Source organism: Amphibalanus amphitrite, unplaced genomic scaffold (assembly GCF_019059575.1).
Source record: "Amphibalanus amphitrite isolate SeventyFive unplaced genomic scaffold, NRLGWU_Aamphi_draft 000176F_arrow, whole genome shotgun sequence".
Taxonomy (NCBI): domain Eukaryota; kingdom Metazoa; phylum Arthropoda; class Thecostraca; order Balanomorpha; family Balanidae; genus Amphibalanus; species Amphibalanus amphitrite.
The window spans coordinates 70,278-323,200 of record NW_024881671.1 but is presented as its reverse complement, the minus strand read 5'-3'; the positions used below and the strand labels follow the sequence as shown (position 1 = coordinate 323,200).

At 48.7% G+C, this 252,923-nt stretch overlaps 17 protein-coding genes and 1 pseudogene across 23 annotated transcripts; 11 read left to right on the top strand and 7 right to left on the bottom strand.

Moving 5' to 3' along the window:
- The first annotated feature begins 15,154 nt into the window (after positions 1-15,154).
- On the top strand, positions 15,155-16,761 carry LOC122383912 (CLIP domain-containing serine protease 14D-like). Its single transcript, XM_043370782.1, has one exon. The coding sequence runs from the start codon at positions 15,244-15,246 to the stop codon at positions 16,438-16,440; it is 1,197 nt and encodes a 398-aa protein (XP_043226717.1). The 5' UTR covers positions 15,155-15,243; the 3' UTR covers positions 16,441-16,761.
- A 7,397-nt stretch (positions 16,762-24,158) lies between these two features.
- Positions 24,159-25,847, top strand: LOC122383924 (phenoloxidase-activating factor 3-like). Its single transcript, XM_043370807.1, has one exon. The coding sequence runs from the start codon at positions 24,540-24,542 to the stop codon at positions 25,659-25,661; it is 1,122 nt and encodes a 373-aa protein (XP_043226742.1). The 5' UTR covers positions 24,159-24,539; the 3' UTR covers positions 25,662-25,847.
- A 1,571-nt stretch (positions 25,848-27,418) lies between these two features.
- On the bottom strand, positions 27,419-29,848 carry LOC122383896 (CLIP domain-containing serine protease 14D-like). Its single transcript, XM_043370753.1, has one exon. It carries the CDS (start codon positions 29,066-29,068, stop codon positions 27,887-27,889), a length of 1,182 nt encoding a protein of 393 aa, XP_043226688.1. The 5' UTR covers positions 29,069-29,848; the 3' UTR covers positions 27,419-27,886.
- Positions 29,849-36,701: 6,853 nt separating this feature from the next.
- Positions 36,702-38,601, bottom strand: LOC122383902 (snake venom 5'-nucleotidase-like). The gene has a single exon (XM_043370758.1). It carries the CDS (start codon positions 38,599-38,601, stop codon positions 36,970-36,972), a length of 1,632 nt encoding a protein of 543 aa, XP_043226693.1. The 3' UTR covers positions 36,702-36,969.
- A 1,687-nt stretch (positions 38,602-40,288) lies between these two features.
- LOC122383901 lies at positions 40,289-43,703 on the top strand (annotated as a pseudogene).
- A 2,524-nt stretch (positions 43,704-46,227) lies between these two features.
- Positions 46,228-48,277, bottom strand: LOC122383917 (venom protease-like). The gene is made up of 2 exons (XM_043370788.1): positions 48,089-48,277; positions 46,228-47,799 (listed from the first exon to the last, which is right to left on the bottom strand). Exon 2 carries the CDS (start codon positions 47,608-47,610, stop codon positions 46,645-46,647), a length of 966 nt encoding a protein of 321 aa, XP_043226723.1. The 5' UTR covers positions 47,611-47,799; positions 48,089-48,277; the 3' UTR covers positions 46,228-46,644.
- Positions 48,278-55,047: 6,770 nt separating this feature from the next.
- LOC122383910 (venom protease-like) lies at positions 55,048-56,535 on the bottom strand. The gene has a single exon (XM_043370780.1). The coding sequence runs from the start codon at positions 56,440-56,442 to the stop codon at positions 55,477-55,479; it is 966 nt and encodes a 321-aa protein (XP_043226715.1). The 5' UTR covers positions 56,443-56,535; the 3' UTR covers positions 55,048-55,476.
- Positions 56,536-61,458: 4,923 nt separating this feature from the next.
- LOC122383907 (3-oxoacyl-[acyl-carrier-protein] synthase, mitochondrial-like) lies at positions 61,459-87,679 on the bottom strand. 4 transcript variants are annotated; one of them, XM_043370778.1, is made up of 4 exons: positions 87,609-87,679; positions 63,796-63,908; positions 63,452-63,686; positions 61,459-62,864 (listed from the first exon to the last, which is right to left on the bottom strand). In XM_043370778.1, the coding sequence occupies exons 2-4, from the start codon at positions 63,900-63,902 to the stop codon at positions 61,905-61,907; spliced, it is 1,302 nt and encodes a 433-aa protein (XP_043226713.1). In that variant the 5' UTR covers positions 63,903-63,908; positions 87,609-87,679; the 3' UTR covers positions 61,459-61,904. The 4 variants fall into 4 exon arrangements, with proteins under 4 accessions (XP_043226713.1, XP_043226710.1, XP_043226711.1 ...); XM_043370775.1 differs by lacking the exon at positions 87,609-87,679 and adding an exon at positions 66,895-67,237; XM_043370776.1 differs by lacking the exon at positions 87,609-87,679 and adding an exon at positions 64,429-65,575.
- On the top strand, positions 67,433-77,018 carry LOC122383908 (40S ribosomal protein S11-like). The gene is made up of 4 exons (XM_043370779.1): positions 67,433-67,614; positions 70,268-70,384; positions 70,609-70,814; positions 76,854-77,018. The coding sequence occupies exons 1-4, from the start codon at positions 67,552-67,554 to the stop codon at positions 76,975-76,977; spliced, it is 510 nt and encodes a 169-aa protein (XP_043226714.1). The 5' UTR covers positions 67,433-67,551; the 3' UTR covers positions 76,978-77,018.
- A 178-nt stretch (positions 87,680-87,857) lies between the features above and the next one.
- On the top strand, positions 87,858-97,235 carry LOC122383900. Its single transcript, XM_043370757.1, has 4 exons — positions 87,858-87,972; positions 91,605-91,913; positions 96,471-96,594; positions 97,109-97,235. Exons 1-4 carry the CDS (start codon positions 87,864-87,866, stop codon positions 97,233-97,235), a joined length of 669 nt encoding a protein of 222 aa, XP_043226692.1. The 5' UTR covers positions 87,858-87,863.
- Positions 97,236-98,877: 1,642 nt separating this feature from the next.
- LOC122383916 lies at positions 98,878-100,489 on the top strand. Its single transcript, XM_043370787.1, has 2 exons — positions 98,878-99,060; positions 99,369-100,489. The coding sequence occupies exons 1-2, from the start codon at positions 98,899-98,901 to the stop codon at positions 100,353-100,355; spliced, it is 1,149 nt and encodes a 382-aa protein (XP_043226722.1). The 5' UTR covers positions 98,878-98,898; the 3' UTR covers positions 100,356-100,489.
- A 5,219-nt stretch (positions 100,490-105,708) lies between these two features.
- LOC122383899 (uridine phosphorylase 1-like) lies at positions 105,709-132,028 on the top strand. The gene is made up of 7 exons (XM_043370756.1): positions 105,709-105,740; positions 121,117-121,240; positions 123,518-123,679; positions 129,749-129,934; positions 130,150-130,288; positions 130,460-130,653; positions 130,773-132,028. Exons 1-7 carry the CDS (start codon positions 105,709-105,711, stop codon positions 130,956-130,958), a joined length of 1,023 nt encoding a protein of 340 aa, XP_043226691.1. The 3' UTR covers positions 130,959-132,028.
- Positions 132,029-132,660: 632 nt separating this feature from the next.
- Positions 132,661-191,226, bottom strand: LOC122383919 (unconventional myosin-Ia-like). Of its 4 annotated transcripts, none has more exons than XM_043370791.1 (24): positions 190,870-191,226; positions 161,567-161,901; positions 159,004-159,119; positions 158,457-158,656; positions 158,108-158,154; positions 157,755-157,818; positions 157,325-157,423; positions 156,722-156,828; positions 155,173-155,320; positions 153,716-153,868; positions 150,426-150,631; positions 149,724-149,957; positions 148,962-149,116; positions 148,545-148,681; positions 148,131-148,320; positions 147,698-147,914; positions 146,280-146,429; positions 144,902-145,120; positions 144,622-144,728; positions 144,124-144,262; positions 142,338-142,490; positions 135,538-135,734; positions 135,140-135,298; positions 132,661-134,842 (listed from the first exon to the last, which is right to left on the bottom strand). In XM_043370791.1, exons 2-23 carry the CDS (start codon positions 161,882-161,884, stop codon positions 135,175-135,177), a joined length of 3,480 nt encoding a protein of 1,159 aa, XP_043226726.1. In that variant the 5' UTR covers positions 161,885-161,901; positions 190,870-191,226; the 3' UTR covers positions 132,661-134,842; positions 135,140-135,174. The 4 variants fall into 4 exon arrangements, with proteins under 4 accessions (XP_043226726.1, XP_043226727.1, XP_043226728.1 ...); XM_043370792.1 differs by lacking the exon at positions 144,124-144,262 and adding an exon at positions 142,834-142,969 and having other exon boundaries at positions 190,870-191,222; XM_043370793.1 differs by lacking the exon at positions 153,716-153,868 and having other exon boundaries at positions 190,870-191,225.
- A 362-nt stretch (positions 191,227-191,588) lies between these two features.
- Positions 191,589-198,349, bottom strand: LOC122383892 (DNA replication complex GINS protein PSF2-like). Its single transcript, XM_043370738.1, has 5 exons — positions 198,213-198,349; positions 193,681-193,901; positions 193,370-193,507; positions 193,049-193,210; positions 191,589-192,294 (listed from the first exon to the last, which is right to left on the bottom strand). Exons 2-5 carry the CDS (start codon positions 193,897-193,899, stop codon positions 192,250-192,252), a joined length of 564 nt encoding a protein of 187 aa, XP_043226673.1. The 5' UTR covers positions 193,900-193,901; positions 198,213-198,349; the 3' UTR covers positions 191,589-192,249.
- Positions 198,350-198,660: 311 nt separating this feature from the next.
- Positions 198,661-206,929, top strand: LOC122383918 (charged multivesicular body protein 3-like). The gene is made up of 5 exons (XM_043370789.1): positions 198,661-198,840; positions 199,834-199,894; positions 204,737-204,916; positions 205,206-205,420; positions 205,768-206,929. Exons 1-5 carry the CDS (start codon positions 198,796-198,798, stop codon positions 205,915-205,917), a joined length of 651 nt encoding a protein of 216 aa, XP_043226724.1. The 5' UTR covers positions 198,661-198,795; the 3' UTR covers positions 205,918-206,929.
- A 4,030-nt stretch (positions 206,930-210,959) lies between these two features.
- LOC122383898 (S-antigen protein-like) lies at positions 210,960-213,886 on the top strand. Its single transcript, XM_043370755.1, has 2 exons — positions 210,960-212,116; positions 213,874-213,886. Exons 1-2 carry the CDS (start codon positions 210,960-210,962, stop codon positions 213,884-213,886), a joined length of 1,170 nt encoding a protein of 389 aa, XP_043226690.1.
- A 4,623-nt stretch (positions 213,887-218,509) lies between these two features.
- Positions 218,510-227,687, top strand: LOC122383913 (periostin-like). The gene is made up of 6 exons (XM_043370784.1): positions 218,510-218,566; positions 224,992-225,221; positions 225,696-225,855; positions 226,069-226,215; positions 226,479-226,604; positions 226,917-227,687. The coding sequence occupies exons 2-6, from the start codon at positions 225,147-225,149 to the stop codon at positions 227,048-227,050; spliced, it is 642 nt and encodes a 213-aa protein (XP_043226719.1). The 5' UTR covers positions 218,510-218,566; positions 224,992-225,146; the 3' UTR covers positions 227,051-227,687.
- A 1,281-nt stretch (positions 227,688-228,968) lies between these two features.
- On the top strand, positions 228,969-239,633 carry LOC122383891 (U3 small nucleolar RNA-interacting protein 2-like). Its single transcript, XM_043370737.1, has 8 exons — positions 228,969-229,032; positions 232,946-233,028; positions 234,603-234,807; positions 235,241-235,489; positions 235,701-235,825; positions 236,037-236,230; positions 238,520-238,717; positions 238,897-239,633. Exons 2-8 carry the CDS (start codon positions 232,948-232,950, stop codon positions 239,300-239,302), a joined length of 1,458 nt encoding a protein of 485 aa, XP_043226672.1. The 5' UTR covers positions 228,969-229,032; positions 232,946-232,947; the 3' UTR covers positions 239,303-239,633.
- The last annotated feature ends 13,290 nt before the right edge of the window (positions 239,634-252,923 follow it).

Here is a 252,923-nt window from a genome sequence, read left to right as displayed (position 1 = left end):
ATTATTAGTTGTCTAAAAAAAGCAACTGAGCTTAAGGGGGGGCCTCCTGCACCACTCTCCCCTACTAATACGTTGCTGTTTTGCCCTCTAAGCGTATGGCTCTCCGTGTAGGTAATCTGTGCCCTCCATGCCTCTAGAAATTCCACCCGTGACCAAAAATGACACGCTTGTATTTATGTTCGAAAGCAGGACATTTTTGCTTGTGGACGTCTTAGAAAACAGGGGCTCCACCACATTCTCATTTCTCAGGACTGCGGGGGGGGGGGGGTGATGTTCGAACCAAAATACGTTACTTTATACATTAGGTGGCATTGTACGGAAGCGAAACTATTGGGGGTTCGGACCCCGGCAAGGTCAAGGTCTTGAGCACTATCGGAGCTAACACACGATCCCAGAGCTCGCCCGCACCACCAGGCGGACTTATGCCGCATCAGCCGTGCCGTTGTACCTATCGCCCCCACCAAATCTTATCTGGCAAAGGAGTTCAAGCCCTGGTGACGTAAGCCATAGCAACGAAGAGTCCCTAGCAACCGGAAGTGGAGGGGACACCTCTCGCAAACGATCGACGGACGACGTTTCGTCAGCAAGTCCGTCAGCAACCAATCGCAAAATTTCCGGCTCCATTGAAGACTTTTGAACCTTTTTTTTTACTCTTTTTCGCTTTTGGGTTCGATTTATCGGTTTTTGCTTTTGGCATTTTTATTTTAGATCAGCTAAATTGGACATTAAATAACAACGACATCAAGCCAATCACAATAACCCGAGTCGCTCAAGGTCAGGTCACTCGGTCACGCCAATTAACCTTGCCTAAGAATAAGACTCCTTTGGACCAAAGTTAACTAAACACTCAAATATCGAATGAAAGATAACATGACACACTCAATCGGCAAATTGCAACCGTGACCCATGCAAACATGCTAGTGCTATGAAAAGTGAAAACCCATTAGATTTACTCAGCTCGACAACACGGATCGACTGATATGCAACATGACCTTATCTTTTCTAGTTAGGCCGTCATCTCGACCTTAAGCCAAATTTCCAAAATGATCTTTCGAGATCAAATTATCAAATGGCCTTTGTCCTGTGAACTATTACTATTTCTCAAGACCGTGTTTCGCCGAAATCGCGATTCGGCATATGAGTCAGCTTGCATTATCCGATCTGTGAAAAATTGTCAAAATTGGGAACAAAAATGCATGAATAGGCATTTTACATTTTGTGACCTCTAGTTACCTCAGCGATGACCTGATAAGAAATGACCATAACAATTCTGAAAGATTTTATAGCCAGCTTCTATTGCTTTTTACCGCGTCTTACTAGCTTGCTTTTGGAGATAACCTGGTGTGGCCAAAAAGGCCACACCAGGTTATCTCCATGGAGAAGTTGGCTGAGAGACCCACCCGGGCGCGGGTTTATCTTTGCCCCGAGTGTGAATGCTAAGGTCAAATCAGAGAGCTTTTCCAAAAAGGGCGTTAAAGGAGCTATTGGATGCACATTTTTGCGTCGCTGTACAGGGTGTCCCGAAAGTTTTGCAACATCCGTTTTCCCATATGTTTTGTCTCTACCGCTAATATCAACGTTCCACTGGCAACCTTCCGCTTGTCCCGGGTAGACGGCGCGACTGCCCACCCGACCCAGCGGCGGTTATTGCCGCGGGGCACGGCTGACCCGTCTGGGGCGGCCGCCGTCTGACCTTAGGTCAGTCGCAGACATGAAGGTGGCCGGACGGGTAACGCGCAGAGAGGCGGTGCGCTCCCGCGCGATCGGGTTGCTGGAAGGTGGCGTGGCGCAGGGGGTTGTCGCAGAAAAGCTGGGCGTCGATCGGACCACTGTCTACCGGTGGTGGAAACGTTTTCGCGACGGCAAACCGTTAGCCGACAAGAAACGTTCAGGCCGGCCGCGTGCCGTGTCCAACGTCGCCAGAATCGTCTGTGCCAAAGCTGCTGGCAAGCGTGGCCAAAGCGTCAGGAAATTGGCCACGCGGCTGACGCGAAAGGGTTACCCGGTGTCAAAGTCGGGTGTCCATCGGTTCATGACCCAGTCGAAGCATTTCCGGTCGTACAAAAGATCAAAACAGCCGAAAATGACAAGAAAACAGAAGCTTGCAAGATTGGAATTTTGCAAGAGGGTAAAAAATTGGGGCTTCGATGAGTTCAAGAACGTCATCTGGTCCTACGAGTCCATCTTCGAAATCCAGCACACGCCAAATCGGCAAAACGATCGAGTATGGGCGAAATCTCGCGACGAAGTGCCCCCGGTTGAAACCATCAAGCACCCCGCGAAACTCATGGTGTGGGGCGGAATGACCGCACAGGGCCTGACTGAACTTCACGTGGTGCCAAAAAACCAGACTGTCAACACCGCATACTACGTGTCCGAGATTCTGGAGGGCTCACTTCTGCCGGCGGTCAACCGTAAGAGCAGCAATGGCGGTGTCACGGAGAAGAAAATCGTCGACCGGAGGTCAGAAGGAATTTTTATGCAAGATGGCGCACCAGCACACACCGCAAAGCGGACACAAGAATGGTGTGCGGAACACCTCCCAGGGTTTTGGGGTAAAGGGGAGTGGCCTGGCAACTCCCCCGACCTAAACCCGATAGAGAATGTGTGGGCAATCATGAAGGAGAGCCTCGACCAGCAGGAGCCCGCCACCAACCTGGGTCAGCTCGAGCGCCGGCTGAAGAAGGCCTGGAGAGACATCTCCGCGGACACACTGCGCCGCCTGGTGGCCAGCATGCCATCACGTGTCCAGAAGTGTGCCCGGCTTCGCGGTGACTATGTTAGTTGTTAAATAAAGCGGAAAGGACAACTCTGAAGTGTTTAATTTACAACGTTAAGGATGTTGCAAAACTTTCGGGACACTGTATAGATCTAAACATGCCCGAGTCATGCGCCAGTTTGTCGAAATTGTCCAAATAGGCAAACTTCGACGATTTCTGGTGACGTGACCTTTGACTTGACAAACAAAAAGGACGGATGCATTTTTTCATGATTTTTTTTTACGCTATGACGAATGCCGCTCACCTGTCCTTACGTGGCCTCGAAGCATACACAGTGGCGCATGGAAACGCCCACCCCACCCAGCACTTACGATAAAATTCAGACCACTAGCACGGCGCGGATTAAAGAGGTAGTTTTGGGGTTTTCTGGGCTGCCATTTCGATCTTCGTATTTGTTTTGCGCAAAGATGATGTATTCGCCTCCAGTAAGTCTTCCAGTCAATCCTGGAAACGCTTGTGGTGTGTCCTTTTCTACCTCGGTGGGTGGCTCCCCGATGCGTAGCAAATTGCAGCTAGAACGAAGAGGACTTCGCTGTGGTACTAGTATTAGGTACTCGCAAGCTTAGCGTCACTTCTTCAATAATCTTGAGCGTCACCTTCCACGACTTCCGACAGTTTCCCGAAGCTGGGTAGGTAGGTACCTATATTGCTGGGTTTAAAATAAGATTGACTGACTTCTTTTTTTCTTCTGTTTTCTTTCCACTTCACAAAAGAAAACTGCTTCCTTGCCTTGCTGCCTGTGTTTGTGGGAGACTTTTAAGTGTCATGTATTTGATTTAATGCGTATTATCAAAATAAAATGTCTACCTTCTACGGCACGGCTAAAGTGGCAAGGCTGATCTGAGCCGTGCTGTAAACAATAAAAATTAAGTGCACGCTCGCGCTTGTAAACACTCCGGATCCCCTCGAACTTATCCTGAATGCTGCTATAATATTGGTGAACAAATTAATAAATTCTGCAACAGAGACACATAAAAGCAAATAAAATGAAGCATTGCTTATTTTTACAGGATATGAATGTCGCAGCTGCACCACTTGGGGAAATCTGGCAATTATAGTTTATCCCAATAAACCTGAGCTAGTATTATCCTAAATTGTTTTGTTCTCATTTACGTGATCTGTTTGCGTCAAATATCAAAACTGGTGCATTAAATGCTATTTTGAATTTCCGGCTGTTACTTTAATAAAATCAGATGTTTGAAACATGGCGAAAAAGTTAACGTTTTCATATAGTTTTAACTAGGGCTGTCTAGTTGAATACTAAATAAATATACCAAGCCCCCGTGACGTCACGATCTGTCCAACCTTATGTTGTAGTAATCTTGGTTGTACCTATACCTCAACCGTGCTTCAGCCACAGTAAGCCAGAGCAGCTAAGAGGCAGCTGGACCTGGCCGTAGCACGCCGTGGCAGGACCTGAGCCTGGCGGCCCGAAACCATACCAACTCGGGAGCGCTACGGCAAAGACTGGCTAACCGGAATGGTGCCATAGGAATCGGTAAGATTGTGGGATTGTGGTGGTCATCCCGGCGCCCCTACACACTGTCGCCCCCTACATGCGAAATGTCAGCTCGGTCTACTATTACTACCAGCCACCGCCACCAGATGTCTATTCAATGTACCGCACGGTGCAGGTGTCCGGCGAACGTCGACTATCTTAATGATGACGAATACAAAAACAACCCGGTTCGTGTGGTCATAGATTGGGTAGTAGGAAGTCACACTATCGTCCTGTCCTTTAGGCCAGCGATGAACTTGGGTCATTTACAGGTCAGATAAAAAATAAAGCCGTTGCACAGAAGTTCTTGGACATGCGAATAGGAATAATTGCACTGGACATGCCATCATTTGGTTTGGTACCTAGTTCGTAGACCGTGGTTGCCTTCTATGCAAACTACAGATCAATATGCTACCTCGTTTGATCTGGGCAGCGTGAAACATTGACCCGCGCCGGGCCGGTGCTCGGCGTCAACTGCGCTGGGATGGGGGGGGGAGGGTGTTTGAACTTTGAACACCCTCTTCTAACCTGGCCCCTGCGAAATATCTGCGACAAGATATACCTAAGGAAAAAACCGCACGGGGTGTCCAAACAGCCCCAACTCGGCGCGGGTTAACCCTCGCCGGACCTATTGGTTTTCTACATACGCGCCGGCCGAGGGGGGGGGGGCGGGTACGACCTCCCCTCGCCGTTTCGCCCCTGGTGGAGCTAGCGCGTCGCGGAAAAAACGAGCGTGTGCGCCGTTACGAGACGCAGAGATTGGTACCCAATTTTAAGGTCCTAGTTCAACCGGTGATCTCTGAGGTCAGGTCAAGTGCCCCAAGGTACGGTTCAGTTTGTGGTGAATAACTTCGCAAAAAAATGGCCGCAGAGCCGCGATTTTGGCAGCATCGTGTTCGCCTCGTTCAGGCGCGTCGAATGATATACTTTTTGTTCGGGTCAGGTCAACTTAGAGTTTGACCTCAGGTCAAGGTCAGGTCAGCACCCCCAGGTCACGAAGTTAGTCAAAAGAGGTCATGTCGCATATCATTCGATTCGGCAGGTCTTCCGGAGTCCATTGGTGGCTTTCCCTACTCGCTAGCTCAATTTGATCAAGAGTTATTGACCAAAAACGAATATGACCTTGATGACGTCATAAATGACGTCACGCAAGGTCAACATTATAAAAGTGACGCATCTAACCTTGCAAGGAGTGCATCAAATCACGATTCTGTGTGCTTGAGACAGAGTTGGCCTACGTTACGTTATTTTGAAGTTTTCGGTAACCCGTAGCTGTCAGTACCGTTTCGTAGCGTAATTGGGATGTTTCGGTAGCGTAGTACGGAAAATAATAGGATAACGTAGGAACTACGAAATGGATTCCGTAGCAATTACAGGTCAGCTGTATTTGTATAAGGTACATATTTTTTTTCAGTTTACTCATATCGTCACCAGACCTCCGGCCGTTTACACGGATGTGAGACGCCTGCTATATGAATATCACTGAGTCTTTCTTCCGGCCGGACTGACACCGGGGATTTCCCACTGGGGAGTCCCAGGGAATTTCCTGTCGGAAGTCCAGCGCATTTAGCGAGTAGCGCGTAGGCACCGCCGCACATCCATTGTGCGCAGTATTTGGCTTACTAGAGACTAACCGTTTCCACTGGGTAGTGGATGATGACATATTGCATAACGTAGTACGATAAAATAATTTGCTGCGTTAATGAACAAATACCGTAATTCAGTAACGTAGCAATATATAACGTATCGTAATTCGGTATCGTAGTTTTGGCAAAAAAAGCAAACGTAGCGTAACGTAGTGCGTAACGTAGCGTAGCGCAGGCCAACTCTGGCTTGAGATAGTTGGAGATCGTTCCCGGCGCCAGAATAGCAGTTTTCATTTTTCCCCATTGACTTATAATGGTGAGGTCACGAAAATGACCTGACCTCATATGACCTTTAGAAAAATCCGAGATAATCAGGATGTGAGACTCATAATGGATACTAGATCCTGCAAGTTTCATTTCCCTGTGACATCTCCTCTGGCAGTGAGGGCGTTGCGAAGTTGCGACATCTGAAGACCGTGCAGAGGTTCACTTATGACGTCATAGGTCAGTGACCTGACCTGACCCAAAAATGCAGTTGGTGTCAAAAGATCCGGCTTGAATCAAAGGTCAGGTATGCCAAGTTTCAGCTCTCTATCGTCTGCGTGTTCGGAGCTATCGCGAAAAAACCCTATGGGGGGCGGCACCCGCTCCCCTCCTCGGCCGCCCTGGCAGGGACTGGCGGGGTTTCGATGCGACCCCCTGCTGAGTTTTTTTTTTGCGATGCGCGCCGAACTATAAGTCGGATCGTGCTGAAATTTTCGATGCCTCTGGGACATCCTTTGCGCAGCTTGTGGTAAAAAATGTTCGGGTCATGTCAGGTCACCGAGCTATACCTAACATCATAATAGGCACAACCTCCGACCGTTTTTGACAAAATCGCACACATCGTAACTGAACGTAATCTCATTGACAAGAACGAAACTATTCCGTGTGATTTGTGTCAGTATTTGACTGGACTTGAAATTTATTTTTACATTGTATATTGACCTTTCCAAGGTCACAAAAGGTCAATGACCTCGCATGTTCACACGTTGACCTCCGTGGTATTAGCTGTGTTTAGTAGGGTTTCTTGAGGCCCTGAATCCAAACCTGTGGTTCCATTTCCACCTAAGCGCCTTCCAAACTGTTCCTTGGCCTTTACAAGGTCAACCCAGGTCAATTTCTTAAATTGAACTTCGGTCAGCGACCGTCCTCGCCGGCGGCGGGTGTGACCTCCCGTGTTCCCGGGGAATACTTCACGCCAATAATTACTGAAATAACTATACATCATTTTGTTGCTAATTCGCTGAGAAACACGGTCGTGAAAGCTTCATGTCGCTATCTTTCATAGATTCGCCTATATTGGCTAAGCAATTTGGAAAATTATAGCTTTTCCCCGAAATTTGACCATAACTGGATCAATTATTGACGTAGGCCCAGAAATGTACCACAAATCATGAGTACTCGCTGAGAGCAATCGACTGTTTTTTTTTTGCGAAACGCTACGACGCTTCGTTTCGAAACGCCAGGGGGTCTTATCACCCCCCCCCCGCAAGGTCGCGTTATGAAAAATGTCCTACCAGGGCGAGGGTTAACCCTCGCCGGACCTGTTTCTTAGTCGGCGTTTTTGCATGTTACGGCGTTCTTGCATCGTACGTGCAACTATTAGTGATGTCAATTACGGAAAATCGGAATACCGATAACAAACCAAATACCAACCAAAACCACGAGAAAATACCGAAACCAAACCAACTTGGGAAAATGAGGGAAATACCAACTTTTTACCGATTTCTTAGCCTCTTATACATTAGTGAGGGTTTATGATACCAACAAAATACCAAACACATTACGATTGAAATACCAAATACCAAGTTGGTATCGGTTTGGTATCGGTATACCAAAAAGTTGGTATCCGATTGACATCTCTAGCAACTATTGCACATGTGCAAATTTGTAGCTCGCGCGCTCTGCCCGCCCCTAAACCAGCCCGGCTAACCGGAGGCCGGCCCTATAAAGGGTCGGCCGGCCGGCCGGGCGCACGTCCGTGCTTCTATCCTCAGGATACTGAAATCCTATTCCTCCACGCCACAACCCCCTTCCGGGCTGGGCAGGCAACTTTATCTCATGCGGGCTGCTCCCTTGGAGCGGCACCGCTGCTCCCGAGGGAGCGCACCCCGTAGCCGGGTGCAGTGAGTGCCTTGGGGCTGGGTGGCCTGTCCTCTGGACGGGCTCAGCCCCGGCGACTCACTAGGGTGCCTGCCCAGACCAATGTCTCCCCCTAATTCCTATCATCCTTCCGGCTCTGCAATGGTCTTGTCAGACCGAAAGGGCCTAACCCAACAAAACAAACAACAAAACAAACAAACAGCCGGGCGCGCGGATCGCCAGCCTATGAAGTTTTTTTTTTTTAATTTATTTAACCCACAACACAAATCACAAACACATCGGACACAGCTGACGTCAAGTCGTCAACTTCACCACATCCACCACACCCGTCGCGTCGCCACAGGCTGCGCCTCACCCTCTCAACCCCACACACAAAGAACGGCCAATCTCGCACGAGCCAACGCAGCTAAAGATTGTAAAAAATAAACACAAAAAGGCACAACATCGCCATCGCAGCCACAGCAGCGGACGGACCAAGCACCGGCAGCAGCAGCAGCAGCCGCAGCCGCAGCAGCAGCAGCAGCAGCAGCAGCAGCAGCAGCAGCAGCAGCAGCAGCAGCAGCGGCAGCAGCAGCAGCAGCAGCAGCAGCAGCAGCGGCAGCAGCAGCAGCAGCAGCGGCGGCAGCAGCAGCAGAGGCAGCAGCCGCGGTAGCAGCGGAGGGCGAAGAAAGAGAGGGACAAGGTGGGACGAGGATGAGGGGCTAATGTTCGGCTCGTTTGAACGGTGTGTGTGTGTGTGTGTGTTTTGCGTATATGTATCTGTGTCCCTTATATGTATATGTGTGTCTGTACCGAGCATGAATGTAAGGAGTCGTTAATTTATATCGAGATAAGGTGACCACTATCAAGTGTTGGTAGTATTCTGAGCCTTTCCCACTTTTCTCCAAATTCAGTCAACTTATTACGTCTTCCCGCAAGAAGACGTTCTTTCTTGAACTCTAATTTCAATTCATTAAAAAAGTGTTGCACTGAGGGTTTTGTATCTTGCTTTTTTGCCGAGTAAATGGCCACTTTCGCTAAAACATAAACAATAACTTCAGTGCTTTCGCAGTCATTGAGATTTGGAAAGAACCATTGCTTCTTGTTGAATTTATAATCAATTCCAAAACGTGTTCTAAGAACATTGCAAATTTCACTTATATACTCCTTAACTAAAGCGCAGTCCCAGAATAGATGATATAATGTTTCCGGTTCGCGACAGCAGAATGAACATTTATCGTTCTCATATTTACCTATTTTGTACAGAAAACTATTTGATGCTATAATCCTATGAACTAACCGAAAATGAAAAATTTGTAAGTAGGTATTCCTAGTAGCACTGCGGACATCTGCTACAGTGCCTTTTTGAAAGTGATCTATATCTCTCAACCATTTTCCTTCAGCATTGCTTTGTGTTTTGTGATGCGTTTTTCCTAGGTGCTGAACATATTCCAAATACGCTATACGGGATAATTTATTTTTTGCGAGGATTATTTTTAATGGGTAAGGTATAATTGGGTATGTTAGTTGAAATTTGTAGTTAGTTGTTTTCACCTCTTCGGGCAGACTTCTAATGAGTGACGAATAACAGAGGAAGGTCATACGAATACCATACACTTTTTCAAGTTCTGTTTTGCTATGAATTGCTCCGGTTTGATTATTTATGAGATCGGCAATAAACCGTAACCCTTTCTTGTCCCATGTTTTGACCTTACTTGTCTTAAATTTGGAAAAGTCTGAAAACCACAGTGTTTCGGAAGTCATTTCCAGATTGTCTGGCTGTGATATTTGTCTGAAATATTTCCAGGCTTCTAAAACATGTTTCCAGAAAGCATTATTAGTCCTATTTATTACTTCTGAGATCATCGTAGCCCCGTATAACAGCAATTCTTGAGAAGGAGGAAGCTGTTCTTTTGTTAAGATGGTCCAATCATGTCGTGAATCATGCAGCCTCTTTATCCATGTTACTTTCATACTTCGAATAAAGCTTTTGACATCCACCATTTCAAGTCCATCTTTTGTATATTTCTGCACAATTTTGGACCGTTTGACTCGATCAGGCTTGTCGCCCCACAAAAAACGGAACAACAGTTTTTCAATTTTCTTAATTTCGATGTCAGATGGCGAGGGAAGTGCTAGAAATATATGAACTAACTTAGATAATAGAAGTGACTTAATTACTGTTATTTTTCCAAGTAGAGTGATGCTACGTCTATTCCACTGCAGAATATCTTTTTCAATTCCCAACAGCTTAGGTCTAAGGTTATTCGAAGTTATTTGATCCATTTTATTTTGAAAAGATATGCCAAGTATCTTTAATTCGTTTACGTATTGAATTGTATGAACGTTTTCTTGAGGATGCGTTGATGGTGTGCCGATCTGTAGGCACTTTGTTTTATCGACGTTGAGGTGAAGCCCAGATACTGATGAATATTTTTGAACCGCAGGTATTATATTATTAATAGATTGAGATTGATTACTCAGAAATATGATAAGGTCATCCGCATATTGTGAAAGGCGTAGTTCTGCATTATTTATCTTAATTCCTTTAATGAGTGAAGATTTTTTTATGTGATTTGCTAATGGCTCCACAGCGAGGTTGAATAGATAACCCGAAGCAGGATCTCCCTGCCGAATGCCGCGGTTCATTGGTATTTGTTCTCCTAGATGGCCGTGTAAAATTAAACGTGAGTAATTATCTTTGTTTAAGTAAGCAGTACGAATTAAGTGTCTAAAACTTTTTCCAAAGTTGAAATGTTTCAAGGCTTCATTTAGGAACCTCCAAGAAATACTTTCAAAAGCTGCCTCAAAATCCGCGGCAAGTACGAGACATCTTTTTTCGTCGTGCAGCTTTTGCATGACATCATATACGAGCCTGGTGTTCTCAGCAATGCAGCGTCCCTTCATATATGCTGATTGTGAAGGTGATATTATGTCATCTAGGACGCTTTTTAGCCTTGCAGTAATGACGGATGATATTATTTTAAAATCTACGTTTAACAACGAGATGGGGCGCCATCCTTTAATAGAGTCAAAAGGCTTCCCGCTCTTTGGGATTAGTGTAATTATTGATTCTCGAAAAGTTATGGGGAAAGAGCCTTCCTCGATACTTTTTTTGAATGTGCGAAAGAGAAAAATACCAATGTGATCCCAGAAGTGTTTGAAGAAACTGGCGGTAAAACCGTTTGAACCAGGCGATTTTCCGGTTTTCATCGAGTTTATTGCGGTACTCAGTTCTCGCATTGATATTGGGTTTTCAAGTATTTCTTTTTGGTCGCTGCTAAGCTTAAGCCTATGAAGTTAAGCCTATGAAGTTTACGGTCGCGGGTCCGGCCGGCGCGGCGGCCTGGGGCATCACCCCAGCGAGGCCGAGTTTGTATTCCGCGGGGCGATGCGGGGCGGGGCAGGATGATATAGAAGTTTGTGGCATAGTGTTGTGATGTTGTGAACATGTACTGTGTCTTGTGAATTTGACTGAGAAATAAATATTATAAAAAAACTCGCCAGACCTATTGGTTTCCTACATACATACCGGGGTAGGCGAAGAGGGTGGGTGGGTACGACTCCCCTCGCCGTTTCGACTCTGATGGAGCTAGAGCGTCGAGAAAAAAAACGAGCGTGTGCACCGATATGAGACGGAGCGATTTGTAGCCGATTTTAATGTTTCAGGTCAACTGGTGACCTCTGTGGTCAGGTCAAGTGGCCCAAGTTACGAGTTCGGTTTTAGGCCAATAACTTCGCCAAAAATGGCCGCCGAGCCGCGATTTTGGCATTATCATGTTAGCCTTGCTCCAGTGTCCTGAAATTGATTTTTCGGAGAGTGTGATTGAAGCCGCGAGGACGTCGCTATTTCAAAAGGACGTCGATATCGGTGCGGAGCCTAAGCCACTGAAGATCCCTTACCTAAATCTCTTAAAATTAGCGATTTTCACTGGCAATATTGATTAATACCACCTCAAGGCACCTCAAATGATCATATGTAGACACAAAGTAATGCCAGTTTACCCCTAGTAAAATACAAAATTCAAGCATTCACCACAAACACCAAAACAACACTTTGAAGATGTCTAGGATGTCTGGTTCTTGTCCATGATCGTACACAACAGTCAACAACAAATATGCTTCAACAAAAATCAGCCCAAGAGCCAGCGGCTATCACTAAATATTGACGTCATAAGGGGGATATCATATCGAGCAAGAGGACTGATGTAAAAAAGCAGACGTCCAAACAAAGAGGTGGAAAACAGTTCGGGAAATTAATTTCCATAGCTTTCTGTTATGAAATTCAATTAAGAAAACTCCAAGGTGTACGCTGAATTTTTCTTGGCTGGAAAAAATGTGAAATCATTGTGCACTTTTCAGTTTTGTACCGACGTCGATTAAATGGGAATAAACAAGGTCAATCGACGTCCCCAACATTGCGTGTATTTTTAAGCCAAGGACGACATACTTGAATTAATACTGTTGAAATTCGGTAACTTTATTTTAATTCAAACAGATCAGCATTAAACTTTTTCCCCAACCACTATCAACATATGCAAAATTAACTACTTTTGAAGGGCATGTTCAAGAGGCAGCGCTAACCCGTTACTGTGACCTTCTGAGGGGAAAAAATAATTAAATATGTCACAGTACTTTGATACAAAAGGTATGTTGCGTGCTTATAGATAAATGTCCAAGTAATATATTCGCATGATTAATTTTTATCTATACACTGCACAGTTACTAAAACTGAAAAGTGGAAAACGACGTCCTCAGATCCCTCTATTCCGACATCTTTTCTCCTTCATATGGCAGCATTACCTTCACATGGTAAAGGAAAAAACCTATCCATATCTGACGCACAGAAAACGAAAATAAAATAAAACCGCGTTGTTTACTGTTGCGGCAGTTGGCCAGGAAAGGGGAGTTGAGCAAGGCGAGTTGAGTGTAAGAGTGGGTTTGTGAGGACTTAGGATATATTTATTGTCATTTTGCATAGCCGTGTTTTTAGGCTACAGAGGTGATATTTCTTTTTTGTTAGTTTGCTTTTGGTGTTCGATATACCTATCGACTTTTATCTGTCAGGGACGTCGTTTGGCTTTCCGGGACGTCACAAAGAGATTCTGTTAGGTGTGGGTTTCCACCCAAATTCACGAAAATCAGGACACTGCCTTGCTCCGGCGCGTCGAATTGTATACTTTTTATTTGATTGAGATCAACTTGAGGTGTTGACCTCGAGTCATGGTCAGGTCAGAGCCCCCCAGGACACGAACTTAGTCGAAGGAGGTCATCATGGTGTGTCAAAAGTGGAAATAGCCGCCCGGCTTTAGTTCGCCAGCCTTGTCAATAGATGGCAGTACCACAATATGGGCAGCGGATCGTGCAATTGACGTCAAATTTTCGTTATCTGCTAAGAATTGAATGGCGGATCTTTTCATGCAAGAATCATGTAAATCGGTTCACAACTTTTCTAGCAACAGAGATATGAAGTCAAACACCCTGCCAGAGCGGCGGCGCGGCGGCCGGCGGCGCCCGTTACGCGCCGCCTGGGAGACTGGCGGCGCTGAACGGTTCCGACTTGGCACTGCATTTAAACCTGTTAACTGCTTGGAATAGTTATTATAGCAAAATTTTCATTCAAGTGAGGAATGACCAAGGGCAGGAAGTATGTATGCTTGTGTGCGTACTGTGTAAGCCAAGAAACTGCATTAGCAGATACTCGCTAATATTAGATCCAGCCAAGTCCAAACGCATTCCAGGGGATATGTTTCTGATGGGTCAACAATATTTAGGTATCGTTCGATGGCGGATACAGTTTAAACAATACAAAAAATATTTTTGGACAGCTCTATTCCTTGAATAATTCTCTTCAGCGCCTCATTCCTAGTTAAGCGAATTAACCCACCCTGGTTGAATAAATAAGGCGATTTCGCCACAAGGTCGCGAAAAACCGACCGAAAACGGCTGCGCTCAACGTTAATTTGGGCATGCAGACTCTTAAAAACTCGCATTGGGCGGGTAGGGTTTCCCAGGTATTGGCTCCAAAACACCGTATTCGGCTCCCGAATGCGTCCAAGTGACCCGCCTCGTTCCTAGTTAAGCTCTAATTAGATCAAGTGACTCATAAGGAGCGAAAAAGCGACAAAAAGCATGAATTTCCCTATGGCGGCGGGCTGCCGGGTTGCCAGACGGCGCACCGGCTATTTCCACTTTTGACACACCATGTATCGCATATCATTCGATTTGGCATGTCTTCCTAAGTCCATTGGTGGCTTTCGCAACTCGCTAGCTCAATTTCATCAGGAGTTATTGACGATAAACTCTAATGACCATAGTGACGTCATAAATGACGTCACGCAAGGCCAACATTGCAAAAGTGAAGCATCGAAACTTGCAAGGAGTGCATGAAATCACGATTCCGTGTGGTTACGATAGCTTGAGATCGTTTCTAGCGAAAAATAGCAGTTTTCATTTTTCCCCATTGACTTATAATGGTGAGGTCACGTGACCGACCTGACCTGATGTAGCCTTTAGGGAAAAACCGAGATATACAAGGTGTGAGACCTCTGAAGGATACTAGTTCTTGTAAGTTTCATCTTCATTCATCATCAGCCCCCTTAGTACCCCTGGCTCCCGCGCCTGTGATGCTTTCATGTTTCAGTGAAGTGAAGAATTAATGCGCCCATAACTGTGGTAAAAATCATTGTTGCGGTTTCGTATATAGGTGAATTATCATGAACCGTCAATAGACTGGTTTCGATGCATGCTATTGCTGGTTCATTTTTCTCTCTGTCTCGGGTTCCGTGAGTCGGTAGAACAGAAAGGTCATATTACGGTTATCCTCCAGCGGTCGGTACGCCCGTGTGACGGCCATTGTCTGCCGCTGCCGGTCGTTATCGGCACGATCTGTAATTGTGTGCCATGCACGGAGCCCGCCGGCAGTGTGCCCTCGATGTGGGCCATTTCCTCAGACTCCTGCTGCCGTGATCTGGGAGAGATAGTCGCGCTCACCGAGCTCTGCAGTGGCTTTGTCATCCTGACGTCACAGCTCGGCGCGGAGGCTGTGTGCCAGCCAAACTGGTTCTGGGTGGCTGTCAGTCAGCCAGCAGCAGCCGCCGGCGCCGGCGCCAGGAGCACTCACTCTGCGAGCAGCGGCGTCACGAACACCACGGCCAGCGCTCCGAGCGCCCCTTCCTCGACACGAGCCGCCGGCACCGCTCGGCACTGCTCCGCCGGCACCGCTCGGCACCACTCCGCCGGCCAGTCCGCCGCCATGCACCGGCCTCCGCCGCTGTCGGTGCTGATGGCAGCGATGTGTCTGCTGACGGCGGTCTCCGGCGCCGGACGCCACCGCCGCCAGCTGGGCCGGCCCGGCTCGGCCTGCTCGGATCCGTTCGGCCGAGCGGGTGTGTGCGGCACGCTGCACCAGTGTCCGGCGCTGCTGCAGGTCGTCTCCGGCACGGGCGTCAGCTCGCCGCAGACAGTCCACATCCTGCGCCAGTTCGTCTGCGGCCGAGTGCAGCGAACGCCGCTCTTCTGCTGCCCCTCGAGGGCCGGCGCCGGTCAGCAGGCCCGTCCTAGCGGCGGCGGGGGAACAGCTCAGCACCAAGGTTCCCCCGAGCAGCACCCGAACCGCGCCATCGTGGAGCGCGGCTTCTCGTGCGGCACCTACTTCAGCGACCGCGTGGTAGGCGGCAAGCAGGTGCCGGTCGGCAAGTTCCCCTGGGTGGCTGTGCTCGGCTACTCGGACCGCGGTGCGCCGGTCAAGTTCGAGTGCGGCGGCACCCTCATCAGCCTGCAGCACGTACTGACGGCGGCGCACTGCGTCGCAGACCTTCCGGCCGGCCTCCGGCTCACCACCGTCCGCCTCGGCGAGTACGACTTCAGCTCGCCCCTCGACTGCCTGCGCTCGGGCGGCGGGCCGCGCAACTGCAGCGCGCCGCAAGACTTCCGCGTGGCCCGCACTTTTGTACACGAGTCCTACAACCGACCAAACGAACGCGACAACGACATCGCGCTGCTCAAGCTGGACAGGCCCGTGTCCGAGACGCTCTTCGTCGGCAAGATCTGCCTGCCATTCGGCGAGGCGCGCCAGCGAAACTACGACGGCGTCGGTATGACGGTGGCCGGTTTCGGACGCACGGGGCCGCGGCGGTTCGGGCCCAACAGTCTGGTGATGAACGAAGTGCGTCTGCCGGGGGTGCCACTCCAGGAGTGCAGCGCCATCCTGCGCAGCAAGGGCGCCGTCATCACGTCGAAACACATCTGCGCCGGCGGCCAGCCGGGCCAGGACTCGTGCGCCGGCGACTCGGGCGGTCCTCTGATGGCCGCCACACGCACCGGGCCGCCCTACAGCCTGGTGGGCGTGGTGTCGTTCGGGGCGGTGCGCTGCGGCGAGGGCGGGGTGCCCAGCGTCAACACGAGGGTCTCCGAGTACCTCAACTGGATTCTGGACAGGGTAGATCGCTGAGGGGTGTTACGTCCAGTGCGATGTATGTGTGCAGGTAGACGAAAAATGTTCACTGTTCAGTGTTTATTACGCTTTGTTTTGGCAAACGAGTGCAGTGTGAAACTTGTACTGTATACGGCTGGTCCGTCTTGCTCTGTCGAATGGTAGGAACTGGCGACTGGCGAAATAACAGAAGCTGAATTGCGTCGTACCAGCTCCATTTAAAGCCATGTCATTGCCATAAGAATCGCTAATTACCGCTCCCCAAGCAGAGCTTTGTCGAATTAATACTAAAACACGATGTCTCAATATCTTTTTTCGAATGGCTCTGTTACTCTTTAACCCTCGCCCGCACATGGGGGGGTGGTTGCCACCCCCCCAGGCAGTCTTTCTGCTCTGCACTCAACATTTTTTGAGCTAGAAGGCTGATTTTTCGTATAGCTGCTCGTCTATCCTTTCTTGATGTCCACTGAAAATTTCAAGTCTCTGTAATTTTTGGTTTCGGAGATATGACCTTGTTTTTCAGGTCATGTCATGACCCAAATGGCCAATTCTCAACATCTTGCGTTTGCCATGGGCCTTGTGAGCTTTTGACACCCTGATTTCGGCCTTTTTTGCCAGTCTCACCTCCCACCTATCATGGAACATGTTGTTCGACGATGTACAGGGGTCAAGGTCAGGGTCAAGGTCAACCTAGGTCATCTAAGATAATTGCGTTTTAGGCAAACTGAATTTACTTTTTGTGAAGTTTTTTGGCTGCATTTTTGGTAAAAGCTTCTCAGATCATGATTTCATGTGATATGGACCCAAAAACAATCGGTGCACACATCAGTATACACACAGACACACACAGACATACAAACACATATACCTGACCTTGACCTAACTTGACCTGAAATGACCTCAGCAGCAAAATTCTGGTCGGATAGTGTGACAAAGAGGTTCTAGCTGGCTTGGCACCAGAAAACAGCATCGTCATCGGTATTTGATAAGCAGCGCACTTGATATCCAACGGTGACCCAAAACAGCAACATTTTTTAGTTTGACCTGACCTGGAAGGTCAATGAATGACCTGAGAAGGTAAAACTGGGTATCATTGGATTCGGCTCTTCCCAAAGAATCTTTTTGGTCTTTACTGCTAAGCTCTATCTCCAACAGGAACGAAATGGCGCGGGGGGGTGGCAACCACCCCCCCCCCCATGTGCGTTCTAGGATGGGAAAATGGCATGTGCGGGCGAGGGTTAAATAAAAAATAGTTTTTTAATGAACATGAAAATAAAATTAAACATGAAAAATATGTAGACACAAGCGATACCCATGCACTTATCATGCTTCCACCTGTGCCGTAGTGGTTGAGTCATTCAGCACTCATTCTGTAGTTCGGTGTTGTTGTTTTCCTTTTCGACTCAAGCACCTATATAGGATCGTCCGTTATGTGCCTCAATTTAGATAGGGTAAAACGGCCGACCTGATATTTGTTTCCATAAATAGCCGTAATGCCAGTCTCACGCTATATCGTTTTTAGTGGTATTGGTGTGTCCTTATTGACACCAATATGAAATCACATTACCGGATTGCTGGAACAAAGCACGACTATATAAGAGCTAATTTTAAATGATACCAAATTAGAAGCCATGGCAAAGCATATAGAGTACGCTTTAGTGAGTTGCAAGCATTCAAGAAAATCATGCTAGTGCATAACATCTTTTCCAATTAAGATACAATCGTAACGTTTTTGATACTGCCATGCATAAACAGACCAAACCAGCAAAAGCAGGTAATAGTACCGTTTGCAGAGCGAAATCGTCTTGAGCCTGCATCCGTTATTTTATCCGCGAGCTGTATAACAGGGATGTCCGTCTATGTATTGAGTGTGGCTAGCCTACCACAATCGCTAGTCCCACGCGTGGTGCAATCGTGGCATTTCCGACCCACTTAAGGCACCTACAAGTTACAACTTTTGCAGTTGCAGCAACTGCGCCGAAGAATCAAACGGTCAAGCGATGGGGAAACAAAAGTTATAGCATGTGCCACGAAGCACTGAGCGAACCGAGGCCAGTACCAAAAGTTTACCTCGCCGGAGACGAGTCGAACGGTCCCACTTTCGTCCCGATCGGTCCACCCATTTTGACTCCAGGTCCAAAAAGGCTTGGACAAACTCACTCACATACTCACTCACATACTCACTCACATACCAAGTCACATACTGACAAACAGGCTTGGCCGAACTTTTCTTCAGCGACCCACCAATGGGAATTTCCGGATGCAAAAGCATGCTATCACATGCTTTTGATCCTCCAATTCTGGATAATTGTGCATTTAAGAGAGTTAAGTGTTGTGAGGAAAATCATCATGATGATTATGAGCATATTTGATTGACCGAATCCTCAATATATTTTGAATAAAAATGACGAATTAGCAAAATTCGGGTATATTCGATCACAGATCTTTGTCAACCTTTGGGTTGACAAAGATTGAGCTATTCGGAATATATGTAGGATTCGTTCAATCAAATATGCTTAAAATAATTGTGGTTGAATTCTCCATTCCATATGACGAGTGGACTGAATGTCAATAGTTGTAGGTACTTACATACGGACAACGGCAAAACATCGTAACTCAGCTTTTGGAATTCCCGGCGCAGGAGTTTCAACACAGGCCCTCATGAACTACGTTGTTTTGCACATACCTACCATGGAAATTAGAGCATCAATGGGATATAAACTAGGGTAGGGTGGGGTAATTTGAACATGTGGGGCAATTTGAACATAGTGTAAATAACACAAAATTACGGAAAATCCATAAGTGGCATGACAATAAGACCAATGAGAGAAATTATCGTAACTAAGCGGGCTATCATATGAACGGGGTTTTAAGTTTCAGGGAATGAAGATGTTGACGCACAGTGTAAAAAATCAATTTCGCAAGGATAAACGCCTAACAACACGTCATTGCAGCTTCATTGCAGCGCAAAATCTTGCATTGCTAGCGCCTAATACGCAACGGCTTTTGTTGTACAATGACCTAATTAGTGCCTTCAGTCCAAGAAATTTGCTTTTGAACCCTGTTTTTAAAAATGGCAAAGTAACTTTTAGCGTGGGGTAATTTGAACATAGTGTGAGAATTTTATTGAAGACAGGGATAGCTCCGAAAAAACAACGCTCCCAGTTTTTTTGCCAATATTTTCGACCCAAAGCAGTAGCAGATAAGTGATGCCAGTTTTAGAAAATTTACGTCTAATATCCGTCTAATGTCCGGCATTTTCGTTGATTTTCCGTCCACAAATGTTAAAGTCAACCATTTGTCCAAATATGTCCGAAAATTATGCAGCTATCAACACTTAAAACCGTCATTTATATTGCTTATCATGTAATTTTACCAGCCGAAAAGTGTTCATTATATTAAGAGCTTAACAAGCTTTTAGCTTTCCACTCGCCAATCAATGCTACGCACGATTACTTGATAAAAATGCTCGTCCAGACTACTATACCTTTGTGCAATCAATTCCGAATTGGACATTATAAAGAATCGGAACTCCGAATGTCCAGGTTCCGATTGGCACCACTATAACAGATGAAGTAAGGTTTGGTAGAGTTTTTATCGAACGGAGATGACAGACGTTCTGTTAATTGAAGAGAGGCGAATTCTGTCAACTGACCGGTGTGCAGCGTGCAGATATTGATGCTCTGCAACTGTTATTTTTGTTGTTGTGTTGATTTTTCAAATGAAGGTATGTTTAGAATTGTTTTGCCTATTCGTTTATGGGTCAAGCAACATCGGTGCTGGCGAGACTATCGTTTTTATGGCAGGTAAAGGCAGTATGTACAAATTACCCCACGGTGGGGCAATTTGAACACACCGTGACATGGTAGAGAAGTGATGCTATGCTATTCAAGGTATGCTCGGCTCGTCCAAAAATGAGGCTTGCATGGTGAAAGCAAGTGACACATGCGCTACTGAAACAGTTTTTCTTCATCCAGGGTTGAGCTGGAATTTGATACAATGGAGAAGACGTAAAAATATGTTCAAATTACCCCACACTACCCTATCCAACACCTTATGTAACTAAGATATTTTCTATGGTCACGTATCAATCTGCACTCTGCAGTGCCGACCACAAACATGCGTAAAACGCGTGGGGTTCGCTAACCCGCGCCCTGCTGGGGGGGGGGGGGTGTTTGAACACCCCCCTTGTGGTTTTTCATGAATTTCTCAAAAACGGCGGCGCGGGGCGCCGCCGTTTTTGGTACACCTTATCATACATCAATTCTACACATGTTGTGAAAATTTCAGACCAAGGTCATTCAAGGTCAGGTCACCAGGTCACTTGAAGTGACCTCACCTTATAAAACGTTTCAATGTCTGCCATAGCTACACCGAGTGACCGATCGCTTTGAAACATTCAGCGATTGTTAAGAGCAATAGCATGTACAAAATGTATATCTCAGAATTTTGATATCGATGACCTAAGGTCCGGTCAATTTTGCGACCTCCCCATTATAAGTCAATGGGAGAAAATTGAAATGCGCCTCTTTTGGACGAAAGACATAATAAACACTCCCAAACACCGAAGTACAAATGGTTTAGACACACTGAACATGAAAATGGTGTCCGTGACCCTTGTTTATGCCCTGAGGTCATCTTAGGTCACGAACGGTATCTAACAGTTTTTCGCAGATAACTTTTGATAGAGGCATGCTAGAGCGATGAAAACGCCTTATATGTGTTCAGCTCGACGATACGGATAGACTGATATGCAACATGACCCCTTCCGGTCAGGTCATGACCTTGACCTGAGGTCAAATTTTCAAGTTGACCTTTCAAGGTCAAGTTATAGTTCATTCGATGCGTCTTGACGAGAGGAACACGATGACGGTAAAAGTAAGCTCGTACAAGGCTTGGGTCAAAAGTTATTGCAGAAATACTGTTTCCGAAAAAATCGGCTATTTTTGCAGTTTTTGCCCCCTGCAGGCAAAACCGTTGACGTTAGGTCAAATCTGAGAGAATTATTCAGAAAGGGCGTTAATAGGGCTATCGAATGCGCTTTTCGGCGGCGCTGTAGCTCTATTGGTTCCCGAGTTATGCGTTGGCTTCTTGGAAATTTTCGACATTGGACCTGGAAATCGGCGAAATTTTGCCTTCAATGACCTCTGGTGACCTGACCTTTGACCTGACCAAAAAATTGACCGAAGTGATTTCGTCATTATATTTTACGCTCTTTCGAACGCCGCCTTCCGCGTATCGCTACGTGGCCCAGGAGCCGAGTTACAAGGGGGGGGGGTGTTCAAACACCCCCCCCCCCCAGCAGGGCGTGGAAATCCAGGACCCCCAGCCGGGCGCGGGTTAACCCGCGCCCGGGTGGGCCTCTAAACAAACTTCGCCATAGTGGAAGGGGGCCTTTTGGCCACACCAGGTTATCTCGGGAAGTAAGCAAGCTATGTAGAAAGACGCGTTAAAAATAAATCGATAGTTTGCTATATCTCCTTCAGAATTATAGCGATCATTTTTTTTTTATCAGGTCATCGCGGAGGTCGCTGGAGGTCACCAAAGGTTCACGAATTCTTGTTCCCGATTTTGACAACTTTTCACAAATCAGAGCATAAGTCTGGAACCAAAAGAGCAACAGCGCTGCAAAAAAGTGCATACGATAGCTCTTTTAACCCTCGCCCGCACATGGGGGGGGGGTTGCCACCCCCCCCCCCAGGTAGTCTTTCTGCTCTGCACTCAACATTTTTAGAGCTAGAAGGCTGATTTTTCGTATAGCTGCTCCTTTATCCTTTCTTGATGTCCACTGAAAATTTCAAGTTTCTGTGATTTTTGATTTCGGAGATATGACCTTGTTTTTCAGGTCATGTCATGACCCAAATGGCCAATTCTCAACATCTTGCGTTTGCCATGGGCCTTGTGAGCTTTTGACACCCTGATTTCGGCCTTTTTTGCCAGTCTTACCTCCCACCTATCATGGAACATGCTGTTCGACGATGTACAGGGGTCAAGGTCAGGGTCAAGGTCAACCTAGGTCATCTAAGATAATTGCGTTTTAGGCAAGCTGAATTTACTTTTTGTGAATTTTTTTGACTGCATTTTTGGTAAAAGCTTCTCAGATCATGATTTCATGTACTATTGACCGGTGACCCAAAAACAATCGGTGCACACATCAGTATACACGCAGACACACACAGACATACAAACACATATAATTGACCTTGACCTAACTTGACCTGAAATGACCTCAGCAGCAAAATTCTGGTCGGGTAGTGTGACAAAGAGGTTCTAGCTGGCTTGGCACTAGAAAACAGCATCGTCATCGGTATTTGCTAAGCAGCGCACTTGATATCCAACAGTGACCCAAAACAGCAACATTTTTTAGTTTGACCTGACCTGGAAGGTCAATGACTGACCTGAGAAGGCTAAACTGGGTATCATTGGATTCGTCTCTTCCCAAAAAATCTTTTTGGTCTTTACCGCTAAGCTCTATCTCCAACAGGAACGAAATGGCGCGGGGGGGGGGGGTGGCAACCCCCCCCCCCCATGTGCGTTCTACAGGGTGTTTCACTAAAAGTGTCAAAAAGTAAAAGGCCCTAATGCACATAATAACAATGTTTTCTATGGACATTTGCACATCATTCCATCCGCGATTGTTGGACATTTGAATATATAAAAATGATATCACCGTCACTCAAACCTATTCCACATATCCGCCGCTTCTTTTGATGCACCGTTTCGGCACGTGTCCGGAGGTGCCTCACAGCCCGTTTTCATCTTCAGCGTCCAGACTGTCAGCAAAGCCTTGCATTGTGCTCTTCAGCTCCAAAAGTGATGCGACTTAAGTCTTCCTCAGCTCTGCGAGAGCTACTGACCAAAACCAGAAGGCTAGCGGTGACAGATCGGGGCCTCGCGCTGGCCAGGGGCGGGCGGTGAGGCAGCTGATTATTCGGCCCGGGAACGGAACTTCTGGTCCAGCCAGTTCTTGGTGGCTACAGCCGTTACGGTGGTTGTTTCTGATAAATTGGGGGCTTGGCTATTTCTGATGTTGAAATAAGCTTCTTGTTATCTTAAAAGGCCCTAAAAAAAACCTGACCTTTTCAACGATTTCCGCCGAGATGTGGGGGCGACCCGCCTTTTTTTGGACTGGAACCGGCATCAAAGGAACCCTTTTAAACCTCTCAAGAAGCCCTTTGAAACTTTTATAATCTGGGTCGTAGCGAGGTGAGAGAGTGAAACGTTTCCTGAAAAGTCGGCGTACGGTTTCAATGTTTCTGATAGCGCCAAATGTAAGTGTAATCCACCGCTCCTGTTGCGGTGTAAATAACCTGTTCTTGTTCTGTATAAGGAAAAAAACGACTAGTAACTTTGGCCTCCTACCCTCGCTCCGTATGAGTGTAAAATATATCTTAAGTGGCCAAAGCATAAATGTCCAAAAATTTGCAACAAAACCACGTGCGCAACCACGTGCTTTGCGTATTTTATATATCTTTAATAAGCATTTACTTTTTGACACTTTTAGTGAAACACCCTGGGATGGGAAAATGGCATGTGCGGGCGAGGGTTAAAGGTCTTTCTGAGTGTTGCTCTAAGATTTTACCTAAGTTCAACAATGTAGCCGGATGCTATGGATAATAATAAAAGACATCGGTTAAACGTATCAACAACATTAAGTCGAAATGTATTAAAATGTACATACATTTATAATGCGCAATTTTTATTAGCTTTAAAGATCGTACAAATTTGGAAGCACTGAATGTCAAGCCTTGCGTATCTGAACAGTGCAATGGCCGGACACTGGTCATTGGACAGCGTTCCAACCGGTCCTGACATTCCGTCACCCAGTCACCCAGGCAGTCGGCACTCAGGCTGGGGAGAGGGTGACGTCAAACGCCGGACTACGCTGGATATTTGGTCCAGAGCCGGGCGGCCTCTGTGCTTTCCAGAGTTTGCGCTGCTGCTGGCCGCGCGGGGCCCGGGTGCACTGTTTATAAGATCAGTGGGCGTGCGGTGTCCGGCGTGCCCCAGTCGACGATCGCAGTGCTCGGGCTCGCTGGTGAGGAGACCGGTCACCGTCGCTGCCCGGTCAGAGTGGCACTCCGTCCGGGTCCCCTCCTGGCCCTCCGCCGTCCGCCATGAGGATACTGGATGTCCTGGTGACGGCCTGTGCCCTGGCGGTGGCCGTCTCTGCCGGCAGACTCAAACGGCAGAGCGAACTCGAGTGTCGTGACGCCAGAAATCGAACGGGAACGTGCGGCTCCATCGAAGAGTGTGACGGCCTCAGCTGGATAGTCGAAGCCGGCCGACGACCGACGCCCATCGAGTTCAACTTCCTCAAGAAGAGTGTTTGCGGCCGGACGAAGACTCGAGTGCACATCTGCTGCGCACCGTCATCGTCCCAGCCACCTCCGGAGGACCACCCCAACAAGCACCTGGTGGAGCAGGGCAAACTGTGCGGCACAGTCGTGCACCAGCGAATCCGCGGCGGAGACGAGGTGCCCATCGGCAAGCACCCGTGGATGGCGGTGCTGTTTTACCGCGACCTGATCACCGGTAGCATCCGCCCTGGCTGTGGCGGCGCGCTCATCAGCCAGCAGCACGTGCTGACGGCGGCGCACTGCGTCACCGACCTGGGCGACGCGGAGCTCATGCTCGTCCGGCTCGGAGAGCACGACCTCACCTCGCGTGAGGATTGTCAGCAGAGGGCGGACGGCTCACCAATCTGCAACCACCCGCAGAACTTCCGCATCAATGCCAGCCTCTTCCACGAGGGATACAGCAGGATCAACTCGAGCAACGACATCGCGCTGATTAAGCTGGACCGTCCCGTGCTGGAGGACGACTTTGTCGGCAAGATCTGCCTACCGTTTGGTATAGCAGGACACCGCGACTACACGGGCGTGAACCTGACGGCGGCTGGCTACGGCCGGCTGGGCCCCAGCTCCAGCTCGCCCTCCAGCCAGGTGTTGATGGAGGTGAGGCTGCCCGGCGTGGACCAGAGAGTCTGCAGCGACGTCATCACCCGGCACAAAGGCGTCATCACAGATAAGCAGATATGTGCCGGTGGCGAGGACGGCCGCGACTCGTGTGACGGCGACTCGGGAGGCCCACTGATCGCTCCAACACCCACCGGGCCACCCTACAGCCTGGTGGGCGTGGTGTCGTTCGGGGCGGTGCGCTGCGGCGAGGGCGGGGTGCCCAGCGTCAACACGAGGGTCTCCGAGTACCTCAACTGGATTCTGGACAGGCTGGACTGAACTGAACGCTTCGCCGTCGTGATGATAGTGGAAGGCCTTGCTCTTCCGTCTTTGTTTATCGTGTAGAATCTGTGCTACGTTTGGTCAGGTATAAGAGCGGAACACGGGTTCTTTGGTTAAATAGCAGGTATAAGAGCTGCACACAAGCGGACGTGTTGTGGTGCTAAATACATTGTGACAACTGCTGCTCATCTGTTAGCGGAAAAGACAAGTTCCACAGTTAAAGAACATATGTAAAGCTGGTCTCTTGTTGCACTTCGACAACAGCAGTGTATGTAGGTAGGATTTATCGCCAATTAGTAGTTTGATGGCCTCAGCATGCGAGAAAGACTGGCTCAATTCAAACCATCTGGAAAATGTTCAATACTGAAGCGATTCCTTGTTGACCACCTGGCGATTGGCGCTACTGAACACATGTAAGTCATACAATCAATTTAACTTATGCTGCTTATCGAGCAATAACAACAGCTTTTTAAATCAGATGATAAAAAGTCTATGAAAGGTTTTGAAAGTAAAACGATTTGCTTATTCAAATAGTAGCAATTGAAACCATTGGGCTACATATCGTAAAAGCGACATTAACCCGCGCCCCACTGGGGGGGGCTATTTATAGCCCCCCTCCCGTTTTTCTGCAATAACTTCCAAACCGTTTGACGTATCAACGCCAAACTTTCAGTACCTTCGGCTGCATCCATTTGACACCTTGTGTCAAAATTTGAACTTAGTACCTACGATAGGTCGGCCGGAAATGACGTCAGAGTGACGTCATGTTCGGCCGATTTCGACGTAAAACATTGAACCACGGCAATCGCTCCCAAGAGCTCAGTTTTTAAGCTAGATCCAATTTCTTTGCATGAGAGGACTCAGAATAGACTGCGCTATCAAACTGCTATCTCGGATTTTCGAAATTTTGAAAATTTCGAAAATTTTATATAATAAAATTCAAAATTTATATTTTTACATTTTTTTCAAAAACTATTTGACTTTTCGAAAAAACCGGAATATTTGTGATAGAACGCATTATTTTGACAAACTCTAGCAAGTTTTAGCTAAATATCTTCAAAAATGGCCAAGTTATACGCATTATTGCTGAAAATTCACAATTATTACTTTTTCAAATCAATTTTTCAGCACGAATTTGACATCGTACGCCAACATAAATAGCACCATCGTGTTCCTGAGCTCAAACTGCATCCAATAGACACTTTTTCTGTTGAAAAATTTTAACTTCAAAATTTGACCTTTTTTGACCTGAAAGTGACCTGACCTGAGCTAAATTTGACTCAAAATGACCTCGAATGACACAGACGACATCAAATTCGAAATGTTTGGCCTAAATGGACCATAAAACATGTGTCACGTGATCGACGGATGATATAATATTTTCGTGACCTCTGATGACCTGACCTTGACCTGAAAATCAAAGTACAAGTTTGGTACCCTCAGAGAATCTAGAGCATCTGTTCACGAGTGTGTGAACCAAAAATGAGCCTGATCTGACTTGTAAGACGGCGGCCAGAGCCCAAAACGTGAAGAAGCCAAAATGCTAATAATTTTTACTTTGACCTGACCTGTGACGTCATCGGTGACCTCGAGGTCAATGAAATTAGGTTTCGTTCGACAGTTTTTCCGGGACTATCAGACGCCGTTTGAATTTTGACGATCGGCCCAGTAGTTTCGGAGTTAGGAGGGGGGGCTATGAATAGCCCCCCCCCCCAGTAGGGCGTGTTATACGCAGACCCCAGTGGGGCGCGGGTTAATCACATCAACGCGATCGCATTTAAGTACGTTTAAATCTATTCACGGATCGGAATAGATACAGAGGTCTATGGCTCGACAAAAGAAAATGAATTCAATTCCCACAGAAAAGTGTAAATCATTTATCAAGGTAGCAGCTACCTGATCATCTCCGCCCGGCGTCACTTAAAAATTTTTTATTAAGCATTTTGCCTGCTTTACGAACAGAAGTACCTACCTACATGTATTCAACATGGAGGATCATCCACTTATTCGGATGCAGTGCATTATACATATTTCAGCTGTAGGCACAGAGCATTCGACAAGCCACTGCCACTCAAGCGACTCGTGCGTGGGTCATGCTCCTACCGAAATATTGTTACGATTACCACAATTATCGGCATTATCACCGTAAGCTACCACATAGCACACGCAGAACGCATAGCGTCTCACACTAGCGGTCAGGTGGGACGCTCGCCGAGGGCGGCTCAGTCATCGATCCTGTCCAGGATCCAGTTCAGGTAGGAGGAGACGCGCGTGAAGACACCGGGCACGGCGCCGTCGCAGAGCCGCGCCCCGTAGGCCACGAGTCCGACCAGGGTGGGCGCCAGCTCGCCGGCTCCGGGGTCGGCCACCAGCGGCGCGCCCGAGTCGCCGAAACAGACGTCCCGGCCGGGCTCCCCTCCGGCACACATCTGACGCGGCCCGAGCAGGCCGCCCAGCCGGCGCACGGCGGCCGCGCACCGCTGCTGGTCCACGCCCGGCAGCACCACCTCCAGCAGCACCTCACTGGAAGGAGAGTCGCGGCCCGGGCCCACGCTGCCGAACCCCACCGCGGACAGGCCGACACCCGTGTAGTTGCGCTGACGGGCCGAATCGAACGGCAGACAAATTTTGCCGACAAAGTTGTCCTCCACCACGGGCCGGTCGAGCTTGAGCAGCGCGATGTCGTTGAGCCGCGCGCTGGGCTTGTTGTAGTCGCTGTGGATGAAGAGGGCGGCGATACGGAACTCCTGCGGCACGCCGCACACCGGTCGGCCGTCGGGAGTGAGCGCGCAGTCGGTGGGCCGCGACAGGTTGTGGTCGCCCAGCCGGACCGAGTCGAGTCGCAGCTGGGCCGGCAGGCTGACCAGGCAGTGCGCCGCGGTCAGCACGTGCCGCCGGCCGATGAGCGCGCCGCCGCACCGGTAGCTGACGCGGCCCGTCTCCGAGTGCCGGTAGCCGATCAGCGCCATCCACGGGTGCTGGCCGTGCCGCACCTCCTTCCCGCCGGTGATGCGCGGCACCAGAGAGGAGCCGCACGGCTCGCCCCGCTCCAGCAGACGCCGGTTGGGGTGCTCCTCGGGCTCGCCGTCGAACGGCTCCTCGGGCGCCGCCGGAGGAGGGGGTGGTGGCGGCAGGGCGCAGCAGAGCAGCACTCGCCTGCGGCTGCCGCCGGGTACCCTGCACTGGCTGCGGCGCAGCTGGGAGACCTCCTCGGCACTGGGGCGGCGGCCGTTGGAGACGAGTGCCAGCAGCGGCGGGCAGTCATGGACGGTGCCGCACACACCCGGCCGGCCGGCGTGGTCCCGGCAGTTGGACGGTGCCCGGGTGTGGGCCCGCTGGCCACTGTCAGCGCACACGGCCGCGGCCAGCAGGCACACTGATACCAGCGCGGGTGGCGGGCGCATAGTGACCGGCGGGGCAGCTCAGACAGGCCCCGGTCGACTGAGTGGATAACAGAGCAGTTGGATGCCGCCCAGTCCTCGGTGGTCCCAACACCCTGTGCAATCAGTTCAATGAACCATACACAGACTGCGCTACACAATAACGACCAGGCAACTGCCTCAGTCACAACAGCCGCTGTCACATGCACACAATGATAGGCACTCAAAGTCACACTTATAGGCCGTAGGCACAAGCAGTGATGGCCGTATTTGCCACCGGTCATGGACGCTCGTAGGCTACTCTAGTCAAGGTCACAAACACTATTCGTAACGGTTTCATTATTTACTGGGCATGACCACCAAGAGTAAACAAAAGTTCGATGCTGAAGTCACCACAGTCCACCGTCGTGGTCACTTAAGTCACTGCGGTAGCCACCAACTGTTCCCCCGTTAGCACTTCTATAGTCACTGTCGTAGACACAAGCCACCGCTGAATCTACCGCAAACACAACACCACAGCCAACCGCGTCCACTCGACTCGTCTGTGGCACAGCGCACAGAGCCGGCAGCGCTGGCTCTCACTCGCCAGTTTTCACAGAAGCTCGGCGGGTCGTCCCGCGGCGGAATCTGGTAGAGCCGCTGTGTTTATCACTCGGCTGGCCGGCCGGGCATTGGCGCCTGTTCTGGGAATCACGTGACGTCTGCCGACAGCTGAGGGGTCGGTCGCTCGCAGCTCTAGATCCTACACATCAGCAGGCCACGGGTCCGACAGCTGCGCTCTATAAACACGTATCAAAAAGTGCAGCGGTGGAGAATCGGCTTATATCGACCGGACAGACCGGTCAGTTTGAAGGATATCAACTACAGATGTGGCGTCCGGTCTTCGAGGCGGCGACACTTCAATGTCAACACTGAACGTGTATCTCTGGATGCGTTATGAAACAGGGCAGGTGTCTCTGTCGCACCCCCGGCGCTTATAATAACGCAGTGACCCACTTATGACTATCGTTTGCCGTGATTGTATCAGTGGCCGATTGCTCATGATGCGAGTCAGACTCGGTAGAAACAGGGAAACGCAGCGGCAGCGGCTCAATTCGCCCGTCACGATCACCGTTTTTAATTAAACATCACCGCAGCACATATTGCAGAGTCATTTAAAATATTGCAAAACAATAGGTAAGCATTGCGAGCTGGGCTGATATTTCCGGGAGCTTGCATTACTTGCACTCTTGAATGCAATTCGATCTGACACTTTCACACACAATCACTGCAGTGCACAGTGGGGATTTTTCGGATCTAGCGCCTATTAATTCAAAAAATATTTTTTGGATTTTTGTTTATTTTTTTGTGTCAGTAGGGCTAAGAAATGTCTGAATTTTTCATATATGGCATTGTTTTATCTGTATGTCCACAGCAAAACTAGGAAAAATGCGCCCAAAGTTCACACTCATGCGTGATTACTCAATGGGCTCAGCAAGGCCCGAAAGTATAGCTCAATTTCATTGTCCTGTCCTGTTGGTTTTAATCTTGCGAGGTCTTAAAGTTGCATATCGTCTGAAAGGCACCTTTATTAGGAATGGAATGGCAAACAGAAAGTATGCCACAACCTTACTAAGGTCACAAAAATGCCCTTTACAAAAACCCTTACAGACACCATATTGAAGGAATGGTATTCTAAATAAATGTAGGAAATCAACAATGTTCTCCACACTTTTCCACTCCGAAATATATCCTATCGAATTCGCCACTTTCTTCTGCACAAGACAACGAATAGTTTGGCTGCCGAAACTTGCCTGAACACGGAATATTCACATTAGAGTATCTTAACACCCCACTCGAGGAGCGCTAGGGCAAACAGCACGATATAGGTATGTTCTCGACATAGGCGAATAATTTTACTTCGTGCTTTATATGATGCATATTTTCTGAGACACATTCATTAGGAATAGGATGACAAGCGTAAATTATACATACCGTAACCTTATTAACCATCGCACTTGTGGGGAGGGGGAGGGGGAAGGGGTCGGATAAAACCCCATGGTTTTCCGCAAATTACTCGCGCAAAAAGCGGCCGATCGCGCCGAAACTTTCGGTACCCTCGAGATCATCAATTTTACATCTAACCTAAAAATTTCATGACTCTGACCCAACTGACCTTTGACCTGTGGCATATTTCTCGAGACCATGTTTGGCCGGAATCGCGATTCGGCGTATGCCAGCTCACATTATCCGCGGTTTCCAGTCTTTTTGTGGTTTTAAACGTTCAAATATGTGAAATGATGTTGGTGCCATGCATAATGGTGGGTGTCAAGGTCACATGAAGGTCAAGTCAAGGTCATTGACCTTTTGATGACCTTGGTTCACTTTTTCGAGTTTTACTTGTTTCTAGGGTAGTTTTTGGTGCTGATTTCGATTTTAGCAGCCATTTGAATATTTACGAAGTAGTTCTAGTCCCTTCGTTCCATGTTACGAAGCTACCAGTAGTCTATGGATGGCCGGCAGGACGCCTACTAGGTACTTGATCTGACCTGACCTGACCCGACCTGGCCTAAATGCATAAAGACATCGTCTGTGATCAAAACTAACATGAAATTCGTGATCAGCACCTCAAAATACCCCGTAACACCCTAACTTTGCGAAGTTTCAAGAGGTCTCGATTTCCCAACTTTAGTTGGGTCATTAAACTGACTTGGAAAGTCAGCTTATGACCTTGGACTTTGAAATTGGATATATTCGGCCTAATTTCGTCATAGGCAGCACGCTTGACTTTTCCGCGAAGCTCTAGCTTGATCAGGGGCCAAACGGCTGAGCGGGGGGTCCAATTGAACCCCCTATACTATGTTGATTATGCACATTTACAGGTAAAATTCTCACCAGGACACACCAGCCAACATCTGTGCACAATCTGGCTACAATTCTACCTATGGTTTGCCCTCTACGAATAAATACGTGCTAGATCGGAAAAATCCCCACTGTGCAGTGATTCAAGCTTGGCAAGGTTTTTGCAATGGCCATTTGCCAAAGGACTTATTAGTTTTTGTAGATCTTTAATGATAAATGAAGGCACTTGTGTGCAGCCCAAATAACTAGTTCACTGCATTTCTTTGTAAATACAAAGTGTTTGCTTGAATGTAATTAAAAACAATAGCCGTTTTCACGACGGCCATCTGGTACACATTTGGTGCAGGTTAGGTGCAGATTTGGTCAAATTAGGTTCAGTGTATCTCTTAGTAGCTATCAGCTAGGGTTGCGCTAATTGCGTATATGCCTGCTTTGTCATATTATCAGAGAGAGAGAGAGTACCATTGATTAAAACACTGAAATAAATTCATAAAATGAAGATATTCGCTATAAAAGAGATTAGGTGCAGATTTGGTCAAATTAGGTGCATTCGCCAGATAGCCCGTCGTGAAAACGGCTAATATCTAGTAAGTAATCGTAATATTCACTAGAAACTTTCGATATCGTTTACATGCTTGTTATTTCAACAAAGAGCACCCATGATTTCTGATGGCTTCAACAGGAACGGCATAATAAAAGGGTCAACATTGCATTGCTTATGGTGATGAGAGCGTTAAGTAAGGTGTAATACATTAGCCTAGAGCACTTGAAGCCCAAAATGAATTATGCCTCAGTGCTCACAAATTTAAACTTGCATATTTAGGAATTGATGTTCCCTTCATTGGCCACATCCCGTAAATTGACGACTTCATTAAGATTAACCATTATTGGTGTTTAACCATTATTATTGGTGATTAACCAGTATTGGTGTTTTGCCAGCGTCTAACGTTTAAAGGGGGAGGGGAGGGGGGTTCATTCGAACCCCTTGCCTCTCGGCTCCTGATCGATTTAGACTAGCCTTGCGGAAAAACGAGTGTGTTGCCAGTGACGAAAGGAAGCTGATGATACCCAATTCTAAGGTCCTGGGTCATCGATTGACCCTCGTCAATGACCCAGAAGTCGGAAAAATCGGGACCTGTCAGAACTTCGTAAAGTTAGGTTGTCAAAGGTTTTCGGGGTGCTGATCACGAAGTTCACTCAAGTTTTGATCATATATGATGCCTCCATACATTTGGGTCAGGTCGGGTCAGGTCAGGTCAACCCGTAGGCATCCTGGCGGCTATCCATAGTAGATGTCAACCACCACTGACAGCTTCGTAACATATTGCGAAGGCACCAAAACTACTTCGTAACTGTTCAAAAGGGTTCGAAATCAATTCGGATTAAAACCCTTTTAATTTTAATTCGAAATCAGTTCCGAAAACTACTCAAGAAACACACTCGAAAAAGTGATACAAGTTCATCAAAGGTCAATGACGTTTACCTGATCTTTACGTGAGAATGGCACCCACCATAATGCATGGGACCAACATCATTTCACATGTTTGAACGTTTACAACCACAAACAGACTGGAAACACACGGACGCGAGCCGAAATACGCCGAATCGCGATTACGGCCAAACATGATCTCGAGAAATAGGTCACAGGTCGTTTAGGTCAGGGTCATGAAATTTTCAGGGTAGGTGAACCATTAAGCAACTCGACGATACTGGAAGTTTCGTCTCGATCAGCCGCTTTTTGCTCGAGTTACTAGTGAAAAACTGAAAGACATTGCGATCGACCCCCCCCCCCCCCTATGAGCTCGAGAGTAAGGCCAAGGAAAAAGCCGTATGTAGCCGTGTGTTGTAGAAACCTTAGAAAAAGCCTTTGTGGAAAACTTTGACAAAATGCAAATTTTTCAACTCCATAACGTGATTAGCGTGAATCTAGGACTCCACCCAGACTTCGCCTACCTGTCAAAGAACATGAACACAACGCAGAAAAAAATATTCTTAGTGACCTGAAATGGATGAAAGGTTGGGTCGGATGAGCACGAGGCATTATTCCACATTGATACCTATATGAAAAACTGTGCCTAATATAAACAATAGCTAAGATTGCATAGGCATAGCATAACCAATTATATTATATTTTATAGCACAACCTATCCTTGCGTCATGCAGCAAGAAGCTAGGGGAAGCGGGGGGAACACCGCCACTGTGGGAAACACCGCCACCCCATCTGGCGGCGAAAGTATGAACTATAAAGTGTGAAAATCCGTTATTTCCTATTAACCGCACGAAGGTAAGCGTCTTCTGATTTGTGTTCCGGTGTTTGAGTGTAATCGAAGCTCAATGTGGGCATTTAAAGAAAAATGCACATTCTCTAATAAAAATTCGATGAGTTGGGAGCACTTTTGAATGTCTTTAAGTAGAGACTCATTTTGATTTACTTGATTACGTCGAAAAATAACTGATCGGCTTTGTCCAGTAAGATAGGTTTGCTTGAACCGTGTAGTACATTCTTGCCGCTGGCGATTTTTGCTTCTGATCACTTATTGGGGAACACCGCCACCCCGTGGCGGTGTTCCCCCAATTGAGGTTGCGGTGTTCCTTTTCGCAGCGTGATAAGTGATGAAACTCCAAATACATGCTTTATTTATGTTCGTAGATGTTCCTATGTCGGGAATAAGCAGCTTATTTGATTTTTTTACTTTATATTTTTCGTGCATCCCGACCAAGCACTTGCCAGCTGTATAAAACTGGCAAACAGCTGATGAACCTATACCTATTTATGTGTCTATTACCGATTATTTGCGAAAATTACCACTTACCGACAGGAAACTCATCGCACGCGATCTCTGAACAACGAAAAGTTTTCGTAGGGATGGGTTGGGTTAACATCAACACCGGTGGCGGGGTTACCCACACAATTTGTAGGTGGCAAATATGTAAGGAAAAGTCGTGATACATGAAAACCTTTGAGGAGCATGCAAAATTAGTACCTAAAACACGTGACAAAATGTTTAAATATTGGAACCAAGACAATAACTACCAAGAGACTACACACATATTCTCTCATTTTGGCGAAAAGCTTAGGGGGGCGGTGTTACCCCCGCTTCCCCTAATGATTTGATCGTTGCCTCACAGGAACATTTTTTTTTTTCTAGTTCCCGGACCTAGCAACTGTTCTTTCTGAAGCGCGATGTTGCAAACCCGCCAGCTGAGGGTGACCATGTCGGTTGCACCACCCCCGCACGGACTGACATTGACGGCCATGGTGCCGAGACAGTAACGGTATAAAGGCAGGGACGGAGCGGAGAAGACCGTGTGAAAACAGCGTTTGCCACAGTTTACCTCTTATTCGCCGATGCTATCTCTAATCAAATAACATCGTGCAGTTTGGTGCATGGTGACGCAAATCCCTGCGATATGAAAGCACGAAAGAATGTCTTGATATCAGAGTTTAGATAAATACCTCTGAACTGCTTTTACAAGACACGTTCCAAGATGGTTGTTCCATAAGTCCAGAAAATGCAACTATTTATAGACATCGTAGATGAGACCAAGCGGTCAACTCGGGATCTTTATCTTTGACGTTGACGTTCCTGTGCCTGTGACGTTCGTATCGCTGGATGCTTTAAGCTTACGCCGGGCATGATAAACATGGCACATGTAAAGCTTGTGTAAAAAAGGTTGAAAAAGCAACAAACGTGCTTTTAACCCGCGCACCGACGGGGGGGGGGGTTAATATCCGCCCCCCCTGAGGTTTTTCGCGAATAGCGGGAAAACGCGGAATTTGATACGACTATTCTCTCATCAATTTTACACATGGTGTGCAAGTTTGAACCTCCTAACTTTTAAGGTCAGGTCACCAGGTCACTTTGAATGACCCAACCTCAAGTCACTTTTTTGCAACTTTGTCACCGTGCCAGAGCTGCAGTAGATGTCGGACGCCTTTGCAAGTCGCAGATGTTATTAGGTCATTAGTAGCTACAATTTGTATATCTCGGAATTTTGATATCGATGACCTAAGGTCAGGTCAATTTCTCGACCTCCCCATTATAAGTCAATGGGGGAAAATCAGCTCCCTGTTTTTACCACTAAAACGGGTCGGAATGGCCCCATATACCATACATGAATTCATATACGATCAACCTTCACTACCTTGAGGCCTGTTTTGCTGTTGGGCAGCTGTAAGGTCATGTGACGTCATCAAAGGTCACCAAAGGTTTTTTGCCAATAACTCCGTACAGGAACAAGATACAGCCGTGCGGATGGTCTCACTGTGTTCAGCTCGTCAAGACGCATCGAATGATATACATGATGACCTCGAGGTCACGTGACCTGAAGTCAACCTTTGTACGTTGCGCGTTTGTTCAAGAGAACAGTGTGTCTTGAGTCCTTGACTGTCTGTAAGAATCTTGGTCTTGACCTAGTTCGAGTAGAAAACTATGACTTTTAGGACATTGCAGAGACCTTCGATTGCCTAGTGACCTTCGAGTAATGTTCGGTGTATGTTTATATGATCAAGAGACAAAAGAGATGGCCGAGAAGTCCTTCCTAAAAGGCAAAGATGCAGAAGCCAATAAGGAAGGTCAATGCTATCGGTGTTCTGGATCTGGCATAGGGTAGTCAGTGTAAACTGTCTTAAAAAGAGATCAAAAATAATTATCACATACTGTTGCACAGTGAGCAGACTACTAAAGAAATTGCAAGATGCCCTCGGGCAAAGCGGCCTAAAACAGCCCAAGCAAGACGCTCCTCTCCTCGCCGACAACGCCACCGTTCATTCATCCTGAGCTAGGTGCGATTGGAGAAACAGCATGATGCGGGCATTAGATCCCTTTTTTTTACACGCAAGTGTCTATATGTATAAGACAGGACAACATGGATAGGTATTACACATACAATAACTACAGAATAGCAGATATGTTCGGTTAGCTTGTAGCGTTTCCTTTATAATGCATCTTGTTGTTATAAGCGCCACATCAAGACACAGTCACTGCACACCTGTAATGACGCAAAGTGCTCTGCTCTTCACTCAATGGTCCTCGCCCTTGTCGAGCCCGCAGAGAGGTCCGTGATAATGGCACAGACTGGTGCTAGGGGCTGACCCCACAGCGGGACGTGAAGTTCGTCTCGAACACCAGCCGGCTCTCGATGCCGGAGATGACGGGGGAGAATTGCTCGATGTGGTTACGCATTAGATCCACGTCCAGCAAACCCGTATTCAACTCTTCGATCTTGTTGTCTCTGATGATGTCATAGCCATCCCCAGCCCCGGTAAGGTAATTTGACATGAGGACTCGGTAGGTGTTTTCAGCACGCACAGGCTCCAGACGAGGCACCAGACAGTCAGTGCAGACGATTTCCAGGTGTAGCAAACGAATTCCCAGGGGGCAGTCCATGTTGTAGGTCACCCGAAAACCGGACACCTGCAGAAAACCCCCGCCACCAAGCGCAGAGTGTTCAAACATCTGCTGCAACGTCTCGCCGGAGAGGGTCACCAGTCTGATGGTGTTGCCGAAGGGCTGGATGTTGAGCACGTCGGAGAGTGTGATGTTCCCCGGCGCCAGCCGAGAGCGAATGGCGCCCGTGTTGATGACGGCGGCAGACACCTGGCTCCACTGACCTGCAGACGGCGCCAGCAGTGCGCGCACCAGCGAATCAGTGATCAGATTTCCCAGGCTACACTCGCTGCGGCCATCAGTGCAGGCGAGCTGTACCAATGTTGTGCCAATGACTTCACGCTCGTACTCCGAAATCTGATCCTTATACCCTTGCAGCACAACTTCCGCCTCATGATCCTGCTTCCCCTCCAGTCGTATGGGGTTCCCACTCCAGTCAGCCACCTCTCCGTTACTGTCAAAGGTGACGTTCAGCAACCCCAGGTACTTGCCGTACTTGAAGGCCTGAACGACAAGTACAGACCGGCCTGAGGGCTGACGGACCACGGTGGGATAAGGTCCGGTAACGTGGTCACCGTCCGGCGCCACTCCCGTGTAAAGCAGCGAGTTTGAGTGACCTCCGATGATGACATCCACATCTTCCAGCTGTTCCGCCATCTCCTTTTCCCGTTCGTAGCCGGAGTGCCCCACGGCAATGATGATGTTGACACCCTGTGCCTTCAGCTTGGCTGTCTCCGAGCGCAGTGACGTGACCTCGTCCAGGAACTCGATGGCGGGAGGTGGGTTGGAAATGGCCCTCGTCTCTGGTGTCGTGAAGCCCACGACACCGACTTTGTGTCCTCCGATCTCCCGCACGACACTGGAGAGGCACTTGTCAGTTGTGGGCGAGGCCAGCGGACCGAAATCGATATTTGTGCAGAGCTGCTGATGATTGATCCCATCCAGGTACGGTAAGAGGCCGTCCAGACCATCGTCGAATTCGTGATTTCCCAGCGCCATGGCATCGTACGGCACTAAATTCATCATGTCCACCACCACTCTCCATTTGAAGAGTGTGTAGTACAAGTAACCCTGGAAGATGTCGCCACCGTACAGCACCAAGGTATTGGGCGTCTGTTCCTTTATTGCCTTGACGGCGCTGACGAGCCGCCCAATGCCGCCGTAACAGGGTCTCGCGGTGTCGTTGGGGTCACGGCAGGCAGCTGTGCTGGCTTCCACGGGGTCGAAATACGAGTGGACGTCGTTGTTGTGTAGAATGGTCAGCTGCAGCTGGGCAGAGACTATGCTGACTGCTGCCAGGAGCAGAACTGTAGGGCGGGGAGACATCGCAACTTGAGGGCGAAGAGTTGAAGGGTCTGCTCGATATGATCTTGTCGTTTCTAGTAGTCTCGTCGTTTCTCGTTGTTGTGCCTTAGTGGCCTGACCTGGACCTTTTGACTAGCTCCCCTCCCTTCACACGCCTTTCTCGTTGTATCTCTTGACTGAGCTGAAGAGCACTGATGTTATTCGCACACCACCGATGCCACTAATGTAAGTCTGCTGCTCGCGGTTTGCTATGGTTGTTCTGCCCCGGATATGGAAGAGGCACCACGTGGAACCGGTTTTTAGACGGTCTATTATCTGCATATCTGGGACCTGTTTCACGGACGCTGCTAGCACACTACTAGCGTATTTCGCGAGCTGACATCATTACGGAGCGAGCGAAGCGAGCGGAGATTCTGAATAACGGAAATTTCTGTAGTATGCACTGTAGTATGCACTTTAGTTACGGAGCGAGCGAAGCGAGCGTAGTCTTTCCTTAGATTAACGGAAATTTCTGAGTATGAGCGATACATGATATACAATTTTCGTGGCCTAAGATGACCTGGCCTTGACCTGAAAAATTCAAAGTAAAAGTTCGGTAGCCTCAGGGTATGCAAGGCATATATTAAGGAATGCGTAAAGCAAAAATGAGCCTGATCACACTTTCAGCCGGCGGTCAGAACTCAGAGCCTAAATTGTTAGCAAAAATGCTGATAATTTTTGCTTTGGTCTGACCTGTGACGTCATCGGTGACCTCGAGATCAATGAAAATCGGTTTCCTTCGACAGCTTTTTCAGGGCTATCAGACCCCCTTTGAATTTTGACGATCAGCCCAACGGTTTCGGAAATAGGGGGGGGGCTCTGGAGAGCCCCTCCCCAGCATAGGTGGGCACGATCCGTTCCTCCGTTCCTCCGTTCCGGAACGCCGTTGCAATTCTTAGGAACGGAGGAACGGACTCGTTACATTTTAAAAAGGGTAGGTAACGGACCAAGTAACTTCCGCTACATTGGTTGCTCGTTCCTCCGTTACAGTTTAGCCCGTTCCTTCGTTCCTCCGTTCTTCCGTTACTTTTCGTTTTCCGAGAAGGTTAATCTTTCAACCAACCCACAGACATTAATGTGGCAGTGAAGTTTAAGTTTTATCGTATTCTAATGTGTTAGGTTTAGTAAACCTGAGACCAGTCACAGTTCAAGCAGGTCAAGTGCCAAGGCACGGACTTCGCTACATATGAAGACTTCTACAGACTTCTTTTCTATACCTATTAGAGAAGTAGGTATGTGGCCAAGGCTATTATAAAAATTTGGCTCGAAGTTGTCTTGAAGAAGGAAGGTGGCCTCAGTGACCTGGCCTTCCGAAAGGAGCTGGCGTTCTGTATTCTGTATTCTGTATTTATTAGATCGCCAACAGGCCCATCGCCCTTTTACTGACGAAGTCAGTTACACACAAGCAATACACAAGATGTCAGTACCTACATAAAATAAACGTTCAATAAAACAAGATCGATAAAAGTAAAGCACATGAGTATGATGTAAAAGATCACATGAAAGTGCCTTGCGTAATTGTGAAGCCGATAGCGCGTGTTTTAAATGAGTATGAACTACCAGTAAAGAAGTCGGTGGTCGGGTCATGGAGCAAGAATGAGTTGCATTGCAGCATGTGTTCGCAAATTTCAGCACGGGCGTCCCTTCAAGCGCCGAGCGCATGTTCTCGATGGGAAAAGACGTGCTAAGTGCAAAAAGGGCTACCCTCTCAGATGCCAACCTGGAACGTCTAGTGTTCGTGAGGGGCAACCGGCATCTGGCCGGGGACAAGTGATGCGCATCAGAACCACCAGACGTTCCAAGATTTAGCGTCCAGACAGTAATCGCTGTCTTGGTAGATTTGGTGGGCATTCCGTTTTCTCGGTAGGTTTATTTTGTGTCTGAATGGTCTCAGAAATGTGTGAAATACACAACACTTTAACGTGTTTTTCTTTTGTTGTAACGGAGTAACGGACTAAAGAACTTCCGTTACATTATTTGCAGATACACGGAGGAGCGAGTAACGGAAGTCACGTCGTGAAGGAACGGAAGAACGAGTAACGAAGTTACAATTTTGGGGCACGACGCCCACCTATGCTCCCCAGCCACTCGCGTTATGGAAAATGCCCCACTCATGCGCGGGTTAACCCGCGCCCCGTAGGGCTACCGGCGGACCCTACCACCCGTAGGGGGGGGGGGGCCGTATCGGCCCCCCCTAAGATCTCGGAAAGTTACCGGCCGATTTTCAAAATTCAAACGGCGTTCGATAGCCCCACCCGGGAACTACCTTGTGACCAAATTTCATTGACCTAGGTCAAACCGATGACGTCACAGGTCAGGTCAAAGGTCAGATTTTCACCGTTCACAGGCAATTCAAGAAATGTGCTGTGAAAGCGAGTAAATTGGTAATTTATTGAAAACCATCGATGGTACATTGTTCGTCAAACACATACTTTGCTATCTGAGGTCACTGATACCAGGTCAGGTCACAGCGAGGTCAGGTCACCGGGGGTCACAATATGAATGTGTCGTGTGATACATGTTTTATGGTCCATTTTACATGACAAATGCGATTATGTGGGTTAGGCAGCCTTTGGGGCCAGCCTAGGTCACGTTTTTGTGAAGGTCAGGTCAAGGTCAGGTCAAATTAGGTCAAATTTCAAAGTTGATATTTTTGCATAAAATGGGTATCGATTCGATGCAGCTCGTCACGGGGAGTCTAATGGTGGTCTTCGTTTTGCTCTACGAGTTCTAGAATTGCCAAAAATTGAGTTTGAAAATTTGACGTCATCATTTTTGAACAGTTTTTTCGCTATAACTTGGCCAAAAAACGAGGTATCGATCTGAAATTTGGTATGTAGATAGAAGACGGTAGGCACTATCACATATATTCCGGTTTTTTTCGAAACTCAAAAAACTTTTTGGATTTTTTGGCGAATATATCAAAAAAATGCTTTTTTGATTTTTGGGGGTCAAAACTCAAAAATTTCAAAAATTCGAGATAGCAGTTTTGTAGCCCTGTCAATTCTACACCTTTTATGTCTTGATCATTTTTCTGTATCTTCAAAGCTGTAGTCCTGACAGGTCTTCTCGCGAAGGTCTTTTTTCGGTCGAAAATGACAGAACATGACGTCACTCTGACGTCATTTGTGGCCAACCTATCATAGCCTCTGGAAAAATTTTTGGTCACAATGTGTAAAATTGATGCCCGGAAGGGTCCTGAAAGTTTGGTGGCGATATCTCCAGCCGTTTAGGAGATATCGACCAAAAAGGACAGGGGGGGCCGTTTCGGCCCCCCCCTACGGGGCGCGGGTTAAGGAAGGTCTTAATCTAAGTCCCATCCATACCAGAGATATAGGAAGTAAAACTCTCCTGGAAGTTTTTCAGAATTCGAGAACCACACCATCAGATCCCTTGCAAAATCTTGGTTCATAAAACACTTACATTGGAGATGGGTATTTTCAAAAGTTATTTACCGTCTTTTGGGGCAATGTGTGAGATGTCCCAATAAGAATTTGGTCCGTGACGGTTCTTTTCAGGCCAATACGTTGCTAAATAATTGACGACTACTGACTTCCCACGCCAAATGTAGCGAGGTTTCACTTCAGTCACTCCATCATGACACCTTGTCCAGTTTGCAGTCAAACCGAGCATCAACGAAAGTTGACGATGTGGTTATATCGGAGAATGTAGTTGATGAGTTCGAGGAAGTTTTCAGTCCCCGAATTTCTTGTGATAACGAGCATATCAAGCATTGTTTTCCTCGAAAATTGCACAACTGATTATGACAAACTAACCAACAGGAGACTGAAAAGTACAAACAGTTGTGTAGTCAAGTAAATAAAGAGGATTAACACATTTCAGTCCCCATACGTACTCAAGGAATCCCTGGATGCATTATGTCCCCATTCTTTTTGGCCTGGTTATATATAACGGTAGACATCAAACCGCACATGACGGTTCACATAATGAAGACGACACAAAGGCCGAGGGTCGCGCCTCGATGGCCTTGTGTGTCCGGTTGTGTCCGTCTGTTTCCGTGACCCGGCGGCGACTTTCCGCGCCGGTTTGGGTGCCGACGGTGCCGCCGGCCGGCACCAGTCGCCCCCAGGAGGCTGGCCATGACGCCCGCGGGCGCGGCGCTGGCGCTGGTGCTGGCGCTGGCGCTGGCGCTGACGGCCGCCACCCGGGCGGCGCGCGGCCCCAAGCTGTTCCAGCGCTGGAGCGACTGGCAGCTGGTGCCCGAGTGCGGTGACGTGGTGCTGCCGCAGGACGTCTGCTACCCGCTGTCACAGCTCTTCCCCCGCCGCCGCCGCCGCCGCCGCTCCCTCGAGATCAACGGCCAGACGGCCGAGCTCGAGCAGGGCCGCTGGCCGTGGATGGCTCTGCTCGGAGAGCGGGTCAACGGACAGCGCCGCTGGACGTGCGGCGGCACGCTCATCTCGGCCCGTACCGTGCTGACGGCGGCCCACTGCGTGGACGGTCGGCAGCCGGCAGACCTCAAGGTCCGCCTCGGCGAGTACGACCTCTCGACGACCCGCGATGGAAAACACGTGAACGTGCCGGTGGCGCGCATCGTCGTCCACCCGCGTTACCGGCGGAAGCACAACGACCTGGCGCTGCTGCACCTGGGCCGGCCGGTGCCCATCAGCCGGCAGATCAAGCCGGCCTGCCTGCCGCCGGGCCATGCGGACCACACGGGCCGGCCGGTCGACCTGGCCGGCTGGGGGCACACAGAGTTCCAGGGCAAGGTGTCGCGCGTACTGCACGAGGCGCGGCTGCGCGTGGTCAACGTCAGTCGCTGCGAGCAGGCGTACGAGCACCTATTGACGTTCGACCGCGACTTCCCCGGCGGATTTCAGGGCACCAAACTGTGCGCCAACAGCGCCGACGGAACGTCCAAGGACGCGTGTCAGGGCGACTCGGGGGGGCCTCTGGTGTACAGAACCACTGGAATAGAGCGCCGCTACCAGGTGATCGGAGTCGTCTCCACAGGGCTCGGCTGCGGTAACCCGAATTATCCGGGCATCTATACAAAGGTCTCTATGTACGTGTTGTGGATATTGCGGAATAGCATCTAGGATATAGGCGCGAGTGTACAATAAGCCGTCTGACGCATGTAGAGTGAAATTTGCCGCTTCAATGTCATTCTATGAATGTACCTAAGATAAGCCTGTCATTTACCACGTATCTGCTTTTCCAATAAACTGCTGAACCGAATCGCCCGGTTTAACCCGCGCACCGACGGGGGGGGGGGGGGGTGGTTATCCGCACCCCTGAGGTTTTTCGCGAATAGCGGAAAGACCGCGGCGCGTAGCGCCGCGAAATTTGCTTTGAAATTTGCCTCATCAATTTTACACATGGTGTGCAAGTTTGAACCTCCCAACTTTTAAGGTCAGGTCACCAGGTCACTTTGAATGACCCTTGCAACTTTGTCACCGTGTCATAGCTACAGTAGATGACGGAGTTCTTTGAAAGTCGGAAGATGTTATTAGGTCATTGGTAGCTACAATTTGAATATCTCGGAATTTTGATCTGGATGACCAAAGGTCAGGTCCATTTGTCGACCCCCATCATAAGTCAATGAGTGAAAAATCAACTCCCTGCTTTTTTCACTAAAACGCGTAAGAATGGCCCCATATATACCATACATACATGACTTCATATACGATCAACCTTCACTACCTTGAGGCCTGTTTTGCTGTTGGGCAGCTGTAAGGTCATGTGACGTCATCAGAGGTCACCAAAGGTTTTTTGCCAATAACTCCTTACAGGAACACGATACAGCCGCGCAAATGGTCTCATTGTGTTCAGCTCGTCAAGGCACATCGAATGATATGCCTACATGATGACCTCGAGGTCACGTGACCTGGGGTCAACCTTTGACCTTGACCTTTCGAGGTCAACATATATATGGTTCGATGCGGATTGACGAGAGGATCACGATGGTGCCCTTAATTTGTTCCTAGCTTGACCAATTCGAAAGTTATTCGAGAAAAACTCTCTCCATATCTAGCGCCGCCACGTAGACCTTGTCCGTGCGTAGACCATGCTGTTTACCGCTTGTCGCTATCTTGCCTCGTTCTCGAGATCTCAGGAGGGGAGGGGGCGGTCATCCGCCCCCCGTCGGTTCTAAGTTGGCACAGACCCCCGTCGGTGCGCGGGTTAATCTAGATCCGATTTCTTTGCGTGAGAAGACTTAGAATACACTCACTATCAACGTGCCATCTCGGATTTTTACAAATTTGAAATTTTTGAAAAGTATGGACATTAAATTTCCAAATTTATATTTTTATCTTTTTTTCGAAAAGTTTTTAACTTTTCGAGGAGCAAAAACGGAATATAGGTATGTGATAGAACACATGCCCATGATACACTGTAGCAAGTTCTAGCAGGATATCTTCAAAATTGGCCAAGCTACATACATTATAGTAAAAATTTCACAATAGGTAGGTAATAAAATTTTTCAAATCAGTTTTGAGTGCCTATTTGACATCGTACACCAATATAAATGGCACCATCTTGTTCCCGAGCTATAACTGCAACCGATACACTGTACACACATTTTTTATTGAAAAATTTTAACTTTAAAATTTGACCTTCCTGGATCTGAAAGTGACCTGACCTTGGCTAAATTCAGCTTGAAACGACCTCGAATGACGACATCTTATTGGAAATATATGGCCTAAATGGACCGTAAAGCATGTGTCCTGTGACCGATGCATGATATAGGTAAGATGTCCGTGACCTGGGATGACCTGGCACTGACCTGAAAATCAAAGTACCAGTTTAGTACCCTCAGCCGGTACCTAAAGCATCTATTCACGAGTGTGTACAAGAATGAGCCTGATCTGACTTGTAAGCTGGCGGTCAGAACCCAAAATGTGAACAAGCGAGGCATTTATTATCTTTATTTTGACCTGATCTGTGACGTCATCAGTGACATCGAGGTCAATGAAATTAGGTTTCGCTGACCAGTTCTCCAGGGCTATCATTCAATCAGCTGCCCTTTGAATTTTGACAATCGGCCCACTAGTTTTGGAGTTGAGGAGGGCTATGTAGAGCCCCCCCCCCCCCGTAGGGCGCGTTACACGCAGACCCCAGTGGGGCGCGGATTAACTCATAATTTTGTGGCACTTATTGACATAGAAACACTTCGAAACATGGTTTCAAACGTCGTACAAGGTGGGATCCACACGGATCATAGATCCATGTTCTTGGCTTATCGTCAGATCTTATGAGATCATAACTATATCCAGATTCCAGCGCATACCTACTTTTCACGAGGGATCCGGTGCGATCATATATTCTAATTTGCAGTTTGCTTCAAGATCCACTCAGGTCTTATAACATCCATCACTCGGATCCATGCACTTGTCTGCATGTAACCATACAATTAGTCTCCAGTTTGCAGAAGACCAAAAATGGCTCAACTAGCCCAACTCTTCGTAAGTGTGGTTATACCTAACTGTGAAGAGTGGTTGGTGTACCTACACGTGGATACAGTGATTCAGTCAGCCTCACGCCGCGACGGTTATAGTTATATCAAGGCAGTGCTCCGCACCGTTCCCGCATGCCTATACATTTGCACAATTCATCCGAACATGCCTACAGGTTGTAAACAAAATCGTTTATTTCTCGACCAATCACATAATTGCACATGTCAACAGCGCAGTGGGGTCATGCGAACAATTAGTCGTAGGGTGATTATGAAATCTGCTTTTCTCATCTGACAGTTGACACATGATGGAAAAATGCACAGAAAAGGAGTAGAATATCACGCAACACCTAAAGTTAGACGTTCATCGATCACCGAGAACATTCACTCGAATGTTGAATGCACAAGATGGCTTCTTAAAAATTTAAGAGCTCCTTTGAAAACGTTTAAGAGCGACACAGCCAATTCATTCTACCCATCTACCTACCTTCCCTGTGAACTTCTACCATTTCTCGCGCAATTTGAAAGTACTTTAGAAACAGTCACTTGGTGCTTCTTTCCCGGAACCGATGAGTCGAAGCAGAGGCTACCATTGCTGTGTCCCGTGTCTAACTACTGTTGTTGAATATCCAAGAAATGTACTTGGAGACCTTTGTGTAGATTCCGGGGTATTCGGGGTTGCCACAACCCAGTCCGGTGGAGACGACTCCGATAACCTGGTAGCGGCGGTCGGAGCCACTGCTGCGGTACACCAGCGGTCCTCCCGAGTCGCCGCGGCACGCGTCCCTTGAGGTGCCGTCGGCGCCATTGGCACACAGCTTGGTGCCCTGGAAGCCGCCCGGGAAGTCGTCCTCGAAGCCGGGCACCGAGTGGTACCTCTGTTCGCACTGCTGCTCGTCCAGCACGACCAGCTCCACCTCCTGCAGCACTTGGGAGCCCTCGCCGTTGAACTCGGTGTAGCCCCAGCCGGCCAGGTCGGCCGTCTTGCCCGTGTGGCTGGCGTCGACGGCCGGCAGGCAGACCGGCTGGATCCTGCGGCTGAACGTCACCGGCCCACTGAGCTGCAGCAGCGCGATGTCGTTCTGCTTACCCACGTAGCCCGGGTGGATCGTGATGCGGGCCACGGAGACGTCCACGTGCCGTCCGTCGTTGGTTCTGGAGAGGTCGTGCTCTCCCAGCCGGACGGTCAGGTCAGAGGGCCGCCGACCGACCACGCAGTGGGCCGCCGTCAGCACGGTGCGAGCCGAGATGAGCGTGCCGCCACACGTCCAGCGGCGCTGACCGTTGAGTTGCTCTCCGAGTAGCGCGATCCACGGCCAGCGGCCCAGCTCCGGCTGCACGTCTTCTCCACCGACCACTGTAGGGATGGGGGTCGGTCCCATTCCAGGTGCAAAGTCGACCTTTTTAGCATTGCGACGAAGACGAGCAGCCGATGAGGGGAATAATATTCCGCTGGGTTGGGCCACGCCGCAGTCTCTCACCAGTTGACGCCCCAGCTGATCTCCATCGAAGATAAACTGACCACAGGCGACGGACAGCAGAGCTGCCGCCAACGTGGAACGGGTGGACGCCATGCTGAGCAGCTACCGATCAGCTCCGCGGCCGAGAACCGACTGGCTGACATCATCAGCCGCTCTTTGTTTTGTTCTTCAGCAGCGCTTGCAGCCTGGAAAGCCCACGGATCAGGAACAAGCGTCCACCAAGCTTTGTGTGCCGGTAGTCTTTTCCAGGAACCCCACCTCAGGAGCTTTTGCGGCTCTGATCTGTAACGAACATACTTGTTTGTTTGGCGCGACTGAAGGATGTTGTGCTTGTGTTTTTCACTTTCTACAGGCATGTACCCGTTGAATCGTGCTTTGATTGGATGCTGGTGTTGCAGTCAATGGCATGCTGCAAAGCGTGCAGTGAGGTATGCTAAGGACTTTTGCCTTACTCATGACTTTTGTTATCATTGAAACTGGCCCATGATGTCGAATGCACGGAATCTGAGCGCCTATGATGTCGAATGCACGGAATCTGAGCATGCTAAAATAGCTCTCCACTCCACTGTACCTTTTTTGTGTTGACTTTCATGATGGTGCTTCCCATAACTCCTATATCTATATTTTTACATTTTCCACCTGCTATATTTTCTTTTGCCCGAGGCTTTGCGAAAAATGGCGTAATAGCGAAGGCATAGGCGCTCCTCGCTACCGGGAGCATTGGAACATGAGCATTGAACATAAGACATAAGAACCTTGATCTATTGTAGGTAAATTCATGGTTGCATAATGCATGATATGCTAGATTTTCCATGACAATGTTGTAGCAAAAAAGCAGTCAAATTTAGTGATCTTCTTAAGGATGCCTAAATCCTTTGTGCCTACTGCCTATGTATTTAAAAAATGAATTTGAAATGTTTTCTTTGCCTCCTGATGTCTTGAAGGGAAGAGTGGTGCAGGGGGCCCCTTAGGCCCCCGCCCAGTTGCAATTAACTGATAATATTAACCCGCGCCCCTCTGGGGTCTGCGTATAACACGCCCTACGGGGGGGGGGGCTATAGGGGGGGGGGCTCATAGCCCCCCCCTCCTAACTCCGAAACTACTGGGCTGGGCTGATCGTCAAAATTCAAACGGCATCTGATAGCCCCGGAAAAACTGTCGAACGAAACCTAATTTCATTGACCTCGAGGTCACCGATGGCGTCACAGGTCAGGTCAAAGTAAAAATTATTAGCGTTTTGGCTTGTTCACGTTTTGGGCTCTGGCCGCCGTTTTAAAAGTCACATCAGGCTCATTTTTGGTTCACACACTCGTGAACAGATGCTCTAGATACCCTGAGGGTACCAAACTTGTACTTTGATTTTCAGGTCAAGGTCAGGTCATCACAGGTCACGAAAATATTATGTCATGCGTCGGTCACGTGACACATGTTTTATGGCCCATTTAGGCCAAAGATTTCGAATTTGATGTCGTCTGTGTCATTCGAGGTCATATTGAGTCGAATTTAGCTTAGGTCAGGTCACTTTCAGGTAAAAAAAGGTCAAATTTTGAAGTTATAATTTTTCAACAGAAAAGGTGTCTATTGGATGCAGTTTGAGCTCAGGAACACGATGGTGCTATTTATATTGGCGTACGATGTCAAATACGTGGTGAAAAATTGATTTGAAAAATTAATATTTGTGAATTTTTTGCAAAAATGCGTATAACTTAGCCATTTTTGAAGATATTTAGCTAAAACTTGCTAGAGTTAGTCATAATAACGCGTTCTATCACATATATTCCGGTTTTTTCGAAAAATCAAAAACTTTTTGAAAAAATGTAAAAATGTAAATTTTGAATTTTAATATATAAAATTTTCGAAATTTTCAAAATTTCGAAAATCCGAGATAGCAGTTTGATAGCGCAGTCTATTCTAAGCCCTCTCATGCAAAGAAATTGGATCTAGCTTAAAAACTGAGCGCTTGTAAGCGATTGCCGTGGTTCGATGTTTTGCGTCGAAATCGGCCGAACATGACGTCACTCTGACGTCATTTCCGGCCGATCTGTGGTAGCTACGAAGTTCAAATTTTTAACACAAGGTGTCAAATTGATGCAGCCGAAGGTACTGAAAGTTTGGCGTCGATACGTCAAGCGGTTTGGAAGTTATTGCAGAAAAACGGGAGGGGGGGCTATAAATAGCCCCCCAGTGGGGCGCGGGTTAACCCTCGCCGGCCGAGGGGGGGGGGGCGGGTGCCGCCCCCCCATAGGGTTTTTTCGCGATAGCTCCAAACACGCTGGCGATAGAGAGCTGAAACTTGGCATACCTGACCTTTGATCCAATCCAAGCCGGATCTTTTGACACCAACAGCACTTTTGGGTCAGGTCAGGTCACTGACCTATGACGTCATAAGTGAACCTCTGCACGGTCTTCAGATGTCGCAACTTCGCAACGCCCTCACTGCCAGAGGAGATCTCACAGGGAAATGAAACTTGCAGGATCTAGTATCCATTATGAGTCTAACAAATTGTATATCTCGGATTTTTCCTAAAGGTCATATGAGGTCAGGTCATTTTCGTGACCTCACCAATATAAGTCAATGGGGAAAAATGAAAACTGCTATTCTGGCGCCGGGAACGATCTCCAACTATCTCAAGCACACAGAATAGTGATTTGATGCACTCCTTGCAAGGTTAGATGCGTCACTTTTGCAATGTTGACCTTGCGTGACGTCATTTATGACGTCATCAAGGTCATATTCGTTTTTCGTCAATAACTCTTGATCAAATTGAGCTAGCGAGTCGGGAAAGCCACCAATGGACTCAGGAAGGCCTGCCAAATCGAATGATATGCGACATGACCTCTTTTGACCAACTTCGTGACCTGGGGGTGCTGACCTGACCTTGACCTGAGGTCAACACCCCAAGTTGATCTGACCCGGACAAAAAGTATATCATTCGACGCGCCTGAGCGAGGCGAACACGATGCTGCCAAAATCGGTGCTCTGCGGCCGTTTTTTGCGAAGTTATTCACCAAAAACTGAACCGTACCTTGGGGCACTTGACCTGACCTCAGAGGTCACCGGTTGACCTAGGACCTTAAAATCGGGTACCAATCTCTGCGTCTCGTAACGGCGCACACGCTCGTTTTTTTCCGCGACGCGCTAGCTCCACCAGGGGCGAAACGGCGAGGGGGGGGGTCGTACCCGCCCCCCCCCCCCTCGGCCGGCGCGTATGTAGAAAACCAATAGGTCCGGCGAGGGTTAACCCTCGCCGGCACAGGCCACTTTGCGTCCTTCGACGGCACAAGGGGGGGGGGGAGTTGGTACGACTCCCCTCGCATTTGGCCCCTGATCGAGCTAGAGCTTCGCGGAAAAAACGAACGTGTTGCCCGTCACAAGAGGAAGCCGATGATATCCAATTTTAAGGTCCTAGGTCATCGTGTGACCTTTCAGGTCAGATCAATGACCCGAAAATCGGAAAAATCGGGACCTGTTAGGAAGTCGTAAAGTGTGGCTGCTATGGGGTTTGCTGGAGTGCTGATCACGAATATCGTGTTAGTTTTGATCAGAGATGATGTCTTTAAGCATTTAGACCAGGTCGGGTCAGGTCAGGTCAGGTCAACCGGTAGGGGTCGTGACAGGTATTCGTAATAAGTGTCAACCGCCTCTGACAGCTTCGTAACATGTTACGAAGGCACCAAAACTACTTCGTAAATTTTCAAATGGTTGCTAAATTCGAAATCAGGTCCAAAAACTAGCCTAGAAACATGTAAAACTCGAAAAAGTGAACCGAGGTCACCAAAGGTCAATGACCTGACCTGACCTTCAGGTGACCTTGACACCCACCCTAATGCATGGGAGTAACATCAAATCACATGTCTGAACGTTTGAAACCACGGAAAGCTTGCAAACGCGCGGCTAATGCGAGCCGACATACGCCGAATCGCGATTCCGGCCAAACATGGTCTTGGAAAGTATAGGTCACAGGTCAAAGGTCATTTGGGTCAGGGTCATGAAATTTTTCAGGGTAGGTGTAAAATTGATCAATGCGAGGGTACTGAAAGTTTCGTCGCAATCGGCCGCTTTTTACGCGAGTTATTCGCGAGTAACCTTATGGGGGGGGGGGTTGCATCAACCCCCCACCCTGTGCCGGCGAGGGTTAAGAGCTAACGTGTGCATGCGCTGTGAGCATGCATAATTTCCCCATAAATATTTGCATTAAAATAAATCTAGGGGCAAACAAAACAAAAACTTAAACATTTCTTGTTTAGTTGCAAGAAGGCCTCTTACACTATGGGAATGTTGATACCCCCCCCCCCCCCTGGGTGTTTCACAAGTCGAGGGTAAGCCAAAGACGCTTTACGACCACAACTGCAAGACCCTTTATTTCGAAAAGCTAAATAAATACAGCGTTATTTACCCACGCCCCACTGGGGGTCCTGGATTTCTACGCCCCGCTGGGGCGGGGGGGGGGGTGTTTGAACACCCCCCCTTCTAACTCGGCTCCTGGGCCAAAATTCAAACGGCGGCTTGTCCTCGAGGTCACCGATGACGTCGCAGGTCAGGTCAAAGTAAAAATTATCGATGTTTTGCTTGTTCACATTTTGGGCTCTGGTCGCCGTCTTAACCCGCGCCCCGTAGGGGGGGGGCGAAACGGCCCCCCCTGTCCTTTTCGGTCGATATCTCCTAAACCGCTTCAGATATCGCCACCAAACTTTCAGGACCCCTCCGGGCATCAATTTTACACATTGTGACCAAAAATTTTTCCAGAGGCTATGATAGGTTGGCCACAAATGACGTCAGAATGACGTCATGTTCTGTCATTTTCGACCGAATAAAGACCTTCGCGAGAAGACCTGTCAGGCCTACAGCTTTGAAGATACAGAAAAATGATCAAGACATAAGAGGTGTAGAATTGACAGGGCTACAAAACTGCTATCTCGGATTTTTGAAATTTTTGAGTTTTGAACCCCAAAAATAAAAAAAAACATTTTTTTAGATATATTAGCCAAAAAATCCAAAAAGTTTTTTGAGTTTCAAAAAAAACCGGAATATATGTGATAGTACCTACCGTCTTCTATCTACATACCGAATTTCAGATCGATACCTCGTTTTTTGGCCAAGTTATAGCGAAAAAACTGTTCAAAATTGATGACGTCAAATTTTCAAACTCAATTTTGGCAGTTCTAGACCTCGTAGAGCAAAACAAAGACCACCATTAGACTCCCCGTGACGAGCTGCATCGAATAAATATCCATTTTATGCAAAAATATTAACTTTGAAATTTGACCTTATTTGACCTGACCTTGACCTGACCTTCACCAAAACGTGACCTAGGCTGGCCCCAAAGGCTGCCTAACCCACATAATCGCATTTGTCATGTAAAATGGACCATAAAACATGTATCACACGACACTTTCATATTGTGACCCCGGTGACCTGACCTCGCTGTGACCTGACCTGGTATCAGTGACCTCAGATAGCAAAGTATGTGTTTGACGAACAATGTACCATCGATGGTTTTCAATAAATTACCAATTAACTCGATTTCACAACACATTTCTTGAAATGCCTGTGAACGGTGAAAGTCTGACCTTTGACCTGACCTGTGACGTCATCGGTTTGACCTAGGTCAATGAAATTTGGTCACAAGGTAGTTCCCGGGTGGGGCTATCGAACGCCGTTCGAATTTTGAAAATCGGCCGGTAACTTTCCGAGATCTTAGGGGGGGGCCGAAACGGCCCCCCCCCCCTACGGGTGGTAGGGTCCGCCGGTAGCCCTACGGGGCGCGGGTTAAAAGTCATATCAGACTCTTTTTTGGTGTACACACTCGTGAAGAGATGCTTTAGCTACCCTGAGGGTACCAAACTTGTACTTTGATTTTCAGGTCAGGGTCAGGTGATCAAAGATCACTGAAATCTTTTATCATGCATCAGTCATGTGACACATGTTTTATGGTCCATCTGGGCCACACATTTCGAATTGATGTCGCTTATGTCATTCGAGGTCATTTTGAGTTGAATTTAGCTTAGGTCAGGCCACTTTCAGATCAAAAAAGTCAAATTTCAAAGTTGAAACTTTTCAACGAAAAAGGTGTCTATCGGATGCAGTTTGAGCTCAGGAACACGATAGTGCTATTCATATTGGTGTACAATGTCAAGTACGTGCTGAAAAATGGATTTGAAAAAATTAGAATTGATAATAAATAGGTACCTATTAGTGATGTCAATTAGGGAAAATCAGAATACCGATACCAAACCAAATACCAACTAAAACCACGTGAAAATACCGAAACTAAACCAACTTGGGAAAATAAGGGAAATACCAACTTTTTACCGATTTCTTAGCCTCTTATACATTAGTGAGGGTTTATGATACCAACAAAATACCAAGCACATTACGATTGAAATACCAAATACCAAGTTGGTATCGGTTTGGTATCGGTATACCAAAAAGTTTGTATCCGATTGACATCTCTAGTACCTATAGTTGAAATAATGCGTTAATAAAATATTTGCTATAATGGGTACCTATAACTTGGCTACTTTTTAAGATATCTGGCTACAACTTGCTAGAGGAAGTCATATGCATGTGTTCTATCACACACTATTCCATTTTTTTTCGAAAAGTGAAAAACTTTTTGAAAGAAAGATGAAAATATACCAAAATATTTAAGTACCTATATCATATCTTATTTTCGACTTTTTAATAATTTTGAAAATCCGAGCTAGCAGTTTGATAGCACAGTATATTCTGAGTCCTCTCATGCAAATAAATTGGATCTAGCTTAAAAACTAAGCTCTTGAGAGCGATTGCGTGGTTCAATGTTTTGCGTCGAAATCGGCCGAACATGACGTCACTCTGACGTCATTTCTGGCCAAACTTTGGTAGCTAGAAAGTTGAAAGTTTAGCACAAGATGTCAAATTGATGCCGCTGAGGGTACCGCAAGTCTCGTGTTGATCCGTCAAACGGCTTAGAAGATATTGCCGAAAAAAAGGAGGGGGGGGGGGCTCTGTATGAGCCCCCCGGCCCCCCCCCCCCAGTCATGCGCGGGTTAACTAGGGGCGAAACGGTGAGGGAGGTCGTTTATCCCTTTCGGTATACCGTCGTCCCCGTCTCCCCCGGTATTTAGAAGGCCAATCCAATAGCCAGGTCCGGCGAATTGACCTCGCCTCAGAAAAAAGTTGGAATGTTCGGCATATAGCTACACTGACTGTGCGATCCTCTAGAACCTCCAGCGATTGATAAGAACAAAAGTATGGATAAAATTAATCTCGTAATTATGATATTGGTCATCGGTGACCTAAAACTAGGAAAGACTGGTTCAGTTGTCACTGGTTCAGTTGATTTTGGTTCAGTTGTCGTGGTTGTTGGGGGATGAAGGGTGAAGACTGAGGAGTGGTTGGGGGTACCTACACACGGTTACAGTGATGCAGAATGCAGTCAGCCTTGAGCCTCACGCCGCGACAGTTACAGTTATATCAAGGCAGTGCTCCGCACCGTTCCGGCATGCCTATTTTGCACAATTCATCCGAACATGCCTACAGGTTGTAAATAAAATCATATATTTCTCAAAAAATCACAAAATTGCAAATGTCAACAGCGCAGTGGGGTCATGCGAACATAATTAGTCGTAGGGTGATTATGAAATCTGCTTTTCTCATCTGACAGTTGACACATGACGGAAAAATACACAGAAAAGGAGTAGAATATCACGCAACACCTAAAGTTAGACGTTCATCGATCACCGAGAACATTCACTCGAATGTTGAATGCACAAGATTGCTTCTTAAAAATTTAAGAGCTCCTTTGAAAACGTTTAAGAGCGACACAGCCAATTCATTCTACCCATCTACCTACCTTCCCTGTGAACTTCTACCATTTCTCGCGCAATTTGAAAGTACTTTAGAAACAATCACTTGGTGCTTCTTTCCCGGAACCGATGAGTCGAAGCAGAGACTACCATTGCTGTGTCCTGTATCTAACTACTGTTGTTGAATATCCAAGAAATGTACTTGGAGACCTTTGTGTAGATGCCGGGGTATTCGGGGTTGCCACAACCCAGTCCGGTGGAGACGACTCCGATAACCTGGTAGCGGCGATCGGAGCCACTGCCGCGGTACACCAGCGGTCCTCCCGAGTCGCCGCGGCACGCGTCCCTCGAGGTGCCGTCGGCGCCGTTAGCACACAGCTTGGAGCCCTGGAAGCCGCCCGGGAAGTCGTCCTCGAAGCCGGGCACCGAGCGGTACCTCTGTTCGCACTGCTGCTCGTCCAGCACGACCAGCTCCACCTCCTGCAGCACCTGGGAGCCCTCGCCGTTGTACTCGGTGTAGCCCCAGCCGGCCAGGTCGGCCGTCTTGCCCGTGTGGCTGGCGTCGACGGCCGGCAGGCAGACCGGCTGGATCCTGCGGCTGAACGTCACCGGCCGACTGAGCTGCAGCAGCGCGATGTCGTTCTGCTTACCCACGTAGTCCGGGTGGATCGTGATGCGGGCCACGGAGACATCTACGTGCCGTCCGTCGTTGGTTCTGGAGAGGTCGTGCTCTCCCAGCCGGACGGTCAGGTCAGAGGGCCGCCGACCGACCACGCAGTGGGCCGCCGTCAGCACGGTGCGAGCCGAGATGAGCGTGCCGCCACACGTCCAGCGGCGCTGTCCGTTGAGTCGCTCTCCGAGTAGCGCGATCCACGGCCAGCGGCCCAGCTCTTGCCGCACGTCTTCTCCACCAACTACCTCAGGGCTGGCAGTCGGTATCTTCCCAGGTGCAAGGGCCACCTTCTGAGCATTACGACGAAGACGAGAAGAAAATGAAGGGAAAATTATACCGCTGGGCTGGGCCACGCCGCAATCTCTCACCAGTTGACGACCTTGCTGATCTCCATTGAAGATAAGCTGACCACAGGCGACGGACAGCAGAGCTGCCGCCAATATGAAACGAGCGGACGCCATCCTCAACAGCTACCGAGCCGCTCCACAGCCGAGAATCGACTGCCAACGCCGGTCCGCCGGGGATACTGCGCCGTCCCCGGCACTTCATTTCCATATTTCCTACTTCACATGCGAACCACATTAGTACAACATTTGGAAATCCCATTGAGTCTTCGGAGTTCTGGTGATGTCATCGCTCAGGCGGTCAGCCTGGCGCGTCGAGTCATGACGACCGAAGGACGCGCTGCCGAGTTTCCTACATCGCCCGAACGGCATTGAGCGGAGTCGGGCTGCACAATCATCGGTGGAAAACGGGTGCAGGAGTAACGATCTGTCTTGCCGCAGTATGAACTGACACCGCGTGCCTAGAGGCGCAGGGTGGGGCAGGTTATTGCCGTCGACGGGAGGGGCAATTCAGGGTTCCTCGAAGGTGAACAGCTAATACCGTTTGACTCACTGGCAGCTCCGGCGCGAGTGAAAATCCCGAACGGTTCGTGTGTAGTGATTACTTGCCTGTATTTTGTAAATGAAGAAAGTACGCACGTGCTATACAGGGTGTCCGGAAATTATTTGCCCCTCCATCAACTCGCCGCCATAATTTATCAACAAAGAGCCCCCAGCCCCCAGGTCATGGTTTATTTACCGATTTATTCCCTGCCCTGTCCTATTCCGTCATCCGCTTTGGCATTCCATAGATCAAGATGTCCAGAGTAGGGGAGAGTGGGGAAAGATGCCCAGGGTTTTGCTATGTCATATATTATTCGAAAATGACTATCGGAAAGCAAAAACTTGGAGTTTCAACGGAAACCGACATCATTTTTCTCCAAAAATATCACACTTTCGTGCCTGAAATATGATAACTTTTTTTACTATTAAACATTTTCCTGAAGAAGTGAAAGGGGGCATCTTACCCCACAGGGTGGGAAAGACGCCCCCTGGCGTTGGGGAAGATGCCCCCTGCACTATAAGTGACATAAATGAGCACGTGAATCGCCTGAACGAATCAGTAGTCCCTTCGAGCCTGCAGTAGACACCAAACGTCATCGTAAGGGCCCTCAAAAGTAGTCGTAAGGGGCTTCAGAGGTCATCGTTAGGGCCATCATAGTCCAGCGCCGCCAAACAAGCCCCCGTGGTGGCGTTCGGAGACCACTGTGGGGCCCTTATAGGTCTTCATGATGCTTGAGGGCCCTCGAGCCCATCGTGGGGACCTCAGATGCCAGCGAGGCCCGTGGAGCCAACGTGGGAGCCCTCAAAGGATGTCGTGAGGGGCCCTGGAGCCAATAATGGGGCCCACAGAGGCCGTCGTGAGGGCTCTCAGAGTCAGATGCCGCCCAAAAAGTCGCTGTGTGGGCCGAGAGACCGGCATGGGGAGCACCCGACCGTACTGGACTCTCTATAGTCCCAGATCGGCTTTTGTCTCTCATCACAAGTATGTAATAAACGATTTGACGGGCTGCTTGAAGGACAGCCTACGGATTTAGGGGGGCGTCTTTCCCCATCAGGAGAGGGGGCATCTTACCCCAAGGTACCGAAGTAACATTAACCCTCGCCCTGGCAGGGGGGGGGTCGATGCGACCCCCCCCCCTAAGGTTTTTCGAAGATAGCGTAAAAACGGCGGCGCGCAGCGCCGCCAAATTTGGCACAGCTTATGGGGCAACCTTTTTACATATGACCTGAAAATTTCAGGTCCGGGTGACCTTGGGTCAGGTCACCAGGTCAGAAAAACCGGTACAAGGTCATGGTCAAATTTCAATTTTCTTTTTGCACCTGTCCAACTCACAGTTTTGCACTGATTTCCTTCAAACTTTCAGGATGTGCTAAGTTCACCGAGTTGTATAACATATAGTTCGGGTTTTTTGAGGTCACTGACCTGAGGTCAGTTAGAGGTCATTACGTCGTAATGTTAAGCCTATGGGAAAATACTTAATTCGGAAAATACTGGAGATATCCGCTTCGTTCTACCACTTTTGTGCTTTGAAACCACAGTAATTAACAGCAGGTCACTTGGTGCTTCTTTGTTTGGTGTACTTATCCATGGGTCAGGTCAAATGAGGTCAACTGAGGTCAAATGACGTTTTTGCCAATAACTTGGCACATAATGACGCTAGAGCTTAAAAAATGGTATCATTGTGTTCCTGGTGATCAGCCGAATCGAATGATATGCGATATGATGCAATTTGGTTAACTTTAACTTAATTTATTAATTTAAGTTTACTTAAAATTTAAGAAAAACTTTAAGTACACTTAAGCAAGCTAAAAAGTATATCATTCGACGCGCCTTGACGTGCTGAGTTCACTGGTGCTTTTCTTTTTGCTCTATCTTAATTAGATCAAAAGTTATAAGTGAAAAACTTTTGACCTGTTTTTAGCGAAATTTTTGCATTTATACCCCCCAAAACCCCCCTAAATATTGACCTAGAGCAACCAAATTTGCACAGGGGCGAGAACTCCAGGGGGCCCACCTACCTACCAAATTTGGTGTTTCTAGGTGCCATAGGAGCCAATCGCGAGGGGGGGGTCGCATCGACCCCCCCCCTGCCAGGCCGTGTTATGAAAAATGCCCTGCCAGGGCGAGGGTTAAATCAGTACAATTTGTTAGCCATAAAACTACACCCTGAAACAAACTATTTAGAACACAGTATACGCATGTTAATGTATCACGACTATAGCAAGGGACGCAAAAATTATCTACCTTCTTTGATATTTACAATGTTTTGACACCAAAATATTTTTGAAAGCAGCAAGTAAAAAACATGCAATCACCAGCCAGCCGTTGCCCAACTGAGCTTCGCAAATTTTTGTGCAGTTAACAAGGCAGGCTTCCGCTTTACGCTAAGAACATCAATTTCCAGGTTCCATTTTTTTGTTTCGCCAATAGAGGGGGTGCCCCACCCCCTGGCATCTTACCCCACTCTCCCTATCCGCGCTGATATTCAGCCACACCTTTCACAGGTTCCTTTAAAGTCCGTTTTCTGTGGGAGCTGGTTCAATCAGGCTGAGCTCCCCCTTCATGATCCCCACAGGGGTTCGATTGGGTTTAGGACAGAGCATTCGATTTGACTTACTACTTCATTCCAGTCTTCACCACAACTTAAGGCCTGGCTACACTATGCGTTTTCTGCGTGCGTTTTTTGCGAGTTTGCGTGTTTTGCGTAATATCGATCCAGAAAAAGGTTACTATTAATTCAACTTCTTTAATATTTATATAAAAGTTAATAAAACGTGCATATTAACCCGGCCGGGCCCGGGGGGTAATCCCAACCACCGCAGCCCGGGGGGGGGGCGTTTTTCGCCCCCCCCTGTCTAACTCCATAAATAAGGGAGCTACGCAAACAAAAGCGATACCAAACGAAAGGTCCTTACGAGACGATTCTAGGGCACCTAAAATTTTTGACCTCAGGTCAATTTTCAACGTCAGAGGTCAAGGTCAAAGGCAAAAACCGGCACATGTGTAGTGATCTCAAAGTAAGCCTTCTAGAGGACGGCAGGATGCATCAAACCGGCAAAATTGGGTGTCAAACGAAAGAAAAGAATCTGAGGATTCCGAAAATGTGCTCATAATCAAAGGTCAAGGTCAAGGTCACGCCCAAAATTGACCTCAAACTTTGCACTTTTTCGTACATCTTGCGTGCTAACTTCCAAAATGTTTTGAAATGTTTTGAGGCTTATCAGTTCCCTATTTGTGGTTCATCTTACGATACAAGGCTGCTCAAAGGTCAAGGTCACAGAAGAGTATCCTTGCTAGAGGCTATTTCACTGATTCAAGTTAGTAATAATAAATAAGACAATTTTGCCATCCGGAAGCTCTAAATGAAAGCTTAGAGGAAAATAGATGCCAGATTCGTGATCAGCGGGTACAAATTCATCATGAACGACCTTTCATGTGTCAAGGTCAACCAAGGGTCATTCGAGGTCACATGAGGTCAACATAAAATTTGACCTTTTCCAAACAAAATATATATCATTCGACGCGGCTTGACAAGGCGAATGCGATGGTGCCACTGCCGTAGCTCTAGGACCATTTTTGTCGAAGTTATTTGCGAAAAACTAAAGCCACATTTCGGGGTCGTTGACCTGCCCTCTGACCTCAGGTCACCGAAACTATTTTTCTATTTTTCTCTAGGTCAAACGCTACACAATCGTTTTCGTAATTTGTCTTTATCTCTAAAACTCTATTTTTAGCAGCTATTTGAAGTTCGCGTCTGTGACGCCGAAGTTTGCCGTGCAGGGGCTTAGAAAAATCGACCTTGTGACGTCATCAAGGGGGCTAGGTCCAAATTTTTTACTACAGAAGATGTCAAATGGATGGGAGAAAAGGTACTGAAAGTTTCGCCTTCCTATCCCTAATCGTTCGGGAGCTATCGCAAATATTCGCCAGGGGGGGGGGGGGCGAAAAACGCCCCCCCCGGGCCCGCGAGGGTTAATTAAACGTTTATGTAAAAAACATATGACAAAAACGTAATGTCGTTTCTTTCTAGAACGATATTCCGCAAATCACGCAAACTCGCAAAAAACGCACGCAGAAAACGCATAGTGTAGCCAGGCCTTTAGGCGCGATGACGCTTGGTCAAAGAGTTTCTGAGATGTTAAGTTTTATAAATCGTTAAGAGCTTGCTGAATGTAAGGCACTTAAATCGTTTAATTGTTTTTAACGACCTTACAAAAATAAGTTTTTACATCTATGTACTTTTTGTTTTGTTTTAGATGAAGTTATTTTGAAGATGGATACATTCTTGTATAATTCTTAGAAATATTAGAATTTGCCGATGAATTTATTTTCCTTCAAATTTGGCATTAATGCGATCATAGCCTGTGGCCGATAATTCATCTATGTGAAACAAAAAAGTACATGAATGTAAAAAGGTTAAATATGTAAGGTCATTCAAAACAATTGCTTTTATTCTCGAAAAACCGCAAAGGTTCGGCGATTTCGGGCGCTGCGGGGGAGGCATGTGCCCCAAACGCCCCCCTCCCCCGCATACGCCAGTGAGGAATAGTGTCTTCCATTTCGACGGGCCGAATTGAGAGAAAGCTTGATGCTTTTCAAGAGTCTATTTTGTGAAATCATTTCCTCCTTTATACCACATTAACTGGCATTGCAGGTATTCTCATCATTCAGCCAGTATTAGCATTGATGCGTTCTTAGCATCAAAATTGTTTGATAAAGCTCGGGCCAGCGGATCTTCTACAGCATACCTAACGAATATTCCAACAGGACAATTGATCGGAATATCACTGACTAGTGGTTAACCAATCTACGCATGCGGTCAAACACACTATAATATTACGTAACGGCCACACTCGCTGTTTTCACAAAGGCAGCTTGTGGGCGTTGCACATCGCGAAATTCACCGGGCACCGACCAGCGTCACAGCATGACCTTATCATTGCACAATGCACGCCATATCCTGCCCAGCTAATCACTATTAGAGGGAGGTCAAGACAGATTGGAAAGCACAGTTGCTGTCCCAAACAACGCCGAGTCACTCGACAAACTCGGCAAAGCAGAGGCTAGTGTTGGTCCCACCGAATCCGAATGAGTTTTTGAGCGCCACCCGGCGGCCGGCGGTTCGCCAGTGAGCCGCGCGTGGCGGCACCACCAGCCGCACCCCGTCCACCGGCTCCGGGTGGGCGAGGTTGGCTGTCGGCGGCACCAGGCCGTAGCGGCACGAGAGCGCCGTGGCAGCGGCCTCCACGGCGCCGGCCGCCGCCAGCAGGTGGCCCAGCGAGCCTTTGCACGAGGTGACCAGCGGCTGCGAGCCGGCCAGCAGCGCGGCCACGGCGCCCAGCTCGGCGCGGTCGCCCAGCGGCGTGCCGGTGGCGTGCGCGTTCACGTGCGTCACGTCCCCCGGCGAGACGCCAGCGTCACGCATGGCGGCGGCCATGGCGCGGCGCGCTCCGTCGCCGTCCTCGCAGGGCGCCGTCACGTGTCGCGCGTCGCCGGAGAGGCCACAGCCGAGCAGCTCGGCGATGGGCCGGCCGCCGCGGCGGCGCGCGTGCTCCAGCGTCTCCAGCAGCAGCACACCGGCGCCCTCCGCCATCACAAAGCCGTCGCGCGCCGCGTCAAACGGCCGCGACGCCTCTGCCGGCGCAGCGTTGGACCGCACGCTCAGCGCGCGCATCTGCGAGAAGCCGGCCACGGCGAGCGGCGAGACGCCGGCGTCAGCGGCGCCGCAGAAGGCCGCGTCGGCGGCGCCGGCACGCAGTAGGCGCAGCGCGTCACCGATGGCGTGCGCGCCGGTGGCGCAGGCGGTGGAGGCGGCGTGGTTGGGGCCGCGGCACCGCAGACGGATGGCCACCAGCCCGGCCGGCATGTTGTGCAGAATACGGGCCGCGAAATGCGGCGACACGCCGCGCGCACCGCGCTCCTGCAGCCGGCGCGCCGAGGCGGCGATGTCCTCCAGGTCCGGGGAGGCCATACCGATGCACACAGCCGTCCGCTCCTGGTCGGGTAGGATAGACGCAGTGACTGGATTAGCAGAGGCAACTATAAAACACATTTGATTTTGTTTTGTTGGGTTAGGCCCTTTCGGTCCAATGGGACCATTTCAGAGCCGGGAGGATGATAGGATATAGGGGGAGACATTGGTCTGGGCAGGCACCCTAGTGAGTCGCCGGGGCTGAGCCCGTCCAGAGGACAGGCCACCCAGCCCCAAGGCACTCCCTGCACCCGGCTACGGGGTGCGCTCCCTCGGGAGCAGCGGTGCCGCTCCAAGGGAGCAGCCCGCATGAGATAAAGTTGCCTGTCCAGCCCGGAGACACATTTGAGGCTCGAACAAAGTTATGCCGCCGGTAACACACAATGCTGAATCGTTACAATGAAATATAAAAAGGTGAATAAACTGAATAATGTCTACATTTTTAATCTGCCTCTTTCCAATGGCAAACTGCCAGAAACTAAAGATGCATCGTATACATGATTCTACAAAAAGCAATAAATAGGGTTTAGCGTTGTACTTAGAAAAACACCAAGTAATTTGATTACCTATTCCCGTTCAACCCACGGTCCATGCCGACACAGCGGACGCACCTGTTCGGTTTCGGTGCGCGGCCGCCAGCCAGCGCTGCGAGCGGCCTCCTCCGCCGCCACCACCGCCAGACAGGTGGCGCGACTGAGCGAGCGGCGCTCCGAGGCGGCGAAATGGTCGGCGAGGTTCAGCTGGCCGGCCGCCGAGCCCTCGGGCACCAGGCCGGCCACCCGACTGGGCAGACCCGCGAACTCGGGGCCGGCAAGCGGCACAATGCCGACATCACCGCGACACAGCCTAACAACCACCCAGCGGTCAGGACGCAACTATTGAATACACAACCATCAAAATGGCATCAGAATACCAACGTAAAACAGGCAAACAAGCTGCCTTTTGTGGTTCTCACCTGTCCCAGACATGTTGCGAGCCGCAGCCGAGTGGTGTGACAAGCCCCAGACCGGTGACAACGACTCGGCGTGCTGTGGACCAGCACACCCCGCTGACTCGTACCATCTGGATCTGAAGCATAAAATACAGAATGCCATTCAAACAAAATCCAAAAGGAGTTTGCCTCCGATAGGGCAACAAAACTATTTATCAGTCAATGACTGCAAGTTAAACACTTTCAAGTTCCAATGTTTCTTCTATCCCGTTTCAAAAGTTTCAGATGTATGTTGAAATTTGTTACACATACCTAGTTGCATACTTCATAGGCTCTGACCCCTACTGTCTGATCATGTCAAGGTAATTACTGGGTATCAGGAGAGTTTAAAAGCTGAATGAAGGTACAATGCCTGTTGATGTGCAAAGAAGGAGACGGCCGGTACACTCGGGGGCAGATTGATGTTCCACAACTCCCCACCTATCGGGCTCCCATGGCTCAGCACTGGCTGCTGCCAGTGGCAGCACTGGCAGCACTGGCACTGGCAGGCAGTGCTGACCAGTGCTGAGGGCAGGCAACACTAGCAGCAGCCAGTGCTGAGACATGGGAGCCCGATGGGTAGGGAGTGGTGGAACATCAATATGCCCCCGAGTGTACCTACTTAATCCGCCGCGCCGGCGCACGTACGAGGGGGTACCCAAAAGTAACGGGAATCGTTCTCTGTAGGCCAAGCCAGTTGTAGCTCGGCATTGCCCTGCTAGGGGCAAACCAGTCTGGCCCCTGGGACTTAGTCTGCACCGTGAGGTGACGAAATAAAGAGGCGCGGCCGCGTGGCGCACGTATTTATTGAAGCACTCCCGCCCAATCCGTCGTTTTTTATGCATAGCGGAACTGAGCAACAACGCGCATCTGTGAAATTTTGTTTCCTGCTGGGGAAGTCCGCGACTGAAACGGTTCCAATGCTTCAAGTAGCATACAAATATGCTGCCGTGAGCAAGACGCGGGTTTATGAATGATTTTCGCACTTCAAAAGTGGTCAAATGTTATCCCAAAAGCGCCCCAAAAAAGCTTGCCAAGTGAAGTCAAATGTCAAGACAATGCTGATTTGTTTTTTCGATGCAAAGGGAAGTGTGCAAAAGGAAATTGTTCCTCCCTGGTCAAACTGCCAATCAGACGTTTTACTTGGACGTTCTGCGGCGTGTGTGAAACACGGTGAGACGAAAACTCCCCGACAGGTGGCGAAGCGGGGAGTGGTGATTTCATCGCGACAGTGTGCCAGCGCACACCGCCTTGAGTGTCAGACAATTTTGGACAAAAAAATGCATGACCCCACGGATCCACCCTCCCTATTCACCGGATTTGGCACCCTGTGACCTTTTCCTGGTCCCCAGAATGAAAAAGACCTCAAGGGAAACCATTTCGACGACTTTGATAAGGTAAAAGCAAAAACGACGATGGCTCTGCAAGGCATCACCTTGCAAGAGTTCCAGAGCTGCTTTGAGAGCTGGAAAACGCGTCTGCATAGGTGCATTGTCTCGCAGGGAGAGTACTTTAAGAATGATATGAGTGACGATGTGTAGGGATCAGTGAATAAACATATATGAAACAATATCCGTTTCTTTTGGGAACCCCCTCGTATGTCATCTGGCTCCTGTCCTGTCCTAGTTCTCATGGCCACGTGTTGAGAAAGTACCTATGAAGGCTGAGACCAGTCTTGTACGGGACTCCGCCAGTGCGACACGGACCAGTGTGCGACTTAGCCAGTATGGCCTAACGAGTACAACCAGTCTTGGACGGGACTCTGTCGGTGTACAACCTAGGGCCCGACGACGTGCGATGGACATGTTCTGATCATTTGGCCACTTCCAAAGCAATCTAGCATTGACATTTACACATAAATGAACAACATTTTTATGTGGTCCTCCGGGTGACAAACCCATTCATCGATCGAGTACACATACAAGCGCACCGAGTGAACAAACATGAAAAACATGAACTATACCCATCAAAGCCAGACACAGCCTGTCCCGCTCAACAAACTTCAATTGACTGCGACCTCTGTCACCAACTGATGACAATCCAAATAGGGAGCCTCAAATCATGATTTGGATACAGAATGCCCAAGCAAATTAAATCCTGGCACTTCAGCCTTTGAAATCTGCCTGCCCAGTGCCCAGTAAATATGCCAACGTCGGCCCGGCGTCGGCAAACATCGGGGTAGCGTCGGCATCTCGGCATCGGCATGCCGACGTCGGATTGGATGTCGGCTGAACGTCCGTAGTGCCTCGGCTGGGCGTCGGTCCAACCAAGGTCCAACGTCGGTTGTACCTCAGGTTGATAGCGTGGAGACGTGGGCTGTACGTAACCCGGCTGAACGTCGGCTGAGCGTCGGGTTGACAGGGGGGAGATGTCGGGCCGACGTCGGCCCAAAGTCATCTCGGCTCAAATTCTCGGCAAACGATCTCGGCCCGACGTCGACTAGGCCTCGGCTGGACGGCTTATTGGCCTCTCATTGGTCAAATGAACAGACCACGTGAATTTGGCCAATGAGGAGCCAAGAAATAGCAGCATGCTGGCTAGCAGCCTGCTGATAAAAAACTGCGACCGAACAGGGCCCAGGCATAAGACATGACTTTGAGCCACGCAGTGTTAACTAATAACTTGGACTTTGGAGTCAGTGTCAGACAGTAAGATTTAAGTGACTCTTATTCTGACTCCTGGCAAAACTGCTAACTCTGACCGACTCTGACTCCAGCTCAGACTCCGCAGCCCTGTGTGTAGGGGTTCCAACTTCCAGCATGCACATGTGGGGACAAGTTTCACATTTCTGCCAAGTTATTGATCATTTTTGCATTTTTATATCCATACTCATCATGGCAAAAAGCACCATCTCACATATTAAAAGTTAAAAGCCAATAAGCTCAGATATGAATCAATTAATCTAAGAACAATATCAGGTTTCACTGAAACTTTATCAAGTTTCACTGAAACTTAAATTTAAATCCATTCAAACTGAAACGTGAACTGAAGGTAGGTAAAGGTCCAGGTGAAGGCATGAAATGTAAACGCACGTTAGGTATTAAGTATGAGCATTAGGTATTGAGTTCAGTGATTGAACCTCACCTTCTTATCCAAAAGGCCAAAGCCGTGATCAATATTCTTGCGGTGTTAACATGACAGATTGAATAATTCTGGACACTACCGAGCGATAAACATAGAAGAAAACAATATAAACCCTATATATTGAACTGTGTCAAAAACACGGCATACCAATACACCCACACCACAACACCACAACGGTTGGTTGGTTGGTTTGGGTTTAGCACCACATCCAGTGGACCAAGGTGCTAACCGGAACTCTCACGCTGTTCCAAGCGGTCAGGTAGCGGCAATGCCACGTGCATCGCCCGGGAATCGAACCCGGATGGCCGAATCTACAGGCAAGTATCTTACCCCTAGACCGGAATGCTCCCCTAACACCACAACCACAACACAAAAAAATCTTGTTTTGTCTATGTTGCGCTGTTTTTGTTTGGGACTATTGCTACCATTTCCCAGGATATGGTAGCATAAAGTTTAGTTTTTTTTTGCAAAGTGTTTCTAGAGAGTAGTAAAGTAATCTTGGTTTCTAGATTTGATGTTTTATATATTGCTTTTTTATTAAGCCAGTTAGCTATTAATCATTCTATCATTTAAACTATTCAATTTGAAGGATTTTGTTAAAAGTGCCCTGTATTATTGCACATTAAGGTAAAAATACCTCGAAAATATATTTTTCTGATGTTCTTTCCCAACGCTGTAAACGTCCTTTTGGTTGCAATCATGGCGACTCTCGACCATCAGGTAAACAATCTTCATTTAAACTATTGTTTTGGTTAAGTTATCCATTACAACCGTAATTGATATTTTTCTCGGAATTCGCAAATTATGGATCGTTGAATCTTAGCTGTTTGGCCCAATTCAGATGATGTTATAATCCGTTTTCAGCGTTATCGGTTGAACTCTGCCTACATTTTCGTATTTTATGTCAGTTGGGGAAACTACAAGGCGAAAATCAAAAAATTGATTGGTCAATAAATGGACTTTTGATGACCATATATGGGCATAAATGCAGCCCCCGCTGCTAAAGGTGAAAAACGGTATAACAAGCCGGTACTTGCGGTATCGCGTCCACTTATCAGAGAGAAAAGGCTTCCATTTTCCACTTGGAATTAGCGTGATTTGATTGAACTCGGCGAATTGGCTCGAAAATGACGATAGGAAAACGGCTTTTCTGCAGGTTCAGGGCGTCACAATCAGCTGGCCAAGTCAATAAATGGATTGGTGTTTTGAAAGAAAATTGTTAAAAGATTTAATTTAATTACAATAAACAAAGATATTTAATTCTAAAATAATAACTTAACCACAATTAGAAAAACCATAAACAAAATAATAAAAATAATGACATTTTTAAACCACGGTACTGCTTACATTTTTTGGCGCGTCTGTTTCAATCCGCCATATTTGCCAATCACTGATTGACCTTGTGTTGTAACTCTGCGATTTAGAGCCGCCGGTTAATTGTGCACCGAGTGAGTGTGGGCCTTGTGTGGTTAAAAAACATTCTTATGCCTTATTTTTTTCATTTGAATGCTAGGATGCATTGAAAAGATGAAGTTGTCTGATTTTATGACCATATATGGTCATCGCCCCGCCCACTCCAGCTGTTGATTGGCTAATCCAATTTTTGTTTGGCTCCTCGTAGTTTCCCCAACTGATGTGGAGTACCTATATCTTAGAATGCAATTGATGTTACTTATATCCTGGATTGCGCCTAATTTCATTTGAATAGTTTTTAAGTCCCTAGTAGACTGCAAAGTATGGTAGTTTTTGAAATTTCTTGCATGCACTGGCACTGGGCCTCCTTGGTCGCCACACAAAGGCATACATTTGTGAATATCGGGTGCAGGGCCTGGCCTAGGTGCTTAAGCATGAATTGGTAACTTATGTTGTGTATGCTGAGAGCTGATGTTGATGTCTTAACTTTTAATTTGGCAGTCACTGGGGTACATTGCCACCTACCATTAGCTGTGTGAGGGTGTTATACACTTCTAGCCAATAGCTCGAGAGCCAATAGGCACATCAAAATGCACAAGGCGGCAAGTGAAAGAACTGGAAGAGACACTTCAAATGAACGCTTGAAAGCTGAATTCTGAAGTCACAGGCTGGTTCAAGGTTATACGAATTACGAAACATCTGAAATGGTCCATTACTTTTAGCAACATGGACTTAAGAACTCTACTGGGCATCTCTTATCATAAATCTTGTAGAGGCTGTACTTTCTTCCATAGAGGTGCTAAAGGAGTGGATCCATGTAGGGGTCAGTTGAGGATAGGTCAGATTAATCAGGTAAAAACATACCTATCCATGAAAATCAAAGCTGCTGGTATTCACAGCATATGACATACCTATTTCATGGGTAGGCACTAGATACTTTAAGGCATATGACTAAATGGTGAGAATGATTTAGCATAATGGTACTTGTTTGGTAAAAAAAAAGATTGATTAAAGGGACTATCCCACCTTTAACATGGGGTTTGAGTTGAGATAGCCAAGTTTGTGGCGAGGTTCAGAAACCACTATCTATCTAGGTTGCAACCCCCGCGGCCTCTTGGTGTTGAAGAAATTTGTTCCCTTCATTTGAAAATGGGCCTTGTACAAGGCCCTATCTTCAACATTGAGCGACCGTTAGTGTGACGTCACCTCGTTTAGTCATTCTGATTTAAATGGGTTTGTTCGTTGAAAAATCGCTTAAAACTTGGTCTGAACTTTGTGATGGTGCCTACAGAGTAAAAAGAATCAGCTTTATGACAGTAATGTGGCCTGGGGAAGGAGGTAATTTTGGGCTGTGACGTCACATATTTGAAAGTTTGTGTTTGGAATATGGGAAGCCTAAGATGTTTAATGAAAAATAAATGCCAGAACCGTGTTCCTAGCCATCCAATCTATAAAGTCGGGCACAATTTAACTGGTTTTAACAACATTTTAGAAGGTGGGATAGTCCCTTTAAAGAAATTAATTCATCATTGTGTCATGAAGACAGTAGCCACAAGAAATTGCATAAGTTGAGTTCAGTTGATTTTGATTTTGGAAAAGGTAGGATGATAAAACATAAAAGATAGCCAATTAATTATGCATAATATTGGCAGTCTAATGGAGGTTGCATCCCTACTAGCTAGGCATGCACTCACATCAAACTGGGTGTACATCTGGCTTGCAGGTACTATGCTTTGCAGTCTAGCATACAATGCAATAAAATTCACTGCCTAATAAATTAGTAGGTAGCAAGGCCTTACCACCAGTTGCTAGACTCTGAACCAGTCCCCTTTGATAATTGGAGTTTTTATTTTGAACATCTCATTCAAGAATAGGCTGTTTCATAATGAGTAGAAATAAGTTTATGTAGTGACTCATGATTGCCATAGCAAAAGTTTACTTGCTTGTTTTCTTCCTACAGACTGAGAGGGCTTTCCAGCACCAGCCCACTATTAACCTGAACAAGAAGGGACAGAAGGGTGGAAAAGCCCTCAGATACCACAGAAATGTTGGTCTTGGTTTCAAGACTCCTCGTGAGGTAAGATTCATTTAGTGTTGTTTAAATGAATTTAGCGAGCTGCTTACGTGAATATGATATGAGAACCAGAAGTATTTTGCTGGTTGTATTATATCCACATTTTGTTATGATGTTTGAGTTTTTACAGTCACTTTCCAGTTTGTAACATTGTTTTGTGCTGATTTGTGGCTTACATCTGCTCCAGCCTCCAAGACACTAACATTGGTCGTTTTTGTGCTGTACAGGCCATCTCTGGCATGTACATTGACAAGAAGTGCCCGTTCACGGGTAACGTGTCGATCCGCGGCCGAATCCTGACTGGCGTCGTGCAGAAGATGAAAATGCAGCGCACCATCGTCATCCGCCGCGAGTACCTGCACTACATCCGCAAGTACAACCGCTTCGAGAAGCGCCACAAGAACATGAGCGTCCACATGTCTCCCTGCTTCCGGTGAGTGACAGGATTAGTATTTTACGGGTCCGCGTGGAGTGGTCCTCGCCGTATTTGCCTATCACAACAAATACTACTTTGCTTTTCAAACCGTTCATTTTCTTTGGTTGCAAGAGGCTAGGTTTTCTTCATTAGATAAAGTTTAGCTATATATGTGCATGCTGTCTTGCCGAGACTCGCCAGTGCAGATAAATCGTCATCTGCATTGCGTTAACCTGTCTGAGACTCCTAATGTTCTTCTCTGTGCTGGAGTTTGTTTGAACACATAATTCCCCAATAGCTTGTTTAACGCCAGTTCAAAGTGGGAGGTTCATAGCGGTTTGAAAATGTGAGACAGTCATTAATGAGTTTTGCTCATAATCAAATACTAAATCATGCAATGGAATTATTCAAAATACATTTACTTGAACTTGAACTAACTCAGATAGATAATTTGGTCATTGGAGGTCACCGAAGCTGATATTTTTTGTGTGAAAATAATCCCTCATTTTTAGTGCTGCAATGCCAAACTGCCCTTCGCGAAATTTTTCTGTAATTAATGGCCGTATAGTAATTGCTATTGAGAAATGTTTTGCCGTCATCATTTTAACGGTTAGCTGAGCTGAGAGGTTTTTGACTAAATATAAGCGTAACTATTAAGCGATTAAACTATGGGGAATATTTGTTTCTGGTCCCTAAAAAGCTGTTTCTGGCACCTAATTGCTGATCAGCCCCAAAATGCTTATTCGACCCTAATATCTGAATCTGGCACCTAATTGCTTCCACACAGCCTAAAGTTGCCAGATCGTCTAGTTGAACTCCGTATTTGCTGTTTGCTGATTCAGCACCAAAACCAAAACATCCAGCACTTATTTTATTCCACGTTTGCCTACCTAATTCGCGTAATCTTCCCGATTTTATGTATCCTAACAAACATGAACGTTGCATTCGGTGATGTCAAGTGCCATTTTCGCCAGTAGAGATAATGATTAATGCCATTTCTAGCCAAAAGAGAATCACTAGCCAGCTATGGTGCAGTATAGCAAGACGCTCCTATACCAGCCCGCTATGTAGAGACTAGAGATTATTGCACCCTCAGCCATTTTAACGTGAAAAGTTTGGATCCGTCACTTCCAGCCAGGCTCTCAGGTCATAAACTGGAGTAAAGCAAAATGTAAACTCTGAACAGACATGCCACGCAACCGGCCCTCTTTTCAATATTATTAGCTTTCTGCAATCATCGTCTGACTCCATCTCGATCAAACGCAGCATCCGGTTTCTACAGGGGCGTTTGACTGACCGGCCACACAATAACCAAAAACAAAATCAAAGCTTTATGCACACATATGACATAAGTAAGAAACGGATGAAAAAGGCACAACCACGGCACAACTCTGCGCGGCAAACAACGGACAATGTCCCACGCAAGATCCCGCGTTTCTTCAGCGGCCTTGAACGGGATGAAAACATTACATTTCTTTTTTGGAGCTATTTGATGACGTCAAAAAATACAATACCCGTTTTAATGGTCAAAATCGAGACAATTACTCACAAAAATGTTTCCCTTTAAGCATTACAAATAAATGCTTTTAAATATTTAAATGACATTGTTTTTTCAAACAAATCAATATTATTTGCTTACTTAAACGTCATATACAATGCTGAGATCACTACGGGGCTGTCTTAGAGTGTAGCTGCACTGGCAACCTTTAGGCTAGACTCCAGGGGTCATTATACCAGAACAACATGATTCTACCAGCCAGTAGTTCATTTTTCTACTAGATTGGTGCTACGCTCAGCATTTAGGTGCCAGATTCAGAAAAAAAGAGTAAGGCGTACCGATGAATAGGTGCCAGAAACAGCTAATTAAGGTCATTTTCCATGATTGGTGCTGGTATCCACCAAGAGGACCAATTTTGGGGCGAGTCAGCTTTTAGGTGCCAGAAATAGCTTTTCTGGGACGCAATTAAATGGCGTCCTTAAAGGGACCCTCCCACCTTCAAAAAAGTTAATGAATTGGCATAAAAGTGATGTAGCGTGAATCACAAAGAGCGAAAATGAACATCTACCAAATTTTACCGGAAAATATTCACCCGTTTTCGAGATATAAGACTTTTATTTTTGTTTACTTTTTGGGAAATCCGCTGTTTCTATGACGTCACATAAAGGTTTTCTTTACGTCGGCATTTGGAAGCAAAAGTTTGGTATCAAAGTGCGACAAATATTGCGCGAATGATGCGTTTATCTTATCAAGGTCAATATATGATGGCCAATAAAGGATTCTTATGGCATTTCTTCGTATCGCAATTCGGTATATGTCAAGTTTAGGTCCTAACTACAATTGTGGCGCTTTTGATACAAATATGAAACAGCAATAATTTTAGGTTTTAGGTTAAGTTAGGTTGTAGGTTTGTAGGTTTTAGGTTGTAGGTAGGTAGGTTTGTAGGTTAGGTTAGGTTAGGGTAGGTTTGTAGGTTGTAGGTTGGTAGGTTATAGGTAAGTAGGTAAGGTTAGGTCAGGTTTGATTATGTTTTTTTCTTTTATTTGCGAGACATATGAGTATCATTTTTGGATTCAGGATGTCAAATAATGTAAGAATATGAAAAATTTATCAATGAAATCTTCTTAGGACTTAAACTTGACATTTACCCGCAATTCTTCGTCTGCAAATCTTCGTCAGGGCATTTATTCGTACCTATCGCATTACTTTGTCTCGCACCAGGGTATATGAAAATCGGCTCGCAATTCTTCTTCAACGCAAATATGTGCAAGAGTAAGCATTGAGGGACAAATAAATGCACCGACGAAGATTTGTAGACGAAGAAATGCGGACGAAAAATTGTGCTACGAAGAAATGTCATGCGAGGATTCGTTCGGGTACCATGACATTTATGTGATTTCAAAGTCAAGGTTCACAGCTGATCTGCTAAATCAAGCCAAGAATCCAAACTATCAAAAAACTATAAATATTTGTTTGTCTGTCACAGAGGTCTCAAGCAATATAAGGTTGACATATGTTGAATCAAAAATCTACTGCCACAACTCACATCTCCTGCCTTAGTTTATCATTGTTGTTTTAACTTGCTTTCAAGAGAAACAGAAGCCAGTATCTGATATCACTTCAGATGATTGTTTCAAGATCTGAGTTCAAATGGAAATAAAAGCAAGATCAAGATGAAACAGGGATTATTGCTGTTAAAGTAGTTTGGCCATGATACAACAAGCACATAAATCATTAGCCAAATCAAATACTGGTTGGTTTGTCAAGATGTTTGTTGTCTGTCGTCTGTCGAGCTGCTATGAACACTGAACGCTCTCACTCTTACTTTAAAGAGAGTAGTTTAAGTTGAATGGTAGTGAGCTGTAATTAGACAAAGCAGCTATTCAGTGCTCACATCAAGCCAGGCTAGGAAATGGCATCAACTGTGGTGGGAGGAAGCAGGTTCGGCAGCCCTATGTTGTAAACTTCTGTTATGTCTTGTGTTTGATCAACTGATGTTTTCTGCTCTGTTTTGTGCAGTGATAGTAGCAGGTAACTGCATGCTTGTCAAATTATGTGAATAAACGAATTCATAACATTGCATTTTTCTCTCCATGCAGGGAACAAGTAAGATGTTGTAGAAAATGTAATAGAGGGCTGCATTGCTGATTTTGCACTTTATCAGAGCTTTATTTAGAATTGCTTTCCTGAAAGCTACACACAGGCCACAGTGCTGAAATTCACAATGTCATAGCTTTTGGCAGAAAAAAGAAAAGACCTACCTAGGTAAAATTGGCTGAAAGTATGGCAGAGCAGGTCTTGATGCGTATGCCCATCCGTGTGCTTGCCGAAGCCGAACTGACTGCAACACATTTAACTCTGACCCACCATGGTGGCTGGCATATCCTGAACTTTCACCACTCTAAACAAGACAACTTTCAGCCCTCAGCATTGTATTAAAACACTGTACAAAACACTCAAAATTTGTTTCAGTGCCATCCACGGACAACATCAGTCGCCATTCACCAGGCCAGTAAAAACAGAATAGATAATAGCTTCAAACCCATGTAGTCAGAGTTACGGTCTGCACCTCAAAACAAAATCCAGGTGACATTCACCACGCCAGTAAAAAACAGGTACTTAGGTAACGTAACAGCTTCAAATCTGGTAACATGTTGGTCGGACTTAACACTACCATATTTACATGGAATAATATGATACCAAACAATAGTGCAACCATTCTGGACAACAAAAGTGTATGATAAAATTAATTTAGAATACTCTGGCAGCATGATTTACGCGCACAGGCAGGTGTTACCTACCAGCCTTCTCAATGCTCGTAAAACCAACATTGTAGTTTTGATTTTACCTTACATGATAACACACTTGGCTGCAATGGCACATTTAATTTAATACTGTGAAAAGACCAGTTATAACCACTTCACAAGCACAATTGCACCTCATGCCGACATCCTTTTCCAAAGACAGTCAGCAGCGTCTTTCGTCAAAACTGGAAGATAAATCCCCTTTCAACTGTTAACACCAAAAATATTTCTTCATTTTCTTCATGGTGTGACTGTGATCTCCATATGGAAACCTTGCAGGAAAAGAATTAATGTCAATTGTCAGCTCTTCAAATTTCTTTGGACTTTAACTTGCAGTACCATATCCAGTTTGCTTTGATATTTTGTTTTTTATTCCATGTTGAAGTTGAACACCAAGCTCCAGATATAGCAGGCAGCTTGATCATCTTCGGCCTTGGTATAATATCAGTCCAAGTTCCAGTGGTGGGTATCTTCTAATATTCAAATTAAAATGAAAAGCAATAGGCTTCCTCAGCGCCGACGACGCGGATTTCACGTTGATAAAAAAGGGAGCTCAAGGTCAGCAAAACTCGGGTTCAAGGAATGGCGGGCGTTGAAATGACTGCTGACGTCATCAAAAAACCGCTAATGGTTAAGAGATAGGGACTAAGCTGGTCCCACCCTGCAAGTAAAGGGAAGAAATTTCTTGAACACCATAAAGCTGCGGGGGTTGCGACCAGGATAAATGGTGGTTTCTGATCCTGGCCGCAAACTTGGCTATCTCAACTCAAAACTAATGTTAAGGTGGGATGGTCCCTTTAAACTATTTAGGCCTGGCTACACTACGTGTTTTCTGCGTGCGTTTTTTGCGTGTTTTGCGTAATATCGTTCTTGAAAAATAACGATAGGTATTATGTTTTTGCGATCTTTTTTATGACATTTTAGTTAAAATAAGAGCTATATGAAGTTTTGTTTATAACTAATGTAAAAATTATAATTTATAACTTTTCTAGAACGATATTACGCAATAAACGCAAACCCGCAAAAACGCAAGCAGAAAACGCATAGTGTAGCCACTAGCCAGGCCTTAACAGGTGCCGCTAAATCCTTTGTGGTCGGGTGCATCAGTCCAGGTCGCTTGAGACCGTTCATTATAAAGCAACTGTCATCGTCCTTATACACCTTTTTGCGCTAGCTTTTGACCATTGGGCAAAACATTTGTACACACTCGCCATATAGGTGGTGCTACAAATGGTCGGATGGTCACAAAGAATCACCATTGTGCAAAACTATTCGGCGATCTTCCTCTATAACTCGACATTGAACGATTGGCTCAACATTGTGCAAAACAAATCGTCAATGGTCGAAACTATTCGTCATGTGCCGAGCTGGCTCGCTCAATGCCGAAGTTTGGCAAAGTGACTAACTGTTTTGCAGAACGCTAACTTCAGTGTTCAATCCGTTTTCCTGAATGACTCGAATGAAACACACCACGCCGGAATAGTTGTGTTCAATGCTGATTGTCGAAATGGCTCCCCAAACAGTAATGTACTCCAGGGATATGTGCTAAGGTTATAGAAAACGTGTGACCTTGTATCTAAACCAAGTGTCCTGAAAATCTTTTTTTTTTGCTACATTCGTGAAAAGGCTCGTCAAAAAATTGAAAAGGACCATATTTGTGCGTAACATTTCCGCATCACTGCATTGTATGGGTGCTGTTTCGAATCTCCGTCTGTACCATTTGCCCCGATGACACATCCCGTTCTCTGTTCTCAGGGACGTGAAGATCGGCGACACGGTGACCGTGGGCGAGTGCCGGCCTCTGAGCAAGACCGTTCGCTTCAACGTGCTCAAGGTCGTCAAGAGCTCCGGCTCGAAAAAGTCATTCGCCAAGTTCTGAATCATGCAACGCCGATGAAAATAAATAAGAAATGCCACTTCGTTCTTTTTTTGGATGGCGGGGATTCAGTCATGAGACCAAATGGATGAAACGGATCAAATGACGAGGATTAGGCTTCATGTTGATTAAACCTCATTGCTGTGCCGACACCACCGACGATAGGGCTCCTGTTTATACTTTTATTCGGGCCTATTTTCACACACTATCGTAAATGTGCACCAGACTCCGGTCTAGTTGGATGGCTGAATTGAGCTACAAGCGAAACAATTACGGTCATGCTGCTCGGCGACCTCTCGCCGATGATCACCCTCCTGTGAGCTCCTTTTACTCGCGCTTGCTAGTGTCATGTGCCTGAGGCTCGCCAGTCAGGTCGGGGTGCTGTCCTGAGCGCAGGCGACATCTATCGACGTGTTCTTCGTGTATTACTCGGCAGGGCCTCCTCTAAGGAATTTCCACTGGGGGGGGGGGGGGGCCGGAGGCTCAGAAGCCAAACCTAAGGTACCCCCAAATCCGGTTTTCTCATCGGATTTAGGCCACTTATTTCCTCACAGCCCTGATGCCATGATTTTTATTTTTATTTTGAAAAAAAAAAGAAATAGTAGGCCACCTGACCCTATACCGGTGGATCCAGACCGGCACGGGCAGGGTGACATTTGGGGTAAATATTCCCCGCAGCGTCCGAAATCGACGAAAATTTCCGGCTTTCCGAAAATGAAAAAATGCCTTTATTAAAAAAAGTATTAAACGGCACAGCAGTTCGTAAGGACTCTAACCGTCCGCAGAAAAAGTGAGGGCTTAGGTATCGATTTTCCAAACGCTGGAAACCAACGGCTACCTGCCTGAAAACAGCTCACCATCCTAAAAAGCTACTTGTCTGAAAATGACTCAAGAAACAGGCCACAGGTCAATGAGAATGGGGGTTAGGGAACAGGGTAATTACATTGTCAGGAAATGTGTAGAATTGAAGCAATCTGACGATAATACCTACATTTGCCACGCTGGGTCACTTTTTATGCGAGTTATTCGCAAAAAACCTAGGGGTGGGGTCTAACATAATTCATACCCCTCAATAAGTGAGAGGGCTTATCGCTGCTAGTCCAAAACACTGAAAAAAACTTTTATATCGTGCTATAAAGCTCAGCCGCACTCTTATTTGCTCATAGAAAAATTTTCTGTTCAAGAATAAACCCGTCTCCCGAAAAAAAAAACATAATACTTCTCCGTGTTGAACCGTAAGCGCTTGACTGAATGAGACTATAGAGGGCGACCGTTCGGACTTTGGGCTGTTTCCTTCTCAAAATGATGCCCCGTTCGGGCTTCAGTCGGCGTTCGATTAAAAAATCTGCAATGTCTGACCTCATTCCGCGGCTCATCCTAGGCGGATATGTAAAAAAAAACCCTGTATATAAGAAACCAACGATATAAGGAAACTAAAATTAGCAGCGTGGTGATCGTGGAGATAGTCTGGATTGTTTGTTTGGTAAGCTTATAGTGAAATTTCCTCGGTTTTCTACGTGATTTGCTTAACTGCGTGGCCCCCCAGTGACGCGATTTCAGCTCCACTGGGGGGGCCAGCGGCACCACTGGGGGGGCCGCGGCCCCCCCAGTTAACATGTTAGAGGAGGCCCTGTTACTCGGGATACAATCTGCACTCGTATCGTACATACATCTGCGGTGTTGCGCGGCTCACATATGCCGGTGGATGGGCCGCCCTGGTTCATAACTTTTCCCTCTGTGGCTACCCAGCACGGCTTCGAAGTGATCCATGCATGTAATCAACTTCTACGATGAAAAGTTTCAATGTGCTTTTGTATCTGGCATTGGGCTGTACGAATCATGGTTCGTAATTCTTTCCCATGGTGCTCTAAGGCCACTTGCGCCTTTCTATTCGAGAATTCAGCCGTCGGTGTGGGGTATGAACGCAAATCAAAGATCTGTGACCGACCGCACTCTTCGTAGATGTGGGAACTGTGGTTCGGCTTCTGAGCGCAGAACCGTAGGACTATTGATTAATGCATTGCATACCTCTGGATATCCTAGTGCGCTGTGAGCAATGCTGTACTCTGATGGAAGGCACCGCCCGCGCACCTAATGATCACTGGTAACGGTGGCCCGTCCGCCTAACAGAAATCTAGCACCAAGCTGGTATTGCATCAAACTTTTCCATTGTGTGACGTCATGACATCGTCAAAAGTGCGTATAGAGTTACCACTTATTTGATAGTCACATGCGCGGCCTCACGTAGATCATTTCCTTCGCGCTTATCAGGACCCACTAATTGCGTTACATCGATATCTCCAGCAACGCATGAACAATAAAGCCCAATGCAATGCAACCAAGATAACCATAAAAGAAATTATGCAACAGACGGTCGGACGGTCGTTCAAGGACGGTCGACTGTAAGTTGCGACTCTTGCCACTAGGTGGCAGCAGCGAGCGCCTGATAGTATGCTGTGCCGCAAAGCATACAGCAAATCCCATCCGATTCTTAGCTATAACTCATTTACCTACGGGCTTTGTCGGCATTAACGGTAACCCGCGCCCCGTTGGGGTCTTCCGAGCAACGCGCCCTGTTGGGGGGGGGGGGGGACATTTTGCCCCCCTCCCCCTAAGATCTCGAGAACCACGCAACATAGCGACAAGCAGCAAACGGTGTTGGATAGCCCCAACGGGAAACTACCTTGTGACCCAATCAATTTCATTGACCTCGGTCAGACCGATGACGTCACAGGTTATGTCAAATGACGAATTTTCACAGTTTACAGGCATTTCAAGAAATGTGTTGTACAATCGAGTAAAATGCATTTCATTGAAAAACATCGATGGGGTCATTCGTCAAACACATATTTTGCTATTTGAGGTCACTGATACCAGGTCAGGTCAGCGAGGGTCACAATATGAAAATATCATGTGATGCATGTTTCATGGTCCATTTTACATGCCAAATGCGATTATGTGGGTCAGGCAGCCTTTGGCGTCAGTTGAGATTATGTTCTGGTGAAGGTCAGATCAATGTCAGGTGACAGGTCAAATTAGGTCAGATTTCAAAGTTGATATTTTCGCATAAAATGAGTATCGATTCGATGCAGCTCGTCACGGGAAATTCAATGGTGCCTGGTGGTCATTGTTTTGCGCTAGGTGTTCTATAATTGCTAAAAATTGAGTTCAAAAATTAAACGTCATCAATTTTGAACAGTTTCTACGCTATACCTAGCTTGGCCAAAAAAGGAGGTATTGATTTACAATTTGGCATGTAGATAGAAGAGATCAGGGTCTACCACATATATTTCGTTTATTCGAAATTCTAAAAACTTTTAGGATTTTTTTAGTTTTTCTTAAAAAGATCAACTCTTAATTTTTGGGGTCAAGATCCCAAAATTTTGAAAATCCGAGAAAATAGTTTTGTAGCGCCGTCTTTTCTCTACATGACCATATTAAGAAAGTTAACCCGCGAGTTGCTGGGGGGGGGGGCTTGTTAACCCGCGCCCTGATGGGTCTGCCGAGCAACGCGGTCTGATGGGGGGGGGCATTTTGCCCCCCCCTAAGATCTCGAGAACCACGCAACATAGCGACAAGCGGCAAACGGCGTTGGATAGCCCCAACAGGGAACTACCTTGTGACCCAATTTTATTGACCTCGGTCAAACCGATGACGTCACAGGTCAGGTCAAAGGTCGAATTTTCACCGTTTACAGGCATTTCAAGAAACGCGTTGTAAAATCAAGTAAAATGCATTTCATTGAAAATCATCGATGGGAAAATGTTCTTCAAACACATATTTTGCTATTTGAGGTCACTGATACCAGGTCAGGTCACTGGGGGGGGGGGGGGGGTCACAATATGAAAGTGTCGTGTGATACATGTTTTATGGTCCATTTTACATGACAAATGCGATTATGTGGGTCAGACAGACTTTTGGGCCAGCTTAGGTCACGTTTTGGTCAAGGTCAGGTCAAATTAGGTCAAATTTCAAAGTTGATATTTTTGCATAAAATGGGTATCGATTCGATGCAGCTCGTCACGGGGAGTTCAATGGTGGTCTTCGTTTTGCGCTACGAGGTCTATAATTGCTAAAAATTGAGTTAAAAAATTTGACGTCATCAATTTTTAACAGTTTTTTCGCTCTAACTTGGCCAAAAAAAGAGATATCGATCTGAAATTTGGTATGTATATCGAAGAGTGCAGGCCGCAGGGACTATCACATATATTCCGTTTTTCGAAATTTGAAATTTTTTTGGGAAATTTTTTGAGTTTTTCTAAAAAAAATCATTTTTTTATTTTTGGGGGTCAAAATCTCAAAATTTCGAAAATCTGAGATAGCAGTTTTGTAGCGCCGTCTTTTCTCTACACAACCACATAAAGGACTTTAAAATTGCTTGGTAACTGTAGAATTGGTGAGCGTTTCAAGATGTCATGTTTTTTGCTCATTTTTACTCGAACATGACCTCAGTTTGACCTCAATGACTCCTGACCTGAGGTGACCTGTGACTTGAAATTTTGTGTGAAGGTGTCAAATCGATGCCCGGTAAGGTACCCAAAATTTGGCGTCGCTGCGCGCCGCCGTTTTCTCGCTATTTAAGAAAAACCACAGGGGGGCCAAAATGGCCCGCGAGTTGCTGGGGGGGGGGGGGGCGTTAAACGCCTCCACTCTTTTCGCCGCGCCATAGCATAAAAACGGCGCGCCAAATTTTGGATACCTGTAGGGAATTGATTGAAGTTTATTGTGACAAAGCTTTAAAAAATCGGTCTGAAAATTTTTGAGATATCGAGGTTTTAGTGACGTCATAATTTCTGAGTTTCGACCAAAAACGGTATATGTTCAAAAAATCATATAAAATCACAGAATAGACATACAGACATGCCGTAAACGCTATTAGACTGCCAATACCATGAACAATCAAATGGCGATCTTCGATTTTTGATTATCGTTCCTCATTTTCCAAAATCTTAAACTGAATCTTGGCAATTTCGCGTGACTACTTTACGACCATGACACATGCATTTCTTAAATTGGACTTTTTTAGCCAAACACGTACACATATGATAAAATGAATGTCACCATCGTGTTCTACGCCCCAAATTACCCATAAATTATAAAACAAGTGTCACAGGCTGCGAACATCAGTTTTGATTTTCGGGGATATGTGCCTACCCGGTTGACCTGACCTTGACCCTGACCTATGCTTGACTGACCCCTACATGGATTTGACACTCTTGTAGGCCTTATGTGAAGGATTGTGCACCGTTTTGACAAAGTTTATGACGAGAGGCGCCCATTGCGAAGTCCTGAAGTCCATGCTACTGAAAGCCCGATTTCAGGTGTTTGACCTGACCTTGACCCGACCTGTGACCTCAAAATTTAACTCTAAAATACTCATCTGAAGCGTCTCGTCGCGTTCTTTCGTTTGCCGCCTCGTGCGTTTCGCTGCGCCTATTGGTTCTCGAGTTATCGGCTGGGGGCGTTTAAAGGTAGTGTGCCACCTTCCAATGATTTCCCATTTTATTTTTCCTAGGATAAGAAGCTTCTATTTTTACCTAATATCGCAAAAAATCAAAAATGGGCCTGAAATAGTGCCTTTTTTGCCTAAAATTTTATCGGTTTTTCGATATGTATAACAACTGTAGTGGGCTGACATAGAGTTACGACGTACGGGAATAAGTTTTCAGCTGTCTAATCGTAGACAACGCAATGTCGAACTTAACCCGCGCCCTGGTGTGGGTCTGAGCCACCTTCGCCCTGGTGGGGGGGGGGGCCAAAATGACCCCCCCCCGTCTAACTCGAAAACGAAGAGGGCTAGGAAGACGCGGAAAAAAGCAAACGAAAGCCCATAACAAGTACGTTCGAAAGTATTTCGGTCATTTTTTCGCTAAGGTCAATATTGAGGTCGCTAGAGGTCATCATAGGTCAAATTTCAGTGTTTTCGGTGTTGCCGGACATATTCCGCTGTAGCTCGGAAACTAGAAGAGCTAGAGAGCCGCGGAAAAAAGCAATCGATAGCTCTTTTCAAGCTCTTTCGCCAAGGTTCGTCAGATTTGACCTCAGCTCAACGGTTTGGCCTACAGAGGTCATGCAAGGTCAACTTGGCAAATTTCGTTGAAAATGTTTTTAACTATAGCATGCATTCACGAGAAAATAGAGAAACGATTCATGCACCATCGTGCTTGGCTCGTCGAGACGCGTCGAATGATATATAGTTTGACCTCGGAAGGTCATTTTGAAAATTTGACCTCAGGTCAAGGTCATGACCTTACCGAAATAGGTCATGCTGCATATCATTCGATCCGCATTGACGAGACAAACACGATAAACGTCGAACGGAGTCTCTATCTCTATTCAATAACAAGTAAGTGCAGAAAAACCGCTGGTGACCTCTGGTGACCAGGGAGATGACCTAGCGTGACCTCAGCGAGGTCACAAGCAAATGGTTTCACATGGGCTGTGATTTGCTGACCCAAGACACTTCAATAACGAAATATAGGAACAATCACGCCCGATTTAGCTGAAAAACAACTACCTTTCGATTCTCCCATTGACTTATAATGGGGAGCAGCGATGACCTGACCTGACCTTAGGTCACATTTATAAAAAATCCGAGATAGCCATTTTGTAGAGCTGGGTGACATCTTCAAGTACTGTAAATTTTACATCGATCGGATAAAAGCTGTGCCTTTGAGAGAGCTTTGAACTTTTTTAGAGGTGGTGTCAGTTTTGGTGACCTTGTGACCTGACCTGACCTGACAGTGACCCGAGCCCCCAAAAAAAGGACATGATGTAAAAATGTTGAATAAACAGCTATACAAAGTTTCAGGGCGCTAACTCAAGTGGTTTCTGAGTTATCGCTGAAAAACCACAGGGGGGGGCCAAAATGGCCCCCCCCCCCCACCAGGGCGAAGGTTAAACTGTAAGCCTGTATTGGTATTGTTTCTTTAATTTGGCTGTCGAACATTAATTTGTGGTTTGAAATATGATTTTATGTAAAATAATTGATATGAAACAGCCGTCTCTTAAGTTATGACCCCATTTCACCACACGCAAGTGGCAGAAATGACAAAGATCAGCTGACGCATTTTTCTTGGCCGAAGTCAGAGCGCGCGGCCCGACGCACCAGCGTATTTGGAAATTCGGACCTCGACGAGCATCAGAAGCCACCTAACAGGTTTGTTCGAAACCGCAGGAGATGATGATGAACGGGTTTATCGAAACTTGATTGGATGAGCCTATCGGTAATAGCGATTTTAGTGTGTGCATTTATTGTTCATAGTGGTGTGAAATGTGGTTGGGGTACGACCGACAACCCGTCGGGGCGAATTTCGCACTGGGGTACTCAAAATTTGAAGAATTTAAGACGTTTCCATGAGTTTTGAAGGTATGGATAAGTTCTAAAAATCCGGTTCTCCTTATCCGGGTCATTAACTCCATATGGTCCAAGAAAGCTGGCACACTACCTCTAACGCGGAGTGTGGGGGGCAAATAACCCCCCCCCCCCCAACGGGGCGAGGACATGGGGAGGGGCTGATGCAGCCCCCTAAGGTTTTTTGCAAATAATTCAAGTAAAAAGCGGCCGATCGCGACAAAACTACAGTAGGGGAGAGTGGGGTAAGATGCCCAGGGTGGGAAAGACGCCCCACCCCCTCTAGCGACGAAACAAAGAATCGGACCTGGAAATTAATGTTCTTAGCGTAAAGCGGAAGCCTGCCTTGTTAACGGCACAAAAAAAATGCGAAGCTCAGTTGGGCAACGGCTGGCTGATGACTGCATGTTTTTTATTTGCTGCTTTCAAAATATATTTTGGTGTCAGAACCAGGTCTGCGGAGTCGGAGTCGGAGTCGGAGTCGGAGTCGGTCGGAGTCGACAGTTGTGACCGGAGTCGGAGTCGGAGTCGGAGTCGATATTGGAAACCCCAGCCGGAGTCGGAGTCGGAGTCACCGAAAATCTGTCGACTCCGCAGCCCTGCCAGGTGTGCGGAGTCGGAGTCGGGAGTTGGAGTCGATCGGAGTCGACATTTCTGCCCGGAGTCGGAGTCGGAGTCGGAGTTGGTTTTTGAAAGCCGGAGTCAGAGTCGGAGTCGGAGTCGCCGTAAATCCATCGACTCCGCAGCCCTGGTCAGAACATTGTAAATATCAAAGAAGGTAAATAATTTTTGCGTCCCTTGCTATAGTCGTGATACATTAGCATGCGGGTACTGTGTCCCAAACAGTTTGTTTCATGGTGTAGTTTTATGGCTAACAAATTGTACTGATTTAATGTTACTTCGGTACCTTGGGGTAAGATGCCCCCTGTCCTGATGGGGAAAGACGCCCCCCTAAATCCGTAGGCTGTCCTTCAAACAGCCCGTCAAATCATTTATTACATACTTGTGATGTAGACAAAAGCCGATCTGGGACTATTGAGAGTCCAGTGCGGTCGGGTGCTCCCCATGCCGGTCTCTCGGCCCACATAGCCACTTTTTGGGCGGCATCTGACTCTGAGAGCCCTCACGACGGCCTCTGTGGGCCCAATTATTGGCTCCAGGGCCCATCACGACATCCTTTGAGGGCTCCCACGTTGGCCCCACGGGCCGCACTGGCATCGGAGGTCCCCACGATGGGCTCGAGGGCCCTCAAGCATCATGAAGACCTATAAGAGCCCCACAGTGGTCTCCGAACGCCACCACGGAGGCTTGTTTGGCCGCGCTGGACTATGATGGCCCTAACGATGACCTCTGAAGCCCCTTACGACTACTTTTGCGGGCCCTTATGATGACGTTTGGTGTCTAGGTACTGCAGGCTCGAAAGGACTACTGATTCGTTCAGGCGATTCACGTGCCCATTTATGTCACTTATAGTGCAGGGGGCATCTTTCCCAACGTCAGGGGGCGTCTCTCCCACCCTGTGGGGTAAGATGCCCCCTTTCACTTCTTCAGGAAAATGCTTAATAGCAAAAATAAGTAATAATATTTCAGGCACGAAAGTGTGATATTTTTGGAGAAAAACGATGTCGGCTTCCGTTGAAACTCCAAGTTTTTGCTTTCCCATCGTCATTTTCGAATAATATATGACATAGTAAAACCCTGGGCATCTTTCCCCACTCTCCCCTACCCTCGCATTAAAGGGACTATCCCACCTTCTAAAATGTTGTTAAAACCAGTTAAATTGTGCCCGACTTTATAGATTGGATGACCAGGAACACGGTTCTGGCATTTATTTTTCATTAAACATCTTAGGCTTCCCATATTCCAAACACAAACTTTCAAATATGTGACGTCACAGCCCAAAATTACCTCCTTCCCCAGGCCACATTACTGTCATAAAGCTGATTCTTTTTACTCTGTAGGCACCACAACAAAGTTCAGACCAAGTTTTAAGCGATTTTTCAACGAACAAACCCATTTAAATCAGAATGACTAAACGAGGTGACGTCACACTAACGGTCGCTCCATGTTGAAGATAGGGCCTTGTACAAGGCCCATTTTCAAATGAAGGGAACGAATTTCTTCAACACCAAGAGGCCGCGGGGGTTGCAACCTAGATAGATAGTGGTTTCTGAACCTCGCCGCAAACTTGGCTATCTCAACTCAAACCCCATGTTAAAGGTGGGATAGTCCCTTTAATCAATGTTACACCTGTCCCTGAAAAGTTCATGACCCTGACCCAAAGGACCTTTGACCTGTGACCTACTTTCCGAGACCATGTTTGGCCGGAATCGAGATTCGGCGTATGTTGGCTCGCATTAGCCGCGCGCGTTTGCAAGTTTTTCGTGGCTGCAAACGTTCAACATGTGATATGATGTTGCTCCCATGCATTAGGGTGGATGTCAAGGTCACCTGAAGGTCAGGTCAGGTCTTTGACCTTTGGTGACCTCGGTTCACTTTTTCGAGTTTAACATGATTCTTGGCTAGTTTTCTTTTTGCTGAATTCGAATTTAGCAACCATTTGGACATTTATTAAGTAATTTTGGTGCCTTCGTAACATGTTACGAAGCTTTCAGAGGCGGTTGACACGTAGGTACTACGAATACCCGTCACGACCCCTAGGCTGGTTGACCTGACCTGGCCTAAACGCTTAATGACATCATCTCTGATCAAAACCAACACGATATTCGTGATAAACACCTCGAAAAACCTTTTATCAGCCACAGCTTACGACGTTTTAACAGGTCCCGATTTTCCCGACTTTTGAGTCATTGACCTGACCTGGAAGGTCAAGTGTCAACCGATGACCTAGGACCTTAAAATTGGGTATCATCAGCTTCCTCTCGTGACGGGCAACACACTCGTTTTTTTTTCGCGAAACTCTAGCTCGATCAGGGGCCAAACGCGAGGGGGTCGTACCCCCCCCCCCCTTGTGCTGTCGAAGGACGCAAAATGGCCTGTGCCGGCGAGCGTTAAACACAGGCATCACGCGTGGTGTTATGTTTTAGAGTGCACTGACGCATGCACCCGCGTCGAGCACCTGCGCCCTCGGATAGCAGGGGGGGGGGGGAGGAGGACACACCGGACAAGTGAATCGGCCGGAGGGCGAGCACACTTTGTCCGGGTGGGAACACCGTCGCTGAATCAACATTCAGTCTAGGTTAGCGGTAGCGTAGATAGCTAATCACGTTTGGTATCCTGGTTAGAAATGATATGGTGCCCTTTTCGACCATTTCGTTACGGGTGGCGATTCATCCCTCTTAGCTTCCCATGCCTCCGCCGTGACGCGCACACTGCACAGTGGCACTCTAACTCGGGGCCGCGGTGACCCTCACACCTGCGTCACTAGCCCCACATCCTTCGCTGGTATCGCGCTATCATGCGCAGCTGGCGGTGGGCCGGCCGATACCGGGCCGTATCGCCGCCGATAGCGCGCGAGCTCGGCCCGCGCGCCGCGGCGCGCCGCAGGAGCGCGCGATGAGCGCTGCAGCTCGCCATGACCGCCGCCGAGCGCCGCTGGACGCCGCTGGTGCGTCCGCTGGTGATTCTGCTGCTGCTGGTGACGGTGGTGGGCGACGCGGGTCCGCTGAGTGGGGCACCACCTGGTGAGTACGGTAACATCCACCCCCCCCCCCCCCCCCCTCCTCCACCGGCCCCGGTGCAGACAAGTGCTGAATGGGAGGTCACCACAGATACCGCAGGTCACAAGCATATCAATCTGTATTTGATGCCTGTATTTTTTTGTACATGACTCGTGGTACCTATCATCTGGCTATGATGCAGGAACTCAATACTTTGTCATAATTATCCTAACAAAAACAATTATGTAATAATCATTAAAAAAACCCACTGACTGCTTAGCACCGTTCAAATTGTCTGGAAATGCCCATAATTTTCTTCCTAAGATATTCCAGTTGATAAATGGCGGGACAAGCAACTTTTAACCCGCGCCGGGCCGCGTATTCGCCAATTGTATTACACGAATCGGCCGACCAATAGCGTGCCTCCTGAGTGACGTCAGCGTGGCGTCATACTTTCGGTCCTCGCCCTTGGTGGCGTCTATTGAAGCTAGCTTTTAAGTTAATGACATTTAAGCTCTTTGGATATTGTTGACGCCGTGGCGAAGTGGTTAGAGAATCGGACTGGTGATTCAGAGGTATGTGGTTCGAATCCACTCGGCGACTTCGATTTTCGTGTCATTGTGCGTTTTTTATACATTTGCAACGGCGTGCACCTAAGAAATCAGACGTAGGCATTCTTCTAATGAATATGTTGCATAAGATAGATATTTGCAGTCCAACCGATTGGTTCGGTTTCGGTATTTTCCAATGGTCTTTGTTTGTATTTGGTTTGGTAGCGGTGTTCTGATTTTCTGTGATTGACATCACTAATGCATAGTGCATACTGCATACTATGCGAACGTAGCCAATGGAAAGACAAATGGTGCTGGGCGATGGCCATTCATTGATCAATATTTCTCGCTGCTAATGGGTGATAGCACGCAGCATTGACAGGGGCGGCGCTGACCTTTTGAAAGTAGGTGGAAACTTGGCAAGGTAAAGTACCTAAAAGTAGCGAAAACTAAGATGAAAAGTAAAAATCGCACGCTGGTAAGCATAGCTTTTCGTGTAAGAATCACCATGCACAAAAAAGTTCGGCATAGCTGTTAGCGTAATCACGGGACGAGATTATCAGTTTCCAGCCGTCAGAGCGTCATCTATAGGAGCTATGCCCTAACTATAACTCTTACATTTCAGCCGCCAGGGGGATACCTAAGTCCCCTTGGAATCTAGTTAAAGTCAAAAGATTTATATTAGACCTTTATGAAGATAACTTGGGACTGGTTGTTAAGTTGCATGCTCACGGCGGGCTGTTATCAATTTATCTCTATACATGTCTTATCTGATCGATGAAATAATACAGGAATCCGTTGTCATTCGAGTGTGTTTCATAATAGCTCTTCCGACTTTGACGAATATCGACAGTGCCGTAACAAAATTGGTAGTTCAGGTATAGACTGCAACTGCAGTTCTTTTGCAACTTATTCCTTAATCAGATGAATACTTGTCAGAGATTTATTGGGCGTACGATATTGGCGTGCGAACGTAGGGGCCAAAAATGCGCGTCTACGACCGACTTCTTTTTAAGAGAAAAGAACCGCTAAAGCAAGGATCGATCCACCGACCTTTCGTCCACCACACCGAGACTCTGACCACTCGGCTACTGCGACACATACATGTTTAATAGCCATATACAATTTCAAAAAGTCTCAACTCAAATCTAGCCTCAATGCATGCATTGTCGCGGCGCATGGCTATGACGTCGCACTAGAGATGTCGCTAGTTGATGGGCCGATTCGTGTAATACAATTGGCGAATACGCCGCCGGGCCGGTGCTCTGAGATTCCGCGCCGGGCCGCGGTGGGGTGTTGAACACCCCCCCCCCCCTTCTAACTCGGCTCCTGGGCCACGTAGCGACACGCGGTAAGCGGCAATCGAAAGAACGTCAAAAATAAGGACGAAAACACTTCGGTCATTTTTTGGGTCAGGTCAAAGGTCAGGTCACCAGAGGTCACCAAAGGTAAAATGTTGACTATTTCAACATTTTGGAGACTGCCAACGGCTATCTCGGGAACCGATAGAGCTGCAGCGTCGCAAAAAAGCGCATTCGATAGCCCTTTTACAGACCTTTCTGAGTAATGTTCTCAGATTTGACCTCAGGTCAACAGTTTAGCCTCCAGAGGGCAAAAATTCCAAAAATAGCCGTTTTTACGAAAAACGTTTTTTCGGCAATAACTTTTGACTCAAAAGAGCTATGACATTACTTTTGCCAGCATCGTGTTCCTCTCGTCGAGACCCGTCGAATGAACTATAATTTGACCTTGAAAGGTCAACTTGAAAATTTGACCTCAGGTCAAGGTCATGACCTGACCGGAAAAGCTCATGTTGCATATCAGTCGATCCGCAACGTCAAGCCGAACACATCTAAGGCGTTTTCAGCGCTCTAGCACTCCTCTATCAGAAGTTATCATCGAAAAACTGTTAGATTCTGTTCGTGACCTGAGATGACCTCGGGGACATAACGAGGGGTCACAGTTGTCATTTTCTGGTTCAGTGTGTCTATTTTACCTACATCTCGATGTTTGAGAGTGTCTAAAATAGCGTTCGTGCAAAACAGACTCTTTTCAATTTTCTCCCATTGACTTATAATGGAGAGGCCGCAAAATTGACCTGACCTTAGGTCACCGATATCAAAATTCCGAGATATACATTTTATAGATAGTGTTGCTCTAATCAATCGCTGAAAGTTGTAAGGCAATCGTTCAGTAGGTGTAGCTATGACGAGCATTCTTATTTTTTCTGAGGTGAGGTCACTTGGCGTGACCTGGTGACCTGACCTAAGGTGACCTAGGTCTGAAATTTTCACAACATGTGCGGAAAAGATGCACGAACAGGTGTGTTAAAAAACGGCGGCGCTCCGCGCCGCCGTTTTTGAGATATCTGCGAAAAACCGCAAGGGGGGTGTTCAAACACCCCCCCCGGCCCGGCGCGGGTTAATATTGTGCACAGTGCACTTATTGCCACTTCAATAGGTATAACAATCTTAATGAGCTAAAACTTATCGTCCCTGTGCAGTCATCGGTTCATCCAGCCATTTTATAACACGAACAAAAGCATTAAATACTCAAATGTCTTCAACCGACAGCTCTGGAGTGACATGGTAGGGTAGTCGCGTCGACGTTTCACCCGTCAGGCATCTTATATAACCGTTAGTTTCTGTACATGAATGTAACTTGGCGTAATGTTCAACCATTAGCCATTCGTTGGATGTTAGCAATGGTATGTTTGAGCATCGTTAGTAATATCATCGTGATGAAAATGACCTGATGCTCATGATATAGGTAATATGATGAAGTTGAATTGAAATAAGACCAAAAAATAATGATTTTTTGTCTTATTTCAATTCAACTTCATCATATTATATCATGAGCATAAGGTCATTTTTCATTACAATAACATTAGCCATTCGGCCTAAAACGGGAATAAAGAAAATAATGAGACACTGACGCACATTTGAGAGAAAATGCAGATACCTGTATTAAAATTAAACCAATCAGTTGTAATGGTATCACGTTTTGCCTGATAGCGAAAGCTAATCTGAATGGAACTGCATCTGATAACCACCGTCTTCGGAATGTTTGCGAGCTATGGATGACTCTGGGATGACATGTTTTCAGTTCTCGTCACGCTGGAGCTAGCTGGTGATGTTGCGGAGCTGAGTACTGTGTTGCCAAGCTCCTCGGCCGGGACCACGTCACCGACCCTCCGGACGTCGCCACCGACTGCCGTTCCGACCCCGACCCCGACTGCCGTTCCGACCCCGACCCCGACTGCTGTTCCGACCCCGACCCCGACTCCCGGCGGAATCTGTGCGGACCCGCACGCTCACCGAGATCAGGATGGCGTCTGTTCCTGCAACTCAGGCTACCTGGTGACAAGGGACGATGAAAGCTTTCCCAACAACACCTGTCGAAGAAGCTCTGGAGGTAAGTCGGTGCCTACTGCCTTTTCCATTCCATCATTCGTCGTTTTTTATTTTTTATTTGCGCCTGGTGCGTACCCTTCAATTTTTAGTTTTCTATGTTCATCATTTTTAGAAAATACACAAAACGTGAATGGTGTACCTAAAATTGGTATAAAAGGGGCATAGCTGGGAGACCGGGTCATGGGCTCGGGCCAGCGGCGGAGGCACATGCTGGTTCTGCTAACACTTTAACTAGGGCACCAGGGACCGCTGCGACGCGTGCTGGGCCTCGTTTCATAAAGCGACTCCGTACAGTATGTCTAAAAAGTATGTCCCCTGGTTTGGCTCTCCCACAGGAGGCGAATCGGTAACTTGGCTGAATCCTAGTTGCGGCACCCGGCCGCCAGGGTCGCTGCCGCACGAGCGGCCTTGACCGCTCGCATGTCATTGGCAGTTCGGTCCCTCCCCATCTATACAGAGGTGGGGAGGGGAGAAGAGGGGAAGAGAGGGGAGGGAGCGGCATCTGCTCGGCACTGGGCGATACCTGGCTGACCCCGCGCTCCCTCGCTGACCTCCGTCCTGCCCTCAGGCGAAGACCGACTTCCTCGGCCCGTAGCGGCCGAGCGGAAAACCGAGCTCGCAGGGCGCGACTCCATTGGCCCAATCTTATAAATGGAATGCTGTCGTATTCACGGCATTAAATAATATTAATAGTGATACCAGCAGTGGATGTCGTAAAATACAGTCCAAAACAAACGAAAGCACACGATTGACGCATAATGCGCCCTTCCATTCAAATAAGTCCGCCCACTTCAATAGATGGTGTAGTTTCAATTCTTAGGGCGTAAAAGATGCAAAACACTACCAAACCTTTTTAGCTCGGCCACTGGGACCGTCAATATATAATTCACTGAAATGCATGAAAACCATTTTGCATTTAATAGCCGTTTCCTGCACCCAAACTTTAGCCAGTGACGCCCTGTCCATTCTAAAGCGTTTATAAGATTGGTCCCAGCACCCGATTTTATATGAGGAAGTCGTTTAAAAAGTATCTTATCTCTAACCAATTTATTTATTACGGCCACTTTTACAGGACGTCTATAGAGCTTTGACTTTTACATTTCTTCCTCGTTCAGGAGCAACGTTTTAACCCTCACCAGTCACCGGACCTTCAGGTTTTCTGAATACCGAGGGGGCGTTGGGGGGTTGGAAGTGAGGGAACAACCCCCTTTGCCGATTCGCCCCTTAATGAGCTAGAGCCTCACGAAAGAAACGATCGTGCGCGTCGTTACGAAATGCAGCGATTGGTCTCCGATTTTAAGGACCAGGATCAGCCGATGACTTCTGAGGTTAGGTCAAGTGGCCCAAGGCACAGGTTCGGTTTTTGGTAAATAACTTCGCTAAACATGATCACAGATCCGCGATTTTAGCAGCATCGTGTTTGTCTAGCTCAGGCGTGTCGAATGGTATACTTTTTCTTCGGGTGAGATCAAGTTAAGGTGTTAACCTCGGGTCAAGGTCAGGTCACAGCCCGTCAGGTCACGAAGCTGGTCAAAGCATAGAGATCTTACCTATATACAATTTAATTTAGGATAGTTTAATTCAAGTCGGTATGAATCCGACTTGACAATTTACTAGGTGGGTTTTGCAACGCTATTACTTCGGCATGTAATTATAAATCATTGCTAATTTCGATCCGGATGTCGTTATTCAATGCTGGCCTTTGCGCCCTCAGAAAAGTTTATAGTCATGAAGGCTTGCATTGACCCATACTTTCCATTTTCAGCACCATTATTCGCCGTAGTTAACCAGGTATTTTTCTTCAGCTCTCCCCCGAATCATTTGGCTTAGACCCATGGCGCATCACCCGTGCATCGCAAGACGCACCTACCACACACAAGTTCACGATCCCCACGAACCCCATCAGCGTCCGTTCGCTTGGTGTGTGACCCCTTGACCTTTGGCCGCGACAACTGCCAGCTTGCCGGAGCACCCCTCCCAGCACGCGCTGCCCCGCCCGCTCCCCTCCCTCTCTCCCTCCCCCCCCCCTGGGGTCGTGCCACGAAGGTTCGGGCTTACGCTACTACCGGCCGCTGCGCAGCTGTCACCTAGCGCTTGGGAATGTGTGGTCTGGTGCGGATTCAGCCAACTACCGGCTCGCGACACCAGCGCCACGTAGTGGCGACGGTACATTCTTTTTAGACATACGGGGCATTCCACGTCAAATCGAACAAAAATCGGCTGTTTTGCACCTTACCATCAGCGATTTCATTATAAATTTGTGAGCGAGTTCCTGTGTGGCCCCGGACATTACATTGATGTTTTTTTGCACATTCTGACCACAGGTCTTCTAAATATAGGGCATCAAATTTTTACAAAATGTTGCATCTTTATATTTTTGAACGACCATAACTTTGGTTGTACTTGTTTGATTTGAATGAAATAAACTTTACTGTTTAGGTTATTTCTTAAGCATTTGTTTAGAATTGCACCTACTTAAATATATGACCTTGAAATTTGCTTAACTCTGTTCTTAAGCACAAATATTGAAATAGCAAAAAACACGTCACCTTCGATTTGGCTCATTTTCATATATTTTATTGCCTACCATATTCTTAACAACCTGTGAAAAAATTAGAGTGGGCCATTCATAAGTTTTGAAGAAAATTGCACATATGCAAACGTATGTTAGCACGCGCAGTGGAGGGGGAAGAGCGAATTTCGCCCACCCCTCCTGTTTTTCGCCAATATCTCATAAGATTAATGCGAAATTAATTATGGCTACCTGTCAAGAATTGAATTGGACATCTCATCGTGCAAGCAATAAGAAAATCGGTTCACAACTGTTCTAGTAATAGCGGTGTAAAGTGAACATCCTGTCGCCGCAGCGACGCGGCGACTCGACAGCCGGCGCCGACCGCTACGCGCCGCCTGAATTGTAGACTGTGCCGGGACGGAACGGAACGGCTCCGTCTTTACATCGCGCTCCCTACCGCTGATTACGTTCGATTCGCGTCAAATTTTGTGAGAAGACTAAGAAATGTACAGGCAATCTTATGGTGAAAGAATTTTGAAAATCGGTTGGTAAACAATTGAAATATGAACGTGTAAACACAAAATTGTGATTGCTGCGTTTCCCGCATCGGCCGAGCCCGCCTCAGCCGGCGACATGTTACTCTTAGCAGGCCTCTAACTGCCATATTTATTATTGGATTAACTAGAAATTCCTCATACATACTAAAAAAATGTATGTTCTTTCGTATAGTGAAGATCAAAAGACGTGAAGATATCATTGCGTGATATTGTTTTCGTTGAATTTACTTCATGATGCATTTCCACACGGCTCAAAATTCACCGCAAAATACCGTTTGCCTGAGACACTTTTACTATGGAACGTGAATGCTTGACTACGATGACTATGCATTTCCATTCTCGCAGAGTTTGGGATATCACTAATCAGCAATCATTCATTTCAGAAAGTGTACACAAGCAAGCATGTCTTGACTCTGTCTTTCAAGGTCACGCGCGGTTGCGTGATGTTGATGCATGAAAGCGGCGTTTGCCGGGAAAGTTATGAATGGCCCACTCCAATTTTTTCACAGATGGTTAGGAACATTGTGACGGACATAATATGTAAAAATTACCCAAATCGAAGGTGACGTGTTTTTTGCTATTTAAATTTTTCTGTTTTAATTCAAGGTCAAATGCATTTCAAGGTCACTTCAATTTAATTTTATAATTAAAAATCAAAGCCTTATCAATTGCCTATAAGACCCTGTTAATATAATTTTGATACCAGAAAAGGAACCAGAGTTATAGCCATTTAAAAAATTGATGTGTGGCATTTTTCGCTATATTCGATGACCTATATCTCAGCGATACGTTTTCAAATTTCGAAAATATTATACGTAACTCAGTTTTGAACCATGCCCAGTCTGCCTACAAATTTTCAGAAAAATCGAAGGGGATGACGGATTTCGGTGTTTGATTTGACGTGGAATGCCCCATACTGTACCTTACGCCGGTTTTTGGACTTGTATTGTAAGCGCAGGTGAAGCGATAAATTTATTTCCCCTTCTGCCTTCTGTTCTTGCTCACAAGATAAATCAATTCAATGATTTAAACTATCGTCATCGCTTCAGATGCACTTGCAATACAAGACCAAAAACCGGCGTAAGTTACGGACTCGCTTTATAAAACGAGGCCCTGGTTACCTAATGAGACGTACCCGTATCGGAGACACCCTTGCTATGGCGTCGGACTTCTCTGCAGGAATCGGACTCTAGTGACTATACACGTGACGTCAACGTGAGCCGTCTTATTTGATCATGATCCTTTAGTTCATGTCATCGTTTGATCATCATTGAATAGCATTCATCTGCTCATCATATTCAGTGTTTCTGAAAATAATAGCTCCTCATTACAAATCACCCCGAGATATGGGCTACGACGGTTTTTTTATTCAGGCCTCCCTCCGACGGGCACTTATTTCCCATTTACAGGAGGGCTCCTCCTCTTCCTCGCCCCGTTGTTTCCCCCCTCCCCCCCAGGCTTTATGACAAGGACTCGTCACTTGCAGGGTACTTGGGGTCAAGATGCAGCGACATTTCCGATTGCAACTACGCCATCCAGCACGTGGCGTGTGACGATACCTGTCAGTGCATCAAACCATACGTGGGCTTCAACGGCGAGACGACGTGCTTGTAAGTTCGAAAAAGCTGCTTAGCTTACTCATAAATAGAGTGTGCTTGATTTTTTTTTTGTAGAAATGATCTTATTTGCTAATAGAAGGCAAATAAAAGTTATATATTTATTAACGATCGTTAGTCGAAAATCATGTTTTGGGATGTAATCATAAAATCGAACTTATACATAGAGGAAATAGAGTAAATGGTTTAAACAACATATCACAGAATAAGAGCTGAACGGCAAACACCATAGGCATAACCACTCGCTCTCTTCCCGACAGTGCATAGGCGCGGGAACCGGGGGGGGGGGGGCGTGGGGGCACTTTGCGCCCACAACTCTGGGGCCGTGGGGGCGGTGCCCCCACAACTTTGAGACGGAATACCGCACTTTTTTTGCCAATGTTTTCTTTTTTTTGTTGAAAAAGCAAGATGATGAAAAATAAGTGGCCTAAAACCAATGAGAAAACAAGATGATCTGTATTATGGTGCACCCCCCAGTCTGAAAGTAGTTCCCGCGCCCCTGCGACAGTGATAACGCCATGGGCTGGGGCGTGGCAATCAAGACTGCCGGCATTACCGTCCTGGTGCTGGCTGTGGGCTTCTTCATCGCCTTCGGGGTCAAAGGATGCACCAGATCTGTGAGGTATTTACATTGAAGCAGCTTATCCCACCGTATCTGAGTAAACGTATCTTTATATCATTCTTTCAGCGTATCTTTATATGATTTTAACCCGCGCCGGGACGGTGCTCCGAGACTTCCGCGCCGGGCCGGGGGGGGGGGGTGTCTGAACACCCCCACCCCCTTCTAACTCGGCTCCTGGGCCACGTAGCGACACGCGGTAAGCGGCAATCGAAAGAACGTCCAAAACAAAGACGAAAACACTTCGGTCATTAGGTCAAAGGTCAGGTCACCAGAGGTCACCAAAGGTAAATGGTAAAAAAAGGTCACCAGCTGGCTATTTCAACATTTTGGAAACTGCCAACAGCTAACTCGGGAACCGAAAGAGCTACAACGCCACAGAAAATTCGATAGCCCTTTTACAGACCTTTCTGAGTAATGTTCTCAGATTTGACCTCAGGTCAACGGTTTAGCCTCCAGAGGGCAAAAACTCCAAAAATAGCCGTTTTTACGAAGTGTTTTTTTCGGCAATAGCTTTTGACTCCAAACAGCCATGACATTACTTTTGCCAGCATCGTGTTCTTCTCGTCGCGACACGTCGAATGAACTATAATTTGCCCTTGCAAGGCCAACTTGAAAAGTTGACCTCAGGTCAAGATCATGACCTGACCGGAAATTGCCATGTTGCATATCAGTCGATCCGCATCGTCAAGCCGAAGACATCTATAAAGGTGTTTTCATCGCGCTGGCATGTCTCTATCAGAAGTTATTAGCGAAAAACTGTTAGATACTATTCGTGACCTGAGATGACTTCTGGGGCATAACGAAGGGTCACAGGTGCCATTTCCGGTTCAGTGTGTCAATTTTACCTGCATCCCGATGTTTGAGAGTGTCTAGAATGACGTTCGCGCAAAAGAGACGCTTTTCAGTTTTCTCCCATTGACCTATAAGGGTTAGGCCGCAAAATTGACCTGACCATAGGCTACCGATATCGAAATTCCGAGATATACGTTTTATAGATACTATTACTCTCATCAAAACTGCAAAAGTTTCAAGGCCATCGTTTTGTCGGTGTAGCTATGACGAGCATTCTAATTGTTTCTGAGGTGAGGTGACTCGGCATGACCTGGTGACCTGACCTTGAACGACCTGGGTCTGATATTTTCACATGTGCGGAAAAGATGCACGAACAGGTGAGCTAAAAACGGCGCCGCAGAGCGCCTCCGCTTTTGAAATATCTGAGAACAAACCCAGGGGGGGGGGTGTTCAAACACTCCCCCCCCCCGCCCGGCGCGGGTTATTAAACAAAATGCTTTAAAACGTTTTAAGCTGAGCTTTTGCACACCACGAACTATCAAGTATCAAAAGATCGTTAAGAAGTAAGCACAGTGACTGAAGAATTTGGTATCGTTAATTTTTGTTTAATGTTGTTGGTTTTCTTTTTTTGTGTGTGTATGTTTACTTGTTTGACTCAATTTGGGGCCGCACACGAAGTGATGACATACCTTTCCCACACTTCCCCGTGTCGTTGAAGATGTCAAATGCCCAGTCCGGCGAGGTTTTTTCTTTTACATAGTTGCTTTAGTGTGGTCAGTTCAATTTCTTGTATAAGAGGTGCATTTAATGTTGATAATTCATAGTTATCGTTATAATTATATACCCGTTTCATTATTAGTGACGAGTGCTCCGGCAGGCGGCGCATGGGTCGCCGGGTGCCCTGGCTGCGGCGCAACAGCGACATCAGCTTCAACTCGGCCGACTTTTTCGTGGGCGGCCTGAGCCAGGCGATCCTGGACCGGCCGCCCTCGTACGCCGAGGAGGACGTCGACAAGCCGCCGGCTTACGAGGACCTCTTCCCAGAGGTCAGCGCGGGTCTCCCCGGCGGGCGCGGGTAGTTGGCGATGAGCAGCTGTTGGTATTAGGAACAAGTCGTAATGTTTGGCCGTATATTTAAGCCCAACTCATGATCACAAGGGAACATGAATAAACGTAACTCTTGGTATATAAACATAGCTTTATATATTCCAACGGTATAAGTAATGTGTATTTAAATGTTATTTCGCAAATCGACGGGTAATCATTATGACAGCTAATCTTTCGATAAAAGAATTAGACTTAAAGAGTGTGCCTGGTTCAGTGTCTGTTACTGTGCTCTGTTGGCTGCACGCAGGACGGTGTGGATAATGCGGCGTTCTCCCCGGACTCCCCGTCGGGATCCCAGCCGCCGCCGCAGCGGCACCACCACCACCATCACCAACCCCCGCAGCGGCAGCCGGCTGCAGCCGCGGCGGCCGCTGACCTGTCGGCCGTGTCCCAGCCAGTGGTGGTGGTGCGCGGCCACCGCAGAGGCCTGTCGGGACCGGCCGCCATCCACCTCGGCACCGCCGACCAGACCGAGAGGGTCACTGCCGAACAGGCTAGCCAGGTCATTGCGGAACAGACTGGCCAGGTCACTGCGGAACATAATAACCAGGTCACTGAGGAACGTACCGGGCAGGTCACTGCGGAACTAGGTGGTCAGGCCACTGTGGAACAGAACGGTCTGGCCATTGCGGAACAAAACGGTCAGGCTGCTGCGGAACAAACTGTGGAATTAAATGGTCAGACTGCTGCGGAACAAAGCGATCAGAATGTGACTGAGGAACAAAACCAAAAGACCCCCGTAGATGAAGACGGCGAAATGGCTTCCGCTGAAGACGGAGTTCAGCACCCGACTGAAAAAGACCGCGGTCAGAAGCCCGCCGAGGAAACAGCCAGTGCAGTGACCTCCGAGCGTGATATGGTTCCTGCTGACCCGAGTACGACAGCAGACGGCGAACAGAGCGACACGGCGACCACCGAACAGACTGTCTCGACTGCGTCTGAGCCGACCAGCGCCGTGCCTACCGCACAGGCCAGCGGAGTGGCCTCTGGACAGTGTAACGATACCCGCACCAGCACCCCGGCATCCGAACAGGCCGATGTCATCACGAGCAGCAGCGAGAAATCACCCATCAGCTACTCCCCGCGGCCGGGAGCCGATGGGGCGCCGCGGCTCACGGCGCCGGAGACCAACTCTCGCCGCCAGACGAGCGGCTCTGACGGGCCGGGCGCGCCGCCGACGGACTGTGACCCGCCTGTCGAGCCGACAGAGGTCTGGGAGGACGTCCAGCTGTGATGAGACGGCGCCGCGGCCTCACTGGGTACGTGACATACCGGCGGGCGCGGGTAGGCGCCGGGCTGAGCGGGGGTCTGATAGAGGCCGGTGCTGCACTTATGGCGGTGGCGTGTCAAGCCAGATGGTTTTAGATGCGTGGGTTTACATGGTGTGTCAAAAGTGGAAATAGCCGGTGCGCCGTCTGGCAACCCGGCAGCCCGCCGCCATAGGGAAATTCATGCTTTTTGTCGCTTTTTCGCTCCTTGTGAGTCACTGGATCTAATTAGAGCTTAACTAGGAACGAGGCGGGTCACTTGGACGTATTCGGGATCCGAATACGGTGTTTTGGAGCCAATACCTGGGAAACCCTACCCGCCCAATGCGATTTGCTAAGAGTCTGCATGCCCAAATTAACGTTGAGCGCGGCCGTTTTCGGTCGGTTTTCCGCGACCTTGTGGCGAAATCACCTTATTTATTCTACCAGGGTGGGCTAATTCGCTTAACTAGGAATGAGGCGTTGAAGAGAATTATTCAAGGAATAGAGCTGTGCAAAAATATTTTTTGTATTGTCAAAACTGTATCCGCCCTCGAACGATAAATATTGTTGACCCATCAGAAACATATCCCCTGGAATGCGTTTGGACTTGGCTGGATCTAATATTAGCGAGTATCTGCTAATGCAGTTTCTTGGCTTACACAGTACGCACACAAGCATACATACTTCCTGCCCTTGGTTATTCCTCACTTGAATGAAAATTTTGCTATAATAACTATTCCAAGCAGTTAACAGGTTTTAGTGCAGTGCCAAGTCGGGACCGTTCAGCGCCGCCAGTCTCCCAGGCGGCGCGTTACGGGCGCCGCCGGCCGCCGCGCCGCCGCTCTGGCAGGGTGTTTGACTTCATATCTCTGTCGCTAGAAAAGTTGTGGACCGATTTACTTGATTCTTGCATGAAAAGATCCGCCATTACATTCTTAGCAGAAAACGAAAATTTGACGTCAATTGCACGATCCGCTGCCCATATTGTGGTACTGCCATCTATTGACAAGGCTGGCGAACTAAAGCCGGGCGGCTATTTCCACTTTTGACACACCATGAATAATCTGTTCCGGGAAGTGCCTGTTGACGTCATGATAGTGTTAGTTTGTCCTCTGGGAAATTAGTGGAGTCTAGTTGGTTTACTTGTAGGACGCTACTCATGGCATGATACATTTTATCAGACAATCGGCAATGCAGGTATTTCCCCACTGTCAAGGCAGCGATTATCATCCAACGGCTTGCCGAATCGTATTCTGTTTTTCATGTTCAACAACACTCACAGACCACTGAAGAGTCTGTATAACCTACAGCGAAGCATCTAGCATATAGCTTTTTATTAGTTTATATATATATATATATATATATATGTATATATATATATATATATATATATATATATATATATATATATATATATATATATATATATATATTTATATATATATATATATATATATATATATATTAGGGTGGTCCTTATTTTCGAAAATCGTATTTAGATACCTTGCGCCCCTTCAATCGGTGCCGTTAACGAAAAAACATGTCTGTCAAAATTTCAGATCCCTACTTCATTATTTACTGGTAGCTCAACGCTCGTTCGTTCGTCAATGTTCGCTCAATGTCCGTTTCGTCGATCAACGTTCGTTCCCTCTTCCTCAGGTGTAAAGATTGTCTGCGTCGCAAACTTCTGGGTACATGGTGTCCCCCAGTTATGAACTCCTTGGCTCCAAGTTCCCAGTAGCAGCGGAACACCTTCTATTAGGGGGGGGGGGGCACTGCCGACTTTTGGTCCCATTCTTTCCATGCAACGCCCATAGGGCTATACTAAAATGGCAAAATTAAGGGGGGCACGGTGCTCCGGTGCCCCCCCCCGTTCCACTGCCTATGCAAGCTCCCATCCCGCGGCCAATCTCTCGCCTACTTCCTCCACCGCCACCAAATCCTCTAGGAAACGGTCCGGGAAGCGGCCAACCGGACGTTAGAGAAGGTACTATAGTAGAGGAGTTCTGGGCCAGGGCCAGGAATCCCACCCAGCACAAAGGGAGAGCGGTCAAGAAGGTGGAAACTCTCTTCGACGAGTGGAAACGCCTGAAAAAGAACAAGAACAGGACTTCCGCCACCCAAACAAGCAACGATGACGCATTCAAGAAACAACTGGAAAATATCTTTGATATCGCCCTCGGTGACGCAATGTCCTTGATACCTAACCATCCCGGAAGATCGCGCCTTCCTTCTCGCCCAACGTGAGCCAGGGAGACGGGATAGAATGACAGAGGCAGACATGGCGCTCCATTCCCAAGAAAAGAGGAAGAGGAGGAGGGATGACGCCGAAGAGAGGAGGAGGAGCAAGGCGTCGCGTCGGAGGAGGCGCGGGCGGCAGCCGACCAAGTGGAGCTGGAAAGCATAACCTCGAGTAGCTCCGAATCGTCCCCACTTCGCGGAGCCGTGAGACCTGGCCCCAGCATGGGTACAGCCACTCTGTCATCCCGAAAGCGTGGTCGAACCACGGTCATCACGCCGCAACTTTCCGCTAACGTCTAACGTCTAACGTGTGTGTGTGGGGGGGGGCGTCGGTTAGACCCCTCTGCCTTTTGACTCCAGATCGCGCTAGAGCTTTGCGAAAAAACGAGCGTGTTGCCCGTGACGAGAGGAAACCGATGATATCCAATTTAAGGTCCTAGGTCATTGGTTGACCTTCCAGGTCAGGTCAATGACCCAGTGGTCAGAAAAATCGGGACCTGCAAGAGCTTCGTACAGTGAAACTGTATTGTTTTTGGGGGTGCTGATCACGAATTTCATGCTAGTTTTGATCACATATGATGTCTTCGTGCATTTAGACCAGGTCGGGTCAGGTCAGGTCAGGTCAGCCATTAGGCGTCCTGCCGGCTACCCATAGTAGGTCTCAACTACCACTGGTGGCGTCGTGACACATAACAAAGGCACCAAAACTACTTCGTAAATGTTCAAATGGATGCTAAATTCGAAATCAGCCCGAAAAACTGCCCTAGAAACATGTATACCTCGGAAAAGTGACACGAGGTCATCATAGGTCAATGACCTGATCTGACCTGACCTTCAGGTGACCTTGACACCCACCGTAATGCATGGGGCGAACATCATTTCACATGTTTGGACGTTTATAATCGCAAAAATATTAGAAACACGCGGATAATGAGAGCTGACACACGCTGAATCGCGACTCCGGCCAAACATGGTCTCGAGAAATAGGTCACAGGTCAAAGGTCATTTGGGTCAGGGTCATGAAATTTTCAGAGTATATATAAAATTGATCATCTCGAGGATACTGAAAGTTTCGTCGCGATCGGCCGCTTTTTACGTGAGTTATTCGCGAAAACTCATGGGGGTCCATCCCAACCCTACACATACGAGGGTTAATATGCATTGAGCCACCAAAAAGCATCCGCCGATTTCGCTCTTTTTGCTCTTTTTCCACGTTTCTAGACGAATGGCATCAGTTGGGGGGGGGGGGGGGGGCGCAAGCGCGAAAAAATACAAATTAAAATTTTGTATGGAAATAAGGACCACCCTAATATATATATATATATATATATATATATATATATATATATATATATATATATATATATATATATATCGACTACTTTCAAGTAAGGAAGTATATGACCATTAGGTATACCATGCAGTGCAATATAGCCAGGATTGATTTGGCGATTTGCTGTGCTCGGATGAAAGAGAAATTCCTATTGCCGAAGTAAACTCCGCATTTCTTTTAAAAGAATCCACAGATAAGGCAAGGTACAGACGATGACTTTTATCGTTGTTAATTGGTAATTGCCTCAGAGTTTCCAATTTTGAACACATTTTTTTAAGGTAATTGCTTAGAGCTGACTCATGAACATATGCAATATCATATAACTAGGCGATATATTATATAGTTTTGTTAGCGCAGGTTGTTTGAAAATTGACAAACACTATTCGTTAGAATTATTTTTTGACAAACACTATTCGTTAATTGAAAAACAACCGAAACAGTCTTCGGTTGGGGTGTTCAGCATAGTTGGCCGCGATACGGGGCTCGGAAGGGCGTTCTTACACCAAATAATATTGAGATGTTCCGAAATGATAACGCAAGGTAGGTAGGGGGTACAGATAGCTACTATATCGACACGCGGCCGTAAGGCATGCGCTGAGCCACGTTCATATAAGAAATGTCTACATCTGGTTGATGATAGTATTTGTGTATATGTATGAATGCACAAATGTTGTGTTATGTGCCAATACACTCACCGTATTGTGTCTGTAAATATCAAATGATCGAGAAGTGTCATATGACTCAGGAAATACACATCACATACTGGTTTCGATTTTCTTTTGATGACAAATTATGATATACATATGATTGCGTCACACTATGTGATAAATAATTGGCAATCCTCGACCGTGGAGTGGTCCGAATTAAACTCAGACTCATCTGCATTTTCTGCTGTTACTCCCTCCAACAGGCGCTTTTCACCAATTGCTGGAGTGAGCATTCTCTATTATTTTAGGTTACACTATCAAGGGCCTGCATCACTCCTAGTGGCTAAGGTAGGTCTGGCAGCGCGGAGGACAGACGGCGCTGGAAATCGAACGCGGCTCCTCCCTTGCCCCGAACCAACGCCTTACCAATCGCGCCACTAGAACCGCGCTATTTCTAATTTTGTGATCGTTGCCGCTCGCCACTCGATTATAGAACTTTATTCAATGTGCATACAACAAACCACTACTACGCAAATACGTAATGAGCTACATCACGCAGGAGCTTCCTTTGATGTCGACTTGGACCCCGTTTGTCACTGGCATTATCGCGTGACGACTTACTGGCTGAGCGGCCGCGGCACCAGCTGTCGATCGCGGCTGATTGACACGTCAATTCGAGACAGCTGCACGGCATGACATCTCAGCGGCCGACAGATCATCCTTCTCGAACTCCGACTCCTCCTCGACGAGCTCTGCGCGACTCGGAGAACCTGCCGGTCGTCGAATACCCGCACCGTTTCCGAACGTCGTCTCGGCCGACGCATCGGTCCCGACGGCCGCATCATTTCACGTCGTCGATCCGATGATAGGTGCGCGCGGTCAGCCCATGGCCGGCCGGCGGAGCGTATCAGCGTGTCGGCGCGGCGGGGGCGGCGCGCGGGCTCGATAGCAGAGGGTAGCCGGTCGGCGGCGCGGCGCTGCGTCGGCGCACGGCGCACCCGTCGGTGGTCCGTCCCGGTCAGCCGGGTCAGCTGAAGGTTAGTCACCTAGTGCCGACGCCGGCGGCTGCGGTCACTGCACGCCGGGCCGCCGACCGGGCCGGACGACACGGCCACCATGGGGGACGGCAACGAGCAGCAGAACGCCGGGTGAGTGGTACACTCGGGGGCAGATTGATGTTCTACAACTCTTTATCCACCGGGTTCCTATGGCTCAGCATTGGCAGCAGCCGCCTGGTACCGGTAGACTGTGCCGCTTCACTTACTTGTCAAGCGGCACAGCCTACCCACACCGTATGACACCGGTCTGGGTCGGTGGCTGGAAGGCGATGTGTGCCGCCTGTGACGTCAGCGCAGCGGTGAGGGCCGAGCCCGGAGGCATGGCTCGGGTCGGCGCGGCGCGGCGGCTGGCGAGGGCTGGGGAGTGAGGCGGGGTGGGAAGGTGGGAGCATGGACCATCGCACGGCTGAGCGAGTGTAGTTAACTTTCACGTCTCAAGGCGGCAGTTATTCTACCTAACAATTGCGCTAAAGCAGTTGTTAAAATATCCTATGCCCAAGACAGCGCCTATCATCATACTTGCCATGAGCATTACGACACACTTTAACGTGGCATTGGGACAGCCGATAGAATTTATATCACACGTGCATCGAGTTGCGGAGCTGCATTGTTTATAACAGATAAGTATTAAGGCCTTGATTGAGCTCATTGATGCATCTATTATTTCGCACAGCAATCGTCCAGAGACGTGGGAACTGCGTTGTTTGGACAGCGCGGCAGCCAACGCCCCAACTTTAAGCAAATCTTACTGTTCCTCTAATGTGTGATTGCAGCCACCAATAGCAAACCGTTCCAACTAGGAGCAAATAAGTCTCGCACCTAGGACGGTTCGAACCGGGGTTCTCCAACCGGTCACCCTACGACACTATAGCGTGCATCCACTGAGCTACCGAGACCAGCGACCACCCGCCGGCCGCCGCGGTCAAACGCGATGAAATGTCACAAAACTGTCATTGGCGGTCAGCGGGTGAACGTCATTTTGTTTTCTGTTGCCGGGGGCCATTCTCGGTAGCTCAGTGGATGAACGCTCGTATCGTGGGCTGACCGGTGGGGGAAGCCCGTTTCGAACCCTTCTGAGTGCCCGACTTTTTGGCTCCTGGTTGGAACGGTTTGCTATTGGTGGCTGCGACCACATGAGGAACAGTAATAATCGCTTTAAATTGGGGCGTTAGCTGCCGCACTATACCCATAACCCCTAGTTCCCACGTCTCTAGACGATTGCCGTTGCAAACAATAGACACCAATCTGCTCAATCAAGGCCTTAATACTAACATGTTATACAAAATATAGCTCCGCACCTCGATGCACGTGTGACATAAGTTCTATCGGCTCTCTCATTGCCACGCTTAAGTGCTTCGTAATACGCATAGCAAGTAAAAGATAGGCGCTGTCTAGGGCATAGGACATTTTAACTGCTTTAACTGCTTTAGCGCAATTGTTAGGTAGAATAATTGCCGCATTGAGACGCGAAAGTTAACTACACTCGCTCAGCCGCGCGATGGTCCATGCTCCCACCCTCCCACCCCGCATCACTCCCCAGCCCTCGCCAGCCGCCGCGCCGCGCAGACCCGAGCCATGCCTCCGGGCTCGGCCCTCACCGCTGCGCTGACGTCACAGGCGGCACACATCGCCTTCCAGCCACCGACCCAGACCGGTGTCATACGGTGTGGGTAGGCTGTGCCGCTTGACAAGTAAGTGAAGCGGCACAGTCTACCGGTACCAGGCGGCTGCTGCCAATGCTGAGCCATAGGAACCCGGTGGATAAAGAGTTGTAGAACATCAATCTGCCCCCGAGTGTACATACGACATACCATGGTGGAGGCTACTGGGGTAGGTGATGATATGGCGGTAGGTGAGGTGAAGTGGTCAGGTGAGAAGTAGCAGCGCCTCGGATGAGAGACATTGGTGGGTTAGGTCATAGGTGAGATGCAGTCGCATTTGCATTGAGAACAAGCATCTGCAGTTGCCTGTATAGACTTTTGAAAGTACTGCGCATCGGTGTGTCGGATCCAGCGAGCCCAGCCGAAGGCACCCTGCTGGGTGCCTTCGTCAGTGACAATATCGAGGTACTATTACACTAATAAGTTTGTCAAAATCTTTTACACCTTAAAAGTAAACATGACCTGGACATTTCTCAACCATTCTGCGACCCTTTCTTCGCCTCATATGACCTTTGAGATATCTTGCACACGCAAGCGAAATAGGTATCTTTTGATAATAAGAAAATAGAGATAAGTAGTACGCCTCCAAATTGGCGCCTCCAAATTGTATTTTCTCCTTTTAACCATTGATGAAGAGGCCACTAAATTGGCCTGAACCTATATAACCGATATGGAAAATCTTAGATCACGTATGCAATGCATGCCTACACCATGCCACTCCATCAATCGCTGAAAGTTTCACTTCGATCGTTTAGTCCGTCAAGCTAGGGCGAGCTGTGCTTTTCATTTCAATGAAGGTTACATGATGAATTGACCCTTAATGACCAAAAATTGAAATTTTTAATTTGTGAAAAGATTAAGTGTCTTTTTCATGCACCAAACATGGTGTCGTTGCTCCACGTTTTTAAATATTTATATATATATATTTTTAATGATTTTTAAAGATTATTTTTTTTTTTACAAAAGTCACGGATATGCTTATCATTACCTGTGAGCCATCCTAACACTCCCAGGCACCTTGCGAACGAAAAGAAGACTGGACTGGACACATGACAACAGACAACTGCACGCACTGATAACTGCCAATCGGTGGCGGGCCGGGCAGACGCTAACGACCGGAGCCGGGTGTCGTGACGTGGCCACTCGATTTTCGGTGACGTCGGACGTCTGGCCGCCGCGGTCCATCGATTCCTCACGTCACGTAAATCTCATCTAATAAACGCCACCGCTGGACCGAAATTTAAAGAACCAACGGCGCATCAGGCGCTTTTATAGACGTCGTTAGGCTTCCGTATGATCCATTTTATAGAAAGCAATCCAATCCAAAGGGCTATTGCGTGTATTTTGATGCGGCGTAAGTTATCGATAGGTATGTCCGTTGTCTAATGTCCAATATCCAATCTTTGCAAACCGAGGCGTGCTTAATTTTTGGTACACGATCGTATTGCAATTATCTGCGATATTAACCCGCGCGGGGCTGGGGGGTAAATTTTACCCCCCCTCGCGAATTTTTGCGATATCTCAAAAACGGCGGCGCGCAGCGCCGCCAAACTTTCAGTGCCTTTTTTTACATCAATTTGACACGTTCCCTGAAAATTGAGCGAAATCCGTCGGAAAATTTTTGAGAAATTGACGTTTTAGTGACGTCATGTTCGCCATTTTCGCCTCAAAAACGGCAAAAGTTCAAACGCCGCTAACATCTTCATTTTTAAAGGAATCAAGACGTAACAAAAAAAGTTATACGTAATTTTACTTTGTCTATCAAATGGCTATCTCGTTTTTTTGAAAATTTTGGATTTTGGCCTAAATTTTTTCAAAAAACTGACTTTTTTGGGAAAATCATTACAAAATCCAAAATTTTGAGTCTATCGAAAAAACCGGAATATATGTCAGAGAAGTGGTCTATGTGCACCTACATACCAAATTTTAGAAGAATCGGTTCAAAAATGTGGGAGTTATTCAAAATTTTATGACGTCACGACACACAATTTTTTTGAAAAATGACTTTTTTGGAAGTTCTAGACCTCGTACGGAAACAAAAATAGCACCATTCGATTCGCCGTGAAAAACTGCATCAGATAGACACCTTTTTAGGCCTTAACAACCAACTTCAAAATTTGACCTCACTTGACCTGACCTTGACCTGACCTCGACCTGATATTCATCCAGAGGTGGTCCATATCACTTATTGAATGTGCCTATTGAATTCTATGAGTAAAATGACCCATAAAACATGTGTCGCACATGCCCTTTTCTATATTTTGTTTTTTGGTGACCTGACCTGACCTGACCTGACCTTGACCTTGACCTCTGAATGATATTGTATGCAACGAATATTGTCTTGGTAGCCTAAGAACACGTTTTGGGCGATCAGTCTCAGTCCATGACTCCATTCTTCGGCAACTACGGTGCAAGGCCGATACTGTAGAAACTTGCAATTTGTACCCTTGACCTGACCTTGACCTTGACCTCAAACTTTAAATTAAGTACATGTTTTTAGTAGTTCGTGATGAGAGCTTTCGATTGGCGTTTGAATTTTCCAAATCGGACTATTAGTTTGGGAGATAACAGGGGGGGGGGGGTAAAATTTACCCCCCCCCAGCCCCGCGCGTTCGGCTGGAGACCCCAGCCCCGCGCGGGTTAATTGCCATCGAATCACTTAGGTCGCCATGTGGCATGCTCCTTATTTCCTAGATAACGGTTCTTTGCTTAGGTCAACTCTGATTGCAATCGTCTATCATCACCTAATAAATAAAGTAATGAATTACATTGTACACATCGATCGCATGGTGTCCTTCGATTGCAGACAAATATCCGACATGCTAAATAACACACAGCATAATATAGCAATAGTTTGTGCTGGCAAGAAATGGGCATGGCGCACCACAGAAGCGCTGAGTAAGGGGAGACACGAATACATTTTAACTGCTCAGGTACGAGAAGCCAGGCCAAAGTATTCTCTCGTGGACACGTTTTACTGCAGCTTGCTGCGCCCACAGCACTCATTCCACTCTCAGGAGAACGGTCACTCGTTGCGCCGTTGCGGGACTTCCGTTTTGACGTCCCACTGCGCCAACACACCGCGGGCTGAAATAGAACCCATCTGCCAGTCATGACCAGAGTGTCATGACTTTCGCAAAGCTCCAGAACCGGCTTTGAATAGTACAGTAGCGGACGAGGCACGGCTGCGCTGCCCATTTGTCTCCATATGTCGGACCACTGATCGAGTTTGTGGCATCTCAGAGCCGTTTCCTCATCGCGTCATGCTCGATAATCGTATATGTCAACCGCTGAGTCAAGTTCCGTTCCCCGACCTTTCATGGCCGGTGTGATATTGCGTCAGCGGAAGGACGAACTGCTGCAACACAGGTGTGACGTCATCACACCGGCCACGCCTCCTGTTAGGCCATGGTCCGATTAGTCGATGTTCAGTCGGCCCACGTCGGTGGCGAACTTCAAAGGGCAGCCGTGCACCATCTGTTGCCTTCCCCATGCGACTGTGCTATAAACAGTCACAAATGAACGAGGGAGTACAATTTGTTTGCTGCTAAAGCGAGTTTATTGGTTATAATTGCTCTTTGAACAGATATTACAAAAGAGAAGCACATTGTGCAAATTAGATATTACCTAAATCTGTCCTTTTTGTGCCCCGAAAGCATTCCTATAATATCTTATCGAGTCTTTCATATCACGTCATATCATATTTTAATCACGTTTTAATCATATTTTAATCACAGCACATCTTGCCCTATCTCTGCCCCTTCCTCCTCTCTCTCTCTCTCTCTCTCTCTCTCTCTCTCTCTCTCTCTCTCTCTCTTCCTCCCTCCCTCCTTTTCGCTCTCTCACTCTCTCGCTCTCTCTCTCTCTCTCTCTCTCTCTCTCTCTCTCTTACTCTCTATCTCTCTCCATCCCTCCCTCTTCCTCCTCTGCGCGTGCGGTGTACGGGAGCAAGACAGAGCACGCTCACAAACCTCTCTCTGGTTATTCACGCGTGCATGGATCGAACACCGGTGGGGGAGGCGCTAGGACCCGCAGTAAACAGGGGTGGAAGCAGGGAATCAGGGGACAGGGGCTGGAGCGGCAGCGGGCGACCGGCGACAGTCGGCGCGGCGGCGCGGTAGTGGGGCGATGACCGTCGGCTGCGGTGGGGGCGGGGGCGGGGGCGGGGGCGGCCGAACGAAGACCAGGCGGCGGCAGCTGGGGAGGGGTGCCCGGGCCGAAGCGGGACGAAAGCGACAGTCAGGGTGCGTGTTGACATCGATCGGTTGAGTCCGAACTCGGTCAGTGGTGCTGCGGTTTGCAGGCTGACGCGGCGCGGTCACCACGGCCGCCGGGTGCAGACTGGTGCAGTGGCCAGTGACCGGCGGTGACCGGTGACCGGTGACCCCGGTCCCGCCGGGTCACCTGACACGGGTGTGCTGTCACCGTGACTGTGCCGTCCGTGACAGGCGGCAGGGCGTCACGACATTCCAGAGACCGGGTCGGCCGGCAGGTCGTGTCTGTCGGTCGTTATGCCGGTACCGCAGAGGTCAGCAGGGGCTCCGTATCACCGGACCGGGCCGGGGCTCCGATGGCCCCGTGTGATAGCAGCCAATGGCATGCAATTTGCCGCGTCGGCTCATCACTTTTGTACATATGATACCGGCTGGCGTATATAAAGGTCACCGCTTTCGTTTCATCATTTCGGCACCCCTTTCATCATGCTGTGGAATTGGTTAGTTGCGGGTAAGTAATGGGCCTATTCCTAGCCAGGGAACATTTGCTTGTTTATGTACATAGTTTATGACATTTGTATTAGTTATATATGAGGAACCTGACGTTGCACTGCCCATGTAAATGGGCCTAGTCAATGTATCAAAAGACCAACTATTAATCACGGAAATGGCAAAGTGGAGACATCGGTGCTGATTGATGCTCCTCCGTATGCAACAAGTGTCGAGAAAAGCCGTTACGCTACGAATGAAAGGGAAGGAATTTCCCCCGGCACCGGACTTTGCACCGCCAATTTTACCACCAGACCATAAGTCACCCTATATTAGACGGAAATAGTTCTACTGTCAGACGGCAGAGCAGCTGTGTAGATCCAGACAAATGTCATACACGTGTGTGCCGTACAGATTATTATTTCTAAAAATCAATTATGCGAAGTGCGCAATAAATTTACTTATTAAACGTGATCGTAAAATGTACTTTGACCTGTGTAATATGCAGTTCCAATTCATACATAAAGAGAAAAATACTTCTTCAGGAATAGCATGAAAAAAGACAATGTCCTCTTTAGATGTGAATCGATATGATAACGTGACCGCAAATACTTGCTCATGCTAGCGTAAGTTTAAAGGGACCCTCCCACCTTCAAAAAAGTTAATGAATTGGCATGAAAGTGATGTCGCTCGGTTCAGAAAGAGCAAAAACGAATATCTACCAAATTTCATCGAAAAATATTCACCGGTTTTCAAGATATTAGACTTTTACTTTTGTTTACTTTTTTGGGATCTCCGCTGTTTCTAGCGACTTTATTTTAGAAGTGCGGCGTTTGCGGCAGATGTTGCGCGCAAATAGCATATACCGTCGCGTGCTACAAAACGTTTTAGTCAAACATTTAAAAATCGTTAGATATTTGTGCTGACGTCACACATTCAGAGGGGTATTCCTAAGCATTAGCCCCTCTGAATCAAAATGCTGCAATTTTGAAATTCAATATTTCCGAATTAAGGCATTTCTCGATGTTGTGAGTGCCGAAACCGGTAATTGTGAGCCAGGGACCCCATTTTGGCTAACTCAACTCAAATCTAATGTTAAGGTGGGAGGGTCCCTTTAACACTGTCTTATGCTCACATTAGTCCGATCATGCCCCAAACTTTGTCCATATATTACAACCTTCTTTAAAAGCTGTTTCCGAGAGGCAGACATATATCTCATCTCCGTCACAAGCACGAGTGACTGATATGGAAGCTTATTTTTGGGGAAATGGCTGATATCAGCCCTCATGTAACATTTCTCAGCACTTCCTCAGAAGATCAGAAAACAAACCGAAACAGTAGTTCTGTTATTAAGTGTTAATGGTGGTACCGTTTAGATGATCTATTTGTCTGACAGCTGTTTTTTTTTTACCAGCGCGCGGGAAAAACGATTCAGAGGCCATACGACAGACAACGCATTTCTTTGTCACAACACTGAGTAATGAACCAGTATAGCGCCTTTTGGGGCGACTAACGGAGCGAGCGAGGGGGTGAGTCTTGCACGTGCGAAATTTCGAGGGGGTACCTCCAACTGACTTGTGCACGGCACCCTACTGGCCGGTTTCTAGCGATGTGCCAAATTTGAGCACAATCGGCCCAGCCGTTCTCGAGATCTGGGAGCGGCACCCTGCACGTGCGCACGTGCAAAATGGGTCCCAACTGACTTGTGCACGGCACCCTGCTAACTGGTCCCTAACCGTGTACCAAATTTGAGCGCCATCGGTCCAGCCGTTCTCGAGATCTGGAAACTACCCCTGCACGTGCGCACGTGCAGCAGCACCCCAACTCTGGCACATGGATATGCAGTGCCTAGTGGGTGCCTACCTACATGCCAACTTTCGGCGCAATCGGCATAGTAGTTACCGAGATATTGCAACAATTACAAAACTGACACCTCTTCGTTTTGCACGTGCCACGTGCATAAGGGGTCACCTATATGCATCGGGAATAGTCCAATACTTGGTAGAAGGAATGAAGCTACCCTACAAAAATTACCGCGTGTAAATCGGTCAAGTGGTTGCTGAGATATAAGCCTCGCAAAAGCGTCCGCACGGCCGGCCGGCCGGCCGGCCGCTCATACTAAGAAATTTCCGTTGAGGTCTCCGGGCCGACGCACCGCCGGCGCCCACCATCCTGTGCTTTGGCTGATAATGATCGATCCCTCGCTGGCGCTGCCGCCACCGAGTTCACGACGAATAGGTAGAAAAAGAAAGGAGGGGAAGAAGAAGAAAAAAAAATGTGGAATAGGTCCCTGTGCCGCAGTGTCACTCCTCTCCTCTCGCGGTCGTGGCCGCTCCCCGACTGAGCTCCCCCCTGTTATTGCCCGCCCGTCCTTGTTTGCGCGTGCCCGTCTCCCGCGCTCGGTGCCGCCGTGGTCGCGGCTGGAGCCCTCAACGGGTCTTATCAGCGGCGGCCGATAAGACGGTCATTGAGGTCTCCGGGCCGACGCACCGCCGGCGCCCACCATCCTGTGCTTTGGCTGATAATGATCGATCCCTCGCTGGCGCTGCCGCCACCGCCAAAACCCGCCAAACGGAGAAAGAAGCGCATGACGAAAAAAAAAAAAACGGAAGTGTATTGAGCACTCTGATCACGGGGCCGCCGCCCGTCTGGACGGCGGAAGCGACGTAAACGATACGCGCACGGGAGGGAGCGACGCAGGGAGCGACGCGGTCCGTCCCTTACAGAAACACGTGTGTGAGGGCGGGGGTGCCGGCGACGGGGTCCGCCACGCAGTCTGCCCGGCCGGCTGGCAGCGGAGTAGGCCGCGCCGCGGCGTGCGGCCGGAGGCGCCGGAACCGAGCGATGTCACCGCGGCTGAGGGCGTCCGCGGGGCCGTTGTCGAGACCTGCGACGTGCCGCACGACCAGCTCGTAGCCGCCGCAGGCCGCCCTGAACAGCAGGTGCCTGACGACGGCCATGGTACGCGGATCTCTGGCCCACCCCCGCCCCCACACTCCCACGACCCCCATATTATCGGTCTGGATGAGGACTCGCTCCCCCGCCCACGCACTGTCCCACGCCACCGCGGCAATGAGCAAGGGGAGCATCTCCAGCAGGGTCATGGACGGCGCGCCGTCCCCGCCATGCAACTCGACCCAAATCAACAATTGCATGCCTCCGTCCAGCGCCGCCGCGCGCGCGCCTGCAACTCGACCCGAGTCGACAATTGCATGCCTCCGTCCAGCGCCACCGCGCGCGCGCCTGCAACTCGACCCAAGTCGACAATTGCATGCCTCCGTCCGGCGCCACCGCACGCGCGCCTGCAACTCGACCCAAGTCGACAATTGCATGCCTCCGTCCAGCGCCACCCTGCGCGCGCCTGCAATACGACCCAAGTCGACAATTGCAGCGCGCCATGCAACTCGACCCCATTTCCCACAGCCTGTCGCTTGGTTTCCACCCTTCTGCGCTGTCCGCCGCCGCTGAGCTCGCGTCTTGGACTGCCTGACCTGTTTTGCGGCAGATCAAGCGAATAGGTGGCCCCTATTACCGATTTGGGTGTCTCATACCGTTCGCTCCCCAAATCTGTTGTCCAGTATTGGCTGTTAAAGGGACAGTATCATCGAAAAAAATATCCATGTATGGAGCTGATTTTTTTTTTACTAGCATTTCTTATTTTTCTGAATCAGAAAAACATAGTTTGAGGACCGAACTCGGTGAAAAATATTGCAACCACATTTCATTTTCATGATTCATTTTCATGAGCGAACCACCACTATACAAGCATGGCCGCCAGTTTGGAAGCATGCAAAATTACTACAGAACTGGCGCAGATAATACATTATTGACGCTACGCTTACGCGGTCGTTCTTCTGATTGAGTTGTCCTTAGGGAGAGGTAGCCTTAGGTATTGCCTATAAAAATGTAACGTGACAATTGGAGGGAGTGACAATTGGACGTGACAATTGACAATGGGAGAAAATATCACGTGACAATCACGTGATAAACGTCATACATTGGAGGGAGATTGTGATTCAAGCTGGAGGAATTCCTTTGTTGAGCCGCTAGAATCCGAAGGAAACAGCGGAAATTGCCTACGACTATTTAATGAATTTAACGGTGATGAATAAGTGCGAAAAACGTTTTGGCCTTATAAAATTTGATGAAATGACCAGGGTAAAAGTTTTATTACTGGCGGTCAATTCAAAACGGCGCAAACATTTAAACAGTGAAGATAGTGAAGCACGATTCAAAGTGTGGTACACCTTTCGTACTTTGAGCGGCGATAGCGGGAAAACGGTGTGGAGCTTCGAGGATCGGTCTTCAGTTCCCGGACCAGAAAGGTGGGGCCTATGCAATGTCAAATTTCATCAAAATGGTGATACTGTCCCTTTAATGGCCGTCTGCACCCAAATCGTGTTATCGTTCATGGCCGCACGTTCCCTTATCCATGTCGCCGCACCCCCCTCTCTCTCTCTCTCTCTCTCCCTCCCTCCCTCCCTCCCTCCCTCTCTCCCCCTTCCTCTCCCTCCTCTCTCTCCTCTCTCTCCCCCTCTCCTCTCCTCCCCTCTCCTCTCCTCTCCTCTCCTCTCTCTGTCTGTCCCAGGCCATGGTCCCTCCCTTGTTTGTCGGTTTGTCGGCGGTGTACCTTTATCACCGCTACGGCCGTCCAGGCCGTAAGCAAATAGCACCACTGTGTCCACAGATTCCCCTCCTCTCCGGCTTTCGCGTGTGACGCGAGCACTTGTCAGCGAATGTGCCGCGCTGCTTTTGCTGGGCTATACGCGTGGAACTTGGCATGACTGGCAGGCGCCGCTATTGCGCCAGGTATATATCGATACCATACCGAGGCCGTGCTGACATGCACGCGCACCGACCAGTTGGCGACATGTTGACCCTGTTGACGTCCTCTAGACCGCCTTGCCGACGCCGGGTCTAAGCCAACAGAAATGTGACGCTCACACCACGTGGTCAAAGTATAACCGGATCCAGTCAAACCAGCCGGTGGTCCAACATAGGCATGCACTAACCGTCGCGTTCAGTGTCTTGCTGGGGGAGAGCCGGCGTCGGCCGAGACGAGACGAGACGAGTCGGCCGTTTGGGGGGGACGTCCCTGAGGCTCGCGTGGGCGGAGCCTAATGAGGTCCCATTGGCGACCGAAACTGGTCTGATGACCTGATTTGGCTTTACGAGTTTTACATACTTCCAGGGTAGTGTTGGAGCTGAGGTCGAATTTAGCATCAATAAGAACGGTCACGAAGCAGTTTTGAAATGACCATCCCACTTAGCGTTAGTTTGAGTTGACATAGCCAAGTTGCGGCCAGGTTAAGAAACCACCATCTATCATGGTCGCAACCCCCGCATCTTCGGTGTTGAAGAAATTTTATTCCCTTCAGGTGCAGAGTGGGACTAGCTTGGTCCCTATCTCTTAATCATTAACGGACTCTGATGACGTCATCGATTTCTCTCGTTACGGGCAGCACGCTCTCTCCCTCCGCAAACATCCAGCCCGATCAGGAGCCGAACGGCAGGGGGAGGGGGTCCAACCGGCCCCCTACCCACACGTTAGACGCAACAGAACGCCGCACCCGGGCGAGGGATATAATAGGTGGACGGATCAGGCTCATTCGAAAGCCTGACCTATCAGGATCACAAGCGGCGGCCGCCGCCGCGACGGGACAGTGACGACCTGCAGTTGTGCAGTTACATTCCGACTTATAGCGTTGGAAACGGTCTAACATGAGCCTTCTTGCTGATACGTGCCCTGGGGAAGATCGCAGTCGACACAGCCAGCCGGGAACCACCGCGGCACGTCAGCGTGACACTCACCATGTCAATCCACCCAGCGCTCAAAGCCAGCCGAACTCGGGGCGCCCAGCGCATGCGGCTAGGCCGGCATACAATACATCTCTGCGCAGCGGCGTGAGACTGACTGGGGTGGTCTGTTTTGCGCACGCACCCAGCCTGGAATCCACCACTGCACCGCAGCGTGCCACTGACTATTTCGATCTACGCGACGCACATGTCCAGCCAAGTTCGACTACCTGGCGCTCACAGCCCGCTATCTGCCATCCCAGGTCGAAACGCCCAGAGCGCACGGCCGGCTCTCACCCGGTCCCAAACCCGGCCCCAGGGTAAAATTGGACTGTTTTAGCGGCAACGGCGTAACAGAGTTGCCGTTAATAGTGCGAGTGCCGTGGCACGTAGCGCCACCAATTGAGACTCAACTCAGGGGCATTCATTTGACATTTGCCCTGGGAGTTTGAGTTCTGCAGGCCTCAGGTCAGGTCACCAGGTCACAAAACGGTACCTCGTCAAAATGGCACTGAAAAACGCCATTTCCGTGAAAACCAGAGTGGTTCATCGATGTGATTCCAACTCCCGGGACACGCTGAATTCCTCGAGTGCCGTTACATGCATTCCACTTCCAAATGCGGTTGACCTGAGGTCATCCAGCGACCTGACGCATGCGAAGAAATTTTGCAAGAATGTTGCAAATTATACACATGAAAGATATATGTTCCAATTCGGCTCTTCTGTGTTGCACCACCACAGTTACATCAACACGTGATTTGTACCTATGCTTCAACCGCTAAGGTCGGGTCAAATGAGGTCAGACTACATTTTTTTTTTGAACCACTAACTTGGCACGCAATGAGTCTGTGTGTGCGCTTCAAAATGGCTTCAAATGGTGCCACAGCGCTCCCTGCGATCAGCCGGGTCGAAGGGGTCCCTACCCGCTGCGAACTCCAGCCCGCGCCGTAGGTGTAGGTGCCGTATGGCGGCCAGCCGCTGCCGTGCCGTGCTGACAGTCACGCCGCTCCGCTTGAGGTGCGCCAAGAACCCGGGGAACAAGGCGCTCATGCCGCCGGGGGACGCGCCCTCCCCCTCCCCGCCTCCCTGCGGCGCAGGCGCACGATCGTCCCCGCCTGCCGCTCCGTGCCCGCCGCTCGCCCTGGCGCCGTCCGCTGTCGCCGGCACGGTCGCCTTCGAGCGACCCGCTGACGCGCCGTCACTCCGCCGCGCCGGCGACTGTCTCAGCTAACGCGGGCAAACACCCCCGGTCCGGTCCGAGTGCCCGTCACCCCGAGCCGGTCCGCGGCGCCCGTCCAAACCAAGTCGGCGGGCGCCCGCAGGCCCCAGTCCGACGCCCCAGAAACGGCCCCGCTCGTGTCAACACCGGCGCCGCGCGAACGTGAGACCGCTGCCCCGCAACCCCCCCCCCCCCCACCCCCCCCCAGGCCGGCCGCCACGTGGGCGGGAGAGAGGGAGAGAGAGAGAGAGAGGGAGAGAGATAGAGAGAGAGAGAGAGAGAGAGGGAGAGAGATAGAGAGAGAGAGAGAGAGGGAGAGAGAGAGAGGGCTTGGGCGCGACCACGCCGGTCCCGCCGCGTCCGCACTGCGCGGCCCCCGCGCCAGCGCCGCCGCATGCGCCGCCTTGCAATGCAATTCGACCCAAGTCGACAATTGCATGCCTCCGTCCAGCGCCACCGCGCGCGCGCCTGCAACTCGACCCAAGTCGACAATTGCAGCGCGCTATGCAACTCGACCCAAGTCGACAGTTGCATGCCTCCGTCCAGCGCCGCCCCGCGCGCGCCTGCAACTCGACCCAAGTCGACAATTGCAGCGCGCTATGCAACTCGACCCAAGTCGACAGTTGCATGCCTCCGTCCAGCGCCATCGCGCGCGCGCGCCTGCAACTCGACCCGAGTCGACAATTGCAGCGCGCTATGCAACTCGACCCAAGTCGACAGTTGCATGCCTCCGTCAAGCGCCGCCCCGCGCGCGCCTGCAACTCGACCCAAGTCGACAATTGCAGCGCGCTATGCAACTCGACCCAAGTCGACAGTTGCATGCCTCCGTCCAGCGCCACTGCGCGCGCGCCTGCAACTCGACCCAAGTCGACAGTTGCATGCCTCCGTCCAGCGCCACCCTGCGCGCGCCTGCAACTCGACCCAAGTCGACAATTGCAGCGCGCCATGCAACTCGACCCAAGTCGACAATTGCATGCCTCCGTCCAGCGCCACCGCGCGCGCCACCTTGCAACTCGGCCCCGGCTGCCGCTGCCTGCCCCCCCCCCCCAGGCGCCCGCCGCCTCCCCCCGGCGCCCGCGGCCTCCCTGCCGCCTCGTACCCCCTGCCCGCACCCATGTCATGATCCTGCTCACCTGACATGGTGGTGTCCTGGCCACAGAAAATGCGGAATAGGTCCCTGTGCTGCAGCGTCACTCCTCTCCTCTCGCGGTCGTGGCCGCTCCTGTCCTGTTGTTCGATCCACTAGCCAACGCACTTCTATCGTATCCGTCGTGCACCCGTGCAACACACAGCCGGCTGTGCTTCTCCTAAGCCAGAGCACAGTTCTCCGCACTTCCATCACAAATGTGGAATAGGTCCCTGTGCCGCAGTGTCACTCCTCTCCTCTCGCGGTCGTGGCCGCTCCCCGACTGAGCTCCCCCCTGTTATTGCCCGCCCGTCCTTGTTTGCGCGTGCCCGTCTCCCGCGCTCGGTGCCGCCGTGGTCGCGGCTGGAGCCCTCAAGGGGTCTTATCAGCGGCGGCCGATAAGACGGTCATTAATCTAAGGAAAGACTTCGCTCGCTTCGCTCGCTCCGTAATAATTCATTGAATGCATAAGCCAAGCTAATGTATACACATTGCCCAAAGTATGTAATCAGTTAACAGTTCGTAACAAGGCAGTTCGTTCTTTTTCATTCTCATACATTTCTTGTTGTTTATTTCTTGCCATGGAATAAATGTAATAAGGCTATTGACAATACTTTTTTAGGCTCGTTCTTGCACCGTTCTGGCATTTCTTGCCTTTACTGGACAGTAAAATGGCGTCCTTTCACCACCCTGAAAGAAAGAAAAATTAAACTTTTTGAGTCCACCTTGCCATTTTGTCCTATATTAATCTTTCTCTAACTTTCATCGAATATCGGCTGTTTTTTCTGACTGGCGCCACTGACGTCCACCACACGTGTTTTGATGCGGTGTAAGCGACTGCGATCACCAGGGAAGGGGAGCATTGGGTGCGGGCTATCCACTCAAGTAGCGTGTTTTCCATCGTGTTCGGCGGGCGAGCCGCCCTCCTGACCAGCACTCTGTATGTTCCTGTCTCCCGCAGCGATGAGGAGACCACCATCGCGCGGCTGAACCCACACGTGCGGGAGATGACCTCCGACATCCTGTACCACCTGGCTCTCGGCTCCGGCTCGCACGACCTGCACGCCATGTTCGGCGACGTCAAGGTGATCTGTGGAACTGCGGCCATCGACCACACGGCGCGCCGCGGGCAACGGGAGACGGGACATCATCACGTGGCCCCCGGAGAACCGGGACGTGACCGCTGTTGGATTAGCCTGTGTCAGATTTTGCCACCCATCCAACTTAACCCTCGCCCTGGCAGGGGGGGGGGTCGATGCGACCCCCCTAAGGTTTTTCGAGGATAGCGTAAAAACGGCGGCGCGCAGCGCCGCCAAATTTGGCATAGCCTATGGGGCAACCTTTTTACATATGACCTGAAAATTTCAGGTCCGGGTGACCTTGGGTCAGGTCACCAGGTCAGAAAAACCGGTACAAGGTCATGGTCAAATTTCAATTTTCTTTTTGCACCTGTCCAACTCACAGTTCTGGACTGATTTCCTTCAAACTTTCAGGATGTGCTAAGTTCACCGAGTTGTATAACATATAGTTCGGGTGTTTTGAGGTCACTGACCTGAGGTCATTTAGAGGTCATTACGTCGTAATGTTAAGCCTATGGGAAAATACTAAATTCGGAAAATACTGGAGATATCCGCTTCGTTCTATCACTTTTTTGCTTTGAAACCACAGTTATTAACAGCAGGTCACTTGGTGCTTCTTTGTTTGGCGTACTTATCCATGGGTCAGGTCAAATGAGGTCAACTGAGGTCAAATGACGTTTTTGCCAATAACTTGGCACATAATGACGCTAGAGCTTAAAAATTGGTATCATTGTGTTCCTGGTGATCAGCCGAATCGAATGATATGCGATATGATGCAATTTGGTTAACGTGAACTTAATTTATTAATTTAAGTTTACTTAAAATTTAAGAAAAACTTTAAGTACACTTAAGCAAGTTAAAAAGTATACCATTCGACGCGCCTTGATGTGCTGAGTTCACTGGTGCTTTTCTTTTTGCTCTATCTTAATTAGATTAAAAGTTATAAGCGAAAAACATTTGACCTGTTTTTAGCGAAATTTTTACATTTATACCCCCCAAAACCCCCCTAAATAATGACCTAGAGCAACCAAATTTGCACAGGAGCGAGAACTCCAGGTGGCCCACCTACCTACCAAATTTGGTGTTTCTAGGTGCCATAGGAGCCAATCGCGAGGGGGGGGGGGGTCGCATCGACCCCCCCCCCTGCCAGGCCGTGTTATGAAAAATGCCCTGCCAGGGCGAGGGTTAACCGATCTGAAATATGCTCCTGAAAGTTTTGAAACCATCATGTTGTCTGCATTTTCATTTATCTTCAGATCAAAGCAAAGCGCTTAAAGGTAGTGTGCCACCTTTGAAAGATTTCCCATTTTATTTTTCCTAGGATAAGAAGCTTCTGTTTTTACCTAATATCGCAAAAGAAATCAAAAATGGGCCTGGAATAGTGCCTTTTTCGCCTAAAAGTTTTTCGGTTTTTAGATATGTATAACAACTGTAGTGGGCTCACCTGCAAACAGGCGTCGGGCAACAATCGCGAATGCGGCGCACTTGTGACAATAAGCAAAGGTCATTATAGTGTTACGACCATACGACGTACGGGAATGAGTTATCAGCTGTCTAATCGTAGACAACACAATGTCGAGCCTTAAACTGTAAGCCCGTATTGGTATTGTTTCTTTTATTTGGCTGTCGAACATTATTTATGGTTTGAAATATGATTTTATGTAAAACAATTGATATGAAAAAGCCGTCTTATAAATTATGACCCCATTTCACCACACGCAAGTGGCAGAAATGACAATGATCAGCTGACGCATTTTTCTTGGCCGAAGTCAGAGCGCGCGGCCCGACGCACCACGCGTATTTGGAAATTCCGACCTCGACGAGCATCAGAAGCCACCTAACAGGCGTGTTCGAAACCGCAGGAGATGATGATGAACGGGTTTATCGAAACTTGATTGGATGAGCATATCGGTAATAGCGATTTCAGTGTGTGCATTTATTGCTCATAGTGGTGTGAAATGTGGTTGGGGTACGACCGACAACCCGTCGGGGCGAATTTTGCACTGGGGTACTCAAAATTTGAAGAATTTAAGACGTTTCCATGAGTTTTGAAGGTATGGATAAGTTCTAAAAATCCGGTTCTCCTTATCTGGGCCATTAACTCCATACGGTCCAAGAAAGCTGGCACACTACCTTTAAGTTTTTAAAGATAAATGTTTTTCTTCAACTAGCTTCAACAAAATCAATTTGCTGACGCATAAATAGACGTTGCATTTACCTGAAAGCTTGAACATCTGTACAGCTACTACTTATGTAAGCATTCCAATTTACCTGTGTCGTCAGTTCGTCTGCATGGGCGGCACTCCGCGACGGATGGAGCAGTTTGCGCACTTTATCATGAAGGAGATCGGCTACCAGCTGCCCACCGGCGCCCAGCTGCTCGACATCTCGCTGCACTCGTACAGATACTCCATGTTCAAAGTCGGACCGGTGCTCTCAGTCAGCGTAAGCGGCAGCGATCGCGTGGGCAGAGCTAAATGTGCGAAACGGTGTGCTCTTTGTTGTCTAATTTTATCTCGCAAGTTCCTTTGTAGATGAACTGAATAGAATCCGTTTTCTAAAAGTCAAACAAAGATCTCTGGATAATCACGTTGTTAATTTCCATAAAAGGTTTCTAAATTTAGATTTGAGAGGAAGAAAAATTATCGCAGAATTTTATTTAATCGCTCAAGTTATTTGTTACGGATGTTTCGTTTAACTTTCTGAATAACACATGCTTATCAGCCGAAAACTGGTGCTCGAAAACATTAGCGTCGCCACGGGGGGGCAAGCGGGGCAACTTGCCCCCCAACCTCTGACCGTGCACCCCCTGACATCGATACAGATCCGATGAGATTTTGGAGTCGGGAAAAAATGGGGGTACCTTTCTGAGAATGCCTGTGAGGTCAGACTCGGTTTGAGCGTGCAGTTCAAACCAGAGTCTGACTCGCAGTCGCCAAAATCTTCAAGACTCCGAGTCCAGACTCGGAAATGTTAACCCGCGCCCCGTAGGGCTACCGGCGGACCCTACCACTCGTAGGGGGGGGGGGGGCAGGGGCGTCGCCACGGATTTTTGAGTGGGGGGGTCGGGTTTCCGGTCTTCGTCTTGATGGGTAGGGGTGTTTTCAGCCACACTCCCGGTTTTTTTTTTCGTGTGCCCGGAGAAAAACCTCGGCGCGCAGCGCCGCGAAAGCAGCGGTATATCTTATTGTACATAAATTTTGCATCGTGCATAAAAATCAAGCAGCGGTCACCTGAGGTCAGGTCACAATGTCATGTCAAGTTCAGTTTTAATGCCTCTTAAAACTGCAATCTTGTCATTCCTACAGATTATCTCCTTACTCCTATAAGTCTGAAATTTGGTGTAATGAATGGGATTATAAGTGCCAACAGTTCATGAATCTGGGATTTTACATCTGAGAAGCGAAGTCAGGTCAAATAGGTATGTGAGCTAGATACTTTTGTAGCCATGGCACCTTGTTCATTTTAGAGATAAGGTGCAGCTAATGACCAGTGGTGACTGAAATGGTCAGTCATTAGGTCATCAAAGGTCTCTAACACATTTTCGACAACAACTTTTGATGGAGACGTTGTAGAGCGATGACAGCACCTGGAGTGTGTTCAGCTCAGTAACACGGATCGATCCATATGCAGCAGGTTCTTTTCCGGTCAGGTCATGACCTTTACCTGATATCAAGTTTTCTATTCAAGTTTTTAAGTTCAAATTGTAAGCCATGCGACGTGTTTCGACGAAACAAAAACGATGGTGATAACATGAATATCATACACATTCACTGAATCATAGGTTGTTACAGAACAAATGTTTCGGCAAAATCCGTCCGTTTAGCTGTTTGGACTCTATGGTACACAAGCCATAGACCCGAAGTCATATCTGAGGCGAAGTTGGCGAAAGAGCTTTAAAAAGCTATCGAATACGCTTTATGTGTTGCTGTAGCTCTTATTCGTATTTTGCGGGTCGCTAAGGTAAAACGTTTACCAACGTAACGCATAAGGCATGCTTTCGGCCCCTGATCGACGTAGAGTTTCGCGGAAGAGCGAAAATGCTGCCCGTGATGAGAGAAAGCCGATGATGCCCAATTTCAAGGTCTTGGCCGCGTCATCTTAGGTCAACGCCCAAAAGTAGGAAAAATCTGGCCGCCTGCTAGAACTTAGTGAGCCGTAGCTGTTATCGGGGTCCCGAGTACGAGTTCGATGTTAGTCTTGAACAAAGATGATGACTCCATGCATTTCGGGTAGATCGGGTCGGGTCAGGTCAGGTCGACCAGCAGACTTCCTGCCGGCCATCTAGAGTGGGTGACTGACAACCACCAACGATAGCTTCGTAACATGTTACATAACCATAATTTATCAAAACTACTTCAAGCGGTTCAAACGGGCGTTAACCCTATTCCTGGCGGGGGGGCCTCAGGAGCCCCCCCCCCTGAGGTTTTTTGGTTATTTCTCCCAAACGCATTGAGCTAGGAAGCTCAAATTTTCTGACTTTTCCTAAAAGGCTTCTACGCAACATGTCTGAAAATTTTGAGTTAATCTGACCTCAGGTCAGGTCACCAGAGGTGGTTTGGTGACCCTACCTCAGAAAAGTTTGCAATCACGCCAGAGCTAGAGTTTTTGACCGATCAATTTCTTCTCTTCAGGCTTTAGTTAGGGTACCAGTATGTGCAATTTGTTTATCTCGAAATTTTGATATCGGTGACCTAAGGTCAGGTCAGTCTCGCGACCTCCCCATTATAAGTCAATGGGGGGAAAAATCAACTCCCTGTTTTTACCACTAAAACGGGTCGGAATGGCCCCATATACCATACATGACTTCATATACGATCAACCTTCACTACCTTGAGGTCTGTTTTGCTGTTGGGCAGCTGTGAGGTCATGTGACGTCATCAAAGGTCACCAAAGGTTTTTGGCTAATAACTCCGTACAGGAACAAGATACAGACGCGTGGATGGTCTCATTGTGTTCAGCTCGTCAAGACGCATCGAATGATATACATAATGACCTCGAGGTCACGTGACCTGAGGTCAACCTTTGACCTTGACCTTTCGAGGTCAACATATATATCATTCGATGCGGATTGACGAGAGGATCACGATGATGCCCTTAGTTTGTTCCTATCTTGACTAATTCGAAAGTTATTCGAGAAAAACTATCCATATCTAGCGCCGCCATTTTGACTTTTTCGACCCCTGTGACGTCATCTTTGACCTGACCTGAAAATGACCTCGGTAAAAATTGTAGATCTTGACCGTGCGTATCCGATGCCGTTTACCGTTTGTCGCTGTGATGTGTAGTTTTTGAGATCTGAAGGGGGGGCCGAATCGCCCCCCCCCCGCCAGTTTCTTGTCCCGGCGGAGCCCGCCAGGAATAGGGTTAAACTCGAAATCAGCCCCCAAAACCACACTTGTAAGTGGAAGCAAATAAAACTCAAAAAAGTTTACCAAGGTCATCCATATTCGAATCAGGGCCAATTTTTTTAGAATAGGTGTAAAATTCATTAACACGGGGTCACTGGAAGTTTCGTTGCAATATACTCCTTTTTGCGCGTCTTATTAGGAAAGCCCCAGAGGGATCCACCATCTGACCCCATTTCCCCTATGCAGGCAGGTCCGAGGGTAGCAGGGCTGAGGCTAGCCAGGTACCTCGTAGTTACTGATACGTCATCCGATGAATCGACTGCAACCATTATTTTGACAATCAGACGAACGCTTGGGTCAGTTTTGAAGCGCTCGCTCATTTGAGGGATAAAAAGGGACTAAAATCATATTGTCATGCTGATGTTGTAGCCCACAGCTTATTGACCTATAAGCAATAGGGACTAGGGAGCTCTTGAAGCGATTCTGAATCTCACGTGGTATTTGTTGATGTTGCTGACGCCAACTTCCCTGACATGATAGCTAAAAAAAGCATACTCAGCATCGCCAAAAGTGGGGGGTCGACCCCCCCGGTTCTGACGAGTGGGGGGGTCGCGACCCCCCCGACCCCCCCGTCGGCGACGCCCCTGGGGGGGGGGGGGCCGTTTCGGCCCCCCCTAAGATCTCGGAAAGTTACCGGCCGATTTTCAAAATTCAAACGGCGTTCGATAGCCCCACCCGAGAACTACCTTGTGACCAAATTTCATTGACCTAGGTCAAACCGATGACGTCACAGGTCAGGTCAAAGGTCAGATTTTCACCGTTCACAGGCAATTCAAGAAATGTGCTGTGAAAGCGAGTAAATTGGTAATTTATTGAAAACCATCGATGGTACATTGTTCGTCAAACACATACTTTGCTATCTGAGGTCACTGATACCAGGTCAGGTCACAGCGAGGTCAGGTCACCGGGGGTCACAATATGAATGTGTCGTGTGATACATGTTTTATGGTCCATTTTACATGACAAATGCGATTATGTGGGTTAGGCAGCCTTTGGGGGCAGCCTAGGTCACGTTTTTGTGAAGGTCAGGTCAAATTAGGTCAAATTTCAAAGTTGATATTTTTGCATAAAATGGGTATCGATTCGATGCAGCTTGTCACGGGGAGTCTAATGGTGGTCTTCGTTTTGCTCTACGAGTTCTAGAATTGCCAAAAATTGAGTTTGAAAATTTGACGTCATCATTTTTGAACAGTTTTTTCGCTATAACTTGGCCAAAAAACGAGGTATCGATCTGAAATTTGGTATGTAGATAGAAGACGGTAGGCACTATCACATATATTCCGGTTTTTTCGAAACTCAAAATTTTTTTTGGATTTTTTTGCGAATATATCCAAAAAAATGCTTTTTTGATTTTTGGGGGTCAAAACTCAAAAATTTCAAAAATTCGAGATAGCAGTTTTGTAGCCCTGTCAATTCTACACCTTTTATGTCTTGATCATTTTTCTGTATCTTCAAAGCTGTAGTCCTGACAGGTCTTCTCGCGAAGGTCTTTTTTCGGTCGAAAATGACAGAACATGACGTCACTCTGACGTCATTTGTGGCCAACCTATCATAGCCTCTGGAAAAATTTTTGGTCACAATGTGTAAAATTGATGCCCGGAGGGGTCCTGAAAGTTTGGTGGCGATATCTCCAGCCGTTTAGGAGATATCGACCGAAAAGGACAGGGGGGCCGTTTCGGCCCCCCCCCTACGGGGCGCGGGTTAATGCTGTGATTCATTACATGTTCCTAGTTCGTTCTTTATTACATTTTACAGCTGATTTTCATAAGTTTTGGAGTGCTGACACAATTTTTGTTCAAAGCGTGAAACGAAATCTTCGGGGCCTTTCTCAACTCGTCAAATGTCTGCGACAGGCTCAAGTACCTACCGTACAAGTGTCGCAGGGCTCATGAGCTTGCTTTAAACAAAGGCTCCTAAGGAGCTCCAGTGAGCCCTAAAGAAGCTTTCAGAGGGCCCAAACCGGCCTCTGAAAGTCCCACTGGTGTTCATGTTCTCTGAGGGCCCATACAGGGATCTTTGAGCCTTCGAACATTTCTGAGAACCTTAACTGGCCTCTGATAGTTCAGCCAAATTTTTGAGGCGACAGACTTTGCCAACCCCAAGCCGGCATCTGAGGGGTCACAGCCCACGTGTCCCTCTGAGGTCCGCAACACATGTTTATTATGTCCCTACGTAGGGTCCTTAGGGATTCGACACAGACCCCGAGGGTTCACACTGCTATCCGAGGGCTCCAGGCTCACCCTGGGCTTAGTCTCTTAGCGCCCGCCGCCCACACTGCTTCTGAGGGCCCCACCTTGGGCTCGGAAAGCCCTAAAGCACCACGTACACGTAAATATTTGAGGTGACCCACGTCGATCTCCGGGATCCTAAGCAGGCTTCTGAGAGTCAGTACTGACCCTGAGTGGCCTGAAATGGCCTGGAAGTCACAAACCTATCTCTACGGGATCCCTTGCCGCTATGCCGTGCGTTACTTTTGGTTCCGTTTAACAGTTTTTGTTCGCGTTTGCAGCGCTTCCCTTCACACGAAAAACGAGAAACTTTTGTTCACACTCGAGTGAACAATACACTTCATCTCACTGAAGCAAAGATAAATTACTTCCGAATTCCGATTCACACTTCCGACATTCACTCTCCGCCGAATGCCCAACTTAGCTACGATCGGCGGCTGGGAAAAGTCCTATGCATTTCACGTAAAACCTCTGCATGCATGCGTGAATGGAGGTTCTAGCAGGGTGATCCGATTAAATGGAGCGTTTTTCACCTCTTAATGGGTAATGATCATGAGCATCGAGCGTCTGCACAGGGGCCCTCTGCAGTGCGTCGGCAATCGCAGCCACTATAATTCTACCAGTCGTTTTGTTATGAAATTTCAAAATTTCGAATTTTTCTGTAAAAAATTACATGTCATAGCTAGAAGGAAACCTTTGTCACCATCGGATTCCTCGCACCATTGCGCGTCGAATGATATGTAAAACGAGTGAGTAAAGACTGGGGAAAGGCAAGTTTTGACACAAAAGTTGATTTTGCCCCCCCAACCGACAATCTCTGGCGACGCCTATGCTCGAAAAACCGCGACATGACGGGTCACTTATATCGCCGGCAGCATGGTATGGGCATGCCGTCTGTGGGCATCCTACTACACGAGATGATCAAGTTGATGTACCACGCCCGGGTGAAGAACCCGACGTTCTTCCGTCTGGGCACGTGCGGCGGCATCGGCATCGACGGCGGCAACCTGGTCATCACGGAGAGCGCCGTGGACGGCCTGATGAACCCCTACCTGGAGCAGGTGCGGCTTAGCGGTGGTGCCAATCGCTCTGACTTACGGGTTGTAGGCAGGCATAGCATCGTTTGGTCATCCCTTCGTGATAATTGACGTTGACAAAATGAAAAAGCATGTACGCGGGAGCGCCCGAGGTTGGTGATTCGGCTGAGAATGTCTTTACGCTTCTTACGTAGTGTGTATGCTAGTGTACGAGTATGACCGACAAGTGCGTTCACCAGGCAATCCTGGGAGAGATCCAGAAGCGTCCTGGTCTGCTGGACCCCGAGCTGGCTGCCGAACTGAAGGCACTGTCCACCCCTGAAGACCCGTGGCAGATCTACTCTGGGAAGACGATGTGCACAACAGATTTCTACGAAGGTAACACGGATCTCGTTCTAGTATTGTGTTGCGTTTTGCAACCTACTTATCTTGTAATTGAACGGCTCCGTTTGAGCGGGAAACTTGCATGCGCTTGAGAAAACATGAAAGATGTCGTGCTATTTATGGTGCGATTGTGTTATAATGCATCTACAATTGATCACGCCCCAGGTCAGGGCCGGCTGGACGGCGCCTTCTGCGACTACACTGAGGAGGACAAGTTTGACTTTCTGCGTAAGATCCACGCCGAGGGCATCATCAACATGGAGATGGAGTCTCTGATGTTCGCCGCGCTGTGTCACCACGCCGGCATCCGCGGAGCCGTCATCTGCGTCACCCTGCTCAACAGGATGAAGGGCGATCAGGTGAGGAAGCTGACCGCCTTACTTCAATCTGGTATATGTTAATTCAATGCCTTTGGTATGATGACTATTGACTAACTTTGGCTAGCTCGGTTCTGACGCTAATCGGTCGCCGTTTTCAGGTGACTGCCGAGAAGTCCCAGCAGATGGAGTGGCAGGAGTACCCTCAGCGGCTGGTGGCGCGCTACATTCGCCAGCAGCTGGAGGCGGCCGATGGGGTCGGCTCGGGGGCCGGCGGTCTGATCCGCTCGCTCTCACAGCTGCACCTGACCAGACAGACGTCTGAGCAGTTCGCCAGCTCCGAGTAGGAGCCGTGCCGCCGTACAGCCGAACAGCGCCGCCGAACTCAGTGTCACCCTCGACCGGACCGCCACCGCGCTGTAGCCGTCCGTCGCTTCAGCTGCAGCACTGAATTCAGTTACCGATATTCCGAGCAGCGAGCAGTAGCTGTCGCTATAACCACGCGCCATATAACCCCCCGCCAGTGTACTGCACCTGTGATCTCAGTGGCGATATACGGCCACGTCTATAACGCGGGGCCAGAGAAAACCTATAAGGCATTCCATAAGAATCCAATCTGTGATCGGTTGGGATCGGGTCGTTCCTCGAAATGAGCTTCTTAGTGTAAGGTATAGATAGGTCGGTTAGACCAGATGACTGCCATCTTACTAGTCTGATGATCTCGATAAATTTTCGTGTAATTCTAGTCATGCGATCTGTTATTGTTTTGCTTGTTTTGTGTTTGAGCCTATACGTAAACTCTATTTAGCTTTAGCGCACAATAGACCTGCCCATTCGGTAGGGTAGCAATCGTTTTATCTCATTCAGGAATATGAATCGTTGATATACAACTAACTATAAGCACACTTCGTGCGAGGTCGTTGGTGAAAACACGCGGGTGACATGGCGGAGACCAGGAAGGGCTGGTTGTTGTATTGTTGTGACGTAAAGCTGGATTGGTGTGAGTGCTTGTTGTCATGCTGACATCCACTCTGTCTTCTTGTGGTGACTTCTGAAGCGGGTTGGTTGAAAGGTCAAGTGTCGAAACAGCTCAGCGAATGAAATAATTGGACGCACTGTGTGTGTTTGTCAAAATGAATTGTTCGCATTCCAATCAAAACTAAATCTATTTTGCTATCTCGATGCTTAGCTAGTGAGTGCTTGAGTAAGAAACTGGTGGACTGTATCTATCCAGGTTAGTGAGCCATTAAACATCCAAGCAAAGTGGCGCAGGTCCTCAGAGTTGGTATACGGCAGATAATAAATCAAAAGCGCGTTGCTTTGCAAGTGCACAAGAGTAGACAGTTTTGCCATGTGTAGCTTCACTGCTGTAGACCAATGGCCATCAAAAAATATAATAAACATGCCTCAGCCAACGCTACTGGGTGTGTTGTATGGTCAAAAGAAACAGGGTTCATTTCATTGTGGTATTGAATCAGTAGTCCACGAACTGTTTGCGCGTGTATACCTCGGGACTGGGGCGAAGTTTTAATTGTTTGAACAGACTCGGTTCAAATGCATTGATTTATATAGGCTCCATTTTAACTTGCAACTACTTGGTTTGCCAGTAGGCCTACTAAAAGCCTGCCAGTTATTGAGAGGTCAGCCCCATTCCTGCAGTCGTTAAGAACTAATGCCACTTGGATGGGCTAGGTTGGCACCAATATCTGGAGCTTAGTGTGCTATAATCTGGTCACGTCAGCCGCCATAGCCTTCGCAGGGGTGTTTGTAATGCATACCGCCGTCGTTATTAACAGCATAACTCGCGATCATGGGTGAGGCAAGACACATGCCAATTGTCCTAGAAATGATGAGCTTTCTTCACGAGTTTCAGGGCTTTTAGACCTTGCGGTCATATGGTGGTAGTTATTGATCGAGCTGAAAGAGGTCAAAGTCTTGCATTTTAGGTAAAATAATGAGAAAAAGAGCAATGCTGAATTTCATTCATATTAAATTTTCATTCACACACTCTGAAGCTATCATATTTTTCATGTTTCGCAGACTCCCGGGCACAGTCGTCTGTGTATTATTGCATGGACACACGATTGAATAACAAGCCAATGCCGTATCGCCCCGTGCCCGTGTGAGGGCAGTACAAATGTGACGTCGCCGGCGCGCCGGGGTCGGTCGGCCGGCAGCGGCCGCCTCCCGGGTACCTGCACTGATTGCACTCGCCCGCCGGGGTACCGGCGCCCGGCACCCGGCCGGAAACAGGTGTACATTGTACACAACGCAGTCGCCTGGATCGGTAACACAGACGGGGAGAGACTAAAAAAGACGGGAGCGTGCTGGCCGCCGTCGGCCAGCGCTCCGAAAGGACATGGTTCAATCTCACCGGGCCGGCCGTGTCAGGGGCGAGCTGCACCGGCGCTTGGTCTCCAAGGATTTGGTACAATGTTACTTGCACACCGTGGAAGAACACTGGAGCAGTGAGCTATGTACAGATGCAAGAACACTAGCGCTAAAACCCATCTGAAAAACAAACAAGGGGGCAGCATACAACACAAATCAAAGACATGGTGTTGGAAGACACCCGTTCTCTGTGACAAAGGAGCCCGGACGCTGACGGAAGCCAAACAGCCGTCCGGGGCCGCAGCCAGCTGCCTGGGAAGACCCAACAACAAATGTCCTGTCCGTATCGACAAATGGACAGTCTAGACAGAGCCCCGAAATAAAGTGCCGCTCAATACTGTCTCACACATCAATCAATGGACTTCCGGGTAAGGGAAAGGAGACGGGGATCAAGGGTCGGAGGACGGTCACTTAGAACAAATAGGTACGCGTCAATGACAAAACTGTGAAAACTTTGATTTCAGCACCAACAAAATTAGCTGCTATCCAAGTTACGCGTGTTACCACGAAAAACAATTTGCATAGTCACCTCTAAGCTGTAACTAACAAATAACGAAAAATATTGACAGATGTTAAGGAGAAGCGCGAATTTCTTGGAAAGAAGTCCCAATAGCATTTTTTGCGCTAATTCTATTCAGATTCACAAATTGGACGTTACACCTTTTGTAAAATTCGCAATATCGCTAATTCCAAACAAGGCTTAGTGAATAGGCAATAAGAAGCATAGTTTATTTAACGATCTAAATGTTAAAACTAGCTTATTTTTCAGGACAGATAGCCCACCGATTACGGTGTCAATGGTCTGATTTTCTGAAATGAGCGCTTGTACGTAATTTGAAAGAGGCAGTGAAACGCTCGTCTCAAATATTTAAGCATCAGAATTAGTTCATGGGTCACGACACTTTTTGTTCAAGTACTACTGCATAAGACAACGTTTTCCTCAGCAGGTATTGCTATTGTATAGCAACAAAATGTGAATTTAGTTTCAGAATTTGTTTGTACGGTTTTTCTTGTCGCGCTGATATCGTGTTGCAAAAAAGTTGAAAATATAAGATGTGCTTGCCAGAGCACTTGTCCAGCTCTGTCTAGTGAATCCAGTACGTGAACCAAGAAATAACCACACCTGGGGTCGACAATCAGAAACAACGTAGGGTAGATATTGCCCCGGCAAAAACAAAATGCACCATATGCCTCGAAACTGATTTCAACACCCAACGCACCACGTTCCTTTCACTTCCTGTCTTCACGGCGTCTGGTGCCAGCACAATGATACAAAATGGATGAGTGCCCCGGCCGCCCAGCAGCTCCTTACCGCACCACAACACGCCGGGCCGCCGTGGCAGCCCGCACCCCTCACACAGACATCGCACGCTCGTAAATGTATGTAGGTCTTCACTAGACCGGCTCCAACAAACGACTGGTCTCGCCTCTGACCGCAGCTGGCTGACGGAGGCTCGAAACGGCCCGTTCGCACGGAACAGGCGCGAAATTTACAGCCAGCCTGTTCGGCGGCTGATGGTGGGTGACCCTGTCTGCCGGCTCATCTGCAGCCCGATTTATACTTTATAGCCTCTCTGCTCGGTGCCAGCCATCAAGCCACGCCCGCACCGCGCTGGGCTCCGTTTGAACACTGAGTCGCCGTATCTGACCGCCGCTGCACTCACAGCGGCGTGGACAGCCGGGGCCTTACGAGCGGTCACGTGACTGCCCGAGGCGGAGTCAGGGCGGCCACGTCCCACGACGGCAGTTCAATGACCTGGCCAGCCGCAAACGATGCCATGAAGATGGGGCTGCAACGGGAGCGACCCGGGTCGGTCCAGTCGTCAACAGGCACCAAACCCTGGCGAAAGGAGCGACCCCGTCAGTGGCGAAAAAATCGGCACAGTTTCAGATGCTCTAAGGGAGGGGGATGGCTATATGAGGGACCGAGTATAAGTATTTTCTTTTTACGGACAATAGCCTCCACATGCTGAATGCGTGTATTTCAATAAACAAAAAGAAAAAATTATGCTTGAACCGAAATAAAAACACTTCAAATGAAAATGCAGGTTCACAAAGCGTTGGAAAGGAAAGAAAAATAACCAGTTGGGAACTATGCTTCTTTTAGGAAACTCAAAAGGATCGCACGTGCACGTACCTCAACAAGAAACACTATCGTTCTGAGGCGTGTCCTCATAAGATCACTTCCATCTTGTTGGCCCTCCGAATGATGCGGATCTGACCGGGAGGCATGTCAGGGTGGCCAGATGCCTTGAACGAGAACACCACATCGCTCTGGCCAAAGTTCGCCTCGAACCTGTCGACAAAACAGATGGCATGTTGAACACGTTAAATAGCGTGTTCAGGAATAGAGTAGAGTTGTTTCGAACTCAGCGACCGCTAATGGTTATGAGCCGCGCATAAATAAAAGGTTACAGGGTCGGGCAGCAAACACCAAACAGTGAACACGCACGTCCTAATAATGACGGGTATCGGAAAAATCAACGCACGCTACCCTGCCCTCCACTGTCCCGTCGATCCAGCCACCCGACTCACTCTGTGTCGATGTTGATGTCCGGCGGCTTCCCCGTGGCATTCTGGATCACCAGAAATAGTTTGGTGACGATTTCGATCACGTGGCCGGTTTGGAAGACGAGGTCGCCCTTGCGGTGCTTGCTACCGCTGTCGCCGCCTCCCATCAGACAGCCCGGAAGGTTGGGCTCCTCGACAGTGGTTTCGCGTGTCGGCGAATGCTGCCGCGCGTGACGGATTAAGGTCAGAGAAGGGACGTCGCTGTGTGCTGTTTGTCATTCAGCTACCGGTTGACGAACGGATCTAACGTGTAGGTTCAATCGTCTAATGAAGCTGACGGAGCCCGGCTTGTAGCCGTATTGGGCGCCACGTGGTAGGTAGACTGTGCCGCATTACATATGAGCGCTGCGGAACATACACCAGGCGGCTGCCGCTTCGCTCACACAAACCTGGCAGCTCTGCGCCGGGGTAAAGACATAGCTTTTAGCGGTAATCGAAACTAGACATGCGACATGAGGACAGCAGGCACGTAGCTAGGATTTGGCCAAGGGAGGGGCGGAGGAATCCCGGGGGCCTCCTTTCTACAGAGGGCCTCCTCCCTAAAGGGGCCTCCTTTCTACAGAGGGTCTCATGCCTACATAATTACATATACAATATAATGCAGACTTTTGTTCAGCTTTCATATGGCCAGCGCACTGGTATGTTTCTTTATTCTAACCGCTGCAGCGGTAAGAAACATAGGCACGCATATCCCAAGTCTCCGAGTGGCATTGGCAAAAAAAACTTGGGCGCCGCCGGCGGCGGCGGCGGCGGCCGGACCGCAGCAGGAGGGGGAGGATCTGCGAGGAATGGGTGGATACTGGATGACGGCAAGAGTAACACTTGGTGTATTATCATATATCGTTCAAGCGCTTAACCGTATTCCGGGCGGGCTCTGAAAGACTCTGAATCGGGCGGGGGCCTTTTTGGCCCTCGTCATAACTCGAAAAGCACGAATCGTAGCGACTAGCGACAAACGGCAACGGCGTTTGATAGTTCGTTGAACGACTTACAACTTTTGTAAACAACTTTTTTGGGTCAGGTCAATATTGAGGTCGCCAGAGGTCATCACAAATAATATGGTTTATAACGACCTACATAGATAGGTCAACTTCAAAATCTGACCTAGGAAGGTCACGCTGGGTACCAATCGGCGCGTCATGACCAGGCGAACGGTTTGGTACACTAACAACTATTTAGCCCCATCATGTCGTGATTTATTGGCTAAAAACTGTTGATGACCTCACCTCACCTCAGATGATCCTTACCGGTGCCCCTGTCAGTAAATGCCACCTGGGTGCTTACAGATCAGCTAATCTGACGTAATTCAGAAAGAATTGGGTGATTTTGACTCTTTTACTCGAAGCAGGACACCGTTCATTATATTTTCCAATAGGCTTGTCACGATTCTGACCTGACTGACGTCTGCAAGATTGAAACTATACGGTTATCAATTCTTTCTGTGTGAATGATGCCACGTTTACTTGCTGTAAGTAAAACATGGTTTCGTTAGTAAATTTTCCTAGGTCCAGGTGGTTTGCTTCATTTACGCCGTAGATGAAACAAACAAATCGATGGATAGGTATATATTAATTTCCCGGTCAAATGAATTATTATGAGTTGTGCGAATCATGGCTATGGGAATATCACCACGGTCTGATAAATGGTTTGGGTTATTTCATGCATCGTAAAAATACCAACACAGCCACAGGTAACTATATATTACAGAAATTGGCTGCTGTGTTCATGCATTAACCCGCGCCCTGCCGGGGGGGGGGGGGGTGTTAAACAGCCCCTGCAGTTTACCGTGAATATCTCAAAAACGGCGGCGCGCCACACTTTATCCTACATCATTTCTACATATGTTGTGAAAATTTCAGACCCTGGTCACTTAAAGTCAGGTCACCAGGTCAGGTCAAATGACCTCGCTACATAAGTTTCAATGTCTGCCAAAGCTACACGGAGTGACCAAACGCTTTGAAACTTTCAGAGATGCAAATGCACAAGAGCGACAAAATGCAAAAAATGTATGTCTTTGAATTTTGATATCGATGACATAAGGTCAGGTCAATTTTGCGAACTTAAATTGAAAGTCGCCTTTTTAGACGGAAGTCATTATAAACACTCTAACACACTGAATTACTAGTATACTATCTTTGACACACTGAACATGAAAATGGCACCCGTGACCCCTTTTTATAACCCTGAGGTCATCTCAGGTCACCAATGGTATCTGACTTTTTCGCGAATAACTTTTGATAGAGGCATGCTAGAACGATGAATACACCTTAGTTGTGTTTGGCTCGACGATACGGATGGACTGATATGGAACTTAGCCCTTATCGGTCAGGTCATGACCTTGACCTGAGGCCAAATTTTCAAGTTGACCTTTCAAGGTCAATTGATAGTTCATTCCACACGTCTTAACGAGAGGAACACGATGCTGGTAAAGGGAAGTTCATGCAAATTTTGAGACGAAAGTTATTGCCGAAAACTGGTTTCCGAAAATATCGGCTATTTTGGCAGTTTTTGCGGCCACTGCAGGTAAAACCGTTGACGGCAAAACCGTTGACGGCACCCGGCATGATTTCTCTGAGCGCATTTATACAAATAATTTGTCTACATAGGATAGGGCCTTCTGTTTACAGAGGACCTCCTCCCCTGTCCCTTCCTACAGTGGGCGGCGACGCGGTTGGGAGTCTATTCTGTACAGTTTCCTGAGTTCTCAGTTATAGTGAGAACTGAGAACTCTCTATAGAGAGTAGCAGGGAACAGAAGCCGGAAGGTAATTTGCTTACAGTGGGCCTCCACTCTTGTACTTAATATACGACGCTGTCTTTGACTACCGGGGGCCTCCTGCCCACAGAGGGCCTCTTATCTACAGAGGGCTTACTCTCTACAGATTGCCTCTTATCTTCAGAGGGCCTCATCTCTGCTGAGGGTGTCTTTCTCTCCAGAGGGCCTCCTTTACAGAGGGCATCCTCTCTACAGAGGGCCTCCTCTCTAGTCTCTACAGGGACCTCCTCTCTACAGAGGGCTTCCTATCTATGTAGGGCCTCCTCTCTTCAGAATCTCGTCTCCACACAGGACCTCCTCTATACAGAGGACCTCATCTCTGCACTCAAAACTTTTTACTACCTCCTGGAGAGTTCATTTTCATCAAACCCGCAAGATAATAGTATATTGAAAGGGTAACTCGCTGCTACCATTATGTGCATAGTAACGGTACGCGGTTAATATGAACTTATTCGCCAGCGAAGAGTATTATTACCATGTAAATATCAATATTACTCTCGCGATCCAGAACATCACGAAAACTCTTTCCTCCTGGGTATCGTGACTCGGGTACAGATAGTCGTTTCATGCGTGGATTTGTTTACCCTCGTGAAGATGATATTTGAAATGGAAACAATCAGCCAATCAGAAACGAGATCGGCCGTTTGCGGTTTGAAGGCCGCGCGCATCTGTCAGTTTTCGGCCGTTGGTCTCCGAGAGCGGATGTGAGCAGTGTCGGTGCCGCGCGGCGTGGCCGTTGGTGATTGTGCTTGTGTGTTGTTCATCGCCTATAGAGCCTCTGTGGACATTTTATTGTAAGTACCGATGTGCTAGAGCATTGCGTGCCGTTGAGTGGTGCTAATTTGACCTGGTTAACAGGACCCCGTGCACGGCCACGTGGCCTAGTGAGTACGTACATTAATTTTGTTGTGATGCTACAAGTTTATGCATTTTGTTGGTGACTTTGAAAAAGCCTTGCACTGTTGTGATCCAGTCTCATTATCCCACGCAGACGGGCGACCACCCAGGAACGCCGTCGCTCACTTCAAATATTGTGCGCTCTGCCTAATCCAATATGAGGGCGCTGAATGTCTTGTATTCATATTCAAATTGCATTCAAGTTGTATCGTGGTGTTTATTTACCGCTTGTGTATTGCTGAACGCTTTGTATAAATTTGTATGAATAAGTGAAGAGTCTCACAATGTTCATGGTTGGTGTGCCCCTCGTATTGTTTGTACGGAAGCCAAATATACCTACATTGTTGCTCTTGAAGCATTTTTTTTTTTGGTTGGTGAGCTCCGGTTAACAGAAGCTTCGTGAAGCTTCTGAAGGAAGCGTCTGTGGGTCTGTTACCATCCTCTGGGGGGTTTACACTAAAGGAAAGAGTAAACATTACCATGAGACAAAGGGTAGGCCATAAGAATATACTCTCTGTAGGAGGGTAAAGCACAGAGTAGATGATGCGTTACTCCCTAAAAAAGGGTTCCGTTAAAGATTTACCATTTCAAAGAGTGTAACCCAAAAAATGTTACACTCTAGACAAGAGTAAATCAAAAGAGTTTACCATTCAGACGATGGTAAAAAACGTCTGTGTGTCATGTTACCCCTCCCTGGCGAGTTTACTCTTCATGAAAGAGTAAAATTTACCATCTGGAAGGTGGTAAAAAACGTCTGTGTGTCAAGCTACCATGCTATGGCGGGTTTACCCTTCAGGAAATGGTAAAAAAGTTTTCAGTGTGCAAAGGGCCTCCTCTCTTCAGAGGGCCTTCACTCTACAGACGGCCTCCTACCTACAGAGGACCTCCTTTCTACTGAGGGAGTCTTCCTCTACAGAGGGCCTCCTCTCTTCAGACAATCTCCTCTCTACAGAGGGCCTCCTCTCTTCAAAGGGCCTTCTGATTTCAGACGGTTTCCTCTTAACAGAGGGCCTGCTCTCTACGGAGGGCCTCCTTTTTACAGAGGGCCTCTTTTTACAGAGGGCCTCCTTTTTGCAGAGGGCCTCCTCTCTACAGGGGGTCTCCTCTCTAAGGGGGCCTCCTCTCTACACAGGGCCTCCTACCCACAGAGGGCCTCCTCTCTACTGAGGAGTCAGAGGGGCCCTGGCGGTCAGACACAGACACTAGTGGTTATTCACAGGAGATGAGAAGGGCCCTAGCTGTCACTTGTCAGGCTGGTCAGAGGGCCCTGATTGTTCTGACGCCATTTTTTAGATTCCTGCACTGAAAACTTTTTTACCATTTCCTGAAGGGTAAACCCGCCATAGCATGGTAGCTTGACACACAGACGTTTTTTACCACCTTCCAGATGGTAGATTTTACTCTTTCATGAAGAGTAAACTCGCCAGGGAGGGGTAACATGACACACAGACGTTTTTCACCATCTTCTGAATGGTAAACTCTTTTGATTTACTCTTGTCTAGAGTGTAACATTTTTTGGGTTACACTCTTTGAAAGGGTAAATCTTTAACGGAACCCTTTTTTAGGGAGTAACGCATCATCTACTCTGTGCTTTACCCTCCTACAGAGAGTATATTCTTATGGCCTACCCTTTGTCACATGGTAATGTTTACTCTTTCCTTTAGTGTAAACCCCCAGAGGATGGTAACAGACCCACAGACGCTTCCTTCAGAAGCTTCTTCGTTAACCGGAGCTCACCAATTAAAAAAAAAATGTTTCAAGAGCAACAATGTAGGTATATTTGGCTTCCGTACAAACAATACGAGGGGCACACCAACCATGAACATTGTGAGACTCTTCACTTATTCATACAAATGTATACAAAGCGTTCAGCAATGCACAAGCGGTAAATAAACACCACGATACAACTTGAATGCAATTTGAATATGAATACAAGACATTCAGCGCCCTCATATTGGATTAGGCAGAGCGCACAATATTTGAAGTGAGCGACGGCGTTCCTGGGTGGTCGCCCGTCTGCGTGAGATAATGAGACTGGATCACTACAGCGCAAGGCTTTTTCAAAGTCACCAACAAAATGCATAAACTTGTAGCATCACAACAAAATTAATGTACGTACTCACAACACTAGGCCACGTGGCCGTGCACGGGGTCCTGTTAACCAGGTCAAATTAGCACCACTCAACGGCACGCAATGCTCTTAGCACATCGGTACTTACAATAAAATGTCCACAGAGGCTCTATAGGCGATGAACAACACACAAGCACAATCACCAACGGCCACGCCGCGCGGCACCGACACTGCTCACATCCGCTCTCGGAGACCAACGGCCGAAAACTGACAGATGCGCGCGGCCTTCAAACCGCAAACGGCCGATCTCGTTTCTGATTGGCTGATTGTTTCCATTTCAAATATCATCTTCTCGAGGGTAAACAAGATCCACGCATGAAACGACTATCTGTACCCGAGTCACGATACCCAGGAGGAAAGAGTTTTCGTGATGTGTTGGATCGCGAGAGTAATATTGATATTTACATGGTAATAATACTCTTCGCTGGCGAATAAGTTCATATTAACCACGTACCGTTACTATGCACATAATGGTAGCAGCGAGTTACCCTTTCAATATACTATTATCTTGCGGGTTTGATGAAAATGAACTCTCCAGGAGGTAGTAAAAAAGTTTTGAGTGTGCGTGAATTTCGTTCGCCTCCGACGTGATTTTGGCCAACGTGGGCCTTCGGCCCACGTTGGATTCAGGCCGAAAGGATTCAGGCCAACGTGGGCCTTCGGCCCACGTTGGCCTGAATCCTTTCGGGGGGGGGCCTCCTGAAAACCCCAAGGGAGGGGCGGGCGCCCCCTCCGCCCCCCCCCTTGGCTACGTCCCTGGAGGACAGCACATGTATTCACAGTTACTAAGGATAGACGAGCAAGTAAAAATGTCTAACGTGTTATGAGCTGATGTATATTGCGCTTGGCATTGTGCTGGATTCATAACATGCATTTACTCTGCTCTCGTATGGTGTGAGTGCAAAGCAAAAAGCAATGCTCTGATGCCGGTCTATACATACAATCTAGAGAGTCGACTCACCGCTCGCACGTGGAAGACAGCGATGTCGTCCAGGAAAGGACTCAGCGAGATCCGGTAGATCTCCGGCGCCGGAATGCGGTACTTGATCTGCATGGTGCGCTGATCCAGGATCAGCATTGAGCTGGTGCTCAGCACGAACAGCACGGGCACGAACTGTCGGCGGGGCAGCGTCAGCACCGGGGGTTCCCAAAGGGGCTGATGGGGCTGATGGGGTTACCGCTGCAAGAATGGAAAGGTCGCTGCGATGCTTATATTTTTCGTTTTAATTGGATCATGTCAGATTGTTTTCACTTTAATGTGCTCCCTTGCATAACAACGATGAACTATTATGCAGTGACCGATGCAATATTTGATGATATACAAACATCGCATTCACGACAATGCTACTGCCGAGATTAGTTTGTATGCATAATTTGACTGTAAGTTTGCTGCTGAATAAATCGGAAATTACCACAAAATGTTAACGGAATGAGTAAAAAGTAAATCTAGCCCGTACCTTTCCACTTGATCGAGCAATTTTGTTAATGATGTCGGCGAACACAACATATTGATCGTTGCTTTGCGCCGACATTTTCTTCCACTGACTGTTCTGCCGAAGTCGGACGTAGTCGCCCAGAAAAGGATGACCGATACTGGAAATTTGCATGCCCCAGAAGCGTTAGTTCACATCCCACACCACACTGAGTTTCCGTCACACCATGCGCGTTAGTTGTCCACGAAATCGGCACACAAACGCACATGAGGCACACTTGGTCATTACCACCACCAAAAAGCGCCTTTTCCAACTAAACTGTAAAACATAGCCCAGCGCAAGTGCAGAAACTGGGGGAGCGGGAGGGGTGGGCACAAACCAAACACATGCATTCTTATTGTCTGATCATCATGTCTGCGAATAAGCGCCAGACATTATATCAGGCACATGTGCAGTGATCAGGAACAAATAGTTTGGATACCGAATGTTTTTTTTTCGGCCATAAAGAAATAATTAACAATGAGTGCAATGAAAAATACCTTGTATTATCATCTAATGTGTCCGAAATCCAGACTACGTCTCTAAAACAGTCTCCTTAATGTAACAACATATCAGACCGTAATAAGCCTCGCTGCAATTTACTGGTAACCTCCAAATGACAACACAGCTCTCATTCCAACCCAGTAGTCGTCATGAACGTATGGCAAAAAGGCATAGCTTAAAGTTGCTGGATAACGTCCCGTATCGCCGGTCCCGTAGCTCAGTTGGTAGAGCGTTGGACTCCGCGTGGTGAGAGCACGCGTTCCCGGTTACAACAGTCCGGGTTCGAAGCGCGACGGGCGCTTGACATTTATGGACCTCCTGACAGGTATGGTTGCGGTTGGTGGCAGGCCGTAGCCAGGCGAAGTCGGTGTCGGCCGTGCGCGGCTATGTGCGCACGTTAAACTTTGGCCTCTAAATTCTGCCATAGAACCGGAATTGCGCGATCGGAGGGTAGAGGGCAGGGTCACCGCAACAAGCTTCCCTTAGCGGTGGCTCTGTCCTTGTGAATCCTTCCTATCAAAAGGTTCGGACTAAATTTATTTAAAAAAAACGTTTAACATAGGAGGACTTAGCTAAGCTTTTTATCCCGACTTGCTTAAAAAATGGTGAAACTGACTGATAATGTAGGTGGGGGTTACAAAAGGTGTTAGTCGATACAGTTAGTAAAGGTTTGCCGTCCACTTTCAGTTCTGCAATCGCACACTGAAAGCCGTCCCCCCAAAATAAATCACACAAACACCATGCGTCGGCTGTCGCCTGTCATTTACGGACCTGACCGTTGCTGCGGTTAACCTTGTTCACCACAGCAGCGAACACAACGTGTCTGTCATCCCAGTTGAGGTTCACATACTTCTTCCAGAACATGTTTTTCCTCAGCTTCACATAGTCGCCCCGGAAGTGTTTGTTCAGGCTACCGCACAAACAATGTTGCAACACAATATATTTATTGCAAGTAGATCTTATTGTAATTTTTTCTTTTCTTTTATTCACTTTGCATATATACGAAACTATCTATATATTAGCATTTTGTAATTGAGCTTGTTGCAATCCGCATGTGTGCGGCAACATGCAAAAATGGGCATACATAATGTAACCAATCAATGATGATGATACATGTCACCTATATATATATATATATATATATATATATATATATATATATATATATATATATATATATATATATATCCCTAGTCCCATAGCCCCTTATAGTCCCATGTCGAATTCAGTGTGTGCAGCGCGAAATGGACTCGTGTCACTTTTTCTTACCTTTTTGGGTAGGACGCCTTCCGTCCCTTGAAAATGATGCTAGATGTGACCTTTTCCCTCATCCGGTTCCTCGACGTCTGATCGAAGCGCATCCGGTACTTGTGACACTGGAAGTAAGCCAAAAATATAAATAAACAGGAGGATTGTAATGGATTAAACGGTGTCAACCCCCGTATATCGTTCTCCGTCTTCCAATCACTGCCAGTATTTGCTAACACCTCAAATCAAACCCGTATAATTACACACCGACAAAAGAGGAGCAGGATGGAAGCCAGCTCACCCGCCACTTGTGGTAGAGTTTGTAGAGTAGCGCGCTGGCGTGCTGACAGGGCGGTGGTGCCCGCGGCCACTCCCGGCACAGTGGGCTCTCGGAGGGCAGGTGGTGCGCCAGCCGGAGCAGGAACCGGCGCCGCTTCCAGCCGCGGTAGGCGCGCTGCACCAGCCGGGCGGCCCACTCCGTGCGACGGCGCTGCTTCATGGCACGCAGCTCCTCCTTGGCCTGGCGGACACACCCGGCGGAGGGTTAGAGTGCAGACATGATAATGGAGACTACCGACCCAATAACAGCAGACGTTTGAAATAGAAACACCAATCACTGCGTAGGGCACAGAAAACAGCTTTATGAAGGATAGTCGACGGTACACTGCGGCCGACACACACATATCGACACGTATCGACCAATAATGATAGGGAACGACGTTCTAGTTCAGTCACATCGATCCAAACCTTCCGGTAAAAAACAACAGTCGATGGCTAGTGAGTGGTATCCATACGCACATACGACGCTACAGTTTACTTGAAACTGACCTGTAGACTGTTGTTTCGAATTGTTGACTGAATTACAGATGAAGACAGTTATATTCGTCTCAAAGACTGAATGAACACTAATCAACGGGAGCTTCTCAGCTACGCTTAGCTGCAGGTGTTTGAGCGTGCAGCTTTGAGCTCCCATTAATGCAGCTTGTGCTGCTTGGATTGGTTTGCTGGGCAGTGCTCCATAGCAACAATTGATTGTGCTGAATGCTACCGGATGTGTCGAAGTCAATGGGTAGATAATAGTGCGCTGTGCCACTGGCTGATGATATCGCGCTAGGCAGATGATATATGGGATCTGTATATAAACTACGACGCTCGGTTCTGAAGACAAAAAAGTATTTAACGCTGACTTCTAAGAACAAAAACACTGCTGTGAGGGCACGGAGGTTGACCAAGTTCTGCCACCAACCAGGCGCCCTATGTTCCAGTGGCTGATGACGGATCGTACTGCAGCGTTCTCCTCTCCCTGAGCCTCAACGTGCTCTTGCATAATACGAGCTTGCTGAAATGGGAATGTCAACGCCAAGTGATGGGACAAATACAGATGCATACCGCCGACGCAACGCATGCATTGTAAATCCCGACTGAGACGTAAACATTACGAGGGGAAGCGCCGATGGAAGAGGCTGGATTTCGCTGGAACATTTCAAATTTAATTTTCATCCATTGCCCCCATGTATTCATATAGCATAATTTGTCAGATTATTGAAACAGCGGCTGGTGCGGCTCATTCCATTGCTCAGTTCAAGCACATTTGTCTCTCAAGGCAGATCATATCTCAACCAGAGTTTGCAGAGTACTGCTGTTCGGAAGTATATACACCGTGTCTCCCGTTCACCTACCTTCCACGTTCTCCAGTTGGACGCGATGATGATCTGCGACTTGCGCATGGCCTCGAAGAGTCGGTGTTGCCGCCAGCCGCGCCACGTCTTCTGAATGAGGGTGGCCAGCTCTTCCAGCCGATCCCGGCGGTACTCCTCCAGCTCATACACCTGCCGGCAGAGAGAACGAACGTCAATGAGACTGAACTCAATGTCACCAATTCTACATGAATAGATGAACTAGTGAACAGTTGAAAACTACTTTATCTTGTCTATAAACATAAGACGTTTGCCTATTTCTGAACGAAGTAAACAACTATGTAAATAAGGAATATTCCCTGCACATAATCTGCACATTTTGTGAGTACTGTACGGGTTTTGGTTAACCCTCGCCCGTATTGGTGTTTTTCCAGCCGCGAACGTATAAGGGGGGGGGGTCCGTTGGACCCCCCTTGCTGTTTCGCCCCTGATCGAGCTAGAGCTTCGCAGAAAAGACGAGCGTGTTCCCCGTGACGAGAGGAAGCCGATGATACCTAATTTTAAGGTCCTAGGTCATTGGTTGACCTTGCAGGTCAGGTCAATGACCCAAAAGTCGGGAAAATCGAAACCTGTTAGAACGTCGTAAAGTGTGGCTGCTATGGGGTTTTTCGGGGCGCTGATCACTAATATCATGTTAGTTTTGATCACAGATGATGTTTTTATGCATTTAGTCCAGGTCGGGTCAGGTCAGGTCAGGTCAACCAGTAGGGGTGCTGCCGGGTATTCCTAGTAGGTGTCAACCGCCTCTGACAGCTTCGTAACATGTTATGAAGGCACCAAATCTACTTCGTAAATGTTCATATGGTTGCTAAATTCGAATTCAGCTCCAAAAACTAGCCTAGAAACATGTAAAACTCGAAAAAGTGAACCGAGGTCACCAAAGGTCAATGACCTGACCTGACCTTCAGGTGATCTCGACACCCACCCTAATGCATGGGGGCAACATCATATCACATGTTTGAACGCTTGAAACCACGAAAAGACTGCAAACGCGCGGCTAATGCGAGCCGACATACGCCGAATCGCGATTCCGGCCAAACATGGTCTCGAAAAGTAGGTCACAGGTCAAAGGTCATTGGGGTCAGGGTCATGAAATTTCAGGGTAGGTGTAAAATTGATAAACGCGAGGGTACTGAAAGTTTCGTTGCGATCGGCCGCTTTTTACGCGAGTTATTCGCGAAAAACCATGGGGGGGTCCGTTCGACCCCCCCCCCTATACGGGCGAGGGTTAAACCTATATTTTGACGCTCTCAGTAGTGTTGAATCACTTTCCAAAATCTCGATGACGACACTGTAACACTTTACAAAGTACACGGGCATGCATGGACACCGGAGGGCAGTGTTTGGACCCGCTTCAAACCCACAGATTCTCCCCGTCGCCACAGCGCGGCGCCGCTCACCGTCTCCGGACTCCGGATGAACAGCTTGGTCCGCCCGAAGGCGTACTCGGCCATGGAGATGGGCAGGTCGCGCAGCAGATAGGTGACGCCCTCGGCGGCCAGACCGCACCACGACGGCCACGTGTGCAGCGAGAGCATCTTGTAGCGAGCCAGAAACGACTCGTACGACTGGCGAAACGCGAACCCTACCCGCTTGACGCGAGCCGTCTCCAGCAGGCTGAAACATCGGGTGAGAGTCAGCTAGGTTGTCAGGGTGGTATATTTCTTCGCGAAATGAGAACGTTTCTGAAGAGATCAGTACACAAAATATAAAATAAGGAATGCCGTCGCTTAGTGACAGTTCTTGAAAGCTAGATGACACAGAAACTCAGCATTGATATACAAAATCAGAGACTTGTCGTCATGTAACCATCCAGAGTTAAACTGAACTTACTTGAGATAGCGGACCTGATGTCGCACCAGCTCAGAGTCGAACTCATTGGCCACCTTGGTGTCGTTGGGTTTGACACAGCGCACGTAGTGGGCCTGCTTGGCCGCCAGGCTCTTCATCAGGGCTCCGAGCGAGATCTTGAACTGGGCGCTGGCGGAGGTGCCCCGGCGGAGCGTGACGCGCTTCGGATTGCCTGGGATAGGGAAGATAAATGTCAAACTGGCTAGCTGAAAGCGATCTGGTAGCGGATAGACACCGACCGTTTTTTTATGGGTTTGTGTGTGCACTGTGAGAGCTGCGTCGTGGGATGCCCAAAAATTATTTACGACTGCAAAAGAAGTTCGCGCTTCCCCATGATAAACAGAACCAGTTAACCCTATGATAGCCAGTTCCGGTTGCCTTTACGCGGCTGCTTACCCTCTGGAAAGAGAGCCTTCATCAGCGGCAGGTCACAGCGGTACATCACCAAGCTGAGGTCCCTACTCAGGGCGTCCACGTTCTTCTTCACAAAGTCGGTCACATCGTAGGTCACGTCTCCGGCATAGTGTTTTAACCTGCGGCAGAAGACGTGATCAACATTTGCACTGCTCATTTTGTGAATGCAAGGCGGTGTCTATTGCCCATTGGTAGAATATCCACGCTGATTGAATGCATAAAGCCACAGTTACAAAGCACACATGCAGGCACGTACTCATTGTATTGCATACATCATCATACCGAGGTAATTTGTTGCCCATTCATTCTTCTATTTAATAGCCTGAGTTGGAGTAAGGCAGTTAGGACTTACGTTATAATTAGACTGAGTTAGCAAATCAGCCGGCGCTCATTACTAACCGGAAGCAGTGTGCCGGCGAGCTGTTGTCGCTGATCACCGAGAAGTGAGGATGGTTGGAGCAGGCGGCGTTCAACCGGGACAGAAAGCCCTCGTCAGAGCCGTGACCGGGCTTCAGGCACTCGTCGTCTAACATTGATAATATACCCTGATTGGTCTGAAACAAACAGACACGTCATAAACACACTTGAATACAGGACCATTAACAATTTAAAAGCAGAAAATATGAACACGACAGCTGCTACTAATTGTATCTAAGCACGTGTGTCAAAGGGTTATTTTCGTGCACTAACGGCCAACTCACAGACAATGACAATATAAAAACAATGTAATAAGACCAGACGTTTCGACAACAAAGTGCCTTCGTCAGTGGAAAACAAGATATAGGCTTTACATCGATAAAAAATATAGAAGACAACCAGCCTGCACGAAATACAGTTTTACTTTTTTGAAATATAGGTTATATCTAATCTCGCACTAATAATACATACCTATAACCTATATTTCAAAAAAGTAAAACTGTATTTCGTGCAGGCTGGTTGTCTTCTATATTTTTTATCGATGTAAAGCCTATATCTTGTTTTCCACTGACGAAGGCACTTTGTTGTCGAAACGTCTGGTCTTATTACATTGTTTTTATATTGTCATTGTCTGTGAGAAAAACGAAATGTCTGACTCTTCTAACTAACGGCCAAGTGCTATATCTCTGAGAAGGCACATGTTCACTATCATGTGAGTCACATGCAAGAGGAGTCGGATCTCACCTTTTCGATAAGATCACAGATAACGGCGTTGTTGAAGTAATCGACGGGCGTCCACTCGATGCCCTCGCGCACGTACTCCTCCTGCTCCTCGCGCAGCACCAGCTGGATGAAGATCTGCTGCAGCTTCTCGTTGCAGAAATTGATGCAGAACTGCTCGAACCCGTTTCGCTCGAACACCTCGAACCCATAGATGTCCAGAACACCCAGCACTTTCCGCTTGGCGTGCTTCTTTGGCTAAACAGGGAAATCCAGACGTAGGTAAGTCGACGTTTGGATGTTAGGCATTTAAGTTCAATTTAGAAGTGACATTAGAACGACGTTTCAAGTAAAGAGGAATATCGGTAGGTAATTTCTACTTTCTTCTGAACCTCGAAACACATTCACATTTTAATCACAGACCGTGGTCGAGCAGATTAAAGACAATAAGCCCTATTCACTCCCTGTGACGTTCACAAACGCCCACTATCGTGGGACCCCGTGGAAACGCCGCGTCTCGGCCGGCAGCGAATTCCACTGCACGGTAGGCTGTCCCGCACTACACGGACGCACTGCGGCACAGTCTACCAGGACCAGGCTTCACTCGCGGCTACCGCCGCGCCAGTGCCGACAAACGTGCTACAGCAAACTCGCTTCGCTCAGTCATCAGCGAATTGTATCAAGGGCACTGAAAAAGCTTGCCTTACCATATCTACCACTTTTTACCTTGATAGTTTCGTTGATCCGCATCACTATCCAGGCAAAGAGCCGCGAGTAGAGGGCCCGCGCGAGCACGTCTCTGGCGGAGCAGGCCTCTGCGGCGCTCAGCTCCACGGTGACGGCGTCCAGCCGGCCGTCCAGCGTGTGTGACGTCAGAGAGGCCTGCAGCGAGGCGGTGTCCGTGTGCAGCAGCTCACAGGCGTCCTGCAGATCTGCAGATCAAGAGGACAGGGCGCGTTAGGGTGGCGTATCACTGCAGGAGAAGAAACCGTTTTTGAATGCTTATGCAATAATAAGCATATAAATTTTCTGCTATATGCAAGCTTTATCTTCAAAAGTAAAGCATGAAAGTTATACATTTCCATTCCAAACAGAATTATTCAGAAAACCCAAAACTTTCGTTAACTAAATAAAGCAATAATATCCCGTGCGAGTCATTGGGTGCCCAATGCATAAACAGTCACGTTTGGCTTAGAAACGAAAGCCAATGGGAGAGTCTGGGCAATTCATGACTGCGACCGCACGCTGGCAGGCTACCAAGAATGTGACAGCCCGAGGCGCGGCTCTGGGTCATAATATTGCGCAACGGGGAAAACGACATCGGCCTGTCTGGGCAGCGGGTGACAACTGGGGAAGCCCGTGAATAATATTGCACGTAAAAGTAGGCCAGCACAGTGCATGACTTGGATAAACGTGACGAATACGGACAAAAGGCACATTATGAGGCCTTCAAAGCATCAGGATAAAACTTTCATTTGAAGGGCATGCAATACAATTTCCATTTTGGCAAGGAATCAACATGAATGATGCTCCTCATTGTAATCATGCACTACTCTTCAGTTGCCAACTGCTCAGCGAAAGACGCCGAACCTGTGAGAGCACTATAGAGGCCTGGCTACACTCTGCGTTTTATGCGAACGTTTTTTGCGTGTTTGCGGGTTTTGCGTAATATCATTCTAGAAAAAAGGTTATTATTAATTAAACTTCTTAAATACTTATATAAAAATTAATAAAACGTTTATGTTTATTAAAAGTTTATATGAAAAACATATAACAAAAAACGTAATGTCGTTTCTTTCTAGAACGATATTCCACAAATCACGCAAACTCGCAAAAAACGCACGCAGAAAACGCATAGTGTAGCCAGGCCTTAACGCTAAGCTCAGTCGCGACTGCACACGGCGGTCGCTGATGAGGAGAGAGGAGGGGAGCCGCCGCCGCCCAGTCTGCCAGTCGCCCTGATGACGGGCAGAGCGTCTGCCGAGAGCGGGAGCGGCCGACGGCTGACCGGCCGACGCGCTGACGACCCGGAGACACATTCTTGGCAGGGCCGCTGGCCGGCGCGCCTCCCCCGCTCTGCCGGCGCGCTCCGGCGCTCTCTCCGACGGCCGACACCTCGCCCTGTCGGACCGACAAAAAGCCGACGACGGATACGTCGCTGGAGGTCGGCTGCTCCGGACGGGCGGACGGCGGACGGCGGACGGCAGTGGACGGTGGGTGGTGGGTGGTGGACGGCGGACGCTGGACGGTGGGCGGTGGGTTGTGGGTGGTGGACGGTGAACGGTGGGTTGTTGTGTTGTATAGTGGACGGCGGACAGCGGACGGAGGACGGTGGACGGTGGACCGTAGACAGCGGGCGGTGGGCGTACAGCGGGCGGCAGGCGGAGACGTCGGCGACTGGTGAAGAGCTGAAAGCTGTTTCGGGAATGGATTGGTGGAGACCTCAATAAGGAAAACCGGAAGGCAGTGGGTGGCAGGCAGCGGCAAACGGTGGAGGTTGGCGACGTGTGCTAGCTTGAGTTCCGCTCAGTTTAGTGTCTGGAGCGGCGGTGAATGCTAGACGGCCGGCTGCGGCGAATAGTGCGACGGCTGTTGGCAAGTGGTGGATATGCCGGTAGGCAGTGGGCGGTGGACGATGGGAGGTAGCGGTGGGTGGCTGTGGCTGCGTCTAGGGCGGTGGGCAGAATCGAGCAGGCCATGGACAGCAGGCGGTGGGTGGTAGGCGATGCGAGGTAATGGTGGGCGGCTGCGATGATGGGCGATAGACGGAATGGAGCACAGCCTTGGGCGGCAGGCGGTATGCGGCTGGCGTCTGCGGCAGTGGGCGGAGTGGAGCACAGCCATGGGCGGTATGTAGTTGGCGGCTACTTCAGTAGGTAGAATGGAGCACGGCCATGGGTGGTGGGCGGTGAAAGCAGGTGGCGACAGCACACGGCAGTGACGGCCGTCTGTGAGGGTCTACAGCGGCGCGCAGTGGAAAAATGGTGCGGCACGGTGATAGGGGCCACAGATGGCCCGCCTCCCTCCGACACTGGCACATATGAGGCGCATCAAAAGCGGCCGAGACAGGTGCGCGATATCCCATAACGGCGCCGTGAATAGGAAATATTCGAGAAATAGTCTGTAGTAATGTAATGGCAGGCTAAACTCTGAACGGGGGTGAAACCAAATATCGAACGGTACTAAGTTATCCAGAGAGTGAACTCCTCTTGGCGTCGCCGGTCAGTTATTTCGTCCAAATAGGGCAATAACTTTCTCTTGATATATTTTCATACGAAAGTGAAAGTAAATTTAACAGAAGACAGCAAGTAATTTTCGTTGATAGAACCCATATTGAACAGTGTTGAAGCTAAGCATATTGGTTTTCCACCGAGGAATGAATGAGATCGGCTGCCAATGTTTATTTTGCTGGTCTGATTTGCTTGCATGCTCTGGATGGAGTTTGGGCGAGTGATCGCATCAACCCACTCTGCGATCGATTGGTCAACAAGATATGCATTCGCGAACAATTTATTGGCCCGGACAGAATGAATTGCAGTGATCTTCACCGTCTGCATCACCGAGTCATGGCGTGCTTGGATACATGTATGTCACATAGACAAATACCCTGTCGTGACGTGCCAACGAAAGCTTGCAGGTTGGACAGCTGATAGCTTCAGCCTTCACTGGAGCCAGACCAGAGAGCATCATTACATAAACACAAACATTTCCAAAGATTTTCAGGATCGCAGTGTCAAATAATAATATTCACCATATTCGTCCATTTTTCTTCAAGATGCACAGGTCAGGAAACCCGAGGGAAAAAGGCAGGTTATGGTATACCTTCCTGTGTAGATTGCCGTTAGATATGTATATTGTATAACTAGTGTATACCTGTGTAGACGGCCGGTGGGCAAACACCTACATATATAGATGGTCGGCGGGCATACCTGTGTAGATAGTATATCTGTGTAGAAAGTCTGTATGACTGTGTATGTAGTCTGTATACCTGTGCACTGTGCAGACAGTCTGTATACCTGTGTAGATGGCCGCGCTGGAGGGCAGGGTGACGGGCGAGCAGGCCACGCTCGAGCCGCAGTCGGAAGCCAGAGCCGTCACCAGCCGCCGGGTCAGCGCGCTGCGCAGCGTCTCAAAGCTAACCAGCAGCAGGTCGCTGGTGCCCAGCACCTCTGCAGGAACACGGCGCATGCGCAGTAAGCAGCCACGTGCGGGACACTAAGCGGCGCCAGAGCAGACGGTATCTACCCGTGGTTCAGCAATGTGCCGGGTACAGACAAAACGAAAATGTCGTGTTTTCGGACAGGCATCAGTAACGATCGCATTCATCTAAATGAGATCACAGGTACGGAAATGGACGAAATAAATACAATATTAGAACATCGCTGAAGGGATATTTTACAATTATAAAAATACAAATTTTATGAGAAACACTAGGCTGATAGTCTTTTACGTTTAATTGGCAGCATCTTTTGAGTTTATACAGGTTATTCTGCCTGTAAGACAACTGTCGTTGTACAATCACAACAGCATAATATATTGATGTTGCTAAACCTGGAAAGCTTTCAAGCATGGCAGAAATACTTTATGATTGATTTATAGGCATAGCGAGAAAGAATCACTAACAATCGTAAGTATCCCTTCAACTGCGTGCTCAACAATTATATCAATAAACAATTTGATCGATGCATCTCCATGCGAGCAATAACCCGGTCAAAAAATGACTACCAAAAGCACATCAAATGACAGTTATGAACGACTCAAAATAATGTAGCATAATGTCGTTCTCGTTCACATAATGCAGTAACCAATGAGTGCATGACTGAAAAAACAACAACCAGGCATACGGTCACAGAGACCAATGAAATAAAATGTTGCTAGCATTTGCTAACATTTGAACATACAAAACAGCATAGCAAGAATTATTTAACGAGATTAAAGGCAAGCATTTATGTAAGCGATGACGAATCCAAACGGCAGCCAGGCGCCCAGATTCTGCGCCTGCTGCCAGTCGTTCTGGAAATTATAAATCACCATTGAGCCCGCGGCCCGAGAGAGCTCAATTGCCAGAACCTGCCCGCCGTATAGATAAGGGGACGTTTCGTACTCTAGCTCAAGCTATCTCTAGGAAATGCCAATTTTTTTAACTGCTAGTGGGTTTAAGTGCCGAAAAGTTTTGACTACTGCCTTCTGGATTCGCCATCTGCGTAACACCGTTCAATCCATGATGTCGACTCACCAATGACAGAGAATCCGCGGCTTTACCACGTTCGTTCTTCACGCCGATCGGATCGAATCGCGGCGAGGCGAGAGAAAGATACTCACCATACGAACACGTGAAAAGAGACCTACTTACCCCAGCTGACGGGATAATTACTTGGCCCACCTGATGGCTGGGACAAAATACCCCGTCTGTCTGCTGCGGGATGGTCGTAGCTGACGTCAGGCTGGTCTATTTAGCGCCATGGAAACTTACCGTACTCATTGTCCACCACGCAGCCCTCGGAGCCGTCAATGTTGTTCACGGGCGAGAAGGTCACGTTGCCGAGCTTTAGCACGGACGCGATCACCCTCAGAATGGCCTGCTGCTCGTCAGGCGTGAGCCCCAGGATATCCATCGCCCTCTGCGGAGAGAACACGACTATCAGCTACCATACTTTGGGTCACTGTGGGAATTAACCCGCGCCCGGCTGGGGGTCCTGGATTTCCATGCCCTGCTGGGGGGGGGGGGGGTGTTTGAACACCCCCCTTCTAACTCGGCTCCTGGGCCACGTAGCGATACGCAGAAGGCGGCGTTCGAAAGAGCGTCAAAAATAATGAGGAAATCACTTCGGTCAATTTTTTGGTCAGGTCAAAGGTCAGGTCACCAGAGGTCATTGAAGGCAAAATTTCGCCGATTTCCAGGTCGAATGTCGACAATTTCCAAGAAGCCAACGCATAACTCGGGAACCAATAGAGCTACAGCGCCGCGGAAAAGCGCATTCGATAGCCCTATTAGCGCCCTTTCTGAGTAATTTCTCAGATTTGACCTAACGTCATCGGTTTTGCCTGCAGGGGGCAAAAACTGCAAAAATAGCCGATTTTTTCGGGAACAGTTTTTCTGCAATAACTTTTGACCCAAGCCTTGTACGAGCCTACTTTTACCGGCATCGTGTTCCTCTCGTCAAGACGCATCGATTGAATTATAACTTGACCTTGAAAGGTCAACTTGAAAATTTGACCTCAGGTCAAGGTCATGACCTGACCGGAAAGGGTCATGTTGCATATCAGTCGATCCGTATTGTCAATCTGAACACATCTAAGGCGTTTTCATCGCTCTAGCATGCCTCTGTCAAAAGTTATTTGCGAAAAACTGTTAGATACCATTCGTGACCTAAGATGACCTCAGGGCATAAACAGGGGTCACGGACACCATTTTCATGTTCAGTTTGTCTAAACCACTAGTAATTCAGTGTTTGGGAGTGTTTATAATGTCTTTCGTCCAAAAGAGGCGCATTTCAATTTTCTCCCATTGACTTATAATGGGGAGGTCGCAAAATTGACCTGACCTTAGGTCATCGATATCAAAATTCTGAGATATACATTTTGTACATGCTATTGCTCTTAGCAATCGCTGAAAGTTTCAAAGCGATCGATCACTCGGTGTAGCTATGACAGACATTGAAACTTTTTATGAGGTGAGGTCACTTCAAGTGACCTGGTGACCTGACCTTGAATGACCTTGGTCTGAAATTTTCACAACATGTGTAGAATTGATGTATGATAAGGTGTACCAAAAACGGCGGCGCTTTTTGAGATATTTGCGAAAAACCACAAGGGGGGTGTTCAAACACCCCCCCCTCCCCAGCAGGGCGCGGGTTAATAACTAGGAAGGACCGACTAATGACAGTTCATCAGACTAGCATTTAAAGTGCACTTTAAAGTTGAAGAAAATTACGAAAGTATTATAAAAATGCTTTCCTCGGCAAAACATACGGGCAGGTGAAAGGCAAGAGACACAGTCTAAGAGTATCGCATTCACTTACTCTTGTGACCTGGAAGTCCCGTTTGTCGTCCAGGGTTTCATACTGAAGTGGTCTTCCCTGTTTCAAAATATCGTAGTTTTCCACATTCCGTTGCAATTTGAGCGATTCTGAGAAAGAAACATCAATGCGTCATTTGTGTGTCTCTCTCTGTGCAGTTCCACGACAGGAGAGCAGCGAAGCAGACGGAATCGTTTTCTATTGCGCAGACTCTTAGGATTTTTTTTTTGAAAATTTTGAAATTTTGTGGAAACATTCAATAATCACTGAGGGCAAGGTTCCTTTCGGGCATTTCCTTTCGCTTACCATCTTCAGGATTGTTTTAAACCCACGCTAGGTTTTCACCTGTGACACAGCTGCCTAGCTGCGCTGCGAACAATTGCCAGTGCCAAGTGGGCCCTCTTTTGGCCGATTGCCAGCCTATCTCTCACTGCCCGGTTATGCCAGCTTACTTCCAGAAGTTGTCGAAACAGGTGGCGAGCTGTAGCCTATCGAGGCCAATGTCGCCAACCGCTGTGATTGATAAGAAGAAATTGCATGTTTAATTAAAATATCAAAGCATATGATTGACTCATTTGTTCATGACGCGGCCGGTTGGGCACTCACTGAGCAGCTGAATGTCGGCCCCGGTGAGCAGTTGATAGAATATGTGGAAGTTGCGCTCGCACGGCTGCTGCGCCGTCACTCGACTCTTCTCCAGGAGATCTGCTCGGCGGAGGAGGGGCGCGCAGATCCGTCAGAGCCGGCAGGCCACGGGCCGATTCACAGCAGATAGCGCAGACGTGCCGAGGGGAGTGTGAGCGATCGGCCGCGTACAGACGGCCCCGGCCGCAGCGCCCGCGCCGGCTCCTTCTAAAGGGTGCCTGTGGCTCTACCGACCGGTTATGAACATATTGGAGTGATAAGTAGTAGGCAATGTCGGGAACGCATAGATATTTGATCCATTGGGATAGATAAGTGCCCTTATCATTGTACGTATTTGACTCATGATATTTCATGACTAATCATTTGCGATAGACATAGTGGCGATACTCACAGTTTGTGATAAGGCCACCGATCGGATCTCCCTTGAAGTCGAACTCCAGATCCATGTATTTGCCCTGGAGAGGAGTCATTGTGGTCAGTGCGGGAAAGTGCAGGCTGAATAAATATGATATTTGTTTGCCAGAAGTACAAAGCATTTTCAATCACAGGATCAATTGGCTGGATACGTTATTTCTATCGTTGCAAAGACCTTATGGTGATATTGAACTCACATGTATCCTTAGCTTTATTTGCAACAATGTATGGGAAAACATGGCCTGTAAAACATATCATTTAAGCACAATTCTATTCTAATAAAAGCTTAAAGTACTAAAGCGAGTTTGAAAAGTAATGCAAATTACTCACAAAACGAGATGAGTTGTCATTGCGATGAGTCTTGGCGTTCCCAAACGCTGAAATAAGGATCAAGATCGTACGTCGTTAGTTGCCAATTACTGCGTCTAGGTCGAGTAAGAAAAGCTAAAGATAAAAACGAATCTTTATCTTGGTAAGCCGTTAACGTAGACAGTATTATGCTCGAGATAAAAATTACTAACTGTTGCCATCATCATTAATAATTTGTGTGACGGCGAAAAATGTTGGCCGCCGGAAGCTGTCGGCTGTTGCCGAGCCGGTCCAGAGATTAACACATTAGGCCGGGCAGCGGGCCAGACTCCGGCGGCGTCCACCGGCCGTCTCAGCGCGCGGCGCTCACCTTCCAGCACAGGATTGGACTGCAGCAGCTGGCCCTTGATGGCGTTCACCTCCTTGGCTCGTCCGGAGACGGCCGCCACGTACTGCATGATGAGCTTGGAGGCCTCTGTCTTGCCGGCGCCGCTCTCGCCCGATATGACAACACACTGGTCCGAGTTGTGCTCCCGCACGGCCCGGTACGCCTCCTCGGCCACGGCGTACCTGCATGGGTCGGACGGGTACGGGACGTAATGGCCAGCGGTGTCAGGGGTGGGTTACAGGTAATACGGGGTGAGCGCACAGAGATGAGTTTCCCTTCCTATCTCCACTTTAGAAAATGTGATCGAAATACAATATGGGACGTGTTATGCGAAAGCAGCATTACTGGCGATCTCTGTGCTGACGGAAAATATTGCTCATAGCGAGCATGATAAACATTCAAGTATAGGCTACTCTATGCAATAAACGTTTACCGGACATTAGTTGATGACGTTTTACGTCTGGGGATTATCTACTGACACGTGCGGCTGCAACTGATGACGTTTTACGTCTGGGGATTATCTACTTACACGTGCGGCGGCAGCTCGAAGCGGGAACACGAGCGATACGCTCGTATTACGTCACTGGAGTAGAGCGGCAGCTTTTTGTACGGGTTCACAGACACCAACACTTGACTTATGTAGGTCTGCAATGAGCGGTGGAACACATAGGATTGCGTTTGTAATACATACAACAGTCGCACATTGCCACCATTCCCAGCATTATGCTTCATGTCTGCCATATCGTCAAGACGTTATAGCTTGAAAGTTAGCTCGAACCTTTTCACAGATATCTTTGGTCGCTATAATACGCAGTGTATGCGCTTCTGTTATCACAAATCATAATACAGACAATTTCATATGATTTAAATAGATATTTATTCATTGATTTGCATAATCGCCTACAGAGCAATCTTCACTTAAAGGCGAAGTCATAGGCATAAGTCGGCATAAAATTTGAGTGATACTGCTCGCAGGGGTCAGCAATAATCACAAAAGCCCCCGGATATGTCACACCGTAGTTCCTTCATTCTTCTCAGCCGATGCATTCAAAGTGCACTCTCTCGTGGTCCCCACTTATGTAACCGAGCGTCTCCATTGAACCGTGTCGAGCTCGGTGTCACTCGCCCCCGCTGAGCCGTCTGTGCTGTATGGCGTTTGGCACCGCGGGAGGGCGCCCGCGGGTCCCCGGGCCGGGGTCGGCTGGGCGGCCGACGGGACGGAGGGCCACCGGGGCCGCCGACCGGAGACGCGGCGGGCTCGGCGGCGCAGCACGGCCGCCGCAGACGGTGGTCGGAGGGGGCCCCGGTGGGGGGGGGGGGGTCTCGTAACTCACCCGGATAATGAGCTAACCAGACGGCCGGTCGGTTGGCCAGGCATCGGGCTGACATTGTATATTTTTATATTTTGCCGGATTTCTGACGGTATCCTTACATTTCTTTTGATAATCACCTATACTGAGTCTCGGCTGTGTTCGGCTGAAGACAGTTGCTGTGCTTACAAACGAGCTGGGCTGACTACTAAGTGCGAGGTGTTCGCAGCACACTGGCTGATTCAACCAGCCAGACAGACCAGCTAATAATAGATTGACCACTCAGCTTCACCGTCTACCGGAAACTGACCTCGCTGTGCCAGGCCCCTTTACCGCATGTCCACTGTCCACTGCCCTCTGACTGCTGACTACTATCATAGAGCCCGTGCTGCCCGTGTTCATGACTCTCCTCAGACCCAGCTCCCCCGCTGCCTGCCCATGACCCCGGCCCCGCTGACTGTGCCCCGCTGGCAGCTGCGGAGGCCGGTGACGCAGCGGCATGCCAGAAACGCCGGACGTGATTCAACCCTAACGCGATTACGCAGCCGGCCGCACGGTCCGTGTGCATCGCAGAACGCGGCAGAAATACGACTCTCTAAGTGCCGCGTTAGCCGACAGGATCCCCGCAGGCGCCGAGGAAAGAACAGTCTCAGTCCCGTGACACCGTAATAATGGAATGGCTGCCAGTGCGCTGGCGAGAGCTCACACAACTGCGCCATGTCACTTGTGTGACGAACGGTGACAGCAGTGAAGTGAATATATCTCAAGGACAGCGGAATTTCACCCAGCGCGGCGGAAACGATGAGCATGAACAGGACCATGAACTGTGCTCTCCACGAAATATAGTTCCTTGACCATAATCCATTTATAAATATGTATTTATCTTAATAAAACTTCGTGTAGAAAATTAATATCAGCAAGGTTGTAAGTACGTGCACTGGAAGCCACCGTAGCGGCAGAGCGGGACACTGGTCCGGATGTCAGCCACCACGACGCAGAAATACCGCCGAGTGACAGTTTTACGGCACGGTCGTGCCCCAGCGAGCTCCCTGCTGAGGTGCACGGCTCGTTGGCGCGCCCTGACCTCCGACATTGCCGGGCCGATGGGGCACTGTCACCCGGGATAGGTTCCCGGGAATAGGCGGCCGACGTCTGGGAAATGGTAGACGTCTAGGAAACGGCCCTGCTCCGCTGAACGGTGGACCCAGCCACTGCTCCGAGTCCGGCCAGCCTAAACAGAAACACCGGACGTGTGTAGCAGCTGCAGAACACGGTATGGGGGCCTCACAGTTAGTAACTGTGCCTTTTAGTCACAGTTTAGGCACCTCACAGTTAGTAACAAGTGAGAAATGGCTCATGATCAGCGCGACAAAATCGCCTCTTTTACGTATCCTGCTCCTCATTGAAAAGAGAAATAACTTAAATTTTACACTAGCATCATGCAACGGAAGATAGAGTTCCAACAAATTGCGAGTTAGAAGGTTCAGGGTTCACTGATTTCGATTGTCCAAAAGACGCATCCGAAGTCGTTCGCCGTCTGTTATGCAATACACACCTATGGCAATTGATACCTATATTGAATCATGTGGGATATATCTGCGGACATAAATGACAGAGTGGACACAATTCCTCGAATTGGTGCTCATATTTTTGACGGGGAGACTTACATGATGACGAATTTGGGGCTGTTTTCAAGCGTGTTTGTGGCGCGGTACCCACATATGTAGATCTGGCTGTTTGTGGTGCAGCACTCACAGGGGCGTGCTTGTAGTTTGTACTCACATAGATCTGGTCGTGTTTGTAGCGCTGGTGCAGGTTGGCGATGAAGGCCTGTTCGGTGAGCGGTTCGAGGAGCACCGTGTCCCATACGCCCACCTCGCGCTCCAGGGTGAGGGGCCGACCGGGGGCCGGGGCGGACCGGGGGCCGGCCCGCTCCCGATCTCGGTCTCGGTCCCGGTCTCGGTCCCGGTCCCGGTCTCCGGAGCAGGACCGCGGCGCGAGCCGGTCCCCGGAACAAGACCGCGGTCCGAGCCGCTCTCCGGAGCAGGAGCGCGGTCCGAGCCGCTCTCCCAGCGGCGGCCCGGGACCGCCGCTGGCCATCACAGGCACCACCCGCTCTGCAACACAGGGACGGTGACGGGTCAGGGAACAGCCAGTAACTTTCAGCTTCGTTTAATAGAGTAGACTAATCAGACGTGATCAAAAATTATGTTGAAAGACAAACGTTAAAATCAATGAGTAATAAACCAAATAGAAGTGCACATGCGCCCTTTCTGAAACAATAAAACAATGAAAAATTGAAACAGTTGTAACAATTATTTTGCAGAGTACATATTTTCTTTTAAAACCTTAACGGATTGTTTTCCCTTCGTAAGTTGCTACCTTACGTCCTTACACCAATTACGTGTCACACGGGGTGTGTGTTTAACTGTTGGCGGTACGTTCTCGCGCCATCTCCCAGCACCATTTAGGCCGGCTCTGGCAGCGACGCGCGGCTGCCAACTGCCATTTGAGGCGTCCATCGACCATGTTAGGCGGCCGTACTTAGATGAGAGGGGAGATAGAGCGGCCCGGGAACGAGCCACACTCTCTGGCAACGATTCTCGATAGGTGGGAGGAACGCACGTGAGGGCTGGGACGGTCACGTGGTCTCTCTCTCTCTCTCTCTCTCTCTCTCTCTCTCTCTCTCTCTTCTCTCTCTCTCTCTCCTTATCTCTGTTCCTCTGTCTGTTCCATCTCCCTCTTCTACTCTCCCTTTTTGTTTCCTCGCTGCCTTCGGTCCCTCAGTGCCTACATTTGTGAGTATGGCGGTTGCTATGGGCGCGTGCCCACAGAAGCAGAAGAGGCAATCATTTAAGAACACTGGATGGTGTGCTAAGACCAGGCGTGGCATGCATTGTCAGCATGATATAACACAGTACAGTATCGTGCATGTATGTGTGTATGTATCTACGATCAAGAGCGATCCACACATGGCTTGACGATTACTGCTCTACTCGTGCATTCTTCACGAGCATATAATTGTATCCAAAATTGACACCTAGACTGCAATAATTATTGATTCTTTATGTAGGCATAGGTATGTAATATGAGTACCTTTTAGCAGTGTTTGACCTTAGTAGGCCAAAAAGGTCAAATGGGAGCTGTCAACTTAGATGAAATACAACGGAATGTCGCTTTATGAGCAAATGTTTTGCCCTTCCTAGCTCTTGCGCACGATAAGTGGAAAAGACGGGTTGTAACTACAACTGAATGTCGGGTGCTTATATTCAAGCCGTCTGCTGAATCAATGTGGGATAATCCCGCATGGCGTTAAGAAGATTCGGAGAACGGTAGAAAGAGGGAGCTTAGTTCACCGAATTTCACTTAGACTAAAAAACGCTTCGTCCTGCACAGTCTCATGAGGAGAGCGGTAAGTTCTGATGCGTGACCGGTGGTTGGTATTGAGGGAAAGTCGATGATTGCTGGGGTCACCTGAGGTCGGCAGAATTGCCGCCTGGCGGACCATTCGAGGACAGCGCGTCAGGACGTAATCACTTGTGTACGCCGACTGTCGGTAAGGCAGCGGCGCGTGAACGAGACAGGCGACGGTGGCACGGCCAGTCAGATACGAAAGTAGGTGGTCACTTGGTCTAATGGGATGATCACAGGCGGTCACGAGGGAGGTTAGTCCCGACAGAATGTGGCCACCATGACCAGCTTATACGTCACGGGTGATCGCCGAGATGATAGACGGTCGGTAGGCCGGTCATTCAAAACTTAGACGGTGGTGATGCGACCTGCTGGGAGCTTATACCTAAAGGATCACAAAGACAACAACTGCGAGTGGTCAGTGACGATGTCACATAAGTGGTAACATGAGGTGATGGGAGATCACAACGGTCAGAGAGGTTATGGCTGGTCACGCCAGCGATCTATGCCGATAGCAGTTGGTCGCATGATCGAAATATTTCATGACGGGCAGTGTGTACAACAAAATAGATGACAGGGCTATCAGTCACGACAGCAAGTGATTTGATATTGTCCGATAGGAGGGTTATGCGCTGAACCGGTTTCTCACGGTCACAGTCAGGCATGGGTGACTTTATTTGGCCGCTAGCTATTGTAGACGGTGCTGGGTATCGGGCGGTCAGGACAGGCCATGCGACTGTGTGTTTATGCAGAGGTAAAGTGCGCTCCACGGTCATGGGCAGCCGTTAGGAGAATGTTGAAAAACGTTGACGCAAAAAACAGTGCGTCAGATCTGACAAAGCTCTGTGAAGCCCTAACGCCAATTTCAGATCTTTAGATACGGCGTACCTATATCAAAATTATTTCAAAGCTGTTCCAGAAGGGTCGGCACCCAGAAGTGTCACCCATGTGTAGGTACTAAGTAGGTACCTACTGAACTGATTCATTTGCAATTGTCGCAATTGTTACTTTCATTCACATACATTCAACGCATCTAATGATCTCGTAGATTCGAGGTAACCATGGACCATGCAATTGTACCATTTCATGTCTTCAGCTGATCCGATCATCAATCTCCCCAGTACCAGCGCTCGTCAGTCAGTGGCCCTGGCTCTCATCAGCCACAGTTCTGTTTCTGTTTGTAAATAGAACGGCGCTGTTCTGTTGAAGCATTCGCAGGATGTGCTCGGACTTCTCTGGTTAGTGTTTCTCACATAAACGCTCTCGGCAGCCGAGTGATTCCGAGACCGCCGTAAATATACCTGTAGCTGACCTACTTAGCGCACTGTCATCGACTCCGACTGGTTTATGCTAACAGCTTCTGTTTGCCAGCGGCGAAGCGTAATTCAGGGCGCGGTCGAACAGGGCGCCAGTGTGCGGACCCGACGGCCGGCGCGGCGGCCCGCTGCCAGCCGACCACCCCGCACACGAGGCCCGCCAGGTATGCCCACGGCGCCGGGCCGGGCCGGGCCGGGCCTACGCCGAGGCCGAGGGCGCGGCAGACGGCGGACGCCGGTACGACCGCCACAGCTCGCGGGCCAGCTGTGGCCGGCAGCCCGACCGCAGCTGTGGCCCGCCCCTCCCCGCCGGCTGGCGCGGCACACCTACCCGCCTTTATCCTGGCCTCCGTCGGTGGCGTGAGGCGGCGCGCCGCAGCGGGAGGAGAGGCGAGGTCCGGCGGCGGGGGCGGCGGCGGCGGGTCGGTGTGGCGCGGCCGCGCGCCGCCCACCACGCGCCGGCTGACCAGTGCCTCCGAGCTGGAGCTCGAGTTGGAGCCGGGCTCGGCGCGGCGCCGGCCGCCGCGGCCGCCACGGCAGCTCAGCTGGATGTTGAGTCCGCTGGAGAAGCTCTGCGCCGTCTGCAGGCGACCGTAGGAGAACACCCGGCCGCGCGACGCCTGGTAGGCCGGCTCGCCGTGCGATCCGCTCAGGTGCCGCTGGCACACCGGGCAGTCGTACAGGTCGTGCTCGTCATCCTGGTCGTCGGGCGGCACCATGGCAACTGGCCGGACGGCGGCTCACTGCACACACACACACACACCAATGTGGGGGTCGGCTCACGGCCGAACGGCGAACCTCTGCACACGCCACTGAGAGGTCGGCTCACGGCACACCGCACGGCGCGGGCCAGCGGCGGGCGGGGCACGGCCGCCAGCCGGCGCCCTTGGGCACAAACTGACGCGGCTGCCGGCGGCACCGGCCGGCCGCCGGCCCGTCTGCCAGCCAGCCAGCGGCGCCGATATATAAATACCTGACGGCGCGGCGTGCCGTTCAAAGCGGGCCACGGCGCGGCGTGCGGCCGGTTCCAGCGGCGGCGTGTGGCCCTGACAGACAGACGGCCGGTCACCGCGGAGTCGGCCGGCTGGCCGGCGTCAACTGGGGCGCGTCTCCGCCGTCTGACGGCGTCCGCAGATAGACGGGAGCAGTAACTGGCCGGGTGTTCGGCGACCTCCAGCGGCGCCGCCGACAGGGACGAGATGCGGCCGGAGACTCGGACCGGCAGGAGCGCCAGTGATCGGTGGGGAGTCCCAGCGACTAACAAACTTCAATGGCATGTGTGCGTGTGTGTGTTTGAGAGAGAGAGAGAGAGAGAGAGAGAGAGAGAGAGAGAGAGAGAGAGAGAGAGAGAGAGAGAGAGAGAGAGAGAGAGAGAGAAAGAGAGAGAGAGAGAGAGGAGAGAGAGAGAAAGAGAGAGAAAGAGAGAGAGAGAGAGAGAGAGAGAGAGAGAGAGAGAGAGAAAGAGAGAGAGGTGAAAGTGAAAGGGAGGCAGTGGTAGAGGGAAATAGAGACAACTGGTGTCTGGTTCGTATCAGTCCATAGGGTCCATAGTTGCATTTAATAGTCAATAACTTTCTTTTACACACCGCACAAACCGCGCACCGCACGACAAAATATCAGTTAAGTCTTAGTTACCATGCAAGATCAAGGTCACTCTTTCTGATGTCACTAGGCCACTCCAGTGCCGCACTGGGATTACCAGTTTAACACCTCTTCCACCGAAAAGCTGCCAGCATACCGCAGCCTCTTACGTGCGCCGATTCCGACCACACCTTATGAATATGAGCATTCTTCGAGTTCCGCCGCACGTCATCGACGCTGTGGAACTTGGCAGTGACGGCGGCGCGCTATGCTGATGACACGTGCCGCGGCGTCACCGGAGGGCGTCATCGGCCGTCGGCGTCACCGAGCGAGCTCCGCCGGCATCCCGGCCTTCTCGGAGCGTCATCAGCCCGATGCTGAGCTGGCGATGGGGAGGGGCTGGGGACGGACTAACTAGTTATGAGGGTGGCGACCGGCTGGGACTGTCCTCTGAGCTGTGAGGCCGGCTGTGGGACTGGGGCGCGGGGCCAGAGGCTGTGAGCAGAGCTGGGTCCTTACAGTGGGACTGCGCTGACCTGGAATAATCGGGCATCGTCGGACTGAGTTAGTAGCCAGGCAGGCTGGCTCCACTGCAGTGGGGCTGACTTGAAACCCGGGTCGTGGGGCTGCTGACCTGGGCTAGGCTGGTATAATATAGCCGGACAGTGGGGCTGAGCTGCGGCTGGTATCTAGCCGGGCTGTGGGGCTGAGCTGCGGCTGGGCTGCGGCGCCGCGCCGGGGTCCGGGCTGGCTGGGCGACCACCCAGATTTCCTCAGCTCGTGAGGGGGGACGTGTCACATCCGATGTCACGCAGAGCGGCGAGCGGAGCGTCAACAAGCCGCCGCTGGCGCCGGCGCCGCCGCGAACCCGACGCCGACCGCTCCCGGCCAGCCAACGGCGGAAATGGACGAATGGAAAACCGGGCAGAAATAGGAAGGCGGATGGAACCGGCGCCAGCCAGGCGGACTCCTGGCTATAAATCGACTCCGTGACATGGTTCAGATTGTTTGTAACGAGATTTACAAATAATCACCCCAGTGGAGAGTTATGTACATAACCTGTGGATTTTGCCGATGTAGATAGGTAATAGGTATACCTATCACCGAAATAGCTTTAGTCTCACAAGTTATCAATAAAAACTCGTCGCTCGCCACAGACAACTATATCATATCCCCGTGCGTAGTGATGGTATACTCTAACATAAGGGTGCACCGTCGCTGGTTTGCTCGTGTGTCAGGTGCACGTCCATGCACCAGCACGCCACCGCGCCGGTGCACCGGTCCACTCAGCGGCACTGCGCCACCCGTGGGCCGGTACCCGCGGGCTCTAACAGGATTTATTGCGCGCACCCGGCCGCGGGCTTCTCGCGCGAGCTGTTTTCAGGTTTCTGTGAGCTGGCCCCGACCTCAGGTAACCAGCCCCCTTTCGGAGCGCGTGCGTATCCGACGCCGTGTGGAGTCAACTGAGGATAAGCGGGTCGGTTAGTTGGACTCGACAGAGCATGTAATCAATGGCTCTGCGGGACGGCTCACGCCAAATGCCCTGGGAAAGGCACTGCATCTCGAAGTGGGTGACTCAGCTAACTGACCTACATTATACGGCGGCGCCCGGCGGCGTCTCAGCGCGGGGCTTGGCTGACAAACTTTCTGACAAATTTGACAGTGCGCTCTGATGGGCGGCTACTGAGCCGTCGACACTCGCTTGGAGGGGGTCGCCGAGGTGAACGGTTACGCTGACGTCGCATCGGTGTGACAAGGACATTTTTCATGTTAACACAAAGACTCAGTAAGTTTAATTTGAGCAAGTTCAGTGGCTAGCTTTGACTGGTAACGCACCATTACGTCCTATGAAACGGTCCAACTTCATTCTTACTTCGCCTGTGGTCATCTGTATGACCTGTTGACGAGGTCAGGTCTTTCTGATGACGCGGAGCATTTCAGAGAACGGTAAAGACAGTTCAACGTTTCATTGTCATATAAACGTAGCGACGTATTTAATATAACACTTTGTGTTTGGGTGTCGAACCCGCTGCTATTTGTGTAGCTTCTATCTAATACTCGTTAAATTATTTTCGTTGCTTGAAGAAAAACGAAGCATGCAATGCAGGTAAATAAGAAGCGTGTTAATTAAACTAAGCTCGTAGATCAAAATTCAAAGAGCCTTAGAGACACGTGAACGCATGACATCCGTCCCTAGCTCAACAGCACAACAATAAGGGAACATCAGCGAAACCTAGCCTTACGGCTCGTATATAACTACAATAATTTCATTCCACGTATTTTCAACAAGCCGACCAAGTCTTAACCGACCAAGTATTATGAAACATCACCTGTCACATACCTAATAATATTTCCATAGTTTCATCGATGACTGTCTTGGCCCCTTCGATTGAGATAAAAGGAATAGCTAACTGGGGCCATTATCCATCAGCCAATTACTTAAAAGAATGGTTTCGGCTTCGCAATCGGTTCGGAGACGGCGGGAGTAGATAATTTAAATAATGGCTGGCAGCCGGCAGCCAAATGCTCCGACCAGCCAATCAAGGGTAGCTCAGAAGACGTTGGCACTTCAGAGCCAATGGAGGCAATTATGCGATTATAAGGAATTGGTATGCTTTGAAGTGCATATGGTTACTTCCTCGTTCTTTTATCGAAAGCGTCGTAACCGTGTCATATCATAACATCGCCGTCACAAAAATCCCTTTCAGTCAATTGCGAAGCTCACTCAGGCGTGTCTAAATGACTCAATGAGAACGCTTCATTAGATATCGGTCAGGGGGCGAGCAGTGACGTGAGCAGAATCCGTTCCGAGTACGCTCCTCTGAGCTCGGAGGAAGCCGCCGATCTCGGCCGTCCGGCCGGCCGGCCGGCGCGGCGCCCCTCCCCGCTCGGCCCAGGGCCGTCCGACTCTCAGCGGCCGCCCTATCTGGGTCCGGGCCGAGCAAACGACGCGACCGTGTCGCGCGGCCAGCCGAGCGCATCATACGGCCACCAGCCTCTATCGATTCGGCTATTAACTCGGGACCGCTCAGCTGGTGCCGCGGCGGCCGCGTGCCGTGGCGACCACAGTGCCATCTGTCCGCGGCAGAAGACAGCGGACAGACAATGTTGCGGACAGACAGGACGGACGGACAGGGTATGTTGGTAGATAGCCACTGCAGTGCAGGGAGGGATATGAGGTAGGAGATAGCACATCTGTCCACGACCGGTGGCAATCAATGCGGCGCAGAGAGGTATAGGAGCTGGGACAGGAACAAACGACAAAACGTAACAGTAAACACGGCACTGATGGAATGACTGCTGGAATGACCGAACAGATGAGAGGTCAGTTCAGTCAGAACAGGGAATGAGTCAGACCACTGAAACCGGCAGATACAAGACTCCAGAATGCGGGCACACTGCACAGGCAGGTATAAAATTATTCAGTTTTGGGAGAGAAAACCAGGCGTGAGATGATAAGAAAATACAAGTGAAAAAAAATGGTATGGAATGATTATTGAACGCTGAATGTATTAAAGGGACCCTCCCACCTTCAAAAAAGTTAATGAATTGGCATGAAAGTGATGTCCCTTGGTTCAGAAAGAGCAAAAACGAATATGTACCAAATTTCACCGAAAAATATTCACTGGTTTTCAAGATATTAGGCTTTTACTTTTGTTTACTTTTTGGGATCTCCCCTGTTACTAGCGACTTTATTTGGAAGCAATAATTTGGCAGCCTTAAAGTGCGGCAGACGTTGCGCGCAAAGCAGCGTATACCACCACGTGTTAACGATGGTTTAAGTCTAAGATTTAAAAATCGTTAGATCTCCGCTGACGTCACAAATTCTAAGGGGGCATTCCAATGCATTAGCCCCTTAGAATCCAAAAACTGCAAGTTTGAAATTCCATATCTTCGAATTAAAGCATTTTTCGATGTTGTGAGTGCCCAAACCGGTATTTGCAGGCCATGGCCACCAATTTGGCTATCTCAACTCAAAACTAATGTTAAGGTGGGAGTGTCCCTTTAACCCGCGCCCAGATGGGGTCTGCCGAGCAACGTGGTCTGATGGGGGGCCATTTTGGCCCCCCCTCAGATCTCGAGAACCACGCAACATAGCGACAAGCGGTAAACGGTGTTGGATAGCCCCAACGGGGAACTACCTTGTGACCCAATTTCATTGACCTCGGTCAAACCGATGACGTCACAGGTCAGGTCAAAGGTCGAATTTTCACCGTTTTCAGGCATTTCAAGAAATGCGTTGTAAAATCGAGTAAAATGCATTTCATTGAAAATCATCGGTGGAGAAATGTTCTTCAAACACATGTTTTGCTATTTGAGGTCACTGATACCAGGTCAGGTCACAGAGGTCAGGTCACTGGGGGGTCACAATATGAAAGTGTCGTGTGATACATGTTTTATGGTCCATTTTACATGACAAATGCGATTATGTGGGTCAGACAGACTTTAGGGCCAGCTTAGGTCACGTTTTGGTCAAGGTCAGGTCAAGGTCAGGTCAAAGTCAGGTCAACTTAGGTCAAATTTCAAAGTTGATATTTTTGCATAAAATGGGTATCGATTCGATGCAGCTCGTCACGGGGAGTTCAATGGTGGTCTCCGTTTTGCGCTACGAGGTCTAGAATTGCTAAAAATTAAGTTCAAAAATTTGACGTCATAAATTTTTAACAGTTTTTTTGCTATAACATGACCAAAAAAAGAGGTATCGATCTAAAATTTGGTATGTATATCGAAGAGCGTAGGGACTATCACATATATTCCGGTTTTTTCGAAATTCGAAAAAAAATGGAAATTTTTTGAGTTTTTCTAAAAAAATCAATTTTTTTGATTTTTGGGGGTCAAAATCCCAAAATTTCGAAAATCCGAGATAGCAGTTTTGTAGCGCCGTCTTTTCTCTACACAACCACATAAAGAACTTTAAAATTGCTTGTTAACTATAGAATTGGTGAGCGTTTCAAGATGTCATGTTTTTTGCTCATTTTTGCTCGAACATGACCTCAGTTTGACCTCAATAACTCCTGACCTGAGGTGACCTGTGACTTGAAATTTTGTGTGAAGGTGTCAAATTGATGCCCGGTAAGGTACCCAAAATTTGGCGGCGCTGCGCGCCGCCGTTTTCTCGCTATTTAAGAAAAACCACAGGGGGGGGGGCCAAAATGGCCCCCCCCATCAGGGCGCGGGTTAACATGATGTTAAGTATCGTCTTCGCTAGTCCACCTATGCCCTACGGTGTGAACACATTACATATATTCCCACGATCCTCCACTCTCAAGCGCTAAGTTGGCATGTATCACAGAGTAACCGTCTACAGAGAAGTGAACATTAGGATTCCGGGCGCTCATTGGCTCATTGGTCTAACTTCGTGGGCGCCAACCACCGTCGATTCATTACACGTGACGTGTGTAAAATCACAACAAAGTGCACGGTGCCACCATGACCTTAACTGAAAAAGGTCGTCTGGATGACGTTATCAGCTTATGAAAGTGGGAGATGATTCTGTACCTATTTCCAAAATGAAAAATGATTTCAAAACTGAAACGGCTGTTAGATGAATATTTATATTTCTCCATGCGGCTTCCTTGTAGGTTAAAAAAGGTAAAAAGTCCAAACACAGGAATAAAAAGTTAAAAACGACGGGACAAAGCCTGTTTCAAGATTCAAAATTAGCATTCGTTCACAAGTGTCGCTGTCAATTGGTATCTGCTCCGTATTTGTTTGTTCACAAGTTTCCGAGGGGCTATTATAACTAATAACCTGGGAAAGTTGCGTCACCCATGTGCCAGAGGAAGGTGTTCTTTTTTTTTACTTGTGGCGGGTCAAATTCCATAACCCTATCCGCGAGCTGGACGGCATCCGTTGACCACACGTTTATTGCCATCAAGTTACTGGATGACGACTGCCTCGGCCTCCCCTCCTCGGCCTCTCCCCTCTCCCTGCTCCATTTGTTATACCGCGTGTCAGGCATGGGTTAGTGCGCTTAGTTCGAACGCCCTCCACTCAGTACCCCTATACTTAAGAGAGGCTATTCCTTTAAGTTTTTGGCAAGATGTAGCTTAAACTTTCATGCCTCAGTTTCATCAAAGCATAGAAACTTATACTGCGGAACGCTAAGCCACACATGATCAGTTGGGATTGTAGGCGTCCAGAGTGGGAGGTATCGCAGTCCGCACTGCACCAGATTACATCGCACGCCACCCACATTGTCGGTAGGGACTGCAGGTCTGTGGAAGGTAGGGATAGTAGGGACTGCAGGTCGCTCGTTGTTTCCCGACTCCGCTACTCGCTGTTTACGGTACCTGTGGTGCTACGGAGTTGCACCGCGTTCAGAAAATACTGAATTTTTGCGCGCGAGTTGTGAGCGGGCGGAGGAAATATGACAGAGTGTCGGATGTTATGTATAGTCACTTTTCGGATTATTCTCTGGGATAATAATATATAACTCACAAGTCCATATATTTCGGATGATGTTGCTCACCCTTGGTCACTGGACAAAATAAAAACAATTACATATTTGAAAAACCACACACCAAAATTATTCCCTAGACGGGTTACATTTTTCAAAAATATATCACTTGCCAAAAAACTGACACGGTCTTTTAGCTTGCATGTTCCTCTACATAACAAGTAGTGCAACCAATCTTCTATATGGATACCTACTACCTATACTTGTGTCTACAGAGATACATCGGACACAATAGATCACTTTGCACAACCGGGTGTACATATGTTTAGTTCCTATGGATGACATCTTATGCTCATCTACTATACTATTTGTAGAATGAAACTCTGTCTGTCCGTCTGTTTGCACCGTGCAGAGGGGTGCTTTGACGCCGTGTGCAGGTCAAACGGTGCGGTCGAGGGGGCTGAAATTTTCACAGGGTGTTGATGACGTCACGCGCACGTGCAGTGTCGTGTTTCGGGTCTCGGGGGGTGGATGGTTCGCACGTGGCACGCCCTGGAAAAAGGTGCATTTTCTCCAAATTTTGCTCGGCTCTCAAGCTTGCTTCAAGGCATCGGCAGACGGGTTTGATGAACTTTGCAACTAAAATGCATGACGATCGGCGGAGGGTGCCTCTCATTTGCAGATTGGCCAAGTTATTTATTTTGATAAACAGAGGCGAATGAAGGTGTTGATTTTCGGTAAATAAAGACAGTTTTCAATGCGCTTAACCGAATGCACCGCGTTTGCCGCAGTGCGCCACATTTGTCCACATGCGCTATTTTTGCCGCAAATCGCACAACTTTGTCAAACATGGTCCGATAAACGTGCAATTCGGTGGAAGGACGCATGGCAAAACGACAGAAATAAATGCACCACTTTTGTCGCAGTACGCCACATTTGTCATGACCCAGTGGTAGTGGTAGGTGTAGTGGCAGTGGTAGTGGTAGTGGTAGTAGTATTGGTAGGGGTAGTGGTAGGGGTAGTGGTAAGGGTAGTGGTAGGAGTATTAGTAGTGGTAGGGGTAGTAGTAGGGGTAGTAGTAGTGGTAGGGGTAGTAGTAGGGGTAGTGGTAGTGGTAGTGGTAGGGATAAGGGTAGGGGTAGTGGTAGGGGTAGTGGTAGGGGTAGTGTTAGGGGTAGTGGTAGGAGTAGTGGTAGGGGTAGTGGTAGGTGTAGTGGTAGGGGTAGTAGTAGGGGTAGTAGTAGGGGTAGTGGTAGGGGTAGTGGTAGTAGTAGGGGTAGGGGTAGGGGTAGTGGTAGGGGTAGGAGTAGTGGTAGGGGTAGTGTTGGGGGTAGTGGTAGGGGTAGTGGTAGGAGTAGTGGTAGGGGTAGTGGTAGTGGTAGTGGTAGTGGTAGGGGTAGTGGTAGGGGTAGTGGTAGGAGTAGTGGTATGGGTAGAATTAGTAGAAGTGTGGCACAGGCCGATCCAATGTGACGTGGTGACCTATACGACCTGGCCTGACCGAAGGTGACCTGGCCTGACCCAGTGTGACCAGGGATGACCGACTTGACCTGACTTGACCCCGTATGACCCAAATTTTATCAAACTAAGCCATCAGAATATTCCTTTATATATCTGCTTCCAGACGGCTCATCGGTATGAATCAAACACCATTCGAAAGCAAACTGGCTGCTGCGTATTTTATGGCTACGCCGCGAAGCAAGTGGCGCAGCCGCTTGTCTACTATACTATTTGTGAAATGAAACTCTGTGTGTATGTGTTTCTGTTTGCACCGTGCAGAGGGGTGCTTTGACGCCGTGCGCAGGCCAAACGGTGCGGTCGATTGGGCTGAAATTTTCGCAGGGTGTTGATGACGTCACGGGCACGTGCAGTGTCGAGGTTCGAGTCCCGGGGGGTGGATGGGTCGCACGTGGCACGCCCTGGAAAAAGGTGCATTTTCTCCAAATTTTGCTCGGCTCTCAAGCTTGCTTCAAGGTATCGGCAGCCGGGTTCAATCGCCTTTGACAATAAAATGCATGACGATCGGCGGCGGGTGCCTCTCATTTGCGGATTGGCAAGTTATTTATTTTGCTAAGCAGAGGCGAATGAAGGTGTTGATTATCGGTAAACAAAGACAGGTTTCAATACGATCACACAAATGCACCGCGTTTGTCGTAATGCGCCACATTTGTCCACATGCGCCATTTTTGTCGCTGATCGCACAACTTTGTCAAATATGGTCCGATAAGGGTGCAATTTCGTGGAAGGATGCATGACAAAATGACAGGTACAAATGCGCCACTTTTGTCGCAATGCGCCACATTTGTCACAAGGCGCCATTTCCACCAAATACGATTAAGAATAATGGAATGACACGAATAGGGCAGGGTTAGGAACTCTTTTTTAGTTTATTAGTTTATCTGATAGTCTGTGACCTCATATGACGCAGTGATAGTGGTAGGGGTAGTGTTAGGGGTAGTAGTAGGGGTAGTAGTAGGGGTAGTGGTAGGGGTAGTAGTAGGGGTAGTGGTAGGGGTAGGGGTAGGGGTAGTGGTAGGGGTAGGGGTAGGGGTAGTGGTAGGGGTAGGGGTAGGGGTAGGGGTAGGGGTAGTGGTAGGGGTAGTGGTAGGGGTAGTGGTAGGTAGTGGTATGGGTAGAATTAGTAGAAGTGTGACCCAGGCCGATCCAATGTGACTTGGTGACCTATACGACCTGGCCTGACCGAAGGTGACCTGGCCAGAGCCAGTGTAACCAGGGATGACAAACTTGACCTGACTTGACCCTGTATGACCCAAATTTCATCCAACTAAGCCCTCAGAATACTTATTATGTTCAAAATTTTCCTCTGCACGTTTCCGTCCATATCTCTGCTTCCAGACGACACATCAATTTAACTCAAACACCATTCGAAAGCAAATTGGCTGGTGCCGCATTTTCTGGCTACGCCGCGAAGCAAGTGGCGCAGCCGCTTGTCTATATTACTATTTGAACAGGATCCGTCTGTTTGTCTGTCTGTCCGCCACGCCGTGTAGTGGGTTCAATTTAGCCGGCCTACAGGGCAGACGGTATATCGTAGGGGGTTGAAATTTGCACACCTCATAGGTGACAGAACGGGTCAGCGCCTTTTCTAGGTTCCGACTCGCTGGGGTGCACGGTTGGCGCGTGGCGCGCGCTGGAAGAACGCCAATGAAATTTTGATCGGTTCGTAGATCTTTATTGAGAGCCGGGGTCGACAAACTTTGTGGACTAAATGCATGCCGATCGGCGGCGGGTGCCTCGCATTGGTGGATGTGCAAGTTTTAATTTGAATAAAAAGTGGCGAGAAAATGTGTTGATTTTCATTCAATGGTAACAGTTTGTGATACCAGTTTACAAATGCACCGCGTTTGCCGCAATGCGCCACAATTATCTCAGGGCGTCATTTTCGCCGCAAATCGCACAGTTTTGTCAAATATAGTCCGATATGAGTGCAATTTGGTGCCAAGATGCATGCTCAATCGTCGGGTGAAAATGCGCCGCGTTTGTCGTAGTGCGCCACATATGCCACAAAGCGCCATTTCCGACAAATACGATTAAGTGTAATGGAATGGCACGAATAGGGGCAGGGCTGGGAACACTTTAAGTCTGATATTGGTACTGAATGGATCCAATTATTCTGTGACCTGACATGACCCAGCGGTGTTGGTAGGGGTAGGGGTAGGAGTAGTAGTAGGGGTAGGGGACTGGTAGGGATAGTAGTAGTGGTAGGGGTAGTAGTAGGGGTAGTAATAGGGGTAGTGGTAGGGGTAGTGGTAGGGGTAGTAGTAGGGGTAGTAGTAGGGGTAGTACTAGGGGTAGTGGTAGGGGTAGTGGTAGGGGTAGTGGTAGGGGTAGTGGTAGGGGTAGTGGTAGGGGTAGGGGTAGGAGTAGGGGTAGGGGTAGAGGTAGTGGTAGGGGTAGTGGTAGGGGTAGTGGTAGGGGTAGTGGTAGGGGTAGGGGTAGGAGTAGGGGTAGGGGTAGAGGTAGTGGTAGGGGTAGTGGTAGGGGTAGTGGTAGGGGTAGGGGTAGGGGTAGTGGTGGAGGCAAAAGCAGAACAGTGGCCCGGGCTGATCCCAGCGGACGAGAGGTGACCTATGTGACCTGGCCTGACCCAAAGTGACCGGGGCTGACCCCTTTGACCCGTCTTGACCCCGTATCACCCAAATTTCATCCAAAAACGCCCTCAGAACAGTTCTTTTTTAAATTCTCTTCACATTTCCGTCCATATCTATGCTTCTAGACGACACATCGACATGAATCAAACACCATTCGAAAGCAAATTGGCTGGTGCCGCATTTTATGACCACGCAGCAAAGCAAGTGGCGCAGCCGCTTGTCTATCTTACTATTTCAACAGGATCCATCTGTCTGTCTGTTTGTCTGTCCGCCACGCCGTGTAGTGGGTTCAATTTAGCCGGCCTACAGGGCAGACGGTATATCGTAGGGGGTTGAAATTTGCACACCTTATAGGTGACAGAGCGGGCCAGCGCCTTTTCTAGGTTCCGACTCGCTGGGGTGCACGGTTCGCGCGTGGCGCGCTCTGGAAAAGCGGAAATGAAATTTTGATCGGTTCGTAGATCTTCATTGAGAGCCGGGGTCGACAAACTTTGTGGACTAAATGCATGCCGATCGGCGGCGGGTGCCTCGCATTGGTGGATGTGCAAGTTTTAATTTGAATAAAAAGTGGCGAGAAAATGTGTTGATTTTCATTCAATGGTAACAGTTTGTGATACCAGTTTACAAATGCACCGCGTTTGCCGCAATGCGCCACAATTATCTCAGGGCGTCATTTTCGCCGCAAATCGCACAGTTTTGTCAAATATAGTCCGATATGAGTGCAATTTGGTGCCAAGATGCATGCTCAATCGTCGGGTGAAAATGCGCCGCGTTTGTCGTAGTGCGCCACATATGCCACAAAGCGCCATTTCCGACAAATACGATTAAGTGTAATGGAATGGCACGAATAGGGGCAGGGCTGGGAACACTTTAAGTCTGATATTGGTACTGAATGGATCCAATTATTCTGTGACCTGACATGACCCAGCGGTTTTGGTAGTGGTAGGGGTAGTAGTAGGGGTAGTAATAGGGGTAGTGGTAGGGGTAGTGGTAGGGGTAGTAGTAGGGGTAGTAGTAGGGGTAGTACTAGGGGTAGTGGTAGGGGTAGTGGTAGGGGTAGTGGTAGGGGTAGTGGTAGGGGTAGTGGTAGGGGTAGGGGTAGGAGTAGGGGTAGGGGTAGAGGTAGTGGTAGGGGTAGTGGTAGGGGTAGTGGTAGGGGTAGTGGTAGGGGTAGGGGTAGGAGTAGGGGTAGGGGTAGAGGTAGTGGTAGGGGTAGTGGTAGGGGTAGTGGTAGGGGTAGTGGTAGGGGTAGGGGTAGGGGTAGTAGTGGAGGCAAAAGTAGAATAGTGGCCCGGGCTGATCCCATCGGACGAGAGGTGACCTATGTGACCTGGCCTGACCCAAAGTGACCGAGGCTGACCTCTTGACCCGTCTTGACCCCGTATCAGCCAAATTTCACCCAACAAAGCTCTCAGAGCAGTTCTTTTTTAAATCTCTTCACATTTCCGTCCATATCTATGCTTCTAGACGACACATCGATTTGAATCGAACACCATTCGAAAGCAAATTGGCTGGTGCCGCAATTTGTTCCTACCACGCAGCAAAGCAAGTGGCGCAGCCGCTTGTCTATATTACTATTTAAACAGGATCCATCTGTCTGTCTGTCTGTTTGTCCGCCACGCCGTGTAGTGGGTTCAATTTAGCCGGCCTACAGGGCAGACGGTATATCGTAGGGGGTTGAAAGTTGCACACCTTCTAGGTGACAGACCGGGTCAGCGCCTTTTCTAGGTTACGGCTCGCTGGGGTGCACGGTTCGCGCGTGGGGCGCGCTGGAAGTACGCCAATGAAATTTTGATCGGTTCGTAGATCTTCATTGAGAGCCGGGGTCGACAAACTTTGTGGACTAAATGCATGCCGATCGATGGCGAGTACCTCGCATTGGCGGATGGGCAAGTTTTAATTTGAATAAATAGTGGCGAGAGATTGTGTAGATTTTCGTTGAATGGCAACAGTTTGTGATACGAGTTTACAAATGCACCGCGTTTGCCGCGAGGCGTCACATTGGTCACAACAGGCCATTTTTGCCGCAACTCGCACAGTTTTGTCAAATATGGTCTGATAAAGGTGCAATTTGGTGCAAAGATGCATGCTCAAACAACAGGTACAGATGCGCCGGCTTTGCCGCAATGCGCCAAATTTGTCACGATGCGCCATTTCCGACAAAATCGAGTAAGGGTAATGGAATGGTACGAACAGGGGCAGGGCTGGGAACACTTTAAGTCTGATATTTTAGTACTGATTGGATCCAATTATTCTGTGACCTGACATGACCCGGCGGTGTTGGTAGGGGTAGGGGTAGGGGTAGGGGTAGGGTAGTGGTAGGGGTAGGGGTAGGGTAGTGGTAGGGGTACGGGTAGGGGTAGGGGTAGTGGTACGAGTAGTAGTAGGGGTAGGGGTGGTGGTAGGGGTAGTAGTAGGGGTAGTAGTAGGGGTAGTGGTAGGGTAGTGGTAGGGGTAGGAGTATGGGTAGGAGTAGTGGTAGGGGTAGGAGTATGGGTAGGAGTAGTGGTAGGGGTAGGGGTAGTGGTATGGGTAGGGGTAGTGGTAGTGGTAGATGTAGTGGTGGGGGGGGGGGGTAGTGGTAGGGGTAGGGGTAGTGGTAGTGGTAGGGGTAGGGGTAGATGTAGGAGTAGGGGTAGTGGTAGTGGTAGGGGTAGGGGTAGGGGCAGTGGTAGGGGTAGGGGTAGTGGTGGAGGCAAAAATAGAAGTGTGGCCCGGGCTGATCCCATGGGACGGGAGGTGACCTATGTGACCTGGCCTGACCCAAAGTGACCGGGGATGACCCCCTCGACCCGTCTTGACCCCGTATCACCCAAATTTCATCCAACGAAGTCCTCAGAACAGTTCTTTTTTAAATTCTCTTCACATTTCTGTCCATATTTATGCTTCTAGACGACGCATCGATTTGAATCGAACACCATTCGAAAGCAAATTGGCTGGTGCCGCAATTTTTTCTACCACGCAGCAAAGCAAGTGGCGCAGCCGCTTGTCTATACTACTATTTGAACAGGATCCATCTGTTTGTTTGTTTGTCTGTCCGCCACGCCGTGTAGTGGGTTCAATTTAGCCGGCCTACAGGGCAGACGGTATATCGTAGGGGGTTGAAATTTGCACACCTTCTAGGTGACAGAACGGGTCAGCGCCTTTTCTAGGTTTCGGCTCGCTGGGGTGCACGGTTCGCGCGTGGCGGGCGCCGGAAGAACGCCAATGAAATTTTAATCGGTTCGTAGATCTTCATTGAGAGCCGGGGTCGACAAACTTTGTGGACTAAATGCATGCCGATCGGTGGCGGGTGCCTCGCATTGGCGGATGGGCAAGTTTTAATTTGAATAAAAAGTGGCGAGAGAATGTGTTGATTTTCGTTCAATGGAAACAGTTTGTGATACGAGTATACAAATGCACCGTGTTAGTGCCGCAATGCGCCACTTTGGTGACAAGGCGCCATTTTAGCCGCAAATCGCACAGTTTTGTCAAAAATATGGTCCGATATGGGTGCAATTTGATGCAAATGCATGTTCAACCAACAGGTACAGATGCGCCACATTTGCCGCAATGCGCCACATTTGTCACAATGCGCCATTTCCGACAAATACGATTAAGCGTCATGGAATGGCACGAATAAGAGCAGGGCTGGGAACACTTTTAAAGTCTGATTTTTGTCTTAGTACTTATTGGATCCAATTACTCCGTGACCTGACATGACCCAGTGATAGGTATTGGTAGGGGTAGGGGTAGTGGTAGGGGTAGGGATAGTGGTAGTGGTAGGGGTAGGGGTAGGTGTAGTGGTAGAGGTAGTGGTAGGGGTAGTGGTAGGGGTAGTAGTAGAGGTAGTAGTAGGGGTAGTGGTAGGGGTTGTGGTAAGAGTAGTAGTAGGGGTAGGGGTAGTGGTAGGGGTAGTAGTAGTGGTAGGGGTAGTAGTAGGGGTAGTAGTAGGGGTAGTGGTAGGGGTAGTGGCAGGGGTAGGAGTATGGGTAGGGGTAGGGGTAGATGTAGTGGTAGGGGTAGGGCTAGGGGTAGTGGTAGTGGTAGGGGTAGTGGTAGGGGTAGTGGAAGGGGTAGTGGTAGGGGTAGTGGTAGGGGTAGGGGTAGGGGTAGTGGTAGGGGTAGGGGTAGTGGTGGAGGCAAAAGCAGAACAGTGGCCCGTGCTGATCCCAGCGGACGAGAGGTGACCTATGTGACCTGGCCTGACCCAAAGTGACCGGGGCTGATCCCTGTGACCCGTCTTGACCCCGTATCACCCAAATTTCATCCGACAACGCCCTCAGAATAGTTCTTTTTTAAATTCTCTTCACATTTCCGTCCATATCTATGCTTCTAGACGACACATCGATTTGAATCGAACACCATTCGAAAGCTAATTGGCTGGTGCCGCAATTTGTTCCTACCACGCAGCAAAGCAAGTGGCGCAGCCGCTTGTCTATCTTACTATTTCAACAGGATCCGTCTGTTTGTTTGTCTGTCCGCCACGCCGTGTAGTGGGTTCAATTTAGCCGGCCTACAGGGCAGACGCTATATCGTAGGGGGTTGAAATTTGCACACCTTATAGGTGACAGAACGGGTCAGCGCCTTTTCTAGGTTTCGGCTCGCTGGGGTGCACGGTTCGCGCGTGGGGCGCGCTGGAAGATCGCCAATGAAATTTTGATCGGTTCGTAGATCTTCATTGAGAGCCGGGGTCGACAAACTTTGTGGACTAAATGCATGCCGATCGGCGGCGAGTGCCTCGCATTGGCGGATGGGCAAGTTTTAATTTGAATGAAAAGTGGCGATAAAATGTGTTGATTGTCGCTAAATGGGTGTAGTTTTTGATGGAATTTACAAATGCACCGCGTTTGCCGCAATGCGCCACAATTATCTCAGGGCGTCATTTTTGCCGCAAATCGCACAGCTTTGTCAAATGTAGTCCGATATGGGTGCAATTTGGTGCCAAGATGCATGGTAAATCGCCGGGTGAAAATGCGCCGCGTTTGTCACAATGCGCCACATACGCCACAAAGCGCCATTTCCGACAAATACGATTAAGCGTAATGGAATGGCACGAATAGGAGTAGGGCTGGGAACACTTCAAGTCTTATTTTTAGTACTTATTATTATATTAACTTAGTCCGTGACCTGACGTGACCCAGTGGTGTTGGTAGGGGTAGAGGTACGGGCGTTTTTTGCGGCGTTTGCGGTTGGCGGAGGGCGGTCGCGCGATGCGGGCGGTTTTCAGTTTTACAGCATTTGCGGTTGGCGGCGGGCGGGCGCGCGATGCGGGCGGTTTTCATTTGTTGCGGCGTTTGCGTTTGGTGGCGGGCGGGCGCGCGATGCGGGCGTTTTTTTTTTGCGGCGTTTGCGGTTGGCGGCGGGCGGGCGCGGGATGCGGGCGGTTTTCATTTTTGCGGCGTTTGCGTTTGGTGGCGGGCGGGCGCGCGATGCGGGCGGTTTTCATTTGTTGCGGCGTTTGCGTTTGGTGGCGGGCGGGCGCGCGATGCGGGCGGTTTTAATTTTTTTGCGGCGTTTGCGGTTGGCGGCGGGCGGGCGCGGGATGCGGGCAGTTTTCATTTTTTGCGGCGTTTGCGTTTGGTGGCGGGCGGGCGCGCGATGCGGGCGGTTTTCATTTGTTGCGGCGTTTGCGTTTGGTGGCGGGCGGGCGCGCGATGCGGGCGGTTTTAATTTTTTTTTGCGGCGTTTGCGGTTGGCGGCGGGCGGGCGCGGGATGCGGGCGGTTTTCATTTTTTGCGGCGTTTGCGGTGTTGTTCGCGGTTGCAGGCGGTCGTTTTTTATTTTTGTTTGTGCGATGTTTGCGTTCGTCGGCGGACGGGCGTTTTTTTTCAATTTGCTTTCGCATTTGCTCACCACGCAGCAAAGCAAGTGGCGCAGCCGCTTGTCTATATTACTATTTGAGGAGGGTGCGTCTGTCCGTTACCGAGGTCCCGACTTGGTCGTGCTTTGCGTGGACTACAGACCAGACCGTTGCACCTAGCGCGGTGAAACTTGAACAACTTATAGATCAAGGATGCGCGACGTGCCTTTGAGGGGTCTCAGCTCGATCGGATTGATAGGGAGCGCGAGGCGCGTGCTCAAAAAGTGCAAATTCGCGTCATAGACTTTACATGTATAAATCGGCGTGCGAAATCAGGCGAAAACGGCTAATTTTGGCCGACACGGGTCCGGTCCCCGTGCAATATCTTGGTGACCAGGGGCCCGATCGGCACGGGGAAAACAGCATCGTGTAGATAATTTAACGGGCTATCGAATGGTGTGTGTTGCAGGGGATGGCACGCGCCACGTGCACCGGTGAGAGCACTTTTATGTGGAAAATTGACGTTTTGGACGGATTTTGGAATTGATTTTATTTTTAGGTGACCGTTAAACGGAGCGAGTTGGAACAACGCCTGTTGGCAAGAGAAATGTACCGCCTCTCATATAAAAATTGTGAAAAGCTGATTGATCCAAATCAAGGTGGTGCAAATCACGGGAGAAAATGGTGTTTGTCAATGATGTGCCACTTTATTAATTACACGGGTTTTGCTGCATAACCTGATACCTTTGGCAATTGAATACGGTACCATTGGATAGAGCATTCAATTCTGTCCAATATTCACTCTTCATTTTTGCATGATGAGCAACAGTATTCTTAAAAATGTAAATGTTCCAAACCATTACATTGTCATTTTTAGCGAAATTCATCGATGGCCCTCAAAAGACTTCACGCCAGTTTTCGAATCATTCTAAAGTAGAACGCATGATAATACGACACGGGCACCTCGATGCGATGTATCTTTTTTGTTTTATTACAAAATGCTTGGCCGTCGAAAAGCAATCGAACGAAATGGATGCCAACCAAATCGACACAGACCAACCCAATACCCACGGGTCAAAAATAACCCTTCTTCGCGTTGCGGAGCACGCGGGTAACCCTAGTGTCGACCTATTTCTAAGGGTGAAATCCCATATTGGACTAAGGCCAAATTTTCCTACATCTCTGTTCATGTATGGATCTTTTTCTTTTATTTCTATTGCTTCGCGCACGATTCTCTTTTTCCAGTTATTCTCACATGCCAAAGTTTTGCCTTCCATGGGGTGCATGTTTCTACCGCACTGCCTAGTGTGCCGAGCGGGTGCCGACTTTTGTACCCGCCCGTGCTCGATGTCTTTAGCATGCTCGTTGAGCCTGACATCTTTTGGGCGCCCTGTTTCTCCAATGTAAATTTCGCCACATTCACATTGCATTTCATATATCGTACCCTTTTGCTTGGCCTTGGGAATCCTATCTTTCACGTTAACTAGTGACTTTTTTAGAGTCTTTGACGAATGCCCTACAATTACGTTGTGAGCGCGTAGAAAGCGGGAGATGGGCTCGCTTACTCCTTTCACATAAGGCATGGAGACATAACGAGGGCGGTTCGCTGGTCGCGGACGGCTGATCGGGCCGGACGGCTGGTCCGACCCCGGCGGCGCTGGCTGACCGGTCCCGGATGGCTGGTCCGACCCCGGCGGCGCTCGCTGACTGGTCCCGGACGGCTGGTCCGACCCCGGCGGCGCTGGCTGACTGGTCCTGGACGGCTGGTCCGACCCCGGCGGCGCTGGCTGACCATGGTCCCGGGCGGCTGGTTCGATCCCGGCGGCGCTGGCTGACCGTTCCCGGACGGCTGGTCCGTCCCCGGCGGCGCTGGCTGACCGGTCCCGGACGGCTGGTCCGGCCCCGGCGGCGCTGGCTGACCGGTCCTGGACGGCTGGTCCGACCCCGGCGGCGCTGGCTGACCGGTCCTGGACGGCTGGTCCGGCCCCGGCGGCGCTGGCTGACCGGTCCTGGACGGCTGGTCCAGGGTGAGCAACATCATCCGAAATATATGGACTTGTGAGTTATATATTATTATCCCAGAGAATAATCCGAAAAGTGTCGGATGTGTTACGCGATCTGCAGTGGCTCACTACACCAGACATGGCCCTGTATCATCGAATGTGCTCTGTACACCGCAATGTGGAGACACAACAGCCGACTGCGATGGCAAGCAAGTTGGACAGAGCGTCCGACCAGGGTCACAACACGCGAAATGCGAACCGGTTCAGGCTGCCACGAATTCGAACAGAGGCAGGCAGGCGGCAACTTTTGTATAGCGGTGTCTCGGAGTACAACGAATTCATGCACCATTACAATGGTCGTCCAGCATTCAAAACCGCCGTGAAACGCTACTTGCTGGGGCGTGATTCAAACTGAATGATTGACTTGTATGCATGTGTGTGCTTGTGCTTGAATTGTGTGCATCTGTTTTGCTATGTCAACTCTTTTTAACGTTTGACGTTACGTTGATGAAAAGCCGCAATAGCGGATTTAACGTGAATACAATGAATCTGAATCTGAATTTGAATCCGGTAGGTACTAGGTAACTGTTAACCCGCGCCCCGTTGGAGTCTGCCGAGCAACGTGCCCTGCTGGGGGATTGCCCTAAGATCTCGAGAACCATGCAACATAACGACAAACGGCAAACGGTGTTGGATAGCCCCAGCCGGGAACTACCTTGTGACCCAATTTCATCGACCTAGGTCAAACCGATGACGTCACAGGTCAGGTCAGATGTCGAAGTTTCACCGTTTACAGGCATTTCAAGAAATGCGTTGTAAAACCGAGTAAAATGCATTTCATTGAAAATCATTCATAGGGAAATGTTCGTCAAACACATATTTTGCTATTTGAGGTCACTGATACCAGGTCAGGTCACAGAGGTCAGATCACTGAGGGTCACAATATGAAAATATCATGTGATGCATGTTTTATGGTCCATTTTATATGCCAAATACGATTTTGTGGGATAGGCAGCCTTTGAGGTCAGTTAACCCTCGCATGTGTAGGGGGGGGGGGTCGGATGGACCCCCCCCCATGGTTTTTCGCGAATAACTCGCGTAAAAAGCGGCCGATCGCGACGAAACTTTCAGTACCCTCGCATTGATCAATTTTACACCTACCCTGAAAATTTCATGACCCTGACCCAAATGACCTTTGACCTGTGACCTCTTTTCCGAGACCATGTTTGGCAGGAATCGCGATTTCGCGTATGTCGGCTCGCACTAGCCGCGTGTTTGCAAGCTTTTCGTGGTTTCAAACGTTCAAACATGTGATTTGATGTTACTCCCGTGTGTGTCAAGGTCACCTGAAGGTCAGGTCAGGTCATTGACCTTTGGTGACCTCGGGTCACTTTTTCGAGTTTTACATGTTTCTAGGCTAGTTTTTGGAGCTGAATTCGAATTTAGCAACCATTTGAACATTTACGAAGTAGTTTTGGTGACTTCGTAACATGTTACGAAGCTGTCAGAGGCGGTTGACACGTACTACGAATACCCATCACGACGCCTACTGGTTGGCCTGACCTGACCTGACCCGCCCTGGTCTAAATGCTTCAAGACATCATCTGTGATCAAAACTAACACGATATTCGTGATCAGCACCCCGAAAAACCCCTTAGCAGCCACACTTTACGACTTTCTAACAGGTCCCGATTTTCCCGACTTTGGGTCATTGACCTGACCTGGAAGGTCAACCAATGACCTAGGACCTTAAAATTGGGTATCATCGGCTTCCTCTCGTCACGGGCAACACGCTCGTTTTTTCCGCGAAGCTCTAGCTCGACCAGGGGCCAAACGGCAAGGGGGGGGGTCCAACCGACCCCCCCCCCCCTACACATTAGAAGCTGGCAAACGCCGCACACATGCGAGGGTTAAGATTAGGTTCTGGTGAAGGTCAGGTCAAGGTCAGGTCAAATTAGGTCAAATTTCAAAGTTGATAATGTTGCATAAAATGGTTTCGATTCGATGCAGCACGTCACGGGGAGGTCAATGGGGTCTTTGTTTTGCGCTACGTGGTCTAGAATTGCTAAAAATTGAGTTCAAAAATTTGACGACATCAATTTTGAACAGTTTTTTTTCGCTATAACTTAGCCAAAAAAGGAGGAATCGATCTAAAATTTGCAGGGGTGCGGAGTCGGAGCCGGAGCTGGAGCCGAAGCCGCCGGAGCCGGCATATTTTGCCCGGAGCCGAAGCCGGAGCCGGAGCCGTGAAACAATATAGCCCGGAGCCGGAACCGGAGCTGGAGCCGTCAAAAAAAGGGGGCGGCTCCGGCTCTTTTTTAAGAGTATTTTTTTTTTTACCTACTTCGGCTTGACAGTACCAGGCAGTAAAACATGTGGTATTCAAAATATGAACGTAGCCAAGGCCCTAAAAACAAAAAATTAGAGAAGCATCGTGTACCAATCCTATTGTCTTTTTTCTTCCACCCGTATTTAATTGCATAGGGGATGTACTGAGTACTGGAGCCGGAGCCGGAGCCGGAGCCGCCATGACATTTCACCCGGAGCTGGAGCCGGAACCGATTTTTATATCCGGAGCCGGAGCCGGAGCCGTCTGAAACTTCCACGGCTCCGCATCCCTGAAAATTTGGTTTGTATGCGTTTCAAGATTTCATGTTTTCTGCTTATTTTCGCTCCAACATGACCTCAGTTTGACCTCAATAACTCCTGACCTAAGGTGACCTAAGACTTGAAATTTTGTGTGAATGTGTCAAATTGATGCCCGGGAAGGTACTGGAAATTTGGAGGCCGCCGCCGTTTCTTGCTATTCAGGAAAAACCACAGGGGGGGGGGGCAAATAGACCCTCCCCAGCGGGGCGAGGGTTAAAAAGTACTAGGTAGGTACATACTAGGTAACTGTTGGTAAAGGTAAGCTGCTAGAGCCCGGCGGGCGAGCGGCCGTGGCGGGTGCACGTCCCGGCCGGATCGGAGGGGACTGGTCGGCGATGATCGCCGGCCGGCTCCTCCAAGCAGCGGGGCTCGACACACGACCTGGTGCTGCATTATGCATGGGCGCCGCGGCGCCGATCCGTCACTGTCAGTGTCACAGCGAGCGGCGGCGCGCCGACGGGCGGCTCGCCGGCAAAGGACAACTGCAGTCACCACTGCGGGTCATGGAAACGGCAGCGAATGGCGGCAGCTCTCTCGGCTGGCGCGTGGCAACCGGAGCAGGAAACGGCAGAGCCACGAGATGAACTGGCTAGTTGCGCTGACGAAATGACGACGGATGCGACTGCCCGGTCTTTATCACTCACTGACTGACAATTTCAAAAGTCAGAGAGCATTTCATTTTGTTCTCTAGAAGCCAATGGGTACGCTGCCGGGAGCAGCACTCATGCCGTCCTCAGTAACTTAGCTAGGAAGTAACCTTCCGGCGAGTCTGGTGAAAAAAATCAGCTCGGGCAGCTTCAGCGCTCCCCCTTTTGTTTCAGACCGGAATGATTTACGGCCGTTGCGTACCATCGAGATGCATGAAAGATAAACTTGTCGAGCAATCTTGACCGCATCCCTCCGTTAAATGCCGACTCAAGCTCTCCCATTTTATCGTCAGATTCAGTTATGGAGTCAAGGTACGAACCGATACAAAGCGCCAGCGAAGGTTTTGGCCAGAAAAATTACTCCGCGTAGCTACCCGGACGACAAAACATGGCACAGCCTTGCAAAGATCAGGGCTCGGGCATGCTTGTAACACATTTTTAGACAAGAGTTTATGATGAAGATATTGAAGATGATGATGAAAATGCGCCTAAACAGTGAATAGTAATACAAATATCATAAAACATAAAAAGTAAATATCATCAACGCAAATAATCTAAAAGGTGAATCTCAATATCTGACATAATCTAAATCTAATAAGGTAGGTACTGTGAGTATTGTATGAAGGAAAAATTGCAGATAAAGGGCGCCACGCTGCAGCAAACCATAGGCGGCGGAATGAAGAGGGCAACGGGGCACCGTGCCCCCTTTGATTTTGGCATTTTAACATTAGCCCTATGGGCGTTGCATGGAAAGAATGGGACCAAACGTCGGCAGTGCCCCCTTCCCCCCTTGAAGGTGTTCCGCCGCTATGCGACAAACGATGCAACACATGGCGTGGCGCCACGAGACGCAGAAACTGTCGTCATAAATCACAGCGGAACACCCAACTCAGCGGCAGCGGCCATTACCAGTTCTTTGCGGAAGAAGGTCGTATGGCTTTTTATAGTCGAGGCCCTGTCGCGCTCCGTTCGCTTCCATGATTCCATTGCTGGGGTGTCTGGGAATATAAGAGAGGCTATGGGATATGCAGGGTTAGGGAAGTTGACCAGCTTCTGCTTTGTGATGACAAGGATGGAGATTGAGGCATTTGGAGATGTAGGGAAGAGGTGAAATTGAGTGGCTATATGGTCACGGGTATGGAACTGGAAGGAAAATGTGCAAGGATTCACTTGTGATTGAATTTTTCGCAGGTTGAGGACCCATTGGCGCAGAAACTACTTTCAGGCTGGGGGGGGGGGCAAACCTGATATTTTCTGACCCACAACCGCTAATTTGGGGAGGAAAACTGCCCCGGCGGTTCCTGGCCATATGAAAAGTTGTGGGGGTAGCGCTCTCACGGCCCCCGCCGCCGCCCCCCCCCCCCCCGGTTCCCGCGCCCATGTCGGGACCTGACCTGAATTGTTTATAAGTCGCCATACTATTAGAATACATGCTTGACGCCGCTCTATGCAGAAACCAAGCCAAAACTGGTCTGGTTCTTGGGATCCAAATCAGAGGACACCTATAACCTCAGAGTGTAGGGAATCATTTTGCGGGACATTCAACTCTCCTCTTTCCGGTGTTTCAATTTCCGTTCACTATAGGTATACCGTGTCGCCGGCCCGCACTGCACTATTCGCGGTAGGTACTCTGCGGTAGGCCGGTCCATCACGGACTGCCGATGAATTATGGATGCCGGCCCAGTTTGGCCGCTGTCCCTGACGTAAACTGGCCTCACGTGTAACAATACACCCCGCAGCATGCCAAACCAACAGGATATCCGGCCCAGCTGCCGCCGCCCGCCGCCGCATCGAACGCAGCAGACCGCAGCTGAAACGAAATGGCTTCGAGCCGGGTCAAGATTGACGTGATCGGTTACTTCACTTCGGGTAGTAACAAGAGAACTGGTCCCATAGGGAACATTGCCGAGATTGATAAAATCTACCGTAAATTGGATTTCAGATTGGTGAATCCGACGACAACACCAACAGCTAAACACAATCGTCCGCGGTAACGCTCGCTCTCGGCAGGACCGAGCCTTGCGGCACAGCATATGTTCCAGGCGTTGACAATCAACGCCATCTATGAACAGATTACCGCAAGCATGCTGCGCCTTGCGGCACACCATACGTTCCAGGCGTTGACTACCAGCGCCATCTTTGGACAGGTTATACAAGTTCAAACACCCGCCGCTTGTTGTGACCCGCTCGCGCCATTCTATGGAGATGACATGGTCCGTTCCAAGGCCCTATATACCGTCCGTTGCACATTGCAGAGTCATGGTACCATATCATGACTCGGTAAGTCGCACGTTGCAAAGTAATTAACGGACTAAAATGTCCCAGACCATTCCAGCGACGAGAGCATTTACGCCGATGACCAACTCATCCCAGCAATGGGCACAGTTAACCACTCAGTCCTGACGAGTGGACGTCACGACATCATAAATCACAGCTCCGAGGAACTCCAATAATGTTGGACAGTTCGCCAGGCGGCTCAACAGTTTTCTTGTCACGTGCTCCGATGAGGAGACAGTCGGCGGCTAGGTCAGGCCCAAGGCGTCAGGCCGGTCAGAACGGTCAGAACCCAGGGTATGTTGGGGTCAGACGGTATTTTGCACTGCTGACATGGATGGATGGGGCGCTTTACCAGTACATTTGATGTCCAATAGCCTGCGGGTGGTTGTATATTTAGACCGTGGGGCTGGCCATTTATCTGAGAAATCCAGGCCGTCGAACAAGGCAAATTGTTGGATTTTTGAAAAAAAATATATGCGGCTGTTGAAACGAAATTGCATGCACAAAATGCCGCAAATGGATGCTCTAGGATGCAAATGGTATGGCCAAAGCGGGTTTTATGTTTTTTCCCCGATGTCAGAAGCGAGGACTACGGCTCCTTTGTTTGCACTCCGTCACTATAACACCTATGCCATATTCACATATTTAAAATCAATAAATTATTGACTAGAATGCACCCCTGAGTGTGCATATTCGTTCGATTCAGATGTCAAATTAAGAATCGGCGATACGATTGAAGGAATATATATCAATAAGAATCTTGCTAGGAATTTTTCAACATGAACAATGGAGTGGTGATAGTTTAGGTCCCACTCCCGATGGCGACAATGCACCATGCTCCCCACAGTGTTCTACTCGCCCACGGCGGTGGGCGGCCGCGGGCAGCGGCCAGCCGGCCCCGACCTACCTCAATCGCTGGAGGCGGCAGCGTTGGAGCTCATCGCCAATGGCCGGGCTGGCGGGCGACAGTGGCCAGCTGGCGTGACCCGGCCGGTCACCGAGACGCCACCGGCGCCGTGGCCGCGATCCAGACAATGCACCCGCTCTCCGTGTGCGGGGGATCGGTCGCCCGTGGCCCGCCGGCCTCCCCGCCCCGTCCGCAGCGCCCGTATCACCACAGGTAGGGGCGCCGCCGGCACCGCGCACACACACGCACACACACCGCCGCACTCGGCCCGCTCCGCTCCAGCGCATACAAATTCCCACTGGCCAGAAGCCGGACAGCGGAGCCGCCGTGGGACGGCTGATATCGATTGATCGTAATCACTGCCATCTGTCGGACTCTGCCGGAACTGAGAATGCGGCCGCCCGCCGCGGCAGACAGCGACAGTGCGCGGCCCAGCCTGCACGAGATCGCCGTCGGTTCGTGGCCCTTTGTCTGTGTCCTGGTGTTAGTTCATACAGCAAAATGTTGTCTTTCACTCATTGTGGACCAATTCAGATAGATAAATTTCCAAGATATGCCAGCAGCCACCAGCAGCGTGCTCGAGATGGCGAATTTCTGTCGATCAGTAACATTTTCACTAGGATCGATCCGCTGCTCCGTTTACCGACGGTAATTTTGCTGTCATCTTAGAACTCCCTGATTGAGGGCGAGATATCCAGAGAACAAGGCCCGGAAACGACTGCCGGACTCGGTAATATTCCCCTCGTTATATCGCTCTTCACATATTCCATGAGTGCCAGACGTTGATGGTTTTAAGTCATCAATGAGATGTCCATTCATTGTTCAATACAAGCATACTCCATATGGCTAACTACAACACAAAGTACGAAGGCTGCACCATTTCTGCAAAGTTGTTACTGCAATTACCAAGCCTCTTGGAATGCACGACAGTCGACACGCTCATTAATGCAAACGGACATAACTGACAACAGTCTGCTTACAGAGATGAGTGTCTGGGGTTCAGTAAGAAACCTCAACGTCTGCTTGTCAGGAATGGACAATATTTGTACCAAGTACGTCACTTTTCTCACATTTTGTAATCATGATGATGACATGCAATTCACAGTTGATTGAACATTTTGTTTTCATCAATGCATTTCAAAGCCACGCAGAAAAAAGAAAACACGAGCTTCCCCTTGTACTTTCTTATGACATACGCGATGGACAGCCTGTTTCGATCTCGCTGATGGCCAATGCGACGCAGGACTGAGAAAACTAAGAGATGGTCGTTATTCTAGAAGATTGGAACCCCTCAATAACGAGCCGCAATAGTTCCAAGAACAAACCTCCAGAGTTTGTCCACTTCACGCACAAAGTAATGATGTCCACAGTTCCTACTGATCATGAAGTTCGACTTGCGTCCATTGTGAGACTCCGGTACGTATCCTGGCGAACGCAAACGCACACAGCAGAGTTAGTGACACGGAAAACGAATACTGGTACCGTAAGGTGGGGCTATTTGAGACAGTGGGGCTATTTGAGACAGTATTTAAAATTGTTATAAAATAAAAACCGTTGTAAATTTATGCTTAATTTTTGCTCAGGCGATTCACTGCTCGATTCCACACCTTCCTGAGCAAAAATATCACATAAAAATCAAACGCTCTTCATTTTATAGCGATTTTAAATGCTGTCTCAAATAGCCCCACTGTCTCAAATAGCCCCACTTTACGGTCCCGACAACAGCCAATTAACATCGCCGTAGATGTGACATAAAATGCGGCCTTAACTTTTTAATTAATTTCAAAATGGATAAAATTGTAAAAAAAATGTATAACATAAAAATTATTGTTAGAATGGGTAATTTCTTACAATTTTATCCATTTCGAAATGAATTAAAAAGTAAAGGCCTTACATGCACTTTTATATCACATCTGTCATTTGCTAAAATTTATCGCCGTAGATTCCAGCAAGACATCATTTTCGTAGATGTAGAACACACTCGTAATAACGAGTTAGATACACATATTTTATTCTCACCTCTTACTCTCACTTCCATCCCTCATCTCATCGCACCTTCCAATAGTCATTTTGGACATTGCACTCATGTTAGTGTGATTGATGAGATTTATTGTTTTTAAAACTTGTCAAAATTCGATAATGTTATTTGAATATCTACGATCTGATTTGAAGTGCTCACCTTCTTGAGTCGGTACAGCTGGTCCAGTGAATGGTTCAGGAATGGCCTGACTGTGTTCAGCTCCAGCAGAGTCAGGTGGTCCAGCTTCGCGTACGACGAGTTGGACTTGAGGAAAGCGTCCACGGAAGATCGCAGTTTCGCCACACGAATGTCCCAAATGTCCTGTAATATCAAAAACGTATATAAACACACAAGTACCAACGGCTCATCCCTTCTGTCGCGCAAATACAAGTCTCTTAAAAACACTTCAGAACACCACGGTTCCATCAAATCCCAAGGCAGCAGTCGTTTCTGTTTTCACCGCTCGTTCCTGGCTCCTACCTTGATGATAGTACGGATCTGGTCGGCTCTGGGCACGTCTCCGGCAGCCACGTCCATGATGAGCTGCGTCAGCTCCATATAGTGCTCGCAGGGCATCGGCGTAAAGTGCGCAGAGTTTTTCTCTTCCTCCTTCTTCTCCTGTTGGCAGGTTCACAAAGTTAGAATTGCGGAAGTTAAGAAAAGTCTAGTTTTATGTAAAAACTCCTCACCATTTTTTTTTAGTGGTTATAAAATAAGAACAGACGAGTATGATTTATGATAGCATTTTAGTGTGGGACAAAATATTAAATGATGGTAAGAGCGGGCCGCACCTGCAGTCGGTCGACCTCCATCCAATCGGGCGGCACGATGCGACACTTGCTGCGCTGGCGCAGGTTGACGGCCAGCCAAACAGGCACCTCCACGGGCAGGGCCGGCCGAAACGGTCCCACATCACCGCCTATCAGGTACAGCTGCTCTTGCTGGAAGTTTGGGATGATGGTGAGCACCCCAAACTCAGCCAGAAACTCCATCTCTTCTGGAGAGATCATATCTGAAAATGAAATGCAACAGAACAAGAAAATAAGCAGGAATACAACAGTGATGGATAAGTGTCTCTTGTCGCTTGTTACCTCTCTGATAGCATGTTCACTGAAACACTGCGTGCCAGGCGTGCAAATTATAGACACAAGCATGCACTCGTACTTGCAGGCGTGCACTTCAATCAAACCGGGGACTGGGCGCACCTCCCCAGCTAACAATTTGCCGTTGTTACAACGTTGTTTAAACGTTGTCAAATGGTTACCACAACGTCCCGATTTATCGTTGTGACAACGTAATTTTGTAGACTCCAGACAACGGCGTGACAACGTCATCCGACCATGCATTTGAATGTCATCACAACGTTTCTGTAACGTGGCCGTGACGTCCCAAAACCGTTCTTACAACGTCCCGCCAACGTTATGAAATGTTTTCTGTAACGTACCAACAGTGTTTCTGGAACGTTGTCACCACGTTTCTGCAACGTGACTACAAGGAGTATAGAACGCTTTGGCAACGTCTCTGCGACGTTTTTGTCACGTACGAACCACGTTGTCGCTACTTCGTATTGCCGTCCCTGCGACCCTGAGTAAACGTCCTAAACATTTTCGCAACGTCCTCTCAACGTGTTCGCAACATACTCAGAATGTGTTTCCGACGCTCTCTTCCCGTTCTCTAGACTTGTAAAAAAGGCATGTAAGAAGTGTATATTTCAATACAGCACACAGGTCAATTTACACAAGAAACGACGGCGGCGGCATCGGTGATGGGCATGGGGCCCAGGGGCGCCCCCATGGGGGCGTGGGAATTGGGTTCTACCGGCTCTAGCGCTAGCCGCTAGCACGCCAGAACTGGAGAAAGTTCACTTCTTCACTAACCCTCGCTGGGAGGATCACTCGGCGGACCGTTAGGCACCGGCTCATTTGCGGCCTCGATGTCCCTAGGCAGCTGGCAGTGCTTGACTAGACGGTCTGCGCACCCCCCGTTCCGGTCGCAGCTTCCGGACAGCCACTTCGCTACCGCATTGCCGACAGTAGGCCTGCCACAAGGCGCGCTGACGAGTTGCAGGACGTCTGCGGGAAGACATGAGGGAAAATCAGACATTCAATTCATGGAAAAATCACAAAAATACCTGCACCACTTTCCGTAACAGTGCGACAGGCTAGATCAAACATGTCAACACCTTAGAGGCTAGAGCTACAATGAACTTTAGCCTAGACCGCACGATATTACAAGGCACAATCTTGCAAATGCTACTCGTAAATGGTACTTTGACTTACCAGTCAAAGCAATTATCACATCAAACGCAGACAACTGGCGCTATCTTTCATCTTCCAGCTATCTCAGCCGCACCCGCCGCCGGCCCTCACTGCTCACTCGCGCCGCGTAGACTGCGGCTCGGCCGGCTGGCTCTGAACGCCGGCCGGTGACACTGACGTCACGGCCCCTCAGGCGAGGTCAGGGCGCGAGCCACCGTTCGCCTGAGTGGCGGCCCGCGTGGCTTGCTGGCAGCCGCGGATAACAGCCGCGTTTACATAGGGATAGTTGCAAGCCTCTAGCTCCGCCTGTGATGTTGCAAAACATGCCAATGACGCTTTGCAATTTACACATGTTATATATATATATATATATATATATATATATATATATATATATATATATATATATATATATATTAGAGAGAGATAGAGAGAGAAAGGTATCAGAATTTACTTGTAAAAACACCGCTAATTATTCAGTACCTATGATGTCAAGGTTGTGAAAAACCGTTTTAACAACGTGTTGGCGACCACCAGCTGACAACGTGAACAGTCCAAGTGTTAAAATATGTCAAATTTAACGATGAAAACTGAATATGCGCATTGAAAGTCAAAGGAAATGCATTATATGGCCATATATGTGACCATGCATTATCAAAATATAATGCTGCAAGTGCGCGGTTGCTGCAACGTACCAATAAAACGTTGTCACGACGTTTTACCACGACTTTCGGACCAAACCATGGCTTCACAACGTTCAGAACGTTGCTACAACGTAATTAAAACGTAATTTCGCAACTTACCGAAACACGACGTTGTGACAACGTTGTAGTAACGTTTCCTGTTAGCTGGGTCAGGCGTGCACGTGCCACGTTTCGTTGCCTGGGGCACAGGCAAGGCACAGGTAAAAACTGACAAAGAATTGGTGAAGAATGATATTCTGGATGTGCTGAACCATAGGTCATGGCCGTATATAATCATGGTATCATAGGCTCATGTTATCCATCATGCCGGAATCGATGTGTTCTTTCTTTTTATGTTTTTGTTTTGTGAATTTCTTCAGTTATGTTTTTTAAGGTGGACGGTAACAAGAGGGCGCCTGGGGCCCAGACTGGAAAACATCCACACACTACGCCGGATGCACGTGAGACCCTTATGCGCCGAAATTCGGCGTAAGCGATTTTGCGCTGAAATTTCTGCATGACTTGCGTCGAAAGTTGGGTGTCTATTTGTGCCAAAATTAAGCCACTTTTACATAAAGCACGTGAGCACATATACCCACCAAGTCTATATCAATCAGGCAGTGACCCGTGTTTGAGCGTCCGAATTGGTTGATGCTTCCATGAAAACCCAATTACACAATAAGCATGCCTTTACGTCGTGCTGTGAAACAAGGCCCGGGTCGGAAGTTCCAGGGCCACTAAAATCGGCAGAGCGGTGTGTTCGAGGCTGGCGGGCGCCAGCGAGGGCCAGGCAGCGGAGCAGCACGTACTACGGTGCATCAGCCTCTTCTTGGCAAACGGCGCAGAGCGCCGCGGGGCACCGCTTATTTGGGCACTGACTGCTGGCATGCCGCGGAGGGGAGACGGCCGATCAGGTGCAGGTACTGGAATGAGCGGCTCCGCCGGCTCCAGTGGCCCGCCCTCATCTGGTGCACCGAAACGACGTCCTCTCGGTCCCATCCGAGGATGAGGGCTGCAGCGTGCTCCCGAAGAGTGGCTTGAATAGTGACTCGGACAAGTTGTTGCACCATTGACGCCAGGCCACACAATGAGCCGCCTGGGTCAGCGAGCGGGCGTCTGAGGGCCGGGCGGTCGCTTGTTTCGCCAGGTCGCCCGCGCTCTCATTCCCCTTGATCCCGCAGGCCGCAGTGAACCGCCTGGAGGCTGGAACCCACTGCAGGATTACTCCACGAAGCTCGGCAATGTTCAGCAAGGTCTTCCATACCCATTACCCATCTCCGCGCTGAGGGTGGAGGCCTCAACCGCGGGGCAGAAGCTCCTCCACTGAATAAGACTCAGGGCGGCTCACGATTCACAGCATGCAATGACCGGTCACCGGGGCAGGGGGGACCGGGGGATATCTCATCCAAAACCTTCTCCAGAGCTGCCCACAGCCCACAGGGTGAAACTGCTACTAGATCAACCAGCTTGACAAAAGAAAATTGGTGACCACCATTCACCTAAAAATTCTGCAGACACCCTGCGCAGAAAAATTCAGCGCCCGCAATGATCTGAATTAGGTGCCTGCAAAGATATGCCGGACGTGTTCTGAAATTTCCGGCACAGTCTCGCCACTATGACAGTCACATATTTGGCATTACGTGTATTTTTTTCCAGTCTGGCCTAGGGCATTTTAATCAAGGCTCGCGAAATTCGCTTGCACAAAGCACGTAACAATTATACTGTTGGGGTATTGGGAGGGAAATAACTTTTAATCATCACATCATGACATGACTGAATTTGCCCTGCCGCGCCCTGTTTTCACCGTCCGCCTTTTTTAAAGGGACCCTCCCACCTTCAAAAAAGTTAATGAATTGGCGCGAAAGTGATGTCGCTCGGTTCAGAAAGAGCGAAAACGAATATCTACCAAATTTCATCGAAAAATATTCACCGGTTTTCAAGATATTAGACATTTACTTTTGTTTACTTTTTGGGATCTCCGCTGTTCCTAGCGACTTTATTTGAAAGTGCGGCATTTGTTGCGCGCAAAGCAGCATATACCACCGCGTGCTACCAAACGTTTTAGTAAAAGATTTAAAAATCGTTAGATCTCCGCTGACGTCACAAATTCTAAGGGGGCATACCAATGCACTAGCCCCTTAGAATCCGAAAACTGCAAGTTTGAAATTCCATATCTCCGAATTAAAGCATTTGTCGATGTTGTGAGTGCCCAAACCGGTATTTGCAGGCCATGGCCACCAATTTGGCTATCTCAACTCAAAACTAATGTTAAGGTGGGAGTGTCCCTTTAAGGGTGTAAAACAAGGAAATCGCAGAATTACAATTATACTGGCCCATTCTTCGGCCCAAAAGATGTCTCACCCAAGGCCATCTATGTCTCACCTGCTTAATTCAATATAGAAGCAATATAAGACCAGCAAACTTTCTCTCGTATTATTTAGACGTTGAATATAGCTTATAACACACAGCTCGCGACCAGCATCACGATTGACTTGATCCAACTTGATCAAAATGGGATGTTTACATTTCGCGCGCGGGATAGTTGTCTTAGGATCGTCAGAAATGGAACAAATGCAGTTGAAGGAAAGTTAGGAAACCTAATGATCATAATTCTTTCCCATTGACTGAAAAAGAACCTGTTTGCAATTATTTGTCCTTCTTTTTCAACAAATAGTTAACATAATGATAAAACTATATTTCAAACATGTTTGACGTGTTTTTGAAAACAATTTCAAAATCATTTTGCCAAAAACCTTCAAATTATTATCTGCATAAAAATTGTTTATGATATATGGTAGCTCAGCTTTCCCATACTGGCGCATGCGGCATTTATGGCATTTACACTGGAGGCAGCGCACAGTGTTATTTATTTGTTATTGTCGCCGATGTTTTGGTGGAAGGTGTGGCCAATTATTTTGATATTTGTGTTATTTCTGTATTCAAGATAGGTTTCAGGGATTCAATAATGGGTTTGTTTGGAAGATCAAAAGAACCTGACCCGAAAGAACAGGTAAGCCCTTAGGTATCGGTTGCGGCTTGTGTTGGGCTTGTGGATCAATTAAGTACGTCGGTCCATGCTCATGCTCAGTTGCAGTGAGATCAGACTTGAGACTTAAAACCTAGGATGAGGGGCCGATATCCAAATTTTAGGCACACCATTGTCAGACCCATGCATTATTTTGTTCGATTGAAGCAATTAACCTATTTGTTTTTGTTTTGTTTTGTTGGGTTGGGCCCTTTCGGTCCAATGAGACCATTTCAGAGCCGGAAGGATGATAGGATATAGGGGGAGACATTGGTCTGGGCAGGCACCCTAGTGAGTCCAGAGGACAGGCCACCAATGTCCCAAAATTTGTCGATTTCGGTGGGAAACGACATCCAAATGAAATTTATTTCCCACTCTCACCACCAATTTTTAAGAACAATTTTCACTCCCAACCAAGAAAACCTAGATTTTTTACCTATAGAAAGAGCAGTTGTGTGGATGCCCGGTTTAGCATCAAGCATCCTACACCTCAGAATAAAATGCACGTTTTTTTGTCATTTTTCACTCTTTTTGGATCTAATCGAATCAGCAGTTTTTCACTCTCTCCCCTCTTTTTGGTGGGCAATTTTCCCCTCTGACACCCAAGACAAAACTCAATTTTGGGACACTGCAGGCCACCCAGCCCCAAGGCACTCACTGCACCCGGCTACGGGGTGCGCTCTCTCGGGAGCAGCGGTGCCGCTCCAAGGGAGTAGCCCGCATGAGATAAAGTTGCCTGTCCAGTGCGGAGGGGGGATTTCGGCGTGGAGGAGAAGGATTTCAGCATTCTGAGGATAGAAGCACGGAACGGTGAATTAACCTATGCCAATGAGTGATTGAAATGCAAAGAAGTCCAAATCTTTATTTTACCAGACCACTGTATTTGCCTGATTACAGGTTTGGGTAGGTTTGTAAGATACCAAAGTTGGCTTTTGTGTCAAATATGCATGTTTTACCCAAGCCATATAATGTTCTCAGGTTCAAGAATGGACGCGGAAACTCCGCAAAGAGGGATATCAACTTGATAGACAAATTAGAGGTAAGCTGATAGCTGCTTTATTTTTAGACTGGAAAAAATCCATGCACTACACAAGATGTTCTTGGGATAGGCCATGCTATTAACTGGATTATTTGCCAGTTTGCACAGTATGGTGGCGATAGCAGAGCTTGTCAAATATCATTGCTCATTATACAAGATAAAATATCTACCCACTCTGACTTATAAATTTTTCTATTAGTGCCATTTTACGCTTTAATGTCCATATACTACCGTGTTCACTGTTCATATCTATATATTGTTATGTGGATTTGCATTACTTGGGCCAATGACGTCATTTGGCCTTCACCAATGAGCGCTCGCCGCTCAGTTTACTTTTGTATGACCCATACGAGGTCACGTCGGGGCGGTGACCGGGATGGCGGTCAGTTGGACACTAGCTCTCGCCACATAAGTACCTCGCCCCCGTGCTGGTTGGTGTTGGGGTCGTCTACGCCAGGGGTTCTGGCGGGACGTCTCACCTTCCTCCGAGAACGGTCTCCTTCTGATATTTCCGGCTCGAAATCGTCTGCGGCGGGGGTTCTGGCGGGACGTACGTATCTTTACCCTGGCCTACGGCTCGGGGCACTCCCCGAGGGCCAACATCCTTTCGAGTTCCCTCTGTTCCAAAATCGTCCATGTGGCTCTGGCATTTCTTGTCTGTTTTGTTCTGTATATGCATTGAGGGTCGATAACCGTACAATATATCAAAGTCAAACGTAACAATTTTTATTGGCTATTGTACGTCGCCAGCTGGCCAGCGAGCTGATTGCATCCAGTAGTTAACAAGGCCCCCTGTAGTTTTAGCTAGCTGTGAGAGGCTTTGTAGTTTTCCAGATAAAGTTATTTGGATTTCATGAAAGGGTTGAAAAATTATGCTCAACTGCAAAATATGTAAAATAATTTGAGTTGAGTGGGTGTTACTGTTCACAGAAATTTGCACTTAACCCGGCAGTTGCTGGGGTATTTCGCCACCCGCCGTTTGCTGGGGGGAGGGGGGGGGGCGTTAAACACGCCCCCAGCCGATATCTCGAAGGCGCAGCGAAACGCACGAGGCGGCAATCGAAAGAACGCGACGAGACGCTTCAGACTAGTACTTTAAAGTTGAATTTTGCGGTCACAGGTCAGTTCAAGGTCAGGTCAAACACCTGAAATCGGGCTTTCAGTAGCATGGACAGGACTTCGTAATGGGCGCCTCTCGTCATAAACTCTGTCACAACGGTGCACAATCCTTCATATAAGGCCTACAAGAGTGTCAGCTCCATATGTAGGGGTCAGTCAAGCATAGGTCAGGCCCGCAGGGTCAAGGTCAGGTCAACCGGGTAGGCACATATCCCCGAAAATCAAAACTGATATTCGCAGCCTATGACACATGTTCCATAGGTGATTTTGGGCGTAGAATACGATGGTAACATTCATTTTATCATATGTGCACGTGTTTGGTTCAAAAAGTTCAATTTAAGAAATGCATGTATCATGGTCGTAAAGTAGTCACGAGAAATTGCCAAGATTCAGTTCAAGATTTTGGAAAATGCGGAACGATAATCAATAATCGAAGATAGCCATTTGATTGTTCATGGTATTGGCGGTCTAATGGCGTTTACGGCATGTCTGTATGTCTATTCTGTGATTTTATGATTTTTTGAACATATGCCGTTTTTGGTCGAAAACTCAAATAATGACGTCACTAAAACCTCGATAGGTATCTCAAAAATATTCCGACAGATTTTTTGAAACTTTGTCACAATAAACTGCAATCAATCCCTACAGGTACTTAAATTTTGGCGCGCCTGCGGCGCGCCGTTTTTATGGCGCGGCGAAAAAAGTGGGGGCGTTGACCGCCAGCGATGCCATTCCTTGGGATTTGTCCCAAGATCTTGGGATTTGAGCATTAACATTGGGATCTTGTGATTTGCACTGCATATCTTGGGATCTGGCAGAAGCTGATTTCACTTTGTCTTCTCATGCTGTCGAATGCTTTTTTCCTTGGTCGATAATAGATTTAGGATGGACTTGCCTCACGGACGGTTAAAGGAAACAGTTCACTTTCCTGAAATTAGTATTTTGCTATGGATTTACGATTTTTTATACTCAAAATAATTAGAAAATAAAATAAAACCTTTTTGTAAAAACAATTATTTTCTATATTTTAATATAGGATGAACTATATTCTATGTAAAATAATGTTTGACGCGGAAGCTTATTACGCGTTGACCAATCATATTGCGTAGTTCAAACCTACGCATGCTGCATTACCTAGCTGTAAGCAGCATGCTGATTGGCTGACGATGACGTGGCTGCATTCCTGTGCAAGGCACACATTCCTCTGCAAGGCACTCTTTTCGGAACGAGAAATGGAATATCTTCGTCTAGGGTGATCGTTGAGCCGTAAAAGCTCCTGATTTGTGCTAGTCTCAGCTCAAGCTACGAAACTGCTATTCCAGTTCAAAATCCCATGTTAAAAGTGAACTATTTCCTTTAATCCGCGCACCGACGGGGGTCTGCGCCAACTTCGCACCGACGGGGGGGGGCGGATGACCGCCCCCCCCCCCCTGAGATCTCGAGAACGAAGCAAGATAGCGACAAGCGGTAAACGGCATCGGATACGCACGGCCAAGATCTACAATTTTTACTAAGGTCATTTTCAGGTCAGGTCAAAGATGACGTCACAGGGGTCGAAAAAGTCAAAATGGCGGCGCTAGATATGGTGAGTTTTTCTCGAATAACTTTCGAATTAGTCAAGATAGGAACAAACTAAGGGCATCATCGTGATCCTCTCGTCAATCCGCATCGAATGATATATATGTTGACCTCGAAAGGTCAAGGTCAAAGGTTGACCTCAGGTCACGTGACCTCGAGGTCATCATGTATATCATTCGATGCGTCTTGACGAGCTGAACACAATGAGACCATCCACGCGTCTGTATCTTGTTCCTGTACGGAGTTATTGGCCAAAAACCTTTGGTGACCTTTGATGACGTCACATGACCTCACAGCTGCCCAACAGCAAAACAGACCTCGGCTCAAGGTAGTGAAGGTTGATCGTATATGAAGTCATGTATGGTATATGGGGCCATTCCGACCCGTTTTAGTGGTAAAAACAGGGAGTTGATTTTTCCCCCATTGACTTATATTGGGGAGGTCGCGAAATTGACCTGACCTTAGGTCACCGATATCAAAATTCTGAGATGAACAAATTGTAGCTACTAATGACCTAATAATATCCTGCGACTTTCAAAGGCCTCCGACATCTACTGTAGCTCTGGCACGGTGACAAAGTTGCAAAAAAGTGACTTGAGGTTGGGTCATTCAAAGTGACCTGGTGACCTGACCTTTAAAGGTAGGAGGTTCAAACTTGCACACCATGTGTAAAATTGATGAGGTTATAGTCATACCAAATTTCGCGGCGCTACGCGCCGCGGTTTTCCCGCTATTCGCGAAAAACCTCAGGGGGGGGGGCGGATATCCGCCCCCCCCGTCGGTGCGAGGGTTAAACATATTGAAGTAACGGACGAAGCTTGCGATGTTTCTAGCAGGCATTATCTTCCCGAGATCGCAGGATTATTTTTGTACCATTACTTGTTATGGGTATAGTAGCATCTTTCAGTCGCTGTTCGCAACTGGCGCTCATTTGTTTAATTTCCAACTACCGATCAACGGGGATGGGTGGTTTGGCGGCATGATGTTGGGTGGCTATGAAAAGCTTTTACAAACATGCCTAAAAAATATTTCAGAAAGCGGCTCCCGCACAAAGCGTTTCATTTTACGGTTTTGCTCTAAGGAGGCTTATCCGTTGACCGCGAACCAAAATAAGGGCAATTTGTTTGTTAATTGGGGCTTTAGGGCGCGCCGACTACTTAGGTCATTTTGGGCATTTTGGTCAAAGGGCAATTTGTCTTTCACCTCGGAAAAGTGTCTGGTCACCTGACCTCTGGGCTCTGCTGGACCAAAAATAATCAAAGCATAACCTTGCGACCTTCACAACACTGCTGACGTCTTGTAACTATATAGTCCAGGGGACGAGCTAGGTCCTCGTTTAGACCCCCTCGCCATCGTCGGCTTGAAAATTCATAGGCCCCAGCGGGCACTGGCTTACGCGCAGATTCACAGCATAGGCTTTTCGATTTCGGGATTCACATAAGCTTTTAAGAGCTTGTTTTGGAGCCCATATTTCAAAACTCAGTGGTGGAAAACACTTAAAATCAGCCTGACCTCACCTGACCCTAGCTTCTCCAAATGTGTCACGAGACAAATTTCGAAATAAATCCAAAATGCCACAGACTTCGTTTCCAAGAAGTTCTAACAGATTCGGACTTTGTGTTTTGGGTCCTTGACCCACCATTGACGGTCAACGAATGACCTGACCATAATATCAGATACCACCGGCTTCATGTTGTCTAGGCCAGCATCTTAATTTTTCGTGAAGCTCTTATATGCAGGAACCGATCAGCTGTAGGAGTCCGATCGAACCCCTCCCCCTCCCCTCCCCCCGGCCTCTAGGTACATTAGCTGCCGTAAATACGCCAATAAGGACAAGGGTGGACCCGAAGAAGAGAAAGTTGAATACTAAACACACTAATATGTCCAAAATAAGCTATGGATTTACTTGGGGTACTCCTAAGGATATGCGATGGGTAGTCTTGGGATTCGAGACGAGAATCTTGGGAAATTCTGGTCGAGATCTTGGAATGGAGCAAAAATGTGGATGGCATCACTGTTGACCGCCCGCCCCCCGCAACTCGCGGGTTAATGCTTACTTGTTTTTATGTCGATTTTCTTGTGTAGTATAAGTATTTCTTTTTTTAAACCAGGTGTTATATGTTGATTGCATTCATGTGCTTTCAGCTATCCAGCGGGAGGAGGAAAAGGTTAAGAGGTCTTTAAAGGAGGCGGCAAAGAAGGGAGACCGGTCTGTGTGTACAGTGTTGGCTAAGGAAGTGGTCCACTCGCGCAAGGCTATCAGTCGTATCTACACCACAAAGGCGCAGATCAACTCGGTGTCGCTGCAAATGAAGCAGCAGCTCGGTAGGTGTGGCACTCGAGCACGTTCGGCACTTTTTTATCGAGGTTGGAGTATGCTTGTAATGATGTAACTCTTAAACATAACGCCATATTGACACTTAATGACTCCTATGCCATTTTAAGTCTGGGGTCCCTAAAATCGCATGTTATCTAGGAGCATGAAAAGTTTATTTAAATATCACTATGTCTTATCATTGACTATTGACCAGACATGACAATGTACTGTGTTCGTTGAACAATATAATAATTGCTGTGCGCTTTTCTGACTAGCGTTGTGCGCCGCGCGTTGCAGCCCAGATCCGCGTGGCGGGCGCCATGTCGCAGAGTACAGAGGTGATGCAAGCCATGCAGCAGCTGGTCAAAGTGCCAGAGGTGGCCAAGACCATGCAGGACATGTCCAAGGAGATGATGAAGGCCGGCATCCTGGAGGAGATGATGGAGGACACGTTCGAGGGACTGGAGGACCAGGACGAGCTGGAGGAGGCCGCCCAGGAGGAGGTCGACAAGGTGGGGGCCCGGTCCGTTTGTCTTTTGCGTTGTTATTATCTTCTTTCTCTTGTGTTTGTTTCTCTTGTCTCAGCAGCTTATTTTCTATTGCCTAGTAGTGAGTGTTAAAGGCCTCACAGAAACCTGGGAAATATTAGCTTCCTGGCCTGGCCTTCAAACTGTTGTTCCGTTCAAAGCCCGAATTGACCTTATGACCTTTATTGATCCCTGTGATAGAGACCGGATAGTTTTAAAGTCAATACAGCTTGTCTACTCCCCATGCTGGTTAGGTTATCATTTCTTGTATACTGGTCAGGAGGTGTTGCGTATAGCAGGCCAGCAGCTGACTAGCCACGCCTTTCCGCCAGGTGCTGTGGGAGATCACCAAGGGCGAGCTGGGCCGGGCGCCGGACGCGGTCGGCGACTCGCTGCCGTCGGCCGAGCCGGCCGCGCAGGAGTCCGAGGGTGAAGAGGAGCTGGAAGAGATGCAGGAGCGGCTCCAGGCGCTGAGGAGCTAGTCACCGGGGACGCGCCGCGCCGGACTGGGGCGCGACAGGTCAGACACACCCATGTCGGTGGGTTACGACAGAAGTGTGAGGCGCGCTGCTCTGAGCAGCATACTGAGAACGGTCTTCTCTGTGAATTTCGCTGTCGCCGCGGCTGGTTAGACTCTCGTCCGCCATAGTCCATGCTCTACCGACGTAATTGTGCGCTCTAAGACTAACTGTGCCGGGATGTGGCGGCGGCACCGCTCTGCTGGGGACGACTCTGCTTGTTTCTCAGTTTGGCGCTGAATCTAGTGTGGCCTGGGACCCGCGGCGCTGCCGAGTCACCAGTGAATGGTGCGGCGACTCCTTCAGTCGAGGGTTCCGTGGTCCGGGCTGTGGCTGCCTTATCTGTGTGTGTGCGGTCTGTGCTGTCGAAGCGAGCGAGTGCTGTCTGCTACTCGGACCGCCGAGCGCTGCGGTCTCGTAAACGGTCCGAGGAGTGGTGATTTAGTGGCAGAGACTAGCCGCTCTTCACTCCCCTCCTGGGTGATACTGCGCGAGCGATGGCAGGTCGCGCTAATTGCTGCATTTGGGAGTCACTTTTTGCTGCCAGTTAGTAGGCATCTCTTGATCTGCACATGTTCTGTAGCATCCTTTCATATTTGAAATTTCGTAGTGGGCGTATTTGCGAATCAATTTCCGTTACGGAGTGTGTATAGTTTAGTTCTTTTTGTGGTGTTGATTCAATGCTGTAACTTGATCAATTTTGTTATTCTTTAACTGATCGGTTATGACCGACAAACACGTTTTAAGGGATTGGTTAGTTGCGTGAGATGTGTTTAATTATGCAATAGAGCTGCTGTATAAACTATTTTGAACTTGACATACTTATATAACACAACCACCAAAAATAGATATCAAATTCCCTACACTTGGGGAAATTATTGAGATACAGACTACTTTTATCTCCAGTTTAAGTGTTTCATTGCTCATCGGAGGCGTAAACCATTTTTCTTAGCGGTGAATACATAACCGGGATACATGATGGTGATTGGTGATGGCTTTGTGGGACTTCTCAATCGCAGCCCCATGACAGGGGCTTAGCCGACGCTCGTGTGTAGATTCTGTTGATGCTGTAATGTTCCTCAGCTCCGTGAAGAAAGTCCGCCATCTACTTAGAGCAGTAGACTGTGTTTCGTGGTGGTTGCAGACGAGCAAGCTCACCAGACGATGCTGTGAAAAATGTCAGAAGCCGGGTCAGGGCTGGATTGTTGTAGGCATTTTTTTTCAATCGACGATCGTCGGGTAATCCTCACCGATATATTATGGTCTTGAAAAGATGCAAAACTGTTTCGTCAGCTCCAACACCTTGATTGCGATTTTTAATGGAGACTTTTACTCTGTTTGCTAGTCAAAGGACTTTTCACTGTTGGCCGGGAAAGTATTGAACTATTGCCAGACGCTGAGTCGTTATTGTTGAAATCTCCCAGCGTTCACCCTATTGCGGCTCCTCTGCTATACGACGGACAATACGAGTAACATCCTCGCTCGCTCTAACACTCCCTTGTTCGAAGTCCAGTTGACGCCGCGGCGGGGACAGACATTGGCCCCGTTCGGGCGGCTGTGTGACGCCGTGGCTGTTGGACCGTGACGCCATTGTAACAACAAATTGTCGCCCCGGCGGCGACCAATATGACGCGCCGCCGCCGGTGGAGCAGCGGGAAAGTTCGGCCACCCGCGCACCAGAGGCCCCACGTTGTGGGACTGTGGGAGGAGGGGCTGACTACATATCGGTTATGACTTATAACTGTGGCCGTACCGGGGTATCGGTTTTCTAAAACACCCCTGCATAGGGGGGGTTACAACCCTTTCGCTGTTTGGGCACTAGGTTTGATAATTTTACGGAACAGTCAGCGTACTTGCCGTTTTGCCGTCACGGGACCAGTGAATATGACAAAAGTCTAGCATCTCAGGCCAACCAGCGATCTATGAGATCGTCAAAAACCCAAAGGTCATGGTCCGGTTATCCGTGAATAATTACACAGAAAAGCGACGAAGCAACGATTTTGGCACTATTGCGTTCTTAGTGTCTAGTCCCGCTGAACGATCTACTTTTTGTTTGGGTAAGGTCAACTCCGGTGTTGACGTCAGTTCAGGGCCAGGTCAAAGCCGGTTTGATCTGGAAGCTGGGCGAGGGAGATATCGCTGCATAGCATTCGGTTTTGCAGCTCGATGAGAGTTCATTGGTGCGTTTTTTCTGACTCGCTTACTCGGTTAATTGCGGACATATTGTCAAACATTCGGATGGCTTCAAATAACTTATCACCTGTGTGAGGTCATGCATGTTATATGACACTACAAAAGGTTCGAAATGCAAAAAAAAAAACTCGATGCACCATGGAACCGGGCATGTAATCACAATTCCATGTGCTTTATACCTACTGAGATAACATGATAGGTACATGATAAGGTGCCAAATGTTTGGCGCTGCATGAACAGTTTCTCATTTTGTACCTTTTCTCAGAGACGAAGTTTAGTAATGGGGCCAACCTGACCTCTGATGACTTTCATATTTTATTATTTTTTTGAAAAATTACCCTGATAAAAAATCTCAGAATAAGGAGTCGAGAATATACTCTTTCATGGGAGTTTTATCTCCAAGCGAAAGATCTCTGAAGTTGCTGGGATAAGGAGTCTACCTGAGAGTTGAATCTCCTAATCAAAGGTCTCACAAATTGCTAGGATAACTTCATGAGAGTCATTTCCCCCAGTCCTAGCGAAAGACCAAAGAAAGCGAAGGCCTAAAGAAAATGTCTGGCTTTCCAAAGTTCAGCCTTTTTTCCTAAAGGAGTTTCGAGCAATAACAAAAAATTGTGTGGCACCAATCACTTGTCGCGGAAAGGATACCTAACTCACATAGGCGCGGGAGTCGGGGGGGGGGGGGGGCAGTGGGGGCAGCTTGCCCCCCCCCCAGTTCTGGGGCCGTGGGGGCGATGTCCCCACAGCTTTGAGACGGAATACCACACTTTGTTTGCAAATGTTTTCTTTTTTTAACCCGCGCGGGGCTGGGGGGGGGGTAAATTTTACTCCCCCCTCGCGAATTTTTGCAATATCTCAAAAACGGCGGCGCGCAGCGCCACCAAACTTTCAGTACCTTTTCTTACATCAATTTGACACGTTCCCTGAAAATTTGAGCGAAATCCGTCGGAAATTTTTTGAGAAATTGACGTTTTAGTGACGTCATGTTCGCCATTTTCGCCTCAAAAACGGCAAAATTTCAAACGCCGCTAACATCTTCATTTTTAAAGGAATCAAGACGTAACAAAGAAGGTTATACGTAGTTCTACTTTGTCTATCAAATGGCTATCTCGGTTTTTTGAAAATTTTGGATTTTGGCCTAAATTTGTTTTAAAAAAACTGACTTTTTTGGGAAAATGATTATAAAATCCAAAATTTTGAGTATCAAAAAAACCGGAATATATGTCAGAGAAGTGGTCTATGTGCACCTACATACCAAATTTCAGAAGAATCGGTTCAAAAATATGGGAGTTATTCAAAATTTTATGACGTCACGACACACAAAATTTTTGAAAAATGACTTTTTTGGAAGTTCTAGACCTCGTACGGAAACAAAAATAGCACCATTCGATTCGCCGTGAAAAACTGCATCAGATAGACACCTTTTTAGGCCTTAACAACCAACTTCAAAATTTGACCTCACTTGACCTGACCTTGACCTGACCTCGACCTGAAATTCATCCAGAGGTGGTCCATATCACTTATTGAGTGTGCCTATTGAATTCTATGAGTAAAATGACCCATAAAACATGTGTCGCACATGCCCTTTTCTATACCTATTTTGTTTTTTGGTGACCTGACCTGACCTGAACTGACCTTGACCTTGACCTCTGAATGATATTGTATGCAACGAATATTGTCTTGGTAGCCTAAGAACACGTTTTGGGCGATCAGTCTCAGTCCATGACTCCATTCTTCGGCAACTACGGTGCAAGGCCGATACTGTAGAAACTTGCAATTTGTACCCTTGACCTGACCTTGACCTTGACCTCAAACTTTAAATTAAGTACAAGTTTTTAGTTGTTCGTGATGAGAGCTTTTGATTGGCGTTTGAATTTTCCAAATCGGACCATTAGTTCGGGAGATAACAGGGGGGGGGGTAAAATTTACCCCCCCCCCCCCCAGCCCCGCGCGTTCGGCTGGAGACCCCAGCCCCGCGCGGGTTAAATCCAAGGGATGAAAAATGTGGCCTAAAACCGGTGAGAAAACTAGATTTGGGGGTACCCTAGGTTGATCTCTATTATGGTGTGCCCCCCCCCCCCCCAGTCTGTAGTTCCCGCGCCCCTGCTAACCCATTCCTTGCTTTCATTCTGTGTCTTTGCGTGCGTTGTGATGAACGATGGTCACGTCCAGGACCAGGCGCTAACGCACTGCGTTCTGAATCCCATTGTAAGAAGCTGCATCGTGACACTATAATTGCCGCTTGCATGTGGGGTCGATGCGGTCTGCTGGCCACGCATCTGTCCAAGATGATGCCACCGCTGCCCCGTTTTCGTCACGTGGTCGACACGGTGACGGTGTAATTGCCAGGTAGCCTGCGGCGGTACACGGCAGGTCCGTGAGGCGGCGTTCATTACCAGTCCTCTGTCGCCGCCGGGCGCGTGCCGGCACGTGCAGCCCACCTGGCCGGCGTGTCGTCCGAGGCCGCGGCACGGCGCACTTTCGTTTTCCGTTTCGCACGGATTGCGCGCCGCTCGTGGCGCGGCTACTGGGGAGGGCGCGGCGTCACTTTGCGCCACCCAGCGCGTATTGTTCTCCGGCCCGTCCGCCGCGGCGCCGCAGACGCCGCCCCGTCGCCGTATCGGCCCGGATGCCGTTTTGTAATTCGCGCCCCGCTTGCATCGAGAGAAAAAGTGTCGTCCTCGCGCGGCGCCGGCCGAAGATGAAAGTCGACCAGCGGCCTCCGTCCGACTCCAGGGGCACTTGTGCGTCGTGCGTCGGGCTGAGGGGACGTCTTCAGTGTAACGCTCCTCGGACTTTGTCGGAGAACGGCCATGAGGTGCGATCTTGTGCTGCTGGCCCTGGGCCTCGTCTCTGTGGCGGACGCCTTTTTCTTCCCGTTCTTCAACAAGGGCAAGGACAAAGGTAACTCGGGGAAGTACCCGGGACCGAGCAAGGTGCCGTCTCACTACGGTCCTCCGCGCCCGAGACCGCCGATCCGACCGACGCTGACCTACGGACCGCCGCGGCCGCAGACCACGTACGGACCGCCCAACGTCCGCCCGCGGCCGCCCTCCAACTCGTACGGGCCGCCGAGCAAAGGCAAAGGCACCGGCGGCTACCCCGGCACCGGAGGAGGCAAGGGAGACGGAGGGTACCCGGCTGGCAGCGGGGGACATAGTGGAGGAAAAGGAACCGGAGGCTACCCAGGCGGCCCTGGCACCGGCGGTCACGGAGGAAAGGGCAGCGGCGGATACCCCGGAGGCAGCGGAGGTCATAGCGGAGGTCATACTGGAGGGAAAGGAACCGGTGGCTATCCCGGAGGCAGCGGAAGTCATAGTGGAGGTCACAGCGGTGGAAAGGGCACGGGAGGCTACCCGGGAGGCAATGGAGGTCACAGCGGAGGTCATACTGGAGGAAAGGGAACCGGCGGCTACCCCGGAGGCAGTGGAGGTCACAGCGGAGGTCACATTGGTGGCGGAAAAGGCACGGGAGGTCACTCCGGCAGCGGAGGAAGTCTGAACCACCACACCCACTACCACTCTCACTACCATTCGACGACGGTGGGTGTCGGGCCGCGGGAGACCCTGACGGGTGTGCTGCCCACCCTGACCACCGGGCTGCCCGGCCCCGGCATTCCGTACACCACTGTGGTCGGTCCAGCGTCTGCGGGCCCGCTGTCCCCTCCCCGACCGACCCACTCGACCACCATCGTCCACACTCGGCCGCCGACGTCTCCGCCGCACACCGGCTACCGCTACCTGCCGCCGCAGGGCCAAGCCTCGGACAAGGTGGCCACCTACGTGCGTCCCGAGAGCGAGCCGACCGCCGAGGAGGAGCTGATCTCTCCGCGGGGTGCGGGCGGCGCCACGGCCCGGCTTGAGCTGGCGGAGCTCAGCTCGAACCTGGTGGAGGTCGGCACGGCGGCCGGCCCGGGAGTGGAGGAGCAGGGGCCGCAGACGGAGCTGCAGGCGGCGGCCAGCAGCGACCAGCCGGTGCTGCAGCAGCCGGCGGCGCTGACCGACCGGCTGCGCCAGCTCGGCCTGCTGCGCTTCCTGACGCTGGTGGAGCGCGCCGGTCTGCAGAAGGTCCTCGAGTCTCGCGGTGAGTACCCGACGCTAGCTGGTGACCTACACTCTTCCTTGGGCCCCGCTCGTGCATATGCAATTTGATTGGGAGTTCTTGACAAAAGATTACGGTTACTTGAAATAGTTATAGTTAGCTTCGGTGGCGTCGTAGGTGACATCAAACACGCAAAGAGTTATCGTGTGCTCTACCTGACCTGAAGTGACCTTCATGAAATAAAATCCGAGGTTTGCAAAGTATAAGCTCTAAGCACCCGCAAGCTCCTGTCACTTGGAAACATGTAAGTCAAACAGCGTCGTCTATATATTTTTCCTATATATTCCCGAATGAGTGTTTCTGAACAGAGTGGGGTCTTTCGGCTGCGCGCTCTCCCGCCAGCGACCTTGACCGCCGGTAGCACACTGCAGCGTGACCGCTTCAGTTCGGTGCCGTTTTCATTTAGCCACATGATTACCTACTTACCACCCAGTGCTGCTGGTGCTGGACAACATAGCCCTATTTTCCGTGTGTTGCATCGGTTGAGGGCAAAAGGCCGCGCTATATTGCATATTTTAGACCCATGGGCCATGAACCTTTCAAACGTTACAGTTTACGTTACTGACGCCGAGTGCGACCGCAACGCTGCTTTACACAACTTTATTGGTTTGGTAAATTCAGTAATTTATTTTGGTCTTTGAAAATGCAGCGTTTGACTTAGGTACTGTGTTTGTCGTCTGTATAATGCACGTAGGAAAGGAACCTCACGAAAAGTGTGTGTGGGGGTGGGGGCAGCGAAACTTCAATGTCACTTTGCGGGAGCCCCAATACTCCTATGAAGAAATTCTTTTCACTTTTGTGCTCATCTCACCTTGCTGAACCATTTCCTGCTCTCAGTTTTGTATTTGAATGATAAAAAATTTACTGAAAAGAATGGTTGAAAAGTGGGAGCATGCAGCCACCGCCCCCCCCCCCCCTGTTCCTACGCCCATAGTTGTATCTCGTTTTGTTGCTTCCATTACACATAAGTGACCACCAGCCATGCACTGAAATACAATCCACCTAACACCTGCTACATCCTAGAGTATGTAGAGCTACTCTTTTACTACAACTAAATGTAAATGAGTGTTATGCAAGTCACATTGTTTGTGTACGTAGCCGTCACGGTATGTGACGTCACTGGTTCGTTACCGTGACTCCAGAGGCTGCTGACACGCAGAGATCTCATGTTGCACAACAGTGGTGTCATCTCATTCACGTTAGAGCTGTAACCAGCTTCAAAGTGGGTCACATGCTCCACCGTGACAGAAAAGAACAACCTAGCTTTGTTTAATTTGACAATGGGAATGTGTTAACGGCTGCAGCGCCATGAAGACGCGGTCTTGTAACACCAGCCAGCCTACCTCAAGGACGTCTTTATATTCATGACTCTTGCGAACTTCTATGGCGCTCCCTTGAAGTGTCATTTAAGTAGACATTGGAAAGGTGATTTCAACATAATTTTAATGTTCCTTGTACCATTGGAAGTAAACCGAAATAAGGCCATGCTTGTTATTGTGACTCGAACTTCTATATGACGGACGGCGACGCTCTTCTTGTCCCCTGGACACCCTTGCATCCAAGAACCGTTCCCTGTCCAGCAGCGGACAACGTGCGCGACTGATCTGTCCGCTGTCCCGTCTGCAGTGTCCACTGCTGATCCATCACGATTCACTGCTGATCCATCACGATTCACTGCTGATCCATCACGATTACACAGCGTCAGTCGGTCTCCACGTGTCGCTAATGACCGCCGTCGAGCACCCCACTCTCAGTTCAGGACCGCCAGCCGGTCCCTAGCTTCAGGAAAACGATAGCAGCTGTTCACCAGCAGCTGTGATATTACAAAGTTACAGAAGGAGACCGTTAGTGGCTGTGTAAAGTATTACGCTACATTTCGGTGATGCAATCAATGATTAGTATGCTAATAATATTGCACCAACAGCCGTTTTACTCTCGACAGTCAACACCTGCTGGCGCTGCACATAATCATATTATGTAGTCTTAAGTTCGCAACTTGCGAATACCGAATGGATGAGTTATCACTTATCGTAGTCGGAGCCTGTTAACCCTCGCCGGACCTATTGGTTTTCTACATACGCGCCGGCCGAGGGGGGGGGGGGCGGGTACGACCCCCCCCTCGCCGTTTCGTCCCTGCTGGAGCTAGCGCGTCGCGGAAAAAACGAGCGTGTGCGCCGTTACGAGACGCAGAGATTGGTACCCGATTTTAAGGTCCTAGGTCAACCGGTGGCCTCTGAGGTCAGGTCCAGTGCCCCAGGGTACGGTTCAGTTTTGGGTGAATAACTTCGCAAAAAAACGGCCGCAGAGCCGCGATGTTGGCAGCATCGTGTTCGCCTCGCTCAGGCGCGTCGAATGATATACTTTTTGTCCGGGTCAGGTCAACTTGGGGTGTTGACCTCAGGTCAAGGTCAGGTCAGCACCCCCAGGTCACGAAGTTGGTCGAAAGAGGTCATGTCGCATATCATTCGATTCGGCAGGTCTTCCGGAGTCCATTGGTGGCTTTCTCGACTCGCTAGCTCAATTTGATCAAGAGTTATTGACGAAAAACTAATATGACCTTGATGACGTCATAAATGACGTCACGGAAGGTCAACATTGCAAAAGTGACGCATCTAACCTTGCAAGGAGTGCATCAAATCACGATTCTGTGTGCTTGAGATAGTTGGAGATCGTTCCCGGCGCCAGAATAGCAGTTTTCATTTTTCCCCATTGACTTATAATGGTGAGGTCACGAAAATGACCTGACCTCATATGACCTTTAGGAAAAATCCGAGATATACAAGTTGTGAGACTCATAATGGATACTAGATCCTGCAAGTTTCATTAACCTGTGACATCTCCTCTGGCAGTGAGGGCGTTGCGAAGTTGCGACATCTGAAGACCGTGCAGAGGTTCACTTATGACGTCATAGGTCAGTGACCTGACCTGACCCAAAAATGCGGTTGGTGTCAAAAGATGCGGCTTGGATCAAAGGTCAGGTATGCCAAGTTTCAGCGCTCTATCGTCAGCGTGTTCGGAGCTATCGCGAAAAAACCCTATGGGGGGGGGGCGGCACCCGCCCCCCCCCCTCGGCCGGCGAGGGTTAAGACGCAGTCTATGGCGTGGTCCGTCGTCCCATTCACTGACTTTCCAGGCTGCGAATGCTCTCACCAACTGACCTACCACATACGTATGTAAGTTAACACTGAGTAGTCAAGAGTCCTATCGAGTCCCCGCCACCCGGGGCCTTGGTTCGATTTGCATCGCAGTAACCCTGAGTCGTGCACGACTTTATTTGGAGAGCGACCATCCCCGACTGACGGTGCGCTGTATCATACACTGGAGCGATGCTGCACCGCAGTGCTTCTGAGCTCTGCGGGACGGTCGTGGCAAAACAGTCGCGCACTACGCGTACTTTCTAGTGGTGTCATGGTTTCAGAAAATGTATGTCCATGTCCGTCCAGGGTCCAAGACTTACGTCGTCTGTCCGTCCAAAAATGTCCAAGCCAGCCATTTGTCCAAAGATGTCCAAAACCTACGCAATAGTTAACTCTCAATTAAATTTCCTAATGTAGGGGAGACCCGGGAGGTATGGGCCGGTTTTGTGAAAAGGCAATTTTCTTCCAGTGGGCAGTGGCTAGACTCGGTTTTTCACTCTATGTACGTGAAATTGTCTTTCGCCTGCAACGTGTGCATGAAATTAGGCATCTGGGATCAAGTATTTTGTCTCGAGATAACTTTCAATAAATCATGTGCTTTTTCGATCCATCAAAATGCACCGGGAGGTATGGGCCATGGCCCGGGAGGTACGGGCCGGTGTCATGTTTCATATTATTTTCTCGACAATGAGAATAATACTCGTAGCTGGTATCTACCTCGATCTCTCTTAGAGCCCAGGAACCGCATAAGTGACCAACAGCTTGCTTCATGGAGGTCACTTGGGCCCATATGTATTTTGGTAAACTCAATCATGCACCATGAAATAAGATGAATAATATATTTCTGTTCGAATGAAATTTGAAGTTAATTTTTCGACCTTGCGCGACAAAAATAAAACTTATTGACGGTGACATTTAATGAAAGCATCTTTTTATTTATTTAGGATCACCGGGGGTGGGTGGCCCAAACCTCTTGGTTAGGACGCCAGAATGTGCGTAGCATCCCAGCTCATAATCTTGCAAGAAAGCTTCGTATTGTCTACCCAGTCTTAATTTGCATGCTTTAAACTTTATGTTAGCGATGGTCTGACATCATAAAACGAGCCTAGTTCAAATTTATCACGAATTTTCTGTATGTACCGTATTTTACTCGAAGAGGGCAAAAACGCTTTATCGCCGCACATTGCGATAGAAGACTGCGGAAGGTTTCGAAAATCACGTGGGATGTAATCACTGAATGGCTGCTACCAGTTAACGCCGTCAAATGTGTAAAAATATGCAACACTTCTTCAAAACTGCGATGGCCCATACCTCCAGGGGGCCCATACCTCCCGGGTCTCCCCTATATTACCAGCTAAAAATGTTTTTCATATCGAAAGCTGAGCTTTTTATTCGCAAAGCAATGCTATGCACGATTACTGTATAAACATGCTGATATGTGGGAAGTAATTGTCCAATGTTGTCCAAAGCCTGCTGCTGCCACTGTCCAGACATGTGCTTGGATCCGAGAGCTGGATCTATGATCTCAGTGGATCTCTCGACAAAATAGAGGGGTTGGATCTATGATCCGAGTGGATCTCTCGACAAAATTCAGGGGTTGGATCTATGATCTGAATGGATCTCTCGACAAAATTTAGGGGTCGGATCTATGATCTCTGTGGATCCAGCGGGCAAAAATTTGTGGAGGACCTATGATCTGTATGGATCTCACGACAACATGTAGCCAATGAAACCCTTATCCTACATAATTGTACGCCTTACAGTGCAATACAATTGAGAATTATCACTTGTGGACATGGTTATTGGTTAAGACCACTTGTGATCATTAGGTATCATCATTAAATTTGAATTTAAATAAACAACATTTGTACTACATTTAAAATAAACCAAGTACATGCATATTGCTACTTTTTGTGACCAATTGTAACTTTTTCATGACAGCACTGATGACAATCTTATCAACAAGCTCCAGCCACTTTAATTCAAAGAACAAACAGTACAGACAGATGCAGTGGCAGCAGGGCACTGCAGATTTTCATTTTGGTCCCATTCTTTCTGCAACGCCAGTAGGGCTAATGCTAAAATGCCAAAATCTATGGGGGGCACTGTACCCTGGTGCCACCCCCCCCCCCCCTGTTCTGCCGCCTATGGACAGATGTTAGGAAATCAAACCTGGAAGCCAAATAGGTCAGTTTTGTTAAAAATAATCCAGCAATCCACTTCTGCCAGGTATGAAATCCCAATCCAGAATGTTCATATGAGCTATTAGTATGTGCAACACAATTTCGATTTAGTAAGAATATCAACCAACCTCTAATACTTTCCTAATAAAATTACAAGTTCAAAAATGGCATCAACTTCTTCAGATTACCTACTTTTGGCCACTTTTGGCATCGTGCCACACGTGTGGTGCCATGCTGTGCTTTTGTTATGAGAGAGCCTCCCAAAAAATGACAAACGAAATTCACAGCTCACGTTTTGGTAATATGGTTTTATTACGTCATTATCGTTTGACCAATGAAAAATCTTAATTTGACCAAGCCCGTAATGATTCCAAAAGATTCCCCGTAATAGGCCCTTTTAACTAATGACGTAAGATATTGTTATTCTTTTGAAAAATGAATAAAATAAAGATGCAAGGCGCACACCGCTCAGGGCCATATAATACCGTTTCAGCTTACGTTTACGTCATTAAATTCAACGCTACAAAGATGATATTCACAAACAATCGTATCGTAAAATTATGTGAGGCAGAAAAAATGAACATTCTTTAAAAAAAAAGCTCCAAACTTTTGAACTTCCAGTTTGATTTTTTATTTATTTTCATAATACTCGAAGGTAGAACGCCTAGCTCATTTGTTATTTGAAATGACGTCACGAGTTCAATTTAGATACTGAATATTCATTTTACGGTAAATATCCAAGGCCATTACAATTGATATTTCGCTTCCCATCGCTTCCGCAGGCTGTTGAATATTTTTATGCTTTTGTTTATATCTCAGTTTATTTTATCAAATATTTCTTTCAATAGATTGAAATACCTTTACCTAACCACATCTTTTATTGTTTATCAATCAATTGTGGTAGCTGGAAACTGGAAAGCCTCATGGTTGTCTTATGCAAGATCAATGAGATTGTCTTATCAATATCATTATGTAGATTCTAACATGAATTGTGATGTGGTAGGTACCTAGTTATGTATTGTTCATTAGTCATTACTTTGACTTACCTCTATGTTAATTGTTAATGCAAACTTTTCTGTTGGTATGTGAACTGTGAACAATCTTCATGTCACTCAATTCTCTTAAGTTGTGACCATCATGACTCATGAGCCTCCTTTATTTTGTATTCTGTATAATGTAACTGGATGCCTTTACTAATATGGTCTTTGTATAATATTGTTTGTTTCTAACCATACTTTGGTATTCATAACTTCTTATGAAAGAAAGTTGTCAACATTTTGAGCACCTATGAGCTATGATCCCAATGGATCTCACGACAAAATTGAAGGGTCAGATCTATGATCCCAGTAGATCTCTCGACAAAATTGAGGGGTTGGATCTATGATCTGAATGGATCTCGGATCGGGATCCATGGGATCGGATCTCAGATCCATTTTTCCGGATCCAAGCACATGTCTGCCACTGTCCAACCAAATTCAGAATAGGACATTGGATAAAATGGGAATTCCAAAGGTTCAAGTTCCGACTTCCAATTGACACCACTAGTACTTTCTTATAAAATCCGTCTCGGCTGATATTTGACTGGCATCGTAACGTAGTTCGCTATTTACTGGTAATTACAAGCAGGGGCGGATCCAGGAAAACTCCAAGGGGAGGGTCATGAATCGAAGTGGTGCCCCTACCTATACCCAAAATTAAAAACTCAACGGATTTCGTCCACTTCATTTTGGTGGTGCCCCCATTTTCAGTTTTTTTTTTTATTTTTTATTTTTAGTCAGTATCTTAACTCTTAGCCACAACCACATTTACCAATTGTAAGCAAGTATATATGAATGTGCTATGTGTATATATGTTGTGGACGCTGAGTAGTGAGTACTTACCAGGAACGTTATCAGGTAAGCAAATCGTTGTCAGTCCGACGAACTTGACCCTGGCGTCTAAAGGGTCTGTCCTTGACACTTCAGGCTTGTCAGGGGCACCAAAGTCCTTCCAGGGACACCACAAACCTGTCAGGGGCACCTACGGCCTTGTAGGGGCGCCACAGGCCCGCCAGGGGCACCACAGGCCTGCCAGGAAGCAGGGGCACCACAGGTCTAGCAAGTATACACGACAGGCCTGTCAGGGGCACAACGGGCCTGTTGGGCCCATGAGCACCCCTAGGGGCAGGGGCACCACAGTCCTTCCAGGGGCACCGCAGGCCTGTGAGGGGCACCAGCGGCCTAGCAGGGGCACCAGTCAACACAGGCCTGCCAGGGGCACCACAGACCTGCCAGGGGCACCAGAGGCCTGCCAGGAGCACCACCGACCTCGCAGGGGTAACTTGGGCCTGTCAGGGCCCAGGGGCACCACGGGCCTGTCGAGAGGCACTTCAGGTTTTTCAGGGGCACCATAGTCCTCTCCGGGCGCAGGGGTAGCAGGGGCACCAGAGGCCTGCCAGGGGCACTACAGGCCTAGCAAGGGCACCACTGGTCTATCAGGGGCACCACGAGCCTGTCATAGCCAGGCATCTCAGGCTTGTCAAGGCCCAGGGGCACCACAGGTCTGTGAGGGGCACCAGCGACCTAGCAGGGGCACCAGTCAACACAGGTCTGCCAGGGGCGCCACAGACCTGCCAGGGGCACCACAGACCTGCCAGGGGCACCAGAGGTCTGCCAGGGGCACCACCGGCCTCGCAGGGGCACCTTGGGCCTGTCAGGGGCACCACGGGCCTGCCGAGGGGCACTTCAGACTTTTCAGGGGCACCAGTCCTCTCCGGGCGCAGGGGTACCAGCGGCCTAGCAAGGGCACCAGAGGTCTGTCAGGGGCACCAGCGGCCTAGAAAGGGCACCAGAGGCCTGCCAGGGGCACCACAGGCCTAACAAGGGCACCACGGGCCTGTCAGGGGCACTTCAGGCTTGTCAGGGCCCAGGGACACCACAGTCCTTCCAATGTATGTATGTATGTATGTATGTATGTATTTACGATCATGGGCGATCCACACATGGCGTGGCGATTACTGCCCAAGGGTACCGCAAGCCTGTCAGGGGCACCAGAGGCCTGCCAGGGGCACCACAGGCCTAGCAAGGGCACCACTGGCCTGTCAGGGGCACCTCAGGCTTGTCAGGGCCCAGGGGCACCACAGTCCTTCCAGGGGCATTACAAGCCTGTCAGGGGCACCAGAGACCTAGCAAGGGCACCACAGGCCAGCCATGAACACCACAGGCCTGCCAGGGGCACCACCGGCCTTGCAGGGGCGCCTCAGGCCTGTCAGGGGCACCACGTGCCTGCCGGGGACACTTCAGGCTTGTCAGGGGCGTTACAGTCCTGTCAGGGCCCAGGGGCACCAGGCCCGTGGTGTCCCTGCTAGGCCTGTGGTGCCCCTGGCGGTCCTGTGGTGCCCCTGTCAGGAGTAGGACTGTGATACCCCTGATAGGCCGGTGGTGCCCCTGGCAGGTCTTTGGGCCCCCGGGCCTCAAGGGGGGGGCCATGACCCATGTGACCCCCCCCCTTGGATCCGCCCCTGATTACAAGTTGCGCTAACCGTCCTTTCCAGCACCTTCACACGCTGCCAAATCTTAGCAGTCAGTTGTCGTCTAAATCGGTAATGCCTACCTATTACCTAACTGACGTAACAGGCAATTAATAGCACCGAGACCGTCTTAGCCAATCATACCGGCGATGGGACCATCTGGTTCGTCTGAGAACACTCAGCCTCGAGTATCGCGCGGTGTGACTCAGATCTAGAAGCCGTCTGGACCGACAGCCAATTACCGAAAAGCGAAAGTAACAGTAAACATCTGCGTTATTATCATTATTATCGAATTTCATACCATTATATGAATTTTAGCGGTCCGCCGTCGATCAGCAACCAGCATATAACTAATGCGACCGACCTGTGACTACCGTATTAGCGTCGCATCACTATTCACCACTGACCACTGACCACTGTGCGATGGTCCTACGACCGCCTTACGAAATTGCAAGGTGACTACCGTTAACCCGGCAGTTGCTGGGGTATTTCGCCGCCCACCGTTTGCTGGGGGGGGGGGCGTTAAACGCCCCCAGCCGATAACTCGAGAACCAATAGGCGCAGCGAAACGCACGAGGCGGCAAACGAAAGAACGCGACGAGACGCTTCAGATGAGTACTTTAAAGTTGAATTTTGAGGTCACAGGTCGGGTCAAGGTCAGGTCAAACACCTGAAAAAAACACCTTTCAGTAGCATGGACTTCAGGACTTCGCAATGGGCGCCTCTCGTCATAAACTCTGTCAAAACGGTGCACAATCCATCATAAAAGGCCTAAAAGAGTGTCAGCTCCATGTAGGGGTCAGTCAAGCATAGGTCAGGGTCAAGGTCAGGTCAACCGGGTAGGCAAATATCCCCGAAAATCAAAACTGATATTTGCAGCCTGTGACACATGTTTTATGGGTAATTTGGGGCGTAGAATACGATGGTGACTTTCATTTTATCATATGTGTACGTGTTTGGCTCAAAAAGTTCAATTTAAGAAATGCATGTATCATGGTCGTGAAGTAGTCACGAAAAATTGCCAAGATTCAGTTCAAGATTTTGGAAAAAGCGGAACGATAATCAATAATCGAAGATAGCCATTCGATTGTTCATGGTATTGGCAGTCTAATGGCGTTTACGGCATATCTGTATGTCTATTCTGTGATTTTATATTATTTTTTGAACATATGCCGTTTTTGGTCGAAAAGTCAGAAATCATGACGTCACTAAAACCTCGATATCTCAAAATTTTTCCGACCGATTTTTTTGAAACTTTGTCACAATACACTTCAATCAATTCCCTACAGGTACCCAAGGCGCGCCGTTTTTATGCTATGGCCCGGCGAAAAAAGTGGGGGCGTTTAACGCCCCCCCCCCCAGCAACTCGCGGGTTAACCCGCGCGGGGCTGGGGTCTCCAGCCGAACGCGCGGGGCTGGGGGGGGGGTAAATTTTACCCCCCCCCCCTGTTATCTCCCGAACTATTGGTCCGATTTGGAAAATTCAAACGCCAATCGAAAGATCTCATCACGAACAACTAAAAACATGTACTTAACCCGCGCCCTGGTGGGGTCTGTTTATAACGCGACCTGGTGGGGGGGGGGGCTATTTTTTGCCCCCCCTCGTATCTCCGAAACTACTGGACGGATCCGAAAAATTCAAACGGCGTTCGAAAGGCCTGTCAAATTTGTCGGGGGAAACCAAATTTTATTGACCTCCGGGTCACCGATGACGTCACAGGTCAGGTCAAAGATGAAATGTTTCACCGTTCACGGGTCTTCTAGGGAATGCGCTATAACACCGAGGAAAACGCATTTTGTCGGGAATCAGCGATAGGGCGTCAGTTGCCTAGTAGATATGTTGCTGTTAGAGGTCACTGGTCATACCAGGTCAGGTCACAGGTCAGGTCACCAAAGGTCACCAAGGGTCACCACATGAACCCAACTTTACTAAGGTTATGCGATGCATGTTTTATGGCCAGTTTTTCATTTCCAACTCAATGGTGTTGGTTATAAGACCATCAGGTACGGTTTAGGTCACTTTCTGGTGGAGGTCAGGTCAAGGTCAGGTCAAAAAAGGTCAAATTTCAAAGTTGATATTTTTGCATAAAATGGGTATTGATTCGATGCAGCTCGTCACGGGGAGTCTAATGGTGGTCTTTGTTTTGCGCTACGAGGTCTAGAATTGCAAAAAATTGAGTTTGAAAATTTGACGTCATCAATTTTGAACAGTTTTTTCGCTATAACTTGGCCAAAAAAAGAGGTATCGATCTCAAATTTGGTATGTAGATAGAAGGCGCTAAGGACTATCACATATATTCCGGTTTTTTTCGAAATCCAAAAAACTTTTTGGATTTTTTGGCTATTATATTCAAAAAATCTATTTTTTGATTTTTGGGGGTCAAAATCCAAAAATTTCAAAAATCCGAGATAGCAGTTTTGTAGCCCTGTCCATTCTACAGCTTTTATGTCTGTATCATTTTTCTGTATTTGCAAAGCTATAGGCCTGACAGCTCTTCCCGCGAAACCCTTTTTTGGGTCGAAAACGGCAGAACATGACGTCACTCTGACGTCATTTCCGGCCAACCTATCATAGCCTTTGGAAAAATTTTTGGTCACAATGTGTAAAATTGATGTCCGGGAGGGTACTGAAAGTTTAATGACGATCGGCGCAGTGGTTCTGGAGATATATCGAAAAGTCTTGAGGGGGGGCAAAAAATAGCCCCCCCCCCACCAGGTCGCGGGTTAATTTTAAGTTTGAGGTCAAGGTCAAGGTCAGGTCAAGGGTACAAATTGCAAGTTCCTACAGTATCGGCCTTGCACCGTAGTTGCCGAAGAATGGAGTCATGGACTGAGACTGATCGCCCAAAACGTGTTTTTAGGCTACCAAGACAATATTCGTTCCATACAATATCATTCAGAGGTCAAGGTCAAGGTCAGGTCAGGTCAGGTCACCAAAAACAAAATATTGAAAAGGGTATGTGCGACACATGTTTTATGGGTCATTTTACTCATAGAATTCAATAGGCACACTCAATAAGTGATATGGACCACCTCTGGATGAATTTCAGGTCGAGGTCAGGTCAACGGGTCAAGGTCAGGTCAAGTGAGGTCAAATTTTGAAAATGGTTGTTAAGGCCTAAAAAGGTGTCTATCTAATGCAGTTTTTCACGGCGAATCGAATGGTGCTATTTTTGTTTCTGTACGAGGTCTAGAACTTCCAAAAAAGTCATTTTTCAAAAATTTTGTGTGTCGTGACGTCATAAAATTTTGAATAACTCCCACATTTTTTAACCGATTCTTCTAAAACTTGGTATGTTAGTGCACATGGACCACTTCTCTGACATATATTCCGTTTTTTTTTTTCGATACACTGAAAATTTTGGATTTTATAATTATTTTCCCAAAAAGTCAGTTTTTTGAAAAAAAAAATTGGGCCAAAATCCAAATTTTCAAAAAACGGAGATAGCCATTTGATAGACGAAGTAGAATTACGTATATCCTTTTTTGTTACGTCTTGATTCCTTTAAAAATGAAGATGCTAGCGGCGTTTGAACTTTTGCCGTTTTTGAGGCGAAAATGGCGAACATGACGTCACTAAAACGTCAATTTCTCAAACATTTTCCGACGGATTTCGCTCCAATTTTCAGGGAACGTGTCAAATTGATGTAAGAAAAGGTACGGAAAGTTTGGCGGCGCTGCGCGCCGCCGTTTTTGAGATATTGCAAAAATTCGCGAGGGGGGTAAAATTTACCCCCCCCCCAGCCCCGCGCGGGTTAAACCCATAACCTCACATGTTTGCCTTATGTAACCTTCGTCTGACTCCACCTGACTGTCTTCCGGTCACTCGGGACCCCACATAACCGTACCAGCGTGTGACCTCACGCGACCGCTATACGACCTCACCCGACCGTTGTTGAAAATATCGGACCCGCAGGTGGCGTGACGGTGTTTGCGTTCACGGACGAAGCGTGGAGCCTGCTGCCGTACAGTCTGCGCCGGCAGCTGTCGGCCGACCCGGGCCGCCTGCGCCAGCTGCTGCTGCACCACGTCACGCCGCTGGCCGTGCCGCTGTCCGCCTTCAACGACAACATGGTGCTGAAGAGCGCCAGCCCCAGCGGCGCCACGCTGCGCATCAACATCTACCAGATGAGCCGCTACAGCAAGGTGGGTGAGAATGCGGCGATATATCGACACCTTTTTTTTAAACCCCACATTTGTTCTCCGGTGAATTTCAGACAAGTTGGTTAGAGACCTTCAAAAAAGGTACAATCACTCGATTTTTCTCAAGTTTGTCTGTCTTGGCAGATAAAGCAATACCAGAACAGGCCTACGAACACACATATTTTTGATAAGGATCGGACGATTGGACACTTTTAAAAGGTGATCTTTCGTGCCTCCCGGAAATTCACGGGAGAGCAGATGTGGAGTTTAAAAAAAGGTGTCGATATACGGTGTCTGACATGTAGGTCATGATCAACTTGCAAGTTGCATATGATAAACATCAGTTTGAGCCCACAATGAATAAAGCACTAGCCAAAGCTTAGAAATGAGACGTTGCAATTTGGGCGTCAATGGTTTGCTCCATTAATCACCTTACCTTTTGCGGCATTGCCAGCTCACTCTGCCGACCTATTGCAGAGAGTGGTGACGGTGAACGGCGCCCAGGTGCTGCGGAGTGACGCCAGCTCCTCCAGCGGCGGCGTGATCCACGTGCTGGACAAGGCGCTGGTCGCCGAGGCCGTGTTGGACGCCCTGCAGTACGTCTCGACCCAGCAGTGCGCCGACCTGGACTTCTCCGGTGAGAAGGATGGTGGCAGGACGGGCGAGGAGCGGCTGTTACATTTTAGTGACATATGATATAATCGTAGCTTTTACTTTTTAGTGTGGAATACAACCGTGGGCCTCCGAATGCTGTATTCAACGTCGCTGGTAATGCATAGCTTGGGATGGACACTCATGCTGGCGCTCTCCAATACGTTCTCTGCGCTGACGGCACTGTCGGTGTTTGCAGGTGTATCGAACATGCTCTCCAAGCTGGGGGTGTCACAGCTGCTGAGTCAGCAGGCGCCGCTGACCCTGTTCCTGCCGATATCAGCCGCCTTCTCCGACCCCAACTCGCTGATGGAGGACTTCAGCAACAGCACCAAAGTCATGCAAAGTATGCAGAAGAGCAGGACGTTTCTCGGGCTGACACCGTTCTACCTCAAAGGGTTTCAAACTTTTAGTGAATTTGTGCACTAGGTTTAGTTTTGTTTATTTAGTTTAGTAACGTTGATATATGATTTATTAACCGCAAGGTTTGAATTTTATATTCGCCAACTGCAGTTTCCTCGCTAGTGACTATGTTTTGTGAGATCACGCATAATACCGTGTTCACTGCAGCTGACGGTCTCTCTCTCTCTCTCTCTCTGTGTCGGCCAGACTCGCTGCTGTACCACATGGTTCCGGGGACGTTCTACAGCGCCGGACTGCGTGACGGACAGTGGCTGGAGACGCTGCTCGACGGACAGGAGCTCGAGCTTCAGGTTGTCACCGACGGATACACGCGTGAGTAGCACCATCGCAATGTGGCAGCGTGTTAATCGGGGCCTTAGGTGCGGACGTGCCGCACCCAGGAAGTGACGTGTCTCCGTTCGAGCTTAGATCGTACGTTTTTTCAACGCCGCTTACAATTCGCTGCGCCTTCAGTTATATGAGTCTGTCTTCTGCGGTTATAATTGACAAGTAAATATGTTGTCCACGCTTTGTTGCTTTCAACCTCATTTATTTCACCATCAGGCCAGGACCAGCCCGGAGGCACCCTATTCCCAGTCTTCGTCCCTTGGCTGGTATCCTGACTGTCCTGCTTCTACCCGACAGGTCGCATTTCTACAGTCAGCAAACAGGCTCAGGTGATACGCGCCGACATCCCGATCTCAAACGGCGTCATCCACATCGTCGACTTTGTGCTGCGGCCCGAGCGCAACCTCCAGCGCTGCGACGTCCGCCGCTAGGTGGCAGCACCGACCACCTTCTGGCCGCCAGCTGGCAGCATCAGCCACGCACGTGACCGCCAGGTGGCAGCTCAGGCGGTGATGATCAGGGAGGTGTTTGGAAATTGGAATGCGGTATTATGTTGGTAGCTCGGTATTTACTTTTGCGAGGCCTGGTGTTAACCTGGATGAAGCACTTCTTTCCAGCTCGAGAAGATGCAAATAAGTTTGTCGATCACTGCGAATGTGAACATAGTTACCTATAATACCTATTTGTACGCAATGCTCGTGTTGTGCGTGAAAACCTACTGCGTGGCCCGATCAAAACCAGTGTTGAATGGGTATGTGTGTCGCGAAAGCTGCTGTCGGTCCGAATGTGCTATGCCGCAAGGAGGAAGTGGACTTACCAGATGACAAGTCTTTCTAATGCTGCGTTGCTGTTAGTTGCAGTAGTTTATGCACATGCACAAACACGGTTTGCGCGTTATCACGTGCGGTAAATTACACTAACTAGGTCATGTGATCGTCAAACAAAACATGGAAAGGTACGCTGTCTTGGAATTTGGGTATCGTTCGAGATAGATAACCGAGTGTTATGTGTGAAAACGTTGATTTGCTCGTTACAATATACAGTTTTTATTGTTTAAAGCTGCGGTGTTTCGCCCGTATTTTGTCGTTGAAAAGAAAAAGTTTACTAAATGATCATTTTTTTATTTTTGAGAGAATCGAATAAGGGATTAGCATTTTGCTTTCACTTTCAACAAGTGGCTTGTGATTTTTACTGCCTGCCCTTTTGTCTCTGTTGGTTTGCTGCTTGCCGGCTCGTCCCCGTATTAACAATGGTTAATGAAATGACGTACCTAAGACAAACTAAATGGTCCCTGCTTTGCAGTTATAGGCCCTTGGTTCTGGTAGGCATGTCAGTTCGCCAGAGCTGGGCGCGTTCCTCGATTTTCGGTAGTGCGTTAGCGTTCCTGCGTTCCTCCGGCCGCGGTTAGTGCGTTCCTGGAATAGCGTTCCTCATTTTTTTTTTCGTTCGGTGCGTTAGCGTTCCTGCGTTCCTGCGTTCCTCCCTCAAAAATACCGCCGAACCACGCGGCGCGGGCCCAACCAAACACGGGGCGAATCGATCACAGAATACCCAGAATGGCGACGTGGGGCCAAAAAGCAACTCCTCGACATCTCTTTTCCGAATCGAATATCTGAAATACGTTTTACCAATATCATCCGTAGGGTTTTCAACAAAAATACGACCTGCTTAAAAAAACAATAGTTAAGTTAAAAGATGTATCTTAGTAAAAGTTATCATATTTACTTTACACATTTAATGCCTGAAACTGAATCGAATAGTAAACATCACCACTAAATTTTTTTTACACATTTAATGCCTGAAACCGAATCGAATAGTAAACATCACCACTAAATCTAAGCAAGCCTTCCTCGATTCGACCGACAACTGGCGCATCTACCGGCAAACACACGTACTCGAGATTCAAACATTTGACACAGAGGTCATTGGCAGCAATATAATTTTTCGGGTGGTTCCGCAAGAACGCAGGAACGCTTCAAAATTTCGGGTGGTGCGTTCCTCTTACTTGCGTTCCTTTGAAAAACTTTGCGTTCCTGCGTTCTTGCGTTCCTAAAAAGGGCGGTGCGTACGTACGGAAGAACGCAGGAACGCACTAAAGGAACGCACTTGCCTAGCTCTGCAGTTCGCATATTTACAGTTCATGGTTTTCAAATTTCAGAATGGCCGCTGTATTGGCAGTGGAATATTGTTTGACAAAAATGCTGTTATAAAATATAGCAGCAAAGTAACTGCTCAATATAGGCCTATCTAGCGCAGAAGCGACAATTGTGAGGGATCAAGATACACGTGCGTGCGCGCGTTGGTTGATATCGTTGATATTGATCAAGGATATTGATATTGGGGAAATTTGCAGAAGTGATCGTTTATATATTAGATCAATTAATTTGCTTGTATTTATTCTACGAGTCGACAGGTAAGAAGTGATTTATCCTTGATGTGTAGTTATCGTAGGCCCTAATTGTACTTTCTTCCTGCCTGTGCCAGCAGTTATCGCTCAGTCAGAGACAGGTCACTGTTGCTGTTGCCAAACGACTCCAATTCAGTTGGGGAAACTACGAGGTGAATGTCAAAAAATGGATTGGTCAATAAATTGACTTTTGATGACCATATATGAACATAAATGCAGCCCCACCACTAAGGGTGAAAAACGGTATAACAAGCCGGTACTTGCGGTATCGCGTCCACTTATTGGAGAGAAAAGGCTTCCATTTTTCACTAGGAATTAGTGTGATTTGATTAAATTCGGTGAATTGACTCGAAAATGGCGATAGGAAAACGGCTTTTCTGCAGGTTCTGGGCGGCACAATCAGCTGGCCATTCAATAAATGGATTGGTTTTATGAAAGAAAATTGTTAAAAGCTTAAATTTAATTACAATAAACAAAAATATTTAATTCTAAAATAATAACTTAACTACAATTAGAAAAACCATAAACAAAATAATAAAAATAATGACATTTTTAAACCACAGTACTGCTTACATTTTTTGGCGCGTCTGTTTCAATCCGCCATATTTGCCAATCACGGTTTGACCTTGCGTTGTAACTCTGCGATTTAGAGCCGCCAGTTAATTATGCACCGGGTGAGTGTAGGCCTTGTGTGGTTAAAAAACATTCTTATGCCTTATTTTTTCATTTGAATGCTAAAATTCATTGAAAAGATGAAGTTGTCTGATTTTATGACCATATATGGTCATCGCCCCGCCCACTCCAGCAGCTGATTGGCTAATTCAATTTTTGTTTGGCTCCTCGTAGTTTCCCCAACTGAATTCAGGTCGTAGCACACGTTTGATGTTTTAGCTGCCTATGCTATGGCCCATAGCAAGGCTATGTTAACTTCAGTAGTGGAACACCTTCAATTAAGGGGGGGCACTGCCGACTTTTGGTCCCATTCTTTCCATGCAACGCCCATAGGGCGAATGTTAAAATGCCAAAATCAAACAGGGCACGGTGCCCCACTGCAGGGAGGGCACTGCAGTGCCCTCCCCGTTCCGCCGGGCGCCGCCTATGATAAACTTGATATAAACACCCTATAGGTATCAGTGTAAAAAACATACAGGTATATTTATAGGTTTAGTGGACTAGGATAAGACAATGGTCAATTTGTTCGATTCCATGACGGTTTTTCGTCCAGCAGATTTTCGTCGGACAATTTTTCGTCCGCAGATTTTCGTCCGATTTTTTTCGTCTCGCATTTTTTCGTCTGTACATTTTTTCGTCTGTGCATTTTTTCGTCTGTACATTTTTTTGTCTGTACATTTTTTCGTCCGGACATTTTTTCGTTCGTATATTTTTTCGTTTGTGCGTTTTTTCGTCCGGACATTTTTTCGTCTACAATTTTAACGTAACCGAATCTAACCTAACCTAACCTAACCTAACCTTACCTAACCTTACCTATTGATGTTTGCCTACCGGGGGATAAGGAAGAAGTTACTTGCATGAATAGATTGCAAGCAATGGTAAGTCAAATATTTTTAGGTTAAGTGGTTATGCATCAGGCTTCAGGCCTTCGGCCTGAAGCCAGATACACAACCACTTAACCTAAAAATATTTGACTTACCATTGCCTGTAATCTCTCCTAAGGCATTGCCTTCGGCACTGCACTGCTTCGCCCCGAGTATTATTATGACGTCATTTGCCTCACAGTTGAATAGCATTGTAGTATGTTTTCACTCAACCTTGGGTGCACAGACGTAAAATTTATTGAACGAAAAAATGTCCGGACGAAAATATGTACAGACGAAAAAATATACGAACGAAAAAATGTCCGGACGAAAAAATGTACAGACGAAAAAATGTACGGACGAAAAAATGCACAGACGAAAAAATGTACAGACGAAAAAATGCGAGACGAAAAAAAGTCGGACGAAAATCTGCGGACGAAAAACTGTCCGACGAAAAAATGTCAGACGAAATTTTGTCCGGACACGATTTGTTCACTATTGTCCTCATCAGTCTTAGGGGCTAAGTAATAGTGATGTTAATTGAGCTCACACCAGTAGGGGAAACTGTGGTAAAATCTGCCATTTTTAGCAGCCTGTTATTTTGGTAAGTGTGTGGATGAAGTACATGCGACACCATCGTCCATCATACCCTATTATGGGCATATTTGGTTTCAACTCCCATAGGTACTAAACCGATCCTCCACCAAACTTCTCATTCAAACTTCTACCAGGTGAGAGATTCCCCAAATGAGAAATATCCCCATTTGAAAAAGCTGGTCAATAAATGTACTTTAGCCTGGAGAACTAAAGATATCACATCAAAAGGTATTAAAATGCTAAAATGGATGTTTCATCATCAAATCTGATTGCTGGAAATTGCTGAGACCCAGCAAAGTACAAGCTGCTCTAGGAACACAAACAGGCAGTGTCTTACTATCACATGACAGACTGTGACCAAGGCCATCTTTGGGAACCATTTATCATGTAAGATTATCTGCTTAAAATGAAATGTGCCTGCATTGCTGATTGCTATTTACCTACCTCTCAAACCCTATGACCTTCATTCATCGTTACATGTGCATCAACCCAAGGCCCTAAATACAAGGTTGCACGGACTTATTTCTACTAAACCTACCAGAATATAGTTTCACGGTTGATTATTTAAATAATAATTCAATCAAAATTTCTTTATTATTATCTCATGATCATTTATCAGCAATTTTATAAATCAACTTTCAATTTGCTTGCCTTTTACTAGCAAAATAACTTTTCTAGTATTGGGTCAACATAGTGGTGTAGCAGTAGGAACCACATCTGGCAAAACCCCAATACCTACATACAGGAGAAAAGCAGCCACCAGGCGTCGCTACAGTCGCAGCACAGATGTCGCGCGCGTCGCCAATCGCCAAACTACCGATTGCCATAAGGATGCATATGTACGGATATGTAACGGAAATTCGCCCTTAAGGATTATGCTTACATCCTTTGCTTATCAGGTCGATGGTTGGAAATTGGGAGGGTCTCGACTATTTTCGACCACGGATATGCCTTTATCACATGATGAGGAACATGCTGATAAGCGTTTTGTGTGTCATAACAGCACAAAAGTATTTTTAATCATTTTTCAAAAATAGCCGTTCTGCCGTATCTTTTAGTGCAAGGTGCCGTCGGTCATCCCCGACGTGACGTCACGCCGGGGATTTCCAGATTTTCCTACTAGACTTTGACGCCCCCTGCATCAACCAACCGCACCAGATTATGTTTGGTATTTAGTGATGGCTGGCGCTACTGATGGTTCATATCTATATGTATTTTTCTGTCAAAAATTAGTGTAAACATTATTTTGGCCTTATTCTTAACAAAAAAAGAAAAGATAATAGTGCAGAATGTGATGGCTTTGGAGTAAAATTTAATGACTTTATCTTCCAATGGCGATTTCCCTTTACAAGGATTTGTCTACTGTAAAACAGGAAGTTTTGAAATTCTGCTGTGCAAAGGCAAAAACTACTATGTTGGGTCAGGTCATGTGACATGTTGGGTCAGCTGGGGTTGGGTGAGCCAACATAGTAGTATTTGCCTTTGCATGGCAGAATTACTCACAGCACTATTCTAATTGTGAATCTGCCAGGCTTTTGATGCGCATTTGCTTCAATTAATGTGCAAATCATTTAACATGGAGCCGGACCCAAATCTGCTATAATTGGGTACGATATCAAATGCATACTCTTTTTTAGCAGGTCGTTATGCATTTTTGGCACATTTTTGATAAAGATAACTGATAACAGAATGCTAAAAAATGACAGATTTTACCACAGTTTCACTGACTCGGACGTAGTGCATCCCATTGTCATGCCACACTGATAATTTGTGACTGCTTTTTCCAGTCATGCCATTCTTCATAAGGAAGAAAACCACTTCAAAAGGCAAAACCAAGTCAAAGAAAGACAAAAAGAAGGTTATTTCAAAGGTAAATATATCGATAATTTATAATTCATTTTTCAGGTTGTATGTTTGGCCTTTTTTATCTTGGTTCCTGTACAATTTCCTCTTAAAAAAACGATTAAGTTCCGTGTTGTTGCCAATCATGAACTTGTTCCTAACTTTGCCTGTGATATTTGAGGCAATCATGAAATATTTTAGGTATTAGCAGTGTCGCTACGTGTCCTCTGGTATTTCACATGCCAACGACACTTATTTAGCAGGATGATAGACAAGGACTGTAGGAGAGCGATGGGTGGATTAGGATGGTGAGGAAGGCGCCAGTCGCTGCCCGATTCCAGCCTCTCGATGGCGAGACGGGACAGATCAACCGGTACTCCGGCGCCTCGATGGCGAGGTTAGCCGGAGCCGACTGGTCGCACCCCTGTCTGAGTGGAGACCCCGCACCCGAGGCACTGTGGCTGCCTCTCTCACACACCCCGGAAGAGGCCGTGTTATGAGTCCCGGATGAAAGGAAATGATCGGCTACTCGCACGCTGAGATGGCTCGCTTCTGTTTAATGTCGTGTTCCTTTGTCCCTTGGTCCAGCTCCATGCCACACAGTTCAGATAGTTTCACTTGATATATTGTGCTTCACCACCACACCTCAAGCAGCACACCGCACACCAACGCGTACGCAGTTGACCCGCCGAGCCTCTGGACCGAACTGAGCGCAATCACCGTACGCTGACCCGAGGTCACCTCGCCGGCGCCCCGAGGGCCAGAGCCCAACAACCAATCACCGGGCTGCTTACTATGGGTCAGCTCAGTGCCGGCCGGCCTAGCCCCAGGCGCCACCTGGTCGACCGGCCGCCACATGACCCGTTCGGTGGTCGGGCGGCTCCGGCCTGCAGCTGCCGGTACTAACAAGCTAAAAGAATAATTTCCTCCCCCTTATTTAAGTTGATGAAAATGAAGAGGTTGATGCTCGTAACCTTCAGTCCATTTTCGTCGTTTTATAAAAGAATAAGCTTTTTTAATGTGTAATTGTAATGCAGTAGTTAATTACAGGGCTGCGGAGTCGATGGATTTTCGGCGACTCCGACTCCGACTCCGACTCCGGCTTTCAAAAACCAGCTCCGACTCCGACTCCGGGCAGAATTGTCGACTCCGACCGACTCCAACTCCCGACTCCGACTCCGCAGAACTAGCAGGGCTGCGGAGTCGACAGATTTTCGGTGACTCCGACTCCGACTCCGGCTCGGATTTCTAAAATCGACTCCGACTCCGACTCCGACTCCGGTCAAAACTGTCGACTCCGACCGACTCCGACTCCGACTCCGCAGCCCTGGTTAATTACCAATCAAATTTAATTAGATTTGTATTGAAAATCGCCAAAAGACATACCCACTAACAGGCGAATTCAAAGTTCAATATGCAGTATTTTTATGTGATCACAATTCACAATTGTCAGGTTTTAACCAATTCCAATTAAAGGGATAATTCCAGGTAATTCCAGGTAGATTCCTAGCCACTATAGTCTCAGCTACTACCTTAATAGCTTCTCTGCGTTGCAGGAAAGATACCGCTCTCAGATGCTAACCGTGCGCGCTGTTTGTGCAGCGGGTCCGGACGGCGGCAGCGGAGGTTCCGGCAGCGAAGCGCGCGCGCCCGGCCGACGAAGACGATGAGGAGATCGACAGTGACGAGTTCGAGGATGAGCCGGCGCCGGCCGACGAGCCGGATCTCTCCGAGACCGAGCTGGAGACCGCGCAGGAGAAACGGCTCCGGCTGGCCAAACTCTACCTGGAGGAGATCAAACGACAGGGTGAGCTCAATGTGCGGTCTGAGAAATGGTCTCACTACAACAAATTTGATCAGCGTGTGTGCTTGTAATGAAATCATGCACGATGATGAAGTGATACATTTACTACCAGCCCTCGGTCCCAAATGAAGCACGCTGATAAATCAGTGGCTGACTGCCGCTAACCCCTATATCCAGTCTCTCGGTGCCGCAGAGGCGGGCTGACCCCGCACCCGCTGGTTCTGCGCCGCAGAGGCATATGGAATTTCGTTAAGTGATTGTCTGCTGACCGCTATACCCGCTCTCCCTCGGTACTGCAGAGACGGGGCTTTCCTTTGGTCAGTAACTACCTGCTGCTGACCGCTACACCCGCTCTCTGGGTACCGCAGAGACGGGGCTGTCCTTTGGTCAGTAACTACCTGCTGCTGACCCCGCACCCTCCCCCCGGGTGCCGCAGAGGCCGGTCGGGAGGAGGCCGAGGAGGTGGACCGCGCCGGCCGCTCGGTGGCCGACCGGCTGAGAGACGAGGTGCTGGAGCGCGCCGGCCGGCTGCAGCGGCCGCTGGCCGACAGCTGCGTCCAGCCGGCCGCCGAGCTGGTGCGCCGGCTCCGCTGCCGGCAGCTGCAGCTGCCCGTCACCTGCGCAGTGCTCGCTCCCGACGACAAGTTCCTCTACACCGGGTCCAAGGACTGCTCACTCATCAAATGTAAGTCGGGACTGTGTAAGCTGTAGCCTAGACACGAATAAATGATGTGGGGCTCGGATTACTGTAAACCCTTATTTGCATTTTGTATTGTTTTATGTACTTTTTAAAGAATTGACATCGGAGCACTATTTTATGACATTTAACAATATCTTATGTGTATTTGTTGAAAATATCGGGATTGTTATTTGATTCCCTCTCCTTTTATCTACAGGGTGTATGGAGACGTACAAACGATTACAGGTGGTGCCTGGCGGCCGAAAGGGCACAGAGAACACCCACATTGGCCACACCACCCACATCCTCTGTATGGCCATCTCCACAGACAATAAATACCTGGTAAGTGTTCACGCCGTCCCACCATGAGGGCTGATCAGTGATCATGTCACATTTCGTCCCATCAGCATAACCGGAGAGCAATTAGCAATGGGACTCAGATATACTGTGTGTTTTTCAAAAGGACATATAAATATATATCTCGAATTCAAAAAGGCCGTTTTTTTCTGTATCTCTTGCGACTTAGCCTGAATGGGCACCTCTCGCGTTACAGGTTAGCGGTGACCTGAGTCACCTGATTCAGCTGTGGGACCCGGCCAGTCTGACCCGGCTACACGTCTTCCGCGGCCACCGGGGCGCCGTGACGGGCCTGGCCTTCCAGCGGGGCACCCACCAGCTGTTCAGCGCCGCCGCCGACCGCATGGTCAAAGTCTGGAGCGTGCACGACCGCTCCTACATCGAGTCTCTGTGAGTGGCGCATACATCGCACGGGATTGCATACGGGTAATGAAAGATGATTGTAGGAATGTCCTTGTTTTGCTTGAATGAGTTGATATTTCTCTTCATCTTATCAATGTGGATTCTACTAGTATCTATAAGCTCTAGTATCTACTAGTATCTACTATCATTTTACTAGTATCTATAAGTCGTTCATTGGAATCGTTGAACTGAACTGTGTGAAGGCTCAAGTCATTTTTCATATCTCACGTTTACCTTTTGAAGCCGCTTTATGGACTTCTTCAGTGTCAGAATATTAGCGTTGCACGGTGTACCTACCTATGGGGCGTTCCACGACAAATCGACAAGTGCCCTGCACCCTCATATTTTATTTTTTGCTTAAAATTGGTCTAATGGGTTGTGATGGGCGGGGAAGCCAGCTGTGGCAAGGATTTTTTTTCTTCGAACAACGGTTTCCGAGATATAGCCTCCGGCAATTCCTGGATGTCGCGCTGCAGCCCTATGTTTGGCGGCCTATAACTCAAAAACTATTGGTTTTCTACGATAAAAACTTTATATGGTTCAACTCACAATCAACCAACAAACATTTTGGCTATCTCGGATTTTCAATTTTTGAAAATTTTGATTACGTGACCTTTTGACCTATTTTTCGAAGAGTGACCTTGATATTTTCCCCACTGAAAGTTGCAATTTTGTCTGATGACGATTAAAGCCTTATTAATTGTCATTCATTTGCGAAAATAAAAAAGTGGATATCGCCCTGCGTTGTTCTCAGGTCAGGTCATTTTTATGACCTGTCCATTATTACGAGCGGGAGCGACAGCGAGATCTCGAGAATAAAGCAAGATAGCGACAAGCGGTAAACGGTGTAGGGTACAAATGGATAAGGTCTATAATTTTTACTGAGGTCATTTTCAGGTCAGGTCAAAGATGACGTCACAGGAGCAAAAAGGAAGTCAAAATTGCGGCACTACATATATATGAAGTTTTTCTCGAATAACTTTCAAGGTATCCTAGCTAGGAACAAACTAATATCACCATCGTGATCCTCTCGTCGATCCGCATCGAAACATATGTATGTTGACCTCGAAAGGTCGAAAGGTCAAAAGTTGACCTTAGGTCACGTGACCTAAGGTCAACTTTTGACCTTTCGACCTTTCGAGGTCAACATACAATTACATATGTTTCGATGCGGATTGACGACAGGATCACGATGGTGCTATTAGTTTGTTCCTAGCTGGGATACCTTGGAAGTTATTCGAGAAAAACTTCATATATGTAGTGCCGCAATTTTGACTTCCTTTTTGCTCCTGTGACGTCATCTTTGACCTGACCTGAAAATGACCTCATTAAAAATTATAGACCTTATCCGTGTGTACCCTGCACCGTTTACCGCTCCTCGCTTTCTTGCTTTATTCTCGAGATCTGGCTGTCGCTCCCGCTCGTCACGTGACCTAAGGTCAACTTTTGACCTTTCGACCTTTCGAGGTCAACATACATATATTTCGATGCGGATCGACGAGAGGATCACGATGGTGCTATTAGTTTGTTCCTAGCTGGGATACCTTGAAAGTTATTCTAGAAAAACTTCATATATATGTAGTGCCGCAATTTTGACTTCCTTTTTGCTCCTGTGACGTCATCTTTGACCTGACCTGAAAATGACCTCAGTAAAAATTATAGACCTTATCCATTTGTACCCTGCACCGTTTACCGCTTGTCGCTATTTTGCTTTATTCTCGAGATCTCGCTGTCGCTCCCGCTCGTAATAATGGACAGGTCATAAAAATGACCTAACCTGAGGTCAACGCAGGGCGATATCCACTTTTTTATTTTCGCATATGAATGACAGTTGATAAGGCTTTAATCGTCATCAGACAAAATTGCAACTTTCAGTGGGGAAAATATCAAGGTCACTCTTCGAAAAATAGGTCAAAAGGTCACGTGATCAAAATTTTAAAAATTGAAAATCCGAGATAGCCAAAATGTTTGTTGGCTGATTGTGAGTTGAACCATATAAAGTTTTTATCGTAGAAAACCAATAGTTTCTGAGTTATAGGCCGCCAAACATAGGGCTGCAGCGCGACCTGCTGGAATTGCCCGAGGCTATATCTCGGAAACCGTTGTTCGAAGAAAAAAATCCTTGCCACAGCTGGCTTCCCCACCCATCACAACCCCTTACACCAGTTTTCAACGAAAAATAAAATATGAGGGTGCAAATTTAATCTTTTATTTGTCGATTTGTCGTGGAACGCCCCCTATGTCCGAACGTTCACGTATCTGCCGTTGTGCCGTCAGGTTCGGTCACCAGGACGCCATCACGGGCCTGGACGCGCTGAGCCGGGAGCGGGCGGTGAGCTGCGGCGGCCGTGACACATCGTGCCGCGTCTGGAAGCTGGTCGAGGAGTCGCAGCTGGTGTTCACCGGCCACCGCGACAGCATCGACTGCATCCGGCTCATCAACGAGGAGCACTGGGTCACCGGCGGACAGGACGGGTAAGAACGAGACAACCAGAACACAAATGATTTGTCGTCCCTTTGACATTTTAGCTCGTGTTTTTATCATCCCTTATACTCTGAGGGGCATATATATAAGTTTTCTTTTCGACAGCGTTCTTGTGTCATCATACACTGCTTGCAACAGCGGCCTTTCATTTAACTCCGTTCCGTTTCAGCATGGTGTGCCTGTGGGGAGTGAGCAAGAAGAAGCCGCTGTGCTGCGTGCCGCGGGCGCACGGTGTGGACCCGCAGAGCCGGCTGCCGCGCTGGGTGTCGGCCGTCTCGGCGCTCACCAACTCTGACCTGGTGGCCTCAGGCTCGTGGGATGGCCACGTGCGGCTGTGGCGGTGCGCGGCCGGCTTCACGGCGCTGACGGCGCTGATGGCGCTGCCGGCCGCCGGCTTCGTCAACTCGCTGACGTTCAGCGGCTCCGGGGATCGGCTGGTGGCCGGCTGCGGCCAGGAGCACCGGCTGGGCCGCTGGTGGCGGCTCAGGGAGGGCTCCAACCAGCTGCTGGTCTACCCGCTGACCACCGCCGCCCAGCAGCAGCACACAGACTCGTCCGACGACGACGGCTCGTAGCGCGCCGACGCAGTAGGAGCCGGTGCTGGAAAACGGATAGGGTTTACGGCACTCGTTTTACTGTACGGTGTCCAAGAAGCGTTTTTGTTACGCTACTTTGTCGATGAGTGCCCGGGCTGACCGTGTGTCACCGACCGTTGTTTTCCCGGACCTGGTGGTCTACCGACTGGTCACGGGAGGGCGGAGCTGGTGCTGGTTGCCGGCAATGGTTGGACGCGTCGGCTCCATCCGCTGCCGTCTGTTTACCGAAAGGTCTCCTTTGTGTTATGCGTAATACGAATGTGTCGGTGGGTAAGCGAAATATGAAAATGGCTGTAATACAGTGCACTATTCACAAAACGTTTTCAATGATTCTAGCCGTTTTTAGAGATAAGGCATATATATAAATTCGTGAGATAGGTAATTTCGACAATTTGTCAAAAAAATATCAAAGTCGGCAACCCATTAACCCGCGACCGCCTGGGGGGGGGGTCGGATCCGACCCCCCCCCCCTCCGTTTTTCTTGAATAACTCATGAACCACTTTCCCTATCTACTTGAAACTTGGCATACCTTCTCCCCCATCAATTTGACGTCTCCTGTGCAATTTTTAAGAAAAAAATTTCCAAAAAATTTTGAGATATATCGATTTTAGTGATGTAACTACATGGCGTTTTTAGTCAAAAAGTGGTAAATGTTTAAAAAATCGCCAAAAATCAGGGTTTAAAGCAAATTGCAAATTAAGGACATGAAAAGACGCAGCTCAACGAGTTCCTTAAAATGGCTATCTCGGGTTTTCCATAAAGTGCGTTTTTCACCCCTAAAAATTAAAAAAACTATATTTTTTGGAAAACAGCTAATAAAATCCAAAATTTTGGGAATTTTCAAAAAACCGGAGTATATGTTGTAGAGCTCTATTAGAACATTAGATGCCCCAAATTTCAACTTTCTATCTTGATTTTTGACCCCCAAATTGTAAAAAATAGCTCCAACATGCATAGGGCATGGTGACGTCATAAGCATTTTCGTTATTTAGAGGCACTTCTGAACATCACATGTGAAAACAAATGGCACCACTAGATTCCTGGGACAAAGCTCGTCTAGAAAAGTGCATTTTTATGTCAAAAATAAAAAGTTGAAAAATTGACCTTTTTTCTCAGCCCTCGTATAGTATAAACGATTTTTTATGCTTTCAATGCAAACTTATCACCAGCACAGTGACTTGGGGTCACATATAACCACTACCATCGGATTCGGCGTGAAAATATAAGCCATAAAACGTGTGTCGCACGCCCATGTAGCAGAAATTGAAAACCGTGACCTTTCGTGACCTGACCTGACCTTGACCCGTACTTAGTATGACCCCTATACGCACATGGTACCTTCACTAGGCCTTTGAGGTCATTCTTGGTGAGTTTCGAGCAGCAGCTATCGATTCCGCTGTCCGTAAGCCTAATCATGCAAAACCCCTGAATTTGACCTTTGACCTGACCTTGACCCGAAAGTTGACCTCAATCTTAAAATCTTAAGAGTGCTTTGGGAAGGTCTCGTAGAGACCTTTCGAACGCCGCCTCGCGGGGCTCGATACGACCATTGGTTCTCGAGATAACAGGGGGGGGGGGGTCGGATCCGACCCCCCCCCCAGGCTGTCGTGGGTACGGAAATAGCCCAGGCGGTGCCGGGTTAATGCCGGAATTTTAATTTTTGATTCTTATGTTGTCCTTAACAAATGTTAGCCACACGGGTTCCAGCAAGAAAACTGTGCAAGCTTAAAAAAATTGTTCCATCGGTTCTCAAGTTATAAGCATGGGTCATAAATGCCCCAACCGGCATTAGTATAGTCACAAATCAGGAGTAATCACGAAAACAGATTTAGCTAGATACCTTATTATGTATACTGTATAGCGGTCTCAGCCGCCGGCACAGAGGGGGGGGGGTTGATGCACCCCCCTAAGGTTTTTCGCGAATAACTCGCGTAAAAAGCGGCCGATCGCGACGAAACTTTCAGTACCCACGCATTGATCAATTTTACACCTACCCTGAAAATTTCATGACCCTGACCCAAATGACCTTTGACCTGTGACCTCTTTTCCGAGACCATGTTTGGCCGGAATCGCGATTCCGCGTATGTCGGCTCGCATTAGCCGCGCGTTTGCAAGCTTTTCGTGGTTTCAAACGTTCAAACATGTGATTTGATGTTGCTCCTATACATTAGGGTGGGTGTCAAGGTCACCTGAAGGTCAGGTCAGGTCATTGACCTTTGGTGACCTCGGGTGACCTCGGTTCACTTTTTCGAGTTTTACATGTTTCTAGGCTAGTTTTTGGAGCTGAATTCGAATTTAGCAACCATTTGAACTTTTACGAAGTAGTTTTGGTGCCTTCGTAACATGTTACCAAGCTGTCAGAGGCGGTTGACACGTATTACGAATACCCGTCACAACCCCTACCGGTTGACCTGACCTGACCTGACCCGACCTGGTCTAAATGCTTGAAGACATCATCTCTGACCAAAACTAACACGATATTCGTGATCAGCACTCCGGAAAACCACATGGCAGCCACACTTTACGACTTTCTAACAGGTCCCGATTTTCCCGGTTTTCGGGTCATTGACCTGACCTGGAAGGTCACCCGATGACCTAGGACCTTAAAATTGGGTATGATCGGCTTCCTCTCGTGACGGGCAACACGCTCGTTTTTTTCCGCGAAGCTCTAGCTCGATCAGGGGCCAAACGCGAGGGGGGTCGTACCAACCCCCTCCGGCTAGGGTGGTCCGATATGCATAAAAGTTGTCCGAAACCGCGGGAACCGAGTTTTTCTCATAGTTCGTTTCAAGACGATTCCAAAATGATGCGGCAATCGAAATTTCATAGAATTTTCACCTTGCCTCAAATCGATCGAAATTTGAAAGAATTTAGCCAATTTTGTACTTTATGAACGTTCCCTTAGGGGAGAGTGGTGCAGGAGGCCCCCCCTTAAGCTCAGTTGCTATTTTTAGACAACTGATAATATTTAAGAGCTAACGTGTGCATGCGCTGTGAGCATGCATCATTTTCCCATACATATTTGCATTCAAAATGAATCTAGGGGGTACACAAACCGTAAACTTTAACATTTTGGAAAAAGTTGCAAAAGGGCCTCTTACACTATGGGTATGGTAAGACGCCCCCCCCCCCCCTCGGGCGTTTTACAAGTCAAGTCGAGTTGTAAAAGACGCTTTGCGAACACAGCTGCAAGGCCTTTTATTTCGAAAAGCTAAGCAAATACGGTGTTATCGAAACCAATAACACTTCCAAAGCGCTCGAACAATGCGAAAACTAGCACAACCAAACGCTGATCACCAACGAAAATTGTACCTATTACCTCTAAGAAAAGAAACATAAAAAAGAAACAAAAACAAACTCCTTGAAAAAAGAATGCCACGCCTGCCGCAGGTGCAGGCGTTTTAGCATCGGGGGCGTTTTTTATCGGGGGGCGTTTTATCATCCTCGAAGGGAGGGCCTCTTAAAAAAATGCAGTGTTTTAACGTCCACAATATTTATGGTTTATGAGACATTTGCAGCGCACCAGAACATGGTCTATTCTGAAGCTAACATTGTGACAATTTCGATGAGATAAGACTGCATTTGATAGCCATTGTTTTTTCAGATATATAAGGGTGATAAAGATGCATATATCTAGCAAGTAAAGGGGCAAAAACAGAAACAGGCTTACCAAAAGTCGCTGCGACGCACCTGATACCTCAGGTTTCGTGAGTTGTTGTTTCAAGAGGGCTTCTGCTTTACCAGAACATTAAAAAATAAATAACATTATTGGTTTGGTAAAAAAAGCGATGGGGCCTCTTACCGACCCTGGGCGTCTTACACGGATCTCCCCTATAGGTAACTATGGCCCTCAGTTTTATGAATAGGCTGTGCGGGCGACCTTATTTGCGAAGAAAAAAAAATTGTAGCGAACATCACAAAATGTATTATAATCTATTTCAAGAACGAAACGAAAAGATCACATCATGACTTTGTACAGGGACGTCGACACCGGTCCGACTTTTCCGACTAGTCGGACCACTTTTTCGACTAGGCGATGCCCTGCTGTGGCTCGCGGGGGCCCTGCTGCGACCGCGGGAGCCCCTGCTGTGGCCGCTGGGGCCCCTGTTGGGGCTCTCGGGGGCCCAGCTGCGGCCACGGGGGCCCCTGCTGCGGCTCGCGGGGGCCCCCGTTGGGGCTCTCGGGGGCCCAGCTGCGGCCACGGTGGCCCCTGCTGCGGCCACGGGGGCCCCGCTGCGCCTCGCGGGGCCCTGCTGCGGCTCGCCCCCCCTGCTACAGAATGCGGGGGCCCTGCTGCGCCTCTGGGGCCGTGCTAAACACCGCGGGGGCCTGCTGCAGCCCGCGGGGCCCTGCTGCGGCCGCGGGGGCCCCTGTTGGGGCTCTCGAGGGCCCTGCTGCGGCCACGGGGGCCCCTGCTGCGGCCACGGGGGCCCGCTGCGGCTCGCGGGGGCCCTGCTACGGCTCGGGGGGCCCCTGCTACAGAATGCGGGGCCCCTGTTGCGCCTCTGGGGCCCTGCTAGACACCGCGGGAGCCCCTGCTGCGGCTGCGGGGGCCCCTGTTGGGGCTCTCGGGGCCCTGCTGCGGCCACGGGGGGTCTCCGCTGCGGCTCGCGGGGCCCTGCTGCGGCTCGCGGGCCCTTCTGTAGCTTGAGAGGGCCCTGCTGCGGCTCTCGGGGGGCCCTGCTACGGCTCGGGGGCCCATGCTGTAGAATGCGGGCCCTACTGCGGCTCGGGGGCCCTGCTGGGGCTCGCGGGGCCCTGCTGCGGCCGCGGGAGCCCCTGCTGCGGCCACGGGGGCCCCCTGTTGGGGCTCTCGGGGGCCCAGCTGCGGCCACGGGGGCCCCTGCTGCGGATCGCGGGGGCCCTTCTACAGACCTTGGGGCCCTTCTGTAGCTTGAGGGTGCCCTGCTTCGGCACGTGAGGCCCTGCCTCGCCACGTTTGGGCCCATGGTTCGCCAGGGCCCTTCTGCGGCCCGTGGGGCCCCTAGTCTTGCAGACCGCGGGGCCCTACTGTGGCTGGCGGGGAACCTGCTGCAGACCGCGTGAGGCCCTACTGCGACCCGCAAGGACCCTGTTGTGGCCCGCGAGACAAAACTGCAACTGAAGGGGCCCCCTGCTACGGCTCACGGGGGCCCTGCTGTAGGGGGAGGGGGTTGCTGCGGCCTATGGGCCCTTCTGCGGCACACGAGGACCCTGCTGCGGCCCACGTATTGGGTTTCTCACAAAGTGACATCAAAGCTTCCCTGGCCGGGGGCTGCCCCCTCCCCACTTTTCGTGACGTTCCTACACCCCTGGTCGACGGTATCAAGATAATTCCCTGTGCCGAAAAGGATAACATATAGTGTCACTACTCTAAAACAATGTATTTAAAAAAATGTCGACTTTAAAAACAAGAGTAATTTTTAACATTGGTTTAAAAATTAACAAAAGGATCATGTATTGAATGACAATGATTAAAATCATCTTCGAATAATATAACCTAGTTATATCATTTAATAAATATTTATTAAGCCAAATATAACGTAAATATATTTGACTGAGAAAACCAAATTATATGTTTACACATAAATATTAGGTATTCTTGATATGGAAAGAGGGAAGCAGAACTGAGTTGATCCCTGTTGCCCACGTGAGTCAACTCGAGTCAACTCGGCCGACCCTTGGCCGACCCGGCCGACTTGGCGCGGGTTCAGAGTGCTGCGAGTGCCTTTTAACCAGATATGTGCATGGATCCGAGTGATGGATCTATGATCTCAGTGAATCTAGAAGCAAAGTACAGGTTGGGATCTATGATCCCACTGGATCCGGCGTGAAAAATGCATCTTGGATCTATGATCTCATATGATCTGACGATAAATTAAGAACAAGGATCTATGATCTGAGTGGATCCCACCATGCACCACATTTGAATTTTGAAACCATGTTTTAAAGGGTCTCTACAGGGTGTCTCAGAAATATCCGGACACTTTGTTTTCTCGTATTTCTGCTGTCTCTGTCCGTTATGGAGCTGTATGAATTTAAAGGTTGGGTAAATACCAGCCTGAGACCACCGTGCACCTCATCCGTCTGCCATTCGCCGCTGACCTTTGACCCGGCCGGTCAGTAGAGGTCAGGTCGCCGAACAGTTCGTTGGTGTATCTGAGCGTCAGAAGGGTATGGCGAAAAACTACAGCACCTCGTTTCGTGGCAAAGCTGTGGGGATGGTGCATGGACGGATGAGGCCAAAGATGGTCTGCAGGCAACTCAGTATCAGCAGAAGCCATCTTTACCTCTGGTTAAAAAGAGAGAAGCTGGGCCAGGGGCTCGCCAGTCAGCCCGGTCGTGTTCGCAAGAGCACGCTCCATCCGGTGGTGAAGAGAGTGATCAAGATGGCGCCTGGTAAACGGCATCAATCGACCCGAAAACTCTCGAGACGCCTCACCAATGCAGGCTACAAGGTATCCCCTGCAACAGTTCACCGCTATCTCCGCGAAAATCTAGGGATGAGGCCGCTGAAGCTGAAAAAATCGCGAAAGCTGACTGAAAAACAGCGTGCTGACCGTCTGAAGTTCGCACGGGAGCGAAAAAGTGCGTCAGTGGAAGACTGGCAGCGGGTCATGAGGTCGGACGAGTCGCCGTACGAGCTGTAACACCCGCCAAACCGACAAAACGACCGCGTGTGGGTGGCCAGCAGCTCAGACGTGCAGACCGTCCCCACAGTCAAGCATTCTGAGAAGGTGCATGTCTGGGGAATGATGTCCCACCGTGCGCTCTCCCAGCTGCACGTGGTGCCCCCAAAAGTTGTCATCAACGGAGAGTATTACCGAGAGAACATCCTCGCCAAGGATTGTCTGGACGCCATCCACCGAACGGCTGAGACAGGCGGCGTTCTGAAGCGCTCTCTGATGACGGACACAAGCCGGGCCATCTTCATGCAGGACGGCGCTCCACCGCACACGGCCCAGAAAACACAGCAGTGGTGTCTCCAGCACCTGTCCGACTTCTGGGAGCGTGGCGTATGGCCCGGTAACAGCCCCGATCTCAACCCGATCGAAAACCTCTGGGCCATCGTTCAGCAAGAGGTCGACAAGATGACACCGGCTACCAGCGCCGGCGAGCTGGCAGGACAGCTCAAAAAGGCGTGGGGCCGGATCAAGCCCGATGTGCTGGAGAACCTGGTGGCAGGGATGCCCCAGCGTATGCGTGACTGTATCGCTATGAAGGGCGGCTACATCGGAAAATAAACTGAAAATGCAATCTTCTCTTTTTTTCCAAATCAGAGGGGAAAACAAAGTGTCCGGATAATTCTGATACACCCTGTATGCCAATAAGTGACACAAAACTATGGATTATGACGTGCGATCACATAAAATCACTGAAACAGAGCGTTTTTAACCCGCGCCCGGCTGGGGGTCCTGGATTTCCACGCCCTGCTGGGGGGTGTTTGAACAACCCCCCCCCCTTGTAACTCGGCTCCTGGTCTACGTAGCGATACGCGGAAGGCGGCATTCGAAAGAGCGTCAAAAATAATGACGAAATCACTTCGGTCAATTTTTTGGTCAGGTCAAAGGTCAGGTCACCAGAGGTCATTGAAGGCAAAATTTCGCCGATTTCTAGGTCGAATGTCGAAAATTTCCAAGAAGCCAACGCATAACTCGGGAACCAATAGAGCTACAGCGCCGCGGAAAAGCGCATTCGATAGCCCTATTAACGCCCTTTCTGAGTAATTCTCTCAGATTTGACCTAACGTCAACGGTTTTGCCTGCAGGGGGCAAAAACTGCAAAAATAGCCGATTTTTTTGAAAACAGTTTTTCTGCAATAACTTTTGACCCAAGCCTTGTACGAGCTTACTTTAACCGGCATCGTGTTCCTCTCGTCAAGACGCATCGAATGAACTATAACTTGACCTTGAAAGGTCAACTTGAAAATTTGACCTCAGGTCAAGGTCATGACCTGACCGGAAAGGGTCATGTTGCATATCAGTCGATCCGTATCGTCGAGCTGAACACATCTAAGGCGTTTTCATCGCTCTAGCATGCCTCTATCAAAAGTTATTTGCGAAAAACTGTTAGATACCATTCGTGACCTAAGATGACCTCAGGGCATAAACAAGGGTCACGGACACCATTTTCCTGTTCAGTGTGTCTAAACTACTTGTAATTCGGTGGTTGGGAGTGTTTATAATGTCTTTCATCCAAAAGACGCGCATTTCAATTTTCTCCCATTGACTTATAATGGGGAGGTCGCAAAATTGACCTGACCTTAGGTCATCGATATCAAAATTCTGAGATATACATTTTGTACATGCTATTGCTCTTAGCAATCGCTGAAAGTTTCAAAGCGATCGGTCACTCGGTGTAGCTATGACAGACATTGAAAGTTTTTATGAGGTGAGGTCACTTCAAGTGACCTGGTGACCTGACCTTGAATGACCTTGGTCTGAAATTTTCACAACATGTGTAGAATTGATGTATGATAAGGTGTACCAAAAACGGCGGCGCTCCGCGCCGCCGTTTTTGAGATATTCGCGAAAAACCACAAGGGGGGGGGTGTTCAAACACCCCCCCCCCAGCAGGGCGCGGGTTAACTTGAAACAAGCGCTTTTTTTGGATATATGTGTTGACAAAAAAAAATAAGTGAGGATCTATGATCTCACTGGATCTCAAGCAAAAAATGAGACTCGGATCTGTGATCCCTACGGATCTCTGGATAAATTACAGAGCTGGATCTATGATCCCGTCGGATCCGAGATCAGGATCCATGGGATCAGATCCCAGATCCATTTTCTCGGATCCATGCGCATGTCTGCTTTTAACCCTCGCACCGACGGGGGGCCGGATATCCGCCCCCCCCCCCTGAGGTTTTTCGCGAATAGCGGGAAAACCGCGGCGCGTAACGCCGCGAAATTTGGTATGACTATAACCTCATCAACTTTACACATGGTGTGCAAGTTTGAACCTCCTACCTTTTAAGGTCAGGTCACCAGGTCACTTTGAATGACCCAACCTCAAGTCACTTTTTTGCAACTTTGTCACCGTGCCAGAGCTACAGTAGATGTCGGAGGCCTTTGAAAGTCGCAGGATATTATTAGGTCATTAGTAGCTACAATTTGTATATCTCGGAATTTTGATATCGGTGACCTAAGGTCAGGTCAATATCGCGACCTCCCCATTATAAGTCAATGGGGGAAAAATCAACTCCCTGTTTTTACCACTAAAACGGGTCGGAATGGCCCCATATACCCTACATGACTTCATATACGATCAACCTTCACTACCTTGAGGTCTGTTTTGCTGTTGGGCAGCTGTGAGGTCATGTGACGTCATCAAAGGTCACCAAAGGTTTTTGGCCAATAACTCCGTACAGGAACAAGATACAGACGCGTGGATGGTCTCATTGTGTTCAGCTCGTCAAGACGCATCGAATGATATACATGATGACCTCGAGGTCACGTGACCTGAGGTCAACCTTTGACCTTGACCTTTCGAGGTCAACATATATATCATTCGATGCGGATTGACGAGAGGATCACGATGATGCCCTTAGTTTGTTCCTATCTTGACTAATTCGAAAGTTATTCGAGAAAAACTCTCCATATCTAGCGCCGCCATTTTGACTTTTTCGACCCCTGTGACGTCATCTTTGACCTGACCTGAAAATGACCTTTGTAAAAATTGTAGATCTTGGCCGTGCGTATCCGATGCCCTTTACCGCTTGTCACTATCTTGCTTCGTTCTCGAGATCTCAGGGGGGGGGGCGGTCATCCGCCCCCCCCCCCCCCGTCGGTGCGAAGTTGGCGCAGACCCCCGTCGGTGCGCGGGTTAACCTATAATTTCTGTTGATTTCCTTGAATTGTATAATTTCGAAACCATGAGTGGTCGTTCGAGCAAAAGAGCTTACACATCTGGGTGTCAGAAACGAAAGCGGAAGATGCTACGAGAATTGGAAAATGACCAAAGACATTCGAAGAAACTCTCCTCATATTTTCGGCCCAGTGTCAGGTAAATAGGTACTGCACTACATGCATATGCAAATTGCATTGTGCTCACCATTGAGTAACTGTACTATTCTGAAATCTGAATATTTATGTATTATGGTAGTGGTTGTACTCGTGTCCCGTTGTGCTCAATGCAAGGCCGACGTCATGTGCGCATGTTATGTATTACTCAAATTCTTCATAGTGTATCCCATGGCCCATGTCCCACTGGTGAGTACAGCCGCCCCATGGGTGTAGGAGCGTTACGAAAAGTGGGGGGGGGGGCAGACCCCGGTCAGGGAAACTTTGATTTTGATCTCACTTTGTGGGAAATTCAATAGGTACCCCTACGGAAAAAAAAAATTGAGGGCAGTTTTGAGCTCCTCTTGCTGAATCGTGTGCTGCTTTAGTTTTGTCTTTGGAGCAAAATCAGAGAATTTAGCATGAAACTTGGCCGAAAGGGGGGGTGGCCCCCTGTCCCTCCGTTACTACGCCTGTGCCCGCCCCACTCGTTTTGCATGGATATCTTTTAAATGACTAGGGTTAAGCCAAGGCCACAATATTTTCGATAACCTCTCCTGAATCTATATTACGTCTAAACGTCTAAGAGTTTCAAAATGGTCTAGAGTTGATAGGTTGCCGTAAATGACACCTGGGGGCCCCCAACGGTGGGGGCCCCCCGAGAAAAAGTCGGACCAGTTTTCCTTACGCGTCGACGCCCCTGACTTTGTACCGTATGGATTGCAATATATCACGTAAAGTATCACATGTCATATTCCCAGGATAGGAACCGTTCTGGTCTATGTTTGCCCACATGTGCCCTGGAACGCTAGGTCTAGAACGCAGATGCTATGTTCTTCTTCTGGAAGTCTGGAAACTTGCGTCGGTGGAGCTCCACCCCCTGGAGCAGGAACTCCCTGGTCGTGTCGTCCTTCGTCAGGATCTCCATATAGTCGGTGACGAGTTTGACCCCGCGCTCGGCCACGTCGTTGGTCACCTTCACCGTGGTGACGAAGGCGGCAGTCTCCTGATAATCCGGGTCCTCTGACCACGTCTCGGGTCCGCTCTGCAGCCAGCTGGTCCCGGTTTCGAGCAGCATGAACAGGGTCCTGCTGTTAGGCCCGAGCAGGTCCACCAGTTCAGTGCCCTCATCTACGTCGGGGAAGTCCGGGACTCCCAGCTCGAAGTCATCCGGGACGCGGAACGTCTGCAGTCGCGCCGCCAGCCGCGACTTTTCGTCGACATCCACCTTGTCGCTGAACAGCGAGAAGACCACCAGCTCCTGGGTCAGGTACCAGCCGTGCCTCCGGAGGACCTTCAGCGCTGTGTCAGCCACGTCACGGTCCACCGCCCTGTATCGCAGTAGCTGTTTCACGAAGTGGAGGTCGTTGACTGGAGCATCTGCCCCGATAGCCGCCTTCAGGAACTGCGGGACGTACAGCAGGCAGTTGAGCTGGACGACCCTGCGCAGGGCGGCGATGGTGGCCTTGTCGTACCCCAGGGAGGCATGGAAGGCGTACATCTTGTTTGTGTAGATGACGTCAGCCATGAAGCGGGCCTTGTGGCTGGCTCCGGGCTTCATCCACTTGGTGCCACCAGGCGGGATCTCCCCAGTACGCTGAGTGACGTTCTGGCCAGCTCGTCGTAGTCGTCCCTGAGCAGGACCTGGTCGCTGTGCTCACACAGCACCTCCTTCAGGTACTTCGCCGCCTCGTCCCTCATCTTGAGCAGCACAGGTGACCGGAACACCAGTTTCTTGAAGGAAGCCGCTGGTCCCGTGTCGAGCGACGACCACATGTTCTTCACTGCCAGGTATGCCTCGTTCTCTGGTCCTTTGTCCTTCTCGAACAGCAGGTCCTGCAGGGCGCGCTGCACGAGCTCATGCACATGGTGCCTGCAGGCCAGCCAGAGGACTCGCCTGTTCAGAAAGGCCTCCATTCTGGTCGCGGCACCACGGAAGATTCCTGTGTTAGAGGCTGTTGTGTCAAATGACACAGCTCTGATGTTGTCCTTTACGTTCCAGGTGACTATCAGCTCCTTGACGTACTGGAACTGGGCGGAACCGGTGCTGGTGGGCTTGCCGTCCTCATCCTCCATCGGAGGAATGCCCAGAAGCTTACCCTCTTTGTAGTGCGGGGCACCGCTGACCAGCACCGCCAGCCTATCCTCCTTAGTCCTAGTCACCGTCCTCACCAGCTTGCTATCCCAGTGGAGTGCGGCGTGCTTCGGCTTGTGCAGCTGGAATTCCTCCCTCACTCTCTCGGCCGTGAGCTCCCTGTTCGCGCTCCGGGCCCTGTTGACGGTCGTCTTGGACACGATGAACTGGGAGAGGTCCGCCCCACCGCTCTTGAGGATCGCGGCAGCAACCGCGACTCCCGTGTTGCTTGAACACTTGGTCCGATCCAAGGCTGCTACGACTTCTGGCTGGTCGAAGATCTTCCTGGGGACCGTAATGGTAATAGCGTCACTTTTCTTCTCTCTTTTCTTTTCAGGGGCATACTCTTCGTCTTCATCAACATCTTGTGCCGTGTCTTCATCTTCCGAATGATCACCCATCAGTGGTATTTAGTCATGATGTGATTTCATCATTTGGCTCTTGGCATGCATGATAATATATTTTGTGATTTGTGCAGCTATTTTTCCTTGAAAACAAGATCACCGGCCCAATCAATTGCGCATTAAACTGTGAGACGTATGTTAAAAGCGAAAGTTCATGAAGTACTAAATTGGCTAAATTTGATAAACTTTCAATCGATTTGAGGCAAGGTGAAAGTTCTTTAAAATTTCGATTGGCGCACCATTTTGGAAAGGTATTGAAAGGACCTATGGGAAAACCCGGTTCCCGTGGTTTCGGACAACTTTAATACATTTCGGACCCCCTACCCCCCCCCCCCCCCTGTGCCGTCGAAGGACGCAAAATGGCCTGTGCCGGCGAGGGTTAAGAGGCACTGCATTGCAATGCCTTGCAGCGTCTCATTGGCGAGGCCGTTGGTGCCGCTGGCAGGCCTGTGGTGCCCCTGTTAGGCCTCTGGTGCTCCTGACACTGTCAGGGGCACCATAGGCCTGACAAGCCTGTGGTGTCCCTGGAAGGACTGTGGTGCCCCTGGGCCCTGACAAGCCTGAGGTGCCCCTGACAGGCTTGTGGAGCCCCTGACAGGCATGCAGTGCTATTGCTAGGCCTTTGATGCCCATGGTAGGCCTGTGGTGCCCATGGTAGGCCTGTGGTGCCCATGGTAGGCCTGTGGTGCCCCTGGAGGGCCTGTGGTGCCCCTGCTAGGCCGCTGGTGCCCTTGGGTCCTGGCAGGACTGTGGTGCCCCTGACAAGCCTGAAGTGCTCCCGACAGGCCCGTTGAACCCTTTACAGGCCCAAGGTGCCCGTGCGAGGCTGGTGGTGCCCCTGTGAGGTTGATGGTGCCGCTAGCAGGCTTCTGGTGCCCCTGACAGGTCTGTTGTGCCTCCTGGCAGACCTGGGGTGCTCTTTCTAGGCCGATGGTGCTCCTGCAGGCCTGTGGTGCCCCTAACAAGCCTGTGGTACCCCTGACAGGCCCGTGGTGCCCCTCGGCCGGCCGAGTCGCCGGCCCGACCCGCGTCACGGCCCCGTACGACTGGTCCACTCATGCTATCCCAACATCGCAACACTAGG

Bases quoted from the DNA above. Each gene is read 5' to 3' on its own strand.
- LOC122383908 (XM_043370779.1), top strand. From the start codon at position 67,552: ATGTTCTTTCCCAACGCTGTAAACGTCCTTTTGGTTGCAATCATGGCG. The intron at 67,615-70,267 runs GTAAACAATCTT...TTCTTCCTACAG, and splicing joins TGGCGACTCTCGACCATCAG to ACTGAGAGGGCTTTCCAGCA. The intron at 70,815-76,853 runs GTGAGTGACAGG...CTCTGTTCTCAG, and splicing joins CACATGTCTCCCTGCTTCCG to GGACGTGAAGATCGGCGACA.
- LOC122383900 (XM_043370757.1), top strand. From the start codon at position 87,864: ATGACCGCCGCCGAGCGCCGCTGGACGCCGCTGGTGCGTCCGCTGGTG. The intron at 87,973-91,604 runs GTGAGTACGGTA...ACATGTTTTCAG, and splicing joins GCTGAGTGGGGCACCACCTG to TTCTCGTCACGCTGGAGCTA. The intron at 96,595-97,108 runs GTAAGTTCGAAA...CCCCTGCGACAG, and splicing joins AACGGCGAGACGACGTGCTT to TGATAACGCCATGGGCTGGG.
- LOC122383907 (XM_043370778.1), bottom strand. From the start codon at position 63,902: ATGGTACGAGTCAGCGGGGTGTGCTGGTCCACAGCACGCCGAGTCGTT. The intron at 63,687-63,795 runs GTGAGAACCACA...GGTGGTTGTTAG, and splicing joins TCGCAACATGTCTGGGACAG to GCTGTGTCGCGGTGATGTCG. The intron at 62,865-63,451 runs GTGCGTCCGCTG...CTACCCGACCAG, and splicing joins CGCGCACCGAAACCGAACAG to GAGCGGACGGCTGTGTGCAT.
- LOC122383917 (XM_043370788.1), bottom strand. From the start codon at position 47,610: ATGGCGTCCACCCGTTCCACGTTGGCGGCAGCTCTGCTGTCCGTCGCC.
- LOC122383899 (XM_043370756.1), top strand. From the start codon at position 105,709: ATGGGGGACGGCAACGAGCAGCAGAACGCCGG. The intron at 130,289-130,459 runs GTAACACGGATC...ATCACGCCCCAG, and splicing joins CACAACAGATTTCTACGAAG to GTCAGGGCCGGCTGGACGGC. The intron at 130,654-130,772 runs GTGAGGAAGCTG...CGCCGTTTTCAG, and splicing joins ACAGGATGAAGGGCGATCAG to GTGACTGCCGAGAAGTCCCA.
- LOC122383924 (XM_043370807.1), top strand. From the start codon at position 24,540: ATGAGGATACTGGATGTCCTGGTGACGGCCTGTGCCCTGGCGGTGGCC.
- LOC122383891 (XM_043370737.1), top strand. From the start codon at position 232,948: ATGCCATTCTTCATAAGGAAGAAAACCACTTCAAAAGGCAAAACCAAG. The intron at 233,029-234,602 runs GTAAATATATCG...CTGTTTGTGCAG, and splicing joins AAAAGAAGGTTATTTCAAAG to CGGGTCCGGACGGCGGCAGC. The intron at 238,718-238,896 runs GTAAGAACGAGA...GTTCCGTTTCAG, and splicing joins GTCACCGGCGGACAGGACGG to CATGGTGTGCCTGTGGGGAG.
- LOC122383892 (XM_043370738.1), bottom strand. From the start codon at position 193,899: ATGATCTCTCCAGAAGAGATGGAGTTTCTGGCTGAGTTTGGGGTGCTC. The intron at 193,508-193,680 runs GTGCGGCCCGCT...ACCTGCCAACAG, and splicing joins TGGAGGTCGACCGACTGCAG to GAGAAGAAGGAGGAAGAGAA. The intron at 193,211-193,369 runs GTAGGAGCCAGG...TTGATATTACAG, and splicing joins AGATCCGTACTATCATCAAG to GACATTTGGGACATTCGTGT.
- LOC122383898 (XM_043370755.1), top strand. From the start codon at position 210,960: ATGAGGTGCGATCTTGTGCTGCTGGCCCTGGGCCTCGTCTCTGTGGCG.
- LOC122383910 (XM_043370780.1), bottom strand. From the start codon at position 56,442: ATGGCGTCCGCTCGTTTCATATTGGCGGCAGCTCTGCTGTCCGTCGCC.
- LOC122383896 (XM_043370753.1), bottom strand. From the start codon at position 29,068: ATGCGCCCGCCACCCGCGCTGGTATCAGTGTGCCTGCTGGCCGCGGCC.
- LOC122383918 (XM_043370789.1), top strand. From the start codon at position 198,796: ATGGGTTTGTTTGGAAGATCAAAAGAACCTGACCCGAAAGAACAG. The intron at 204,917-205,205 runs GTAGGTGTGGCA...CGCGCGTTGCAG, and splicing joins GCAAATGAAGCAGCAGCTCG to CCCAGATCCGCGTGGCGGGC. The intron at 205,421-205,767 runs GTGGGGGCCCGG...CCTTTCCGCCAG, and splicing joins CCCAGGAGGAGGTCGACAAG to GTGCTGTGGGAGATCACCAA.
- LOC122383913 (XM_043370784.1), top strand. From the start codon at position 225,147: ATGGTGCTGAAGAGCGCCAGCCCCAGCGGCGCCACGCTGCGCATCAAC. The intron at 225,856-226,068 runs GTGAGAAGGATG...CGGTGTTTGCAG, and splicing joins CGCCGACCTGGACTTCTCCG to GTGTATCGAACATGCTCTCC. The intron at 226,216-226,478 runs GTATGCAGAAGA...TGTGTCGGCCAG, and splicing joins CAGCACCAAAGTCATGCAAA to ACTCGCTGCTGTACCACATG.
- LOC122383902 (XM_043370758.1), bottom strand. From the start codon at position 38,601: ATGTCTCCCCGCCCTACAGTTCTGCTCCTGGCAGCAGTCAGCATAGTC.
- LOC122383916 (XM_043370787.1), top strand. From the start codon at position 98,899: ATGGGTCGCCGGGTGCCCTGGCTGCGGCGCAACAGCGACATCAGCTTC. The intron at 99,061-99,368 runs GTCAGCGCGGGT...GGCTGCACGCAG, and splicing joins ACGAGGACCTCTTCCCAGAG to GACGGTGTGGATAATGCGGC.
- LOC122383912 (XM_043370782.1), top strand. From the start codon at position 15,244: ATGCACCGGCCTCCGCCGCTGTCGGTGCTGATGGCAGCGATGTGTCTG.
- LOC122383919 (XM_043370791.1), bottom strand. From the start codon at position 161,884: ATGGCCAGCGGCGGTCCCGGGCCGCCGCTGGGAGAGCGGCTCGGACCG. The intron at 156,829-157,324 runs GTGAGTGCCCAA...TTTCTTTCTCAG, and splicing joins GGCCGACATTCAGCTGCTCA to AATCGCTCAAATTGCAACGG. The intron at 148,682-148,961 runs GTTAGTAATGAG...CTTCTGCCGCAG, and splicing joins TCGCCGGCACACTGCTTCCG to GTTAAAACACTATGCCGGAG.